This window comes from Phoenix dactylifera, chromosome 14, assembly GCF_051530095.1.
Source record: "Phoenix dactylifera cultivar Ajwa chromosome 14, Ajwa_hap1_PhDact_Kaust_v1.1, whole genome shotgun sequence".
NCBI lineage: Eukaryota > Viridiplantae > Streptophyta > Magnoliopsida > Arecales > Arecaceae > Phoenix > Phoenix dactylifera.
Window position 1 is genome coordinate 17,936,906 of NC_143203.1, and position 288,358 is coordinate 18,225,263.

Here is a 288,358-nt window from a genome sequence, read left to right on the forward strand (position 1 = left end):
CTCTGATAAATGGCTTGGAGCCATGCAATCCGAAATGGAATCCATGAAGGTCAATGATGTTTGGACATTAGTTGACCCACCCGAAGGAATTAAATCCATAGGGTGTAAGTGGATATTCAAAAGGAAACGGGGCGCAGACGGAAAGGTAGAGACCTATAAAGCCCGTTTGGTTGCCAAGGGTTATCGTCAACGTTATGGTATTGACTATGACGAGACGTTTTCTCCTGTGGCAATGCTCAAGTCCATTCGGATTGTGCTTGCGATAGCAGCACATTTAGACTATGAAATCTGGCAAATGGATGTAAAGACCGCATTTCTAAATGGAGATTTAGAAGAGGAAGTGTATATGATACAACCTGAAGGTTTTACATCTGCAGATGAGTCTAAAGTGTGCAAGCTTCAAAAATCCATTTATGGATTAAAGCAAGCTTCACGGAGTTGGAATATACGTTTTGATAAGGTAATCAAAACATATGGCTTCATTAAGAATGAAGAGGAACCTTGCATTTATAAATGGGCAAATGGTTCAGTTATTATATTCCTTATTTTGTATGTGGATGACATTCTTTTAATCGGGAATGACATTCCTGCATTACAAGGAATAAAGGTTTGGCTATCATCTCAATTTGCCATGAAGAATTTGGGAGAAGCATCTTACATCCTAGGGATGAAGATCTATAGAGATAGATCTAGAAGATTGCTTGGATTATCCCAATCCACATACATTGATACTATACTGAAGAGGTTCAGTATGATTAATTCCAAGAAAGGCTATCTTCCGATGGGCCATGGAATTAACCTCTCTAAAAGGGATTGTCCGACAACCCCTCAAGAAAGAGAGAGTATGGATAGAATTCCATATGCTTCGGCAGTGGGATCTATAATGTATGCCATGACATGTACTAGACCAGACGTGGCATACTCACTAGGAGTAGTGAGCAGATACCAGTCTGATCCAGGTAGCAACCACTGGAAGGTTGTAAAAACCATCCTTAAGTATTTGAGAAATACTAAAGATCAGTGGCTTGTCTATGGTGATTCTGACTTAAAACTTGAGGGATATACTGATTCAAGTTTTTAGTCAGATCAAGATGATAGCAAGAGCGTGTCAGGATATATCTTCACTCTTAAGGGTGGGGCCATCTGCTGGAAGAGTTCCAAGCAGCATACAGTGGCAGATTCTACATGTGAAGCAGAATATATCGCAGCATCTGATGCCGCCAAGGAAGCTGTATGGTTGCGGAAGTTCATCACCGAGCTTGGAGTGACACCCTCCATTGATGGTCCAGTGCCTGTATTTTGTGACAATACTGGGGCCATAGCTCAAGCAAGGGAACCCAAAGCACATCAGCGGACCAAGCATATTCTACGTCGCTACCACCTGGTTCGAGAGATCATCGATCGAGGTGATATTGATCTTCAGAAGATTGACACAAAAGAAAATCTGGCTGACCCATTTACCAAAGTCCTCGGCATCAAAGAGTTCGACGAACACAAGTCGAAGATGGGTATTAGATACTGTGCTGATTGGCATTAGCCTAAGTGGGAGTTGTTGGAATTTGTATCCTAAACGTCAATCGTCAGCATATTGATGATTGAATTTTGTAAATGAATTGACAAATTAATAAAGTGTTATTTGGCATTATTCATCATTTCATCTTCAAATGAACTCTTATATGATGAAGTCCTTAGGACTTGTGTTATGATAAAGGAGGATTTATCTTTGAGTCCTTAAACTTGTTTGCGACGAAATGATATGTTGTTACTAGGACGACAACATTATCGAGATTAGGTCGTTGTGTGACATATACGTTGGTTGTCCTCTTAACCAAGGAGTGTGGAGACACTGGTATGCCACACAAGTGAAGTGTAGAAGTACATTTCACTAAACGTGACCAATTCCGGAACGCTCTACTGTCGAGAGATGTTCCGAGTGGATATGGGTATAAGTTTGGCCCTCTGACCTGAGACCGCAACCTGTGACTAGCAAGCAACTCACTGTACTTTGGTACCGGACTACCTGAATTTCTAATTCAGTAACGGAAGGTCACTGGGTGCAGTCAAGTACTTGCGTAGTCAGTTGTGAGTCAAGATGGAATTGACCCCTCCTGAAAACAGGAGATAATGTCTTGTGATTAATTTAGCAAAACCTTGGCCAGGGTAATCCCAGTGAGGAGTCACGGGATATCTAAAGTTAATCACATAATGGATGTACTAATTATAGGGTTGACAATGAGCTCTAAGTCATCCTGGCATTAGGAGTCAAAGGGATTGAATTATACAGTAACCATAGTTCAGGGTTCCAGAATATTTGCTTCGCATATATTCGACCTATCCGGACGTCGGGTACCATTGCTAGATGGTCACATCGATTAGTGTAAAAAATTGTTCCTATACTACCGGCTTAGGTTCGAACCTATGAGGTCACACGCATAGAAGATTCCTGATTGATCAAGAAAGCTGATGAATGATTAAGAATCATTCAGGGGTAATTTGGTCAATTTGATTGGCAATTATCTTATAAAATAATTAAAATAATTATTGAAGGATTAATTAGTAATTAAATTACTAATAAACTCAATTTAATTGAGTAATTGTGCTAAGGATGAGCCAAATTGAATTGGATTTAAGTTTGGGCTCAATCAGGATTTTGACCTGATTGGATTAGGTCAGAACCAAAAAGGACTTAAGCTGATCAAATTAATTAATTTGTTCTTAATTGGGGATTGACCTAATTGAATTAGGTCCAACACAAAGTAATAATTCAATTTGATTGAGTTTGCATGAGCCAAAATTGAATTGGATTCAATTTGAGCTCAATCAGGGTCTGACCTGATTAGATTGGGTTCAACCAAATTGCTTTGTTTTAATTCGGGTTTGACCAAATTTGATTAGGTGCAACCCAAGGGGATTAGGCTCAGATGATGTAGCAATTATTGGTGACATGGAATTGGATTTCATGAATTTTAAATAAACCAAAATAATTGCATGGCACATGGACCCATTGCTTGACACATGGCGACATTGTTTGTTATTTGAATTTAAATTCAAACATTAAGCAATGTGTTAAATGATTTTAATCACTCAAACCATCAGCCAAGGTGGCGTCTGAGTTTTTGAATGGATTAAATTCGAATTTCAAGAGGTGATTTCGAAATTATGAAGTGTTTTACCTTGCCGCATGGATTTCAAATTCCTTCCCTCTTGCACATGTGTTTAAAATTTGAATTTAAATCAGATTTGGTTGAGATCTGATTTGGGTTGTTCCTATTCCTTTGCATGTGCCAACTAAAAGAGGTTTTCTGAAAATAAATTTTGAATTTTGAATGAAAATTCGGAGGCCATTAAAAGGGGTCAAACATGGGCACCAAAAACACATCCATTGCAGCCTTCTTCCTCACCCGCCTCCTCCTCCTCTTCTTCTCCATTTTAGATAGGGTTTTCAAGGTGAATATCTAGAAGATTCAAGATCATATCTGAGTCCTCTACTTTCCTTACAAACCTCATCTCTATCTGCTTCAAGACGATTGATCAAGAGTTGATTGAATCCCGGCAGGCAGATTTCAGCTTTCAAGTGTTCTGCAGCTGCTAGCACTGTTGCGGAAGAAGATCCTTCAGGACTTCGCGTGTACTTCTCGTAGAGGCCATTCGTGTGCGTGGCTGCGAAGTCAAGAATCAGATTCACAACTTTCATCCATCATAAAAGGTATTAATCTAGCATTAATCATTTATTATGGTGTCAAGGTCTAGGTCCAATTCCTCGAGGTTTTACCCTCTTTTGGGGATCCTCACGGAGATATCTCCAGAATCCATTCGATGGATATTCGGAGATTAATTGGAATAGGGTTCTTAAGTTTCAGATCTGATAGTTAATCATGCATAAAAGTTTTAGCATAATTGTTTAAACGATTCCGGCATAATCCTATGTGTTCTTAAGGTGCTGATTTCTAGATTTGATCTTGTAAGCATGCATGAATTAAATTGTTTGATTCGGTTTTTCCGCTGCGTTTTTAAAACTTAAAAAGAACTACGTATGGCTTGATCCTCCTTATGAAGGGGTACGTAGGCAACCCGATCAGGTTCAGCCATGGTTTTCAAAAAAAAAAAAAAAATTCAGCATGCTAAACACCGAAGAACCTAGGATTCACTTTCAGCAGCAAGATGGGATCTTTATATCCCAAAAGAAGTACATGAAGGAGATCTTGGAGAATTCAATATGAGTAACTGCAACCCAGTGAACACCCCAGTAGCCATAAGAATGAAGCTATCTAGAGAAGAAAATGGAGGTTTCATGGACTCGACTCTTTTTAAGAGTCTAGTTGGTAGTCTGAGGTACTTGACGATCACTAGGCCCGATATCGTTTATGGAATCGGACTTGTGAGTTGCTACATGGAGACACCAAAGGAGTCTCATTGGCTAGATATGAAAAGGATTCTAAGATATATTAATGGCACTCTCAACCTTGGTCTTTTCTATGCTTATGATGAAATTGTACAACTAGTTATCTATTCAGATAATGATTGGGGAGGTAACCAAGATGAGAGAAAAAGCACCGCAGGATATGTCTTCTATCTTGGGTCAACTGCATTTTCTTGGACCTCCAAGAAGCAAAGAGTTGTGGCCTTATCGTCATGCGAAGCAGAATATGTGGCAGTTTCATCAACCATTTGTGAAGCAATCTGGTTATGGAATTTGTTAAAAGAGTTGGATCATGCACAACAAGAACCGATAGTGATATATGTGGATAACAAATCATCCATAAAGCTCGCAAAAAATCCAATCCAACATAGGAGGAGCAAGCACATTGATACTCGGTTCCATTTTCTTAGGGACCATATAAAGAAGAAAACTATGGAATTAGATTATTGTCATACAATGGAGCAAGCAGCCAGAGTTGGGCAACGGGCCGTGCCGGGCCGGCCCGGCCCAGGCCCCCCGGGCCAAAACTCTAAACGGGCCGTGCCTGGCACGGCCCGCTTATGAAGCGGGCCGTGCCTGGCACGGCCCGTGAGGCACGGAAGGCAAGCCCGGCCCGGCCCCCGGCCCCTCTATTGGTGGGCCGGGCCGGGCACGGCACGGCACGGGCCGTGCCAGGCACGGCCCGTAACGGGCGGTAACGGGCCGTGCCAGGCACGGCCCGCAACGTCTCTAAACGGGCCGTGCCTGGCACGGCCCGTAACGGCTCCAGACGGGCCGTGCCTGGCACGGTCCGTCTGAAGAGGGGGGAAGAAAATAGCCGTTTCCAACGGCTATTTTCGGAAAAAAGACGGTTTTGCCCCTCCCAACAGTCCTATAACGGCTGAATTGAGGGGTATTTTGGGAAAAAAAATTTTTTGGGCTTCTATAAATAGCCCATTCCTCCCTCATTCTCACCACACCAAACCTCTCATTCTCTCCTTCTCTACTGCTATTATTTCTCTCTTCTAAAGTGCTCTTCTAGCAATTTAATTTTTAGTTTGTTCAAGTGCTACACAAGAGGAGGTTCCTGTTGAGAAGAGAAGGTCGCTTCTGTTGAGAGCACAAGAGGAAGCTCGGAATCTCGGCGCTGCCTCTGCCCTCCGACCCTCTACTCAATTCCTCCTTGCGGTTAGTTTTTATTTTTTGAATTAATCATAGATATGTCATCTTTTGAGGAAAGTCAGTTTGGCATTCCTGTTTCTGAGGGGGAAGAAACTAATCCCCAACCCCCTGTTCCTAGTTCCTCTAGAACTGGTGAACCGAGTGAAGGTCAAACCTCTTCTCGTAAGAGGACTAGTACTGTATGGAATGAATTTGATAGAGTTATGGTTGAGGGAGTCTGGAAAGCTAAATGTAAAAAATGTGCCAAACTTTATAGTTGTAGTAGTAGTGGGGGAACAGGGCATTTAAAAAGACATCAAGAGAGTCATAGGATGCATGATTCTCATGCTCAAACTCAAAGTAGCCTTAATATACAAGGGGGATTACTTGTAGGTAATTTTGCATATAATCATGAAAATCAAAGAAAAGCACTTGTAAAATGGATAGTTAAGGATGAATTACCTTTTAGTTTATGTGAATCTTTTAATTTTGAAGAATATGTTCAATTAAACCTACAACCTGCTTACAAAAGAATTAGTAGGCGTACATTTAGAAGAGTAGCTATGACCAATTTTTTAGCAATGAAACAAAATTTAATTGAAACACTTTCTACTTTAAATGTAAAAATTTCATTAACTTCTGATATTTGGTCAGCATCTGTAGGTAGTAATTCTTTTATTGCCATTACTGCTCATTATATTGATAATGATTGGCAATTAAATAAACGTATTCTTGCTTTTCGTGCTTTTGATTTTCCACATTCTGGGCAACAAATTTCAAATATAATTTATCAAACTGCATGTTCATATAATATTAATGATAAAATTATGTCTATTACTTTTGATAATGCATCTAATAATAATTCTGCTGTTGTATTATTAAGAGACTCATTGCATCCCATATTAGATGGAAATTTACTGCATATTAGATGTGCATGTCATATCTTAAATCTTTCTGTTCAAGCTGGCATGGGCATGATTCAAGATGTGATTTCAAAAATTAGAAATGCAGTTTCTTTTATTCATGCTTCTAGATCAAGACTTCAAGAATTTAAGGAATTATGCATAAATCATGGTAAACGTTTTAAAAAATTTAAACTTGATGTAATTACTCGTTGGAACTCCACATATAGCATGATACATGATGCATACCCATATAAAAATTTATTAAGTGCATATATTAATGATCGTGGATTAGGATTTACATTGACTGAAACTGATTAGAATAAAGGAAAAATTTTGGAAGATTTTTTGCTTAGTTTTTATAATGCTACCAATGTTCTTTCTGGTATTTATTACCCTACTTCATGTTCATTTTTACAACAAGCATATATAATTAGTCAAAAATTTGCAGAACATAGATATGATGATGTTTTAATGCCTATTATTCACCTAATGGAATCTAAATGGAATGAGTATTGGGACAGGATATGTCCTATGCATAACTTAGCTGCTGTATTTGATCCTAGAGTTAAATTAAATGGCGTGCTAATTTTACTTGATGCATACGCTGAAAATATGAATCAAGATGCTGAATCTGCTAAAGATGAGGTAAGACAACTTCTTTATGATATTTATGCTATATATGATGAAAAAATTCGTGGATCTAAAACACAAATACAAACCTCTATTCCTCCTTCTAGTAGTTCTCGTTCGTCATCTATTTTTTCATTCATTGCACAGAGAAGACACACACATGCTTCAAGTTCCTCTTCATCTTCTTCATCTTTAAGTAGTGAACTAGAATTTTATTTACGAAATGATCTTCAGTCTGCATATGATGAAAATCAAATAGAGAATCTAGATGTATCATCTTGGTGGAAGAGTGTTAGAAATCAATATCCTGTTATGTCTGCAATTGCACGCGATATTTTAGCTGTGCCGATGTCCACGGTAGCATCGGAATCCGCTTTTAGTGCAGGTCGGCGTGTTCTTGACGAAAAGAGAAGTAGGATGACGGGCGAAACGGTGGAGATGCTTCTCTGCTTCAAGGATTGGCTGGATGCTGAGGCAAGACTTCAAGATAAAGGTGGACATAATACAACATCCTCTGATGATGATGATACAAACACTACTGAAGACTGAAGACTGAAGACTGAAGACTGAAGAGTGAATACTGATTCACTGAATCACTGATGATTAGTAAGATTTCTTAATTTTTTATAATTGTACATTTTTATTGTATTCTGGAGGTCAGACCAAGGTCCAAACCTCGGCCCTTTCTTAGTTTCTTATTGTATTCTAGAATCTAGAGGTCAGACCAAGGTCCAAACCTCCCTTCATGTACCATTTTGATTGAAATTAATAAACTGGTAGGGGTCTATGCCAAACCCCCCACCATTAAGGTGGCTTTATATTCATAAATCAAGATTTCTTAGTGTTCATAATTTATTAATGTATTAAAAAAATTTTATCGGGCCGAGCCGGGCCCAGGCCCGGACCGTGCCAGGCCCGCGTGCCAGCCCGGCCCAGGCCCTTATGGGCCGTGCCGTGCTGGCACGCGGGCCGTGCCGTGCTTGGCCCGCGTGCCTAGACCGGGCCGTGCCGGCCCAGGCCCGAAGCGGGCCGTGCCTGGCACCGCCCGCTGGCCAGGATTCGCTAGCCCAGCACGGCCCTATCAAAGGGGCCGTGCCAGGCACGGCCCGTCACTGTAGCTGGCGGGCCGTGCCAGGCACGGCCCGCTTCGTGCCGTGCCGTGCCGGGCCATGGGCGGCTCGGCCCAGTGCCCATCTCTACAAGCAGCTGACATTTTTACCAAGTCGTTGCCGATTGAATCCTTTAGAAGGCTAATAGAAATGCTCGGATTGAGAACATTTTGATTTGAGAGGACGTGTTGGAAGTTACAACAAATCAAAACGTTTGATAATGGGTAGTCAATGTATGGTAATGGGAAGTCAATGTATGGTAATGGGTAGTGAATAATTATGTGGTAATAGGCTGCCTAATTATGTGGTAATGGGTAGTCAGTTTTTTTTTTCTTTTAGAATTAAGTGGATTTACATTTTCGTTTTACATTGTAATGCCTATATAAGGCTGCCTAGTTTTTCATTTTGATATGAGATTAGAAAGAAATTACAAACTATTGTGTGCTTTGAAAAGAGAGTGGTATAGTCCGTAGGCTTCTCTTAACACAGTATGTATCAGAAAGCTAACAAGTATATATTACTTAGCTATATAGTATGTACTGAAGAGCATCATTTTCGGACTGTGTATCGATTTACCTAGATATGTATATTGGGATGTTAGATGACTATATTGCTAGGTGTATATCGACTAGCTATATACTATATACTGGTGAACATCATATTCTGAAAACTATATATCAATTTATCTGAAAGTATATATTGGGTTGCTACGAGTTGTGTAACAGAAAGCCCATGAGTGTGAATCACTTGATGAAGAAGAAAGAGAATGCGGCGATCTTTCTTTCCTCATGGTCTCTATTAGCATGTGAATTTTTTTTTTTTTAATTATGGAACTAATGGACTCTGTTAGTAGAAGTTCTATCTTTATTGGACTTTTGGATTTTCTCTTTAAGATGCACGTAAGAGAAAATATGGAAAAAAAAAGAGTTCCGTCCCATATGATGTACTATGGTGCCTGTATGATTTGTGTTTAGTTTGCATTGGATTCTCTCTCTAAAATTTCAAAGGGGGCCAAAATATAGTTAAGCATGAAAGCAGGTTGGGAACATTAATATTGATTGTTGTCTTACAAAGGACCTGAGTTATGTGAATGTTTCTAGACTTGAATGTTGATAGTGTCTACAATTTACAACATGATATGGAGGGCCATTTTGGGAAGATGCATTGCAGGACAGATTGATTTAAATGCATAAATTAGATGTGTGGTAAAGGACTTGACAAAGTGGCTCCATCCAAGTGAGGCTACCACACCAAGGAGTTTGTCTCTGAAGTTCCAAGATGTTACAATAATTGAATAATTATATCATCTAGAGGAGCAAAGAAAAGAGGGCATCACCAGCATGTTTGAAATGGAGGGTTATAACTTATGAGGTCTGATCCATTTGGATTAGTTTGGGCTGCCACTAGACCAGCCTGCAGATCAAGAACGCGCTCTGCACGTGCTAAGCCAGCAGTAGACTCCCGATGGAAGTCTTCTTTCCTTTTCTTTCCCTGCACCAAGGATGTTTGGTGGAAGATGATAATGTAATTCATAACATGTTTACAATTTTCAATGCTTACACCAACCCATGTTTCATCCATCAAAATCTCAGGCGCAAAACGATGACCTCATTAAGGCTATCACAGTAGAGGAAATTGAGCAAGCTCTTAGGAACATGCATCCAGATAAAGCTCCGGATAGTTTTCCTCCCTTTTTCTTTCAAAAGTTTTGGCATCTTATCAAAAAGAAGGTCATCAATGCGGTCAAATATTGTTTTTCAAGTTGCTAGTATGCCAAATTCTTGGGCCCAAATTAATCTATGTCACCCTCATCCCTCAAAAAAATTAATCCTGCTAATGTGGATGAATGCAATACTATCTATAAAATTGTAGCAAAGATCCTAGCCACTAGAATCAAGCCTATTCTTCCTTCATCTCATATTTGAGGAGCAAGTGCTTTTACCAGGGGGCATAACATTGCAGAAAATATCCTGCTAGCACAAGAAATGATGCACTCCTTAATGTAGGCACCAACATCAAAAGCTTTAATTAGTATCAAGCTAGACATGGAGAAAACCTTCATTCGAATCGGATCCACCAGCCCTTCTTATTTAACATATGGTTTTCACGGTAGATTCATTAAATCGATTAGAGCATGTGTCACTCAAACCACTTTTTCAATTCTTGTCAATGGCTCAGCTTTGGCTTGGCTTTCACCTTCTTGTGGCCTTCGGTGGGGTTGCCCATTATCTCCTTATATGCTTATATTACGTGCTCAATTTCTATCCGTCTTGATGCATGCTGTGGTGCAAAGTAGTCTGCTCAAAGTTTGTCAACCAAGTCGGGTACAATCTGTGCATCTGTCGCATATAGTATTTGCTGATGACTCTCTACTCGTGGCCAGGGCTACTCTCAAAAATTCTATTTGCCTAAAAGCAATCCTTGATGCATATTGTTCTCTACCTGGGCAGGCCATCGATGCTTCTAAGTCCCACATCCGATTCAGTCCTACTACTCCTCGGAGGATAAAAGGTGGCATCAGAAGGCTTTTTCAAATGCCGGAAAAGTGGAGTGTTTGGAAGTATTTGGGAGTTCCTGTGTCAGGTGTGAGCCTCTACGGCCGAGGCACGTATGTCACCCAGTGCCCACATGAGGGGGGAACATAGGGCTTCCCTGCCAGATATTGTCCGGTTTTGAGGCTCGTACGCATGCCGCACGCACCGCTCAGACTACTACTCGGAGGACAAAAATAGAGACACGGATTGCGACTATATTGCTTGGCTTGTATTGATGCTCCTTTACATGTTATAGCCGGAATGGAAAAAAGAATTTCGTGCCGAGGACATCGGGTGGGTAGTAAGAGGTTTCACTTGATTTCTTGGAGTCATGTTTTTAAGCCTAAGGAATATTGGGTGGTCTGGGAGCCGTTTCGCTCACCCAATGAAGGCAAGCTTCGATTACCAAGTTATCTGGTGTATTGGGGATGGTTCTAATATAGAAGTGCTGAAGACCCTTGGTTGTCACCTATTCCTCTTAATGAATGGCCTAACTTTATTAATGTGGATGCTATAACTGATAACATGATGGTGCAGTCCCTTATGCTTCCTCCTGGCAAATGGAATCTTCATAAATTGGCCACTCTTTTTCTCCTCTGAGATGATGAACAAGATCGCTAAATCATATCTGCTAGGCCCCTAGGAAGCTAAATCATATTTTTGTTGGAAAAAAATGGTGCCTAGAAATTGCTATATCATTATTTTATAAAAAAATAATTTACTAAAATAAATTTAGAGGATTAATAAGAGCTTGTCTGGATCGAGGCGTATGATATACACTGCCCTAAGAATATAATTTGCCTCCTATATGCATGTTTGCGACGATCTCGTTCCCAAGATACAACAGCTCAACTCAGCCCGATTCTCCTCTAACGAGCATGATCGCTGGGGAGGCTTGATCCGACTAACTACTTTAGTTGCCCATAAAAGATAAAAAGATAGAAAGTAAAAAAGTTGAAGAGTAAAAGAACTTTGTATGGAAAAAACTCTCGGAAGACAGACTACTAGTGAAAAAGAGAAAAAGAGAGATCGGATTAGATTAGGATTAATCCTGGATGAGTCTATTTATAGGCTCTATCCGAAGACCGAAGAGATGCGAAATGTTTTGGAAACATCGTATCTTTTCGGAAGCCAACATACTCTTCTAAAGAGTCACAACTCTTCTGAAAGAGGTGCCTCGAAAAAAAATATTTTAAAATATTGCGAACAACTAAACTTTAAAGGATAAGAAAAAAAATATTTTTTAAAATTAAAACTCAAACAATTTTTGCCAAGGATATGTATAGCTTGCAGAACCAGCCATATCATTCGGGTACCATCCTGCATATGCAATGGGCATGGAAATAGATAAACCCATACTGGTCGAAACATTCTAGTGGTGGAAGCTTTTATCGCCGTAGGTTTTATCATACGTGACTATGACGGACAGCCTAATCAAAGCCGGGGCCAAGTCCTTGCCTCTCTCTCTCTCTCTCTCTTTTCTGTTTCTCATGCAGCAGAAGTGGTGGCCGCATGGTTATCCAATGGATTTCATCTCCAACCCATTGCAGGCATCATGGCTTGGAAAGCTTGTCACTTCTTGACATGCAGCTCCCCATGTTGACAGAGAAGCTAACCAAGCAGCTGATTTCTTGGCTAACACTGCCTTATTGGGAGACATTATTTTTGACGCAGGAGGTGTAGTTCCTATCAGACTTAGCTTCAGCCAGCTGCACCTTGCTCTGTTTTGACACTGCTGTTCTCGGTTGGAATATTTTGTCTCTGTATTATCCTTCAGATGCATATCAGGTTACCAGCTGCATTTGAAGATCTTGGAATTTAGCTATCCTTTGCTTGTGTTGCCTGTAAGTTTTATATTGTTGGGTTTTTTTTTCCCTATCTTGTAAGATTGTCGCTGACTCTGTACTTTTACTTCAGCAGAGATGCCCTTCTTCTACCAATAAATAACTTATTTATTTACTCATTTCTTTTCTTTGACATATATTTTATATTTCTTATATTATATATGAGTAGCAAATATGAATTTTTCAACAAGGATATCTTTTATCTTACAAGGTGTTGGATTTTTGTAGGATACCAGATGTTGCCTCTTGAAATATTTTCCCCTTTGTATATTGATATAGTGTTCTCAGTATAACTCCACATTATGACATGTCAATCCTAGGCTCTAAAAAATAACAAGATCCACTCGTTATCTAGAAAAGACATTGACAAATACAACTTTATTTGATATATTTTTTCTATAAGAAAACCCGTACCCTGTGGATCATTCGAAGTATTACATTTTACATTTATTAGAGGTCTAATTAAGAGGAAACCATGCAGTGATTTCATAACATGATAAAAATGTGAAGGATAATTATAATATGAAACAAATTTGTCTTAAAAGTTATGGAAGAAAATGTTTATTCATAAAAAAAATGTTGATAAATGTTAATTTAGACTCACATTTTAAGATTTCTTATTTGAAGCACCCAAAGTTTCCGGGTTCCAACCCTATAGTTCCTTGGTAACTAAACTATTATTTTGTGACAAGACTTTTTTAATAATCAAAATATATTTTGTATAATTCTAAGACAGCCTAAAGTGTTAAGAAAAAAAAAATCAAACAATCTCTAGACTCCCGATTCAAAGTATCATGAAATTCTATCAAATTGATTTAAAGAAATCTTAGAGTCCCAATCTAAGAAAATCATTCTTTTAAAAAAAATGTGAATGAGGATTACAGCTAGTCATAATTTACTCACGCGACGTGGGTTTCCAATAAGAAAACGACAATATGGCAGATGATCTTGAAGATAGGAGAGACTGATCAATCTTAAAGCCATGAGTTTTTGTTTTTTTTTTTTTTTGAGATACTACAAATTTAATCAAAAAAATTAATGTTGTGATAACTCCAAAACTCACGTTGGGGAATCCATGGGTCACGCTGACACTCCCAACAAGAGGTATCTATAGACATACTTGAATGAATCTTCACATAGATCCGATCAAATCTAAATCAGGCAATAAAGTCCCACATCAATGATTCAAGCTATTAGATATAATCTACCACATTTAACCATTTATATATAAAAAATTATATAATTTAAAAACTCCTATATCAAATGATAAAAGATTGAATAATTTAAATAATATAAAATAATATAGGCTCTTTTTGATCCGAGGCTGAGGATCTCCAAATCACATGATTCTCCAGCGAACTTTTGCCAACCTGGATGGAAGCCATCACCACCCAAGCAGTAAAACTCTTTAACCTTAATAGCAAAATCTATATCCACTTATTTGAACCACAATTGACAGCTCTCAGAGCATACTCAGCAGAGTCAAAAAAATTAGCAAAAAGTTCATGTTTGCAGCCCAGTCCACCAGTTTGCTGGCTTCTATAGAAGTACGCACAATTGTCCAGATATATGATTCACCCCAAGGGAGCCTAGGAGTCCCATGGACGCGCACATCCTCCAAGGGGCTTGCTCACTCCATCTCATGATATTGGTGAGAGTAAGGGACCTTCATGACGATTCTGTCTAGCCCCAGCTCTACCATCAGTCAAAGTTTACCTGAATCCAATACCAGTTTTCAAAATCATGGAATACCAAGATATCATCTAGTTTACCAAAGTGAGATCCCCCTCTTCAGTAGAAAATCAAAACATTGACCAATAATATCCTGCAGATCAACTTGACATTTTCTCATATGATGGAAAAAATCCATAAATACAAATACGGATCGCATTATTATATTTGAAAAAGAAGGTGTCATATATGCTTACTGAAGAGGATCGCACATATTTATTGGAAAAGATGCTACATTGGTAAGCTTCTGTTCGCGAAGGTTGTCTTTAGATTTTAAGTAATTAAGCACATAATATAATACGAGAAAGGAGTGCCAAATATTTCACAAGTTCACATAAAGCAAGAAAATACCATTCAAAGGTGCCCTTAAGTCAAAACACCATGATTTTTTTCCCATCACTGCAGGTAGATAAAATTCCCAGGCTCATGACAAAGTTTGAACTAGATCTTCAACAAGAAAACTTCAACCTTGGAGGGAACCCAAGCATACAAAAAACCAAAAGAACTGGTGTTCTAAAAGCTTCCTCTAGAATTTCATGCATGCTCTGAAAGAGAATGATAATAGAGGATTCGACCCGCCATTCATCACCTCCACATGGGATGTTAAAGAACCCATTGATATTGAGAAAGACCGAAAGTCTATTTTTTCCTCTGCTAACTCTGATGATCAAGTCGGATGAAAGGATGTACAAGTACACTGTCAAAACCCTCTAATCAGGACAAACTCCTAGTAGGCAAGTTCCAGCCCAATGGTCAAACTAAAAATGTTTTGTATCATCTCATGGCACAAAACTTGCTATTCAAAAGACTTCTCCAACTTACACATATCTAATACCTTCCAAAGAAGAAAAAAAGATATGATACTTATAGCTTCCTTTATGTCTCCAAACCGCATCTGTCTCAGCCTCTCAAACTCATATAACCACCATCCTCCATAAATAATCTTTTTCCTAAAAAAAAATAAAAAGGGACATCTGTTTTGCTCAAGCATATCTTATTCATGTCCTTTTTAATCCCTTTGAATGTAAGTTCTGAGATGGTTCCCCAGATTTCCCTTTTGTATACCTGCTTTGGAAACAACTGCATAAAGCAGTACAACGTTTAGAACATGGTAGGATCAAAAAGGGAGGGCATGACTGCCGCATCTTCATCAAAGATATCTCTTCGGTACATAATATGAATTTTAGCAACCTTTTTATTGCCATTCCTGAATAAACATGATGAGCAAGGGGCTTCCAGTGGCTGCAAAAAACCAGAAAAGGATATTATCTGTTGTACTTCTTCACCATTGTTGCCATTAGACAGTTTCCAGGAATCACTTGAACCTCCAACATCTATTTCTGTTAAGACCTAAAGCAGCCTCAAATTAATGAAATAGGTCCATGTTCAGAATAAAAGTATTTTTCGTAATCGGAAAGAAAGTCAATGCAATTTGCAAATTGAAAGTAAAAAATCACAAAGAAAATTCCAATGAAGGTTCCTTTTAACCAATCAAGGTCAAGTACTATTAGTATGAATCCATAATTTAGCTTAGTGGAGTATGTAAGTAAAAACAAAATGAGGATCAGGTACACAAAAGGTGTAGAAGTCATACTAATTCAGGGAAAAATGATGGAGAACTAAATTTGATGGTATGGGCTTGTCAAATGAGAATCTGAAAAGGCTCCAGTAAGGAGAAGTGCTTGAATTTTTCGCTTGATCCTGTGTTCAATGATATAGGAAGAGTAGATATTATAATTCAATTTGCTTTGGGTTCATCAGTACCAAAACCTATTGAATCTTGGTTTCTATATCTGCTTTAAAATGTATCCATCATGATCAATATTGGGAATCCAGTTCACTTTGTATTGTCCATTATACAAGCTCTCAAAGCATATGTAAGAACCATCCTTTTTTTATAGAAAGACGAATTGACTCAAGGTTCGCTGTCTCAGTATGGGACCCCATGCCGGTGCTATACTAGCACAGTATCGGTACAGTTTTTTTTTCTTGGTGTACCAAATACCGGTACGCCATCCATACGGAAAATCAGTACCGAACCGATATGGTATAGTACGCCTTGTACTATCCGGTTTGGGCCAGTACGGCATACTATAGACTCAATAATCAATACTCTTTCTTTTATCAATTCTATAAGAGCGAGATCTTTCTGATTTAGCATTACATCCAGATGCATCTCCCTTCTTCGCACCAAGGATATAGCAATTTTTCTTGAATTTATTAGTCTAAGTAGGAGACAATGCACCTTGATATTTTTCGTCATTATCTTAAATTTTTTATCAATTCGATAAGAGCTAGATCTTTGTGAATTAGCATTACATTTAGATGCATGGCTCCTCTTTACATCGAGGATCTAGCGATTTTTCTTGGATTTATCAATCTAAGTAGAAGACAATATACCTTGATATTATTCATCATTAATTTAATATTATAGATCACGAGCACTAGTAATATGTGACCTCAACCCAAGCAAAATAAAAGAAAGGAAGAGCAGGGGCTTACGTTGCATCATTCTTCCCACTCCCTAATCAACCGATCGAGCACCTCCACGGCACCACCAAATCCATTTCCCTCCTCCTCAATGCACTTCAAAGCAGCATCCAGCTCCCGGGCCTCATCGATCCGAGCCTCATGCAGCATTCCTCGATACACCGCCTCCCTCAAATCGGTCCCCGGCGAGACCCCATCCCCCACCATCTCCTTGACCGCCCGCAGAGCATCCACCATCCTCCCGAGCCTACAAAACCCTCCGATCGCAATCCGGTAGACCTCGGGATCCGGACGGCAGGGGGAGTCGGGCCGGCAGAGCCAAGCGAACACCTTGGCGGCCTCCTTGGGGCGGCGCTTCTCGAAGAAGGCGGAGAGGAGAGGGGAGCAGAAGGGAAGGGGGGAGGGGCGTCGGGGGTGGTGCTTGAGGGCGGTGAGGAGGGCCATGGAGGGCGTGAGGTCGGGGTGGGAGGCGAGGCGGTCGGCGAGGGCGGAGGCGGGGAGGGCGGCGAGGGGAGGGCCGGCGAGGAGGCAGGCGTCGAGGAGGCGGACGGCGTCGGCGTGGCGGCCGGCGTCGCAGAGGCGGGGGACGAGCCGGTGGACCTCGGCGAGCTCCTCCTCGGTGAGGGAAGCCGAGGGCTTCGGCAGAGGAGGAGAGGAAGCGATGGAGAGGTAGAAGGGGGAGGGTTTGGAGAAAGGGGGTCGGAGGAAGAAGGGAGGCGCCAACGCTCTTCTCATTTTTATTTCTTTGATTTCAAGGAGTGGGAGTGGAGCTGAGTCAGCTGACGAATGAATGGACTTTCAATTGGTTGGGGCGAGGATCATGGCAACCATTGGGGCAATACCCCAGGGAAGCTTATGGTGAGCCGCAAATGAGACTATCCCGTCAGTGCTATTCACCTCCCCGTAGATTTGAGTGAAGAAATTTTTTATCTATCATATATTCGACTCGATCTATACGTAATCTAACCCAATTTGATTGCCACCTTTACCAATTGGCCAAGAGAAAAAAAAAAAAAAAAAGAATCTTCGACGTAATCCTATTTGTTTGGATATGAATTGAATCATTAGAGATTTCAGATTTCTTTGCATTAAGTGGAGGCTTCAGCTTAGCTATTGCCTTGCAGCATCATTTTACCCCAAAAAAATAAAGAATATGCTTTAAGTCTCTATTTTATGTGTATTGTCTGAGTTGATCCCCATGCAAATGAATTTAGGGGAGAAAAAAAGGCCTGGAAATGATTGATGGCAAACTATGGTATTTACTCAAATGCACTAGTGTCTGTAGGTTTGTCCTTAACATGGCTAACACAAGAGATTTCCATAGTAATCATATTTGGAGTCACCCAAATGCAAATTTCTCTAAATTACTGATCTCTAGCTGAAGAGCAAGTATCCCTTTAATTTATTAATATTCACCTCTATGCTGCAGATGAGGAATCTTCTGCAAACAGGTTACATAATGTAGCTATGGTTAAGAGCTAGGACTCAAATCATAAGCTTCCTATATTGCTATCTTTCTACCTTTCTTTGGTGGATGATTAGCCACAAGCTAGACAGCAAATAGATAAGAGATGCTCGTTTCTGACATTCCATGGCTTTCTTAGTATGTTTGATCATTACGAAACTGCTCGAAGTTTTTAAAAAAATTTGAGATCAAACTGCAACAATATCTCATTTATGCTTATAGACAATTTGAATGCATACAATGGAGTGAACCAGCAAGTCACAACAATTTATCAACTGGGTTAATGGCATTAAGGGAACAGTGCAACAACAGTCTGTGACGAAGCGTGGAAACAACAAATTCATGACATCAACTATATAAAGATATTGAAGTCGAAACCTTGTATAATTTGACTTCGTGACGATCTATTCAGAATTAAAGACATGGTGATGCAAAAAGTTCGGCATAACAAGGGCCGCTAGGTTGTCACTAAATCCAAGTTGCTTGTACAGAGGTTTGTTGATCTTTCAAAATTTCCAATGTTCCCCACCAAAACAGGCAATGACTTTCGCAAGCAAACCAAAAGAAGACAACACAATGGATGTTCAAGCTGTCCCAGCCTCCTTCCGTTTCCGGCCCCACCTTGGTGTGGTCTCAATAAGCTGATGAGGAACAAGCTGCCTCTCCTGCCTTGTCAACTTCTTGAAGTTGCTGACCCTCAGCTTAGCGATCTTTGCCTCCTCTTCAGGAGTGATCTCCCTCACCACCACTGTCAGCCGGCATTTGGGTCTCACCATGATCCCGCTCCTCCCTTTGGCATGGTATGACAGCCTCTTCAGATAAACCCCTTTTCCAACAAAGGCTTCATCTATAGGAAGGAAAAGGAAATTACAAAATAAAATTTTAATTGAAAGGCCCGTAGCTTTCCATTTTGGCTACTCTAATAGAAATTGAGCATTGACTTACCAACAATGAGACGATCAGGGTCCAATCCATGATTATGCGCTGCATTGGCACGGGCTGAGTGGATTACCTGCAGGGGTTTAGATGGATAATTATAACATGAAAAGAGTAAATTCCAAGTACTAGCTAAGATATCGTATGCTTTCCCAGTTCAGTGGGAGAAACAAAATACTGTCATAAATACTATAGAAATTTGAGTCAAAATTTTTCATGAATCACATGTTATGCAAGTACAAAGCACCTGATAGACTGTCTTTGCAGCTCTTTTTACAGTTACTTGCAGCTGCAAAAGGGCATCTTCGACCTGCATTCCACGAACCAGTCTGGCCACCAGATTGACCTTCTTGGGACTCTGATACCACCATGCATAAAAATATATTTACAGATGGGAATACATAGAACATCAATTTCCGAGGGAAGAACAGGATAGGCATGTAATCTCAACCTATAGAACTCACGACCATCTCACTACTGTCTATGATCTACAAGAAAACTTCACCTTTTAATATAAACATGCATCAAGAAAGAATCGGAAAGTAACAAACTGGCTGTACAAGCAGGTTCAAAATGATCTTATACTGGCTGCTTTACAGCAGCCTCCTGAGTCGATGGCAACACTAAATGATTGATGCCAAATTCCTGACCAAGGCAGCTCTGGGGAAAAGAGGAACCTACCAAGAAACCTAGGAGGCCAACTGGCAAGTACGAATGCCTACCTTATTGGTTCTATAATTTAAGATCATGCAACCATGAGACTGGCTTTCTAAGGTTCCCCTAAACTGGAAATTGTCTAGATCTTTTTCCCTCAAAAGCAAGGTCTTATGTAGGAAAGGACATCTTACAGTTGAGGTGCAAATTACAAACTGATGAGACGACTAAAACACAACTCCCAATGAACAAGTTCCAAGAAATCTACAACAAAAATGATACATGACAACAATTGATATCATCCAAAACTGCGGCCATAGAATAGGACTTGACATGGTGCATATCAAGGCATGCATAGTGAGACAAGCAATTGATGTTACGCAAAACTACAGCATAAAATAGGAACTAATATGGCATGCATCAATACTCAACATTTAAAGGGTGTTATATAATGACAATTCAAAACAACTGGCTTCTAAAAACAGTTATCCTTTATGTACAGCCCTGAAATAACTCTAAGTTAGCCTCCTGCTTCAATGAGTAAGCTATACATGACTGAGTAAAAATCATATTGCTATATAATCCTTTCAGAACGGTTATTCCTAACCGTTAACATAATCTAAGGAATTATGCTAACTGTTCTGACAGTATGAAAAGGGTTAATATTGGAAGCAAAAAGTAACATCTATTACTAACCATTAACATGAGTTAACGGTTATTAACTTATGCTAATGAGTATCACAAAATATTCTAAATTAAGCCAAATAATTGCCTTAACCACCATTATTGTTCTAGTGAAACTATATGATTACAAACGAGTCCTTTAAAAGAAGCAGTGGTTCAATTAGATGTTACTTTTTGCTTCCAATATTACATACTGTCAGAGAGGTTAGTATAATTCCTTAGATTATGTTAACGGTTTGTAATAGCCGTTCTAAAGAATAATGCCCCTAATATGACACATTCTATCCAATATTAACTTATGACAATACTTTTTGCTTGCCATAATATGCTTCTAATGCATAGTCTCCTTGTATTGCTTTTTTTTAAACTAGATGTTACTGTGCTTTTGAGTACGATTTCATCCTACATAATACATTTCTTTTCAGAGAAGATTCCACCCCGAATAATTGAGGTGATGCATACCCACACTGTTTAGTGGACCAATATAAGTAACATTTAATTGAACCATTGCTCCTTTTAAAGGACTCGTTTGTAATCATATAGTTTTCACTAGAAAAATAATGGTGGTTAAGGCAATTGCTCAGCCCCAAGCATTAATTTGTATCTATTTAAGTCCTCTAAAGGACTTAGATACAAATAGATAATGTGACCTTTTGGCATCTCACTTTCTTAAAGGACCGTGGTAGCAAATACTTAAATCCACAGTATTTCTTTGAAACATTTGAAGGACCGTGGTAGCAAATACTTAAATCCACAGTAGACTAGTTTGGACCAAGGTTTGAAAGAAATGCTGTTTCCAGACTATGCAACCTTTTGGAGGCCTCTCACTTTGTTATCCCTCAATGTATATGTAATGCGAAAATGTGGACAGGTTCTGCATTCGAGATGTTGTCAGAAACTCCGAAGTACTCTGCATGAGGTTGATTTTAAATCCCAGTGATTTGAATTCGTATAGAGTCCCAACTCCATAGTGATTTGTATTAAATACATACAAATTAATGCTTGGGGCTGAGCAATTGCCTTAACCACCATTATTTTTCTAGTGAAAACTATATGATTACAAATGAGTCTTTTAAAAGAAAAAGTAGTTCAAGTAGATGTTACTTTTATTGGTCCACTAAACAGTGTGGGTATACATTGCCCCTATTATTCAGGGTGGAATCTTCTCTGAAAAGAAATGTACTATATAGGGCGAAATCGTACTCAAAAGCACAGTAACGGCTAGTTTAAAAAAAAACAACACAAGGAGACTGTATTAGAAGCATATTATGGCAAGCAAAAAGTATTTTGTCATAAGTTAATATTGGATAGTATGTGTCATATTAGGGGCATTATTCTTTAGAATGGCTATTACTAACCGTTAACATAATCTAAGGAATATACTAACCGTTCTAACAGTATGGAAAGGGTTAATATTGGAAGCAAAAAGTAACATTTCATTGAACCACTACTCCTTTCAAAGGACTCATTCAACAATCTGCTAGCATGAAAACCACGAGAGAGAGAGAGAGAGAGAGAGAGAGAGAGAGAGAGAGAGAGAACAGGGTAAAAGGTGAAGATCAGGCTGAAGAAAGTGAAAGAGAGTGATTATTTGGTCCTATCTTTGAAAAATAACTTGGAACACAAAACTTTATGTTACGAAAATTGTCTATAGCTTACAACTTTAAAGACCACCGAAACTCTAATGGTAAAGCATTATACTTGCAAATACTAAGAAGACGGGGAAGAAAGAAGACGAAAGATATGATGAGACAGAAAGGGAAGAAATGGAAGAAGAGGAGAAATACCATGATAATAGTAAAGAAGCCTACAGATTTTGAGTGGGCGTGGTTTTTAACAAGTCTTATGTTAGGGCTACTTTAGGTTATGCAAGCTTTGATAGGAACTCTTCTGATTGAGAATGCTTTCTAGGTCATATGAGTAGAGCATTCAAATGATTAGTTTAAAAAGCTGGAATTCAAATTAAAGAGTAATTTTAGAATTTTTGCTTCAACTAAAATCTGGTCTTAAGGTGCTGCCTCCCATAAAATAAAAAAATAATAAAAAAAGAACTTATTGCTACAAACCCTTCCATCTTAGACCCTAAAACTTTGATACCGTAACCTTCTTAACCATCCTAAAGCCCTAAAATCTCAAGAAATATTCAGTTTTCTTTCCAAGTTAGAGCAAATCAAGAAGAATTCTATCTAATATATGAGTGGGTGTGGGTGACACACGCAGAGATAGATAGATGGACAGAGAGATGAAGTCTCACTGTTTCAAAAGCCTAAAAAGCATGATCCACCCCCAGATTACATCTGAAACCATCAATAATAGTTTTCAAAGCAACCCTTGCTATTCAAAGTATAATTCCAATTTTGGTGATTATTATAAGCATCATCATGAGAGCATCTTAAGGGTGCAAGCGATCATCTATTGTATATGACTGAGCAAAAATTTCGTACAAGAGCACAATTTATTTTTAAATATTTTTACTGCATTCATCAGGATTCTAACAATATGCTGTTAAGACGATGTCCACTAAATATGGAACTGATCTTTAACAGGCAACGAAAATCGTTCCACCACAACATGGAGAGGAACAAAAAACATGCAAAAGATCAAAGAGTTAAAATAATTTTATTCAACAATTAATGGAACGAGAGAAGGAATTATATTGTTAATATGAGGATATTCCTACTAGATCCTCATCAATTTGACAGGCATTTACTTTATATGTTATACACAATGAAGTGAAAACAAATAATCTCAGTTGGATAGTTGAAAATATCAACAATTGTGTAAATCATAGGGTACCCTTTCAAAATTTTGGATGCTCAAGCTTTTGCAGTACAAAGACCTAAGTTGTTTACTGCACCCAAGTAATGTATTAAATTCGATCTTGGCCAAGTTTGTATCCTAAGATTGACTTATTCCTTGCAATCAAGTAATGATTTCCACTCCAAACTTTACTCATGGACACGAAAAGAAATGGCCAGAACACCATTAAGAACATCTAGAATCTAAAGAGACTTTATGTCTTTTCTTCACACTTGTATATGAAAGCTGTTAATTCTAACCTAGCAATTACTGATAATTTTATCAAATTTTATTTACTTAAATAATATGTTTAGCTCATTATTCATTATATGCATACATCAATACCTATTTGCACATACATAGATCAGATATAGATGTGTCCACATGACCGATTTAGAGGATTCACATATTGGATTCTTCTAGACACTTGAACATTTGACACCCATGTCACAAGTCCAAGTAACATTGCCCAAGAGCAGTTTTAGGGGTTTTTAGTGTTTATTTTTCAAGAGTTGTGCAATTTAACACTAATGGACTTTTTGGCCTGGAGAAAAAAAGATTTAATTGCTGCATTCTAACTTGACTTTACATCACTTTGATTTGAAACAAAGTATGATGCATTTGAGGTTCATTACTTGTGCCAATTATCCTAATTAATTGTTTGTACTATAATTATGTCGCTTTGAGGTTGAAGAAAATGTCAGATGATGCAATCTCTTTCAGTTGAAGAACTAATATCATAGGTTGATGTGTCTTGGCTTGTATTATAATTTCATGTCAATGCATCAGAAACCATCAAGAAAGGGGGTTGGGAGTATTACACGTGTTTGATCAAGTACAAGTACAAATGGTCCTCACACTTGTAGCCTGCAGGGATATGATCGATGGACAGTTGTATTGCTTGAGTTCGCTTTTCTTGCTTAAGATGTGGATTGGTGAGATGGTATGAAGTGTCAAGGAGTGTCATGAAATGTCCCAAGTGTCCAAGTTTGTAACACGTCAAAATCCAAAATTTGGAGTGTCCGGGCAACACTGCTCTTGGGTGGTAAGAAAGTTAGGTCCCATCCTCTCTAAAAGTAGATACAAAGCCAAGGCCTCATGTAGATGCTCTAACTAAAACAAGTTAAAGTAGCATACTGCAAATTCCATGCTTTCAGCAATAAATGGCTAAGGGATCATGATGAGAGTGGATAAGACCAAATTCAATGTTATGTTAGCACTGATTGCACCTGTCTGATATCCTTCTTAACAGCCTGTACCCTCAAGGGTTTAGAAGCCACAGTCTTTTTTTCTGTTTTCCCACCATCTCCCATGACTGGTGTCAGAGGGGAGGAAATAGGCACCATGTTTGCATATACTTCTGCCAACAAATTCCTTGAACTGAATATTCCCTGCAAAAGCAGAACATGAGGCCAAACTTACAGGATTAATAATTATATTCCACAAAAAAATGATTTCTGAAAATGAATGAGGGCACAATTACTGAGAGCGCCTGGCAAGGCAACTGAATCGCAGGAAGAAAATAAAATCAAACGCACTTTATGCGATATGCAGGATTCTATGATAGCAGTACCATCATAAGAAGGAGACACAAAGGAAAAAGACCAACATTGCCATTGCAGATTAGTATGAAAAAGGCATAAGCAATGAGTCTGTACTCAAAATTAGGAAACATCAGGTATCATGGCTGATCTGCTAATGCATCCAAAGAGATGATGCACAAACTGAATAAATCCAACATGGTTCTTGACTCTAAGTTAGAGTGGAAGGGCCATAACCCATGAGCCATCCTCGAAATCAAGAAACATGCAGTGTAATTTATAATGCCTCTAAAGAGACGATTGTGCAGACTGAAGGAAACCTATGCATAAGTAGGAAAGCATATTTGTATAATAATTAAACACCCAAAATGTCAAAATGCCTGTGCAAAAATTTTATGGTGTTCACTGGACGTGACAGATGAAAAATAACCAGGTCTTCTATTTGCCAATACCCATGTATATGCATCAAACTACCCCAACTATTTGGAAAATGAAAGCAGCACGTGAATTGTTTTGCACAAAGAGTAATTAAAGGTGTAGGACAATTACTGAGTGTTGTAGGTATTGATAGAAAGGTGTGGTTCTTCTGGTAGAACGATCAGATAATCTCCACGGATGTTTACAGTGGCCTGCAATGATTTTGTATGTCATTTTTGGTAGAATTAATTCTCGTCAGAATGGAATGCATCAAACAGAAAGTAGCTGCACTAAGAAACTAATTTTAAAAGCAGATAAAAAAATAAAATAGGAAACAGAACAATACTATAAAAAATCCTAAAAAGTACATCAGGCTAGTTGAAGAAAGTGTAGAGCTATGCATCAGTGTGTCGGTGCATGACAGAAAGATGTAGATAGATAGGAAAATGCATACATCTGAGACTAACTACTAGAACAGTGACTTAAATGTGGAAAGTAAAATGGGCCATACCTAGATACTGCTAAAAGTGAATGAAAATTTGTCAGATTAAGAAAAATGCTGCCCTCAATGTTAATGCTCCAGACTTCAGAACTGAGAGGTTCTTAGAAAGTTGAAATTGGCTGTCACAAACTCACAGTCTACCAAGGTTAATATATGTATTACTCCAGACTTTACTTAAAGCTTCACCCTTAGGATGTGCAATGGCAAAAAATTACACTAACAAAATCATTTTCTATAGCAGGTAGCTTTGAAGACACCTTCTTTTACTAATATTTCTTGAAAAAGAACAAAAAATGACAGGTCAAAATCATTCTAATATAAATTTTAGGAGTACAGCATGAAAAGAGATGATTTATCAGTCAAGGTCAGAGGTCCGAAGCATTTTGTATATTGCAGCATAATTTGCTTGGTTAAAAGTTAGCTTGAATTTCTAACCAAAAAAAGTTAGTTCAAATTATGATAAATTATAATCATAACCATCAAATATTGTCTTTGAACCTATAAAATAAAGAAAGTTGTAAAGAGCAGTTAAAATATAATGCTATGCAGAATATTGAACATTACCTGGTAATGGAGAAGGCTTTGGACAGGTTCTATATGGAAAGGCACATGATCCACGATTTTGCTCCACCCTGGTGGCAGCATGGCGAAGGACAGAGCGCAGATACCTTTGCCATCCCACCATGACTACAAAACCTGGGCAGATTTGTCCAATCAATTTTCTATAAGATTTGCTCGCTCAATTGTAACAGTATACAAGATACAAGAAAAGAACCAATTGTAGCAGCCTATTTCACATGTATCTTAATACCAAACCTGTATTTGAAAACAATCACATGTTCATCCCCCAAAGACATCATATGACTTTAGGAGATCACATTGGATGTTAATATTCAAAATAAGATCAAATATGATCATTCAAACACTTTGGAGACTACAAATGCTGGAATGTGAAGGGCATATTGCTTTTACTACATAGCCATCCATACCTAAGCCCTCAAGATAGTAATAGCATTAATAAGCATGCATAATTTTCATAAGTTATTTGTACTTTATGGTGGTGATGCAACTTTATACTTCAAATAATTCACAACACGACATTATACATCAAATTCAAAAACCTGTTACCTCAACAGGTAAAAATAAAATGCATTCGGATTTGTGTAAACCAAAGTTACTTGTTTTAGTGGTAGCAGTAGATCTGTTAAGATTCATTCACAAAAAGACAACATCTTATGGGGGGGGGGGAAATCAAAAACTCATTCCCAAACATTAAAACATCACTAAGAATGCATTTAAATTTGCATAACTAAAGGTGTTTTACATGAACTCGTTCACATGAGAAAATCCTTTAAGAAATCAATCCAATCGATGCTGATATCTTACTGAAATTACTTCGAAATTTTCACAAACTAAAGCAACTGAGTCGACAGTCGCAGCCCAAAGCACCTCGAGATGTCATAAGCTCCTCCCTCCCTCTACATCATTACAAGTGCCAGGAAAAAGAAAATGTAAAGCTGCTATCTTTATGAGTCCAATATACCGGATCATTTTTCCACCAACAACCTCAACAGAGGATACTTCGATCTCAAAATCCCAAAAGAAAACAAGGAGAAGGAGAAAAACTATAAAAAAAAAAAAAAAATGTGTGCGCGTGACCCCGGCAAGGAGACAGAAAGATAAGGAGAGAGAGGGGGGGAGAGAGAGAGAGAGAGAACCACTGGGTGGCGAGCGGATGACGCGCGGCGGCGGTCCCCAGGACGGGCGGCGGCGGGTTTAGAAGACGAGCCAGAGTTCTGTCCTCGGGTTGAGACCTAGGGGCGCGGTCAAGGATGTTGGTATCGCGCCGCTTAGTCCGGGTTAACCCCAACCCAGTCCACCCGAGTCAACCCGTCATTTCGTCGAGTTGCGCCCCTCTCTCAGCTGGGTTGGGCTTTGACCCAAACTGAAGCCCAGTCAATCCTCATACTTGTGGGCCAATAGAAGCCACACTCTTCCAAAAGCCTACGGATATCGTGGAGCAGTGGTCTTCCGCCAGCAACACAATTCCGACCCTGAACCCACTTTATCACTGTAGCTGTCACGCCCCCGGCCCGAGATCGCGAGCCGGGGGTCCGAGCCAACCGTCGCACACCCGTAGGAAACTCTTCCCACGAGCATGCAAGGCATCTTAACCAAATCTCAAAAATGTAACTAAATAATTCAACTGAAATAAAGGCAATCTTATTCCATTGACTGACATAAATTATAAAGTCTCACAGTTCTAAATACACAGCGAAACAATAAAGATAAAACATCAATTTAAATAAAACCTAATATAAGATAACTTGTGCCATAATTCTTTTATTCGCTCTTCCATATTGTAAAACTCCGGATCGAGCTAATTTTTCAAATCTGTAAAAATAGTAAGAAATCGTATAATGAGCTAGACAACCCAGTAAGTAATAAATACTTTAACTAGACAATTCATATAAAAACATAAAATCTAAATACAAATTACGATGAATCAGAATAAAGACATAATCAACTTCTTTTCAAACACAAATCCGTTGAAATCCGTATCTTTCAAATATCCATATACATAATCATAAATTTGATTCGAAACAAATCACATTCATCTCAACAGCCTTTAACTACGACCACACTTATACCCTGTGGCTAGGCCAGAAATAGAACCGCACTTATACCCTGCGGAGTGGGCCAGAATACCACACTTATACCCAGTGTGGGGCCAGAATTGCCAATGCATAACCCCCAATTGGCAGGGTCCAAAACACAGTCAGGCTGAGAGTTCCAAATCTGATGCACATCAAAATTCTTTTGTAACATAATAGATATATCATAATCCGATCTAAATATGCATAAATGATACAAGAACAGTAAATATATCCGAAAAATATTATTCCAATTCACCTTTCTATTTTTCATTTAAATCATCATCTTGTAAAATTCATAAATCATATATAAATTCATTAACAATTTATTCAATGCAAAAATAATATTATATAAATAAAGAGTCTAGAGAAGGCAGTTCATTACTTACTTCGAACGTGATCCACAATAAATCCAATTAATCTCACAAATTCTTCGCAAAACCTAATATCCAAAAATCATATTTTTCTTTTAAAATTTATCACAATATATATATAACTTAAATTTTTAGCATTCTCCCAGTGCTGACCCTACAGAAGTGTCTAGCACCCCGAGTTTGGGATCGGATTCGGGTTCATACCCGTAAACCACCCTCTCCCTTTATTTATTTATTTATTTTTTCTTTCTTTTTTTCTTTCTTCTTTCTTTTCTTTTCTTTTTCTTTTCTTTTCTTCTTCTTTTCTTTTCTTTTCTTTCCTTCCCTTCTCTTTTCTTTTTCTTCTCTCCTTCTCCAGAACCTTCTCCCGACTTCTTCTCTTTCCCCTCTTTTCTTTCTTCTTCCTTCTTCTTTCTCCCGACTTCTTCTCCTTCCCCCCCTTTCTTTCTTCTCCCGAAGCTTCCTCTCCTTCCTTTTTTTTTTTTCATCTTCTCCCCTTCCCCTCTTCTCCCGTGACCATGGAGGGGGAGGTGTGACCCCATGTCGAGGCTCGGGAGGGGGCGGCCTGAGGCCCGTGGCACCGGCTGCGCCTGTGGCTAGCCGGCGGTGCCCGCGGTGGGGACCAGTGGCATCGGCGACACTTGTGGCCGCACACGGGTAAGTCCCCTCTTCCCTCTCTTCTTCTTTCGTTCTTTTTCTTTCTTTTTCTTTTTTTTAATCAAATGGCACAACAAAGAGGTGAAGGTTGAGTTTGGAGTTTACCGGTTCGCGGTGATGCCATGTAGAGGGTTTCACGTAAATTGGAATTGACTAAGCGACGGCTACGGCGTAGGAATCATGAGGTAGTGGGTGATATTTTTAGGAAGTTGGAGGATGTGGAGGCCACGATTGCTGAGCTCCAAAGAAGAGAAGATCAGGTGGGCGTGCTCCCCGAGGCCGATATGGTGAGCCTCCGGGGACTTCTCGCCACTCACCACTCGATCCTGCATCAACATGAGATCTTCTGGAGACAAAAATTCAGAATTCAGTGGGTCAAAGAAGGTGACCGGAATACTAGTTTCTTTCACCGCTCTACGGTTATCAGAAGGCAGAGGAATATGATTCGATCCTTGCAGGATGAGCAGGGCCACCGGGTGGAGGGTGATTCAGCCATCAGTCAGATCCTGCTCGATTTTTTTCGATCTCGTTGGACGGAGGATAGTGGGTCTGATGCAGCCGGCTAGCTCCCGAGGGCTGATTCCCAAATTGATATGACCGAGAACGCTATGTTGGTTCGACCAGTGACGGAGGGGGAGGTGCGTGAGGCGATCTGGGCTCTGGATGAGGATAGGGCTCTTGGTCCAGATGGCTTCCTACCTTTCTTCTTCCGAAGATACTGGGGTATCGTCCGGACTGCAGTGGTGGAAGCAGTCCTGTGTTTTTTCAGTCGAGCAGGGATGCCTGACGACTGGAAGGCCACATTTGTCACGCTTATACCTAAGCGTCAAGATGCGGCTGAGCCGAGCCACTTTAGGCCGATCAGTTTGTGCACAACTTTATACAAAGTTATGGCAAGGATACTGATGGAACGTATGAAGCCCTTCCTCTCTGGCATCATTTGTCAGGAGCAGGGTGCTTTTGTGAGAGGTAGGAGTATTTCCGATAATGTCATGGTGGCCCAAGAGATAATGTGGGATCTTCGACGGGCCTCGAAGCGGCGATGCCTGATGGCTGTCAAGCTGGATATGGAACGAGCTTATGATAAAATCAGGTGGAGCTTTCTTAGGCTAGCTTTGGAGAGTCTGGGGTTCCATGAGACATGGATTGGGTGGGTTCTGGGGTGTGTTCGAGGACCAAGGTTTTCTATCTTGGTCAACGGCTCTCCATCCCCTTTTTTCAGTTCTACTATGGGGCTTCGGCAGGGATGCCCGCTATCTCCGTACTTGTTTATTATCTGTGCCGATGTCTTGTCTCGGTCGCTGCGGGCGGCGTGCGCCGCCGGAGAGCTGGATGCTTATGTCCCAGCTCCAAGGGCCCAGCCGATATCATATTTACTCTTTGCCGATGACTGCCTCCTCCTGACCCGGGCTCGCGTAGCGGACGCTCAGGCTATCAGGAGGGTTTTGGCTGCCTACTGCACTGAATCCGGTCAAAGAGTGAATGCCCAGAAATCCTCCATCTCCTTCAGCCCAAGTACGTCACTCGGGGTTCAACGGGGGATTCAGAGGATTCTGGAGATGCCCGAGCAGGACGGGACCTGGACCTATCTGGGTGTTCCGATCTCGGGTAGGAGATTGCGAGTTTTCGAGTGCCCCGGGCTGGTGCAACGGGTCCAAAGCAGACTAGAGGGTTGGCTTGCAGCATTCCTGTCACGCTGATTCGATCTGTATTGGGATCCATGCCCATCTATCTTATAGCAAATACGGTGGTGCCAAGGTCTGTTCTACTGGGGATTGAGCGACTCCTTCGGGGCTTCTTATGGGACTCACATGGTGAGGGTCGTGGGGTGCACCTGGTGGCATGGGAGAGTATCTGCCTCCCCCTCAGGGAGGGTGGTCTTGGGGTGGGATCTCTCCTGGAGAGACGAGAGCTGCTCCTTGCCCAGCATGCTTCCCGCTTCATCCTGGAGCCGCAGGAGTTTTGGAGCCGGATCATGACTATCCGTTATGGGGGGGCAGGCCCAGAGGGCTGGGCCCGGGGAGGAAGGAGATGCTCTTTTCTATGGCGTGAGATAGCGAGGTACTTGCCATTGGTGTCGAGTCACACCCGATGGCTGATAGGCGACGGGCGTAGCATCGACGTGGCCGGGGACCCATGGGTCGATGGCCTTCCTCTACGGCTTTGGCCGACTATGATTAGTGTCGAGGCTGGGGAGGGTCTACAGGTCTGTGATCTCATGACTCCCGGGGTGGCTGGCTGGGATGAGATTCGGTTGGCCCGTCACTTCGGGCAGCATTTGGCGGAGCGGGTTTGCTCACTCTCTTTCCCACATATTGGTGGACCTGATGTATGTGTGTGGAGGTCCTCGTCCAGATCCAGGGTCAGGATGGGCGATCTCTCCCGCATCCTTAGGCGGGAGTACGAGCCTGGCCCAGATTGTGCCTGGATCTGGCGACTGGAGCTCCGCCCGAAGGTAGCGTTGTTCCTTTGGAAGGTGGTCTGGGACCGTCTTCCTACGAGAGCTGTACTTGGAGGTCGAGGTATGAGGATCCCATTGGTGTGTGGGGATTGTCGTGTGGCCGAGACGGTAGACCATGCCCTGTTTCGGTGCACATGGGCTAGGAGTACTTGGCGTTTGGCAGGGGTCCCACAGGAGGTATGGGCGCTGTAGGGACCTGTTCTTACAGGCCATGCGTCAGGGCTCGGAGTCCCCGGTGCTTCGTCAGGAGGCCGTTCGAGCAAGCTGCACTGTCTACCAGATCTGGCTGGCTAGGAATGCTCACACTTTCGGCGAACGACGTATGTCGCCGCGATTTGTGGTCGAGAGTGCCCGCATTCAGGCGGCAAAGCTGTGTTACACCATCCCTGTTGGAGGGACCTTGATAGCTCGGGACATCTGGGGTTCCCATTCTGCTTTGGCAGTTTTCCGTACGGTGTTTTTCACCTGAGAGCCCCCACCCCCGAGTTTCCTCAAGGTCAACTTTGATGGGTCTGTCCTGGATGGTGGCACTCGGGAAGGCGCGGGTTTTGTTATTCGGGACCCGTCTGCCAAGGTTGTGGCTGCCGGTGGTAGTCAATTATTTGACACTTCGGTTCCGAGTGCGAAACTGAGAGCAGCCTGGGCGGACCTTCGCCATGCCCGGTGTGTCTTACAGGCTAGGTCCATCATCCTGGAGGGTGATTCAGCCACCGTCATCAGTTGGATCCAGGGGGTCCAAGGGGTGGCGGTAGTGATCATCCTTTGCTCCGTGACATTTGGGCTATGGCGAGGGATGGATGGGCCTTTCGGGCCAAGCATATTTACCGTGAAGGTAATGGTGTCGCGGATTGGGTAGCTGCGTATGTAGTTTGTCACTCCGGAGGCACCTTGTGGAGTGATGATGGGGAGTTGCCCTTGGCACTTCGAGGTATCCTATTTTTTGACTTTATTGGGTGTATCCGTTCCCGTCAGGTATGATACACCCGTATTAGCAAAAAAACAAAAAAACAAAAAAAAAGGTTGACGGCTCTGCCCCGGCGAAGATTTGACGGCTTTCTTCCTCTCCAGCGGCAATGGAACCATCCGGATCAAAGAAGACTGGCTTCAACGGCTCCCTCCCTCTCTCTCTCTCTCTCTCTCGGATGGCTGCACGAGGAAGAAGAACACCCAAGGAAGGAGGTCTGGCGGCTCCTCTTCCGGTGGTCTCAAAGGGAAGGAGAAGAAGCCCTAAAAACAGGGCTTCCTTCTTCTTCGGGATGGAAAGAATCCATCCCGCTGCCTCACGTGCGGCCAAGTCTTGGGACTGGGCCGGTCAAGTGGACCGGGCCTAGTTCCAGGGTCTCACAGTAGCCGGGTCTCCTCAAAGAGAATGCGGTCCGCACCCAACACACGTTTCGCATAGATGATGTCCTCTTATGCTGCTCTGAGTTTGGCACTAACAACAGACATGTCGAAGATCGGCCGACCTCCGACCATTACCAGTCTGACATCGTGGTCTCTGATGACAAATCCCAAACCACCAATACACCCTTCCTCGCCAACACTGCCGTCGAAATTTACTTTGAAAAAGCCAGAAGGTGGGGGCTCACCTTGAGAAACCCGTAATTTTCGTCGAGTTACCCCTCTCTCTTTCTCTCAGCTGGATTGGGCTTTGACCCGAAGCCCTAGCAATCCTCATACTTGTGGGTTCTTTTTCGTGCAATGAGAACTCATCATTTACCATGTAATCTAGCATTTGAACTACAACATTATAGATGATGACCCAAAGATTGATTCATAGATTGATTTTGATGATCACAAAACCTTGAAGTATAGATACTAATGTTTATGTTGCAAGGAGAAAGATATTTATTTTGCAAGGAAACAACCTAAGCCTAATCCAATTCAAACTAATTTCTTCCTCACCTGACCCAACCAAAATTTGACAACTTTATTCCAGCCACCCAATCTAGCAAATAACTTGCATGTTGCATCGAACATTTTTACAATATTTTTATAAGCACTAGTAGCTAGTATAAAAACTACTGACTCAAGTATACTAAACTAAATCGAGCATAATTATATGTTTCATAGGGTTAAAAAAGTGATTTAATTTAATTGAATACTAACTACTTATTAATGCCAAATGTGACGTATCATTTAACAGTTATAGGTTAAAAGAGTTCTTAAACTTCCGATAAGTCTGTTTCCTCACTTTTGTGGCATAATATTTGTCTGTAAATACTATTTATCAAAAATTTATAGAAATTTATCTCGCTTGTGCTACAAATACAAATAGAAAAATTAAAAAAAGGACATGCAATCTGTCGTGCACTCATTCATTTTGTGTTTACTATTTGACATAAACTATGATTATCTTGAGAGGGATTTAAAAAAACTTAATAAAAAATATGAGTGTTAGTGCTCCACATCTGTGGAATTATACCAACTTAAAACCATATCTAAAAGGAGATGTTCAAGAAGTTTCAAAAATGTTTATAATTTTAAATACTATATTCACAAATGTTTGAGATATTTGTGGAAATTGATTTTGTAACTATGCATGTATTAGCAAATTACTCTTGTCGTTATTGTTTTCCTTTAAAGGTTAAAAATATTATTTATTGATTCTAAAATGATTTTGAATGTTGGCATTATATTTATAACAGGTTTTTAAACAACAACTATTATTTTGCTGATAGTTCATTAGAATGGCCAAGGGAATGATGACCGTCATTTTAATTTTAAAATCAAATATGCATTTTAATTTGCACGAATGAAATTTTATTTCTTCATCTCTTTTCAAAGAAAGTCTAGAGGTATTCTTGTAGTTAACTGGTACATCTTATCATGTCTTCAACTATATAAGGAGAAAAGCATTAATTTGTTCCCTTTGCAAATTTTCTACGTATAATTTATATTTACTTTTCATATATGATATATTTTTTAGTCTTTATCCGTTTGATCCTGCTCTTTTCTCTCTATAGGGGAGGATCAAACAACATGCACATTAAGTTAGTAGGCACGAATGCACAAGTATACCATCAATGTCTCTAGACAGGAAAGAAAGAAGGATAGGATGAGAGTAGTGTAGATCATGGCGTCGTGACTTCAAAGACTTTCACTACTACCACATCTCTTCAGTAGAAGAAAAGATAGAATGTAACTGGGCTACAATTGAAGTATTGTACTACTACTCCCATTGGTAAATTAGAGTTTTACTGAAAAAATAAAAGATAAATATTTAAAGATAAAAGCAAAGATAAATTAAAGATAAACCAGTTTCATTCATCTACAAAAGGATCATTTTCCAATATTACAATCAGGTATTTTTAAGTATCTTCCATTAACTGTTAGGATATATATTACTACTTAACTGTTTACACTCATCTTTGTTGGTTTGCACCACATAGGCCATTATTGTCATGCATGGTAGTTATCTTCTCTCCACTACTCCTATGTTTTAACTAGTTATGTCACTCCTCCATTTTCTAAATAGTGGAATGGGTAGTGATAAGATAGGTGAAACCACCCCACTCTTCCATATTTTGTATAGTGGCAAAGTAGGTGTAACTACGTTTTGGTTTGTATCATATCAGGGCCGGCTCAACCCTTAAGCAACTAAGGCAGTCGCCTAAGGCCCCGACCCAAAGAAGGCCCACCGGCCACCGCAAAATAGAGCTATCCGAATTTCGAGGAATGGCAAGAGATTGGCCAGGAAAAGGGAAAACGTCGGTGGGCATCTCTCACTCTCTCTCAGTTGCTTCTTTTCTTGGGTTCCAATCTCATCAAAGCGAAGGATCATGGTTTTTCTTCTTGAGCTGCGGATTTGGAGTTCTTGATTCTATTCCAGTGATCCACTAGCTCTAGGGGATTGGGTACAAATAAGAAGCTTGATTAGTTGATTATTCGGATTATTGATCTTTTTCTTGGAATTTTAGTGAGGATTGGTCAAGTGAATTAAAGGGTCAAGACCCATCTTCTCCCCTATCAACACCACCACCTTGTCATCACCACCTCTACCATTAATAGCCTTCCTCGGGCTCCACCAATAAAAGCCCTATTAACATCTTTTTTACTTTCATTTTAAGTACCATAACTGAGTTGTCTACTATCTATTTATTATAATGCCCAGTGGATTTATGTTTATTGTAATGCTCAATAGATTTAGTTTTCATAATGTTAAGGACCTCTTTCTTTTTCTCTGTGAATTAAAGGGTCAAGATCCATTTTCTCCCCTATCACCACCACCACCTTACCATCACCACCTCCACCATTAATAGCCTTCCCCTAGCTCCACCAATAAAAGCCCTTTTAACATCGTTTTAATTTCATTTTAAGTACTATGACTGAGTTGTCTACCATCTGTTTATTATAATGCCCAATAGATTTATGTTTGTTGTAATGCCCAGTAGATTTAGTTTTCACAATGTTAGGGACCTCCGACCTCTTCCTTTTTTCCTTTTTCATAGGCTGGAGAGATGGATAAATGATGCATCGAGAGTAGAGAAAAGGATGCCGAGCTCATTGGTTGAGGAGAAGCTAATCAAGGAGTAAGGTGATTAGGTGAATATATCTGAAAAACATGGATTAAATGGATTTGCTATTTTGTTCCTGCTGAAAGAAATTTTTCAAAATTAAAATTGATAAAATCTTATTTGCAGTCAATTATGTCACAAGAAAGATTAAATGGATTTGCTATATTATCGATTAAAAATGGTATTTTAATGAATCTTGAATACAAAATTTTGATTAGTAATTTTGCATCTTAGAAATCTAGATGAATTATTTTTAAATAAATTTTTTAAAGTATTTTGCAATGATTAAAGTTTGAAAAGACCCAATTCACCCCCCCCCCCTCTTGGGTTGTATCTACTGGGCAACAAGTGGTATCAGAGCAGGTGCTCAAATATTATTTGTAGTCTTAACCGACTAGAGCCAAAGATCATGACAACTCAAATAGATAGTTTTCTAGGAGAAGGACAATCAATTGATACACCTCCACTATTTAATGGGTTAAACTATACACATTGGAAAATACGCATGCGCGTTTTTATTCAATCACAAAACTATTACTTATGGAAAATCATAATAAATGACCTTCACACACTCTCTCAAACTTTTAATGAAAAGGACTTAGCACAGTTGAATGCTAATGCTATGAACATATTATACTGTGCTATTAAAGAAACAAATTTTAATGAAATTTCTGCATGCTTATCTGCTAAGGAGATCTGGGATACTTTAGAAAATATTTATGATAAATCTCAGACTAGCTCATATGTGCTTCAATTATATACTAACAATGAGACTGCAGAAAAGGGTGTTGAATCTCCCTCAGTCGAGTCGACTCCAAGTATCTCAGAGTCGACTCTCAAGTTCACCGAGTCGACTCCAATAAGGTCCGAGTCGACTCCGAGGCAAATCAGCTTCCTAAAGACAAAGAAGAAGAGGAAGCAAGAAGAAAGGAAGAAAGAGGTAAAAAGGAAGAGAGCCTTGACCAAGAAAGAGTCTAGCAAGAAAATAGAAGTTAGGAGCAACAATGATGATATTAGCTCCAAGGAACTACAAGAGGTAACCAACTTGTGCTTTATGGCACAAGAAGACAAGGTAAAATCTGAATCTACTCTTACCTCAAATGATTTTCAAGAAGAATTCTCTTATGATGAATTATTAAATGCTTTTCATGATTTGTATAGTGAATGTAGAAAATTAACTGTAAAGAATAAAAATCTTAAGAAACTAAATTCTGAAAATGAAAGCTTAAGGTCATTTTCAGAAGAATTGATTCAGAAAAATCATAGCTTAATTAAAGAAAATCAAAACTTAAGTAAAGAAATTAATCAATTAAAATCTTTTATTAACAAATTCACCGTAAGTTCAGAACGATTAAAAATGATGTTTGAAAGCCAATATGTTACTTATGATAAATCAAAACTTGGCTTGACTTCTTTACTTAACAATAAATCTCTAGAGAAAAAGGTTATTAATTCACCAAACAAACCATTAAATAAGATAACTTATTTCAAAAATGAAAAGGGTGGGAATAACAACTTTACCTATCGTTCTAGTATAATTAAATCAAATGGTAAGGTTATTACTATTAAACAGATATGGGTTCCAAAAAGAACCATATGTCCTAACTCTCAAGGACCCAAGCAAGCTTGGGTACCCAAAATGAAAATATGAGGATGTAGACATAGATGTGCCAAGATACCCATGGAACAAATAGAACCTTCATACAAATGGGTGCTCTAGACACACATCAAAAATGAAACTTAAAATATACTTATGAAAAGTAATTTTAAATAAAATAATAATAATAATGAAATCAATAATCCTTGCATCTCATCATTATTTTTGCTTTAATATTTGATATGAATTGCTAGTATTGATCAATTTTGTGATATAGAAAATACTTTTGGAAATATAATCAAATCATTTCATTTTATAGTATACTTTACTCACTATTGGATAAGTTGCTAAATGATTAAACAATTTATTAAGAATAACTCTATGAATTCTCTATATGCTTGATTGAGAGTTTTTATCCATGGCATTATTGTTTAAATGATAATGTGTACTTGGTATGCTTTTGAATATATGCACTATGAATACCAAGATTAAAGAAACCATCTTTGGCATATAAAATCAACTCATGCTAGTATGTACTTAATCTCAAAAGACCTTGTCATTGCCTTACTTAGATTATCTTCTAAAAGGTCAAAGCTTGCTATGCATGTTAACTAAGGAAACAAACAAAATCAATTTCTAAATCTAATGATGTTGTTTCCAATACTAAATTTTCAAAAACTTACACTGGCTTTGTTCTTGGCACGTAAATTGAAATATTTTCTACATTGGCACAAACTCACAAAAAGGGTTCAAATGAAAAAGGTTTGCAAAAGTATCATGGGATAGTCTTGAAAACCAATTTTTTATCAAGTTGTGCATAGAAAATAATATTGAATACAATTGTTTCAGCACCAAGGACACCATAAGTAAAATAGGATTAATAGAATTCTTGAAGAAATGAAAAGACAATTGTGTATGATAGTCATCTACTTAAATATTTTTTAAAAGCTATCATCACTGCTTGTCATACATATGATTTCTATTAAATCTATTTTTTGATGAAAACTCTTTTTGATCTTCTGAAAAATAGAAAATGAACTATTGCATATCTTTCATATTTATCAGTAGTATATGTTATACTTGATATGGTTTCTTGAAAGTAATGCCAAATCTGATAGAGATATGTCTATCCTTGGATATCATTCATCAAGCAATGCATATAGAATATTCAATGAAAAGATTTTAGTTGCAAAAATATCAATTCATTTTATTCTTTATGAGACTAATGATTTATTATCAAAATACTAAAATCAAATTATATGGTTAATCTTGTACATATGCACTTAATGAAGAAAAATTGATGACTACTAAAAGACTAAATCAAGAAAAGAGGAAATAGATCTTGATAAAGATTCTTGCATGATTGGAAGTAAAGATCATCATTATCATGTGCTTGCTTCATGAGCTTTATATTCTGTCAAATGAATGTGTAGAATTCACTCCTATGTGGTTACTTCATTAAAAAGGAGATCTATGAAAAATAACCACCATATTTAAAAATACACATTACATATATGATAAAGCAATATGTGATTTAGAACAAGCATCAAAAGCATGATATATAAAAGCTTAAGCAATCTTTTTGATAGAAAGTAATAGTGATAAATCTATGCATCAAAAAGATGAATTTGTGATATCTTATTTGCTCAAAGTATGCATTGATGACATCATTTTTGGTTCTACTAATGAAGAGTTATATTGCAAAGTGAGTTTGAAATATGATGAATGAATTAACATCTTCTCTCAAACTCCAAATTAAGACAAACAGGAAAGGGGATCTTCATTGACCAACGTTAGTCCACAAGAAAACTCTTATAGAAGATTGGCATGAAGAAGGTATATCTATGACCCCATCTTGTAGAATTTGAAAAGGATGAGCAAAGTAGATCTATTGTGTTAAAGCTGTATTGAAGCATGATAGAATAATTATTTTATCATACAGCTAGTAGACCAGATTGTATGCTCATTATGTGACCTTGTGCAAGACTTCAATCTAACTTTAATTAATCATATTTTATTGATAACAAATAAATCATAATCTGAATTTTGATAGAAACAAACGGTTAAGATAAATTGATTAAAACTTAGTTAACATATCTTACTGATAATTATCTTAAGCAAATAGAATCTAAACTAAATTGATTTGATCTTGATAAATCTATCTATTGCCTCACATGCTTGAACTATCTTTCTATCTCTTTAGTTCAAGTGATATGTGCTTGCTAATATTTAGGCAATCTCTTGAGTAAAGTGACTCAACATGCAACTATTGTCATATCTTATATTGAGTCATCTAATTAAAAAATATATATATGTTGGATGAATGCTTTGTATCTTAAAGAAACTAATGACCTTCCTTCAAGAAAGAAAAATGAGAAATTTCAACTTGAAGGATATCTTCATGTAAGATACACTAAACATTCACATGCAAACAAGAGAGAGGATCTTCTTCAGCCAAAAGTTCACACATAAGAAATCTAGTTTGGCTTGAAGAACATATAATGAATAGGTAATTTTAGATACCTTTCTCACAAATTAATTGAGCAAAGTCAATAACTTAAATCCTATTATGGCATGATTAAATTCTTTAATTATTAATTTTTGATATCATGTCTATATGTGTATTGACTGACTTATACTTTTAGAAATTGTTTCATGGTTTGCTCAATCTAAAGTATATCTTTGCCTATGTCATAACCATGAAATACACAAGTATATGCTTAAAATGTTAATGTAAAATAACTTGTGAGAAGTTATGAAACCTTGAGCATAATGAAAGTGTTGTTTGCATGATATACATATATATGATACGTAAAATTAATTCTCTATTCTGCTCTCTCATGAAAATTACTTGAGAATAACAAAAAGAGAGAGAGATAAAGAAAAGAAAATGGATATTGTTCAAGAGATGAAAAATCTGAGCAAAGGCAAGTACTTCAATCTTAAGGAAAAGCAAAACAAGCATAATATATTCGGCACATTTGGAAGGGATAAAGTCTATAATTAATTACACTCAAACAGGGAGAGTTTGAAGTAAACATTTTAACCTTTCTATATTGCTCATCATAGGGATGGTGCCAATGGGGAGGCTAGTGGTAGTACCCGGCACTATTTGACCCAACTATTCGGTGTAGGGCATATTAGGGACGGCACAAGAGGGAGGCTAGTGGTAGTACCTCGTGCCCCTTTCCAACTCCACCGGATAGGGAGCAAATAGAGTATAGAGCATAAGAAAGTTATAAATGAAAAATAAAGTAAATGAAAGTAGAATTAAGTCAAATTTTTAATCACTTGAAAACACACTTTAAGGATGAAATCATTGCAAGATTATATTTAAATAGGGGAAGTTTATTTGAAAAGAATTGATTTTGATCCTTGACATTCTTGTTCTTATTATTTTAATGTATGACTTAACACTTAATATAGTGCGCATATGGTATGATGTTTTGAATTATGGGTTCTCAATCTTTTGTAGTACCCCATACTTGGACAACTTGATTGAATGTCTGAAATACTACATAACATTTTTTTTTGCTTAGTTTTATTGAAAAGAAATTTCAGATTTGTTGTTAGCAATCATCTCTAAAATCTGAATGTTGAATAAAGGAGAAGAGAAGGATATCTCTATTTAGGGAAAATAAATTGATTTTGTTCTATCCTTCAACTTGCCTAAATTTGGTATATAATGTTCAAATTCGTACCAAAACTCAACATTTAATACAAAGATTCTGAATATGCTCTTAAATGTTATTGAAATATGTGTTTTCAATCTTAATGATTTAAGATGAGCTATAATGTGGAAGATACATATCTCAAATTATGATTTTGAAAGCCTCAATTGAAAATTCTATGTAATTCAGAATCTGATTTTGTATACAAGCTTAGACTCAATATGATTTCTAAATAAAATCTTAATGTAAGAAAAACAGAATTAATTCTGATGCCTTTGGTTGATTGTTCCGATACGCATCCGAAACATATCATTTCTTATCTTCAAAGTGTACTAATATTGGTCCAAATAATGTGTCTTTCGATGATCTTGATTGCAAACATAAATTTCTAAATATATGATCTTATTTTGATATTAAAAAGATTTATTGTGCTTCATGTATCCATTGCAGAAAAACTATAATTAAGAAATTGAGTTCTATAAATAGATATACTTCAATGATCATCTATATGTTTTTCTCTCCTACATTATTAAAGACTTCCATCAATAGAGTGAATGATCTTAAAACTAGAAATATTTCAGTTCACTCAAATGACTCTAAAAGAAAGAAAATGTAAATGCTTTTGAAAGAAATTGAGCTTCAAATGAATCATTTTCTGATTAATATTTCTATACATTTTCTCTAAGATTAAGAGAAAGCATAACTTGTTCGTAAAGGATTAGAAAGAGTAATTACTACAAATTTTGGAATAATACTAGATTACTCTACATTCTCGATATTACAGAATTTCAGTGTTATTCACGTTTATCACTAAAATCTGAAATTCAACAATTTAAAATGATTAAAGAAGAATGCATCTTTTGAGGGGGAGCTTTAGATATTCAGTATCCTATCCCAAAGATACTTTATTTTGATGCATACTTTGAATTTTATGGATTGATTTTGATGAACCTCCTTATATTGCAAGACATGCTTTAATTTCCTTGAGATGAGTTCTATAAAGGTTGTCTTATCTCAAACCTTGAGTCTTATGAAAATAAGCTGAAATATATTTTTGAGATTGACAATCTTATTGAACATTATCTTAGGATTCTAAACTCTTAAATGGAATGATCAATTGAGGGGGAGAAAGAAAATTTCAGAAGGAAAGGTCTTATGGAACTTAATCGCATAAATCTATAACTAAAGGAGAGAGAAAGAACACTAAATGAAAAGTGATTCTAATACTCTCCAATATGTATCATCTGAAATTTAAATCTGAAAATCTATATGATACACCTTGAGGCGTGTTATTTGGTTAGTATATCTCATGCATCACTCTTGAACCAAATTGCAAATCTTAAGAGCCTCTAATTTAATGAAAAAGGGGGAGAATAATGTGTTAAATTTTCTTGAGTATCTCTTAGAAAATCTATTTTTGGAACTTCACTAATGAGCTCTAATTGGCTTGTTTTTTGGAACTTCAATTTTGTGCAAATTCATTATTTTATGTATCAAATTATGCTTATTTTCTAAAGAAATAAAAGAAAGTCTTTAAAAGAGCTTTAAAAGAACCTTCAAAGCCTTGAACTTTATGTATACTCTAAGATATATTATAAATTGCATGAATTCATATTTTGGTATTTATGCCACAATAGATTGGGCACCATAAAAGCACTTTGCAATCATACTTAATATATTGCTCTTATACTCAGAAAATTAGTTAAATTGCTCTCATGTTGATAAAATACTTAATAGATTGGGCACAAGATCTTAAATGAACAAGCTTTCACACTTATTATTGAAGAGAGGTTAGATTTCCACTTCTTGAATTAACCTAAGGAAGATTCCACCTACACTTGATTAGAAAACTATCTGTGGTATCAACTTAGAAAACTTCTTGAAAACTATCTTAATTGGCTCTGATCTGTGCTCACTAATCTGATTCCAATATTATTGCCTTAAGTTATATGATTCATATCCTTGCAATAATTTAACATTCAAATCAGAGTACAATAAGGGAAAGAAATATTTGAGTGTTCTTATCTTTGTGCTTAATGTTTCCCTATCTTTTTGATGTTGTCAAAAAGGGGGAGAAATATCTAAGTATATGCTATATACTCAGAATGCTTTATTACTTTGAAGTGAATACAAATCAGCTTAAAATTTAAATATGTTGATTGTGTTAAGCTGATTAAATCTAAAGCATTATCATGAAGTATGTTTTTACATATATATGTTTTCTACTTCATGCAACTTAGCTATGTATTACTTCTAGAAATCAATATCTTTTATATTGCATATACTCCAAGTTTTGTCATCATCAAAAAGGGAGAGATTGATGACCCAAAGATTGATTCATAGATTGATTTTGATGATCACAAAATCTTGAAGTATAGATACTAATGTTTATGTTGCAAGGAGAAAGATATTTATTTTGCAAGGAACATAGCAAGTTGGAAGAACACAAGAAGGCCTCCAAAGCTCTCAAGTTGGAAGAAAGCTACAATTTATTGGCCCAAGCTTAAAGTTCAAAGGATTCAAATTGGAGGAGTAAAATCAAAGAAAAAATTCAAAAGAATAGTCTTCGAGTCGACTCCTGAGGAATTCGAGTCGACTCCAATGTTTACCGAGTCGACTCCGGGGAAGTATGAGTCGACTCCTAGGAGTCACAGGCAGAAAAGTCAGAGAGCAGTTTTCGGGTCTGAGATTCGAGTCGACTCCAGTGGAACGCGAGTCGACTCCGATGGTTGGTAGGTCGACTCCAAAGAAAGCAAGAGTCGACTCTCAGCGGAACACAAAGAAAAAGTCAGAGAGCATTTTTGGGGCTCTGAGATTCGAGTCGACTCCCAGGACAGTCGAGTCGACTCGAGAGGACAAAATTCAAAATTGGATCCACGGACTTCAGTGGATGAGCCGACTCCGAAATTGCCAAGTCAGCTCCAGAAGTTGGCGAGTCGACTCCAGGTTAAGACGAGTCGACTCCCAGTCGAGGCAAGCACATTAATTCAAATTTGGAACAGTGGGCGAGTCGTCTCCGGTAAAACACGAGCCGACTCCTGCAACAGGCGAGCCGACTCCTGATCGCGCGAGTCGACTCCGATCCCAACGGTCATATTGTCAGGAGGTGCAGACTGGTTCCAACGGCTCTATTTTTGTCTCTAATGGCTATATTCTTGTTTCCACTTTATCAAAAGCTATAAAAACAAGAAGAGAGCTAGGAGAGAACTTATGGAAGTGGGAGAGATCATCTAGGAAAGAGATCTCAAAGAGATTACAAAGGAAATCTCCCACAAGCACAAAAGGGCCATCCAAAACGAAATAGAGAGAAGAAGAGCATCCAAGTGAATCCGAAAGCTTCCTCTCCATCCGTGTGCTGCCTCGGGGATCCTCTACTTCATGCCAAATCAGAGGAGGATCAAGTAAAGAAGAAGCCGAGCTCCTCCATCTTCAAAACTCGTTTGAGGGCTTCTCTTTACTCTATTTGTTTATATTGTCATATCTGCTTGTTTAAGAAGCTTTGATTTGTTTTTATTCTTTGTTTTAATATCTTGTAACTTGATTCAATCAAGGGATTGAATCAAGGGGTTAAAGGTTTGTTGGTGAGCCAAAGGAAAAACCAACGGTGTAAGGTTTGTTGGTGAGCCAAAGGGAAAACCAACGGGATTAAGGTTTGTTGGTGAGCCAAAGGGAAAACCAACGGGGTTTAGGTTTGTTGGTGAGCCGAGGGTAAAACCAACGTGTAAGGGTTTGATTGTGAGCCCGGAAAAACAATCGGGGTTGGTTCTAGTCGGTGAGCCTGGGAAAACCGACCGAGTTCGTTGTGCGCTCGTAAAACAACAAGTTGGGTTGTGAGCTTGTAAAACAACCGGCTGTAATCGGTAGGATTATAGTGAAATTCCCAAGAGGTCTTGGGGAGTGGATGTAGGTGCTGGGGTGCACCGAATCACTATATGTCCTTTGTGTTTGTAATGCCTCTAGTTATTGTCTAACTAACACACTTACTTACTTAGATAAATTGCTTGCTTAATTCTTATCCGCACATCCTTTAGTTGCAAGCATATTTAATCAAGTCGAAGTCTATACATCAAACCCTTGCTAAGTTTAACTTTCACTGTGCATCTATACAACTTAGCATAGTTAATCATAAAGTTTTAGAAGTAGCATAAAAGTTTGAAAAGACCCAATTCACCCCCCCTCCCCCCCCTCTTGGGTTGTATCTACTGGGCAACAATAGATACATTGCTATGTAGTACCAAACAAAGCACGCCAAAGTTGGTGTTGCTTTTTCTCACATTTGTAATCATTCCATGCTTCAAAATCAGCATGTTGCCTAGATCTCTCAAAACTCATATGGTGTATCATGTCATCTTGATAGCAATTGTCATCATCACAGTTATAACAATTATGATATCAATGATCATAAGCAACATAGGAATGCTCATTGTTATTATAGTGACGAGGGGATACATTGGAGGATTGCTTATAACTATCTATATATAGCCTCTTGTACGAGTAATGGGTGACCTATCGCAATCTCTCTAATTATGTGTATACAACTCAATAAATCTTGGACGATGCATTTTATTTATTAGGGATCATAGTTGTCAGTAATTGGTAATTTTGGGTGTAAACAACCTAAGCCTAATCCAATTCAAACTAATTTCTTCCTCACCTGACCCAACCAAAATTTGACAACTTTATTCCAACCACCCAATCTAGCAAATAACTTGCATGTTGCATCGAACATTTTTACAATATTTTTATAAGCACTAGTAGCTAGTATAAAAACTACTGACTCAAGTATACTAAACTAAATCGAGCATAATTATATGTTTCATAGGGTTAAAAAAGTGATTTAATTTAATTGAATACTAACTACTTATTAATGCCAAATGTGACGTATCATTTAACAGTTATAGGTTAAAAGAGTTCTTAAACTTCCGATAAGTCTGTTTCCTCACTTTTGTGGCATAATATTTGTCTGTAAATACTATTTATCAAAAATTTATAGAAATTTATCTCGCTTGTGCTACAAATACAAATAGAAAAATTAAAAAAAGGACATGCAATCTGGCGTGCACTCATTCATTTTGTGTTTACTATTTGACATAAACTATGATTATCTTGAGAGGGATTTAAAAAAACTTAATAAAAAATATGAGTGTTAGTGCTCCACATCTGTGGAATTATACCAACTTAAAACCATATCTAAAAGGAGATGTTCAAGAAGTTTCAAAAATGTTTATAATTTTAAATACTATATTCACAAATGTTTGAGATATTTGTGGAAATTGATTTCGTAACTATGCATGTATTAGCAAATTACTCTTGTCGTTATTGTTTTCCTTTAAAGGTTAAAAATATTATTTATTGATTCTAAAATGATTTTGAATGTTGGCATTATATTTATAACAGGTTTTTAAACAACAACTATTATTTTGCTGATAGTTCATTAGAATGGCCAAGGGAATGATGACCGTCATTTTAATTTTAAAATCAAATCTGCATTTTAATTTGCACGAATGAAATTTTATTTCTTCATCTCTTTTCAAAGAAAGTCTAGAGGTATTCTTGTAGTTAACTGGTACATCTTATCATGTCTTCAACTATATAAGGAGAAAAGCATTAATTTGTTCCCTTTGCAAATTTTCTACGTATAATTTATATTTACTTTTCATATATGATATATTTTTTAGTCTTTATCCGTTTGATCCTGCTCTTTTCTCTCTATAGGGGAGGATCAAACAACATGCACATTAAGTTAGTAGGCACGAATGCACAAGTATACCATCAATGTCTCTAGACAGGAAAGAAAGAAGGATAGGATGAGAGTAGTGTAGATCATGGCGTCGTGACTTCAAAGACTTTCACTACTACCACATCTCTTCAGTAGAAGAAAAGATATAATGTAACTGGGCTACAATTGAAGTATTGTACTACTACTCCCATTGGTAAATTAGAGTTTTACTGAAAAAATAAAAGATAAATATTTAAAGATAAAAGCAAAGATAAATTAAAGATAAACCAGTTTCATTCATCTACAAAAGGATCATTTTCCAATATTACAATCAGTTATTTTTAAGTATCTTCCATTAACTGTTAGGATATATATTACTACTTAACTGTTTACGCTCATCTTTATTGGTTTGCACCACATAGGCCATTATTGTCATGCATGGTAGTTATCTTCTCTCCACTACTCCTATGTTTTAACTAGTTATGTCACTCCTCCATTTTCTAAATAGTGGAATGGGCAGTGATAAGATAGGTGAAACCACCCCACTCTTCCATATTTTGTATAGTGGCAAAGTAGGTGTAACTACGTTTTGGTTTGTATCATATCAGGGCCGGCTCAACCCTTAAGCAACTAAGGCAGTCGCCTAAGGCCCCGACCCAAAGAAGGCCCACCGGCCACCGCAAAATAGAGCTATCCGAATTTCGAGGAATGGCAAGAGATTGGCCAGAAAAAGGGAAAACGTCGGTGGGCATCTCTCACTCTCTCTCAGTTGCTTCTTTTCTTGGGTTCCAATCTCATCAAAGCGAAGGATCATGGTTTTTCTTCTTGAGCTGCGGATTTGGAGTTCTTGATTCTATTCCAGTGATCCACTAGCTCTAGGGGATTGGGTACAAATAAGAAGCTTGATTAGTTGATTATTCGGATTATTGATCTTTTTCTTGGAATTTTAGTGAGGATTGGTCAAGTGAATTAAAGGGTCAAGACCCATCTTCTCCCCTATCAACACCACCACCTTGTCATCACCACCTCTACCATTAATAGCCTTCCTCGGGCTCCACCAATAAAAGCCCTATTAACATCTTTTTTACTTTCATTTTAAGTACCATAACTGAGTTGTCTACTATCTATTTATTATAATGCCCAGTGGATTTATGTTTATTGTAATGCTCAATAGATTTAGTTTTCATAATGTTAAGGACCTCTTTCTTTTTCTCTGTGAATTAAAGGGTCAAGATCCATTTTCTCCCCTATCACCACCACCACCTTACCATCACCACCTCCACCATTAATAGCCTTCCCCTAGCTCCACCAATAAAAGCCCTTTTAACATCGTTTTAATTTCATTTTAAGTACTATGACTGAGTTGTCTACCATCTATTTATTATAATGCCCAATAGATTTATGTTTGTTGTAATGCCCAGTAGATTTAGTTTTCACAATGTTAGGGACCTCCGACCTCTTCCTTTTTTCCTTTTTCATAGGCTGGAGAGATGGATAAATGATGCATCGAGAGTAGAGAAAAGGATGCCGAGCTCATTGGTTGAGGAGAAGCTAATCAAGGAGTAAGGTGATTAGGTGAATATATCTGAAAAACATGGATTAAATGGATTTGCTATTTTGTTCCTGCTGAAAGAAATTTTTCAAAATTAAAATTGATAAAATCTTATTTGCAGTCAATTATGTCACAAGAAAGATTAAATGGATTAGCTATATTATCGATTAAAAATGGTATTTTAATGAATCTTGAATACAAAATTTTGATTAGTAATTTTGCATCTTAGAAATCTAGATGAATTATTTTTAAATAAATTTTTTAAAGTATTTTGCAATGATTAAATTTTTTTATCATTGTTCAAAAAAAAAAGTTCCTTTCAGTAAGTTCGCCCTAAGCCTCCAAATACATTGAGCCGCCCTTGTATCACGTGATCTACTATGCATAACAATCACCTCCCTTCTTGTCCTAGTCAATAGCTCTCCTCCCTCTAGGTCTACGTTATATTCACTCGGTCTTGCACCCTTGGTGTATGAGCCTATACTTTTAATATTTCGGCCAAATTTTGGACTTGGATATTATTCAACTTAGTCGATTGAAGACTCAGGAGGATCTAGTAGAGGCGAAGTTAAACTTAAGCAACAAGTAGAAATCATGAAAGATCAGATGGAGGTAAAATCCATCAATGTGCTTTCCCTTGCCATATGAGACATAGGTTGCATACCAACCACATCAATGGGAGCATTGCCCTAGCCCTCATAATAGGAAAGGCTAGTACCGTAAGGTTATAACATTACCCCCCATCCGTTAAGTCACTAATTCCACCATTGAAGAATTGTGTCATTGTAGTCTCGCCAACCATATAAACATCAACCTTTTGCAAATTGATATGGCGAGTTTTTAGCTCGAAGATCAATCCAATCTTGACCGAAGTATTGACTTCTTGTTTGGTCTGGCATATTCCTGCACTTATTGGTAGGTTTTTCGCCTTCCATCGGTTTGTGAATTGGAGGACTCCACAAGATAGTCTTTGACATTTTTCTCCTAATAGGATGAAATCCCAAATTCCTCGAAGATCTCAACACTTTCATGCAAAGTTTGATAGATCGAGTCATCCGCCACAAAGATAGGATCGAATAATTCCTCTACATTATACACTAGAACATGCTATGGCTTATGATATCGGCTCTTAATAATAGAAACAAGTCTTTCAACATGTTCCGGTACAGAAACCAAGGATGCAATGAATCGCTCCATAAGTGGCCGTAGTACGGTGGCTACTTTACTCTTAACCGCTTTGTCAATTTCTAGGCGTAGCGCCATACAAATAGTTATACGACTATTCTACTTGACATGCCAAAAAGAGGTTGTTCGCGCTCTTTTTTCTCTATTAGTTTGGATCGAACGACACATATGCCCTCTTTTTAAACTAGTACGTATGAATGCGCATGGGGAATACCCCTAGTGTCTCTAGGTGAAAGAGAAAGAAGGATAGAAAGAGAGTAGATGCCTTGACCTTAAAGAACATTCACTACCATCATGCCTTTCTTAGATAGAAGGAAAGATGAGATGTAATTGAGGCTATGATTGGAATACTCTACTGCTACTCCTGCCGGTAAATTAGAGCCCTACTGGAAAATTAAAAGCAAGAAATTTAAAAATGAAAGCAAAGATAAATTGAAGATAAATTAGTTTTATTCATCGGCAAAAGGATCCTTTTCCAACAATATTACAATCTAATATTCAAAAGTGGATCCCATTAACTACTGAGACAAAGGTGTCACTACTTAATTGTTAACACTTGTTCTTGTTGGCTTGTAATGTATAGGCTACTATTATTATATATGCACTATAAGAATTTAGAATTTTGGTAACGAATTTTTACTGACGAAATACAATTCTAGTCACACAAAAAACCCCATATTTAGTGATGAAATAAGAAGTGGTCAGAAGAAACTATTTTGCTCTATATCTTTAATGACAAAAAGAAATACTGTTACAAAATATATATCTTTTGTGACTATTTTTCATTTTATCACAAAAAGAAGGCTCTCGTTCATTTTGGAAATTCAGACCATTGCATTGGATGCTATACAAAAAATCTTGTAAGCACCTTCAAGTTTTATCATGTCGCTCCCTTCTAGGCCAGATATTCTATTCCACAATCCCCTATACTTCTATCCTTTCTTTGTTTGAGCATGATTTCTCTATGGTGGGCAGTTTGCACCGCAGAGTGTTGTGCAGCACTCAATGGATGCCATCAAGAGATGAATGGCCATCAAACAAGGTGGTCTTATGTGTCATTTTATGGTTGTCCATCTTTTGATGATGGCAATCAAGTCTACATAGTACTCTGCAGTGCAAATAGCACACTACAAAGGGTCATGGGTCTATCTGTTTAACAATGCTCCTGCATCAAAATTCTATCTATTGTAAACTTTTTATCGCATAAATGCAAGGTTAACTTTTTGGGAAAAAATGCATCATGCGATAAGGCGGCCTAAAAATCATGCCTCCCCACATCTAGAGCAAATATCAATTTCACCACCTTGGAAAAAGCTTCATGTAAGCTTTACATGAGTACTGTTTCCAAAAAAACTTCTTGTTATAGTCATCTACTAGATTTCATTGGTCCATTTATTCCAAATGCTAAGTTATTGAACTTCCTATCCAACTTATTCATGTGATTTCAAATTTCCAGATTAGCATCAACTGAATTGTAAATTGTAAAAAAAAAAAAAAGTTGGATCCCAATCTAATTATGTATGCCTATCTGCTGATTAAAATAGCCCATCTAGATGGTGTGAATTTACCAGTTACACTACTTATAACTAAACAAACAATGATCTGAGTACAAACTTATCATTTTACCAAAAAACAAATTTTAAGTATTTAGTGAATATTTTTTTCCAGAGAAAAACGATTTTATCATTTGCTCATTAAGATGGATATGCAGTTGCAAGTAAGCATAAAACTTTTCATCAGGCAGAATGGATTGATCCTTTAGTGTGTCCTGACATTGTGTAAAATGTATGATTGATACTTTCAAAAAAAGGGCTATGATTGATGTTGCTTCTCCTTTCTGAAAAGTTTTTCTCACAAAAGAAGTTCAGGTTAGATTTTCTATTTCCTTCTTGTTAAGGCACTTCTCAAGTACTGGTATCAAATACTTAACCTTTTCAAGAAGCACAATTTTTTTGCTTTAAAGTTACAAAAACACTTCTCTAAAGCCCAAAATATGTCCTTTTTTGGTGTGTTTCTTAGATTTCATGGTTGTCGTTTATAGAACATGTAAGATTTTGATAGGTGCACATTGGGTGTGAGAGGATGTGACTAAGAGCAGCAGCTTCATGCAGTGGATGATTGGATACCTAAGAGTAACAGCTTCTTGAACCTTCATCTTAGCAAACTTTGGACTTTGAGACCAAGTCTTGGCTCCTAATTTCACCACTGAAGAGCTATGCACCATAAGTGTTTATTGAATCTCAATATAGAAATCGAACAGTCTTGGCTCCACAACTATATTCTTGGCTGCCTTCCCCCTAGCAAAATCCTAGTTCCGCTTTGGTGATTTAGTGGAGTAATCTTCTGGTAACTCTTTCAAAGCCAGAATATGGCACATCACTATGCTTCTTCGCCGCTAACTAGTTTACTCTGAAATAGAATTGGATGGATTGCAGGTTGGAAAAGAAAAGGATTTCTTCTGTTTTCCAACTCAAAAGAATGAAGTCTTGTACTTGTGATTGTGAACCTTTTTTAATCTATTCTGAAACAGTTGAGGAGTCCATTTTGGACTCAAGACTTTAGGATCCATGGAAGAGACATTTGCCTCTCTTATGGCATTAATAGGAGGTGGTATTTGGAGATATATAAGGTGCGAGACCAACAGATCCTAGCTTGATTTTTAGAACAACCAACACTAGGATTAACTTTAGTTGTCCTATTTCAAGTTAGTTTTAAACATAAATTTCAGAATTTTGAAGGACTTGGGACGACCACATATAGAATCGAACCACTCTCTTTTACATTTTATTCTTATTAAATATAGGACTCCAATTAACAATGACTCCTAGTTTGGCTAGGATGCACAATAGCTCTCAGTAAATTCTATATTTAAAAAATAAGTCTTACTTATCATAATGTTTAAGGTAAATAATTATCCAGCTCCTCAATCACATCTGAAAGATTCATTAATTTGAGACATTATTCTATAGGGAGAGATGAGATATTCGCTTTTCTCCTTATTCAGCCAGCCAAATGGATGGCTATGATGTCATGTTCCTATCTAAAAACCTGGGTATTCAGATGGATGAGTATTTAAATCGATGGGCCCAAGAGTATATAAGCACTACAAGAATTCTTAACCTATCTGATACGAGATTATTATTCCTCAACACCTCCTCTCATATGTAAAACATGAGAGATAAAATATGAAATGAGAGGTGACACGTGAATTAGTAAGTGGGAGTATAGAGATTTTGGTAGGCAATAAGGATCAATGGGCTTTGGTATTATGTTCAAATTCTATCTAAAAATCCAAACGTTTAGATAGATGAGCTCAAGAGTATATAAGTACCACAAGAATCCTTTAACTTATCCGATCTAGGGCTATTATTTCTCAACACACGACTCTAATAGAGAAAAAAAAGCAAATCAAGTGAGGGCAATTCCTCTCATCTCTCATCCCCGCATATGTTTGATGCATGTAGAGTTTGTTGAGATGTGTCAATCTAGGAGCACAAAATCTAATCAACATCCCTTTTACATCAAGTAACTTTTTGCTGAAATTGCCACTATTTACTTGAATATAAATACGCACACAACTTTTATGTGAAACAAACAGCACGATGTAACTTTTGGTTCTTATCATAGTGATTTACATTAATCATGTGTTTTTTTATATCTGAAATTACATCATAATTGTAATAACCTATGCATTAAAAGAAATAGTGATTACTGATAAAACCATGATCGATTTCTTGTGTCGCTTGTAAATTTTCCAACCATATGACATTTTACAAGGAAAATATTTCATATATGATGAAATGATCTGCGACTACTTTGATTCTTGAAAACTTGTGGCCACAATCTAACCACTCTGAAGAGAACTTCTATAATTCACATTTGAATTTATGTCTAAATCTTTCCCTGCAAAATAAATCAGCCTGTCAAAGCCTAAGATTTTGAAAATGTAAAACAAAACGAGCACATGAGATTATCTAAAAAATTGAACAAATTGCCTTACTATGCTGTTGAATCCGGTCTTAGGGCTCGGCTCTCATTGTGCTGATTGTCTAATGGCATGTATTGGGACATGATAGCCATGATCTCAGAATCCATGTAAGACTGCAAAAGGCAATCATCAGACAGTCAAAGATATCATAAGGAACATTGTTATGATACGTGAGCAATTCATTTTTTTTCTTATAGAAATTTTATGGCCAATTTATTGTCAATTTTGATGTCGACAAACATACCCTGAGCCAGTATTTGTAGAATATATAACCTGCTATTCCAGCACCAACCACACATGCGAGAACCAAAATAGTCAAAAACCAACCAAACCTCGACATATTCTTGGCTGCATTAAAATACAAATTATAATCAAGCTCATAATATATGGACAATAATATTCTGATGCATCAAAATAGAACCATAAAATACATGGCAATGACAAAAATAAAATAATTTTTATTTGCAATTTGGTTTCTGAAAATCTGGGGCAGCTAGAAAATACAGTACATGCATACACATCCTCATACATCTACTTCGTTGTGCAGATTGTAGTACTAAGCACCAATTACACACCAAAACACCATGAGTAAAATTTAGTCCTTATAAATTACATAAATATATTGCTGGTTCATTCCCAAAGTAAAAGCTGAATCGAACCATATTGTAAACCCCGGACCAGATGGACCGAAGTCGGCGGTCCATCTGGTGATTTCGGGAATAAGGCGGTGGAGAACGGCAGCTGTTGAGGCAGTTGAAACTGCCTAACAGCCGCGGTCCCCCACCCTTCCGAGCTGGATGAGGAGCTACAAAAGCCCATGGAGTCACAGAGAACTCCATCGACCACCTCTTACCTCCCTTACTCTCTGTCTTCTGTGCAAGGAGCCGGACTGAGAGCAGTGGCGCCGGAGGAGGGAGGATCTCCAGCTTGTCATCACCTTCTGCCGCCGGAGCAGGCACAGTAATCGCCGGGAATACTTCACGGCTCATCGGAATGAGGTAAACCCTAACCCTTCTCCCCATTCATGATTTACATGTTAATAGCTTAGATCCAATCTAGCTAGAAGAGGATTAACAGAGAAAGATGGGTAGGGAGATGATGTAGAGGGGAAGATCTTATCATGGGCGGCATTCATCCGGCACTGGGTCTATTGACCGAAAACCATTGACAGCCCATGATGAAGAACCTTTCCCTCCACTCAACGATGACTTCCCCTTCCCATTAAAACCCTTGATCTAAAAATCCAAAATGAACCTACCTCTCGATTCGTGGGGATGGTCCTCGGCTTGTTCAAATCCAGTTCCCATGGAGGGAACCGGTTTGATTGTGGCTAGAGGGAATCAGAGAAGATGGACCGAAGGGCGATTTCCGATGGCCATGGACGTCGTCGGCTCGGGCCACCGTAGACGCCATCGGGCCGACCGCGGGTGTCGGCCGCGCGTTTCGCGAGCACCACCGGCTTCGGCCGGTCTTGCCGCTCCCCGACGGGTGGTCGTGACCCATCTCCTTCACCGGAGGTGGAGGAGTAGAGCTGCCAGTCGGGCCGCGGCTGCCGCAGGTGGGATCCCGGCCGCCGCCGGTTGGCCGCAGCGCCGTCGGCTTCGGGCCGGCCTCATCCTGAGCACCCTTCCGAGCTCGCTCCCCAGTTTCGTGGGAGAAAAGGAAAAAAAAAAAAAAAGAGAGAGAGGAGATCGGGATGGAACGAAGAAGGAAGAAAGAGAAGGTTCGGGAAGAGTGGAGAAGGAAGAAAAGAAAAAAGAAGAAAAGAAGGAAAAGTAAAGAAGGAGGAAAAATAAAATAAAATGGCTGTGGGCCGAAATGGGCCTGATTCCGAAATGGGCCTGATTCCGGAGTGGGTTTCAAATAAACTTGGCTTTAGAAGCCTGAAGCCGGGCTGGGCCCTGATTCAAGCCTAGTGTTCTTAAAACTAAAACTAACTGGGCTTGAAGAGCTCAAATTTTAATATAGGGACGAAATTGAATATAGATTGAGACTAGGCTCCCTTTTAAATTAATTAGAACTGATAAGGATTAATTATAAATTAACTAATTGTGTTTCTGGGCCTGAATACAAATGGGCCCAGTAATTGAATCAGGCCACGGGCTTGATCCAGAAACCAATTAAACTTGGGCCTGAATGCAAATGGGCCCTGACCTGAACCAGAGAGCAATTGGGTCAAACCCGAACCAGAAGGTGAACCAGACCTGAATCAGGAATTTAATCAAATCTGAACCAGGAAGTAGATTAGACCAGAACCAGAAATTGAATTGGGCCATGGGCCTGAACCAGAAATTAAATTGGGCTATGGACCCGAAAATGAAATTGAGTCTTAGGGATGGGTTGTAAATGACTTTAAGATTATAAGTAAATAGAAATTAAATATGTCAGTGACATGTAATTTAATGATCTTGCTAGGTATTGAAGAATTGGCATTTGATGGGCAAATTAATGTAAGTAACATGTCTTAATCTTATTATGGATCATGTATCACGTTTTATATGGTGATAAAGTATTATTTATAGAATTGGAATTGTGTAGTAAGTAACCCTGATATAATCTTATGGTTGAATCAAATACTTGTTTATAAAATTGTATATGGCTATTTATGTTTTCATAAATTTAGGATCAAGCATGGGTTAGCAAATGATCACATGATTTTGGATAAATAGCATTCATCATGATTATTATTATATTATGTACGCATGATTATGATGTTATAGAAAGATGCATAGAAAAATAAAGTTTTCAGCATGATCATGAATTTATTCAACATGATGCCATTATTCACTTTCCAATGTATCGATGAGAAAAGATTTATGAAAAGCATGATATGTTTTAAAGAACTCTCAGATTGCTATGTATGACCCCCGCCAGTGGGTAACAGTAACTAGGCATACGACCCCAGCCAGTGGGTAAAAGTAACTTGGCTTTACGACCCCCGCCAGTGGGTAATAGTAACTGGAAGATGACCCTGCAGTGGTAAAGATTATGGCCCTCGCCAGCGGGTTACAGTAGCTCGGCATACGGCCCTCGCCAGTGGGTTATAATAACTTGGCTTAGACCCTGCCAACGGGGAATAATAGTTGGCAAAGATTATGGCCCTCGCCAGCGGGTTACAGTAGCTCGGCATACGGCCCTCGCCAGTGGGTTATAATAACTTGGCTTAGACCCTGCCAACGGGGAATAATAGTTGGCAAAGATTATGGCCCTCGCCAGCGGGTTATAATAACTTGGCTTAGACCCTGCCAACGGGGAAGAATAGTTGGCAAAGATTATGGCCCTCGCCAGCGGGTTATAGTAGCTTGGCTTAGACCCTGCCAACGGGGAATAATAGTTGGTAAAGATTATGGCCCTGTCACGGGTAATAATAGTGACCATAGCTGCACTATCATCTGAGAGCACGAATTTCAAAGTATGGAATAATGGCAAAAGTTTTATATTGCATAAATGGCAAAAGTTTTATGATGCATAGCCATGTTTATGAAGTTGCATAAATGGACATGCATAGTTTTTATGACTAGTTTGTTATATGAAATACTTACTTTGTTACAATTGTTAGTTTCTTAAATAAATGCACTAGTATGAGAAAATATTATGATTGATCAGATAAGATTATGCATAGTTACTTACTGAGCTTTATAGCTCATACCCATTTATTTATGTTCTTACAGATGAATAGGAGATGCTAGGAACGAGGAGCGTGACATGCTTCAGGGATATGGGGAAAAGAAAATGACACATTAAATGTTGCTATTTTTAGATGCTTTGTAATCAATCTTTTATTGATGAAACATTTGATAACATTCAAGAAAGAAATTGTTCATAATTGATTTAAAGTTTTAAAGTGGCTGCGTGTTATTGTGGGCAAGGGTTCGCAATAGCACGGCCGTGTCATGAACCAAATTCGGGGCGTGACACATATAATAATCGATAATGAACTATATATATATATATATATATATATATATATATTCATTGTGAATATTGTATCTGTTTCTTATTATTGATATAGTATTCTTACCAATGCATGTGTCCTCTGCCTTTATGTACAAAAGATTTCCCTTGCATTTGCAGTCATATCCTCCCCAGGTGTTCTTGCAGTAGCAATCAGGACAGTTGCATGCAAGCTTTTCCTTGCATTCATTAATGTCTAACACATTCATATAAAATTTATTGTTATTTTTTAAAATACAACTATGAGACTTAAACATAAATATAAGTCTAGGAGAAGTATATTGATAATGAAATGTGATCAGAAAGTATTACCTTCGCATTTATAACCATCACCATGAAATCCAAATGGGCAGCGACACCCTCTCAGCTCTAATTCCTTAATGCAACAAGAAACAATTATTAGTACAGGATCATCTTCTAGAATAATAGGTGCAACATGAATGTATATTCAACAATGGAGAAAGTAACATGACTGAACTGAGCAGGCAGAAAATGTTTTCCCTTTCCTCGTTTCTGACCAACAACCTCCATTGTTTACTGTACACCTTCCTGGTCCCACAGCTGGAAACAATATAAAGTGTAAGAACTAAAAAACTTGTCTTTTGAATGCTTCAGCTTATCAAAGGCAGCAGTGCTGAAAATTCAGATTAAATGGTAATATGACATTGGCGAATAAGCTTAAGACAATTTGTATATATATATATATATATATATATATATATATATATATATATATATATATATATATATATATATATATATGGTGAAAGTATGATGCCCGAAAAGTCCATCTAAACAAGTTTGAGCATTGATTACACAAAGAATCATGGAAACACGAGTGGGGATTTACATCCAAGGCAAGCAACTAGAAGTAAACGTTGGAGTCCTTAGGCAACAAAGATTGGAAGTGGAGTATCATCATTTTGAGTATAGGGGAGCTTTGGAGTTCATCATCAAGTCCAAGTTATCTTTCATCATTGGGGATGAGTCGTACTCATTTGTTTCCTAAAAAAATTTATGGTTTCTCATTTTTCATATTATTAGACCACCAGTTTCCTTTAAGCACTAGAACTTATATAGGGGGTTATGTGACATCTTATTAAATAATACTGAAAGATGTTAACTTTTAAGGGAGGATTGCATTCAAGGGGTTAACATGTTAACCGACTTCAAGATTAAGAAGAAAGTAAAACATATGAATGCTGCATTCAAGACTGAGAGTTGTAAAGCAGAGATATTCCTATGTTATTCTTTGATAATGATGAATAATTGAAGAACAATGTAGCCAACCAGAAACATAAAAGGGGACAGGAAAAAGAATGTTATGTCATTTGTCTTTAAATGAAGATAAACTTGGATAACAAATCAGGTGAACTAAAAGCAATAAGGACGACAATTTTTAAATTATTACATATCTAATGCAAAATTGTGCAGTAGAGCAATTAAAATTTATGAAAACAAGAAATTTGTAGTTATCTAGACCATGAAAGTTGTTTGATTATACTTGTCTACATGGTTTTGCAATATTGACAAGGATATCAGCTCGAAAAGGACAAATAACTTCACAACCACATATAAATATGACAAATTATCTTGCTTTTGTAATGGTTTTAAAGGGTTTTTATTTGGTGGTTGCCATTTGGCAAAATATTAGATCTAATTGGAAAATCTCAAACATTAAAGGATTCAGGACTCTTCATTGGTCTATTATCTAGTCCTACATTGAATAATGTTAATATAAGTCTACTCGCATTTATACCATCTCTAAGTAGGGAAGCCTAGTAGGGCTTGTGGATTTTAGGCTAAACACCATATGTGCGCTTGGCTTGGCTCAATGCGGCCAACCATGCCATGCACGTGTGCAAATACAATGTGGGCCAACCAAGCATGTGTGCGATGTCTTTGTGGTTTACTTTTGACCTAATTTCAATATTTAACATAATCACCTAGCTCTAATAAGAGCTTTAATGGGTTTGTCTCCAACTAGCCGTTGGAGCCTTACTACAAGTGGGAGATTACTAGAACAAAAGCATCTATTAATAGAGCTCAATACCCAGAGGTCTAGCATACCCAAGAGATCAAATGTTGCTCTCTTACTCTCATTCGTACAAGGGTTCCTGTCTTCCTCGTTTTCCCCATTTTTCTTACATATTTTTTTCACTATTGTAGAATCCGATTCCCACCTTTTTCATTAATTTATTTTAGAAATTGAAGAAGTCGTTAGGCCTCTACCGTCGTATGCTTATGCTGTGCTTGGAGGCCTCTTCTGATGAAGCCAAGATTTATTGTACGTTGAGAGCATCCTTGCTGATCACCTGCATGAGAGGGGCAATCTTCCTCTTAGGATAGTGCCTAGCACACCTCTCGCCTAGGCATGTACACTATTCTTATTAGTTTCTACTTTTTCAAGAATTTCTAAAGATATATATAAATTTTCGAACGCAATTTCAAAGAGATTTTTCATATTCATGAAAATTTGCCATCAACAATTTAAGAGAAAGACTAGATTTTAATTTTCAAAACCATATATCTGACTTTTGAAAAAACATGTTAGCATTTGTTATCTTGAATTAGATTGCAATTCTTATTGGTTTCTAGTCTTTCAAGAATTTCAGAAGTCTTTATATTGATTTTCAAGCACAATTTTCGAAGAGCTCATCACATTTATCGTAAGTTTCCACCAACAGATTTTATTGTTTAATTATGGATAATATTAGAGGAATCAAAACTTGAGATTTTTTTTTAAATTTACTTTGACAAAATTGGTGGAATTATTCAACTTATCCTCCGAACTTGCCACACGGCTGCAAGTATTAGCTTACCCGAATTAATCTACTGAATTTTTCAACACCATTAAACTAATCGTGGAGTTGATAAGCTAATTTCCTTTCTGATATTTTTCTAAGAAAGTGCGTAACATAAGTCAGCTGGGAGTACTATATGTGTTGGTCAATGGTGGCCTTGGGACATATTCCTCACTTTTATTAATGTTCTCAGACAGCATTTTAAGCAAATTTCTTTGAATAAGCTACTAAATACTACATGAACCAAGAATATTCTATGGACTTCATTAAATCTCTAGTACGATTGTGAATTAGTTACACTTGATTAAATCTGGAAATGTAAACTAATGGCAGGTGATAAATCATCTTAAATGAAATTGATTGAGCTAAATTTGTCTGCTTAGCTAAGGAATTGTTGGCTTTAAAGAAAAAAATCCAACAAAAGTTTCTCATCATCATCTCATGTTATTCTCAAAGCAACATCGATTGTTTTAGTATAATCACTAGGGAGCCAACCAAATGTATAACCATTACCTTGGCCATGAACCTGGGTACCAACCATGCTAATGTCAGCTTTGTAAATCTTTATTTGTGAACACTCCTATTAAGGGTTGCCTACGGGGTTAATGTGAGCTATTTCATATTCCTTCTTACATCTCCCATCATTTTTCTTTCCTCCTTCCACTTTGTTGGCTTATCCTCTTTCATCTTTCTTAATTCTTCAATACAAAATTGACAACATCTGGTTGCCATCACCCTCACAGAACTTTGTAGGACTTGTCTTATGTCCTCAATTGGGACCTCTCCTACTACCCTATTAGGCCTTGATAATTTTACCTTTCTCAATATTCTCATCTCTATCATATTCATTTTGTTTGCTTAGGTAGTCTTCTTATCCAATATTTTGAACCATGTAGTGCCACATGTTTTGCCATTTTTGCACCCACAGGTATTGTCATTTTTGCACTTCACTCTAGGGCATGCACTGGTGACCATGCGACAAAGCACCTCTTATATGTAGTTAGCAAATAAAATCCGAGAAATGATCAAGATATTCATGAATTGATATAATCTTCTCAAATGGTTGCTCTTCATGTTAGTTGTTTATTCTCCTCAAGCATAACAAAGTAAGGAATCTACATGATTCAAAATGGAAATACAAGTAAATATGATTCAAATAATTAGTATGTAAGGACTCATGCAAGTGTGTTTATCCCACGTCATAGATCTTGGGTACGTTTACAAACCAAGAAACACACATGATACGTTCGAGCTAATCTTTTTGGGTGAGGTTCTGGGTTGCTATGAATGATATCAGAGCAGATCCAACCCATGGCTTATGTAGACTAAAAGACACTACAATGTGGGCCTATTTAGGTTGACCATGAGCTGATCGTGATATTTGTAATTAGATTTGAATAGATTTAGATCCTTAGTATGGCAACGACGCTAAGGCTTAAAAGAAAGAAGTATGTGGGGACCATATAGTCATGTGTTTAGTCTTATATCGGCTATACATTGGGTAGATATTAGATACCTGTACAGAACCAAGAAACTCAAATAATACCTTCGAACTAGTCTTTTTAGGTAAGATCCTGGGTTGTTACATTGTGAGTCATGTCGTCTTTTGTATAGCATGTTTTAGTGCACGATAATCACGAATACATTGTTGGAACGACTATGCCTTCTTTATTTTTGCATCTCAACATGCTCAAAATAAAAAAATTCTTTATATTCTAGTAAAAAACAAAAGCAGAGTGCTTATTAATTTCCACCTGTTTCTTTGGCTCAATAAGCACAGTATTCTATTTCAACATATGAACAAATGGGAACGGATGATTACACAAAATCGACCTTTAAGATATGAGAAGTTTTAATGGCTTGATAAGGGTGTTATTTGCACTAATTTTCATGTTCAATTAACTCTCAGCCATTCCTTCACTTAAACATACATGATCATAAATTAAATCTCGTATTTACATTCATAAAGGTGTAATTTTTTCCCCGATTAAGAAAGTCAATAATATTTGCAGTAGAAAGAATGTTCATATGTTGTATTTTTGTAGATGGACTTGTCCTATGTCTCTTTCAATATATTTCTCCAACTTATTGCTAATATGTTGCTTAATGCTTTTCCAGTAGATATGAAGTTTCAGAGTTTGTAATAACAAACATAACTGAACCATGTAATTCTGAAAATTCATCCTTTTCTTGTTACTAGACATGGAAGTCATAGAAATACATATACACTAGAAGAGGATCATCATGTTCACTTGAAAACTAACAGAAACAAAAACAATCTTATTTGATTCCTTATTGAGACTTTTGCCTCAGTCACAAACCAATTGTGCGGTCACACCGATATACCGGCCATAAAAGTTTCTGTTGGGGAAAAAACCCCAAGTCATACCGCCACGGAGGCGCTCGGCCAAAAAGCGCCGACCGGAAAGGCGCTCGGCCAAAGAGTGCCGACCAGAGAGCACCAACCAGAGGGGTGCTCGGCTAGAGAGCGCCGATCCGAAAAGATGCTCGGCCCAAGAGTGCCGACCGGAGCGCCAAGAGGCGCTCGGACCAACCAACGACCAAGTAGGGATGCTCGGCTAGAAAGAGCCGACCAGAGGACGCCGACCAGAAAAGCGCTCGATTGGAGGGCGCTGACCAGAGAGGAAAGAGCGCGAAATAAAGGCGCTCGGCTAGGAGGCGCTCGATCAAAGGGCGCCGACCAGAGGCATTAGAAGCGACCCCGCCACAGGGCGCCCCATTGGGCGACCAGCTCGGCTCGGCACCCCTGCCGAGCCGATTGCCTTGACCAAATGTTCAACCCCTACCTAACCCCCTGAGGGACTTGACAACTCCACTACAACCTGCCGCTATCTCCAAGCCGTCAAGGCATAAGATCTCCGCAGGTATTTGGCACGACCTGCCATTAATGCATGAGACCCCCTCAAGTCTCCGATGCGCTCAGTCATTTAATGAACACGGCTCAAGACGATCTCCGGATCACTGAACCATCAAAGCGTATGGCTCTCCCTGACCGCCGGTTCATTCGATAATAAATGCGCTTACCATCCATGGACCCCGGGCCTACCACGGCCGGCGGTTCAACCACTCCAACAGGTCCGATCGACCGTGACAACTTCCTGGTTCCGGTCTGAGTCGGCCTTATTTTCCACTACGCCATTAATGGGCCAAATCGTGCCCAATTATTACAAAAGAGAACAAACTCCCTGTCACCTCCCGGGCAACATAAAATCCCTCTATAAAAGGGACCCGGGGAGGAAAGGGGGGACTAGAATCGGAACACAAGTAAACAGCACAGACACAATTAAGCACAATATCCTCTTCATCTTCTTCACCCTCTGGCTTGCTCTCTCCACATATTTGCCCCCTCTGACTTAAGCATCGGAGGGCCGGCGCCGGGGAGCCCGGCCACCGGCTTTTTTGCAGGACGGGACAGGACAGGACGCACTCTCCTCTCCGCTCTCTCACACCCCCCAGGAGGGCACAGGAGGACGCAGCCGGCCGGCGCACCGCCGTCCGCCCTCCCCGCGGCGGAGCTCCTCCTTCTCCGGCTTCGCGGCGGCCCCCGGGTCCAATTTCCAGCAACAGTTGGCGCTAGAGGAAGGGCCCGAGTTCGCTGCCATGAAGCTAAGAAGCAAAGGGGCTTCCAACGCCTCTCGACGTCCTCCACCCAGCCCTGAGCATTCCGTCCGAAACTCACCACCTCCGGCTGAGCCAGTTCATCAAGTTCGGCCGGAGCAGTTTGATGCCCTGGTGCAACAGGTGCAGGCCCTGGCTACCGCTGTCCAAAGCCTGCAGCCCAGGGGCATCCCAACGGCACCGCCTCCTCCGGCTCCAGTTCAACCGGAGCCCCCTACAAGCGGACTTCCCCTTCGAGGTCAGGACTCCCAAGTCCAGGCCTCCCTCTGGAGAGAGCACCCAGCCAGGGGCTACGGAGGCTGGCCACAGCCTTCAGAAGCTGAGTCGGTTCCAGGGCAACCTGCGCTCGAACGAACCGCTGCAGCGATCTTCCAGAATGACGAACTCGACAAGAAGGTCGAGAAGCTGGAGCGCCAAATCCAGGCACTCCACGGGAGAAAATCAGGACGTGACGACGACTTCGAGTTCACTACGAAGTCTCCCTTCTCCCCGGAGATCGAAGATGAACCGGTTCCGCTACGGTTCAAGATGCCCCAGGTGGAGCCCTATAATGGCAAGGCTGATCCTCTTGACCACCTGAAAAGCTACCGGGTCTTAATGGCCCTACAAGGAGCCTCGGAGGCCATGATGTGCAAGGCTTTTCCGGCGACACTCCGAGGACCAGCCCGGCTGTGGTTTATCGGGCTGAAGCCGAGTACTGTCTCCTCCTTTGAGCAGCTCGGCAGACAGTTTGCCGGCAACTTTGCCGCCAGCCAGCCCCAGCGACGGACGTCCGACTCCCTCCTAGACATTAAGCAAAAGGAGGGAGAGTCCTTCAGGGAGTATTTGGACCGGTTCACTGCCGCAACATGGGAGGTCCGGGAGCTTGACCAGTCAATCGCAATGTCAGCACTGAAGACTGGATCCCGGTCTTACAGGTTCCTCTTCTCAATCGAGAAGAGTTTCCTCTCGGACCTCACCGAAATGTTCGCTCGGGCGCGGAAGTACGCCAAGGCGGAAGAGGCCGTGGCAGTTAGGCGGGGCGGGACCGAGCAGAACCCCAAGAAGAGACGCCGCGAGGAGCGCGGCCAGCCCAGAAGCCCGTCTCCGCGACGAGCTAAGAATCCGCCCCGCCCGAAGAGTCCACCCTGGTTGAGGGGACCGCCACAGCAGAGGTCACCACTCCGCCCGAAGTTCCAACTGCGGGCCCATGCACCCGAGGAGAGGTATGAAAAATACACTCCCCTCAATGCTCCTCGGGCTGAAATCCTCATGGAGATTGAGAGTCGGGATTGCATCCGGCTCCCACCTCCGAAGCCAGACACCAGAATCCGGCGTGATCTCCGGAAGTATTGCCGTTTCCACCAGGATCACGGCCATAATACCGAGGAGTGTTACCAGCTCCGAAATGAGATCGAAGCACTCATCCGCCGAGGGGTGCTCGATCGGTTTGTGCAAGGCCGGCGTGAAGGGAAGAAGCCCGCCGAAGGAGCAGCACAGCCTGAAGGTTCAAATGCCAACAGGCCCATCGCCGGCGTCATCAACACTATCCGAGGCGGGACCTCGGCTGGGGAGGCCTCAGGGGAAGAAGCCTCCTCGAAGCGCCCGCGCACCTCTGAAGCCGTCTCCTTCTCAGATGATGATCTAGAGGGAGTCCAAACTCCCCATGATGATGCCGTGGTCATCTCCATGATCATAAATAAATTCGATGTAAAACGCATCCTGGTTGATAATGGAAGCTCGGCGAATGTTTTGTATTTTGGTGCTTATTGTAAAATGGGGATGACAAAAGAGCAACTACGGAGGATGAATGCTCCGTTGGTTGGATTCACTGGGGATTCAGTCCCAGTAGAGGGCGAGATCGACCTTCTGGTCACAGCCGGGCTCGCCCCTCATGAAAGTACCGTGGGTATGAGCTTCCTTGTAATACGCCTGCCCTCGGTCTACAACGCCATCCTCGGAAGGCCAGGACTCAACGCCCTCCGAGCAGTGGTCTCGACTCACCACCTGCTGATGCGATTCCCCACCAACTAGGGAGTCGGCGAAGTTCGAGGAGATCAAATGGTGGCAAGATGATGCTACCTGGCGACCCATGAGGCAAAGCGACCAGCCGAGGTGCCTGTCCCAGCGACCGACCAGCCCTCGACTAAGATTCTGGAGGCACGGGTCAACCCTCAGAAAGAGCGGGTAGAGCCTGGTGAGTTATTAATTCAAGTTCCTTTACGAGAGATCTCTCCCAGGCTAACCGTGCAGATCGGCTCTGGCCTCAACGAGCATGAGAGGGGTCGCCTCGTCAATTTTCTACAAGACAACATGGATGTCTTCGCATGGTCACCTGCAGACATGCCGGGGATAGACCCGGAGATCATGGTCCACCGGCTCCAAGTGAAGCCAACCAGCAAGCCCGTGCGACAAAAGAAACGAGGCGCTGCCCCTGAACGACAACGAGCAGCAGCCGAGGAGGTCGGCAAGCTCCATGAAGCTGGCTTCATCCGGGAGATATCCTACCCGGAATGGCTCGCCAACGTGGTCCTCGTCAAGAAAGCCAGCGGGAAGTGGCGTATGTGCATGGACTACACCGACCTGAATAAAGCCTGCCCAAAAGACAGCTTTCCACTCCCCAGCATCGACCAGCTCGTGGACTCCACCTCAGGTCACGAGCTGCTGGCATTCATGGACGCCTTTTCCGGATACAACCAGATCCGCATGGCACCAGAAGATGAGGAAAAGACAGCCTTCATCACCGACGGGGGAACTTACTGCTACAAGGTAATGCCATTCGGCTTGAAAAATGCCGGGGCAACTTATCAAAGGCTGGTCAGCCGAATCTTCAAAGACCAAATAGGCCGAAACATGGAGGTCTACGTGGATGACATGCTGGTGAAAAGCAAGGTGGCGCAAGACCACATAGCCGACCTCAATGAAGCATTCTCCACACTCCGAAAGTACCAGACGAAGCTCAATCCAGCTAAATGTGCATTCGGGGTCACCTCCGGCAAATTCCTCGGCTTCATCATTACACAATGAGGAATTGAGGCCAATCCAGAGAAGATCCGAGCCCTCCAAGAGATGGCGCCTCCCAGGACGGTCAAGGAGGTACAACGGCTCACAGGCCGAGTCGCAGCCCTCGGGAGATTCATCTTCCGCTCGGCCGAGCGCTGCCTTCCATTCTTTGCAGCCCTCAAGAAGCCGAAGAACTTTTTGTGGTCGAACGAGTGCCAGCAATCTTTTGAGGAGCTCAAGCATCTACTAGCTTCCCCTCCCCTGCTCACAAAGCCTCAACAGGGAGAGCTTCTCTATCTATATCTAGCTGTCTCCCCTGTAGCAGTAAGCTCGGTCTTGGTCCGAGAGGAGGGTAAACTCCAAAAGCCAGTATATTACACCAGCCGGGTCTTGAGGGACGCCGAGACCCGATACTCCAAGCTGGAGAAGACTGTCTATGCTCTGGTCATCTCAGCTCGAAGGCTCCGACCGTACTTCCAAGCCCACACAGTGGCCGTACTGACCAATCAGCCGGTCAAGCAGATCTTGCAGAGATCAGACCGTGCGGGCCGAATCACTAAATGGGCCATCGAGCTCGGAAAATTCGACCTCGAGTACCGATCCAGACCGGCGATCAAAGCACAAGCGCTCGCAGACTTTATAGTCGAGTGCATCATACCGGACGAGGCCGAGCCCGAGCCTGAGCCACCAACGGAGCCGACCCCGAGTTTGACATGGACTCTGCATGTCGATGGCTCTTCAAACTCGGGGGGTAGTGGAGCGGGACTTATCCTCACCAGCCCGGAGGGGGTGGTCGCCGAGCAAGCCTTGCGCCTCGAGTATTCCGCTTCCAATAATATGGCGGAGTATGAAGCGCTTGTCGCCGGGCTCAAGCTAACCAAAGAGCTAGGAGTGAAGGACTTAAAGGCCTTCAGCGATTCTCAGCTCGTCGTCAACCAAATTATGGGCGACTTTGAAGCCAGAGACCCGACCATGCAGAAGTATCTTCAGAAGGTACGGGATCTCACCTCGACCCTGGATTCTTTTCACATTCAACATGTTACCAGGTCGGAGAATCTCAGGGCCGACCAGCTATCAAAGCTGGCGTCCTCTCGCATGAGCGAGCTTCCCAAAACGGTAGTACTGGAGTATCTCCAAAAGCCCAGTACAGACGAGCCTGAGCAGACCCTCTGCACTGAGTTCGAGCCAAGCTGGATGGATGAACTCACCAGCTACCTGCAAGACGAAGTCCTCCCCACCGATGAACGGGAGGCTCGCCGAATCAAGCGCTCCGCCACCCGATACATACTATATGAGGGAAGGCTCCATCGGAGATCTTTCACATCTCCCCTCCTCAGATGCCTCCGCCCAACGGAGGCTGATTACGCCATGCGCGAAGTCCATGAAGGAATCTGTGGAAATCATCTGGGAGGGCGAGCATTGGCCCACAAAATTTTACGCCAAGGATATTATTGGCCGACACTCCAGAAGGACGCTATGAACTTCGTCCAAAGATGTGACCGGTGCCAGAGGAACGCCAATATTCAACGCCGACCTTCGGCTCCCTTGACTTTAATCAGTTCCCCTTGGCCTTTTGCCCAGTGGGGAATTGACATCCTAGGGCCACTTCCACTGGCCACCGGGCAAAGGAAGTTCCTGGTCGTCTCCATCGACTATTTCACAAAGTGGGTGGAAGCTGAGCCCCTCGCTCGGATCACCGAGCAGAAGATGCGGGATTTCGTCTGGAAGTCCATAATCTGCAGATTCGGGCTTCCCCGCATCCTCATCTCTGACAACGGTCGCCAGTTTGACAACATTCACTTCAGAGAATTCTGCTCCGAGCTTGGCATTGACCACCGCTTCACCTCGGTCGCGCACCCTCAGACGAACGGAGAAACCGAGGTAACAAACCATACTATTTTGCAGGGTCTCAAAGCCAGGCTCGACAAATCCAAAGGACAATGGGTCGAAGACCTATACAATGTCCTGTGGGCTTACCGGACCACGTTCCGCGTCCCCACCGGCGAGACTCCCTTCAACCTGACATACGGGACGGAGGCTGTCATCCCACTGGAGATTGGGATTCCTTCTCCAAGAGTCGAGCATCACGACGCCAGCTCCAACTCTTTGCAGCTCAGAAGCAACCTTGACCTAGTCGAGGAAACGAGGGAGGCCGCCCGAGTTCGTATGGCGAGGTACCAGCAAAAGACAGCTCAGTACTACAACGCCAGGGTCAAAGTCAAATCTTTCAGACCAGGGGACCTTGTCCTCAGAAGAGCTGAGGCCTCCCGACCAACTGAGCAAGGGAAGCTGGCCCCAAACTGGGAAGGACCATACCGAGTCACGCGCATCCGCCGACCCGGAACTTACAAATTGGAGTCTCTAGATGGGACTCCCATTCCGCGGAGCTGGAGCTCTGAAAACTTCTGCGTGTACCACCAGTAGAACCCCAAGGGGTCCCTCATTATTCAACTATTGAATTTCATTCTGTGGATTTCATTTCATAATAAACTTATGATCTGCATACTCATTTCAAGCTCATCGATTTTTCTGGTTATCTCATGATCTCAGGTTTATTTCTCCTCCCCTGACCACGGTTGGGATGCCCCGATATCTCGGGATGATAGAGTACCCACGTGGACTCCCTGAAGACGGTTCGTGAGTTCGTGATGCGCTCTCCATCGGCCAACGAGCTCGGCTCGTTCTCCTACCCTGACCACGGTCAGGATGCCCTGTCACAACGGGATGCCCCGATCCGTCGGGATGGCTCGAGACGTCGAGATACGGTCTTAAGTGACCGACGAGCTCGGCTCGTCCTCCATCGACTTCCACCGACGAGCTCGGCTCGTGCTCCATCGGCCAACGAGCTCGGCTCGTTCTCCTACCCTGACCATGGTCAGGATGCCCCGAGACGTCGGGATGCCCCGATCCGTCGGGATGCCCTGAGACGTCAGGATGCCCCAATATATTGGGATGCCCTGCCACAACGGGATGCTCCGATCCGTCGGAATGGCTCGAGACGTCGAGATACGGTCTTAAGTGACCGACGAGCTCGGCTCGTCCTCCATCGACTTCCACCGACGAGCTCGGCTCGTGCTCCATCGGCCAACGAGCTCGGCTCGTTCTCCTACCCTGACCACGGTCAGGATGCCCCGAGACGTCGGGATGCCCCGATCCGTCGGGATGCCCCGAGACGTCGGGATGCCCCGGCTATAGGGATGCTCGAGACGTCGAGATATGAGTTGCGGTCCTCTCTGACCAGACGAGCTCGGCTCGTTCTCCATCGACTTCCACCGACGAGCTCGGCTCGTGCTCCATCAGCCAACGAGCTCGGTTCGTTCTCCTACCCTGACCACGGTCAGGATGCCCCGAGACGTCGGGATGCCCCGATCCGTCGGGATGCCCCGAGACGTCGGGATGCCCCGGCTATAGGGATGCTCGAGACGTCGAGATATGAGTTGCGGTCCTCTCTGACCAGACGAGCTCGGCTCATTCTCCATCGACTTCCACCGACGAGCTCGGCTCGTGCTCCATCAGCCAACGAGCTCGGCTCGTTCTCCTACCCTGACCACGGTCAGGATGCCCCGAGACGTCGGGATGCCCCGATCCGTCGGGATGGCTCGAGACGTCGAGATACGGTCTTAAGTGACCGACGAGCTCGGCTCGTCCTCCATCGACTTCCACTGACGAGCTCGGCTCGTGCTCCATCGGCCAACGAGCTCGGCTCGTTCTCCTACCCTGACCACGGTCAGGATGCCCCGAGACGTCGTGATGCCCCGATCCGTCGGGATGGCTCGAGACGTCGAGATACGATCTTAAGTGACCGACGAGCTCGACTCGTCCTCCATCGACTTCCACCGATGAGCTCGGCTCGTGCTCCATCGGCCAACGAGCTCGGCTCGTTCTCCTACCCCGACCTCGGCCGGGATGCCTCGAGACGTCGAGATGCCCCGATTCTTCGAGATGCCCCGATTCTTCAGGATGCCCCGATACATTGGGATGCGGTCTTCACTGACCAAAACGAGCTCGGCTCGTTCTCCACCGGCTTCAACCAACAAGCTCGGCTCGTTCTCCATCACCGGGCTTCTCTGCCGACGTCCTCAAAGAACGGACCCCGAGCAGAGGAGCGTCTTCAGTCGCCTCGGCGCAAGGACGCACACGGTACAAGGTACCCATTTATTTAATATTTTTACATTATCTTATCTACTCTTGGATCTCTGCCGACGTCCTCAAAGAACGGACCCCGAGCAGAGGAGCGTCTTCAGTCGCCTCAGCGCAAGGACGCACACGGTACAAGGTACCCATTTATTTAATGTTTTTACATTATCTTATCTATTCTTGGATCTCTGCCGACGTCCTCAAAGAACGGACCCCGAGCAGAGGAGCGTCTTCAGTCGCCTCGGCGCAAGGACGCACACGGTACAAGGTACCCATTTATTTAATGTTTTTACATTATCTTATCTACTCTTGGATCTCTGCCGACGTCCTCAAAGAATAGACCCCGAGCAGAGGAGCGTCTTCAGTCGCCTCGGCGCAAGGATGCACACGGTACAAGGTACCCATTTATTTAATATTTTTACATTATCTTATCTATTCTTGGATCTCTGCCGACGTCCTCAAAGAACGGACCCCGAGCAGAGGAGCGTCTTCAGTCGCCTCAGCGCAAGGACGCACACGGTACAAGGTACCCATTTATTTAATGTTTTTACATTATCTTATCTACTCTTGGATCTCTGCCGACGTCCTCAAAGAACGGACCCTGAGCAGAGGAGCGTCTTCAGTCGCCTCGGCACAAGGACGCACACGGTACAAGGTACCCATTTATTTAATATTTTTACATTATCTTATCTATTCTTGGATCTCTGCCGACGTCGTCAAAGAACGGACCCCGAGCAGAGGAGCGTCTTCAGTCGCCTCGGCGCAAGGACGCACACGGTACAAGGTACCCATTTATTTAATGTTTTTACATTATCTTATCTATTCTTGGATCTCTGCCGACGTCCTCAAAGAACGGACCCCGAGCAGAGGAGCGTCTTCAGTCGCCTCGGCGCAAGGATGCACACGGTACAAGGTACCCATTTACTTAATGTTTCTACATTATCTTATCTGTTTTGGATTTCTCTGCCGACGTCCTCAAAGAGTGGACTCCGAGCAGAATGTTTTAGTCGCCTCGGCGTGAAACACTCACGATACCAACAAACTTGGTATAAACAGTCTGTTGAATCCCCGTCACGAGCTGACGAGCATTCGACCCATTCGTTGGAAAAGAATCCGGTTCGCCCCGACAACCCGAGGCTCGGATTCGAAGTTCACTACGCTAAAAAAAAAAAAAATCTGTCCTAGCGGCCGCCCCAGGGCTTGGTCGAATTCTGGACTAGGCTCGGAAAAATTCTCCGAGCCCGAATCCCCTTGGTATAAGCATAAGCGTCGCTATACCACTGGTCGAAGGACCGAGCAATGGAGCTCGGCTAGCCAAACCTAAAACCAAACCCTGTGGCGGGTGAAGCTGAGGCCCTAGAGCCCATATCCTCGGAACCTAAAATGGATCCGAGCAGAGAAACTTGGACTACAACAGACGAGTTTCCAAAAAAGTATATTCATTCCAAAAAGCCCGTAGGCTGAGTACAAAAATTCGGGTTCGGCCCTTACAAGTATGGGGGGCCATCCCGACTTCACAAAATAACAAAAATTACACTAAGGCTCGAGCTCGACCACTTCGGCTTCGGCAGTATCGGGAGCGGTAGGCTCAGCAGTCGGGGCTTCAGTAGCCTCGGCAGCAATGGGAGTAGCCTCAGGGGCGGCTTCGGGGGCGGCTTCGGTCGCCTCGGCTGGACCTCCCTGGTCGGCCCCCGGAGTTTCTGCCTCCGCCTCCGGCCTCTCGACCCCTGCTCCCGGTTGGAGCAGGTTTATATCGAAATCCGGGAGAAGCCGCCGCAGTTGGTTGCGGAAGTCCCGGAAGCCCTGAATTAGCCCGTTCACGCCCTCCTCTGCTAGGAGGTCGTGAAACTCCTCCGACTCGCGGAAGAGCCTTACCGCGTTCTGGGCTTGCTCCCGAGCCTCGAGCTCCCGAGCCTCGTGGTATGCGGCCTTCCGCTCGAGGGTTTTTATTTCCCGCTCGAGCTCCAAGTGTCGGAGGCGGGCATTCCCCACCTCCTGCTCGCGGGAGGCCAACGCCAGCTCGGCTGTGGCCAAACGAGCCTCGGCGGCGCGCACTTCGGACCTTGTTAGTGTGTGCGCGCCCTTCTCTTCATCGAGCTCGGCGGTCAGAGCTCGAATTCTTTCCTCGGATGCTCCAATTCTCTCTTGGAGCACCTGACGTTCGGCCTCGGAGGCCTGGTACCTCGCCTCGGCGGCCAGGTACCTCGCCTGGGCCTCCTCGTAACCGCGCTGGCACCTCCGGGCCCGCTCCCGGTAGTCTTGGACTATGTGCATCAGCATTTCCGTCTCGTGCAAGTGCTGTAAAAGAGACGAAAAGAAAGACATAAGGCGCTGCGAGTAAAATTTTTTTTACAAATTACACAGACGAAAATTTTACTTACCCGGACGGCGTTGCAGCGGGTAGCGTCCATGAAGGCATTGTAGCTCATGGACTGTATCGTGGCCCGGTCGGCCGGGAGCAGCGCGACCCGGAATACTTCGCGCGCCACTCGAGGGTTTTCGAGGGCTGAATCGCCCTCGAATACCGACCAGGTGAGTGCAAGAGGCACTCGCTCCCCCGAGCCGGATGGGCCCGGAAGGCCAGCATCGGCTGGCCTAGGCGGAGCCGACCCCGAGGCTCCGTGACTGCTCCCCGACTCGGAGCTAGGGGGCTGGGGTCGGACAAGTGGCCGATCTGACTGTCGCACGACCGAGGCGGGGCGCGCAAGCGCGGGACCTGCCGAACTCCTCCCCTGGTCGGCAACTGAAGCATCCTGCCGACCAGGGATTTGTGCCAAGAGCACCGGGCATGGGAGCACCACCGAAGCTCCCCGGGAGCCCGAGCCCCTGGAATCCGCGCCCTCCCTCTGACCAGCATCGGAATGCGCGGGGCGAGAAGGACCCGCCTCGGCCACTGCTGTCGCCGGGGTCGCTGAGGTCGCCGAGACCTTCTGCTTCTTCCTCGGCTCGGCGGGCTCGCCCGAGAGCTCGGCTGCCCTCTTCTGGAAGCGAGCATAGAGGACTTCGCTTTTAGTCACCATCTTTGCGATATCTGCAAAGGCGAACAGGGTTAGAACATTAGAACAGTAAGGAAATAAAAAGAGACTAACTATCCTTACCGTGGGGACGTGCCGAGCTCAAGCCCACGTTCACCAAAGCATCCTCACATATGAGGCCGTTCAGTAAGATGCCGTCCCCGAGGCTGCGGATGGCGTCGAGGATCCCCTGCTCACGTGGAGAAAGTCTGGGGGATTTGTTGATGGACTTGAGCTGAGCCGGTCCCCACCTGGGGTCAAACCCCCAGGACTGTGCAGAACCAAGGAAGAAGAATTTCTCCTTCCAGCCATGAATGGATGAGGGGGCACCATGAAAAAGTGGCCGACCCGCTCGAAGGGCAATATACAGCCACTCACCGTCTCCCGGATTTGACTTAAAAATAAAAAGCCGCCGGAAAACATTGACAGAGGTCGGAATCCCGTGCAGTAAGCATAGTGACAGGAAACCGATCACTGTCCTCCAGGCATTCGGAGCGAGTTGCGCCGGACCCAGCCGGCATACCATCAGCAACTCATTCACGAAGCCGTGAAGAGGAAATCGGAGACCGGCCCAGAGTGACTCTAGGTACACTCCAATCCGGCCTACCGGAGGATCGGTTACCCGATCCCCACGCCTGGCGGGTTCCAAGCGGAACCCGTGAAGAGGGAAAAACCACTCTTCGGTCATTTCGACCTCCAGGACGCTCATGGTAGACTCGACCTCACTGGGGAGAGAACCCATTGTAAGGGAAGAAAGGGATTAAGAAAGAAAAAAGGACGACCTGGGGAAGACGCCGGAGAAAAGAACTTCGGACTGTGAAAAGCTGGGGGAAGAAAAGCTAGAAGCAGAAGGCAATAGGAAGGGGACGGAGGGCCAGGGGAGAGTTTATATAAACCTCCCCAACGGCCCCGATCGGCAAAAGAAAAGCCGCACCCCGTTGAGATGACCACACGTGTCGGTCCAAAAGACAGAACGACGCATTTAATTAGGGCTAACGCTTCGAACGCCGAAGCGCCCCATCGGATCGTGCGGCCCCATCATGAGCCCACGGCGTGAGGACGCCTCGCAAAAGGTGTCCCAATAATGAGGATTTTCGGGAAAGAAGAGACGCCGCCTATTAAAGGCATCTCGAAGCGTCCGATAATTCAAAATACGCAATAAATTAAAATTTTCGGAATTCGTAACGGCCCAACTAAAGCTACTTCCCGCGCTCCAGCTGGTAGCCAACTGGAACTCGGAAGTCGGGGGGTAGTGTTGGGGGAAAAACCCCAAGTCATACCGCCACGGAGGCGCTCGGCCAAAAAACGCCGACCGGAAAGGCGCTCGGTCAAAGAGTGCCGACCAGAGAGCACCAACCAGAGGGGTACTCGGCTAGAGAGCGCCGATCCGAAAAGATGCTCGGCCCAAGAGTGCCGACCGGAGCGCCAAGAGGCGCTCGGACCAACCAACGACCAAGTAGGGATGCTCGGCTAGAAAGAGCCGACCAGAGGACGCCGACCAGAAAAGCGCTCGTTTGGAGGGCGCTAACCAGAGAGGAAAGAGCGCGAAATAAAGGCGCTCGGCTAGGAGGCGCTCGATCAAAGGGCGCCGACCAGAGGCATTAGAAGCGACCCCGCCACAGGGCGCCCCATTGGGCGACCAGCTCTGCTCGGCACCCCTGCCGAGCCGATTGCCTTGACCAAATGTTCAACCCCTACCTAACCCCTTGAGGGACTTGACAACTCCACTACAACCTGCCGCTATCTCCAAGCCGTCAAGGCATAAGATCTCCGCAGGTATTTGGCACGACCTGCCATTAATGCATGAGACCCCCTCAAGTCTCCGATGCGCTCAGTCATTTAATGAACACGGCTCAAGACGATCTCCGGATCACTGAACCATCAAAGCGTATGGCTCTCCCTGACCGCCGGTTCATTCGGTAATAAATGCGCTTACCATCCATGGACCCCGGGCCTACCACGGCCGGCGGTTCAACCACTCCAACAGGTCCGATCGACCGTGACAACTCCCTGGTTCCGGTCTGAGTCGGCCTTATTTTTCACTACGCCATTAATGGGCCAAATCGTGCCCAATTATTACAAAAGAGAACAAACTCCCTGTCACCTCCCGGGCAACATAAAATCCCTCTATAAAAGGGACCCGGGGAGGAAAGGGGGGACTAGGATCGGAACACAAGTAAACAGCACAGACACAATTAAGCACAATATCCTCTTCATCTTCTTCACCCTCTGGCTTGCTCTCTCCACATATTTGCCCCCTCTAACTTAAGCATCGGAGGGCCGGCGCCGGGGAGCCCGGCCACCGGCTTTTTTGCAGGACGGGACAGGACAGGACGCACTCTCCTCTCCGCTCTCTCACACCCCCCAGGAGGGCACAGGAGGATGCAGCCGGCCGGCGCACCGCCGTCCGCCCTCCCCGCGGCGGAGCTCCTCCTTCCCCGGCTTCGCGGCGGCCCCCGGGTCCAATTTCCAGCAACAGTTTTCATTGCCAATGTATTTAGGATCACATAATCTTTAGAATTTCAGAATACCTCTCAAAATCTAATGTTTTAAAGACTACAAAAATGATGATAATGGTCTGCTATAACTAAACAGTGAAAGTAACATTAGATTGGGGAGGAACAGATAAGAAGTACCTTGACAGGAAGTATAGCCATCACCCTCATACCGAACATCATTAACTGTAGGACATTTACAGATTCTGCCTCTGAAAGTGTCCTATAGAGAGAGACATTATTACAGCTTAATCAAAAGCTGAACAATTTGTTCACTGATAGATACTCTTCATGTATTTGTGGACTAATATAGGGTAGTTACTCATAAAGCATATGATGCTCTACTAGCGCGCACGAGAAAATACCTTGCAAGCAGTTATATTTAATTGTAAGTCCTGCCAACATCCCCCATTGGATTGAAGGCACTGATTTGTCTCAATACCTGGGGGAAGAAATAAAACAGGAAATAGTCTTATAAGTATACCAGGGTAAAGGTCTTATAAGTCTTATAAATGTTATAATAAGGAGAGAGTAGGCCTGATGTTAACCTCTACTCAAGCAAACAGGTGGCTCAGTAGACTCTTTAAAACCCGCGCATATTGCCTTCAGAACAGCAGTCCTCTCCAATATTCCTTCAGCAGAAGTAAAAAAAAAAAAAGAATACCATAAGGAGATGATGAGAGTTCTTAATATGAACCAGAATTCTGAAACAAATAACCTGGCTGACTATGAAAGAAACTAAGTTGAAAAAAACTAGAAACAGAAACAGAAAATTACAGTATAATTTGGAGATAGCTAATAGCAACTTTTCCTTTTGCATTATCACACATTCAAGTCATATATATCTGCCATTGGATTAGATAAGGGAAAAAGATGGAGTGAACCATTGATAGTATATCAATGATACGTAATCCAATTTTGCAGAACTTATATATGTAACAAAACACTCTATATATTTGAGTTCCAAGAGAAAAGAAATAACCAAACAAACTGCTCCACCCTGTGCTTTGTTTGATATAAGAATAGCATTTCCATAAAAAGCTGCTTTGATATTCTCTTTATGGTATTTGTGAAAGAACATAAAACATCAAATGGACTGTATATCCACATTATTTAAACCTCGACAAGGTCATAGTAGGCTGATCGATGGACTTTGTAACAAACCTCGATACTGAACATTGTTTATAACCAGAGTAGGCAAGATGGTCACATCTCCACGAGAGCCACGGCCGACCTAGAATGCAGAAATTGTTTAGAATTGCAGCAATTGTTTGCAGATGTTTCGATCATGATCATATAATAAATTCTAAGTTCTGAAGACCTCTTGTTGCTAGATATATATATATATACCAATAAAATTTTCAATCCAAGGTACCTGGATCTCTTGCTCTCTCTTTAGGACTTCATTCTCGACATCGGCTTCAGGATCACCCATGCATTTTAAAATCTTGTCCAGAGGCAGACCTGATGCATCACATTGAAATCATATAGAATGAGGAAGAATATTTGAAAAATAATCTATGTTCTTTTTTCTCAATGCTTACCAAGAGACTTAGCAACGTTCTCAGCACAGTCCCTGCTATATTTCTTCCCCTTCATCGAACATCTGACATGATAATCTGTCACAAAATCCCACCAAATCCACGGCCGACCGCTCTCATTCGCTGCACTATGAACACAAAGCTGCCTCAAGTTCTCGATCACAACATCCTTGCCATCATACCCCCCACCAAAGTCCTGCTCTGGGTCAGGAGCACAATATCTCCCATTGTTTATGCACTGAGACTTGCATTGCTTGCTAAGGATGAAAGCCTGGGGGCAATACCAGGTTATGTAGTGAGGTGTAAACTGAGTGAATCCTCCCTTCTCAAGAAGCTGAGCATGACCCTTGAAGCTTTTAACAAAGTCCATTTGTTCTTCACAGCGAGAACCACACTCATCATTGCTGTTAGTCCAAAACTCATACTCCACCCTGTTGTCAGGGTGAGGCATGGACTCTCTCCAGTCCAGCCTAACCACCACCTCCTCATTCCCCTTCGCCAAGGCCTTCTTAAGGGCCTCGCCGAAGGCTCGGTCGACAAGGGCAGAGGGAATGCTGATCTTCTCTACATACTCGGAATCCCGGCTCTCTTCAGGGGTGTCCATGGTTAGCAAAGGCTCGCCAATGTTGTCGGCGACGAGGACAGCGGCAGCACCAGCATTCTGTCCATTCCATGCCTTCAAAGCAAAGTAGCAATCTAGAGAAGGTGGCAAGGGTGTTAAGGCCCACTTCTCAAAAGGTCTGATTTAATATTTGCTTGGAATAGAAGGAAGTTTGGCTTGTCAACCAAACTATGAGTTGCAACAAGGAAAAAGACTAAAGAGCTACCCCATCTAATCCAATTCATCTCCATTGATGTAGGCAAAATGACACAAAACACTGCACAAATACTGGTGAAGGATTTCTTTCCTCCCATATATTTAAGGGGAAAAAAATCTATGTGGTTGAATTGAAAGATGAAACTTGATGCTCTTATTTGTATTTCTGAAATTAAGCCAAAGGGGAAAGCATTCAGTTATCTAGAACTGACGAGTTAGAGACATATATTCCAAATTTGACAGATTCGAACACCATGCATGACTTCTTCCTGTTCAATTTACATGCAAAGAATTCGAACACCAAGTCAAGATTAAAACCCAAATTGGATCATTGATCACCCTTACTAAACTAATAAAAATTCAACAAACACAGTAAAAGAAAGAGAGGAGACTCAAGAAATATTAACCATCAAAAAAGTTAATGCTAACAATGAATACTAGATCTAAACCACCCAATACAAGTACTTGTCATCTTCTTCTTTACAATTGAGCTATCATAATTCCAAGTTAGAGAAAAACAAGCAAAACTAATATATGACAAGGAGAGAGAAAAATAGTTCAAATTAAATCATATCAACCAACAACTATTACAACTAAGACTGCCAAATATTAGATGCAAGCCTAATTCATCTACTAAAGATTAAATAGAGCTCCTATATATGAAAGGAATAGGCAGAGAGAAAGAAGGAAGAATAATTTGATTACCTCCGCGGTCGAGGAGGAGGATCACCGACCGTTTAGTCCGGGACTTGAAGGGTCCATTGTTGAAGGGCTCGCATCCCGTAGTCCCCTTGTCAGGGCGCACGATGACGCCGGTCATGGTCCCGCCGTAGTCCGGCACGCCGAAGTTGGCGATGGCGGCATCGTGGTGACCCCGGATGTGCTCCGGGGACAGCACTCTGATACTGCTCTTCTCGACGATGAATCGGCTCGCTACCGAGCATATTGCGGCAGCCAAGAGGACTAAAAAGGTGGCGAGCTGGAGGCTCGCCATTTTTGCTGCTAGTGCTTCTTTTTTTTTTTTTTGCTTGTTTGGCTGTGGGAGAAGGTGAAAGAGAAGATATGGGGGAAGAAGAGGGTGGGGAGAAGACCAAACGGAGGTTGGGTTGTTGAAAAATAATCTTCCTAACGGTCTAAAGGTGCATTTAGAGAGAGAGAGAGATTGCTTAGTTTCTACAAGTTGCTGCTATGTATTCATTCTTTACCATATGATGATGTTATCATATGATGATTCATTATCTAACGTGAAAGTGACGATAAGAATGAGAGGTGCGAGCAAGCAGACCACACGGGAGAGGGAAAGAAGAGAGCTTGGAGGATGGCAGGGACTGTTAGGAAATAGAGTCTAAGGTTGAACTCATTTGGCCTTTCTATTTTTACTAACACCATATATGTCCTTTCATATTTGTTGGACTTGGATGCAATCTTATGATCATGTCGACTTTGATTTTTTTTTTTTTTTTTTTTTTTTGGGGGGGGGGGGGGGGTGTGGGGATAAATTTAGAGAGAAAAAATGTGATCCCGTGAGGTGAAGCAGTAATAGGTGTGACCTCTAATAACACAAACGTGGTCCCACTATTACTGAAAATAAAAAAACTAATCAGAAAATGGGAAGTCGTCCTTTTAAATGTCATCGATGAGATCGGCACAACCTGTCCCTGCATTTGATTAATATGAGAAATTTAATACTAACCTCCATCCCTTACAAGATCGAAACTAAATCTTTACTTCTAGCTTTTTGAAATTCGAAACTCTATATAACATGATTTGAATGTCGATCATGTAAAGCTACTTACGAATCTCAAAACTAATTGGAAAATAGGAAGTCATTTTTTTAATCGTCATCGATGGGATCGGCTCAACCTGTCCTTGCATTTGATTAGTGTGAAAAATTTAATACTAACCTCTTTTCTTTACATGGTCGAAACTAAATCTTCACTTCCAACCTTTGAGATTCGAAAATCTATATAACATGATTTCAAAGTCGATCATGTAGAGCTGCTTAAGAATCTAAAAACTAATTGGGAAATGGAAAGTCGTCTTTTTAAATGACATCAATGGGATTGGCACAACGTCTCCCTGCATTTGATTAGTACGAGAAATTTAATATTAACCTCCTTCCTTTACAAGGGCGAAACTAAATCTTTACTTTCAACCTTTGAGATTCAAAACCCTATATAACATGATTTGAAAGCTAATCATGTAGAGCTGCTTACAAATATAAAAACTAATTGAGAAATGGGAAGTCGTCTTTTTAAATGTTATCGATGGGATCGGCTCAACCTGTCCTTGTATTTGATTAGTACGAGAAATTTAATACTAACCTCCTTTCTTTACAAGGTCAAAACTAAATCTTTACTTCCAACCTTTAAGATTCCAAAATCTATATAACATGATTTGAAAGCCAATCATGTAGAGCTGCTTACGAATCTCAAAACTAATTGGAAAATGGGAAGTTGTCTTTTCAAATGTCATTGATGGGATCGGCATAACCAGTTCTGCATTTGATTAGTATGAGAAATTTAATACTAACCTCCTTTACAAGGTTGAAACTAAATCTTCACTTCCAGCTTTTGAGATTCGAAAATCTAAATAATATGATTTGAAAGCCGATCATGTAGAGCTGCTTACGAATCTCAAAACTCGTTGCGTGTGTGGCCTGAGGTGTTTTGATAACTTAAACCACATATATACTTCTTTTCCACATATTTTAGCTATGGATAGTTACTTTGTTGTGATATTATAATGTTTTTTCTCCAAAACAAAAAAAATATAATAGCCATGAAAAATAGTTGCAAATGTTCCCTTGTGTTAGATAATGGCTGATGCTCAATTGCGGCAGCCATTATATAAATCATTATAAAAGTATTGTTTTTGTATTTGTTATCTTATAGCATATAGAGATAATAGTTCAAAATGATGGTCCTGGCCATTATATTAGGTAGTGCTATACTATATTTCATTTTTTTGATGAAAAGGGAGGGAAAACCCACCCTAATTTGTTAAAATAAAAAGAATACAAAAGGAGGAAAGAGAAAAAAAAAAAAAAAAAACCCTGCTTCCATCCAACATAGTAAAAGAAATTCAATTTTGAAATTTAAAAATCCCTCATTACAAAAATTAAACATCATTCAAATTTTACAATTCAAATTTCAAATTTCAGATAAACATCCGCCTTGCTGCCAGGTTACGATAGAGAACAGTCGACCGCTGGAAATCAAGATTATCTTGCTTCATAGATTTCCTTTCTGCCTGTCAAAGAAGATCGAGGGCATGCCCTATGTTGCCTTTGCCTCAAACACTAAAATTAAGATATCAAGAAAGAAGTTAGTGCTATTTCAAAAAAAGAAGAAGAAGAAGAAATCCAAGGGTTGATCATACAAATAATGGTAATCGTATGAGTAATTATAATGACTCATAGTGGTGTTATTTAAACCATGATCTTGGTCACTCTGATTAATTTCTCATCGGATCATATGATCAAGATAAATGGGATGAGAGAAGACAAACCAGTTGGTGCGAATATAATATAAACATAATTATAAAGTTATCCAGGCTCACCAAAAGGATGGCAGAAGCAGGTAATAAATTAATACTTTAGCTTTTCTTTTGATTAATCCACCCACTAGGTCAAACAAAATGCTACTATTTCTTAAGTACCATCCCAGCGCATACGGATGCAATCCCAAATATGAATATATAATAATTGCTAATCTTGCTGAGAGGACTGGTTCATAGTTCATAGATGCAAGAGCTAGCAAATTGTTCCACTAAAGAAGAACAATGTAGTAGACTTGTATATATTTTATGGAGATTGTGTGTATATTTATTTCTTTCTTTAAGCAATGCTCTACTGGAACATACAGTCTGTAAATTAGTAAAAGAGAACCGAAGAGAATCGATTCTTTGGTGGAGGCAGCATCTGTTCGACTTTAAGGCTCAGTTTATTATTTTATCCACTAGATTATGACGCATTTGATTTTCCATTCAAGATCTGATACCTAATTAATTTTATAGACAACTATTCTAGTTATCAGCAAGGTTGTTCGCCATTGATACTCTAGAAGTTGCCGCAGCATCATCGAGCTAAAATCAATAAAATACTAATACACAACGTCATGTTGGCTTAAGAAATAATGTGAGATTTTCAGCGGGCACCGAAGTTTGATGGCAGTTAAATTGAATATAGAGATGACAGGATCAGGTGGAATTTCCAAAGGCAGGCGCTGAAGAGTTTTAATTTTCACAGAATGTGAATTGGATGGATCCTAGGATGACTCTGGAGGCCTAAGTTCTCTATCTTGGTCTAACTTGACTGCCATCAAGCTTCGTCGCTTTGGTGCCCATTAAAGATCCCACATTATTTTCTGAGCCAACACGGTCTTCTCTTCCCAACTCCATCTTGAGAACGACTGACTAGAGCCATTGCTCCCCGAGCATATTAACAACTACTTTGCCGCTGTAGAGGTACATCGCAATCTTCTACTGACTTCTACAATCTGAATAGTCAATTGCCGGGCCCTCCAGCAACTCAGTTAACTCAGCACCTCGGTCAAATTGACTTTCGATGGCAACAGATTGATACACAGTGATCTGAAACTAATATATCATAAAAATGGAGATAAAAACATAGGACGGTAACACATGTAGCTAGAATCTGAGAAACCCGACAGCTGCTTTAATACAACAGGAAACATACCAGCATTATCATCGATGGACAAAAGATTAGAAGCAATTATGGAATCTAAAGCTCCCATGACATTCTCTTTTTTCCACTTTTTTCTCTTATAGCACAAGTTCTTTTTCTCTGTCAGCACCAGAACCAGTACATATACCAAACCATAAAATACAGATGCTCCGTCCTAATCAAATGCAAAGTTTTTTTTTTCTTTTTTCTTTTTGCTTGATCATTAGCAGGACCTAACTGGATGGATCTAGAAAAAGTTGGCTGTTGCATGAGGGGCAGGTTTAAAGCTATCATACACCACTTCTACTAACATCAACTTATTCTTGCCTAGTTAATTGAATCATATAAACTATGTTTAATTACAATGCAGACTAATGCAGGCATCCCTTATGTTTTGAGAATTTAGCATGCAAGGCAGGTAATCAAGTCACCAACAGCTGCGATCAACAAATTGTTTGCTGTAGCTGAACACCTCACAGTATATTATGAGTGTAAATTAGATGCAGCAATTATGTCACTTAAATACTTCATTTTCTCCCACGATTCATTACCTTTTGCAAGGATTCAGTTGCACCAAACCACTTTTCACTAAGATTTGATTAGTTCGGTGGAAGTTGGATCTTGCAAACTAAGAAATAGACAACATATTAAGGGATTTCAGACCTAGTTTGGCCTAAACTTAAGGCCGAGTGCTACTATGTAGGGAACTCAGTTGTTGGAAAGTGTATTGGCTAATGGAATTGTTACAATATGCAATGAGGGTTCTAAAGCATAGGATAGGTTTCAGCTTTCAATCATGGCTGATATAGTGTGTGAGAGTGCCCATATTTTTTTGTTAGGTAACAGAAAAGGGTCGCCTAATTGGAGGTTACCGCCTCCTTGATGCCATCTTTGCCCTTTTTCTCTCCAATAAGGTGGCACAATTACATAACCCTAGAATCAAGACAGCCATTAACATTTGCATGCAGCATACCTCGCAACCGAGTAGATACTGCATGAGCCGAACCCAATTGACTGAACCTGATTGTCTAAGTCTTCTGCCCTCCTTCCTTACAGGCTATCACTGCCTCATACATCAATCACAGGCATAGCATATATCTATCTAATCAGTAGAAGTGGTACAAAGAAAACAAACCAAGGAGAGGGGAAAAAATGAAATGAAAGAAAAGAAAGCATCTGAATGACCGAAAACAAAGCTACAATAAACTGAAAAATGCAATAGGAAGTCTACTTCAACATGGGTACTCATTACTCAAGTTCACTGAAATGGTATTTAGAAAAGCACTGCCTTTGCTCCCCAAGGCTAATAAAAGGATCACTACATTAACAGATGAACCAAAAATCACTAAGCACATAATAAAGGATTCCCCTTTCACCACCAGAAGTTCCACTTATATATTGCGTTTCCTGATCTTTCCTTTCCCTTTACCATGTTTCTTCCCTTTCTTCAGTTTTAATTTCTTCTTTATCTTATTCTTACTTATACCACCAACAGGCTTCAAGAGTGATTTGGACTGATCACCTTGAGAACTTCCTCCAACAGCCATTTCCACATCTGTCCAGAAACAATGGAAAAAGGTACATCAAAAACAAACGATTGATGAAGTATGAAACTATAAAAGACTCCATAATATATATATATATATATATATATATATATATATATATATTATAGAGAGAGAGAGAGAGAGAGAGAGAGAGAGAGAAGCACAGGTATTCTTATTAGAGGTAATATTAGCGCAGTTTTCCATCTAACTTAGTTTTGAAGGTGATCGCTGAATACAAACTAGTGAAAAGGAAAAATTTGTGTGAGCCCAAATGCAGCTAGAGCTAGGTTGAAAGGCCAATCTCAGCCTCCAAATCAGATAAGGGTACACACAAACCCAACTAGCAGAAAGGGGCACTCCCATATTGACACTAGTAATTGTTCAGCCTTCAAAAAAAATACTTGAATACCCAGACCATCTAAATGTTAGAGTCGATCAAATTTCAAGATATTCAAATTTAAACTGTCACATTCTCAGACATAGATCCCCTGTAGTTGTTCACCTGTTCTTATTGTTTGTCATGGACAGAATATTCATGGTAGCCTTCAACTATTCCCTGTTGGAAGAATCAACCTTCATGAGATACACTATACAGGATATGCTCACATATTGGCAAAAGGAGAGACAAGCTTCACCTAGTTCATTAAGGAGCTGCAAGCATACAAAGGACTAAGCACAAGGCTTAGGAGTTTTTTTGGACTACCTCTTAATACAATTTTGTCACAACTAATACTTGTGCTCTCATATTACCTACCACCAACCACTAGCACAATCAAGAAGGCAGTAAGTAATTTGTATTTGGTTTTCATGATCGCATCCAAGTCTTCTTTGTTTTTTACCCATCTTTTTCGTTGTCATTCGTGATCTCATCCAAGCCTATTGTACATGTCCAAAGATTCCAACTTTCCTACGGTTCTCTATGCTTCCTCGAACGTGCTAATTTCTTACTCCATACTTCCCAATTATGTAACTCAACACATTGACCTCAAAATCTTTGCTTTGCCATGAACGGCTTCCTACTAATTCTATATCTCTGCTAGTTGCTCGAAAAAAACTTTTCTTTTTTCATAATTAATTCGATCAAGTCCTTGTTAACAGACCATCCTTCAACAATATTTAACAATAAATATTCAGTTTTTATAACTATTTGTCAAACGTAGTTCCAAATCTTTGTTAAACTTAATCAAATTGGGGATATGGATGTTACTGCTGTCGCCTGAGCTCAGAAGTCTTCACTATTAGGGTTAAGCAAATAGCTCATCGTAAGACATTGAAGCCCAACAGCCATGGAATCGACGAGAGGAATTCTAAATTCAGAAAGATATGAGCCAACGAAGAAAAAGAGAGGGAGAGGGAGAGGGATCGCTCACCCATGGCAGTGGAGGGCTCCGCGGCGGCGGGGGGGCCGCGGACGGGAAGCTTGGGGGCGCCGAGGGCGGCCTCCTGGGCGGCGAGCTTGGCGGCCTCCTTCTTGTCGTAGAAGGGCTCGGCGATCTCCCTCCTTAGCGTCCTGAGCCTCTTCTTCCTCTTGGACCGCAGCGACTTCGCCATCCCTCGAGCTCTCTCTTTCGCTCTCTTCGAGCGCCGGTGAGAGATCTTTGGGATCTAGGGTTTGCGAGAAGAAACCCGTAGGATGGCTCTTTATGTCGTCGGATGGTCTGATTCAACCGGGTTTGTTGTGTAATGATCCTACGGTTCAGATCACCTGATTCGTTTCGGCAGGTGAAACCAGAAGGAAGGGTTGTGGATGGCCATGGATTTTTTTTCATGATCTAATATTTTACTTTATTTTAGATTGCCAGATGCTTCCCACTAGAGATGGGCACTGCCAGCATGGCACGGCACGAAGCGGGCCGTGCCTGGCACGGCCCGCCAGCTACAGTGCCGGGCCGTGCCTGGCACGGCCCCTTTGAGAGGGCCGTGCTGGGCTAGAGGGTCCTGGCCAGCGGGCCGTGCCTGGCACGGCCCGCTTCGGGCCTGGGCCGGCACGGCCCGGTCTAGGCCCGCGGGCCAAGCACGGCACGGCCCGCGGGCCAGCACGGCACGGCCCATAAGGGCCTGGGCCGGGCTGGCACGCGGGCCTGGCACGGTCCGGGCCTGGGCCCGGCTCGGCCCGATAAAAATTAATGCTTCATAATTTTTTTTAATAAATTAATAAATATTGAACACTAAGAATTTATGATTTATGAATATAAAGCCACCTTAATGGTGGGGGGTTTGGCATAGACCCCTACCAGTTTATTAATTTAAATCAAAATGGTACATGAAGGGAGTTTTGGACCTTGGTCTGACCTCTAGAATACAATAAGAAACTAAGAAAGGGCCGAGGTTTGGACCTTGGTCTGACCTCCAGAATACAATAAAAATGTACAATTATAAAAAATTAAGAAATCTTACTAATCATCAGTGATTCAGTGAATCAGTATTCACTCTTCAGTCTTCAGTCTTCAGTCTTCAGTAGTGTTTGTATCATCATCATCAGAGGATGTTGTATTATGTCCACCTTTATCTTGAAGTCTTGCCTCAGCATCCAGCCAATCCTTGAAGCAGAGAAGCATCTCCACCGTTTCGCCCGTCATCCTACTTCTCTTTTCGTCAAGAACACGCCGACCTGCACTAAAAGCGGATTCCGATGCTACCGTGGACATCGGCACAGCTAAAATATCGCGTGCAATTGCAGACATAACAGGATATTGATTTCTAATACTCTTCCACCAAGATAATACATCTAGATTCTCTATTTGATTTTCATCATATGCAGAATGAAGATCATTTCGTAAATAAAATTCTAGTTCACTACTTAAAGATGAAGAGGAACTTGAAGCATGTGTGTGTCTTCTCTGTGCAATGAATGAAAAAATAGATGACGAACGAGAACTACTAGAAGGAGAAATAGAGGTTTGTATTTGTGTTCTAGATCCACGAATTTTTTCATCATATATAGCATAAATATCATAAAGAAGTTTTTTTACCTCATCTTTAGCAGATTCAGCATCTTGATTCATATTTTCAGAGTATGCATCAAGTAAAATTAGCACGCCATTTAATTTAACTCTAGGATCAAATACAGCAGCTAAGTTATGCATAGGACATATCCTGTCCCAATACTCATTCCATTTAGATTCCATTAGGTCAATAATAGGCATTAAAACATCATCATATCTATGTTCTGCAAATTTTTGACTAATTATATATGCTTGTTGTAAAAATGAACATGAAGTAGGGTAATAAATACCAGAAAGAACATTGGTAGCATTATAAAAACTAAGCAAAAAATCTTCCAAAATTTTTCCTTTATTCCAATCAGTTTCAGTCAATGTAAATCCTAATCCACGATCATTAATATATGCACTTAATAAATTTTTATATGGGTATGCATCATGTATCATGCTATATGTGGAGTTCCAACGAGTAATTACATCAAGTTTAAATTTTTTAAAATGTTTACCATGATTTATGCATAATTCCTTAAATTCTTGAAGTCTTGATCTAGAAGCATGAATAAAAGAAATTGCATTTCTAATTTTTGAAATCACATCTTGAATCATGCCCATGCCAGCTTGAACAGAAAGATTTAAGATATGACATGCACATCTAATATGCAGTAAATTTCCATCTAATATGGGATGCAATGAGTCTTTTAATAATACAACAGCAGAATTATTATTAGATGCATTATCAAAAGTAATAGACATAATTTTATCATTAATATTATATGAACATGCAGTTTGATAAATTATATTTGAAATTTGTTGCCCAGAATGTGGAAAATCAAAAGCACGAAAAGCAAGAATACGTTTATTTAATTGCCAATCATTATCAATATAATGAGCAGTAATGGCAATAAAACAATTACTACCTACAGATGCTGACCAAATATCAGAAGTTAATGAAATTTTTACATTTAAAGTAGAAAGTGTTTCAATTAAATTTTGTTTCATTGCTAAAAAATTGGTCATAGCTACTCTTCTAAATGTACGCCTACTAGTTCTTTTGTAAGCAGGTTGTAGGTTTAATTGAACATATTCTTCAAAATTAAAAGATTCACATAAACTAAAAGGTAATTCATCCTTAACTATCCATTTTACAAGTGCTTTTCTTTGATTTTCATGATTATATGCAAAATTACCTACAAGTAATCCCCCTTGTATATTAAGGGTACTTTGAGTTTGAGCATGAGAATCATGCATCCTATGACTCTCTTGATGTCTTTTTAAATGCCCTGTTCCCCCACTACTACTACAACTATAAAGTTTGGCACATTTTTTACATTTAGCTTTCCAGACTCCCTCAACCATAACTCTATCAAATTCATTCCATACAGTACTAGTCCTCTTACGAGAAGAGGTTTGACCTTCACTCGGTTCACCAGTTCTAGAGGAACTAGGAACAGGGGGTTGAGATTAGTTTCTTCTCCCTCAGAAACAGGAATGCCAAACTGACTTTCCTCAAAAGATGACATATCTATGATTAATTCAAAAAATAAAAACTAACCGCAAGGAGGAATTGAGTAGAGGGTCGGAGGGCAGAGGCAGAGCCGAGATTCCGAGCTTCCTCTTGTGCTCTCAACAGAAGCGACCTTCTCTTCTCAATAGAAACCTCCTCTTGTGTAGCACTTGAACAAACTAAAAATTAAATTGCTAGAAGAGCACTTTAGAAGAGAGAAATAATAGCAGTAGAGAAGGAGAGAATGAGAGGTTTGGTGTGGTGAGAATGAGGGAGGAATGGGCTATTTATAGAAGCCCAAAATTTTTTTTTCCCAAAATACCCCTCAATTCAGCTGTTATTGGACTGTTGGGGGTCATTTTTACGAAAATAGCCGTTGGAAACGGCTATTTTTCTCCCCCCTCTCCAGACGGGCCGTGCCTGGCACGGCCCGTCTGGAGCCGTTACAGGCCGTGCCAGGCACGGCCCGTTTGGAGACGTTGCGGGCCGTGCCTGGCACGGCCCGTTTGCGCCCGTTACGGGCCGTGCCTGGCACGGCCCGTGGCGTGCCGTGCCCGGCCCGGCCCACCAATAGAGGGGCCTGGGGCCGGGCCGGGCTGGCCTTCCGTGCTGGACGGGCCGTGCCAGGCACGGCCCGCTTATGCGTTTAGTCTTTGGGCCCGGGGGGCCTGGGCCGGGCCGGCCCGGCACGGCCCGTTGCCCACCTCTACTTCCCACTAACGACCATCATGAAGATTTATTCAATAAAATGTTACACATTTAAAACCTATTTGGCATCACATATTTTCTGCTTTCTTTCTCTAAAAATAAAAGTAAGAAAACTCTTGGAAAAAAAAATAAGGTGACACCTTTTTCTGCTTTTAAATTTTTATTATAAGCTTAAAAAAAAAATACAAGCAAGAAAATTCTTATCCATGCTTTTAAGAATTTAGAGTTCAAGTTTTTTAAGCAAAAATCTCTTTCCATGTCCTTGATATATTTGCCACCACCACTAACTCTTATCTTGCTACTTGCAAGATCACTAACATCTTTATTGATAGGGTTACCACATTGCCCCCATTACTGCCATCGTTACAATTTAGGGCTAAAAATGAGCTATATCGGGTCGAACCACTTTTTTGTCCAAGCCTAGCCTAAACAAACATTTCTAGCTTTGAGTCAAGCTTAAGCCCGAGTGAGTCGAAGTTCAGCCCGAGTGAGTCGAATATGGAGGGGAGAAGGCAAGGGAAGGGGTGGGGGAGAGAGAGATCATTCTTCAATAATGATAAAAAAAAAAAAAAAGGCTGAGGAGGATTGGGCATTCATGGTGGGGGGGTGGAGAAGTGGGTGAGAGAGAGGATTTGGCGGCAACAACAGCAATGTATGAGGAGGGTGTGGGAAGAGGATCTAACGATGGAGGGGTCATCATGGAGGTTGGGAGGACGAGGCTAACATCTTGCTATGGGAGGAAGCGAGGGTGAGGCTTGACGGGAGAAGAGAAGAGAGAGAGAGAGAGCGAGAGAGAGAGAGAGAGAGAGATTTGTGCATGCATACGGTGGGTCTTATTTGAATCCATGTCTTTGACCTCCACCATGCTCAAGCATGATAGGATAGGTACCGCAAAACTTTAGTCTGGATACTTGATTTTGGCTTAGGGTTTCAAGTTCGGGCGCCAAGATTGGAGTTGAGTCCGAACTTTAGATCAAACTCTGCTTGGACTAAGTATTAACCTAAACTTGACATAAAATTCAATGAGACCTTCTCGAGTTAGGCTCAAGGCCAGATAGAGTCAACTCGGCTTGATGAGCTTCGATCTAGTCTAAACCTATTTCTAGCCCTATTGCCATTGCTACCTATGCATTTATACCACCATCACCACCAGGGGCGGCCCAATGCATTTGGGGGCCTAGGGCGAACTCACTAAATGAGGCCTTTTTTTAAATAATAATAATAATAATAAATTTTTAATAAGTATAAAATACTTTAAAAATTTATTTAAAAATAATCCGTCTAGCTTTTTGAGATGCCTAGGGCGAACTCACTAAATGAGGCCTTTTTCTTTTTTTTTTTAAGTTTTTCATATCCACATTCATATTTTCTATTAGACATTTGAATATAAAATTATATTACCAAACAAAGCAATTAAGATAATTACTACAAACAAATTAAAATATAAAAAAGAAAAAAAAGAAGAGAAAATTTGTAACAAAATTATAGAAATTGCAACAAAATTAGGAAAATTAGACACTGGATGTTGAAAATATAATCAAACAACAAAAAGAGGGTTAGAAGGATCACACCATATGTTGTGCTACAGTGCCACTAGGCCCACTACCCACTGAGTCACTGTCACAGACTGACAGACTCAGTCTCTCAGTGACAACTGAAACCGTGACACGGACGTGAGGGCTCAGGGCTGAGGGGATGGCCGAGCCCGCCGGGGTCACGGGACAACGGGAGCCGGGGCCGGGGAGGGAGGCGAGGGCCGAGGAGGTCACGCCGTCTGCCGTCACGGCCTCACGAGTCACGCCTCACAGGAGCCGGGGCCGGGGTTGGGCGAGGAGCGGAGGAGGTCACGGGCTCACGGCTCACGGCCACGGGAGTGACGGACTGACGGCCTGACGGTGTCACAGGCGGGGTCCGGCCGTCCGGGGACTGGGAGGCGCTCAGGCGGAGGAGACGACCTCGCCGACTCACTGGATTGAGCCGGACGGGCCGATGGGGTCACGGCCTCACGGGAGCCGGGGGCTCGAGAGGCGGGAGGGAGGCGAGGAGGTCGCGGGCGGCGGGACCGCCTGGATGCCGAGGAGGCGGGGCGCCGGGGTCGCGGGGACGGTCACGGGATGCCGGGGCCCAAGGAGGCGGGGAGGCGGACTGGCGGAGGCGCGGCCGCGCGGGGGGAGACGAGGAGGAGACGAGTAGACGACCCAGGGCCAGGCGGCAGGCAGTCACGCCTTCACGGCTTCACGGAACAGTCGAACAGAGCTGTCAGAGACTCAGAGCAGAAGAGGATTGAGGAGTGGAGGAGGAGTGGAGTAGGATGAGGATTTTAAAGAGAGCCAGAGAGGAGGAGTGGACAGTGGAGCACCCGCGTCTTGTCGAGGTAGCCGTTGGCTCCTGCGGCCTTACCCTCTGAGGCTCTGACACTGTAGCTAGCTAGTAGCTAGGAGCGGCCGAGCGGGAGCTGGGAGGCGGCCGAGCGGGGCTGCGGGAGCTGGGAGGCTAGAGCCTAGGATGCCGTCGCGCGGGGGCCTTCTCTCGAGCCGGGGCCTTGGGCAACCGCCTAGGTTGCCTAAGGCTTGGGCCGCCCCTGATCACCACTATTACCGCAATTACGGCTACCATAACCACCATCACCATCAGTATCAATGCCACCACTACTATTACTAAGAAATACTGGAAGACAAATTGTTTTTCTTAATGTCTATAAAATTAAAAATAATTTTCTATAACAAACATGTATATATTCTTCAAAACTTAAACAAAAATATATAAATAATTTGTTTATTTTTTATTTTTAAATAAAAAAGTGAAGGTGATGCTAAACACAAGCTTATTTACTATTTCGCATTATTAGAAAGACTTCTGAAGAATCGGTGCTTGCTCTTCCGTTTTCCACTTCACTATGTCACTCCTGTTTTGGATCAACAAGCTGATGCTCGGCTTGAGTTTCCCTCCGTATCTGGACGTCCGACTCTGTATTAGGGAGATTACTTTATCTACAATCCGCCATGGCGAGGTTGCTTCGCGCCTGAAGATTCTGATCGTTTCTTTCGTTCCATATACACCAGCAAGTAACTGCCATGCACCATGCAATCCCATGCGCGCAGTTGTTGATTCTTCCTTTAAATCTTTCACCTCTCCACAAGGTCCAAAGGGCCTCCACAGTTAGCTTTCTGAAACTATGTTGTTGAACGCCAACCAGTTAAATAGTTTTATTTTTTCTGGGAGTGGCATCCTCCAGTTTATTAGTGAAAAGCTTGATATGATGCTTCCATGGCTGTAAAATCTTGTAGCCATTTCTGACAGTGAAGACTGTGTTACTCCCCCATTTTTCATTCAATACCATCTTCCTCTTCTGTGAGGTTTGTTTCTTTTGAGAGGTCCGAGAGGTGTTGCAGTTCTACCAGGCCTCTCTAGTTTGGGATTGTAGTGAGGCCTATCTGAATCTCTGAAGAGCCAAGGGCTTCTGTAACTGTTGCATTTGGTCTTGAGGTTATAGCATAGATGGTTGGGAAGATCTCTTTCAAGTGTTTTCTCCAGAAGCCATTGATCTCCCAGAAGGCAATTTCCTACCCGTTGCCCAGCTTGAATTTGATGCTCGCAAAGAACCATTGTTGAACTGTGAGGCACTTGATTGATGTTATTATGTTAATAATTTTGATTCAAATGATTTAAAATGAGCAATGCAGGAATAACATGGAGATATCAAAATCATAGATAGCAAAAGTGAGAGCTCTAGCAAAAATAAAAAGCATACAATTTTATGAAAATCTGTTTGACTATGTTTTAGATGCTAGTAAATTGAAGATTTACATGAATCTATACTTGCATTTTCTTTTTTTTATTTGTACCAATAATACGAAAATGATACAAGTCCCAAGATATTTTTTTTTTGAGAAAAAGGCATAAATCTGAATATTCAAAACTTTTTGAGAATTTTCCAATCATGATTTCATAAAACAAATGAATTGTTCATTGAGTAATTCGGCAAGATCATTGGCCATGAATAATTATCAAAATTTCAAAAATATATCAAATATTGTAATTGTATCTCTTCTAAAAGGCAAAAAGAGAACACAAATTAAAATCAAAAGCTTATTTACCAAATACACATTCATATCCATCAATGTTTATTGTGATATAATCATATCCATCTGTCCAACTTGATTTACAATGCTAAGTACTACTCCTAAGTAGTAAATTTTTATATAGTTTGGCTTGAAATTTGGCTTGAGTTTGGTTTACTTGGGCAGCAAGTGAATTGAACTAAAGCAAGATTTCTCTCATTTAAGCTCGACTAAATTTAGCAGAAAATATAATATCCAAATTACTTACTTTCTCTAAAATAATGTATATTAATTTTTTATATTTATTTATTATAAATTAATGTAATTTATAAAATAGTAGAGTATATTTTAACTATAAAGTGAAATATAATTAAAAAAATAAGTCCAAAATATATAAGTGAAAGTCTGGAAAAATACAAACGTTTCATTAGATTCCTTATATAAGCTATTCCTGGATAGCTCTTTTTCAAGTAGGAATTAAATAAAATGGCTCGAGCTCCATTTAATTGCAAAACGGGCCAAACTTGAGCAAAATTTTTTGCTCGCGGCTACAACCTATAATAAGATAATGAGACAACAAATAATTTACAGATTAATAATATATTTAATATTTTTTGTGAATTATACAATCACAATTTCCAAAGAAATAAATTATTCATCAAGTGATTTGGTGAGATTATCGACTATGAATAATCTATCTAATTTTCAAAAAATATCAAATATTGTAATTATAGATCTTTTAAAAGAAAAAAAGATTTTTTTTTGTATAAATACTCTCCTAAATATCGAATTTTGTATGAATATTCCTCCAAAAGTGATATTTGCATGTATATCTTTGTAAATACTTATTTTGCTATTTTATCTTTTTTTTTAATTCTTATTTTTGCATATGTACCGGTGCTATTTAAAACTATTAAAAAATTAATGATTTTAAATTAAAATGACTAAAATGCTCTTAACAGATAGATGTGCAAAAATAAACATTTATAAGGTGATCATGGAAGACAAAAAAAGTAATTTCAAAATTCTATGTTATTTTTAATTAAAATAAATATGGTTTTTATTAACGATATTAGAATAACCGTTATACGAGGGATATTTGTTGAAAAATAATATTTTATGAGGGTGCAAAAATAAATATAAGTTTGAAGGGGATATTCATACAAATTTAAATTTTTAAAAAATTATTCATAAAAAAAATTAAGAAAAAAATATAAATTAAAATCAATAGCTTATTTACTAAATACGCAGTCATATCCATCAATGTCTACTGTGAAGTCTGTGATAATTCTTACCATCCTTGCATTTCTCTCTCGTTTCCCTGGTCAAGAGAGCTTGTCTTTAGCAGAACTGTGAGCGATGATGGCTGGATCCATCGCCACCATTCCTACCTCATCCGCCCCCGCTTAATAGCCTCAGCGATGCAATCCTCCTTCCTCCTCTCAACCCCCATCCCGAATTCGAATTCCCCGCCATCTCCCCCCCTCCACTTCCCGCCACCGAGCACCCGGACCTTCTCCTTCCCCACCGGCCTCGCTCTCTTCGCCGTCAGTGGTCGAATGAGAAGGCACCTCTCCTCCCTGAGGGCCAAACCGGAGATCGGTACATCGGGTGGCGGGGGCCACCGGACCCTCTTGGAGTACGCCGGGAAGGGAGGGGCTGACGTGGGCGACGACCTCGCCGTCCTCCTTGCCCACATCCAGCACGCCTGCAAGCGGATCGCCGCCGTGGTCGCTTCTCCCTTCAATTCCGAGCTCGGCCGGCAGGGCAGCGGCGGCGGTGGAGATGGGTCGTCGTCTTCGGGGAGGGACGCTCCCAAGCCTCTCGATATAGTTTCGGTACTTTGATTCTGATTTCCTTTTTCCATAATTTTGCACAAATCGGTCTCTCAAGTTGCTCGAAATAGTTTTTGGGTAATTCCAATTCTTATCTTTTTGTCAATATTTTGTCTATCGATTTTCTTATCTTTTTGTCGGTGTTTTTGTTGATTTTCTTTCATGGTTCTTGCTCTCGGACAATTTTTGGTCGTGGGCATCTTTCAAATTAGTATTTTTGGGTAAATGGAGCTGTGCTTTGGGAGTTTTAGTTGGCATCCATAGAGAATTTCTGCTAAAAGAGGCGGTACTGAGGACTTTCTTAAAATTCTTTTCTAGCTGGCATTTATGATGCTTGATGAAAGCAAGGTTATCTGATGGAATTATTGCCCGAGACACCTGATATAATTTTGGCATTTCAATTCTTAACATTATGGGTTCTTTTTTTTGAACAATTATACGAAATGTTTTGTTGTGATTAGTCTGTTTAAGCAGCTAAAGTCTCATAGTTTGTGGATTTCATATATTTCTTTAGTCATTAACTGTTATGGTAGTTCTTGGAAACAAAAAGAAAAAAAAAATGCTAGGCAATGATCTCAGCATGTAAGGATGTAGTTATTGTATTGTAAATGAAGGGCAGGGGGAGAGGTTGCATAACTTAAAAAGATGGAATATTGGGAAATTCAGGAGTTGGAAGAGGTGGATGTGCCATTTAGAGAAGCAGCTATAGGGACTGTGGGTGGGAAAGTTGGTTTATGAATGAGTGTAGTCATAGGAACACATTATAAAGGCCAAATTTTGGGATTTGAATGCTAAGAACTTAGTAGAGTGAAGGGCTTTTTAAGCAAAATGAGGAATTTGCAAGAGTCTAGAATTTACCTTTTGAAAGTGTTTGGATCATTAAAGGTGACTTGTTCCTTTGATTTCTGTTATAGCATGATGCTGCCTCTAACTTGATGACATGGTGGCAACTGCTGGAGATGGGGTGAGGGATGGATCTTTGCTCAAGTTATAAGAACAGACTTGTTCTATAGAGAAGACAAAGAAATGCCTTTCTTTTCTTTTCCTTTTTTCCCCAGTTCTTGCAGAGGTTAAGAGGATTGATGATTACCATCCTTTGGGTTGGGATCGAATCAGCTTTTTAAATTGTTGAACATACTGTGGTTGGCATAGTAGGGGTGGTGGAATCCACTTTCACCCTTCAAACCAAATTTTTGGTGGTGTGGTTGTTTTGCTTCTGGCAACATAGTTTGGAGTGTCCTAACACAGTCCAATGAAGAGAATGGTATCACAGGCTCTTGAAGTTTACATGTGCTGCCAAGATCTGAATATGGAAAATTTGAAAGGTTTTGTAGAAATTACAAAGGGGAAAAGGGAATTTTGGGGTTATGAGGCTTGGAGAAAGACTGGGAAGCTGATGATAATGATGGGGTTTGAACTCACCTTAACGGGGACAGTAAAAAGTTTTTTTTATATAAAAAAATATTCATATTCAAAGTCAGGCCATTATGTTGTGGTTGGTTTGGAATTTTTTTTTTAAGATCTGAATTTCATGAGGAGCAGGCTACAAAGCCATTGCTATTTGAGTTGTGCCAACAAACTGAATCTGCAACCTGGACCACTTTTTCACATCTTGGAGAAGAAAAGAAGATGAGAAAATTTTCTATTAATTGTCATAAAGTTCTTTTCTTTTGTTATGCAATAGCATTAAGAATCGAAATATAGGCCATTTGAAATTGGGTAAAGTCTGGGCAAGTTGCCCTCTTTTGGCACATAATTTGCAATCACAGTATAATTTTTTTCTTTCTTTATCTAGAATGAGTAAAATATTGTTGATAGACTTCAGTAAAATGGAATTTAAGACTTTAGTAGTGATTAATGTTCATAAGAAGGATGATTGTTGAATTTACAAAAAGAAACATAGTATGTTTATGACTTTTTTGAGATATGAAACTATTGGGGAATTCATTGACTGACTGACTATGCTATTGACAAAAACATAATCAACCATTGTGATATGCAGATGAATCATTAATTAATATATGACTATATTGCAGCATTTGATTGTGTTTCCCTTGGTTAGTCTCATGCACCACATGCTCTTTCTTTAATGATAATTAACTTTGCACCACATTCAGATATATACTTCCATTGAAATAGATTAACACCTGTCTCAAATTGTTTGACCTCCATACTCCATGAATCAAAGCTTGCCCAAGTGTTCTAGGTTTTATCAATGGATTAAGATTTTTAGTTGGGATCTTGAGGTTTTTCTATTATCCTATAATCATAACTAGGATTGTTTTTTGGTTTGGATTGAGATTTTGCTTGATTCCACCCCAAATAGTGGTGTATTTGTCTTAGTGGAGAGTTGCATATTAAAATTTATATGATTTGAAACAAAGTTTTAACTGTATTTTCCACATTTTTTTCTCCTACTGCCCCTGTTTTTCCCTTCTTCCTTGTCTTCAGGCAATCTATGACTCCTTTACATAACTACATTCTCGTCTTTGCTTTCTGAGTTCCAGAAACCCAAGATACTAGCAAGCTGGATTGAGTCTAGATGGCATTTGAATATACTGTACTTGTAACCAACCTCATTTTCCACCCAACATACGTAAAAAAATTACAAACAAAGTAATTATTTTCAAATGGATTTATGACTCCATACATCATTGTGGATAAAATGCACTTGCAGATGACCCTATTTCCATCACAAATAGATAAAACATTTTGCAAAATCAGTAATTTCTTTACAAGAGAAGTATAAATTTTGAGCATTTCGAATTTTACACTTAGGAAATTCCTCCTGTGGTGTGAGTTCACTCTATGCCATAGATTTCTGCAGCTATATGAAAGCTTTGCATGTAAGAAAGGACATTGTTGATATGTTGACGTAGGATGCTAGGTTTAGGTCTGCCTGCATGCGATGGTGGACCTTGAGGCAAAGGATTAGGTTTATGAAGGACTTTGTTGCTTGCTGTCCAGATTCTGAGATCAGGATAGTCAATAAGAAAACTTGAAATTTGGGGCACTATCTGTTCAAAAAAAAAAAAAAAAATCTATCTAGGTGTCCTATATATGGGATGATAAGTCAAATCACAATCTGAAGCTCTCTTAGACAGTCAAATATAAATCTTTGATCATGTTACATCAAATAATGCACACATTATATATGCAGCAATGGATTTAATTTTTTTAAAAAAAATCAAAATACAGAAGTAATTTCAAACCCTTGATGATATATATAAGAGAGAACGTAGTATATCAAAGCAGTAGATTAATGTAGCAAATAGATCGTAATAAAACTGTTTAAAGAAATTGATATCTGTTGATATTAGGTATTGCAAGCAGAACAGTAAATAGAATAAGAGGTAAAGAGAATTGAACTAGTAGAGAAAGAAAAGAGAATAATAAGGATAGGAAGAAGTACACAAGAGAGAGAGAGAGACGGCTGAACTAGCCTTTCTTTTTTTCTTTAAAATTCAGTGTCAATGATCCTTGGATTGCTGGCTGTACAGCTTTATTTAAATCCCTTTTGACTTTCTTTCTAAGCAAGATTATTGCTATTTTAGGACTCTCACAAATTTGGAAATAAATCCCTTAAAATCACACTAATTAACTAACCAATTTGGACTCTAGAACTCTTAATAGGCCATGATACTGTAGCATATACTGTTCATGCTACAATGGTGTGAAGAGCAACTTGTTATTGGGTAAATTTATCAATACTACAATATTAAAATTCTGAGATAAATAAAAACAATGCAAACATAATTTGTATATAACCACTTACAATGATTCGAATGTCAATTGAACTTGATAACCGAGTCTTGTGTTTAACACAATTTCCTTAAGACAAATTCGTCTCCCTCTCGGTGCTTAAGGTTTGTATAGACGTTTGTCTCCCAGGATAAAACGGTATGAAACCTCTTGAAGATGAAGCACTACAATCTTCAAGCCTTGTTTGAAACTCAATGCTTAGTACTCAATTAGGGGAATGGGCTGGAAGGAATAAAGAAACAAGTGCAGAGAGAGAGAGAGAGAGCAAATCAGAAAATCTGTTTGCAACTTCAAAAATGATCCTGCAGATTTCTAGAGAGATACAGATTTCTGGAGTGAAGGATAATTATATATTACAACCGAATGGCAGTTATAGGAAATTAATAAATTCTTTGAACAGACACAACTGTTGACAATTGACGGTTTTAAAAACTGAAATCTGCCACTATATAAACCATTTACTGAAATATGTTCTCCCAATGTAGGATCCATATTTTTCCATCAATAATCCATTACCAATTTGATACTTTGAAGCCAATTATCTAATTCACTACTTAACGAATTTGAGCATGTGAATATATCACATTATTCTACTCAAAGAGTAGAATACGTTTCCTGTTGGACCTGTTCAATTAAACATGTGGGTCCTACATTTAATTTGGCTTAAAAACTTAACTCCCATAATGCTCAATATTCTAACAATCCCCCACATGAATTGGAATTGGCTGAAGAAAACAAATTTCAAATACAGACATAGAGAAAGACATTGAGTACTAATGAAAGTAACAGCATCGAGATAGGTAGCTTTTGGCCTTGAACCTTCCTTAGTAAAAACTATTGGATTTACTTGGCTAACCAGTGGACGAGATGCCTTGAACTGTTCAGCCGTTCGTGTAAATCAAGACAATAGAAATTACACAGCTTCCTTTCGAACATTGTTATTTCTTACTTTGTGTTCATTTTGGCCCTGAACACCACCTGGTTCTGCAAGTGTTTTAGAGAACTTAGCCTTACTCATTCTCATAGAAGCGGCCCCTTCACACTCACATAGGTGATTTCCATTTAAGAGTATCCTGCCATACTCAACCTGACTTAATCAGGTATATGAAAACCATTAAAAGCATAGCTTACCCTAATAACCTCTACAGGCGCACTAATATCTCAGGAGTGGGTTTTAGTGCTCTTTGTTGTCACACATAATTCGGTTGTCCCTTTGAACCTAGTTCTTGGGATCTCCAGTCAGCTAGGTTGGGTTACCATTATTGTGACTTTCAATTTATAGGCTTTAACCCCATTCCTCTTGATGAGCAATTTACCTGCTCTCTATTTAAACCTTTTGTAAGTGGATCTGCGATATTATCCTTTGACTTCACATAGTCAACAGTGATAATTCCGTTAGAGAGCAATTGTCTAATGGTATTGTGTCTACGACGTATGTGTCTAGACTTACCATTATACATATTACTATGTGCCCTTCCAATTGCTGATTGGCTATCACAATGTATGCATATTGCAGGCACCGGTTTTGGCCACATCGGGATATCCTCTAAAAATTGGCGAAGCCATTCTGCTTCTTCTCCAGCTTTATCTAAAGCGATAAACTCAGATTCCATGGTCGATCTAGCTATTAAAGATTGTTTAGAGGATTTCCAAGAAACTGCAGCACCTCCCAAGGTAAAGACATATCCACTTGTGGATTTTGTATCTTTAGAATCAGATATCCAGTTAGCATCACTGTATCCTTCAAGTACAACTGGATATCTTGTAAAATGCAATCCATAATTCATGGTATATCTTAGATATCTTAAAACCCTGATGATTGCCTTCCAGTGATCATATCCTGGATTACTCGTATATCTACTTAGCTTGCTTACAGCATAAGCTAAATCTGGCCTTGTGCAATTCATCAAATACATTAAACTGCCAATTATACGAGAATATTCAAGTTGAGATATGCCGGTACCAATGTTCTTCATTAAATGAAGATTTACGTCAATAGGTGTTCTAGCCTGACTTTTGTCATCCTTATTAAATTTTTCAAGAATTTTCTTAATGTAATGTGACTGAGATAAAATCAGTCCTTCTGATGTCTTTGAAATCTTGATTCCTAAAATGACATCGGCAACACCCATATCTTTCATATCAAACTTATTCATTAACATTTTCTTTGTAGTTTTAATAATTTCATTATTACTACCGAGAATAAGCATATCATCAACATAAAGGCATACAATGACGTATCCATTATGAGTATTCTTGACATATACACATTTGTCACACTCATTTATTTTAAACTGATTTGACAACATAACACTGTCAAATTTCTCATGCCATTGCTTAGGTGCTTGTTTTACTCCATACAAGGATTTAACAAGTCTACACACCTTTTTCTCTTGTCCAGGTGACACAAACCCTTCTGGTTGTTCCATATAAATTTCTTCATTTAATTCACCATTTAAGAATGCTGTCTTAACATCCATTTGATGTATCTCAAAATTGTGCAATGCTGCAATGGCAATTAGCATACGTATGGATGTTATCCTAGTTACTGGTGAATATGTATCAAAATAGTCTAATCCTTCCATTTTTTTAAAGCCCTTAGCTACAAGCCTGGCTTTATATTTATCAATGGATCCATCTGCTTTCAACTTTTTCTTGAATATCCATTTACAACCAAGTGGTTTACTTCCAGGTGGAAGGTCCACTGGTTCCCATGTATGGTTTTGCAGTATGGATTCAATTTCATTGTTCACAGCTTCTTTCCAAAAAGGAGCTTCAGGAGTAGACATAGCTTCATTGAACGTTCGAGGATCATTTTCTAACATATATGTTAGAAAATCAGGACCAAGAGACTTAGCTATTCTTGCCCGCTTGCTACGCCTAGGTTCATCTTCATTGTTTATAGGACCTTGACCTATATTCTCTTGATGATTACTAGTAGTAGCATTATGAGTTCTTTTTGATGAACTCGAAGCTTCTGCATCATTCTTATAAGGAAAAATATCCTCAAAAAATGATGCATTTCTAGATTCTATAATCGTATTCACATGTATATCAGAAATATCTGATTTATAGACTAGAAATCTATATGCACTACTGTTATGTGCATATCCGATGAAAATGCAATCAACAGTTTTTGGTCCTATCTTAATCCTTTTGGGTTTAGGGACTGCAACTTTAGCTAAGCACCCCCACACTCTTAAGAATTTATAAGAAGGAGCTCTTCCTTTCCATAATTCATAAGGTGTCTTTTCAATTTTCTTATGGGGTAACTTATTAAGAATGTAGTTTGAGGAAAGTAACGCTTCCCCCCACAAGTTCTGGGGTAATCCAGAGCTTATCAACAAAGCATTCATCATTTCTTTTAAGGTTCGATTTTTACGTTCAGCAACACCGTTTGATTGAGGTGAATATGGAGCTGTAGTTTGATGAACAATGCCATGTTCTGAACAAAGCTCATCAAAAGGTATATCATATTCTCCACCTCTATCACTACGTATGACCTTTATCTTTTTGCTAAGTTGATTTTCAACTTCATTCTTATAATGTTTAAACATGTCGATTGCTTCATCTTTACTTCTCAATAAATACACATAACAAAACCGTGTGCAATCATCTATAAAAGTAACAAAGTACTTTTTTCCACCTCTTGTTTGAACAAATTTTAAATCACAAATATCAGTGTGAATTAAATCAAGAGGTTCAGAACTTCTTTCAACAGATTGGAAAGAAGATCTAGTTAACTTTGATTCTACACATATTTGACATTTATGATTAGAATCAATGTTAAACTTAGGCAATAGGTCCATATTAATTAATCTACGAATAGAATTAAAATTAACATGCCCTAGCCTACCATGCCATATGTTTGGGGAGTCAACCATATAAATAGAAGATGATGCTTTATTGTCATTAACAATCTCCTTTCGGAGTACAGTCATTACATTCATCTTAAAGAGCCCATCGCTCATATAACCCTTCCCCACATACACATCATCCTTAGTTAGTACAAACTTGTCAGACAAAAAAACCAATTTAAAACCATTCCTACTCAGCAAAGAACCAGAAACCAAATTCTTCCTAATATCTGGCACATGCAGCACATTATTCAAAGTCAGTTCCTTTCCAGAAGTCATCTTCAGAATCACCTTTCCTTCTCCTTCAATCTTGGAAGTTGAGGAGTTTCCCATGTACAGTTTTTCTCCATGCTCTAGTGGTTTGTATGTTGAGAACATAGACCTATTTGAGCACACATGACGGGTAGCTCCAGTGTCCACCCACCATTCCTTAGGATTCCCTCCTACTAGGTTCACCTCAGAGACAACTGCAGATAAATTGATATCTGAAAACTCATCTGTGGTTTTGTTCATCATATTGACTTGAGCGGATGCTTTCTTGGGTTTTCGGCAATCCTTGGCTTGATGGCCTTTCTTGCCACAATTGAAGCAATTGCCATTGAACTTCTTTTTGTTCCCCTGTTTAGGTCCTTTTTCTTGTCCGAAGAACTTTCGCTTTTTTCCTTTATCTTTGTGTTCTATGACATTGGCCCTGGTCTCAATGGAGTATCCTCCAAGCTTCCTCTCAGAGGCTCTATTGTCTTCCTCTATCCTCAGCCTGACTATCAGGTCTTCCAGGTTCATCTCCTTTCTCTTATGCTTCAGGTAGTTCTTGAAGTCTTTCCACGAAGGTGGTAACTTCTCGATGGTACAAGCCACCTGAAAAGACTCACTTAAACTCATGCCTTCAGACATTATATCATGAAGAATTAATTGAAATTCTTGAACCTGGCTCACAACTGTTTTGGAGTCCACCATTTTATACTCCAGAAAACGTCCGACTATGAATTTCTTCAAGCCGGCATCCTCTGCCTTGTACTTTTTGTCCAAGGACTCCCACAATTCCTTTGCTGTTTTCATTGGACTATAAACATTATACAAAGTGTTGTCCAATCCATTCAGGATATAGTTCTTGCATAGAAAGTCTGACTTATTCCATGCTTCAACAACAGCCTCATCTTCACCATTCTTGCTTGGAGAATCCTCAGAGAGAAACTTAGCCAGATTCAAAGTGGTTAGGTAAAACAACATTTTCTGTTGCCACCTTTTGAAATCAAGCCCACTGAATTTCTCAGGTTTCTCTCCATGAGTCACAGGCATTGCACTAGATGATGCCATTTTTTCAGTCACTGAATTGTACACAAAATTATAAGAGTAAGAAATTTGTACAGTTCAATGGAAGAAATCTAAATTCACTGTAGATTATTAAAAATAAACTAAATATAATTTATACTGATTAACACAAATCGAACAAGTCCAATACTGTATAAACAATATTGACTTTAACTAAACTAGCTTGATATAGATACACTTAAAGAACTTTGACCAAAAAATAATTAACTATCCTTTCCTGCACTAACTGTATATATACACACACAACATAAATATAGGTTTGACTAATGCATGTGCATTAAAGTGATGAAGACTGATTAACAAGTGTTGGATAAAAAACAATTCAAAGTGTAAAAACACATGTAAGTAGATTAGCAAAACAATTCAGGAATGAGTTTAAAAAATCTGCACAAAATCAATGTGTGTGTCACGTTTCAGTATACCAGGAATGTAAGCAATACTGCAAACAAATTTCAGAAATCAAACTTTGTAAAAGTATATATAAATATAAACCTGCAGAATTATATATACTAAATAATACTACTGCACAAAAAAAAAAAAAACTGATAATATCAAAACTGTATAGATTTAGTGAAAATAGTTTAACACAGAAACTGTAATGCTACACAGATTATACTAGTGGTCAAATTTAATACTACACAGAACTGAGATACTGTACATAACATTGATAACAGAAATCTGTAAATTATAATTCTGCACAGATTTACAATTCTGTATTGCTGCACAGATGTAAAACTAGGCAGAAATCTGTTTATTAAACTGTACAAAGTCAAAAACTGTGCAGAAATTTGTTTAACAAAAATCTGTAACACAGAATTTTTATAATATGTAGTACTGATAAAACAGAAAGAAAGATATTTGTCTTAAGATTGTTATTGGGTAAATTTATCAATACTATAATATTAAAATTCTGAGATAAATAAAAACAATGCAAACATAATTTGTATATAACCACTTACAATGATTCGAATGTCAATTGAACTTGATAACCGAGTCTTGTGTTTAACACAATTTCCTTAAGACAAATTCGTCTCCCTCTCGGTGCTTAAGGTTTGTATAGACGTTTGTCTCCCAGGATAAAACGGTATGAAACCTCTTGAAGATGAAGCACTACAATCTTCAAGCCTTGTTTGAAACTCAATGCTTAGTACTCAATTAGGGGAATGGGCTGGAAGGAATAAAGAAACAAGTGCAGAGAGAGAGAGAGAGAGAGCAAATCAGAAAATCTGTTTGCAACTTCAAAAATGATCCTGCAGATTTCTAGAGAGATACAGATTTCTGGAGTGAAGGATAATTATATATTACAACCGAATGGCAGTTATAGGAAGTTAATAAATTCTTTGAACAGACACAACTGTTGACAATTGACGGTTTTAAAAACTGAAATCTGCCACTATATAAACCATTTACTGAAATATGTTCTCCCAATGTAGGATCCATATTTTTCCATCAATAATCCATTACCAATTTGATACTTTGAAGCCAATTATCTAATTCACTACTTAACGAATTTGAGCATGTGAATATATCACATTATTCTACTCAAAGAGTAGAATACGTTTCCTGTTGGACCTGTTCAATTAAACATGTGGGTCCTACATTTAATTTGGCTTAAAAACTTAACTCCCATAATGCTCAATATTCTAACACAACTGACCTCTAATTTTAAGCAAACACAAATCTGTGAACACGACCAGACAAATATAAAATTCAATCATTGATAAATTGGATGCCGTTGGAACTTTGTTGACCACTTTATGGACCCAAAGGATGTTACCGCATCATATGCTTTTGTTGCACGTGTCTCATGTGCATGACTTCGTGATGCCACTCAGAAGCTTGATCTCCCGCTGAATCCCCAAGAGCTGATGATGAAGGCCCATATAAAATTTTCTCGCAATCACAATGTTGATTGGTTGACTTGATGTCCATTTGTTGAGAACCAACAAGCTATGGATTATTTGTTTGATGACAATCTTCGTTGAATGCAGCCAATCAATGAGGAATGAATTTTCATATTGCTCGATCTCCGTCTTGCCTTTAGGAGTATGACTTGATCTTGCGATGCATGCTCTATGTGTGGATCATTATTACTTTGATTTTCTACCTTTTGAATGCTAAATGAACCATTCTCTACATGGTTCTCGGATGGTTGATCTTCACTTAATAGCTTGTTTGCATCATGGAACTTCAATCACATGCTCCTCACATGGGAAAGATTTAATCTCAGGCTCTTCATGCAATAGTTCTTAAGCTTCTTCATAGTTAAGATCCTTGATTTGTAGTTCGACCTACGGAGCTTTTCAATGCCTAAGGCTGCTGCAATTGCTTTCATTGTAGCATTCATTGACATCACATCATTGTTGATAGATGTCAGTTTGGTGTCAAATTGGTCAAAGTTCTCATATTTGACTTGATGAAGATCGCTGATCTTGAACTCAGGTCCTTGTTTACTAGCATGATAAAAGGGGAAAGAACATAAATAACAGAAGGAATCAAGAAAGGAATGGAAAAATAGCATAGAATCCTTTAGCTTTGATACCATGCATTCGTGCTGGTACTTCTTAATTTCATTTTTGTTCTGGATGTTTATTGACTAGCGACTAGTTATTGGTTGTAAGATGTTTTAAACCATGGAAGATCGTACCTTGATCTTTGAAGCCAACTGTTTATATTTGGGATAAGGCACGTTGATTAAAGTTTTTTTTTTCAGCTGTTCGATGCTTAAAATTCATTAATAATGTATTGGAAATAATCTGCACCAACAGGGACCTAGATTTGAATTTACTATAAAAAATATGCAATGGTAGCATACAATCGGGTTTCCAAAAAAAAAAAATCTGCAAATGCTTCATGAATTAATTGCTGCTGTACTCTATTTCAGTCAATGCTGCACACTGGTGATCCTAATACCATACTCTATGAGCCAAAATTAATCCATGATGAGTAGGCAACCGACTTAAGATACTGATTCTTCGGTATGATCATAGGCCAGTTTTGGCACAAAGATTGCATATCTTACCAGCCACGATTTCTTACTGTGCAGAATGACATTATATTCTCGTCACTCCGAAGCTCTGGAAAAGTTGCAGTTATGGCATCGGAAGAAGATGAAGTTCCCATTTGGATAACTGATGATGGCCCATTTATCGTTGTTACTGATCCTCTAGATGGTTCCCGAAATATTGATGTCTCCATTCCAACTGGAACCATTTTTGGGATATATAATAGGCTTGTAGAATTAGACCATCTGCCTGTGGAAGAGAAGGCACAGCTCAATTCTCTTCAAAGTGGTACTCGGCTTGTTGCTGCTGGTTATGTGTTATATTCATCTGCTACAGTATTATGCATTAGCTTTGGCTCAGGAACTCATGCATTCACCTTGGATCACTCAACTGGAGAATTTGTTCTTACACATCCCAGCATACAAATTCCTCGTCGGGGTAAGAGATTATCTCCTTGTACGAACTTGTAGTCTCACCTGATCATAAACCTCATACTTTTCAGGTGGAGAATTCAGTTTTTGGTATGGGACCGATAAACTAACCCAATCTTGATTTGATGAATTATTTTATTTTGAATAGAAAAGCTTTACCTAGAACGGATGAACTGTGTCTTTTACCTCGCCTACTTATTCTTATTCTGCTCTGCCAATGTCAGGACAGATATATTCTGTAAATGACGCACGATACTTCGACTGGCCAGATGGTTTAAGGCAATATATCGATGCTGTCAGACAAGGTAAGGGACAGTTCCCTAAGAAGTATTCGGCTCGCTATGTCTGTTCGCTGGTTGCTGATTTTCACCGGACTCTTATTTATGGTGGGGTGGTAATGAATCCAAGAGATCACCTTCGCTTAGTTTATGAAGCGAATCCTCTTAGTTTCCTTGTGGAGCATGCCGGAGGCAGAGGTTCTGATGGTAAATCTAGGATTCTTTCAATCCAGCCAGTTGAACTGCATCAGAGGCTTCCCCTGTTTTTGGGAAGTCTGGAGGATATGCAAGAATTAGAGAGTTATGATAATATCCAACAGAAGATTAATCCTGGATATGAAGTCTGATGCTGATAAATCCACCGTGACCATTACAAATGATGTGGTCTTTTGTTACATGAGGTGGCTTGCTTACATTTACTCTCTTCAGAAGATTTTGAGTGCAAACTCCTAAAGTTTTGTGTAAAAGTTTCTGTAGTCTGCAATTCAACATTTGTTTCTTCAATATTCTGGATTTTGTAGCTTTCCAGTTTATGCAGATGTATGTTGTACATGTCTGATTAAATTTTATCCTCCTTGTGATAAGTTTGTTTGGAAAATTTTGAGTAGCTGTTTCTTAATACTCTGCCTGCTGTTTTTAAGTCATATAATCAGAGTTTGCTTCATGGTATGCTGTACGGTACTGGCACCGGTATGGCGAACCTTGGTCTGCTTATATATTGGTTCTCATAACTGTGAATATCGGCTATTCTGGAACGGTTGGAACAGGACTATTCTTCCCTGTAACTAGTGTTAACTACAAATACCCACCTAATCGTTCATATAGGATTAGCTATACTCAAGAAAAAGAGTGTGATGGGAAGTTTGCAAGGTAATTACAATATCTTGCTTCATAGTTCTGGTTTGTGCTGAATGTCGGAAAAAAGCAAGTTATTATTCCTTTGGAAAAGAGAGGCATCCATTTATAAGTTGCATGCTTCCGCTGCTTTGTGAATTCATTTGTCTTACCTGGACACTCAAAACTTTTTCTTTGCTATATGCTATATTATGAATAGCATTGAATTTAATTGAAAGCAACTCTTATTTTTCTTCAGATGCAACCTGCCTGTTTTGATGCTCGGGTGCTGGTTTCTATTAATGTACAAGTCAAGGAAAATTTTCTCCATATTCTGAGATTAGGTCCTAGCAGCTGCATTTGTGATCATCCAGATTCGCTTGGATTATGATAAATTAATATTGATGAGCTGTTGCCTGATAAATCACCTATCGAAGAATAAGATTGATTTTTGTGTGCCTTTTTGAATATTAATAGCTTAAATACTAGATATTTTGTCCATCTCGTGGGTATTTTAAATTAAATTATAAGACACGCATCTATCTCTATAGCTTATATTTTTAGTTGTTTCATTTGATAATTGGTAGATTTGTTTTCCGCATTAGCATACTTGAAATTGAGTTCAGTTTGATAAAAATATTGTTTTTTAAGGTTAACATTTTTTTTTGAGCAAACTTAACACGTTATGCGTTATAAGATAGGCTCTCAAATAAGTGTGAAATTTTGTATCTGAATTTTTCTCCCCCACACCCCCCACCCACCCCCCCCAAAAAGAATTTTTACTTATTTTTTTAGTTTTTCTTTTTTTACTTATTACATATAATATATGTCCCTGCATATTGGTATGCACCCTGCGGTACGTCAGCTGCTTACAGACCACAGCTGTGTTTTAGAGGCTTGATTGTGTGGTCTGTTGACATTCAGAACTATAAATGCCAAAATGGAAGCACATCTATACTTATAAAATAACTTACGGAGTTGTCTTGATGGAATTATATTTTAACATTTTACTGCTGGTGAAAGAGGAGTTCCTGAGCCACCAAGGTGGTAGCCTAGTGGTACTGGGCAGAAATTCTAACCTTAAGGTCCCAAGTTCGAATCGCTGCGGCGACGATTAAATTGTGGACCGGAGCTCACTACTTTGGCCACTGCTTGGACTTGAGGTATAGGACCGCTCTTGAACCGCTAGTAGCCGGGATGGTGCCGGGTGTGACGTACTCACACTTGGGACTCGAGCCAGAGCCCAGAGAAGTAGCTGAGCCGGGCCCATGGGTGGGGAGGGTATGAGTAAAACCGGTCGGGGTGCCCAACACACGGCCATTTCTGCCCGCATCGAACATTCTCCTGGCGGGGCGGGGGCCCAGTGGGGGCTGCTACGCGGGGTTGGGCTTGTCCCTTCCTCCCCCCTACCCCTTTTGTATTAGCAAAAAAAAAAAAAAAAAGAGGAGTTCCTGAAAAATTTAGGCATGGGATAAAACTTGGGAGTGGCTGCAGCATCTTAAAGAGAACCATGCTGCATTCAGCTATCGTGCATATCTGATTCAGTTCCATTTTCTATTAACCGATGGAAAACCTAGTCTTGTAACTCATTTTTCTGGTGTCGAACGTATAAAGGGCCAAGAAACTTGGATTTATAGATTCATTTCTACTCCCATATGCTGCCCGAGAAATACATATAGCACTCTTGATTCCATTATCTGAGAGAGGGTGGATAGTGTAGTAGCGTTCTTACTATGGCATGTCTCGTAATGTAGAAGTGTAGCAAATTCTGTGTATAGTTTCCGAAGGCTTGCTGCTACCAATCAAAGAAGACTAAGCAAATTGGAAGCTTGTAGTAAGAAACTGAAGGCAGATAGCACTCATAGTCTTGATAATGTTTGGTTAGACACTTGTCAATTTATCTACATGGGTATATAAATCTATTGTTAATCTGTAGCAACATTACTTATATCATGACAAATGGGTTCTGATGCTTGATCATTGGATGTGCAAAAATATGATTTTCTGATGATACTCTGAGGAAATTTTAGGAACACAATATCATTGTCACAGTTTCCTTAGCGTGGTGTAGTTACATAAAACAGTTCCAATGTATGTTTAACATAATACATTATATTGACGTTGGCCAAAATTCCTTTTCCGAAGCTTTTCAACACAACGAAATCCAACAAGACTTGAAAACCTGCTATTCCTGCAAAAAACCCTAATGATTCATCCAACATACTTGGATAATTAACGTCTGGCATTCTATTTTGTCTTTCACTTCCCTTTTTTTTACTGTCAAGAATCAATACATATTCTTAATTGATGTTCAGAGAGGGCGATCTTTGACGCAACAGTAAAGTCACAGTCTAAAATGTAGAAATAATCTTTTTGCACATACGGGTAAGGCTGCATATATCCCACCCTTCCCAGATCACAATAATAAAAATCTTATGCAATGGGCTGTCCTTTTTTTTTACAGAAGTTCGCAGAGAAAAGTCCCATGTCAGCTCAAGCTATGCCCCGTTTAGTCTCAAGCACTTCTCAAAATGGAGAATTTGGTTTTCTGGTAGGATGAGCAATACCATTTTTCTTCTATTTCTACCATTACCATTAGTTTTATTTGAGGATCTTGAAGTACCGTTATTGCTCTTTCATCACCTATGCCATCCATACTAGCCTACACGATTGGGGTTCCATACTTCAGCTTGAATTTATACAACGAAATCCCTTCCATATCAATAAAAGACAGTTTTGTATCATTAACAATGAAATCTAGTTTTCCACTATTTTTATCCACCATTTTTCGTTAGGATCACTTCGGGATCGGTGGCTCCGGGCCTAGTGGGCTCGCTGGAGGGCGCGCTACCCCTCACGGTTTTGTCCTTTAAAAGGCGCCTACTGAGGGAAGGATAATCGAGCCCTCCATTTAAAGCACGTACATTTTCGCTATTCAGTCGATGTGGGACTAAGTCCGAGATCCTTTCTTCCTACAACATCAGCCCCCCCAGCGGAAAGGTCTGTGCCGAGATCAAGGGCCCCTACTTGGCGCGCCATTGTTGAGGTCGAAGTTCCTCCGACCTCAGACCTTAGCCCCCACCAAACTGTAATAGGAAAAGAAGGCTGCGTCCCCGCAGAAGGTATTGTCCGCTTTGGGGATCGGTGGCTCCGGGCCTAGTGGGCTCGCTGGAGGGTGCCATCTCTCACAGTTTTGTTCTTTAAAAGGCGCCTCCTGAGGGAAGGATAATCGAGCCCTTCATTTAAGGCACAGACCTTTTCGCTATTCAGTCAATGTGGGACTAACTTCGGGCCCTTTATTCCCACAACAAGCAATTAAGGATTCTAGCTCTAAAATGGCAGCGTTGGAAGTAGAGATGTCCTACATTACTAAGCTTAACTTTTTACTTATTGCTCAAAAGACCACTTCTATTTGTAGTTATCATTCCTAGACATTTTTTGTCGAATGTGCTCTTTGTTGTCTCCTGTCTTCATTAGGCATTGCTTGAATATCTTGGTGATGTATACTTTGGATCAAATTTTTTGCATTTATGGCAAGCTTGACAATAATAAATACCTTAAAACAAGGGAATTTCTTTAATTGATAAATACATTTTTCGGAAAGTATCTGGAGAATAGTAATTTAAGTTAGCAACCGTTACCTTGGGGGTGTAGCTCATATGGTAGAGCGCTCGCTTCGCATGCGAGAGGCACGGGGTTCGATTCCCCGCACCTCCATATATTTATTTCCGTCCTTTGAAAATTAATTAAGTATTTTGTCATAAGTGGTAAAAAACTGCTCCTCGGGGAAAGAACGGAAAGACCATGCACTCCCACCAACCCATCTGATGATCCCACGCCACTCTCTCGCCGTTTCTAGTAACGCCAATGTAGCAAATTTTCCACCCTTTTTCTCTTCCTCTCTCTCTCTCTCTCTTTCTCTTTCTCTATGTGTGTGATAATACCCTTCTAGGTTTTTTCCTCTCCACCCTTCTCCATTCTCTTTTTTTTTTGGACCACAGCTTTGAGGCCTAGCAAAGAGAGTATCCCTCTCTCCTCTCCACTGGGTTGGAGGAGCCATGGAATCCATCTTCTCAGGTCAGTAGCCATCTAATCCCTCTCTTCCGCTGACAATGCCGCTGATTTCTCTCCCACATTCTTCCATTCCGCTCTACATTCCGCACATTTCCCTCTTTCTTACTTCAAGACATGATTTTTGTTGCACGAAAGATGGTGCATTGCTGCTTTTGTTTGCGTTGTTTTGAGATAAAAGAGGCAGCTTTGTGCTTTTTGTGGCGCCTTTCAAGTTTAGTATCTTTTGCTTAAGAATGGGTCCTATTTCCCAACTTTCGTTTTCTCTGAACAGGGTAATGCATGCAATTTATTGTAGAGTTTGTGTATTGTTCGTTAATGGGGGCGTGACGATCTGCATTTTTTGGGTGTGGTTTTGGTTTGTATGGTTACCTACTCTCAAGAGTACTAGTTTTGTTTATAAAGTTGAGTTGAGGGTTGCTTGAGAAATAAAAGCATAAGCCTGCCTCTCGGTCCTTTGTAGTAAGCGTAAAATTCCAACAATGCTGGTGGATCTGCATGAGAAATTTTCAAACATGACATGCTCTTGCAATGTTTTGAGCTCTGACTCTGGTTATAGAAATTTGGCTTCTTTGGTTTTTGAGATTGGCTCGGGGGAGTCACTGGTGGGCTTCGTCTGTCTGAATATCTCCAAATGCTGGATGGAAAGATAGGTGTTTGAATATAGGTAATGAAAATCAAAGCCTTCCACAAAACAAAGGGACATTCAGTAAGTTAAATATTCTAAAGCTTCTTAGCTACTTTGGTAGGCCATGTTCTTAGATTTGCTAATTTAATCAGCAGAAATATGTTTTATCGGTCATGGCTGCCTATGAGAGTTCCTCATGTCCCATAGTCATCAAAAGAGGAGCCCCAACAAGGCCCATGTGCTGAATGTTGCGTGCTGCTAAGTGGATGGATCGGTGTGTTGGCATGCTGGATGTCAATAGTTTATAGGGTGGTAATTTGAAGAGCTTATTGGTGGAAACATGTTTTCTTATCTATACAATGATATGTGTTTAGTTTACATCTAAGAAGGGTTAAGGTTGAATGGATAAGAAAAGATTTTAAATGGCACAATTTCTTTATGGTTGATGATCAAGATCCCCTTATGTCAGTTTAAAGTATATATGCTTAAAAGTACTCTTTTGTATGCAAAGATTTTGGTCTAGTGTACATTTGAGAAAGCTGAGTCTTGTAAACATAATTCTAATCTAGAACAACTTCTTTTCTTTCAAAGGTGGATGATCAAGATCCCTCATAATTACTGTTACCTGAAAGCATGTTGAAGTGACATCCCAAAGTGAGTGAATTGGGAAGCCCAGGACATTTGAGGTTTAGAGAGGCTGTTAGAAATCGTTATTGGTAAATTGCTATTCCACTGGCTGTAAAACTTACAGAAACAAAAGCCGCATAAAGCTATTTTCCAGTGAAGAGCCATGATAATTTTGTTACAGCTTTGTAATGAATTGATTATGCTTACAAATTATTTTGTCTAAACTCTAACAAAGAAGGTAATTTGATGAAATGAACTGTTTATTTGAAAAGAAAACTTTCATGTCCACTCTAACCAAAAATGCTCTGTTCATTTAATTCAGTAAAGTTAATCTTGGTTCTTTCTCAAAGAAAGACCTTAATTTGAACTGATTAATATTGTGTATCAAAATGTCCAAAGTGTTCCCATGGGTTTATATCTGTAGCAAATTAAGGACAAAGCAACATATTGACATAACATATGGGTGTAAAAGAGACTAAGAATCATTAATCCAAATGGAGGTTATAGTTCACATGTTGGAGTTTTAGGTAGGTTATGTGAACAGACTATAACCTCCACCATCTTTCTTAATGGTGCTCAAACACTTAGTTACAATTTCACTAATTCTTGACTAGTTGTTTCTTTCTATCTGTTTTAATTTTCCATCTAGTAGAGTGGCATGTTGCATTAATTTGAATCATTCAGCATCTTTTTTGGAAGAACAATTTTTTATTATTGTATAGCTTGGGGGAGTTGCTGTTTTACTTCTTAACATGTCAACTAGGTCCTCAGGTTCATGAGAAATTGTTTTGCAATCACCTTTATTCTTTTGTTTTCTTCTAATTATTTTATAACTTTCAAGTTAATGTTTACTATTTGCAAGTTTTTAATTAATTCATTTGTTGATGAGCACAATTCATCTAGGTGTTTACCTAAGTGCTCACATTTCTTCTAGGTGATATGCAGTCCTCTGACAACCTGTATACTACAATCACATCTTAACCCACTACTAAATCAAACAAATTTTCTTCTCCTAATATATGTAGACTCAATTGCCTATTATCCTAACATGCCTCTATTGCTACTTGTCATGCTTCGAACCCATCACCTAGGTTGTCCATGTGACACGGCTGCATGAACCCTAGATCACTGCTTTAAAGATCATGCAAAGCCTATAAGTTGAGCAAAGTTTCCAATAGCACCAAAATAATTAAATTAATCATATAATTTAATCATAATACTCTAACTAAATAAATCCATCATTAGAAGACCTATTACAGAGATTCAAATATTCATTTGGTATTAGAAAATCAACTATCTAACTAATAACTGCGATGCTCGAACTCCATGTCCGACCCATTCGAGATTAAGCATCGTGCAACCCTGAAAAGAAAAAACAAAGAGATGGTGTGAGCTTTACAGCCTAGTAAGAATCCTCTAGATTCATACCAATATAGACATAGTAAATTTAAAATAAAAATTAACTATAAACTATATCAAATTGCAGGCAAAAATCATAAAATCTCATACCGACTATTCAACAACGCTTAATAAATCCATATAAATATTCATACGTAAATGTACATTATCAAACCTACAACTCATTCAAGAAATATGTCAAATATGTCAGTATAAAACCTTTGTTCGATAGTGGTTTCATATATCTTATCTTCCGCTATTAACCAGATTTTCGATCAATAATTATCCATCTAATTTGGACCATACATGGTTATGCTTTGGTCCATGATCGACAAATTCCATGCTTTGACCCCTGGTGGCAAACCATAAAATCCGCACTTCGGCCTACGATGACAAACCAATGTATCACGATTCGGCCCGTAACTGCCAATCCATGATATGTCTAGCCCAAATTCTTTCATTTAACAATCAAATTAGTTAATCTCATCCATGCCAGAAAAAAATATAATTTTATATTACATTTCTTGCTAAATTCCAAAACAAACAGCATCATATTCTAAACAGCAAAAATCATAATCCAAGCAACTAAAGTCATCGATATTTGATACGTCTATATAATAAAAAAAATATATATTTATATATATTCATATCAAAGACCAATCAGCAGTCATGCGGCAAATGATGCAAAATCCAAAATCATTGGCATATGTTTCAAAATACATATTATCCATATAGGTGATTGCATGCAAAAATTTTACCTCTGTTGGTCTTAGACTCAAGTACAACAAACACCGATCCACTCTTCGATCTATGAACTCGGGGGTAGGGTGTCCTGTTCAACATCTTCTTGCCAAGATGATTGGTCTCTTGACTCCGGTGAGATCTCGTGGTCGGATCAATAGAAAATCTCTAAGCAATCCTCCTCGGAAGAGCTCAATTTACCACTCTAATTAAGGGATTTTCGAAGATGGATGCTAGAGAGGAGGTAGGGGTTGCTTTTATAGACAAAAGAGAGGGTTTAGGAAAGGAAAGCATGGCTCTAGAGCCCTTCGCTCGATGGGATTGGGGAAGAAGATGGACTCCTACCAGGAGTCCACCTTCTCCAGCGTATTTGCATGAGGTTTTTTTCCTCCCCCACCTTGCATGCAAGGCATGCTCAGGTCTACCTACTTCAGGCCGGGTCATCACATTTTTCCCTTAAAATAATTTCATCCTTGAAATTAATGTAGCTAAGGTTTCAAAGGGTTGAAGATACTCAATCCTTACCTCAATCCTTGAGTTCTTAAGTATTGTGTCCATGATTTGAATTAAATCCTCTCTATCATAACACTCTCCGAGTCAAAATTGATGTTTTCCAACCAGTTTCATAGTGACTTACCCACCACACTTTCGCTATGCAACTCTCCATGGATTATCACTCGAGACAATTTATCCGTCAAAAGCCAAACCTAATGGATCACTTTTGCCACAATCTTTAGTGATCATAAACCTAAATTTTGATGCTATATCACAGTCCCTAGTGATCTTAAACCTATGCTTTGATACCACATTTGTTACATTTCGAACCCATCATTTGGGTTGGCCATATGACACGGCCGCCTGAACTCTAGAGCGATGCACTAAAGATCATGTAATGCCTATAAGTTGAACAAAGTTCTTAATAGCACCAGAATAATTAAATTAATCATAAAATTTAACCATGGTAGTCTAACTAAATAAATCCATTATTAGAAGAGTTTACTCAATTATAAAGATTCAAATATTTATTTGATATTAGAAGATCAACTATCTAACTAATAACTATGATGCTTGAACTCCATGCTCGATCCATTCGACACTATGTATCTTATAAACCATATCAAAATGCAAGCAAAAATCATAAAACCTCATAACAATTATTCAACATAGCTCAAATAAATTCATATACATATGCATGCATATACATCATCAAACATACAACTTATTCGAGAAACATGTTAGATATATCATCAGTCTAAAATTTTTGTTCAATAGTGGTGTCATGTATTTTATCTTCCGTTATTGACCACATTTTTGATCAATAATTATCCTTTTAATTTGGACTATCCATGGTCACGCTTTGACTCTTGCAAACCATAATTCTACGCTTTAGCCTGGGGTGGCAAATCACAAAATCAACACTTTGGCCCATCGTGCAAAATTAAAATATTCGCACTTTGGCCCATGGTGACAAACCAAAATATCCGCGCTTCGGCCCACGATGGCAAACCATAATATTCGCGCTTCGGCTCGCGATGGCAAACCAATGTGTGACAATTCACCCATGACTGGCAATCCATAACATATCTAGTTCAAATTCTTTTATTCAGCAATCAAAATTTTCAATTTCATTCATGCCAGAAAAAATATAATTTTATATTATATTTCTTACCAAGTTTCAAAATAACCAGCATCATATTCCAAACAACCAAAATCATAATCCAAGCAACCAAAATCATCGATATTTGATACGTCTATATAAGAAAGAAATTTATATTTATATATATTCATATCAAAGATCAATCAGGAATCATTTGACAAATGATGCAAAACCCAAAATCATCGATATGTGTTACAAAATACATATTATCCATATAAGCAATTGTGTGCAGGAATTCTTACCTCTATTGGTCTTGGACTTTCTCGATCTATGAACTTGGGGGTAGGGTATCCTGTTCAACATCTTCTTGCCAAGTTGGTTTCTCTCCTTGACTCCAGCGAGATCTTATGGGCGGATCAACCAAAAATCTCCAAGAAATCCTCTCTTGAAGAGCTCGATTCACCACTCTAATTAAGGGATTTTCGAAGATGGACGCTACAGAGGAGGTAGGGGGTTGTTTTTACAGACAAGAGAGAGTTTAGAGAAGGAAAGCATGACCCTAGAGTCCTTTGCCTGACGGGATTAAGGAAGAAGATAGACTCCTACCAGGAGTCCACTTCCCCTTGCGAACTTGCATGGGGATCTTTTTTTTGCCCAGCCTCGTGTGCAAGGCACGCCCGGGTCCACCTACTTTAGGCCTGGTCATCACATCAACTATCACTGATGTCTTTTATGTTATGCATTAAGCTTACCTTTTGTGTCCTAAATGTTCTTAATGTTTTGAAAAGTTTGTAGTGGATGTTAATTTGTAAACCAATTTCCATATCTTCATTATATAATATACTTATTTCTTTTTGTGAAGCACATTCAATATTCTAAACTCATTGAAAGTGGTCATTATTTATTACATGAACCATCTTAACCTTCATTTCAATTTGTCCATATAGGGGTGCCTTCTTCTTTAGCTTCTTCCTTTGCCTTTCAAGCTTTCCTAGACTTGATTATCTAATGTTGCCAAAGTTCTCGCTCATTGCTGAGTCCTCTTTAACTCTCTGAGGGCCGGCCCAAGCCTTAGGCGACCGAGGTGGTCGGCTAAGGCCTCGGCCCAATGAAAGGCCTCCGAGAGGCGGGAGACTGGGATTGCCAAATAAGAAAAAATTCTCTGTGAAGTGAACTAAAGCCTCCGTCCTAGTGCCTATGAGCGGCTCCAGGCTCCAGCTACTGCCTAACTGTCCTCCTGCCGTCCTAGTGACCTCTCTCTCTGTGAAGTAAACTGAGGCCTCTGTCCTAGTGACCTCTCTCTCTCTCTCTCTCTCTTTGCTGTCAGAGGAAAGGGCTGAAGGGGTGGATGTACGTGGAGCATGCCATGCTAAGCATGGGAAAACAGATCAGCTTGGCCACACAAAACCGAGTTCTCTCCTCCTCCTCCTGTGAATAAACTTCTCGGCCAAATACAAACTTTGGTTTTATCTAGTTGAAAAAAAGCTGAAAAGGAATGACCGTCTGCCAGTTTCGTGGTTTATAAGGAGAAAAGCATCGATTGCAAATTTCTTTATCCATCCTCTTCTACACCTTGTGACGCTTGGTGTGGTGTGAGAATGAGATCCTTGCAGCTTTTTTAATTTTCCATCCAGCTTTCTCATCTCTATATCTAGAATTCTATCAAGACCAATATTTAGATCGTCTTCTACCCTGCGTTTGAGCTTCTAAGCGGCCACTAATGGAGGTCCTCGTCTTTCCATTCCATATTTATAATCGTCCAAGCCTCATTGCTTCGCCCCTTCTCCATGCCAAGCCCGTGCCTTGCCTTGCCTCTTCCGCAACCGCACCGTTCCCATCCCCCACCATCCGTTCTCTTGCGTGCTCCTCCCTCTATTGCAAGTCCTTAGTTTATTAGTTCTTCCGTCCTTCGCTGGTTCGCCCGTTCGCCATCCTCGGTTCTCACTTCGCTCGTTCACCGTCCTCCCCGTCGGTACTTGGCCCATAAGCCCAGTTGAAGAGAGTGATGAGGGATCAGGGAGGTGGCGTCGCTGGCGTGTCAGTGACGTCATCTCTTCTCCTTCTCGGCAGTCGGCCCTTTGCCCTCTCCAGCCGATGAGTTCCGACTTCCCCCTTTTTTTCTTTTCGACTTCAGTCTTCTGATCGACTTCTGGAGGCCTTACTAGTTACCTCTTTGACTCTGATTTTATCAGGGATTCATGCTGTTCCTTTTGTTTCTCAAGACTGCCTTTAGCTTCTTTTACAAAGTCCAATGTTCATTTTTTCTAGTCTACTTTTTACAGTGCATTATGTAATTTCTGTCTTTTAACCATAGTCTTGACTATAAGTTTTTAGAAATGTTTTATGTATGAAGTTCTGAGTGAATTGCCTTTTGATGAAGGTGTGCTTTAGTTTCCAAATTTCAGCTAATTCATGGCTGGGTGAATTCTTCTGTATGCATTTCATATTTTCTACAAGCTTTTCTCCTCTTTTCGATCTAATTGTGAAGGAATGCCTTTTAACTTTGGAGAATTGTTTAATATTTCAGTATTTTAATTATCAATGGACATTTAATGGATGAAGAAAAAACTTCCATAATATGCTAAGTTTGTTCTTGACTTACGATTTGTCACAATAAAATTTATAGTTTCCAACACTGAATCATACAAAGATTGTTAAATACTTGGAGTTCGCCTTAGTGAGTTATTCTTGATTTATTAAAAAAAATTATTATTAAAAAAAAGGCCTCCCTTAGTGAGTTCGCCTTAGGCCCCCAAATGCATTGGGCCGCCCCTGAACTCTCTGCACAGGTTGTAAACTAGCAACCTCTTGATTCTCGTACTATTGTCCCATATGTTTATTTTTAGTTGAGAAGAATTCTCTTATTTTCTTATTTTTCCAATTCTATTTTCAGTGAGGAGAGGTACTTTGTTTTGTGTTGAATCTGGTAAGAAAAGGAGGGAAAGACCTAAGGTGCCATCAATGGACGTTGTGATGAAGGATATGGATAAACTTGGAATAATATCAAAGGTATCCCTAAATAGGAATACTTGGTGAATGAAGATCCATAAACTTGACCCTAGATAGTTGAGAAAAGGCTTGATGGTTGTGGTTTCTTAATGTATATTTCAGTTTGGATCAGGTCAAAGAATATTTTATTTGAGGTCCATTTATTTCTTCATGCATGGGAATTTGTTGGTGGGAGCCATTTGCCTTTTGTTGGATAAGTGGCATTTATTAGGAGGAGAAACATCAATAGGGGTGCCAATTTACTCCACCCTATTGGGTACCCGATGTGGCCTGATCTTAATGGGGTGGGTTTTACACAACCCTCAGCCGATCTGGGGTGGGTACGGATAATGATAAAACTTGCTCCGAACTCGATCCAAATATATATATATATATATATATATATATATATATAATTTTTTCCAAATTCCCTCCCCAAGGCAAAAAGAATTGATTTGTATGCAAAGAATTGATTTTTGTAGCTTTACCCGGCCCAATTTGTCCAACCTGCCTTAACTCTACCCACCCTGCCCCATTCCGAGACTTTACCTAGCCTGCCTTACCTCGAGGCAAGTACGGGTAATGGCCTACTCGACCCATACCTGGTCTGTTGCCATCCCTATATGATAGTTGACTCCTTAGAAACTTGACATGTGAAGATCTTTGATTACACATTTACTTAAGTCCACATTCTAGAAGCCTCCCTACCTTTAGAAATCCTGTATAGAGACCACCCAAAGATTCCTTATTTCTAACCAATATTTGTAAAGAGATGCTAAGGTGCAATACATATCTAGGTGCAACCCGAGTGTCTTGCCTACTTCAAGGTGAGGCGACTTTGTTGAGGTGTTTAAAAAATGTGCCTTACATATGCCTCATTAAGATGCCGAGGTGCAAAAAATGGACATAATTGAGGCTATGTATGCTGTGTATGTGCATGTGGGTGATTGAACGCATTGTCTGTTGTGATGATTGTGTGTTCATTTCTTTGTGAGTTTGTTGTATATATGTGCATTGTGATGTGTGTGTCGTAATTCTAGGTGTGGGGTGGCTGAAATTCAGGTGTTGTGTTTCTTGTGCTAATTTTATTGTTATATATGTTTAACATCATGAATATGTCATCTATATTATATGCACGGACACATACGCATTCATGTATATATACATATACATATATGTGCGTATGCACCCACATACAAACACACCCACATACATACACATGCAGACACCAAGTTTTCTAATCTCATGCTTACAAGCCCCATATTGCTGGCATATGATATACTACCCCTGAACCAGTATGGTAGGGGCTGGTATGTATTGGTATTTGGCAAACTGGGCCCTTGTTGCACCATGTTGGGGTATCCAATCCTGTACTAATGTATTCCCACTTGGTACACTTTTTTGCATTTTTTATTGGGACAATACCACCCCTATATTGAGGATTGTGTCGTACCATCAGACATGAGATATGGTACCGATCCTAGAGATTTGGATCCTCGATATATATGCATATATATATATATATTCTTGTACATGTATATATGTATATGCATATATATGTTTGTGTATGTGTACACATATGGACACTCATATAGGTACATATAACAACTTTTTTCCAAATGTCACTTCCTTACTCCATCATCCTGAGTTGTTCAAGTGTTAGGTCAACCATTGTTCTTGATTTCCCTTTACATGCATGGATAAAAATAGTAGGATTTTATGTTCATCTGGCTCATCTGTTGCCATCCACCCTAGTGAAGTAATGTAAACCTAGGCTATGGTAACATATGATAGGATTGTCGGTACCCTAGGCTACAAGCTCGCTACTTCTCATAGGACAGCATTTTACCTGTTTTAGTGTAAGGAATGAGGATCCATTCATTTTTCTTTTTTAACTCTTCAACTTATATAATTTAAAATTCTAGCCTTGCTCATGCATCTCTCCTATTCCTTCCTAAAGTGGTGGTTGTTATGTTATATCTATTGATGACTTGTCATGCTTTATATAACAATCTCATTTACTGCAAGTTTCCTTGATCTTTAGATTTTTGCCTCCATGGTCATTTTTACATATACATCAATAAATTTGCTGAGCGCAAGCATTGTCATATTCATGAGATGTCGTCTTGTCCTGAACACCTATTTAATAATGGTTTACATCGTCAGCTGCTCACTTTCGAAAGTTGCTTAAAACTTGTCCAACAACATTATTCCGGGCTTCTCTACTTAGAAATTCAGGTTTTGATTGTATACTTTGTCCTTCCACATATAGGGTGAATTAAATATGAGGCTGGCACAGAAGGGGTCTAGCATCCTACTACCAGGTAACCATGAGTCTTGGTCGAACTTGCCTTTTTGAAGCACCATAGTTTGCTTTTCCTTCCTTTCCACCCACCTTTTGTCCTTTACTATCAACTAATATCGTCTTTCATGATCTTTATTTTCTATTCTGCCTAGGATGCTGTCTTTTGAATTTTCCTGCCCAAGACCAGTTTCCTGTTGGAATCTTTTATCCTTATTAGGTGCGACTACATAGGTTGAAACTGGGCAACATGGTTCTGGTGAGTTAATAAATGTGCTTTCTAAGGTTTCAGATTATCTTATTGGCTCTCAGGTTGATGGACCTTTATCTGTTTTTCTCTAAGTTTCCTACTTATCAAAAATTCCTGACCACCTTAGGAAACCAGCCAACTACTCCCCCATTATTTTTTTTTATCAAAAGCTGTAAAGCATGTGAGAGATCGCCAATATTTCTTAGAGATAGGAGACACATGTTGAGGTATTCACTATAATCTGAAGAAACCTGTGTCTGAGATTGAATTACTCTAATAGTTGAAATATTTTTATTGCATGCAAGTATGTTCACAAAATCATGTCAATATAATCACATAGAGGAAAGCTTAATTGTTTTTTGCTTTTCTCTGTAGAAGCTTGTTTCGTATAAGATTTTGTTTAAGCATCAAGATGAGCAATCTTGTGCTCTTGCTTAGTGTTTCTTTACTTTATCCACCCCCATAACAATTTTTTCACTGGAATCAACATAAAATGTTTCTATGCAGCCACCTCATAGTCTCACTTGTCCTAAGCATGCTTTGAGTTTGAACCAAACTATATATTGGATCAAATTACTCCTCAAAAAGAAAAACCAACTATATATAGAATCAAATTGGCCCCTTCAGCTTGGCTTAAGAAATTTAATTAGATAGCTTCCATGAATAGTTTGGTGTGAATATTATTGAACAAGGTCCGCAATCTCGATATCAGAAACTATACTGATAGGTGCATATCGAGCCAAACTATATTAATACTCAGTATATGGATGCATATTGGTTCGCTATTAGTTAATTGTCTTTTACCTTTTTTTCCCTGTTTTTATTTTGAAGGTTGTTTTAAGGTTTATATATCTTCAAACTATGATTCTAATGGTATTTTAATAATATTTTATTTCCCATTGGTCCCAAGAGGTTGTACTTAATGGATGCAATTGTAATAATTAAATATATATTTGTAATAATTAAACATAGACAATACATATTTTGCGCTTGAAAATATATATCAAATTGATTTGAATAACAAGATCCATACCGATATCTAGTTCCTCGTGGAGGGTCTATGATGTTTGTAGACATTAGGATCTTGTTCATAGTCGGATCTTGGATATAACCCCAACCTAGATACTGTGTCCACTATTGCATTCTCTTCCTGCATTGCCACCCTGACACTAATCCTCTATTTGATACTGTGCTTGGCTATTCCACTCCCATTTGGGAGAAGATCACGATAGTAGAATCTAACCCATAATTTGGTTGACCATAGAGGGTAGTAGTGGCTCGAATACAAGCAAGGACTCAAATGAAGGATTTGCATACGGGGCGTAACCTGCTTGTGCATAATAGGATTGGTGTATGATGAGGATTTGGATACATCTAGGCATCATACTCTACATGCTATTTTATCAGTTGTAATATTGTCATCTCCTGAACCACCTCGAGGGGTTGTCTCCTATAAGCTATCGTATCTTTGTGGGCCTTATGATATGTTTCATGGTCCATAATCTTGAATAGCATGAGTGACACATGACTTGTCAGTGAATTGAATCAGATTAGGTGATTGTAAATTGTATGTACCGTAGCCATGTCTGATGCCACCTCTCTATCCACTAGATGCATCATAGCTTGAACTGTCATTAGCATCATCGCTCGTATTACAAGATAATCTAGCCAATTAGTCATCTAAGGGCTCATTCCAGCAGCTTTGCGGCTTTCTTCACTTTCCCTTTCTTGCTACTTCGAAAGACTGCATTGGTTTCTTGGATGTCCCTACCTATCTAGCTCTACTGGGTGGCTCGACTAGACCTATAACTTTGACCAGCCCTGCTTCCCCGATTGGATCAGGTTCGATAATGACCTCTACTTAGCATCTCTTATCATATCATTGAATGGATGTCTCGGATATATAACCTTGCAATCCTTATTCCCTCTCCTTTGATCTCCATGGTTATGAGCATGGCATGTGTCGCTCTGCGCATTGCTCTATATTCATCTCAGCTTCCTTTTTGATGATATTAGCTGATCGAGGAGGTGATCCTTGCTCTTCAAGATTTGGTTGCTACTACTGGCCCTCAAGCCAAGGATTGCACTATTAATTTTTTTTAAGAATTAATAAGCATTGAGGATTGTACTTGGATTACTTGTTATATGCAACTTCCTATCCACCTGGTAATTCCATATCTTTTTAATGATGTAAATATACTTAGTAGATACTTTATATTTGCCTACGTGATCTCTCCCTTGGTGGTCATTGCCGTAGCCATGTGATACAACAAGTCCATCTGGGAGTGCATCTCGCTATCCGTAGCTTTGAGCACTCAATATAGGGGCGCAATTGCCTTAACTACTCTATCGGCCTACTTTCAGAATTGCTAGCTTATAATTGACCTTTCCAGATGATTTTCTTCCCTGCCACTACAAATATATCTACTATCTTGCCACTCAGCACTCACGAATATTTGATATAGGTCCGCTTTCTTCTTGATGAGACTATCGAGTGCAATATTGTGCGTGGCAAAGTGGGTGATTGCTGGCCTCATTATCTCACCCTTGATATGCTAGTTCAAAGCCAACACTCTTGTGTGGTTATATATCTTTAGTGATAGCCTAGGTTGTCTCTACCACCTACTTCGCACTGCAGATTTTATCAATGTCTATCAGCATTATGTCTATGTAGTGGATAGCACATGAGATCTTGAAAATATACAGCCCAAAATATCGCCTAAATCAAGATCAGGATGTACCAGGCATCATGCACCTTGTTAAAAGCATCAACTGACTTATGAAAGAATGTTTTCTTATCACAATATATTAAAAATTTGATGGTGCTTCATTTGTGGCACCTCGTCAAACCATCACACATCAATATCACACCATAAATGTCCCACTTGCTTTGGTAGGAGGCTATCCATCTCTCTTGCTCTTTCTTATTATCATCAAGCAACCCGTCATAGATATCCTTCAGTCCAAGAGGATCAACACCCAGACTGCCTTTTTGGATGGAGTTGATAGCAAAAAGGTAGGTGTTATTTGTGATATTTGCAAGGATGTGGCTGTAGTGAAATCATGAAGCAATAGCTCTCCACGTATATTTTCCTATCCTTGACAAGCATAGAATCAATCTTTTTTTATTTTAGTAAAACGGTTACTCACGTTAATCTAGCGTGATAGAATCAATCTTTTACTACTTTGAGTCTCTACTGGGAAGGCACGTGAATCCAACACATAAATGGCGACCCTTGTTATATCTTTGGACTTCTTTCCCTTCTCACCTGTAAAAACTCCAAATATAGATGCTATCTAGTTGCGAACTTTTACCAACAACCTCTCTCACTAACTGGCTTCTCTTGTAGCTTAGGTCTATCTTGGCGGATCCAGAATCGGATCACCCTCCTAGTTTAAGGATCCAAATTGTACCCTGATTTGGCAAACTTCTCCCTTTGCCATTGATCATTCAGACTGTCCTTTATAGCAGCCTGAGTCTAAGCCTCCTGCATGTTATCTGGATCTAATTCCTCATAGTCCTATAGATCCCTATAGTCTATAGTGGCTTAGCTGCTCAAAGATCAATCTTTGCTTATTTTTTTACCCTTTTTTATTGCTCTTTCTAAAATCATGAAAGTGCTTCTTCATCAACTGTCCGACCTCTTATAGATTTTTCTTACATACAGCTACATTGGGATAACAACTAACCAAATGCTGCTGCAATCTCATCAACCCACGCTCTCTCCACTCTACATTGTACCCCTTGCAACTCCAATGGTGTTGGCCCGTAGTTATGACATCATTTTCTCAATATACATCAGTATCTTTATTCTTTTTGTATCTATTTTTGCAATTGCAAGTTTTACGAATACATGTCATAAATCATCCTATTCATCACTGAAAATTACATAAAGTGGATCTATACATTTAACAAATAAATAAAATTTGAAATATTTTTGGATAAATTGGCTGTTTTTAATAATTTAATTTCACATAATATATGTGATAATTTATAAAATCATGTAAAAGCTATGCATGCTGTCTTAGAAAATATGTCCTAATTACTCATTCATATTCCCATTTTTTTCATGATTTTTAATTGAATTAATAGTTATTTGAATAATTAGATACTTAAAATTAGATAATTTATAATGTAATGCAAAAAATGATTGCATTACTTCAGAAAATACTTCTACATTATCTATATAGAATACTAACTCTTCATAATTTATGATTTTTAAATATTGTTCATTAATATTTAGATAAAAATAATCTTTAATACAAAATATTGAAAAAATTAATTATATTTCGGATTAAACTAAAACCCTACCAAGGATAATATATCTTAATCAACACGTTTGAAAGTTGTTTGAACTTGGCTTTAGGTTTTGGTAGCCATAACTATGCCCAATTTAAATAAGTTGTGCATACCCCTAAATATGCTACCACTTTTTTAACTTTTAATATTATTTTATTTAATAATAATTTTGACTAACATATATTTTTTAATCTAAAAATTATTTGATCAATGAAAAATCATGATTTCTTCTTCAATGCTTTATCACCCTTAGATCTACAACATTCATGAAATCATGCTAAATTACAAATTTTTTCCATGATTTTCACTGCTTTTACCAATTTTTGATCTATTTTAGGCATGAAAAAACAGAGAAGAATGAAGAGGAGGGAGGGGAAGGGGGATTATACCTAATTTGGCTTGATTTGGGCCCAAAATGACAAATCATCGTCTTCCTTGATTTTTCCTCACAAAACCTATCGTTGGAAGCTCTCTTTTAAGAAAAGAGATGAGTCACGAGGTGGCCCAAACAGCCCGAACTAAGCTGAATCGGACGGCTGTGCTCGGTTTAGAGTTGTAAGGGTCGGTTTGGGTCACTTACCGGCCAGAACGGCCACAACCTGGTTTGACATTGGTTTGGGTTTGTACGCCCCAAACTGTGTTGTTCCGGTTGTTTCTGATGCCATGTTATTTTACTTTGTTTGTCTATACATCTTACAAGATTGTTCCAGATTCGTTTATATCAATGTTGTTTCGCCTATTTCTAGAGAATTTTTCTTCAAACCCATGATGAGATCTATGATATATGTTAGGTACTAATTGAAAGTTTCTTTCTCCACCGCTTTCTTAGTGTTTGCTTTCCTATCAGTCTGTCTTTCTTGCCTTGGTCTCTTTCTATGTTAAGGACCTTTCTTGTGTTCTAGATCTTGATGTATTTTAGACCCCTTCACTTCTCAGTTTATCACATTACTAGAAGCCTAGGATGCTGTATCTGTTGCATCAGTTGTTTAGTTCACCTTTTATTTGCCAAATAATAGAGGTGTCATTTGACATCAATCTACTTGATGGCCAGAGGCACAACAGTTGGAACATATGCTATTTTCCCAGTCATAATACACTAGAATATCCCCCATCATCTGCAATGAAAATCTTGCATGAGGCTTCTTCACAGCATTTTCGAGTTCAACTAGTTAGTTGAAAACCTTGAATCTCCCAGTCATTGTTCACTTTTGCTGAGATAGACTTGAACATTATAACAAGAGATTTTCAACATTGTTTCTGACACACTATAAAATTTCCCCTCCTTACAAATTGATGGTACATAAATATTTTGGTATCTTGCTCAACAGTGACAACACTATTATTGTTAACAATTGGTGCAATTTGTTGGTCTTCTCCTTGTAATTCTAGTCTGCCATAAACAATTTCTAGTTAGTTCTTGCAGTACCTCATCACCAAAGTGTTGCTAACTACTTTTAGGGATACAAGATTGCAAAGTTAAGAATTATGTTTACAGATATTATCAGTTCTCATATACTTTAGTGGAATGCAATTTTTTATCTATTTTTCCTGAAACTCACGCTCCTTCAATTCTTACAGGTTTCGTGATTGATCCTGCAAAATGCAGTGAGTTGAGTTTAGAGGAGAAGAGAGAGCTAGTGCATGAAATTTCAAAGTGGGCAGATAATGCCCCTGAAATTCTTCAGTCCTGGAGTCGTAGAGAGCTTCTTCAACTCATCTGTGCGGAGATGGGCAAGGAGAGGAAATATACTGGGGTCACAAAACCTAAAATGATTGAGCATCTGCTTAGGCTGGTGTCACAGAAGAATGGAAGAAAGAATGATGATAAAACAAGCATTTCATCAGCCGCACCAAACAACCCAAATGGATTAAAGAAGAAGAGAAAAAAGGAACAACCATTAGAATCTGAAACTGATGTAACTCATGATCCCTTGAAGAGAAAAGACGAGCAAGTTGACACCTTGATCTGTCAAAATCTTGCTTGCCGAGCCACTCTGAGCTTAGTGGATGGATACTGTAAGCGGTGTTCCTGCTGCATCTGTTATCGCTATGATGACAATAAGGACCCTACTCTATGGTTGGTTTGCAATTCTGATCCTCCTTACCAGAGTAATTCATGTGGCATGTCCTACCACCTGAAATGTGCTCTTAAACATGAGAGTGCTGGCATTTTGAAGAATGGGAGTTATCCAAAGTTGGATGGCAGTTTTTATTGTGTTTTCTGTGGAAAAATCAATTGGCTGATGCGGTAAATAATTATTCTATTCACTTCACAAGTACTTTGAAAACTTTTGTGGTTAAATTCCTTGATCATTGATCTCATAATATAGTTAATTACTGCATGAGCAGTATCATGCAGAGATAGGTAGATAATCAATAAGATAATTTGTAGCAATAATCCAAAAGGGGAATTTAGTTTACCTTCTAACGAAAAGGGGAGGTAGAATTTCTCTTTATCTTATATTCAGAGCATAGGGGTTGGACCATTTGTTTCTTTGTGAACTTAGTGCTTAAATATATGATCCTATTGAATTTACTTTATGCATACTTATTATTATATTATTAAATACAATATTTGTACTGTATTTATGATCTTAGTAAAGACTATCTGCGCTTACTAGTAGAAGTTATTGAGCATGAGGATATCAAATTTAGTTTCTACTTTGCTCATTGAGCTTGCTTATTCCTTGCATTGCTTTCTTTCCTAGTGCTATTTCTTGCTAAGTGGTGATCCCTCATGCACGCACACATGTGCCCGAATGCCTGCATGTGTGCACATGTTCATGGACACCCCCCTCCCCTCAACACCCGCCCACACACCCCCATGCCCACACCCACCTGCATGCATCCATGTGCTTACACCCGCACCTGCATGCCCAATGCACAGCTACACACATCTATGCACACAGATAGGGAGAGACAGATATGGTTTTTTTGTTGGTAAGTTGTTCTGCATTATGAAAGTTATAGCTCAAGTATGAAACGCGCGTGGAACTTGTTGATTTAACAATTTTTGACTTAACTGGGTTATAGATCTTTGAGAAACTATTAACATTTTATTGGATAAAAATATCAACAACCAAAGGCATATCATTGATTAAATTTTACACCTTGTAGCTTCTGTAGCGTATGATATTGCACTCTGTACTCATATTTGATATCAACTTGATATGACATTATGCCATTTCCATATTCCAAGAGCTTCTTGTGGTGATTCAGATATTCTGTACAATCAAACTAGCTATTTTATTCTGATTATTATGTTTTTGTAGTTCCCGCTGGAGGTTACATACTATTTTTGTAGACTATTTTTTGTAAAATCTATTGTGCATGAATTTGAACCAGCATGTTTTCAAACATGCCTTTGTGCAAGATAAAGCTAAAGAATTTATAAGATTTTTGAAGAGAGAAATCTATTTCTGATATTGGTCCCCTAAGGTAACAATTATAAGCAGCAAAAGGCCAATTTTGTGGTAAGTTTGTCCGAGGTGAGATTTTATTCATCTGTGGTGGTACGAGGAAGGACAGAACTTGAAATAAGCACATAAGAGGAATTAATATCTGGAACTAATTTAGGATAGAGAAAGTAAAATCATTTGAAGTCTGTTCATCATGTTTGATATCCTCTGAAAATGGCCTTCTGAGAAGGGATGTTAAAATTCAGTTTGAAGGTTCAGGGAAAAAGAAGAATTTTTAATTATACAACTGTTTAATTGCTTTTTGGTACAAATGCTTCTTTAACTGTTGTCTTTAGGTCTGCTTTACTGATCATTGATACCATCCAATTGTATGGTAAAAAATGTAGATGGTTAAGAAAGATGAAATAGTATTTGATGATATGTATTTTATTTAAATTTTATTTATTGAACCAGGATGTAATGAACATTGGTCTCGTTTTACTATATAATGAAATGTTTCAGTTAATTTGTGTGTGCATGGGACTAAAGATAAAAATGCATATGAGAACTATATTCTGTTTTCTCACGAATAATTTAACTGAGAAAATGATTACCTTGCAATCTGTCTTAGCTGCAGCTTTATATTTCTAAGATGTAAGGTGTTATAAACTATGAATTTTTGATATTCTCTTTCTTGTTGAATCCATATAACTATAAAAGCTTAAACTTAAACACCAATCTTGGCGGGCAATTGTAACTATATTCGGTTCAAAACAATCTGTCCAATCATAAAAATGCATTCTCTTACAAGCTGCATTGTGATCTTGAACTCTGATCATAAACAAGTGCTCTTAGTGATAATTTGTTCTGGTGCTTGGGAAAAGAATATACCACAATAGTGCCTTAGCTGATCTTCTCTTTCATTTGTATGAGGTTACTTGTCCAGCCTTTGTTTTCATTTTTCCTCTTCTTGATATTTTTAGATGAAAAGGACATCATATAAGGGTAAGGAAATTATTTAGCTTTATTTATCATCTTGAAGATGTTTGTGATATAATTTATTGGCATTCTTTTGCATCTTGCGTTCCACAGAAGCTGGCAAAAACAACTATTGATTGCCAAGGATGCTAGGAGAGTTGACATATTATGTGATCGATTATCTTTGAGCCACAAAATGCTTAAAGGAACTGAGCGTTATAAAGAAATGCAAAATATTGTGAATACAGCTGTAAAGAAACTCAAGAAAGAAGTTGGACCTCTAGATAAAGTTTCCACAGTCATGGCAAGGGGCATTGTCAACCGGCTTAATTGTGGTGCAGAAGTTCAGAAACTATGTGCTTCTGCAGTGGAAGCAGCAGATTCCATACTTTCTAGCTCAGCAGGCCTCTTGGCTGATAAAGACCTCAAAGCCCCAGGTAAATTTCTTTTTTCTCCTTAACCTTGAGACTGTTCCAAATTTATCGGATTCCTGTAAACCCAACCTACTACTGCTCATTTATTCACAGGATCAGTTAGCACAGGTTCCTTGGCTTTCCAAATCCATTTTGAAGACATCTCTCCATTTTCTGTGGTTGTTTCCCTTCACTCCAGAGACAATATGTTTGAAGAAAATATCATCGGCTGCACTCTGTGGCATCGAAACTCTGATGCCATGGATTATCCTGAAGAACCCACCTGCCTTATCCTGAGGCCAGATACAAAGATCATGATATCAGGACTGAGCCCGTCAACTGAATATTATTTCAAGGTGTCTCCTTTCAGCAGCACCAAGGAATTAGGAAAGTGGGAGGCTAAGTGTGTGACGCAGAACCTTAATGGGAACAGCGGCCAATGCTCCACTCGGAACTCAGATAGCACTTATATTGACGATGATCTTATTTCAGCTTTAAAACAGCAACAGGACATGAGTGAGCCGCCTGTGATCATTCAATCAGATTCACAGAGGGGTTCAACAAACTCGAGTGATAACAACCAGGCTCCAAAACTCCCGAAGTGCAACCACAGTAACCATCCTAAGGTTCTCCCATCAGAGGGCATCAGCGACAACAATGACATGCACTTGCGGCCATCTTCAGAGGCTGTACCTTTTGTCAGCTCCAAATCTGTTCCCTTGGAAATGCCTCGCAAATCCGATAGGCTTAATAGTACACCAGATTCTGCCAATAAGAAGGAATCAGCAGAGAGGGAGTATGAGTACTGTGTAAAGGTGATCAGATGGTTGGAATGCGAGGGACACATGGAGAAGGAGTTCCGTGTGAAATTCCTCACATGGTTCAGTTTGAAAGCGACAGCACAAGAACGAAGGGTGGTGAGTGCATTCATAGATGTTCTTATAGATGAACCTGCGAGTCTGGTTGCTCAGCTGGTTGATGCTTTCATGGATGGTATATGTAATAAGGAGAAGCCGGTCATACGGAAAGGCTTCTGCACCAGGTTGTGGCATTAGGCTTGGGGTCCTACAGGTGGCCATTTATTTTGTGGATCTTTAGGAGCCAGAAAGCAACTTCACTTGGAAAATGCAATGCTTCTGTGGAACTCCATTAAGATTCAAAAACAAAAAATTTCATTTTATTAAATTGTTGATGATCATTTTGCCTTCTAAGGAGAAGCATGTTGCTGGAAAAGGTGTCCGCACTAGGAGGCCCCACTGACTGTTAGGTTCTTCAGGATCTATTTTCCTGTTTCACACTAGCTGCCTGTTGTGGCTATTGGATCGCATATTGGAATTTGATTTAGATGTTGGATGTGGTACTTTACAATGCTAATTCATGGACCATCTATTCAATCTTTTCAGACTTCATCGTTTCCTTGTGAATTTGTCATGCTTGATTTGAAAGCACAGGAAACACACGATACACATCTGCGTTTCTATCGCGTTTGATCTTTCTTCTTTGTGTATAAGTTATATTGTTTGATTTCAGTTATCTTCGTTGCAACATCTGGTATGTTGGTTAGGCAGTTTGGCCTGATTAATTATCCTCAATAGCTGATCACATCATTAGTTTTCTTGTCGCCTTTTAAGCATGAAGAAAAAATTGAACTTATCAGTATACTATTGCACAAGCCAAACTCAGTGACACACAAGATCACATTGATCATTTGGCTGTGCACGACTTTCTATATCTGTATTATCTCTACACATGGTGTGTGTTTGTTATTACACTGGTCTTGCTTGTAGCAAAATTTTGTTCTTTGGCAATCATTCACAAATAATGTACCTGGCTATCTGCTAATTTATTCTGATCCCTACCACACCATCAATTTCAATCTCCATTCATTAAACTCTAGCTTTTCAGTATTGCCGGCCTGTGTGACTTGAGAGATACAGCTAAAGTAGTCATTGGTTGATGTTGGACTCTGTTTACACCACTGAAGCTTAGTAAACTTAGATTTTGGGGTGGGGAGCCGGAAAATTGTTTCAAAATTCTTACCAAACACTTTATAGTTATCTAAAAGAGCTTGTGACTCTCAAGAAAGTGCAAAAAGAAATTTCTATAATTTGCATGCACGAAATGAATTTTCTGTAACAGGTTCCGGATCTCATATGGCATCATTTCCAAAGAAACGAGCCGATATAGCATCTTTTAAAGGGTTTAGATTATTAATTAAAATAGAACATAAAAACAGCTTGGTATCCTGAAACCTAAGGAGCCTTTAGATTATTCATTATTTTAGCTGCGGCATACAGCTGTATAGCAAGACAAATCAATTAGATCTTCCAACATGAAAGCAATCTTAAAGCTAAATAGATATAGGAACATAACATGGGTCCACATTTTTAGACACTATAGCTAAAAATTTATGCTCAAGCAAAAGAGAGATAAAACCTTCTAACCACAAGCATAAAAATTTTCTGAAAGATAGAGAGCAGAATATAATAATATTGCTAAATAAGAAGATTGTCCTCATAATTGAGCTTTGGGTCCCCATGATACATGGTCTGTTGAGTCTGAAAGAGTTGAGCACCACTTATGGAGGTTGTGATCAATCCTATTTTTTAATGCTAATTGCAAGTTCTTAATGTGCAACCATGTGGATGTCCTCCAACCACCAAAACACTTCAAAAGGAGTGCATACATTATACTATACTAGGATGCTTAGCTTTCTGTGTCGCTTTAGTTTAACTAATATGATGTTCATAAGGAGCATGAATCTTGCTTGAAGCTAACTGTACCCAGCAAGTGTAACCAAAGGGAAGAGGACACATTAGAGCAGATCCAACACTTCAAGTCTTAGATTTGGAACAACTACAAGAGGTAGTTGGCGAGCACAGTCCCTCCATCGATGCATACATTTGGGACCATGAAAGGACCTCTTAATATACAAAAAGAGAAGAACTCCTTAGGTTGCACACTAATTCATTGCTCCAAGGCAAGTTGCTTGTGCCGATGGAGATCGTTGAGATACCTTGAGCAAGTGTAGTCCTCTGAATCACAAGCGTCAAACAGTGGTGGTCTTGCAATTTTAGGCCTCAATTCTCTTCCCATGAGTTCTGCATATCCTTGCTCTCCCTTTAAAAGCCTGACCACCTACACTCATATGACATTCAGCATTTAGCTGAATAGGTCCAATTCAAGGTTAAGGATGAGCAACATGAACAATTTGCTTACCCAATTCATATTAGGCCGCGAGGTTGAGAGGTGGTGAATGCACATAGAAGCTACTAATAAAGAACGTCTCATTTCTTCAGGGTCATAACCATCTCCAAGAGAAGGGTCGGCAAGTTCTTTTACGTTGTTTGTGTCGAGGAGTGGCTTTGCCTATGACAAGCATAGAAGCATCATATCTTAGAAATGAAAAATTCCCCCATAATGCTAATACTAGCTTTGCAAGACACTGTGATTCTTTGAAACTTTAGTAACTTTTCATAGAGTAGTAACTTTCAGGTTCGAATTTAAATATCAGAATAGCTGATATAATCATCATTCAATGGGTCAGGTCTACTTATCTTTTCTTGATTTATAAGTTTATGGTGGGTTTGATAAGAACAATGGAGAAGTAGAATACTTCGGTTGGGTTATTAATAATAGGGATTGGATATCTAAATATTCTAGAATATTTCTACTATATCCCTGGACCAAAAATTTGAATAACAGAACATGAAGAGGACTATCTTGCATCGTCTGCAAAGAAGCAGGGTCATTTAGTTTGTACTGAAGCAAAACTTTTTATGATTAGAATGAGGCATTTAACTTGATATAGGATGAAATACTGTTTAGACTCATGATGTCTATGTTGTAGGATGATGAACTATCCTGTACCCTAATCGCAAGCAAAATTTTTCAGAAACTGTCTTTTACCCTAATCACAACATTAACCTTTCCAGAATCTGAACATATGGTGTCGGATTTGGATCTAGCCAATCTAATCCAAGCCAATATCTTAGGAGTTCTTAAACCTAAAGACATGCCCCGGACAAGCCAATTGGCTGACAGACCTAGTGGAATCTAAATTATATTGGATCTGAATTTAAGTGTGATCACAATGGCTCACAATGGCCCCACCAACCCATTTGCAGCCTAGGAATCACATTGATATGCAACATTAAAAACATAACAAAATAAAATAAAAGATTTCATAATGCATCATAGCGCAACATAAAGCAAAATGTTCCAAGTGAAATCTAAGAATTACCCATATCACTAGGCTCTGTCGAGAAGAGTCAACTGCCCTTCGCCCTGTTATCAGCTCGAGCAGCAACACCCCGAAAGCGAACACGTCAATCTTCTCATTCACTACCCCATGCATGAAGTATTCAGGCGCCAAATATCTAAATCATAAGCATATCGCTAGATATATAACAAGCATCCTCGATTAGCTTCAGAAATGGAAGGAATGGATTGGTTTGAGCTTACCCAAATGTCCCTTCAATGGGGAACACAATGTGGTGAGTCCAGTTGTCTGGCAGCCACTTTGCAAGTCCAAAATCAGATATCTATGCAAAGAAACTGCATGGTTATGAAATAGTCCAATAATGAAAGAGAGCAAAAGCTGCTAATAATACCTGCGGCTCAAAGTCTTCAGTCAACAGTATGTTGGAGGCCTTCATGTCTCTATGGATTATGCGCCGCTGGCATCCTTCATGGAGATAGAGCAGCCCTTCTGCTATGCCTAAAGCAATCTTAAACCTTACCTTCCATTCAAGGCCTTCCTTCGAACCTGAACAACTGAATTCCTCTTCATTACTAAGCTAAAACAAGGTGATGCAAGCTTGTTATGTTCAATTCTTTTGGAATAGCAGTTAAGGAATGTTACCCTTGTCATAGCTAGAAGCATCATTAGAGTTCCTAGATAACTATTCGAGGACAGGCTCTGACAGCATCTCCTCTCTAGAAATGTTCTTAATTTGTTATCCTGAATCCTTGATTTGATCTATCATGTCTCTATTTCTTAAGAAATTGAAATGGTGAAACTGGATGCTCCAATGATGAGATTTGATCAGCATCATCATAAGATCATACTGGAGACAAGAAATGTTAAATCGATCCGTACTGTCCGGTTCAGCCCGTATCGAACCGGTACCAACACCAACTGGTCCTGTTTGGCACTAAAAAATGGTTCCGGCCTCAGGTTTGGCTTTAAAAAACGGTTCCGGACGGAACTAAGCGGTACCGAGCCGGAACCGGCTGGTACTAGATGTGTACCGGACGGACCCGGATGGTTCCATCCCGTATAGCTAGGAATTGGTGCGAACCGGTCGGATCGCGCCGGTTCGCCATAGCATGCTGCGCGTGCGCTGTGTTATGCAGACTGGTTTATTACTGGTCCGAACCGGTTCGGTAGGCGATCAGTACGCCTACCGGTACCGATTTAGCATGCCTTGACTGGGGATGAATCTTTTATTGGCAAATACACTGTTTATTCAAGCAATCCTAGCTAGTGCCAGAATTTACATGGAATTTACATAAGACTAGGTCCAGATCCACCTCCATAATGAATCCCTAAAATGGGCAGAGAATTATTGATCTCTCATGTCAGTGCAGCCCATCATACTTCTAAAAGTCTAATATCTTCAAAATGCATAATACTAACACCGCATATAAATTATTGATAAATTTCACATTACTTACACGTTACTTACACATTAAGATGCAAAAGTTATAATTTATAAGCTGTTGACTAGAATTAATAGTTTAATACTGTAAATTACAACGATGAAACAAATCAAGAAGGAATTGATGAAACAGGCCAAAATACAATGAACTTTATTTAAGCTATGAAAAATAATTTTCTAGTACTAATATCAGTAATAATAATTCAAATTTTTATTACTATTATGACTTATCTTCCTTGTCCTAAGCGCATGTATTTTATAAATTATCACAAATCCAATTACTCAACATCTCAAGCTGCACAAAACATAAATCCCCTGGTGGGCAGGCTAGTTTGCATGACCATATTATTAGTTGAAGCATATATTCTTATCAGTTATCATCCTATATCAGTTGAGTCCACTACCTAATTGATAAGTCCACTATCCAGTCCTAGAGCTTGTGTGACTGAACTTGCATATAGGCCGAGCTTGGTTCTTGACTCCTTAATCATGCATTACTCATGTAGAATTGAACATGTTTTCCAGCATGAGAAACATAATGATGTTCAGCCAATGTTTTTTTCTCCCTTTTGCTGTCTAAGCCAGCTTCAATAACCATGGGTCCACTTAGTTTGAAAATTTTGGCCAATAGTGCCAGGTGCTAAATCTTGTGCTATTAGTGCTATTTTAGTTCATTCTTTATTTAGGTTTAATCGTTGCATCGATTTACTACTTTGAGCTTGCCTAAGCTAGCAACCTGGTTGTATATAAGATGTTAATAAGACATGTCTAAGAAAAGAAAGATATACCATGAAGCACAGAAGCCAAGCTTCCATGTGGAGAGAACCTGAGAACAAGGTGCAAGCCCCTTTCCACGCTGAACCCCAGCAGTTGTGCAGCATTCGGGTGATTGACATGGGCAATTATTCCAAGTTCTGATAAGAAATCTCCAACTCTCTCCTCCTCGTTGTCTTTCTTTGTCAACCTCTTCACTGCTACAAGCTGTCCATCAGCAAGGCATCCTTTATACACCTCTGCATGTCCACCTTTCCCAATCAATTTATCTGAGCATGGAACATAGAACAAAAAGTAGTTCAATACTAGTTTCATTAATTGCGAGAAGAGGTTTGGAGCATATCTTATATAAGGGGGAAGTTAATCTTCTTAAGTAATACCTGAAGGGAGGATGAGGCCTTGGAGATTGAAGCTCTACTTATTACAATGGTACTAAAACACTAGGGGAAAAAGTGACTAAATTGTACTTTCTGGAAGCATCCATTTGTCTCCTTAAATATGAGTGAATGATGGGGCCATCCTAATATTCTACAAGAACAGATGAGTAGCTTCAAGCTGGTTCACTCACATGCAGTTATGCGTAAGTTTAGGAAATTGCCTAGAATTTTAGTAGCTAGCAACATGTACCATTTTGCATGGTCCTACCTAAAATATAAAATTGAAAACAATAGAATTAAGAGAAAAAGAAGATAATGTATCATGAATAAGATGGAACTGGCCAGCATGTGTGCATCATAGCAATTGCCCTAATTAAACTTATGTTGAAATCTTGGTCAAAATCATTTGGGATCATAAAAGTCCATATGGCAATCTTACATTAGTTTTATGAGTGCTTCATAAAGATCCATGCTCCGTATAATATTTTCATTTTAAATAGGAAAGGTGAGAGCACTAAGGGTGCAGGTTAAGATACAAACATAGACCCAAGGTTCGCTGTCTCGGTACCAGACTCCATATTGGTACCATACTAGTACAGTGTCAGTACGGTACGGTACAATTTTTTTTACTGTACCGAGTGTCGATACGCCATCCATACCGAATACCGATACCGAACTAGTATTATATGGTATGTACCGTACTACCCGGTTCGGGCGGGTATGACATACCTTGCATAGGCCCTTCCAAGCTGGGAAAGAAGGGGATGCAAAGGCTCAGAGGCTAAGCAGTGTCATTCCAAGTAGGAAGATATTTCAAAAGAAAAAGTCAATTTTGATGCTTAGCCATGACCCATGACCAATTGAATAGGGTTCATTAATATGCCCTGAACAATACAAAAGACGAAACCCACCTTTACAAGACAATGAGAATCGAGCAAAAGGAGAATGAAAGCTCTTCAGAAAGGAAGATATTTGGAATTGGAAAGCAGCTCCAAACAAACCTTTGTTTGACAATTCTGTTAGTTCTACAACTATCAATAGCTCAAGTACCATGCAAATGTGTGTTAGCTCCATTGCATGGTTGGAAAAAAATAAAAATAAAAACCAATTTGTGGACACTGTTCACATGGGCATGGAGATGTATGTCAAATCACTTATGATAATAAATACCTTAATAATAATAGAAAATTGCATGAATTCTAGATCTTTTATTTTTATTTTAAAACAAGATAAAGGATGATGTCTATGAATTCTTAGGAAAAATGTTTTTGTCAGAGTGTATCCCTTTAGATGGCAAAAAATCTCTTCTTCTTTTTTCCACACATATAATTCCTCTCAAAATAAAGCAATGAAGAGTGGAATGAAGAAACTGAGATATTTATGCTCTCTTTACATATGAAAGTAGGAGGATTAGGGCCTCAATTTTTTTCCCACCTTATCATAAACAACCCTTTTGCATATAAACATAAGCTAGTTATTTAAGCTCCCCCTCTCTCTCTATTATCACAGGATGATGAAATCTTACCTGGGTTGAAGTTATCAGTAGCAGCTGCAAGCTCCTGGTAGTCAAAGCTCCTCCAAGAGGGCCTTCCCCTTCTAATCTCTGCTGTGAGTTCCCCACTCTCCATCCTATCCTTCTTACTCTGAGTCCCCTGCAAGCCCAAGCCTGCCGTCCCCGGAGGAAATGTTGATAGCCTCATCATGCACCTCTTCTTTCTCAGTATCAAGCCACCAATCAAAGTCCTCCACTGCAAGCTGTGGGACTCCAACACTGTTCCATCTGGAGCAATTGATCGGTCCCCCGACAAAGTATCCCTGCTGATTCTGCTGCTGCTGCCGACATCAGAATCTGCACTAGATATTGGGATCTCTAGCACACCTCGAGGGGAGTTCTGATCAGAGCTATTGCTGATATTATCATCGGGCTTTGCTTCTGAGCTTTTTCTGTTTTCCCTTATTTCTGGTTGATGGAAAAAAAAATGATTGCAAATTGTTTTTAAACAAGGGGTAGAAACTAATAAAAATCTGATCTTTTCTTGACTCTTTTCTGCACTAGACTAAATTTTGTTTCTTGTTTTCCTTTGTTTACAAGACTTTCCCATGGAATATTGAATAGTGCGAAAGAATTATAGAATCACTCACTATGTTTCCTCTGAGCCTACAAAATTATAAGGTAATATAAAAGTTCTCAAAAGAGAAGCAATAGGGACCAAAAATTCTTTGATTGGTTCTTCTTTATTATTCCATTATTTTTTAATTTATGTCTGTTTATATCCCTTTTTCCTTTCTCCTACTAATTATAGTTAGATGGCTCAAATATCTGAAGGAAGTCCTTTTTTGGGAGGAAAAAAAGAATAAAGAAAGAACTCCCCCTCTCCCTCAGAAAACAAGAACTAAAGAACAACAACTCCCCTTCAACTAAGTAATGGAAAGGAGAGGGTTTGATTATGATCAACTATATCTTATCTAAAAGCGAATTCTCTCATGTATCATCTTTTTCCATTTTTCTTACATGTTTTATGTATCATCTTTTAATGTCGTGTTTCCTTAACAGAAGATTTAATTGTTTGAAAGAAATAAAAAAAGGCATGGAAAAACACAATACTAACCCCTGAAGACTAGCATCATATCAAGCTTACCTTCTTTAGAATTCGGCGAATCCTTCGGGTTGTCCTCGGGATGAAGCTCTGGAGATTGAAACAAATAATCCTTTAGCTTCATTAGTTGATCAAGTTAATGGTTTCTCTCTATTTACCAAGATTCGTCACAGTGATAGAGAGTTAACCATTAGTATCAATTGAAAGCTTACCTTCCTTGGAAGTCATTGGCTTTTTAAAGTTTCCTTCCCTCCCCTGTTTCGTTGAACAATTCAAACTTCATTATGAGGAAACTATGGCTGGTGCTCTGTTTTTCAAAGAAAGAAAGCAGAGGTCAAGGAATAAAAGTTGGAGTTTTATTTGGTCTTATTAGGAGTAGAAAGAAAAGAAGGAAACGGTTCTTGTCAAAATTAGGAGGGGATTTCTTGGACGGCGGTTATTCTCAAAGGGAAGAAGCAAAGGAGAGCAGCAATGCGAGCAAACACTAGAGAGGCTCTTAAAAGGGCATGATGGAGCGTCAAAGGTTTTGGAATGGGCTGGGCGAGCCCTTGTAGGCCCCACAAAGGTTGAAGAGTTTGATAGACTTGCATATCTTCCTTAATTAGAGATGGAGCAAGATACCAAATTCTAGTACCACTCTTGTCCCTATATTGGTATATAGGGTATAGAAGCCAAATATTGGTATGTCTCTTATACCGTATATTTATACTGAACTAATACAGTATAATACGTTTATTTTATACTGTATGATTTGGTACGCTATAGCGTACCCTAAAATAGTTTGTTTTTCTTATTTTTTTATATTTTTTGATACTAAAAAAAGATAGAGTTAGGATTACTTCATATAAAAATAAATTATTATAAATTATGATTGCCTGTTGCTTTTTTTTTTTTTTGGATAATGGTTTATATTAGCAAACTCGCAGGATAGAGCTAGAAGGAAACACAATAAAGATTTCCGAAAACTATATACAAAATTATAAACATATATGATCAACGACAAGGGAACTTACTAATAATGTATATCAATAGAGGACATACATCATGCTCCTCGGGGCATAACTGGACTCCTCTTTAATATAGTTGTATAGATTTTTGTGATTATGTATATCACACAAAATCTAAGTAGGGTTTGATTTTCATGCCGTATTTGGAGGGGAACAATCAACAAATGTACATTAACCAAATATAGGTGTGTATTTATTAATGTATAAAAATGAGAAAACCCATTGTCTAGAAATATGATAAATACATCCATCCATCAAGTCCTTTTGTCTCCTAAATTTGTCCAGATTTAAGACCAGCAGAATTGATCACATTTCCATGTTCAAGGCTCATGGTGGTTACAACCATTGAGCGATTACACAAGTTTATTATCAGTGTGAACTCAACTTGATACAGTATCTCTTTGACAAGTTTGATTTAGCTTTCCTCATCTAAGGTTGTTCCTTAATCCGTTGTTATGTGGTTGGGGATATGAAATGATGAAAGACATGCTTTAGCAATTTCCATCTATATGAGGAATGACAAGGGCTCTCCATCCTCTATAACCCAAGTTATAGGAATGTAACAAGAGTTAGAAACTTTTAGGGCATATTTGTTTGGAAGGAGTTGGACTCTAAAATGAAAATAAAAATGAGTGACTACTATTCTAGCCATTTGGTTCGGAGCCCCATTCCCATACCAATTTTAGGAGGGAACAAAAATGCTCCAATGTCTCCAAACCCATTTTTTACTCTCTCAGGATTCAAACTTCATTTCAATTCTGATTCCGATTCCGCCCACGAACCAAATACGTCGGAGGATATGGCCATTTCAGCTCTCATTCCAATCTACTCCGATTTCGATTCCAGTCATAAACCAAGCGCGCCCTTACAGGCTATGCCAAATGAATAAAGAAATTGTTAGATCTCTAGATTATGCTCGGGTAGTGCTAGAATTCAATAAGCAGCTACAATGGCATGAATGATTCATCTTGTTCAACATTTGCAGCACTTCAAGAGAAAATGAGATCAAGTCTTTACTGCACATAGTGCTGCAACACCAGATACTAGTTAATATTTGATAAGTTTTCTACTTGAATTAATCTTTGTAAGGGCAAATTAGGTTCTTGTTCATCACCTTATTCTGTTTTCTTAGTTATACACCTTGACATCAGTATGCTGGGGCAGCACTGACTACTCCATTTACTCACACTAGGCTTTACTTTCTCTTCTACAAGACACTGACAAATTAGTGGGTGGGTGAACCAACCATCACCATGTAGATTCATTTAGAAACGTCAGCCAGCCAACTGAACCTCATAAGTCTATGCTATCTCATATTTTCCAAAGTTATGTAAAGATTTGTATTTAAAGCACACTAAATAGAAGTCAGGATAACAATCTGAAAACCAGCAGTCTTGTTTGACTCTTCCTCAAAACTCTTTTAAATAGGAGATGACCCACACCAAGTCTGCATCTCAGCAGCCACAACAAATCAACAAAAGCCAGTAACCCAGACCAAACATTTAGCCAGTCAAGACATATAGCTAAATGAGGGCCCTAGCAGCTATACCACTACTGTACTTGGTGGTTTGGGGACCCCACAAAGTGAAGCAAGTTTGGTATTCCTAACTTGGGGCAGCAAACTTGGCTTTTTCTCACTCCCTTGTATGAATGTGAAGGGAAAGAGGGACACTGGAACCATAATGATGACCAACGTGGAATAGTTGGCCAAGGTACTGAATGTTTATTTGAGCTTAGAGACGAGGTGCATGACATACTTCAACTTCCAAAACTTCCTTAAGATCAAAGATGTGCTTGCTTGAACTCCTCTTATAGGCAGGCACCCTCGATCCTTGCCATCAGTGGTCAAAAGGTGAGGATTGTTCTTCTTAGTTGAACAAAGTGCTGGTTCTCCAGTTGTAACAACTCAAGACCTCATCCCAAAAGGTTAGTCGAAATATATTATTTGAGTTTCTTGAACATATATAAATATCCAAAATCTACCAGCGAATGTGAAACTAAATACATGTCCGCACATATTCTCACACTAGCCATGCCAATGGACCATCCCGCGGACACAATTCTGCTTCTATTTCATCTTGAAGAACATTAAATTGTCTCAACAGGAATATTAGATGAGTCCACTAAGAACTTTTCATCATCTCCTAGTTTATTTGTTATCAATTTTATCCAATTAAATCACCCACAAGGCTGCAATAGTAAATCACCAAGTAGCGCGGTATATCACCCATTTCATGCATACAAGAAGTTCTCTGTGCCACATGGTAATACCTTGTGTTTAATTGATGTTCCAAAATTTTACGTAAAAACATTTCGATTTCAATTCTAGAAAATGACCATTCTAATTCCAAGGAACCTTGGATGTGCACTTAACAAGCACACATAAGCACAAGACGAATCAAAGTTTTCTAGGCATTACTAATGTAAATTGGCAGTGAAAATTGGCGTTTGAAGCCTGAGACAAGCTCACCAAAGCTCATTATAGAGTCCAAGATTATAATCCTTGTGCCGAGAAAGATTTTTATTTTTGTTTCCCACCGTGTTGTTTTGGCTGGGAGTTGAATGTCAATGATGCCATGCATCATCTGCAAAACAGAATACTTCCATCAAATTAATCATTAATACGTCAACATAAATATGGTTTATTTTGCAGATACGTATTCTCTCTTTGTTTTTTTTTGCTTTGCCGGAGAGGAAAGAGGGGGGTGAGGAGGACCTCACCCACGTAGCAATCCACACTGAGCTCTCTTTCTGTTGGAGAATGTTTGATATGGATAAATTAGTTTTACTCGTACCTTTTCCACAGTACCATCTAAATACCAGCAGATTAGATGGCAACTCCACCGGGCAAACCAGATAGGGATATTCGGTCTCCGCATTTAATTGACGCCTGCATATTTTAAACCAGAGCCACTTCGGTAAAATCTTAGTTCCGTTCCAACCGTGCTACCATCTGGGTGGTGATATGTATACTCTTTGACAACACGTAATGCATGCCAACGTAGGACATATCCAAAGGGTTCCATTCCGAACCTAAATTGCTTCCCCAGCCGTGGCGTGGAAGGTTGTTTCATACGAGTTGACAGCGGCAGCAGCCTGACGTGAAATCTGGGGTCTAAAACTTAGACTCTCGATCCTCGTTTCCGCCGTAACAGAAGGAATGATTGCCTCCGGGGTTTCGGTAAATTAATATTGGTTTGGGACCAACGATAGATTTCCACCAAGAGTCGACATTGGGAGTAGGTCACCTCTCGGAACGCAATCATGGTGTTGGTCCGCGAACTCCGTTTTGGTGAAAAGGATTGAAGAAAATGGGACCAAGAGAAAAAAAAAAAAAAAAAAGAGAGAGAGATACCTATTTTTTATTATTTTTTTTAAAAAAAATTTATGAGAATAAAATTTTTATATTTTATAAAAAAGTTTATATAGAATATAACAAAAATTAAATTTCATCCACTAAAAATTAAAATATTTTTTTTAAAAAATACTATTAAGCATTTAGATAGAGTAGGATAAGATTTTTTTTTTATTATTAAGGGTATAACAAGTATTTGATATAATTTTTTCAGAAAAATGGATGCTCAACTAATTATAAGTTACTCTGAAATATGTCATGTTTTCATGATCAATCAAACATGCAAAAACTACTTTTTTTAAGCATGATATATCTAGGCATGGGCTTCCCCAAAAAATATTCTAGTGAGAAAAAAATTTTTCGAGAACCAAATGACTTCTTGGTGCTAATATCTTCTCATCGCAAATCATAGTATGAATATGTTATAGCTATCCTTAATGAGTATAACTAATTCTAGAGTAAGAGAAGACAACATGGGATCATTTTTTTCCATTGAATAAATTATTTTTTGAATTGATTTCTACTCTCGTTTGAAAAACTTGATTTGATTTGACTAAATATTAATATCTTCTTAAATAGAACCAGCAATTTGTTACAATAAAACTTAGTTAAATTTCTAGGACTCGAGAAGCAATCCAAACTAGCCTGATCTTATTTTGGTTAGTTTAGTTTGATTTTTAATATTAATTGGGATAGAGAACTAACTGAAATTAAATAGTTTCCTAGTGACCGTAACTCAAGCCAACCTGACCTATATAAACCCCTATGTATAACTAATATAATTAATAGAACTAACATTTTTAGTGATTATTTTTGGACTAAAAGACTAATGTGGCTTTCTAATTTTAGTTCTTTTTGCCTAAAAAAAGGATCATTTTGGTCATTTTAAATATATGGAGGAGATAAAGAGAGGGATCACCTAAGCAACCATTTATCCTTGGTTATCCTTTGTTTAACCGAATTATTGTGCATAGACCTATAACTGGTATCAATCCATCCTGATGCTTGCTGGGCCAAGTGGATTGAGTTTCAATTTATGAAAAAGCTACTTTTTTATCTGTCTTCTTTAAAAACTCCAATTGATAATAGTGGAGCTAGTTGAGGGCATCCGTGGGTTCAATTGATAAAGTCAGAAGCTATTAATACGGGTGGTTCTATATACACCCCCCCTATTGCTCACGACACCCCCCAAAAATTAAAAAAAAATTAAATACTCTCTACACCCCCCCATTTGCTAAGGACACCCCTAAAAAATTAAAAATTCCTAAATTACCCCCCACCCTCCCCACCCCCTCACCTAAATTGCTGTCTACACCCCCCAAACCCCCCCCACCCCGCTCTTTCCCTCCAAAACACCTCGCCAACGCCCAAAACCCCCCCGTTCCCCCTTCTCCCTCTCGTCGCCGGCATTCTCCCGATCTCCGACCACCTTGCCGGCTTCTCCCGGAACCACCTCGCCGGCTTCTCCCGAAATTTTTTTTTTTCACGGTTCGTGCTCCGTTCGGCACTGGATCGCCGAACAAAAGGCTTCTGTTCGGCTGAACAGTGCCGGACAGAAGCCTTCTGTTCGGCACTGTGCAGCCGAACAGATCTGTTCGGTTGAGGGTTGCCGAACAGAAGGCTTCTGTTCGGCACTGTTTAGCCGAACAGAAGCCTTTTGTTCGGCGATCCAGTGCCGAACGGAGCACGAACCGTGAAAAAAAAAAATTTCGGGAGAAGCCGGCGAGGTGGTTCCGGAAGAAGCCGGCGAGGTGGTCGGAGATCGGGAGAATGCCGGCGACGAGAGGGAGAAGGGGGAACGGGGGAGGAGGGGTTTAAGGGGGGTTTGAGGGGTGTTTTTTTTTTTTCTTTTCAAAACGAAATGGAGGAGGAGGAAGGGGGGTGTATGAGAAAATTTCAAGGGCAATATGGTAATTACACTAAAGGTTAGTTTGGGTTTTTTTTTTTGGTTTTTGGGGGGTGTCCTGAGCAATAGGGGGGGTGTATATAGAACTACCCTATTAATACCAATAATAACTTGGATTAGAATTCTGCCCTCACCCAAGTTCAGCAGGCTTTCATCCATCCTTTAAGGCTTTAACAACAACAAAAGATAAAGCGGGCCAGTTACTGGGTTCATTGCTGGCCCAGATTGCGAATGGTCCAAGCCGGCCCATTTTGAACTGTTTCTGGTCCTGGATAGCCGTTATAGCGCCGATGACCGGGAGTGGCTTATCCAGTCCCCAGTACATAATTTGGTCGGAGCTTGGAGCCATGATCGCCTCCACCTCCTCCTCCTCCCCTTCAGCCCTTCTACTCCTCCGTTCCAACACCACCACCAAACGCCCCCACTCCCTCTCCATCACTAGCTCTTCAACCTCATTTCCGCCCACCACCAATCCCAACCGCTCCCTCCACGTCGTCCGCCGACGAGAGGCCTCCGCCGCCCTCGCCGGCGCCGGCTTCCTCCTCTCCCGACTAATTCTTGATCCCACCTCCCTCCTCCTTGCTCCTCCCGCAATCGCCGCCGCCGCCGCTCCTCCCGGCTCTCCCCCGTGCTCGCTCACCGTCGCCCCCTCCGGCCTCGCCTTCTGCGACCGCGTCGTCGGCACCGGCGCCGAGGCCACCAAGGGCCAGCTCATCAAGGTATCTCTTCTTCCTCTAAAAACCAAATTGTGGAAAAATTTCATGCAAAGTGTCGATTTTAATCTTTTAATCATACTCTTGATTGTTTCAAAGGCGAATTATGTGGGGAGATTGGAGAATGGGAAGGTGTTCGACAGCAGCTATGACCGTGGCCAGCCGCTTACGTTTCGCGTCGGTGTTGGGGAGGTAAGTTTGTGGTTCATTGTAGCACTAGAATTACATATATGCTGCTATATGTTCACAGCCAATTCCTCCTCCCTTTGTAGATACAATAAAGGGCCATTACCCTGTTATGATTCCGGCAATCCGGGGTCCTGGGAGGGGCAAACTGGGGATAGTAACCGGCACCATTGCAAAGAGTTGAAGCAGTGGCCCCTCCTTCATAGATACAATTCAATGAGAAAATAGATGGGAATGGTAATTGGAGTGATAACAGGTTTCTATTGATGTGGTTTTCTACACAAGGATTGTCTAACCAAAGTAGGATGGACCTAGGGTCCTGCATCCTTTTGCCGCCTCTTTTTTTCTTGCAGCAATAGGGTAATGGGGATAGCATGTTGGTGAAAGATGAGGAATACTAAGAGAAGAAGAAGATGGTAGAATTTGCCATGATTCTGTTGAATATTTATGACCTAAAATTTGCTTATGGCCTTCTCTTGGTAAACATGCAACTTAAGAAGACTCTATACTTTCCTTAAGACTCTTAAAAGACACCTTGTTGACATAAAATGCCTCATGGTAAATTATTTAAATCCACAATTACCTACGGAACCTGCATCCATCTTTAACTGGTGAAGAATGTCCTATACCACCCGGACATATTCAGGAAGAAAAAAAAATCAGCAAGTATAGCATTACGAGATCTGATGTCTAGTTGTTGTATATGCCCTCTACAAGGCATATTTCAAACCAAAAGTAGTGAAATATCAGCCACCATATATAAACTAGCCAACTTGACTTGATTTTGACTTCTTGAACATGCCTTGATTCATCAAGGCCTATTCCAAGATGAGCTGGTCTCTTTCATCAGCTTCTGTTACATTAGTGCTTGCTACTGAAAATTTTCAAAATAGTCTAAAGGGCCTTGAATTATCTTCTCTCTCTCTCTCTCTCTCTCTCTCTACGTACATATACAAACACATATGTAATTATCTGAACATACATTGTATAGAATATATACTTATGCATTTGTATGTAAGTTATATGAATGTATACTCATGAGCTCAATACACACACACACATGCACGCACGCACACACATATATGCATGTTTTTCCTCTTCTTTAACAGTGAGTAACATCATAAGCTGCTCTAGTCAGCAAACCAAGTTGATGCCTTGGATAGACAAACATTACATTCTGAAATTATTGCTACACCTTGTTTGCCTTGGACACATAAAATATGCAGATAACTGACTTTTGCATTACACTTTGACTTATAAAATAGATGCCATCAGAGAATTAAGCATTTCTGGGTGAAAGCCAATGCAGGCTTGCATGGGTTAGATATACAAAGGCTGTTAATAGATATTATTTGATTGTACTACCATATTAATTCTTTATGTGATAAATTTATGAGCACCAAACTTGTCCAAGTTTTATCAGATGTCTGCGTAATGTAAGCTTTAGCTAGCCTGATTTTGTAATTAAAAAAGCAGCATGCCTTGTGACAAAATGATTGGAAAATAAAATATATTTTGTTTAAATGGTCCATGTAAATGTAATGCAAGTGTTGTCAAGTTCAGGTTTTTCTTTTTTGGCCTCGTTGCACTCTTTCCCATGATAGGTGTATGTTACTGTTGGTAACAACATATGTAGGTCATCAAAGGCTGGGATCAGGGTATTTTAGGTGGTGACGGGATTCCACCTATGCTTGCTGGTATGCCTAAAGTGAACTGTCTTTATTCTTTCTTTGGCATTCATGTTATAAGATGTGATACTAGAGTCTTTGGCTCCTGACTCTAGGTGGTAAGCGCACATTAAAGCTTCCTCCAGAGTTTGCTTATGGTATGAGAGGTGCAGGTTGTAAAGGAGGTAATGTTTCATATGTTTTCACCTTTAAAGTAACCTTTGCCATGATTCTTCTCTAATGCTATTGTTCCATTCAGTTGCAAGTTTATGTTTTTTTAAAAAAAAAGTTATCTCAAGCAATAGTAATTTTAGAATTGGTATATCAGAATCTTTCAGAACTCTTCCATGTAAGCTGAGGATAGATTGCTACTATGAAGATGTGTCATGTTACTTGAAGTATTGCCAAAGCAAAACTCGTTACAAAATATTGAAACCATATTAAATTTAACCTGAATCAACCTCCACCTTTTTATCTATGCTAGAGATTGACATTGGAATCTATCGGTGAGCACTCTGGAGTTGTAAACTAGTGAATATCAAGATGCATTAAAGTTGGAATTATTCCTGCTCATTTGACATGAGCTAGATTAATAAGCACAATGATACATCATGGATTCATCATCGTCAAGGTTTAGTGCATGTTTGACATGTGCATCCAATGTGACATTGTATATGCAATTGAATTCATCCACTAATTGTGTAATCATGAATTTGTAAATAAGTAAGTGATCTACGTTGGCGATTTTCAATTTCGGAGAGGTCTTTCATTTTTTTGATTAAAAATAATTGGAGTCAAATGCTTTCAAAGGCATTTGAACTTCTCCTGCAAAAAAGGTATAAATAATATTTTTTATAATGAAATTTGAGGACAAATTGATTTTTTGATTTTGAAAATAATAAAAAATATTTTATAAATACTAGGAAGTGTCATCTGTCTTGAAAGAAACTACTATGAAGAAGCATTGTATTAACCACCTAGCCACTTAATTATCTATCTGGTATATGGTGCTAAAGTGGCACCCGATGAATAGCTCAACTTATGTGAATACCCCAAACCTTTTGTTTCAAAGGATACTGAAAAGAAGGAGAGATATGATGGGAGAGGAGTAATCTAATTATAAAATAGAGTTACCACTATTTTGTTTCAAGGGTTTTGTGTGTGTGTGTGTGTGTGTGTGTGTGAGAGAGAGAGAGAGAGAGAGAGAGAGAGAGAGAGAGAGAGAGAGGACGTGGAGAGGAGGAGAGGGCATGGAGGTGAGGATTGTGACGAGGGCTTAGAGAAAGGTACATTCTCTGATCCTAGCTCGTCTCTTTTCTCTCTCCTTTATCTCGTCCCCTCCTTTATTTTCCCTTTTTTTTTATTTGTTGGCTAAATCTTGATCAAACAAAACATAGGAGGCAGGATAAATAAGTTCTTTGCTGACTAGAACCCTCTCTCCTTCTTTAGTTCTTTCCCTCCCCTTTTAGTCTCTGTAACTTTGTTATGCTAATAAGAAAGTGAGAAAGAAGGTATGTAGTTTAGGCCTTTTGTCCAAATTTTTTTGAGCTGGACCAAGACAGTGGAGCATTTATCCTGGATTCATGCAATCAAAATGTGCAAAACATTGCTCCACAAGGTGTCCATTGTGGGACACAACTGTCTACTGTGTCATTATTTCCCAGTGCGGACACAACAAGAAACCAAATTTAACCTTGTTTGGGTAACGCTCGTATCAAGTAGAATCAAAAAAGATGGCACAAATAGAGTTAGTTTCCCCAACTGCATCATGAGCCACATGAATTGAGAGTCCAAACTATTAGTTCTGATCTAGACATACTAAAACACATATAAACCATATTTCAAGGATATTGGATGTTTCTAACCTATAAAATAAATAAACCGTCGTATTATGCTGTCTAAACTATCTGTCTTGCAACAACTTGATGCGCAAGCAAGGAGTTTGCAAAACAATTGATTTTGGATTTGCAGGTGGTAACATGCAGAGCTTTGCATTCTGAATTTTTCGACTCTCATCATGACATTTGTCTTGACTAATCATGGCTTTATGCGCAACTTTGTCTCTAGAAGCTCAGGAAGTCATCAGGACCCACTGTTGAGATCATCTGTGCTCACAGGCTATATTTGTGTGCCTCAGGTTCTTGCATTATTCCACCGGATTCAACTCTTCTTTTTGATGTCGAATTCATTGGCAAGGCATAAGCTGCTGCATCCTGGCATCCTTTAAGTGGAAAGGAACTCCTGCGTAGGCTGACATCCATACTGGAAGAGAGTTTGTCTGGAAAATTACCTTTCAGCATCTACTCCTTTTTATACCAGATATTATCACAACTGATGTTGCCATCAGCAAAACATTTATTACTACTTTGTAAAGAGATGGTTTTAAAAAGGCAAGCTGTGAAGCTTGTCAGGCCACCAATAGAGTCACATTCTTCTTTGTCAGTGAACTCATAATTATTTTTCTTTAGTGAATGTTTCCTCACTATGGAAATCCTCTTTGCATGATTATTACATGGAATGTGTAGCAGTCCACCTAACCAACACATAGATTTGTTGAAAGCATCAAATGTACCATGAGAACTTGTTAATAAATTTTCAATTTTATTAATAACAATAATCACTAATATTATGTTCTGTCCGAGCACTCATAATTCTTTTCAATGTTGTACAAGTTGCTGCATCGCATTTGGTGGTTCTCATAATGTCATTATGCCTCTATAGCGGTCATAGGTTAAGATAATTATAGAATATTAAAGTGGCTTTTCTTTGGGCAAACGAACAATCGAAATTGTCGCTTTTAAATATTTATTCCTGAATAATAATAACCGTTATTAGTTGTCATACTGGCATATAGCAACTTATATTAATGAAATGAAATAATAGCATTATGTTTGTATCATAATTATTCATTTAATAGTTCTACCATGTATTTGGAATGTTAATATCAAAACTAATATTATATTTTGCGAATAGAAACAGTGTGAATCGAAAATTGATACGAAGACTATATCATGATGCAGTCGAGATGTCATGGGAGCACTATAACGGCTGTTTTTACTGTCATACCAGCTATCATAAGATCTTGTGATCATTTCCCCTACTTCAGTGCTCTCAAGCTTTTTCTCTTTTTGGTCATGATTAAGTGTAAAATGTTAAAATGTTCAAAAGATTTTAATATTTCTGGTACTACAGTGCGTGAAGCAAGAGGCAAGTAATAAGTATATATTATTTTTTCTTTCCCGTTCTCTTCACATGTGGTTTTCATTTGTCTCCTTGAAGGAATTCCAAGAGCCCTTTCTTATCCCCTCACATTTAGTTCTAAGGGGCAAAGGAATTAAACATGGGGCTAACATATTTCCAAAGAGTAGACCCATCTAAAGTTCGCCGTTCTAGACCCTGTACAGATATCATTCTATTATAGTGTCAGCATACGACGCCATTCCAAACCCCGTATAGATATCATTTTATTATAGTGTCAGTATACAATATAGTATAAGATAGTGATGTATATACTAAATATTGGTATGGTATAAAACTACATATCGATTCAGTATTGATATGGTATGATATGCCTGATATGATATGGTAGTGACCAGTACAGAAAGCCTTGGGCCATCTATAATAGCTCCTTGAGCATCCCTGCCACCATCGCCGCATCACATGTACCTCTTAAAACAACCTGCACCTATGTAGTAATTCAAATGTCAAAGCATTTTAACAATACCATGACTTCTAATTCTCAAAGAATCGTCCATCAATACTGTACAGAAGTGCTCATCCAAGAATGCATACATTCTTGAGTATTGAGTGGGTAAAGTTCTTTTGTTCCGATACAAGATGAAGCACATAATCACAGATAATGGAAAGCAGACCCGGGAAATAGTAAATAAACTTTTATAAGAATTAAATCATGCTACAAGGAATTGATCATGAAGCTTCATTTCTTCTCTATACAGACAATAAAATATAATGTTACCTTGGCCATGCCAGATCTAAGTAAAAGAGCAAATTAAAAGGAGATGAAAAGGAAAATCACAACAAACAGGTTACACAGGATGATATTCGTGTAGTGGATCGGCCCATCCTTGGTCTGCTCCACTAGAACCTAGGAGAGTTGGTTGGGATTCTCATAGATCCAGCTCCTGGCATGATTATAGTACGTTTTTGCCTTAAATATACAACCGGCCCGCTGATAAGTAACAGCCCCACCATAATCACCTGTTACAATAGAAGAGGATGATTAGGTCTGCAAGAGTGCTATTTCCAAGCAACAGTAGCATTAAACTTTATAGCATGATCCAATGCAAACAAACTTTTTAAGTACTAGATTTTAAGGGAGTGTAATCACGCCAAGCTGAGGACGTGGAAAAAATTCGAACTGAGAAGAAACAGGAGGAACATTATGTTGGAGAATGGAAGGGTTACAGAAATAAATCATTTAGGTTGGATTTGGATGCTTCTCATGAATTGTTAGAATAAATAAATTTTAAAAAAAGAACTGGGTTCCAAAGTTTACGCTGCAGGATTACTTATGGAAGAACCAAGAAACAGGACGATATATTTCCTTGTTCAATCTTGAATATTTGATGAAAGCTCAGGAGCTCTTAGCAAGATAATAATCTTCACTATTTTCATAAATAAGTCTAATGGCAGACTAGAAAAAAGACGCAAATCAACAGTCAACAAATTGCAATTCAAAGCGACATCAATTTGTTGTGTTCACATCAACTGACATACACCATGGTTTCAGAGATGCTATTGTGGTCAAAGCCATAACCATCAGACTGCTATACCAGTGGTTATTGAAACCATGGTACAATCCAAGGAATGCCATACCGGCTGGTTCAGCACGTACCAAACCGGTCTGGTCTTTGACCGGTTCAGTTTGGCGTTAAAAAGTGGTACCATTCGGTATCGGCTAGGAACCAGTGTGAACCAATCAACCAGTGCGAACCGATTGGTTCCCACTGATTTTAATTTTTTTTGGGGCTTTTGGATGTGAACCAGGCCAAACCAGTGGTACCAGTTTGATACTGATTTGGTTCGGTCCGAACCGGTACCGAACCAGTCTGGTGGCCGACCAGTATGCCTACCGGTACCGGTTCGGCGGTCCTTGGTACAATCACAATCAAGAATGCTTATATCATGCTTATTTTTATATGATGGTATAGCAAAACAATGTTCATTGGTATTATATTCTGTCTCTTTTTACATTTGAGAATTATCATGCTTATTTTTATATGATAGTATAGCAAAACAATGTTCATGGGTATTATATTCTGTCTCCTTTTCTGTCTCCTGTTCGGGACAATTATAATAGAGAATGAGAGACATGGTATGCAATTGAACTAGAAATCATAAATATACCAATCACAAAGTATAAATGCACAACATTACAAGAAAACTTGGATATGATGAACAAGAAAGCACAATAGGAACAAGGTGCATAAATGAGCAATTCCCTGAACCTAAACACAGGCAAGAAAGATCATGTAGGCATAGATGCATAATAATCATGAAGTTTTGAGTGCACAGTGTAGTTCCCATACCTCAAAACCAAGGACTGACAACTTTTCTTCATCGTCAACTGGAACACAGCTCCTATAGGTGATGTAACCCCGTTTCCCACCTTCGGAGGTGAATGAATCGTCCAACAACTTTCTCCATTTGTAATTAGTTATTGCAGTAAGCAAATTTTTCTGCACTGCTTTGCTATGCTCTTGAAGAGAGGAGAGCCTTCTGTGGATTTTATTAATTTCATCATTCACACCATCTTGTATTTCTACACATTTTAATGGCACACGATAGCCAGTTTCACTGCAACGATACTTCTCATCATTCTACATTGGAACGATGTAAAATTCATGTAAGCAAAATGAATTAAGAAATCCTAAGGAACTACATGTCACAAAGCAATTAAAGAACATATCAGTCAAAACGTTCTTTAATGTTAACTTGCATAGAAGTTAAATAACATTCATAATTCTTCACTGGAAGCAAAGATATTTCTAGTTTCAATCCTAAAGTAGTTAGAAATTTCAATTATCAGGAAATTTTTTTTTTCCTTTTTAGGGTTCCAAATGTGAGAAAATAATCAGATGTCCTATCACACAATAATGAGAATATATAAATTATGGGCAATTTGAATGGCTTTCGTCTGTAATTGATCAGCTCAACTCGATCCGTCTCCATCTTAACACTTGTCAAATCAGCCTGAAGCTTACAAGAAAGATGCCATATATATCGACATGAAGCAGGATGTCATGAATTTGTGAATAGACATGATTGCTAGTCATCATAAAAATAATGTGAATAGGCAGTTTAATGCTTCGTAATGAAATGAAAAGTGTTGTCTGCCGGAAATAGAGAAAATAAGTGAGAACTGAAATTTCTGCAACCTTCATCAGTAGAACTGATATTTAATAAGTTTAGCACTCCCATGCATCAGTAGCAAAGTCCAATCTAGAATTACATTGACTATTCTGGATTACAATAACAATCTATCATACACTAAAAACAAATGGTCATGGTGGAAATAGAAAGTGCATCTTGAAATCAATACTTAAAGTTTATTATGACATTGAATATTTGGATCTATTATGACATAACGATTAGGCGCCCCACGGACCCTTCTTTATTTTGGAAAATCCCTTACCAAAAGAGGTGGGCAGCCAGTGGCAAGAATCACTCATTTCGGGTTAATCCCTTGGTCGAGGGCTTTGTAATCAAAAAGGTAGTGGTAGTGGTTCCGTGCGATTTGAGGATATAAGCGCATTGGCTAAGAAAAAACTGTGCAGATTTTGGATTTCTTGGGGATAAAAAACAGTCTACAGAACATTTTAATATTCTAGTATGATAATTACAATAATTTGGCACAAAGAATTTTTTTTTTTTTTTTTTTTTGGGGGGGGGGGGGGTGCGCAAAAGAAAAACTTCCCCACTAACATGTTCTGCATAATGCAGATATGCTTGTGCAAGCTATGTAGAACTTTCAACATCACAGTATACAAATGAGCTACCTACAACCTTTATAAATCTATTTAAACGTTTATATTTCTTACTTTTATCAATCTATCAAGAATGTTTACTTTTCCTATCCCTATGCAAACAAGTCCATTTTTTATAATCCCTTTTGGTTCTGTGACTTCTGTCTGCTCTATTTGTTAGACATTCCCAACCTTCGCAGAAAGTTTGAGTTTTCACACCATGTCATAAGTCATGGTAAAAATTCGTAATTTACTTCGAATAACCTTATACTTAGCAATTTCTGTAGCATGTCATGTCAAAAGACTAGTTACTAGTATTTAGCTGTTGAAACCATATATGATCCAGGAATAGTAAAACTGGGTTAATTGGGTTGAATGGTAAAAGTTTCAGGCAAATAGTAAGGGGTAAACCAAAACAAAATTATTCTACCTTTTTGATGAAGTAGTTTTACCCAGCTTTATCCGGTTAACTAGATTAAGCGGGTACAAAGTAAGGCGATCTGACAACTCCTTTGGAGCCGCTTTCCCCCTCCCTTATCCCAGATGATAAATGATCCAGCTGAATAAACTGAGTTAAATAGGGTTTATTCCACATTAACCCTGACTAGACATGACCAAGAGAGGAAGGTGGCTAAAAAATGAATTGAAGTGATACCCCTTCCTTTTGCTGCCACTAGGTAAAGGAGACTAAGATTGATGTTGAGTGATCATATATCGGATTCAGTTTTCCCTGTCTGTTTAGTGTTTCATTATTTAGTCTAATTAAATGGTTGATAGGTCTAGCCATCCACAAGTCCCTATTGTGTACAAAACTGTGGCCCATAGCCATGTTCCAGGGATACACAACCAAAGAGATAAATGGAAGGAAATTGTTGTAACATATGGAGAGGATTGCCATATAGATAAGTAGCATATGGATTATAGATGAATGAAGATATCTAACACTAAAAAATAACCAAAAAATTAATAGATAATAGGTTGAAGAGATTATATTAGCCATCAAACAAGAAAAAAATTGGTTACTCAAACATTTCTAGATATTCAATATTGGTTTATAATGTATGAATGCTTAACAGATTGCCTATTTGGTATAGTGTTATAAATCAAAAACAAAACAAAAGGAAACTTCATTGACAGAAACTAAGAATCCAAAAACAAATCAAGGTTTATGTCAAGGTTCATTGACAGAAACCAATATAGATAGAAAAAAAGTTCAAAAACCAGCACAGCTAGAAATAATCAATTAACATCCCAAAAGCAAAACAAAAAACCAAATTGAAACTGAAAGCCTCAGCATCCACCCATGCATTGATACATCTACTAATGAGAAAGCTCTTCCTCTGTACATCTTCCCTAACAATCCTATCTAGCATGGCATTGACATCCCTCCTAGCATGCCCTATAAAACTCCGTAACATTGCAGGCCATGGGAAGTCCATCCAACCAATCAGATTGTTTAAGTTTCCCTTCAACCTCAATCCTAATTAGACAGAGGTCTGGTCTTCATAAGAGAGCCTTCTATTTGTTAAATTTAGATCAGGAGCACCGAGATGACAAAAGCGACCACCATAGCTGATAGTAAGCCATAAATCATGCTTCATCTATAATGAGTAAACATCCAAGGAAAACTCAAGCAGTCCAAGAAATCCCCCACAATCTACATTTAAATTATGCTTTAGACTGAACAACCTCCCCTGCTCCCCCCTCCCCACCCAACGAACCCAAAAAGAGTAGCATTCTATGTTTTTGGGTCCAATCAGCTCTTCCCATTTCATCCATGTTTAACCAAAGATCAAGCTTTCAAAGTATCCTCTGCCAGTTTTTCTAGAACAATGCATCATTCTTTTGGAATCTGAGATCTGTTCCCCAACAGAAATCAGTGCATAACCATCATCAGAATGCTGTATGTTAGGCAACAGTCGATAAAAATGATGTCCTTCAAGAGAAAAAGGCACAAAGATTCCAGCACTAAAGAATGAAATCATAGATCCTAAAAATTCAAGCACATGCCATATCTTAAAAACATAATCAACAGTGCATCGGAAATAAAGAATTAAAGTGCCAAAAAATGAAAACTTCATTAAAGAAGAAAGGGACTTTTTTTAATTTAACAAAAAAGATAGCTGTACAAGAACGGGCTTTGTAAAGGACATAAGGAAGCTGATACAGGAGATAAACATTAGCTTTTTAGAAGGCATTTTCATGTCTTGCATTACCATGGCAATCTTTCCCACCTTTAAATATAAGAGGTGGACTTTAAAGTCCCTTCCAAATATACTGGTGCACCACTTTTTCAAAAAAGTTACAATATAAAACCAGCAAATGAAAGGATCATTGGGCATCCACCTACTCTACTGGTAAAAACTTCCTTTTTCTTTTTTGAATTATAAATTAACCTTAATTTTCTAATTCCATAAGTTGTCTGAAATGTCGAACTTTTCTATTGTGGATGCTTCATGATGATATCTGGATATTGTTTATTTATTATGGATGGTCAGTCTTCAAGAATCTTCCAAGGATTTATATATGGAGGCTCATGGTGTCAATTTCTTCAACTCAACTCAACTCAATCCAAGGAACTATAAGTTCAAAAATCATAAATCTGTAAGCTTATTATTTCAAATAGAACTATATATGGCCTCTTTAGCCATACATCTCTTTATTTTATACTTTACCCTTTCTTTTACTTAATCATTTCCACCCACACACTTGCATATTTTTGATGATTCGTAGAATTAAATTTTGCATCCAAACTGATTCCTTTCTGTGAAAACCAAATGCTTCTGCCGCATGCCCCAACATCTGCCATACCATTGTCAAGCAATTAAAAGAAGTACTACAATATCTAAAGTCAAATCCTATAAGGAGTCATGATGGTTATATGTTACCTTTTCTCTTCTTTTCCTCTAAGAACATGCTCAATCGACATGTTTTCTACTACATTAGGTCCTTGGGCTTGAGCAGCCACCCCCAATTTCAATCTTAGAATCTATCAGAAACACATATTTGCCTATATTCTAAAATTTGATCCTAAAATAAAATCCAAGCATCTTTAAGATTCAATTCACAAAGCCTCAATTCTCATCAGTGTTCACAACAACGCTTTGGCAAAAACTACATTTGTTGCCTAGAAGTTCAACTTGCTAGTTTGATCAAAAAGTCATCCACTCTTTCCCATGTTTAAAAAGGAGTGCTTCAGTTTCAGCTAGTTGCCAATCTAGATCACCGAATACTAATCAGAACCATGCAGCTGTCACTACACTGCCAAACCGATGGGTCCATTTTCCTCCAGAAGATGCCACGGGGAAATTGAGCACAAACTTGAAGAACATTTTCCAGAATTCCAAGCTTGAGGCCACCCCATAAAAATTCGGAAGAACACTGCAATTCAAACCAGAGAACTTGACAAACTTGACACTATTTCTTGCCATTGTGGGACATGGCCATATACAATAATTGCAGTAGAAACTTGACTTTCCAGGATTCTATCTATGATCAGATACCTTCGTTACTTGTCCTAGGTCATGTACGGCTAAGTCATCAATTAGAACTGCTCGAGCCTTTTACCTATTGTAGATGTGCAAGCAACTCGAAGCAGTTGATTATTATTTCCTTACAACTCTGGTGACTAACCCCCAACTTTCAAGACAAATTGTAAAATTTCTTGTTCTTTTTGTCCCTAATTTTGATTTGTAACATCGAAAACCTGAAAAGAAAGAAGGAAAGAAATGCTTATAGTATACGTACATGCATACACGCATGGAATTAATCTAATGAGAAAAGGTTTGTGTTTACCTTTTCGGAGTACTGGCAGGGGAGGCAGGGGCCGGAGGGAGAGCACTGAAAGGAAGCGTTCCCCTGCGTCTCCCTGAAGCCCAGCAGCAACCGCCCTTTCGCCCCTCCTCCTCCTCCTCCTCCTCCTCCTCCTCCATCCGCTTCCACGGCAAGACACCACGACGCCGACGCCAGCGCCAGCCCTAACACCCACCCCCCCACGCCTACCGCCGTTCGATGAGATCCCATCTCTCTCTCTCGCTCGCTCGCTCGCTCTCTGTCCCCCCCTCCCTCCCTCCTCTCGAGTCTCGAGTCGCAAAGCGAAGCCGGAGTTAGAGCCTGCCTACCGAAAAATTACAACGGAGAGGATTTGACTCTGTCCGACAGGGTCCGGGTCCGTGTGCATTGCGACCTAATTCCGACACTAAATAGCTTTGGATCTAAGTAGGTTATTATAATAAAAATAATTATAAAAAAATATAATAATATTAATATTGAAATGTTATTATTTGTATAAAGTATACTGAGAATCATGATGACAATAATTTCGGTATTAGCATACATGATCATAACAATAGTGGTTAAAGTATTATAATAATATTATTATAATTATTATATAATATATTCTTATGAAAACTATTTGAAATAAATATATATTATTATCTATATGTATTATGATAATGATAGAGTGATATTTAATATATTAATGTCAAAGTAATTTAAGTTAAACAAATGAGTCAACCAGTCAACTTCGAAGGCACTAGTCAAGTATCTTTTTCAAGGATGACTAGTCTTTCTTTCGGATCAAGGATAATCCTTTATAATCCATACCAACTCATGCCCAACCACATATTAATCTCATAATCATCAATATCAAATAGATATTTCAACACTTGAGTATTGGTTCCAATGATAACTCCTTTTGCTAATCTAAGCAAGAGATGAGAGTTCAATTTTGCAAGGTATCGACCCTGGTTTCGACTATTGATCAAAAACAGCCCCAATTTTGCAAGCTTGACTTGATCTAGGTCAGACACCCCATTTTGCAAGCTTGACTCGATCTAGATCGCGCAGGTCGGGCACCGGTTGAAATCTCCTTTGTAGCATGGGTAGTCTTAAATCTCTCCGGGAAAAAGAAGAAGAAGAAGAAGAAGAAGAAGAAGAAGAAGAAGACAGATTACTAAAAGGGTTACCACCATTCATAAGCAGTTGCCCCGAAGAGAATCTCATGATCTCATCTCCAAGACGGCAGCGCACCAAATGACTGATCGAATTTATTGAATGATTGAATCAAACTCAGATAAATCGTGATGTTTACTGCACTTTCAGCAAAGAACTTGCAGTAACTTTTCTTATTTCTTATTACATACAAGAAATCTTGATGGACAACTTCCTAACTACAAAACAGGAAGCGGTCAGCTCCAACTGTAACAATACACTCTGACTTCTTACCTTGTCATATCCATTCTCTTGGATTAATGCATGCATCTAGAAGTTTCCATTCTTCACTTCCTTCTTCTGGTTGCTGCAGAGTAACACATTCAATCAGGTTCCCAACATTGGAAGAAAATAGTTAAAATGAAAGGTCGGTAGAATAATCAAAATGAAAGGTTGATAGAAGTTTACATGATCATATTCCCAACGAGCTGTTAGTGGGAGAGAAACAAGAATACTCTCGATCCGGCCTCCTGTCTTTAGTCCAAATGTTGTTCCACGATCGTAGACCTTCATGATTAAGTAAATATTCAGTCAAAGCAAAATCTCAAAAAAAAAGAAGAGAATCTAAATTTCTTAAACTTTTAAGCTTACCAGATTGAATTCCACGTAGCGCCCCCTTCGTAATTGTTGCCATGCCTTGTGTTGTTCTGTAAAAGCCATGTCCTTTCTCCATCCTATGTTTGGTATATATGCTGGAACAACAGATTTTGTGCACTCTGGAAAGAGTAAGCAAATGCGTGATGAGCAAAACAACTGTTCTTTTTTTTTTTTTTTGCCTTGAAATTACATGAATGTAAGATTATCACCATGCCTTTAAATTACACGATCTAGAAAGCTAAGTATTTCATTGCAGAGCTCCTTAGCACAATGATGCCTCGAGTTTGTTCTGCACAATTCCTTTGATTTCGTATTCAAGCTCGATAACAGAGGTTTTTAAGCATATTCTAGTTTTGCATTTGAGCTGTTCTTGTTTTCAGTAAATAAAAGCCCTGGCTGAGTGCAACCTGTCCAAACCAAACTTGCAGCTGGGACAAAGACAATCTTAATTAAAAAGAACACCAGGCATACCCTGGACACGAGGCCTATTTTATATTAAAGTTTGCCGAATATCTGATATTTTAAGAAAGAATACCTTAATTATGTCTTCAGTGCATTTAAACACAAGGCACATCATCATCTATCCTAGGAATTACCAGTAGAGAAGGCAAGAAGCATCTCTTGATCATAGTCATTAAGGTCATCAAAAAATATTCCACCAAGCCCACGCCGCTCACCACGGTGCTGCAGAGAGCATCAAACAACAATTAGAAGAAAGACTTCCTTTACAACATGTTCAATCAATCTGTCTTTTTATTTTCTTTTTTTATTTTTTCAATTTCTCCCTTTAAAATAAGAGTCCTGAAAAGTGTTTTAGCTTGTCATACATCTCCCCACTTAAGAGGAAGATCGTAACCCGCCAGCTGTTATGATCCTCATAAGCTGACTATAAATTTTTCCAAGAAGCAGACAGCCAAGAAATAAAATCACAATATTTGCACAATTTAAGGCAGTTTTTAAACCTTGGGCGACCTTAACCTAGGATATCATTGGAATAATTATTCTTCAACAAAAACAATCCACCAACTTCATAATATGATAGCTAACAGAATAATTGTATAATGTGATGTTATGCAACATCAAATCTTATGATAAATAAACTCATTGAAACCATTGCTATCTGTTTAAAAAAAAGAAATAACCATTACCATCAATTGGTCAAAAATGCACTTTGCACCATTTCCAGAAAGCTTTTAAGATAGAAATTCGAGGAAGAAGAAGATAAAAGCAGCTATTAGTATATCAATTATTAATTTTATTTTATCAATCAACATAGAGAACCTGGACTATAGTTCATACAGTCTGCCCAGCAAGAAGTCTTATTTCTTTGGGAACCTCAAAGTTGCTCCATTTCATTATATTCCATCTATATCCCAATTCCATGCGTTTAATATCTGTTTGGTGTCACAGACATAAGAGATGTCATTTATAGTCTGCCTATTTCAATATGGAAAGTTAAGAAATCATCGTGTAACAATTGAGAAATTACAATTTATGCTAATTTATATTTTATTCAGCCATTGCTTTACTAAAAATGAATAATTTCCTTTCAGAGAAAGAAGACAAAAATGGCACCCATTAATTACACATAAAGTTTAATACAAGGAAAGCACGAGATATCATTAAGAACATTGATTTTATCAATCAAACAAGTTGGATTTGAAAAGTAGAACAAGCATATTTCTGAATGAAAAATTGACAGGATGAACATACCTTGATAAAGAAGTAATCATCACACCACTTTTTGAACCTAGGATAGAAACTTGGATCAAATTTATCACATGCTTGTTTTTGAATCTACAAGGAGAAAAAAACAATATAATGTCAAACTTTCTTGATCATAAATCGAGATCATCAAGCTTATATAATTCAATGGTATTCGTCATCATTTTCTAAGAAAAGGTCAAAAATCTTGGATCGGACAAAGGAGGGAGGGGGAAGATGAGAAGGATGAGGACATTGGAAAACCACTTCCAGGGAGATTATAACACAAATTAGCTCAAGCATGTAACATAACTTTGTTACAAGTCCCGAACGCAAGAAAGATGGGAGAATAATAACCTCTACATAATTAGCTCATAAAGTACTAATATAAAGGAAAGGAAACTGGAGATCTGGAGGCAAGCCTTTTGCATGTCCAACACAATCTTGCAAACATAGAAAAATCTTTAACTTCATTTGATGATAATAATCCATAAAATATGACTCATCTATGATCAATTTGACTCACAAATTATGGAAATTTAACACCAGTGATATGCCTAGGTTCAAAATTGCTTTCAAGATTGAAATTTATGAGCAACTTGAATTCCAGAAATCATATATAAACATGGGCTAATTAGGGTTAAGAGATGAAAGGAGGGACAATCAATTGAATCAAATAAGTTAATCAAGAGTGGTCCCTCCTTTTCTCTTGCTCAACAGATTTTAGAAATCACAATTACCAGAAACTACAGACTGATGAGAAAGGAATAGGAAACCAAGCTAATCTGCAAACTCCATTTAATTAACCAGTTAAAAGAGGAGCAAAACTAAACCTAAACTCAATTATCTTCCAAAATTTTACAGAACATACATGTTAAATAGGTCAAATGAAAAGGAGGCAAACATATAATATAGCCTATTTTTCTCTTCTAAAATCGGAACCTCATAGAAAAGTATCATATAAAGTTCAAGAGAACTTTAAATTGCCTGCTTTCATACACATACCATATGAAAAAGCTTTACATCTTCCTCAAAGATATAGGCAGGAGTCAAATCAGTGCCACGCCAAACCACCATTGCCTAGGTGCACCGGGAGCATCTGCTGCCACATGTCACAATTTATGAACCGTCTAGAACATAATAATTTTAAATCACTGTGGCAGAAAACTTATATCAATTTGAATTTAGTGGATTGAAGCTGGTCAATTCTGTTGTCTTTTGCGCTACTTTTTGCATATCTTGAGCTTGTACTTTACCACATGCATGTTGTTTTGCAGTTTCCTCACAGCTTCCTGTCTTCTTAATTGCACATTTGTTGTCTATAGGAACGGTTGCATGTTACAGTGTAACTTGATCTTGCATTGGTATGATGGATTTCGCAGATCATCTTTTTTAGTCTCTTTTCAGAAAAAACAGCAAAAAGGTAGGAAACAGAGAAGAGACACATCAGTAAGTTGGCGACCTGGTTTAGTTGAAATGTCTATAAATATTTAGACCAGAAAGGTTTGTATTTTTCGGACATCAAAATTTCTTAATGAAGTAAAGCAGCATAATCCATTTCAATGACAGATTGTAGGCCTTGAATAAAGAGAGAAATTGAAGCCATGGCCGGTTGCATTATGAACAAAAGCCCTGTTGTTTCAATTTTGTGGGGTTGGGCGTAATTTATAGGTTCAATGGGACAACTTTTTGTTGGCCATGTCTCTTTCAAAATCAATTTCCATAAAAATCCAACTAACATGGACTAACCGACACAATCTCATAGATAATACTTTTCCACTCACATCGCATACTTGTTATATTTAAAAAAAAGTAAAGAAAAAAAAAGAAGTCAATGAAATGCCTGCCAAAACATTGTTTCAAAAGAAGAATAAAAAAATGCAACTGGTCAAGAAATTGCAAAATATATGGTTACAATAGAAAAGATATATTTCAAATGTTTACCTTTAGGCGCATCAGTCTCAAAGTACCGATAGTTGAAATGCAAAGTCGGGGCAAATGGATTCTTTGGATGTAAGACCTACAAAAAGAATAAAGCAGCTATAGTGAGTTAGCGACAACTATGGAAAAATATCCATTGCATTATCGACTTACATACTGCAAAGACCAAAGGTGCAAGTGCTTTTGTGCAAAAAGGATATCTAGCTGAATGCATAAATTATGACCATAAAACCAGTAAAGTATTTGTCTGCATGTATATTATATTATATGCCTTGAGAATTTTAATTATTTTGAAAAGGAGTGGAAATCTTAGACAGAAAAGCAAAAAGAAATTTCAATACAAGCAGAACAAAAGTCTGGTGCTTCTGACACATTCCTTAAATCTCTTTTCCAATTAAAAGCACTACTTCAACACATAAAATAAATTTATTATCTAAAAGGTAGACATGTTAAAATTATTGGTCTAATATTAATTTACCATATCCTGATTAGAAAAAGAGCAAAGCTGAGAAGATCTGGAATTATGTCATCACATGTCAGTACGCAATTTTTAATCAGATTACAACAAGGGTTGGAAAGTCAATCATGGTTTTACTTTCTGTTTGGCCAAATGAGTTTTATTTTGGATGCTTTAAATGATTTTGGCAGTTCCACTCTAGTTTCAATCAAAAAATTTGGTTCAAAAATAAAACTTAAATTATGAAAAATCCAAAAAAATAAAGAAAATAGACTAGAAATCCTTTTATTCTATTAATTGTTCGAGATACCTCAGCATTTTCTTCATTGACTTCATGCTAAGACAGTCAAAAAAAATGTTACTTTAGAAGTAATAGGTTAAAATCAACTTTATGCTATTTGATAATGCAATACTTCAGATCATTCTTTGATGAGAATCCAAGAAATGAAAGTCAAAATGATTGATATTTGACACTAGAATAGCTGAATCATGACAATTAGTTACTTCTCTGAATTTCTTAAGAACTAAACATCATGTTGCTTCCAAATCTTCTCAGAAGGGGAAAAATTCAGACTTTAATTTTGACAACATGCTTCCTGAAATTTAAAGAAAAGAGAAAATAACCCAAACAATCACAAATTGCCAACATATGCTATATTTTACCCATAAATTGATTTTACTAAATCTCCAACCTACCACAGTTTTAGATTGATTCAGACTGAAATTGTTAAGTTTTGTTTCTAGATTTCTGGCTGAAACATAAAACCATGTCACAGATGTTAATGAAAAAACTTAAAACACAACAATTTATTCTTATTAGAGACAGTTTTATGGATCTAAGGAACATATGAGATGAAGATATGATTCGACACTAAAACAAAAGACGAAAAGCAAGGACAGATGGGGGGGGTGCAGGAGGGAGGTGCGCGGGCTGTGACTGAGGTGACTTCCTCATGCAAAGGATTCAACTGCTTATTAAGGCCGAGACAGGGCCAAGCTCAATTCCATTGTTACGGGGTGCCATGCTATGCACTTTCTTTGCTTCATCTTTCTCTGTCACCATGGATTCCCTTTTGTCTTTATTTGAAGTAAATTAGATTATATAACTATTCACATTGAACTGATCCCGCACTATAACCTTATGAGTCTTTCAGTCGCTCTGACTTTTCATGTCGAGATGAAAATAGAGGGGGATTACCGTTTTTGGAAAAATATATACACCAGGTTCTTGCCCCCTAGCACTAACCATCTATCTGTAGGTGAGTGGGCCCCTCTCCATGCGAATCCGCATGACCATGTCACCTACGGAGCACACTTGAACCTCAATTTTGGCAACCTCATGAATAAAAAAGTAAATACTCTCTAGTTTTTCAGTTTTGGATGTCACATCCCATCCTTCTTATGTAGGTTTGCTTCCGCAGGCACTAAACAGAAGAAAATCTATAGCTCATATTTGGCTTCCTTCCATATATTTGTTCTAGATTTTGAAACTTGAAATTGCTTTAGTGTTGCAACTCTTGCCTCCCTACAACCATGCTCTAGCACCAAACCTTCCAGCTCAATCCCTCATATTCTAGATAAAAAAAGCCCAATCAATCAACTCTCTCTCCAACTCTTCCACTTCTCTCTCTATCTCTCTTTGTGTGTATGCATGTGTGCGTATGCTTCTCCTTGACTTAGGCCGTCTTCCAAAAGATGGCTTACGACCATTGTTAAACATTACCTATCTATCTTTTTGAGATAAATAATAATAATTCCATGAGTAAGTGATAGCAAAATTGCACCTTGTATACTTTTTTTTCCCTTATTTCTTTTCACTTTCAAAAGGTGAATATCTCTATAGCAAATAAAGATCATTGTTCTCTATTGCAATTTATTATATCCAAAGAGTACTTGTACAAAGCTTGGATTATTTGGATTTAAGATTGATGTGCAATATACAAAAGTTGAGAATTTAGAATTTGTGAGAAGTAGAAGTATGTGTGAACTATGCTAGATAGAATCAAAAATAAAGAGTCCAATAAATGAATATACTGATCTTAGGATCTAGGAAACAGAACTGGGAGAAATTAGAAATTATAGTTGATGCTTTCACAATATTTTATGATTAATTCCTTGGATAAAAGATTGAATGTATTTATATTTTGAGGCTTCTATAACTATGCCTCTTTGTGGATATATCCTGTTTGCTCATTCTTTGAGTCCACTGACCTTTACAGCCCTAACAATGCTCTCCCATGATGATTTGGAGAAAACGACCTCATACAATAAATTCAAATTTATTTACAAGCATCTCATGATTGATATTTTTTATCCATTGATTATATTTTGAATTTAATCGTTTTGTAACTTTACGTATTAAGAGAGGTATATATTGTTGTTAAATTCAATCAGAAGTACATAAAGCTATTTGAAAACACATTACTTTATGTCAATTATTTTACAAAATATAAATGATTATTGCAAAGTGATTCACAAGGCTCATCTAAGCCATTGTAGGCCAACCTGGCCACTTCAAGTGATTCTAGACAAGCGTCGAGAGATTTGCTTTATCCAGGACTCAATTAAGTACCAAAATTTTGAGAAGCCATAACTTTTAATCTAGGAAGAATTTGACAACACATCACGTGATGTAGGGATCAAGATATAGCTTTTGAAAAAAAATAAAATATTTTATTATTGTTCTAATTTGTATTCTCTTTTAATTAGGAGAGGAATCCAATCCAATTTAGATTGGGCCTCATTATCATAAAAAGAGGAAAGTTTCATCCTTGTCTAACTAGGAGAGGAATTCAACTCAACTAAAGAGAGTGCACATCTATAGAATAGTAGAGAAATTGTACCTTCTCCTCTTTTTAGCTAAAAGAAGAATTCAACTCGGACAAGGACCGCACTAGTGTAAATAAAAGGCATATGTCATGATTTGGAGAAAGAGAATAGAAGAAAGAGAATAGGGGTACAAGCAAAAAGCATAAACTCTACTTTCCACCCACCAAAACCCCATAGAGGGGGTGAAAGCAGAGAGCACAGATTCTACTTTCCATCCATAATTTGTTGATCTTCACAAATTAACGAAAATAAAGAGCCTAGAGCCTCACTCTCTAAAATTCTTATTTTTTACTATTTTATTAAAGAGCTTTGAGTGGAGCACGTTGAAGGAATTTCTTTCTTTCATGATCAGATCAAGTTGGTATTAAAGGCTGATCCTGAGCCCTAGTATATAGTCCAGACACATGAGCAATATAAGCAAATAGGACAATAGCTTTTGGGTACATAAAAGACAAAGGGGAGGATGGCTTCTACCTTGATGGATAATGACAAAGTATTACCTCATTCAATTAAGGAGAAAATTGTATCTCATAGAGCTTGTGGCTCAACTGATGCCTTCAACTTCAATACATGCAACTCCTGTCACAAATTCTCCAACATTTGGGGGTAAGTTTATTCTATCAAAGCTGAAAGAGGCGGATACTTCATAGTAGAGGATGAACTCAAACTAGCAAACTAAAATGTTGAGTTTTAATTTAAAAGGAGTTAAATTTCCTAAATGGAAGGAGCTCTAATCTAGGAGGATTATCTTACTCATCTGGACTAATCTGGCTACTTTGGATGAGTCAAGACAAGCTTCAAGAGATCCGCTACATCCAAGACTCAATCAAGTACTAAAATTTCAAGATGCCATAACTTCTAATTTGGAAAGAATTTGGCGACACAATAGGGATGAAGTTGATGTAGGAATGAAGATCTAACTTCTGCCAACTTTGAGAATCTTTAAAATAGGAGGAAAGTTTCATCCTATAAACTTGGACTAGACTTCACTAACACAAAAGGAGGGAAGTTTCATTCTCTTCTAACTAGGAGAGGATCCAACATAAATAAAGAGATGCAACTCTATAGAATAGTAGAAAACTTGTACTTTCTACTCCTTTAGCTAGAAGAAGAATTCGATTCAACTAATGGTGATCTCCCTAGTATAAATAGAGGGTATACGCCATGATTTTGGAAAAGGAGAATAGAAGAACTGGAATGGGGGGAGTGAAAGCAAAGAGATTCTACATTCCGCCCATGACATGTACCATAATTCGTGGATAACGAAAATTTGATGAATGACAGTAGAACCTTACCTTTTCTAGAATTCTTATTATTTATAACTTTATTTTAGAGATTCAGATAGACTTCCCCTTCACTATGATCGGATCACAAAGTCAAGGGAATATCTAGATTTATGTTCAGAATTATTCATTAAATAATAATGATGACACCTTGTCCAAAATTCCTAGATCCACCCCTGATGAAAAGCCTTCTTGATTGCAACAGACAGCCACCGCCACGTTAACATTTTCATCGCTTTAACAATCATTATATATGAAAGGAATCTCCTTAATGTCAAATGTTCCAATCCCCAAAACAATGTAGGCATTACCATTTTCTTAAAAAATTTCCTCGAGCCTCACAATCTTTGTCTCATAACAAATTCAAAATGGCAAAGATAAGAACAACAGATTTCTGTTAGCTATCAAAATTCATAGCAATCGGATTAATAACACCACATGACTCAAAATTGATAGCTAACAGAAATTTGCCATGTTAATAACACCACATGACCAAGTGAGTACTGGTCCACCTATCCAGTATGTGAGTGAGGAAGTTTCTCCCATGGACGTAATACAATCTAACAATTAAACTTATTAGTGTCTCTTCAAGTAAAATAATTTCATCCATGAACAAGGAATTCTTGGGATAAAAAATAGACACTATCCATCTAGTATCAATGCACAAATAATAAAATATTAAAATAAATATAATAACATAACATGTGAGATGTATCAAGAAAAATGACAAGAGCTTAAGATAATGAGAGTGTAGAAGCAAGAATCTGCAAGGAAATGATGCTAAATGAAAGGAAACAGGTTTCCTATAAGCTGTGTTTTCTTTCATACTTTGATAGTCGCCACATATGACTAGAAGAAGAACAGATTAATCCCAACTGGAAAGAGATAAATGAAAAAAAATGATTGCAGAGGTATTATATGCTAAAGTGCAATATCTAATTATCAGTTAAGAGAGTGAAATCAACTTAATATTTCTTTAGTAGAATGGGCAAGTGTTCGGCAAAATGGTACAATAGATAAGAAATAAGAATCAAATAAAACATCAGAAGATTTTCATTAGACTGGATTTTAAGTCACGTGTACAAAACAAGAATGAGCATTGGTGCTCTGAAGATAATTTAAAAAATAAAGAAATAAGACCTATCAATTTTAATGACTTATATCACAGATCACCGGAAATTTAGATTTTTCATTTTTTTCACTGAATTGTGATAGGTCCCACTCAGAGAAGAAGGAAGTGAAGAATGGAAGAGAAGAAGAGATTTTCTTTATTTACAACCCATGCAAAACAGCCAACAGCTCTCTTCGGGCGAGAGCAGCCCAATGCAAATAAAATAAGGGAAATACAACTACTTTTCTTCACACCCCAAACCCAAGGCTTTCCCACCATTTAAATACTTCCTCCCGTTGAGCATCCCGGGCCATCACTTGTCACTCCCTGCCATCACGCTTCCACGTCCCACGTCCCACGTCCCACGAGAGCCCCGGGCCTCTTCAACGCTTCCACGTCCCACATCCCACGAGAGACCCGGCCATGCATTTCCTTCGGCGTGTTCCGCTTCCTCCGTCCTCGCAACAGAACCACCGGTGGAGCGAGTCTTCCTCTCGCTCCCAGCTCTCTCACAGTCGACTTGGCTCCTCGTTCCATTGGTTCGCGCGCGTGGGGCGAAGTCCAGACCCATCAGGTAACGGGGGTTTGGTTTCTGAACCCGTTGTGACCTGGTGGGTTTAGTTATGAGCTCATCATCCCTCCCTCCATCAATTGAAACCTTGTCCTCAAGGTTTGTCTCAGGGTATTGTTCCTTCAAATGACCATAATCCTCCCAGGTTGCATCCTCTTCAGGAAGCGAACGCCATTGTACAAGGATTTCTTCTGTTAGCCTTCCTCCTTTGTTGACCTAGCCGTAGTCTTTAACAAGTCCAGGCTCCAACACCAAGTTTCCATCCTCGCGTATTGGTGGTGGAGCGGTACAGGAAGCTTGCCCCTCTCCTAGTTTCCTCTTGAGGAGTAATACATGGAACACTAGGTGGACCTTGGCTGTTTTCAGTAACTGCAGCCGGTACGCCATTGATCCTACTCGTTCAATGACATGATAAGGTCCGAAATACTTCTGGGCGAGTTTCTGATGGGCTCGTCGAAAGACCGTCTGTTGTCGGTAGGGAGGGAATTTGAGAAACACCCATTCCCCTTCTTCGTAGGTCACTTCCCTCCGTTTTTTGTCGGCCTGCTGTTTCATCGATTCTGTGCCTTCTTCAAGTTGCATTTTAGCTCCCTTATCAACTAATCACGGCCGAACAAGTTCCTATCGACCTCATCAATGGCTAACACTCCGTCCATATACCAAATAATGGAAGGCGGAGCTCTCCCATATAAAGCTTGAAACGGCATCATCGCGGCAGTGGAATGGAAAGTGGTATTGTACCAGTATTCCGCCCAAGTCAAATTGTGCTCCCACGTCTTTGGGAACTGACTGCACATGCATCTAAGATACTGCTCCACGCACCTGTTAACCACCTCAGTCTGCCCATCGAACTGTGGGTGATAAGCCGAGCTCATGTTGAGGGTAGTCCCTTGCAGTTTGAAGAACTCTCGCCAAAATGCGCTTACAAACATAGGGTCCCGATCACTAACAATTGACCTTGGCATCCCATGTAAGCGAGCCACTTGAGTTATAAAAAGCTCAGCTACTCCCTTAGCCATATACAGATGAGATAGAGGCAAGAAATGGGCGTATTTTGTCGATCGATCGACGATGACTAGTATCATATTTTTACCTCTGGATCGTGGTAACCCTTCAATGAAGTCCAAGGATATATCTTCCCAGACTTGCGTAGGTGTCGGAAGGGGTTGTAGTAGCCCAGCCAGAGCCTGTGCTTCATACTTTTATTGCTGACAGACCATGCATTCCGCCACAAATCATCGGATATCCTTCTTCATTGCTTCCCAGTAGAAGGCTTGAGAGATCCGCTTATAAGTTCGTAAAACTTCGGAATGCCCTCCGATCTTGGTGTTATGGAATTCCTCCATCAGTTTGTTGCACGGGGGGGATCCCAGGGGAATCAAGACCCGACCCTTGTAGTACAGGACTCCTTCTTTGAGCTGGTAGTCCTTCGTGTGATCTAGTGCGGTGTCGAGTTGCTGTAACTTGCCTTGTAAATACGAGTTCTCTCGGTTGGCCACTCGTATCTCCCCCCAGATATCGAAGAGCGGCCGACTGATGGCTTGAAGCAAGGCGATTTCGGGTTGGCATGACAAGGCGTCCGTGGCTGTGTTATCCCTCTCAGGTTTGTAGACGATCTCATATTCATATCCCAGTAGTTTGGCCACCTACTTTGGCTGCTCTGGCGTGCTCACCCGTTGCTCCAAGAAGTGTCGTAGGCTCTTTTGATCGGTGCAGATTTGAAATTTCCTTCCCAACACATAGGGTCGCCACAGTCGCACTGCTTCCATAATCGCCACATCTCCTTCACATAGGTGGACCATCCTTTCTTCGTTAAATCCAGTGCCTTGCTCATGTATGCAATGGGTCTCCCATTCTGTGATAGCACTGCCCCGATCCCCTTATCGGAAGCATCCACTTCAATAACAAACGTCCCCGAAAAGTTAGGCATCGCGAGCACTGGGGTCGTCATCATAGCTTGTTTGAGGCGAAGGAAAGCTTCCTCATCCTGAGGACTCCACTGAAAGTGCCCTTTTCTCAACAAGTTTGTCAGGGGTGCAACGATGATCCCTTAGTCCCTGACGAATTTCCTGTAATACCCTGTCAACCCAAGGAACCCTCGAAGCTCTGTCACATTCGTCGGTCGTGGCCATCCCTGCATGGCTTGGATCTTGGTGGCGTCAACTTGCACCCCCTTGGCCGAAACAATGTGGCCAAGGTACTCGACTTGTTGTTGCCCGAACGAACACTTGGTTGGTTTCAAATAGAACCGATGTTCAGTAAGGATTTGTAAGGTTGTGTCAAGATGAGATAGGTGCAGCTCCCACGTAGCACTATATACTACGATATCATCGAAGAATACTAGAATGAATTTTCTCAGATATCTTCTGAAGATGGAGTTCATGGCAGCCTGGAATGTGGACAAGGCATTGCACAGCCCGAAGGGCATTACCAAGTATTCGAAGTGCCCGTGGTGGGTTCGGAAAGCAGTCTTAGGGATGTCTTCCTGGTGAACCCTGATTTGGTGGTAGCCTGCCCGGAGATCCAGTTTGGAGAAGTACCGCGCCCCGTAGAGTTCATCGAGCATGTCGTCCACTGTCGGTATGGGAAACCTATCCTTGATGGTGGAGGCATTGAGCACACGGTAGTCGGTGCAGAACCTCCAGGTCCCATCTTTCTTCTTCACGAGCAACACCGGGGAAAAAAATGGGCTCTGACTTTCCCTGATGATCCCCGTTTCGAGCATCTCAGCCACCTGACGTTCGATCTCGTTCTTCTGGTAATAAGCATACCGATATGAACGAACATTGACCGCTGACGTTCTTCTTGGAAGGGTATCCGATGGACGAAAGGTCGCTCCGGTGGTAAACCTCGAGGCTCCTCGAAGAGTGGCGAGTACTCAGCCAGTAACTGCCGCAGGTCAGGAGGTTGCTTCTCTGCCTCAGCCGAGAGTGGTTGTTGTCCTCCTTCCTGGACAAAGATGGCGAATAACTGGGTTCTCCCTTTGATTTCTCGGTGCACCCCTTGTGGATCAAGGGCATGTACCGGTCGTGAAGGTCGTCCTGAAATCTCACATTCTTGGCCATTCCACTGGAACCTCATTGTCAGATGCTTCCAGTCGCAGAGCACAGGGCCCAGCATTTCCAGCCATTGGATACCTAGGACGGCATCCAATCCTACCAATGGCAGCCTGTAGAAGGTTACCAAGAAACGCTTCCCTTGCAGCTCTATGTTGACTGAGCGAAACCTCTCCTGGCACTGGAGAGTTTCTCCATTGGCAACACGGATTCTGAACTCCTCTATGGTGTCTACCGGCAGTTGGAGCATCTTGGCAATTTGGTTGCTCAAGAAATTGTGGGTCGATCCGCTGTCGATGAGGACCATCAGCGGTTGTCCCCGGATATGGACCCTGACGCGCATGGTCTTTGGCACGTTCCACCCTGATAGGGCGTGTAATGATATCATCGGAGGCGTGCCTTCTTCGGTCCTGTCTTCTACGTATTGCCCAGGATCCCTGCCAGTCGGTGCTTCTAGTTCTTCCTCACAGTCTGCTTCAATCAAATGGACCTGTGGAGTTTTACACCGGTGCCCTGGAGTGAAACGTTCGTTGCATTTGAAGCAGAGCCCGCACTCCCGACGCTGCTACATCTCTTCCCAAGTGATTTGCCGGACTGGTGTTGGCGCAGGAAGTCGCAGCACAGAGGTAGACGAGGATGGAAAAGTGCTGGTTCCAGGAATCGACGTGGTTGGAGCCTTGGTGCTCCCTGTGATGCGAAACCCGATGTGTCGTGGGGTATTTTGCTTCTGCTCCAGCCGCTCCTCCAGCATGCGAGCAATGGTAATGGCTTCCCACAGCAACTGGGGTTGCCTCATTCGTACCTCTTTGGCTATCTCCTCCTTGAGTCCTCCGACGAAGGTTTCGGTCAGCGCCTCCTGCGGCCAGCCACGAACTCTGTTGGCCAATTTCTCGAATTCTTGTTAATACTCCCTTACCGTTCCCTTCTGTTGAATGCATGACAACTTCTCGTTGAAGTTGACGTTTTCATTGGGCCCGAACCGCGCCAACAGCTCCTCAAAGAGCTGCCAGGTGATCACCAGCCCTTCATCCCGATAAGCTTGACGCAGCCATTGCCACCAGTAGTTTGCCTCCCCGTCCAAGTAGAACGAAGCGGTGGAAACCCGACGGTTGGCCGGAATTCCTTGGCTGTCGAAATATTGTTCCGCCCGGTCAAGCAAGACGATCGGATCATCCCCCGTGAACCTTGGAAAATCCATCCTTGGATGATGCGGGTAACCGACGGTGTCTTCCAGTCGCCCATGGCCTCCCCCCGGTGGCGATGAAGGAAACGAGGCCTGTGGCTCCAGCGATGGTCGCGATAGGACAGATATTTGTAGGTCGCGGATGGCCTCCAGGATTTCGATGAAGCGTCCTTCCGCTCAGAGTTCCATGCCGCGTAGCTCCTCCTGTACAACGCCTATCTCGGCTTCTAGGCAATCGATCCTCTCTTTATTTGACATCCTCCAGGCTCTGATGCCACTGATAGGTCCCACTCAGAGAAGAAGGAAGTGAAGAATGGAAGAGAAGAAGAGATTTTCTTTATTTACAACCCATGCAAAATAGCCAACAGCTCTCTTCGGGCGAGAGCAGCCCAATGCAAATAAAATAAGGAAAATACAACTACTTTTCTTCACACCCCAAACCCAAGGCTTTCCGCCCATTTAAATACTTCCTCCCGTTGAGCATCCCGGGCCATCACTTGTCACTCCCTGCCATCACGCTTCCACGTCCCACGTCCCACAAGAGCCCCAGGCCTCTTCAGCGCTTCCACATCCCACATCCCACGAGAGACCCGGCCATGCATTTCTTTCGGCGTGTTCCGCTTCCTCCATCCTCGCAACAGAACCACCGGTGGAGCGAGTCTTCCTCTCGCTCCCAGCTCTCTCACAATCGACTTGGCTCCTCGTTCCATTGGTTCGCGCGCATGGGGCGAAGTCCAGACCCATCAGGTAACAGGGGTTTGGTTTCCGAACCCGTTGTGACCTGGTGGGTTTAGTTATGAGCTCATCAAATTGTATAACAAAAAAGGTCCAAATCCCAAAAACCTGAACCAAAATCCCTTTCCATACTTTAAACAGCTTCAAAATCAAAAATTTAGTACCCCGGAATTTATATTATAACAAGAAATGTCCTTTTAAGTGTTAAAACATACTTTTAGAACACTCTCACTAGAAAAAGAGATAAATTTATGGATTTCCGAGCACATACCGAAATAATTCCAGCAGCAAAGAATGGGACAGGCCTAGCCTTCACCGAGGAATCCCCACCACCAGCACCGGGCTCCCCTTTGGCAGCTCTATATGCCTCCGGGGGCATGACACCATACACCACCGACACATTAACCCCAGCCTTCTCCCAAACCCCACCATCCTGCAGCACCCGGCTGATGCCCCCGCCCCCTCCCGGCCTCGACCACACGTCCTCCTTGAACCTCCCCCCGCCGTCGGCCGCCTCGATGGCGGCGCAAACCTCGTCCTGTGCCTCCCGGATCATCCTCTCAAAGCGGGCCCGGACAGAGGGCGGGGCGGCGGAGGCGGAGGCGGAGGAGGAGGAGGAGGAGGAGGGATCATCGTCGGCTCGGAGGAAAGTCTCCGGCCGCTCGTTCTCCGGGGTCTCCTTCTCGATGGCGACGGCGGCGCAGACGGAGAGGCCCCGGGCGAGCCGCGGATGGGGCGGCGCGCAGAGCGAGCCGGAACGGCGAGTAATTAGAGTTTGGAAGGGGAGAAGAGGTCGGGGTTTTAGGGTTTGAGGGGCCGAGGAGGGAGTGAAGAGAAGTGGGGCGGAGGCGGCGGCCGGCATCGCCGGTGGGAAGAGAGAGAGATAGAGGAGCGGAGATTGGGAAACAGGGGTGACGTTACAACAGGTTCCGGTCACCGGCCGCGGCCTCTAGTTTTGGACCGGGGGCGATCGGCAGGCAGGTGACTGGACCGTTGAGCCGGGAATCCGGGATTGCTTATTCCGGCGAAGGGGACGGATGTGCAAGCCACGATCCGGGTGCGATTAGTGCTCCTTGTCCTGCTAGAATGTTATCCAAATATTTTATCCATCTCGAAATAAATAGGATAATTTTAATTAAAGTTAAATAAAAATAATTTTGAATAATAGTTCTAAAAATTAAAAATTGTTTGGTTTTAATTTGGATTTCAGTTTTGATAATTTTTTTATTCGAATCCAATCCAAAACTAAATCCGATATCGAACTGAAAACCAAATATACCTCTTAATTAATACCCAATATTTTTAATATTTGGTGTAGCAGATGAAAAAATTAATAAAATCTTTTTTGATATTAATAAAATTATAGACTTTGAATAAATGGTGCAAATTATATTATAAATTATCTTATTAATTGAGCTTATTTTTTTGTATTTTTTTCTTCTTTTGACATAATATGTTCGTGGATTGGTGAAGGCAAAATGGAGAGTTAGATTGTTCACCAAAATTCTCTTGTATTGAAAATTTATCATTATATTTTCTTTGATGTAATTGGATTTCTTTTTAACTTGAATTATTATATTTGATAGATGGTTGTATTATTATTTTTAAGTTATTATGTTTGTTTGATAGTCATGTTATTATTTTTAGATATATTTATTAGTTGAAATGGTATGAATTATATTATGAAAATTATGGATGATGTGTTTAATCAGTTATTTATTTTGCATATAATAGGATAGCAATGGTACTCCATTCTTTTGGTATGTGTAATAATAAACAGGTCTTGGAGAGCAAAAAAACCCTCTATCCCAAAAATTTTGTGAGCCATTAGTTGCCTGTGGGACCGGTGTCATCAAATAATCATTCCACATTAAATTAATTCCATGCATTGAATGCATAGGATTGTAGGTCATTCATTGCATCATAATTAATTAATATAGAAAATAAACTATAATGAAGAACAATCTATACCTATATGTGTCATTGTTTTGTGGAATCACAACTATTCAATTAAACATCTCTCCTCAAATTATTTATATAAATAGTATGTGTTGTGTTCCAACCTTTTAAAACCATAACATTAGGCTCGGATGTCTAGTTTATGCTTGTACATGATAGAAATAAACAACTTGGCTCCAAAGCAATAGAGAGCTATCATTTATTATGTAATACAAAGTATATATGGCTTTCGTAATTGTTAACCCTACATTGATATTAAGTTGTCCACTAATTAGTATAATTTGATTGAATTTAAAGACTCCCGAAAAAGCCAGAGAATTTCCAGCTGCAAATAAGTGATATGATTGGTCTTTCTTGATGTATAACGCATACACATGACAATCCCATTGTAACTAGCAATAACACTTCTTTCTCCATGCGAGCAATAGGTAGAGAGATCCATTGATTTAGCATATTTTTAAAAAAATATTCATTGGTTGTCTAATGATGACAATAAAGAGATGAGATCACCGAGATGCCTTCCCATAATTACTTCAAGTATTGTTACATCAAAATTATATATATCACAATTTTCATTTGCTCTCATTGTATATGAAAATTCTATAGAAAAAAAGAAAATAACTAATCATTTGTTTTCCATTAACAAATTTGTCTAAAACCTAACATATGCCCATCTATTGTATTCTAAGCATCATTATAACTTTGCAACATCTTATATTTAGATAATTATCGTGGATTTAATATTTTTGCAAAACAAGAACTTTTGATAATAAATTAAAGTCTTATTTTAATTTCAACTAACTTGGTACCACTAAGCACTTGCTTGGACAGTATCATCCTTTGCCACTTAGATAATGGGGCAAGGACTCAATTCCCACTAGAGTTAACCCTCGAGAGGCAGCACGGTTACGGGGTTGAAAGTGGGGATTAGCCCCATCTAATCTCAAAATAAAAAGGAAAAAGACTTGGTTAATATTTGATCAACAAAAATGCTATTTTCTCCCTTTCTTCCGGTATCTTCTCTACCACTCTCCACTACCAAACTTCTTTATCTAAGAGTTGCAACAAATCTATCCATCAAACATTTCTTTCACCTATATCCATTTTCTACACTATATGTGACTATATCATAGCTATATCTCTGATACTCGTACCACTTAAATCAATCATTTAATCCATATGATAGGATGGCAACCATCTACAAGTAGTCCATCTTCTTGGTTTGTGCAGAGTTAAAAAAAACATTGCTATCGAACACTTAGTTAGCTATTGCGATCACATGAATTAGTTGCATGCATTGAACGTATGGCACCATGGACTATCTATCAAGTAGTAGATAATTCACATGAAAAAGAGAGATGAAAAACAAATTAATTTTTTGAATTTAATTGTTTCATGGGACAACATTAGACCTCTTGAATGATTGACAAGGAGTTTTAGCCATTGAAACCATAATATCATTTTCAGATATTTGGATCGTGGTTACACACTATCATGATGGTCAATATAATTGCTTTAGGTCCAAATTATAGTGCTCTAGAGTAATAGAAAAATTATCATTTAAAATATGCAACACAAAAGATCTGGTAGTTAAATACATAAAGAATCCACTAGTTGGCTTAATCTGATTGAATTGAAAGGCGTGTAGAAGGTTGAAGAGTTGCAAGCTGCAAATAAGTGGCATATTTTCTGCATGGTTGGTCGTATTTGTGGCACATTTTGTACGCATGAAAATGCCGTTGTTGTTAGTAACACTACTTCATTTGTCATATGAGCTGGAGGAGGTGAGATGCGGTTATCCAGAATATCTCTTAGTAATGTTCCTTGGCTATCCAATGTTGATAAAGATGAGATTAGCTCACCTGGATGCCTCCCCATCAATACTTCTAGTATTACTACACCAAAACTATATACATCACATTTCTCAGTCACCCTTGTCGTGTATGAAAGTTCTGCAAAAACGAAGAGAAATGATTAGTCTTACCCACTATTATCAATTAAATGAAGTTCCTAGTTTGTAATAGTTTTCTTTTTTTTTATTGACTTGATTGCTTGTTAGTTCTACTTCATAGTTATAAAAATTTGGTAATTGACTGTAACCACAAACTTACATTTTGAAATCTAGGCTCATAATAGATAGTTTTAAAAGGTTCATAGATGAAAACATGTAGCTTTTAATCTCCATAGGTTTATTAAGAAATTGTACGCCGGTCAATATATATTTCTTTCTAAAGGAATGATGAACCAAATAAAAAAAGTCCTACTATAAAATAATGTGGAATATGAAATACAAATGTAAGTGGTGAGCCAAGTTGCTTGAATATGGAGAAATTTGGAGAAATGACTTACCTGGTGCAACATATCCATATGTTCCTGCAACCATGCTCCAATTTGATGAATCAGGTTTAAGAATCCTTGCAGTGCCAAAGTCTGAGAGATAGGCCTTAAAATCAAAATCTAACAAGATATTGTTAGTTGAAATGTCTTGATGTACTATGGAAGGATTACAATCATGATGCATATATGATAAGGCATGGGCCACATCTTTGATGATATCAGCTCTCTTATCCCAACCCAATTCCATAGCTGTATTTTGATTGTGTAGGATGGTAGCTAAACTTCCTCTCTCAATATACTCGTATACAAGAAAATTGCATCGAGTGTTGGAGCAGAACCCGTAAAGTTTTACAATGTTGCAATGTCGAATTTCAATTAATGCTTGGATTTCATTTCGAAAGCTTCTCTCATTAAAAATCCCTTCTTCCATCATGTGAAATTTTTTCACTGCTACCACCTGCTTAGTTGGAAGTTCTACTTTGTAGACACTGCCACATCCTCCCCTTCCAATACAATATTTATCATCAAAATTTTCAGTTGCAGTAATAATGTAACTGTAAGCAACTCTCCCATCAAAATTCAATACTGAAAACAGATCTCCAATAATAACTTCATCATCCTCTTCTTTTGCTGGCCTTTCTTTCTTGCAAAGCATCACAATGAAAATGATGGACATAACCAAAAGAACAAAAGTGCCCAAGAGAGGAATAGCAATGCGTGGTATTATGTGGTGTTTCCTTGAATCATTAGTATTCTCCATGATCGGGCCACAAGGAGGCAAACTTTGCACATCGCCACATAAGCCTCTGTTATCGGCAAACCACATCGCTGGAGCATTTTGAAATAATCTACTTGGAGGAAGAGGGCCCTCCAGATCATTGTACGAGACATCTATGGATGTCAAGCTTATCATGCTTGCTAGAGATGAAGGCATGGCACCAGATAAATTATTGTGGGACAAGTTCAGAGATACTAAGTAAGTCAAGCTTGCTAGTTGTGATGGTATCTCTCCTTCAAGGCAATTATGACTCAAATCAAGTAGATCCTGCAAGCTTTCCATCTCACCAATTTGTGGTGGAATGCTCCCATTGAATCCATTTTCACTCAAATCCAACAGACGCAGCTTGGATAGATTCTCTAGTTGTCCTGATATCGGCCCGCTTAGATGGTTATCAGACAAATCAAGAACTTCTAGGCTGGACAAGTCTCCAGTTTCTGAAGGCATCATTCCAGATAGCCTGTTACCACTCAAATTCAACTGGAATAATGAGCTCATGCCACTGAGCTCCCTTGGTATCTCTCCAACTAGCTGGTTTGAAGAAACATCTAGGACACGCAGTTGCAGCATTTTCCCAAATTCAGGGGGTATTTTTCCAGTGAGCTGATTCCCAGAAACCTGTAGAATTGTCAAATTCTGACAGTATGCCCAGTTTTGTGAAAGCTCTCCATGCAGTTGGTTGTAGCTCATATCCATGTAGATTAGATTTGGATATATCCCCAAGTCTTGGGAGATGTTACCTTTGAGTCGATTTCCTTCAAGGCGAACTCTCAACAAGGTAGAGCAATTTTTCAGAGACCTTGGAAGAGGGCCCTCAAAATGGTTGTTTGCTATAACGAGACGTTGAAGCACGCCTCCTTTGCAAACATCCGGCGGCAAGCTTCCTGCGAACTCGTTGTCAGCTATTTGCAAGGAAGCCAACTTCGTTAGATTTCCGAGCTCATGAGGCAAAGAGCCGGATAATTTATTACCGAATACGCGAAGATGAGTGAGGCTTCTAAAACTGCCAAAAGGCTGAGGAATGGTGCCAGAAATCCTATTTGTATGGAGGTCCAGTGTACTCAGCTTGGTCAGGTTTCCTAAACTTGAGGGGATGGAACCTGTTAGAATATTATCATTGATCATTAAAACAAACAAGTTCACTAGGTTTCCTACTTCACGTGGAATGGAGCCCGAGATCTTGTTAGTATGGAGCTGCAAGTTGGTAAGCTTGGTGAGGTTGCCGAAACTTGGAGGGATGGAACCTATGAGATGATTCTCATGAGCTCCCATTTGTTCGAGTCTGTAAAGCATTCCTAATTCACTGGGAATATGACCAGATAGCTTGTTGTGGTAAAGGTGAAGAGTTCTGAGATCGGTCAAGTTACCAAGGGCTGGAGGGATGAAACCAGTGAGTTTGTTGTTGGCCAAGTGCAGGCTAACCAGGCTCCTGACATTGCCAGTTTCTGGAGGTATGGAACCGGATATCTGGTTTTGGTAGAGATGCAGGATCTTGAGATTTGTAAGGGAGCGGATCTCAGAAGGTATTGTTCCAGTGAAATGATTGAATTGGAGACGAAGGGAGACGAGTTTTGTCCAATTGGCAGAGAAGAACGCAGCTGCGTCACCTGTGAATTCGTTGTGAGAAAGGTCGGCTTCGGAGACATGAGAGAGATTGGTGAGAGAAGGTGGCAGGTTGCCGGAGAGAAGATTGTGAGAGAGATCGAGGGAAGTGAGAGCGGAGAGGGTGCCGATGCCGGGCGGCATGGCACCGAAGAGGTAGTTGCGTCGGAGGTGGAGGCTGGTGAGGGATGCAAAGGAGGAGAGGTTGAGGCCGTCAAGCTTACCTGACAGGCCGGCGCGAGGGAGGCTGATCTCGGTGATGGCTTGGCTTCCATTCAAGCAGCAGGTGATTCCGAGCCAAGTGCATGTGTTGTTGGAGAGAGTCCATGAGCTGAGGGCTTGTGGCCTTTGGAGAGTGGATTTCCAGTGGAGGAGAGCTCTGGTTTGGGACTCAAGTAGTGCTGTGGAGCTCAAAGCAACTGCTATGGATGATGAGTGGAGAAGTGATAGGAGTAACAGAGATAGTATAAGCAGGAGCTGCCAAAGGGAGAGAGGAGCAGTGGAAGGGAGCAGGAGCTGGGAGAATGGCTTGGAATCCATTGAGCTATAACCCAATGGTTTCTTGAACTCGGTAGATTGGTGCTGAGGGGAGGATTGGGGGTCTTCTTAAAAGCAAGCAGGCACCTTGTTTTGCACCTTTTTTTCTGAAAAAATAATAATAATTCCTTGTTTTGGTGTCTTAATCCCCTCCTCCAGTGAATTTGACCCAACATGAATCTCATGAAATTATTTGTAGCTTTTTAATTCAGCTTTTACATAAGCAACTACCCTTTATTCGATCCTTATCAAAGCCATAGGACAAGGAACATGTGCTTGATTCCGTAATTCTCGTAGAATAGATTTCCAATCAAGAGTCAAGCCTAAATTATTCTGCTTTGAATATTAAATTCAAAAATCAGTTCATATTAGTTTGTTTGTTGGTCATTTTCTTTTTTTTTTCAAAAATGTTGTTTGTGTGATGCTAGATTGCGTGAACACCAGCCAAGAATCAATTATGTTCCAAAGTTTTGCTGTGGTTAAAGGCTGGCTGCTCCTCTTGACATGCTTTGTTTCGTGGTCAAGTGCTTTGAAGATTCCCCCTTGATTATTTAGGTGGTTGTGGAAAAGTCGTGCAGCCCATAATCTCCATTAGATTCGAAATTTAGCTCACCAACTCTCCGATTCTTATGTTCGATTAAACTTTTCTAGTGAGCGGAGAAAAAAAGCTTGTAGCAGCTCTGAGCGGAGAAAAAAAGGGCTTGTAGCAGCCGTCGGAGCCACGGGGCTTTTGAATGTCGGGCTTGGGCGAGCCACGAGGATCTTCTTTCAAACAATACGGTGAAGAAAGCCGAGGCTGGTCGCATTCATTTTTATTGGGTGTGACACCGTGTGAGCCGCCGTTAAACAACAAAGTCTATATTTCAAACAATGTGGCCGATTGGTATTTCCCTTAAATGTATTTTTATAGGAAAACTGTTCTATATCTAAAATTTAGCATAGTGTGCTTTTTTTTTTTCGCTTAGGAAAAAGAGGAAGGGGGGAGCTCACCCTCGTGTAGCAGCCCCCACCTCACCAGGAGAATGTTCGATGCGGGCAGAACTGACCGCGTATTGGGCACACCGGCTGTTTTTACTCATACCTTTTCCACCCATGGGCCTGGCTCGGTCAGCCCTCTGGGCTCCGGCACGAACATGTGAGTACGTCACACCCAACACTATCGAGGTTATCAGCGGACTAATAAGCCCTTCCATCTCACGTGTCCGAGCGAGGAGCATTTGGTTTCTACATTTAATCGACGCCTGCGCGTTTCGAACTCGAACCACGCAGGTGGAAGTCATAACCCAGTTCCACGAAGCTACCACCTCAGTGGCCATTTAGCATAGTGTTTTGCTCATGAATCTAGGTTAGAGAGTTTTTGGGTTCTGAGTGTAGGTCAACAGAAAATTATATCCTGCACGCACTATATGCATCACACCAATCACCTCGTTTCTTTTCTGTGGGCTCAATTCACCGTGCACTCGTCTTGGTGATGAGTCCACAAAAACGAGTTAGGAGATTAGTGCAGTGCATGGCCATAGTCCGAAATTTATTTAAATATGATTTAAAAATTTATTTTTTTAAAAAAATAAAATACATTAATTGCTAATTCTTCTCCCAAAAGTCATATTAAAAGTTTATCCCAGTTCAATTTGTCAACTGGATGTGACTGTATGCACAATTTTGAAGAGAAAACTCCAAATTTAAAATGTCATCCTTGTATTTAAATTTTCTAAACGCTGCCTGGGTTATATTGTAATGATCCATCAAATAGACTTTTGTTTTTTCCTCTCTCTTTTTTAATACTCCTAGAGCCATCAAACAATAATTCTACTTGAAACTATCACATGCACCATGGCATCATAGATCAGCCGTAAGTGATGACCGGACATGGAAAGGAAAAGTAAAAAGGATAGTTTTTTAGGGAAAGTGGAGAAAGTGAGACACTTCTTGCAAATTTATTAAAAAGAATTTGTGAAGTGTTGTTGTAAGGTGAAAATATAGAAGAGTTGCAGAAGGTTAATATATAACAGCCTGCAGCAGAGGAGATAGAGATTGCATGAGTGTTATATAATGTCCTCATTGATGTAAATGATATGGCATAGTTTGATTAGAAGGATCAATGTGTCCTCATTATGCACTTTTTTAATAGTATATTTTAGATCTACAATTGATTTTTTTCCCCCTCGTGACTCCTGTAGAATGCTTATATTCAAAAAGTACTACACCAGAAATATAGACTTTCCTGCCATTAACTAGCTAATATAAGGCTATCTAAGAAAAAAGAAGAAAGAAAGAAAAACTTGCTTAGTTGCTTATAGAAGGAAGCATCTAATTGCCAAACCATGTTTGAAGCCTAGCTCCCTTTCTGGCAAGACAATCAGCAACTACATTCTAATACCTAGGTATACACACTGTATTTTCACCATATTGTACTCTTAGAATTGCGAATGTCGATCGTTGCCATCGGGTCTTACAACCACTCTGGGCAAACCTTCTCATAATTTTATTAACATCTCCAATGCATCCATGCATAAATCAGTCCCATTCAAGTTGTTATCAGCCACCACCACCTGAATTCCGATGCAACACTTTTAACTTCGACACGATCAGGTGCGTCATATTTGTTTATCACTGAAAAATATTCCAGAAAAGGATTGAGTGCAATGCATGGCTGGATTAATGATTGAGATGAAGGGATCATACAGAATATCTTGAAAGATACTGCAATTCAATATATTAGTACCCAAATGGACATTTCATTAAATATGTTTAGAAGCTCAGCAAAAGCATTGGATCTTATTATTTAAGAAAATCTTTGTTTCCTGTGTAGATTCTAGACTTCAGGCCATGATTAAACCTGAGGTCTTACCTCGAGCTAGACCGTGCCATGCCGGTGCCGAGACGACGTACTCTCATCACGTATTGACTTGCCTCAACATGCATGCAACGTGCCGCCCACTTGTCGGCCTCAAATCGCCCCATTTCCCTTCTCCCAATAGCATTTCTACTGACAACGAGATCAGGACAGCGGTGTAGAAGCAAAGAAGAGATCTCCAAACATCAAGGGAGAAAACAAGGAGAAGAAGAGGATCGGACTGAGTTGTTAACACTGATGGCGGCCATGTTTGGTGGATGACGAGGTATATCGTTCACCAACATCTCCAAGGCCTTCCCCAGCCCCTCCCCATCCCTCGACCCTCGGCTCTCTGCCTTACAGGCCCAACCGTCTCTGTTTCCATCAGCTCCAGAATCCTCACAGGTACTCTTTTTTCCTTGGATCTCTTTTAGTTAAACACCCGAATCTTATTGCTTTTTAGTTGTTGTGCTTCTCATTAGCATACCCTCCTTAATGCGTGCTGGCTCAAAGAAACAGTCGTCTATTGATTTCGTTTTTAAGGATTATACAAGAAGTTAGAATTATAACAGATATATCTCAGCCGTAGAGATATTACTGATTCATTACTTCAGTCTGTTCTAACAGAATTGTTATTTTTGTTATAACAGTTGTACAATTGTAACAACCTTCTCTTTTCTCCTATACTGATAGTTGTCTATATATATCTCCTCTTGTAATCTTTTTAGAGTATGGTTAATACATGTTCATCATCCTCTATATGGTATCAGAGCTTCCTTAGTTCCACGAACAACAAAGGATCCTTCTGCTTCCGCTCATGGCAGATTCAAGTTCCTCCACCATTCTGGTTGTGCACACACCCATTTCTGCCAATACCACCATACCTCTGGTAGCTATGAATGCGTCCTCTCAGCTCCCTCTCAAACTCACGCCGTTGAACTTCTCATCTTGGCATGCTCAGTTTGTTTCATTGCTCATTGACTATGATCTAATGGGTTACATTGATGGAACGATCAAGCATCCGACCACAGTTTCCTTCTCTCAAGGAGATGCTACGGCAGCTGTTGCCCAGATAAACAACCCAAGAGGGGGGGTGAATTGGGTTTTAAAATAATTATTACAATTATTTGATTTGCGAAATACTAATTAACACTTTTTGCAAGTTGATTAATTAGATGCTATGTGCTGTGAATGAAATGAAAGTAAGAGAGATACACAAACAATCACAAACACAAGGATTTTATAGTGGTTCGGAGCTAATCCTTGCTCCTACGTCCACTCCCCAAGCCTCACTTGGGAATTCACTATAACCCCTCGGATTACAGCCGGTTGTTTTACAAGCTCACAACCAAACTTGTTGTTTTACGAGGTCACAACGAACTCGGTCGGTTTTCCCAGGCTCACCGACTAGAACCACCCCGATTGTTTTTCCGGGATCACAATCGAACCCTTACACCGTTGGTTTCAACCTAGGCTCACCAACAAACCTATACACCCTTGATTCAATCCCCTGATTGAATCAAGTAAAGACCAAATGGAAAGAACAAAGACAAACAGAAAAATAGAGCTTCTAAAAAGCAGATATACAGCGATATAACTAAGAGAGAAGTTTAGAGCCCTCAAACACGTTTGAGTTGGAGTAGAGAAGGGCTTCTTGAACTTTCTGTCTCCTCTTGAATGTCTGGAAGACTTGAAGGCTGGAGGAGACTTCTTTAATGCTGGGAAGAGTCGGTTGAATGGAGTTAATGGTGCTCTTCTTTCTTTTCCGTTGAAAAATCGTTTGCAGATGAGGGATTCTTGTTTTCTTTGAGTGGAATGTTGCTTCTCTACTTTGCTACAGTCCTCTGTGGCTATTTAAGCCATTCCCCACGGAAACTAGCCGTTAGACTCACTTTACTAGCCGTTCTGTACACTCTGCACATCCTGACAATGTGTCCGTTGGGGTCGGAGTCGACTCGCGCGATCTGGAGTCGACTTGGCTGTAGCGGGAGTCGACTCATGCTTTTCTGGAGTCAGCTCGGCAACTGTTCCGGATTTGAATTAAAGTGAGCTTCTCGACTGGGAGTCGACTCGACTTAACCTGGAGTCGACTCGCCAAAACTTGGAGCTGACCTGGCATTTTTGGAGTCGGCTCATCCCATGAAATCCACAGAGCTATTCTTCAACTTGGCCCACTCGAGTCGACTCGGAAATACTGGGAGTCGACTCGGCGCTCAGAGCCCGAACTTCCGATCTTCTGTCTTTTGGCTCGTCCAGTCTTAGAGTCGACTCGAGCTGTTCCGGAGTCGACTCGGCTCTCAGTTTCCGAAACACAGCCTTCTGTCTTTTTGGTGTAGCGCTGCCTTGGAGTCGACTCGAGCTGTCTTGGAGTCGACTCGCGTCTCAGAGACAACAATTCGGTCTTCTGTCTTTTTGGGGTCGCGCTGTCTCGGAGTCGACTCGGGCATTGCGGGAGTCGACTCGGATCTCAGTGTCCGAAAACTGCTCTCTGACTTTTGCCTAGTATAACACTGAGAGTCGACTCTAGCTTTCTTTGGAGTCGACCTGCCAACCATCGGAGTCGACTCGCGTTCCTCAGGAGTCGACTCGGCTCTCAGGGTCGAAAATTGCTCTCTGACTTTTTGTCTGTAACTCCCTGGAGTCGACTCATACTACTCTAGAGTCGACTCGGCAAGCTTCGGAGTCGACTCGCGCTCTTTAGGAGTCGACTCGTTGACAGGTTTTGAATTGAGTCTTTCTGTTCATCTGTCTGTTCTCAGTCGGAGTCGACTCGTAATGTTCCGGAGTCGACTCGAGCCTGTGCCAGTGCTTCTGATACGCTTGGAGTCGACTCGTAATATCCCAGAGTCGACTCGAGTCTCAGACTTTGGTTCAACTTGACTTCTTAACTTATCCAAAATATCTTGAACCAAGTCTAGACGCACTTAACCATAAATTTATAAGATTTTCACTGAAACACTAGATTGAATTCATTAGTAAGCATAAGATATACTCAAATGCTTTGATCTCATCAAAATCAAATAGGGTTATGATCAATCACTCCACAGCAGCCATGTACTCCCATTGGCTCCGACAAGATAAGCTAATCCTTCATGCCATCTTTTCCTTTGTCTCTGAGACTGTTATCCCACTTATTGCAACATGTGAAACATCTCATGAGGCATGGATGACCCTTACTCGCCTATATACAAACAAGTCACGCTCCCGTGTGATGCAATTCAAGGAGTCTCTATCCTTGGCTCAACGAGGATCCTCCTCTATGACTGAGTTCCTACAATCAGTCAAGGGTTTTGCTGATGAGCTTGCTGCCATTGACATTCCATTATCTTTTGATGATCAAACACTTTATATTCTTAATGGATTAGGCTTTGAATTTCGGAACATTGTGGCACCGATCCGTGCCAGGGAGAAACCTTTTTCTTTTGAAAAGCTTCATAATCTCTTAGTATCTCATGAAGCTTATTTGCATCGTCTTGATAGCACTGTCAATCCTTTGGTGGTCACTGCAAATGCTGCTAATATGAAATCTAAGCCTTTCACTCGCTAGCAAAACCACAACCTTGCTGCCATCCTTCTTCTCCAAGCAGAATCGATCCACTATCACTTGCTAATGGTGTGATAAGGTTGGTCATTCTGCTCGCACATATCGCCAAATGATTAAAGCCAAAGGAGGAGATGCAAACGCCAATTACACTGCTACTTCTACTACTCATGGTCCGAAGAAATGGTTTGTGGACTCAGCGGCTTCCCATAATGTCACCTCTGATCTTGCTAATCTGACCATCCACTTTGAATATAATGGTACAGATGAAGTGGTTATTGTTGATGGATCAGGTTTGCCAATTACTCATGTGGGTTCTGTAGTTCTTCCTTCCTCCTCCTGCACCTTCAATCTTCATGACACCTTATGTGTTCCTGATATTAAGAAAAACCTTATTTCAGATCATGAATTCACTAAAACTAATCATGTGTCTGTTGAATTTTTTCCTTGGCATTATCTGGTAAAGGACATGAGAACAGGGGCACCTTTTCTTCGGGGTGTCTGTAAGAATGGCATCTATCTACTGAAGGCTCTGTCCAAGACTTCACCGTCCCAAGTGCTAGCTTGCGTTGGTGAGAAAACCTCCTTGGATGGCTGGCATAGGCGTTTAGGTCATCCAAGCTCCCAGATTGTCTCCAAGATCATTCACCTGCATTCGCTTCCTGTTTCCAGCACTTCCAAATCTTATGATGTTTATAGTTCATGTCACTGCAATAAAGTTCACCAGCTTCCTTTTCATTCCTCTTCACTTGTTAGTACAAAACCTCTTGAATTTTTCTATTCTGATGTTTGGGGTCCGTCTCCTCAAAAGTCGGTGGATGGCTATAGGTACTATGTTGTTTTCATTGATCATTATACCAAGTATTCATGGCTCTTTCCTATGGTTCACAAATATGAAGTTACACAACTTTTCATCCATCTTCGAACTCTATTAGAAAAACAATTTGAACTTCCTGTAAAAAAATTATATTCCGACAATGGTGGGGACTTTTTAAAACTCAAACTTTACCTGGCTACTCATGGTATTGGTTGGTTTACTACTGCTTCCCATACGCCACAGCAAAATGGTACTTCTGAACGTCGTCATAGGCATATTGTGGAAACATGATTAACTCTTCTTCATCAAGCATCGTTGCCCCTTCAATTCTGGTCTCATGCTTTTCAAACGGCTATTTTTCTTATAAATCGTATGCTTACTCTTTTGCAATTCAAGAGCCCCTTTCATGTCCTATTTGGTTGCTCTCCCAATTATCTTTACCTTAAGACCTTTGGCTGCTTATGTTTTCCATGGCTAAAGCCATATAATTCTAACAAACTACAGCCCAAATCTCATCCGTTTGTCTTTCTTGGCTACTCCACTCAATAAAGTGCCTACAAATGCTGGAATTTATCACAAAAGAAACTCTATCTATATCGGCATGTTGTCTTTGCAGAGGAGTTTATGCCTTTTGCGACTATCTCTCAGATTTTTTCCTCTATTGGTTCAAGTTCTGTTTTCTCCTCACCATCGCAAGCTATCTCTGATGAGTCTATTCCAGATGTCCCTCCAGTGGTTCGGTAGTATTCTCCAGCCTCTGCTACTCGGACTTGTGTGCCCTCTACTTCTGTTTCTTCTTCTGCTAGCTCCGGACAACTTCCAGCTTCATCTGGTATACTTCTGTCTTCTCAGGCTGTTTCTTCATCGCCCTCCCAGTGTCCTGTTTTATCCTCTGAACCTCTGCATTCCTAGCACAATTCACATTCACGGCGTACTATAGTTACTAGATCTATGAATAACATTTTCAAGCCTAAATAGTTTTTCTCTATCACCAAACATCCTATACCATCAATCATGGAACCTACGTGTGTCTCTTAAGCCTTGAAGGATCTGAAATGGAGGGAGGCTATGTCTATTGAGTTCAATGCTCTTCTTCGTCATGGTACTTGGGAATTAGTTCCTCCATCTCCATCACAAAACTTGCTGGGGTTCCGGTGGGTATTTCAAATTAAACGGTTGCCTAATGGCGCTGTTGGGAAGTTCAAAGCTCGTCTGGTTGCCAAAGGCTTTCATCAATAACCTGGACTTGACTACTCGGAAACATTCAGTCCTGTTATTAAACCAGCGACTGTTCAAACAATTCTCTCCTTAGCTGTTCAGCATGGTTGGTCCCTGCAGCAACTGGATGTTAACAATGCCTTCTTGCATGACACACTAGTGGATGAAGTCTACATGGCTTAGCTTGCCGGATTTGTTGATTAGCAGTTTTCCCACCATGTCTGTCATCTCAAGAGGTCCATTTATGGCCTGAAACAGGCGTCGTGTGCTTGGTATCAGGAATTAAGAAGCTTTATCATGGGTTTGGGTTTTATCAATTCCAAGTCTGATTCTTCTCTTTTCATCTACAACAAGGATGATGTTCTTTGTTATTGTTTGATCTATTTAGATGATCTCATTATTACAAAGAATCAGCCTGTGTTTGTCTCCCAAGTGATTGAACGCCTTGCCAAGCAGTTCTCTCTGAAGGATCTTGGTCCCTTGCATTTCTTTCTTGGTGTTGAGCTCATTCCAATACCTTAGGGGTTGTTTTTAACTCAGCACAAATATATTTGGGATCTTCTTGAACGTGCTCACATGGAAGGATCCAAGTCAGTGCACACTCCCTTGGCAACCAAACCTTAGCTGCAGCTTGATGATGGTTCTCCTTCAACAGACGGCACTGTCTACAGAAGCTTCATTGGCATTCTTCAATATTTAGCCATCACCTGTCCTGACATTAGTTTTTCAGTGAACAAACTTGCTCAGTTTATGCATTGTCCCACTGAATCTCATTGGGTTGCCTTTAAGCGATTACTTCGGTATCTCAAACAGACAATTTTCTATGGAGTTTTACTGCAGTTCTCTTCCTCCTCTTCCATTCAGCTTCGGGGGTTCTCTGATGCAGACTGGGCATGCAATGTTAATGACCAAACTTCTACTTCGGCCTATATCATCTTCCTTGGTCAATCGCCAATCTCATGGAATACTCGTAAACAATGGGCTGTTGCTCGGTCATCCACAGAAGCAAAGTATCGCGCTTTAACAATGGCCACCTCTGAGATTGCTTGGTTAGTTTCCTTGCTTGGGAAACTAGGTGTCAAGCTCTCTAAGCCGCCGGATCTTTTCTGTGATAATATTGGTTCAACTCATTTGAGTCTTCATCCGGTTCTTCACTCCCGAATGAAGCATATTGCCATAGATTTGCACTTCGTTCGTGACTATGTCTCCTGAGGAATGTTGAATGTTTCTCATATAAATACACAGGATCAACTGGCTGACCTTCTAACTAAGCCTTTTGCTCAGCGACGTTTTCAGAAATTACAGTCCAAGATAGGCGTAGCTGATGAGACATCTATCTTGAGGGGGCGTACAATAGATATATCTCAGCCGTAGAGATATTACTGATTCATTACTTCAGTCTGTTCTAACAGACTTGTTATTTCTGTTATAACAGTTGTACAGTTGTAACAACCTTCTCTTCTTCTCCTCTACTGATAGTTGTCTATATATATCTCCTCCTATAGTCTTTTTAGAGTGTGGTTAATGCAAGTTCATCATCCTCTATAAGAATTGCCAAGGGACCAGGATAAGAAATAAAACTGTCTGGCCTTTATTACGTCCTCATATATATATATGGATATGGAAACCCTACATCTGCATTCATCCGAGAAATATTGGAAATTTTTTGAAGAACTTCACTTCCTTCATGATGTTAGCATGGTAGACTAACAATTCTTTGACACCAGAAATTTGAAAGAATTATTAAAAATAATACTTATGGTGAATAGCACAGTACAAGACCAAGGAGGAGGCAAGCAGGGTGGTGGAGACTGTGCAGGGCATGGGGGAAGAAAGCAAAGCAGACAATACTGCATGATGAGTGGGGGGTGATGAAGGAGACGACGAAGAAGATCAAGGAGAAGTGTGGTGGGGAAGGACATGCTTGCAGGGACGGGAGATGGGCCGAATAAGAGGATGTGGAGGCAGCGAAGGAGAGCTTGGAGGAGGAGACAAGGAGGAAAGGAATAGATAGGATGCGAGATTAAGCTGCCATTTCCTAAAAATGCTGCAGTAAGCTACTAGCCATTGTGTTCCTTGGTCTTGATGTTTTTTTCCCAAAAAAGGCTTATCAATGTGGTTCTTTCATGTATCCAAACCACAAGATTTTCGTTTTATCCTAAGGACAAGGTGACATTTGGGTTTGCAACTACCATTTAATGATTTGCTAAGACTTGGTAGCTCTTGAATAAGTGTGTAAATAAATTGAGCCTGATCAAGCATGCGCCTCCCCATCCTGAGTTGAAATGGATTTTGTGCGTGTTGTTATGGATCAAGCCCGGAGCTACTTAAAATTATTTCTAATTAACTTGAAGTTTGTTTGTTTAGCCTTTTGAGTCAGTTCTCATCCTTATAGTAGGGAAGTATAAACACAATCATATTTTTCAGTATGGAGGGTGAGATTGGTTGCATGTCATACATTATAAATACTAGTGCATGTTTGGATGGACGACACTCACTATATCCGATGCAATAGTAGGCATGTGAACATGATGGCAATATCCATCCATCTCCGAGATCGGCAATTTATCGTCCATCCAAATATGCATGCATCACAGAGGACTCTAACTCATAAGGGTAGGAAGTTAAAAATATGTGCCAGTGATATAGGCTGGAGCAATTATTAATTTGAAAGCTAATGGATGTTTAGAAATTTTTTTAGTAATAATGTAGATTTTTTATATAATTCAAAAAAATAGAGCCAAACCTTCTTATTGGGGCCGGGTCCAAATGGAGGGCATCCATTACCCGTTATCAGCTCCTTCCTCTGTTTTATCCCAATCTGTTTCTCCTTCCTCTCTTTGAATAATGGTTCTTTCATGTATCCAAACCACAAGATTTCTGTTTTATCCTAAGGACGAGGTGACATTTGGGTTTTCAGCTACTATTTAATAATTTGCTAAGACTTGGCAAGCATGAATTGAGCAAGCATGCGCCTCCCCATCCTGAGTTGAAATGGATTTTGTGCGTGTTGTTATGGATCAAGCCCGGAGCCACTTAAAATTATTTCTAATTAACCTGAAGTTTGTTTGTTCAGCCTTTTGAGTCGGTTCTCATCCTTATAGTAGGGGAGTATAAACACAATCATATTTTTCAGTATGGAGGGTGAGATTGGTTGCAAATTATACATTATAAATACTAGCGCATGTTTGGATAGACGACACTCACTATATCTGATACAATAGTTGGCAATTGAACATAATGACAATATCCATCCATTTTCGAGATCGGCAATTTATCGTCCATCCAAATATGCATGCACTACGGAGGACTCTAACTCATAAAGGGTAGGAAGTTAAAAATATGTGCCAGTGATACTGGCTGGAGCAATTATTAATTTGAAAGCTAATAGATGTTTAGAAATTTTTTTAGTAATAATATAGATTTTTTATATAATTCAAAAAAATAGAGCCAAACCTTTTTCCAGACCAGGGCATCCATTACCCGTTATCAGCTCCGTGGCATTTTGCGGTATTTTTATATTTCGCTCTCCGGAAACACAAAATATATCTTATCCTTCCCCCACGAGCCCAGTCTATTCGTCACCCAACCCAAACCAAAGGTCGGATTTTTCCATCCATCTTCCGCTGCTCCGGAGCTTATTTTCTTCCCCAGAAATGCCGCTGGGGGGCCCCTTCAGCGGATCGGGACTCGCAGCACCGCTGTCCGCTTCTCTGAGAGCCCCTCCTGAGAGGCCCTTCCTCTTCGGCCAGCCTCTCAGAACCTCGTTTTCAAGTGGGCAGGGTATGGAGTCCGAGCAATCCTCTGTTGTTTGGTTTTTTTTCGTTTCTTTTTGATTTGCAGTCATGGTTTTCAATCTTGTTGTTGGTGCGTAAGAGTGACTGTAATGTTGGCACTTGCGTGTAATCTTCAATAAAAAAAAAGAAAGAAGATTGTCTGTAATGTTCATATGAAACAAAGGACGATAGAGCAACAGTTAATTTAAACTTGGCACAGATTTAGGAGTGTAATGTAGCTCTTTTGTTCAATAAATAATTTGTGCTAGTAGACAATTCTACGAATCTCAGTTAGAATCACATTTACGAGAAATGTTGGAAAAGATGAAAATTTGTGCTAAGGTACGCTCAATCTTGGGTTTGATCAAGCTTGTTTTGAAATTAATTTTTATCTTGAAATTCAAGACCAAGATCAGCTCACGACTTTGTTGATTGATCCTGAGTGACTGTAGTTTTGAGCTGAGATACAGACAGGCCCGGTTCAAAGATTCTGATAACTTGAATCAAGCCAGAACCAAATGAGGCTTGGAACAAGATCAACTCAATGTCTTGTTAAAAAGAAAATTCATTCCAATCATATTAAGCTTGCCTACAATAACTGATTATGGAGATGAATTGAGGCCTTGAGCATATGCTTAGTCTGAGCTTTACTAGAATAATTTTGAAAGTTAATTTAATTCACACATAGGAGTGTGTGCATATATGCATATACATACACACGGAGACAAACAATTTTTAATAACAAGCTTTTGTAACCTTTAGATTTAGTCAAGAGCATTATAGTACAAACTAAACCTCATTCCTTTCCCATGAAAGTTGGGTCCCACAATCCCATACTAAGACCCCAACCACTCCTTGTTTCCTAATAAGAGTAGATGCAAATCCTAAGACCTCAATGCCACATGGGTTTCTTAGCTGGGCAGATTTCTTTTATCCCCATCCGTTTCTCCTTCCTCTCTTTGAATAATGGTAATTCCATGTCAGTGTATACATAAATACCAATTTATGTAGAGGTTTTGGTCCACATCATGGAAGCCTCTTTGTTAGTTATAACAAATGTAAATTACTGGCCAGGGGTTGGTGTGCTATCACCCTTGAATTGGCCTTCCTTATATATGTCAGTAGCAACGTAAGATACAATACTAAATCGTAAAATCATAGCTGCTACATTCAGCTTTTGTTTCTCTAGCAATCAATTATTTTAATTATCTCTTCATTTATTAGGAGCTATATTTTATGTATGATCCTAGTCCTCAAATGAGACTAACATGTCGTAAATACGAATCTATAGTGTCTGGGAATAGTGCATATTTTTTTGTTCTTCATGTATAAATGATAGTAACAACTAGTAATTGGAGGTTGCCTCCCATCTGTTCCTTAGATGCCCTTTTTCTTTCTTTTTTTTTTTTTTTGGGGGGGGGGGGGGGGGGGGGTTAAATTTTAAAAACCTTCTGAAGAATAAAGACTAGGCCAGGGGATTGAGATTGCTTTGGACATTAGTGCTTTGAAGAATGTTCTGAATTGCCTGAGAAAATTTGCGATATCTGTCTTGGCTATCTCGTGGTGTATTTGGTAGGAGAGACGTAGCAGTTTTTTCAAAAAAAAAAAAGCTCCTTCAACCTTCTAGTTCTGTTTACTTTTAGTTTCTTTTTGGACTTGTGACTGCTGTAAGGACATGGCTAAGCTGCAAGGACCTAATTGAATTCAAAAATCTCCTAGGTGTTCAAAGAACAGTGGCTTTGACTATGTGTAAGAACCTCATTTCTTTTGTTGGTCCTTTCTCAAAAGCCTGGATATTGAGAAATATACACTTCATCTATCCTATTTACAAGAATGTCCCTTTCTCTGAAACCTCTTCTTTCCCACCTTTTCTTTTCTCAACTTCTCTTTTCAACTTTTGTATAATGGAATGGGTAAATCTTGTTTTGTCCTCGCGTTTCCCCTGTGAAGTTTAGAGAGAGAGAGAGAGAGAGAGGGAGAGAGATTGGTCTATTAGCTTCTTCCTTGTCATGCACCACTGTGGAGCTTGGCAATACTGGTTCATCATCTGTTCAGAGGAGATCACTCGAACCCTGTGCAATGGAGGAGGCAAGTACTAAGGATAGCTTTCATTACATTTCAATCCAGACTTCTATAAATCCTTTGTTGATATTTGAAATTATTATTTTTTCTTTTCAAGTGCAAATAATTTTTAGAAACGAGTGCTCATGAAGACATAGAGGTTTGGTTTTGTTCTTGTCTTGTTGCTCTTTATAGTTTATACCTTTCAAATTCTCAATGAAATGATTTTGATGTTGATGGGTTTCTCTCATCTTTTATATCAAAAAGAGACTAGGTATACAAATTTTGTTTTTGTTTTTGAAAACAAACCACTTCATTTATTGAAATAGGACTAGAGTTTAGACTACAATCTAACCATGCTCATAACTTAAGGATATTATCTTTCATTTTTTCTATTATCAAAACAATTGTGTCACCTACATCCTGTGCTATGATTCATAATAGATGACTTTTCTTTCAGTAAATTCACCTATGTGGAAAAGAAAACAGATGCTAAACGATCAAAAAATTTGCTTATCATCTCCATGCTTCTTCCAAGTCATTCATTTACTTTATAGTTCATTAGTTTAGCTTTCCATATGTTGGTTCTTATATCAAACTTTATCTTGTTCCCTTTTACATTGTCAATTGTTGCAAACTTAATCTTACATTTTTTTTTTTAATCAAAAAGGGAAATCACTTGTATACAAAAGAGTTGTTATCAAATCAAGAAAACTCTCAGGGCTGGAGGAGGCCATGCGAATTAGAAGGTATGGGTATTGTACTAAGATATTTGGTAGAGTATGAGATTGTTTCCATCTGTGCTGTCTTGTGTGAGTAAATAAATACTAATGCAACTCAAATGCAGCCTGTCCCAATTAGTTAGTGAAGAAGGTCTTCAACTATGCATCCTAGGATTTGTTCCCCTAGTGATTGCCTAATCTATCTAGAATTTTGAGCCCATAATCCAATTACATTTCAATTTTATTTTTTAAAATAATCCCAGAGTAGCAGTGTCTGTTGTTCTCTTTTGTTAAGCAAAATTGATGTTAGGGGTCTGATTCATGTGAAGGATCCGTGGGTGGTTTGACTTGTTAAGCTAGCATAGATGTAAAGTGCCAAGTACTATTTGACAAGAGATAGTTTTATAAATTCTTATATTTAGTTCTGAGTTGAGTGAGTTTGAGGAGTTATTAGAATTATACTTTAATGTTTGTCTTTCTGTGTGGGGATCTGGGGGATCCAGATTTTTTGAATTGCAGCTACCACACCATCCACCGTGGTAGCATATGGCTTGATATTAGCGGGACAATAAACAAATTCAGAAAAGCTAATGTCTTCTGTATTCCTTAAAATCCTTAAAATAATCAAAAATCTATGGAAGGAAATAAAAATTGTGATAGGTTGTGCCCAAATCTGATAAACAAGCCAATCACGAGGCATTCCTTCAGAATAATACCTGACTGGCTTCACTAACTAGTATCAATTATAACAATAAATAATTATATAAGCTGACTTGATTTAGCATATGACATGATAAAAAGCAACATATATTTTGCTTTTGTGATACTAATGTTTGAAATTGAATAATCAACACTCTTGCTGGCCACTTATAGCATCAATGTCCATACCAATTTGGTGTGGCTGTTGGTGCCATGCAAGAATTGCTGTGCCGGAACCGAGGCTCGGATTGGTTGCCCGGCAGCACGGGTTGGTATGCCCCCGTGCCGTTCCCTGCCGACACAGGAGAGAGAGGGGGGAGAGTGGGAGGGAGAGAGGAGGGTGGCGAAGGCCGGTGGAGGTTGATGGAGGGCCGAAGAGCTGCACAGAGGGGCGCAGGAGGGGCTCTACAGACCTCCATCGGCCGGCCGTCAGTCCCCTTTCTCTTTCTCTCCTTCTCCCTCCCTCCCCCACTCTCTCTCTTTTCCTCTCTTTCCTTCTCCTTCTCTGCCTCCATCCCGATTTTTCGTTTTGGTTGCCGAAACTGTCCCGGTTTGCCGCTGGTACGGCTCGATACGTCCCGAACCGCGGTTGGGACGGTTTCTTTGACCATACTGCCATGCATAGTGAAAGATCTGCATTTGGACTATTTTCTTACATGTTACACTGTGAAATAAAATGTGAAACCATATTATTACATGATTTGAGGCATTTCATATGTCCCGACATGATTAAGATTTTTTTATTCATCCTGCAAAGGATCCGTAAGAACACGCTTTCTTTTCAGTAGAATTCCTAACTTTATCAAGTCAGTGATCACAATTTTCTTGGTTGTGGTAATTGCGTTTGAAAAGATGATCCTCATGTTGAAGGACAAATTCAAACATATAGTTTCTAGAAGTTTCCAACCGTGAAAGTGAACATTCAAGATAATCTTTTCTAATAAGATTGGTAACGGTGGTGTATGAGATACAAGGATGGTCAAAGTTGTGGGCTTCTATAAATATACCAGTAAAAGGAGACATGTAGTATTGCGGATAAATTTGGATCTCAAAAAAAGGGTAAGTCAAATTAACTCCATATTCATTTTAGCTTTTTTTTTTCTTCTTTGTGCCCCCACTTTTCTAAGATTCAGTGCTGAACATCTATAATGCCATGACAGCATGACTTTGTCCTTAGCATTGGTGGTAAATGTCTATTGACTGTTTTTTGCCATTTGAGGACCTTTTGATGCCGGACTACATTATGAAGGTCCAAATTACCCTCCTGACATTTTAATATCACCTTTCACATTGAACCCTTTAATTAAGAGTATTGTCCTTCATTGCCCTTGTTTTTTGTGTATGTTTCTTTGTTTTCAGACCCTCTTCCTTGTATCAGCCTCAGTATTTCTTTAGCTAGTTCCTATAACTCCCATCCACCTTCTTTTCTCCCCTTCAAGACTTCCTTTTACTTTTCTTTTGTTTTTGGTCTCTTATTTGTTCTTTTGGGTTCCATTATGTTCTTTCTGCAATCTTTCTACATGTTGACATCCATTTTGAGCCCTTCAGCAATCTATTAGTCGATTAAATGGTATTCAAGTTTCTTAGTGTCATTGGTCTATTTGGAATTCCTTATTTTGCTGTCCTTGGTCCCTATGGACTAAGACAACTTCCATTTACATCATCCCACTTCTTTCCATCTGTGTAATTGACCACATATTGTGGCCACTTGTTATGAAGATAATGTGAAACCTACATGCTGTGGATGTTTAAAGGTTTAGCTCACTAGTGAGATCTATTGAGTGGATTGGTGGAGTGGTCCATAACTATATGTGCCCATTTTATGAATGTGATATGGTATCACTTTGAAAAAAACTCAAATCCCTTTAGCTGATCTTTTTTTTTTAAAATCATCCGAAGTATCTTTTGTCTCTCTTCCTTTGTCTCTTGAGTGGTATAATGTTGGTTGATAGGTTTGTTCATATTTGATGGTATTTTGTGAAGCCAATCTATAATGTTTAGTGTGAACCATAATGCTAACATAATCATTAATATGGAGAAACTAGATTTAATCTGCATATAAATTATAAACCATGCAATTGAGAATAGTCATCCATAAACAAAGTTCACAATCTCGATATTGGACCCCATACGAGTACTACATTGGTGCAGTGTTGGTACGTCTGGTATGGAGGTTAGTTCGGCATATAGACATATACCCAAGGATATCGAATTGGTATCGGTAGACGTACCGGTCACCTACCGGATCGGTTCGGTATCGGTCGAACCCTCGGTTGAAATCGTTTTTCACTGTTGGAATGGTTCGATACGGGCTAAACCAGTCGGTACAGGCCGGTTCGGCATACCATGCATATACCCACTATATTGGATATCAGTTTGGTACCAGGGTACGGAACACACTAGTACCACGAACCTTGCCCATAAATGAATATTATATTTTGTATACTGAATCATCAAAGAGCATGAAATATAAATTTTCAAAGAGAAAGATGAAGAGTTTACTCCAACGTTGGCGGAACTGGCACCGGCCACCGTACTGGTTCTCCGACGGGATGAATCGGTATGGGCCCGCGCCATGCCGTGTCGGGCCCGTATCGACACGGTAGAAGAGGCGGAGGAGAGGGAGAACGAGAGAGAGAGCGGGGGAGGGAGGGAGGGAGGCCGGCGGAGGGTGGCAAAGGCCGGCACTGGGGCAGCAAGGGAAAGCTATGGCCTTTTCCTTGTTTCGTTTGAAATAGGGGTTCGACCGCTTTTTTAATTTCGCGATGTTTAAGTAAAGACGGCAAATTGCTTGCTGACTTCACTTAAAAATTGCAAAATTAAAAAAAAAAAGAGATTTTTAAGTGAAGTCGGCAAGCGATTTGCCGACTTCATTTAAAAATTGCGAAATTAAAAAAGTGGCCGGACCCATGTTTCGAACGAAACAGGGGAATGGCCACGACTTCTCCTTGCCGCTCCAGCGCCGGCCTCCGCCGGACCTCCGCCAGCCTCCACCACCATTTGCCGGCCTCCCTCTCTCTCCCTCTGCCTCGCTCTCCCTCCCCCACTCGTTCTCTTTTTTCCTCTCTTTCCTTCTTTTTCTCCGCCTCCGAAAGCGATTTTCATTTCCGTTGCCGAAATCAGCTGGTACGGCTCGGAATGGTCGGAACCATCTGGTTCGGGACGGTTTCGCCGACTCTGGTTTACTCTAAAGTTATAATTGTAAAGGAAGACAATATAGAAGAAAGAAGGCACCGCTGCAATTTAGTAAGCAAGCATAGTTTGCACCTATGCCCAAGCTAATAATACCACAAAATGGTGGAAGATGAAGACAAAAGTAAGATAATCACAGCCTCAGTGGAAAGATGTAGATTGTAAATGATGGATGCAATAAAACCCTCAGTTCTTTTGGTCAAATTGTAAATTTCTGCCCACTTAGTTGCATATGACAATAAACAACAAATGGAACAGTGAAATGATGATCACTTATTTAGGGGATCGGCATGTTTATGAAAATGGAAAAGGGAAAAGTAGGTGCATGGAGAAGTACAATGGCATCAATAGTTATGTGGAAAAAGCATACAAGTCAAAAATCCAAGATTAACTTGAAATACTAGAGAAATTGGCCACAACAGTATCAGGGGCAATTATAGTGGTGTTTTGAGAGGGAGAAAGTGTGTATGTGTGTGAGAGAGAGATAGAGAAAAAGCCCTGATTGAAAGCCATGGAGTTCCGAAATTTACTAAATAAGGTTGGATGACCATTAATGATGGCAAGGAGGCTTACCGTGACAGATACTTTATTTGCGCTTTATGAATTCAGCCAAATAACCATAACAAGTCCAGAATTATAAACCAAGATGGCATGTCAGAAGTCCCATGCTCTAGACCATCGAGTGCAGAATGAATGATATTATTTTGTATACCTAGTATGGTCGTTGATGTCTAGTGACCTGCTGCAGCATAATCTTTCATCATTTACTCACAGTTAGTGACCTTTAGATTGAGCTGTTAGTTTACTAACATATCTGGCCATACTAACTACTAAGTGTTGCAAACTGTTATTAGTTCTGATTTTGACCATTTGAAGGTTACGAGAGCTTCAAAGTTCAGTTAAAGTGAGGAAAAGGCCTCCACTAAGGCGCGGAAAAGTCTCTGCTCCCCTTCTTGTGCCAGAACACGTTCCTAGACCTCCTTATGTGGGTTCAAACCTACTGCCTGAGATTTCGAGTGAATATCAAGTACATGATGATGAGGGCATTATTCGCATGAAAGCTGCCTGTGAGCTTGCTGCACGTGTTTTGGACTTTGCAGGAACATTAGTCAGGGTAAGTATGAATTTTATGGTTATTTCAGTTTTACAAGGAGATATAATACTTTAAAATATGAAGTCTAAATTTTTTGAATTAAGTGACTTTTGTAAATGTTGAAAAAATAGAGTTTTTTTAATATTTTTAGGCCTCTTAACAGGCGTACAAGTAAATCCTCTTATATAGATCCTTGATAAAACTTTTCACATTGTCTTTTTTAATGTTCCTCAGTCTGGTCTGCTCTAGCGCCCATAGAGACATACAGAAACAACCTGGACTTTATTTCAGATATGCATGATTTTTGTCAAGCTAGCTGCCAATCTTCTGTCAACATTTATTTAATTAAGATTTTTTGAAACTGCTGCATATACTTGGACACAATTGGAAATTGCACTGGAAGAATACTACTTATCTCACCGAAAAATCGTGCTTCTTTTGCACGAAGGATGAAGGTATCTAATGCTTATACTGTGATGGCTTGGCAATGTCATGCTGGCAACATGCCAATCACTAGCATGCAGCTAGTACCATGCAAGTGCTGCATGTGCATGCCGGCCGAGCACTGGCATGCAGCCAATACCATGCTCGTGCTGCATGCCAATGGGGCAGTGGAACAGTATATATACCCTAACAAAGAGCTTTGAGATATCAGAAATGATACATGTACCACTAAGCTCCTATAATGAGATAACCATCTTGAAATCTGCTTGAACCTATTGTTCAAATGTTTTCAATTGTTCAAAGCATGAGATATATTATATGTGCATATACTTGAGCAGCTAGACAATACATGCTATTTGTGATTATCAAGGTGACAGCTGACTGTTAAATGTACGGTTGTATAATTATGATGATGTGGACATCAACCTAACTGACCCCAAATAGATCTTATACAGGCTTCTTTCTTTTAGTTTTGGGAATTCATGGGAAACCTTTCATGTGAGCTAATAAGTTTCTCTATTTCATGCTAGCTTGTTGGGCAATGTGAACTGTGCTGTGGACAAGGGTAGCTCTTCTAACTTAATCTTGTTCAGTCAATAATGCAGAATACCTAAATTTTCCTAGTGGCAATTTTTTTTGCTAAAAATTTGGGTCTTTCTGAGCTCTAAACTGCAAATAGTGGCCAGTTAGAACTTAGAAGTGAATTTCTGTTGCACTAAGGAATGCATATTTCTGTTTCTAGTTGAATAAGTATCAGCAATCATTCTAAAATTTTAATCATCATTGTCATCATCATCATCGTTATATTGCCCTAGTGGAATTTTTTGGTTCCCCATTCGTTATCTTTTCCTTGACTTTCTGGTACTTGACATATCTCGCCTTTCCTCTTATGCTAGTATTCCCCATTATGTCATCCTAAGATTATGCCTTTCTATCAGCCATCTGTAACAACAAATGAAATTGATAAAGCAGTGCATGAGATGATTGTCAAAGCTGGTGCTTATCCTTCTCCACTTGGATATGGTGGATTTCCAAAGAGTGTATGCACATCAGTAAATGAGTGCATGTGTCATGGAATACCTGATTCTCGCCAGCTACAGGTACAGCAAGATAAGATCACTTTTTTGTTTAATATGAAGCTTTTTCGCTATAGCCTTGATATAAACTTTTATGTTTTCACTAACTTTTCCTTTTGAGCAGGATGGAGACATAATAAACATTGATGTTACTGTCTACTTAAATGTATGTTTTCGTTCTTCCCCTTTTTCTGGTTCATTTCATTTCTTTTTATATTTTGAATATAAATGCATTTCTTGGACATCTTGCGACTTTAATCATCTATTAGGACTTGTCATTTCATTGCAAAATCTTTCTCTAGAAAAGTAGGGGAATTTTCAGAAGATCGATCACATACGTGTGTTGATTTATTTTCATTCACATATTGTAACGTGATCTCAGATACGAAAACTTAGTCAAAGAAGGTGGGCTTAGGTGGGACTCGAACCCAAAGAAATCTCACAACCGTTTTTAGAAGCCTACTGTGGTCTTTGATCCGGCATATGTTGGTTGCAGTCGAGGATATCCTTGCCAAAGTACGAATCTGGCAGGTCTCAGTCAGTATTGTGTCTTTGAGTTGTCATCTGCCTATATATTAATTCATTGAAAAATTTCATTAGAGGTGAGTTATATTCAAGGTTTTAAGTACCTACCCACATCGACTGGTAAAGGATGTACCATACATACCTGGTGCGGTAGTCGTGTGTTATAGGGGCTCAGCACGCCCACATGCTAGCACATGGTATGGTGCTGGGCCAACTCCAACAGTGTACCTTGTATTGACATGGGGGCATCCTTGTGATACTGACCTATATCAGCTTGGTAATGGTGTGGGGTTTGCTACTGAAACTCAAAATATCAGTTATATTTCACAATAAGATAATGTTTGAGAATAACCAATAAACATCTTTGTCTAAGACAATTCATGCACTCAAAGTGCTTCGTTTCCTTTTCAATTATTTTCATTAATTTGGCTGGAGATGTCTGTTGCAGTTCCAGTGAACAGTATGTGACACAGAGCCACTTGAGGGTGACCATGAAGGCACAGATGGACCTAGGAAAGGAATTAGCAAAGGATTTAGGTCAAGATATCACCTTGCCATTTTGCTACAGAAAACAGGGTGAAAAAGGTTTATTTTTATTGTAATCATTATAAACAATGAAAAGACTTCTGTTTGAGTAGTGCTAAAGGGCACCAGTTTTGTGCACACGAAAGTCCCCTACCTTGCGGCATGGGGGCTTGGTATCTCTCATGGGAATTAATGTGACATTTTTTTTTGGTGGGTGGGGGGGTGGGGAGGTGGCTGAGTGTGGAGTTTCAGGGCCAGTATTAGTTGGCCTGAGAAACTCTTCATGCGCACCACATGGGTGCCCCAAATCATTTTTCTTTCTGTTTGAGGCTTTTGGAGGAGGTAGGGATCCTGGGTAAAGGGATCTTTCGTTGATTGGATGATCACTGATTGTCACTAGCTTTATGCAGTTTTCTGCAGAATCTTCAACAATAGACTGCGGATCTGATGTTTTTTCTTTACAATATCATCAAGTAATTATAGTGAAAGACGGATTGGATGAGGGAAGAGAGCACTAATTGAAAGATATGAATCTTATAATGACAATCGGAGATAAGTAGAAATAATACTTGGCCATAATATGATCATCGACAGCAATGAAGAAGGGAATTAAAGGAGGAAATATGAGAGGGAAATAGGAGAAAAAGGAGATTAGACAAGAAGTAAAGGGGCCGAACCTAGCCAAGACTTTTTCTTCAAACAAAATAACTCCACCAAAGCTCTAAAACTCATCACTTTACATAGACTCTTATTTATAGAGGCAAAAACAACTAGATAAGATTGTTCCTTACTCAAGGGAGGACTCTCAGCTTATGTATTATGACTATAATACTCTTCCAATGTTGTTTGACACCAAAAGGACTCTTGATAAATCTAAAATTCTTGTAAATCCAAACTAACCTACATAACAATCAAATAAAAAGAAAATATTAATCATAGTTGGTGATCATCTCTCCTCAAGGACTTGGAATTGGAGTGCACTTCAACTCTTGGACCAAATTTGATCATCAATTGCATCGGATGCTTCAATATGCTCCTAGCAATTAGATGGGGTTCCAAAATAGTTTGATGGCTTGCTGATCTCATGATCTGAGCCTTCTGTTTGATCGAATAGTGATTTGGGCGCTTCCGGACATATTTCTTGTGGCCATTGCATCTTCCCTTAGGCCTTGGCAGCTGATCTTCAGTTTGCTGCATCGGTATTGGTATGCATATTTAAATGAAAGTGAGTATATTTTCCTTATTACTAACCTGTTTAGAATGAAAAATTTAAAATTTATGTACTGTTGCCATAAAAAAAAAGATTGAACACTTCAGGCAAAAAATTGACTTAATTTTTTCTGCTTCTAGAGGAACTATATTCTCATGTTTAAACAAGTCATACATGATTTCATGTTGTAGATTTTGGAAGCATTGATTCAACCATTTCAAGGTCTGAATCTGATTTAAAACCCAAAAAAGAAACTCCCATCTTAAATGCATTCAGTAAGATATATAACACAATTATTCTATATAGCAAGGTACATCACAATATTATTAGATGGATAGGAAAAAATATCTCTTGGATCACTCCAAGATGTGATATACTATTTTTTTCTCCTCTCAAGTCTGTGCTCATTTTTCAATCTCCTTTTTCATTTTGAGAAGGGATGCAGTAATTCATGGAATACATTCGCAAATAGAATTGAATGCATTTAACATTTCAAATCATAAATTGTTCCACACTGAAAGGCCCTAGTCTATTGTCCTTAAAAAGGTAGAAAGAGCAGCATACAATATGGTCATAGATCACCTCATTAGATTAGAGTTTTCTTTAGCCCTGATGATGTTATGATACCACTGAACAGAAAGGCCATCTTTTGTTGGATACTATCATGCTGGATAGAAGATTGGACAACATAGTTCATTCAATAATAAAATGTTGTTCTCATGGCGATTTAACCATTTAATCAGAGGAAAAGAGTTTGAGGCATTTGGAGCTAGTAGAGAGTCAAACATAGATTTGGCAATTTTTTATTTGTACTTGTAGCTGATTTGTAGAGCCATGTTTATGTTGGGTCAAGCATGTTGCTGTTTATCTGGAAGGTGGTGATTAATAACCTGATTGGACTAGACCTGATTTGGGCAATGTTGGTAGTGCAGGTTATAGTATCAGTATGTGGTGGCTAGTGCTGCGCATCCCGGCCCGAGCTTCAAAAAGGGTTTGGATCCAAGCAATTACCTGCTTTGGGTGGCCTTATATCAAATATTACTCTTTGCAAGATTTTTCTGCTTTTGAGAAAGAAAATAGATAGAATAAAATGGAGGAAGTTGATATGTTCACTTTCTAGTGCTGCGCATCCCGGCCCGAGCTTCAAAAAGGGTTTGGATCCAAGCAATTACCTGCTTTGGGTGGCCTTATATCAAATATTACTCTTTGCAAGATTTTTCTGCTTTTGAGAAAGAAAATAGATAGAATAAAATGGAGGAAGTTGATATGTTCACTTTCTAATTGAATCCACAATGCCCCCCCCCCCCCCCCCCCCCCAAAAAAAAAAAAAAAAAAAAAAAAAAAAAAACGATCAGTTGGCCCCTAAGCTACCTGCCATGACATCCCCTGAAGTTTTGAGAAAAACTTACTGTGGCCCTGTTAAAGGTTTTTTTCCATAATGTTACACCTCAAACAACCCTTAATGCATGAATTTTTAAGATCATGGAAAATTAATCAAAAGATCTTTCTCATTTATCTTTTTTAATAGGAGTCAACATATTTTGGATTCTTTTTCTGAGTTATATCATACAAAAACTATAAGAAAGATGAAGGACTAGCTCCCTTTTCGACCCAAACTCTTGCATATCCCTCCCTGCTGCCTCTTCCTATGTAGTACCGAACACAAACATTTCTCCTCTTCTCTCTCTTCACCTGATTTCCTCTAAGTACTAAACATTATACTCCTGTATCATTCCATGGTGGATCACCTGCTTCACTTATGTCTCCATCAACAATGTCTTAAAAGCCTCTAGAATATTTTGTTGAGATAGATATGTGCTACTTCATCTATATCATCATTATCATCATTGTCGTCGTTGTCGTCATTATCATCATTATGTGGATCATGAATATAACTTGTGTCCATATGCATGGAATAATTTTTTTTTACTTTTTTCGACAATTGTTAATACTATCGATGCATATTCCTTTATATTCTTAGAAGAGCATTCTGGAAGGAAAAGATATTTAAAAGAAAGAGACAAAAAATAAAATATAATAAAATGAAAGATTAAAACTTTTGAGTGACTATTATAATAATGTCATAGTTTTTCTCAACAAAAATACATACATAAATACATGCATACACATGATACTTTTAAGACTCCATTCCATAGCCTAGTGATACCCACAGCTGACATGACTCCATACAGATGCCTTTCCCCTTGTAGATGCTCACTTGACTAGAAAGGCTGACCGAGAGGAAGAGGCATGAAGCTCCTCAACTGAAGTGAGAGGGTTGGTGCTGGTTTTAGATCTCGATGATGAATATTTTAAACTTAGTTGTACAGGCAGAATACGCTACAATATCCTAGGCTAGATGAGTCTATAATACACACCCACACATATATACATATACACGCACGCACATTTATGCATATACATGTAATATGCATAGCAATGCAAAGTAGTATTTTCAAGAAGTAAATTGGCTGCCAGCAACCCCCACCCGAAAAAAAAAAAAAAGAGAGCAGGGGACAGATCTTGGCTCCACGCTTGTGGCTAAGACATGTCAGCCTCCTCAATTGTTGATGGTTGACATCACCATATATTTAGAAATTTTCTTGATGAATTCACTAGACTACTTTTCTAAAATTTATAGGAACCCTAGGGATGTATCTTTACTAGACTAGCTGTATATAACTTTCCAAATGTAAGTTGCTACATATCACATCATAAGGAGATCTGAACAGAGCTGAAAAGCTTCAGACAGATCATGTTTTTCTTCTTCTTTATTCTCTTCTATCTCTCACTATTGTTTTCTTAAGATATTTATTTTTATACATATGATTGTTTTCGGTAGACGTAAGCATGTTAGATTTGAGAATACTAAGGTAGATCTATGGTAGAAGAGAGAAAGGCAGAGTTCAAACAAATATGCTTAGGGATGATGGACGATTGATATAGATGGTACTTTTGTGAAATGAAGACCAAAGAGGCCTTAATAAAGCAATTGGAACCATCTGATAGAAAAGAAGAGGATAAATGATCTAGTAGAATTATTATTGGCAATTATGATATAGTTGTGGGGAAGATAAAGGATCTTGGAAAGGGTTCAAGTAGCATACTGAAAATGGTTCTCATTTGTTATAGTTTTGCTTTTGGGTATGCTCTTCATACATTAGCTCTTTTCTTGATTCGGTAGAAATACTGTTAAATGAAGAAGGTAATGCTTCATATGCATTTCTCATCATCTTGAAGTTTTTCAGATGTAATGGAGAATTATAGGAACTTTATATTGCTGACTGACTGCTGTCTGCTTATTTTCTGATAAAATTTTCATTATTTGTGCTTCAGGGCTATCATGGTGACACTTCAAAAACATTTCTCTGTGGGAATGTTGATGAACCTACAAAGCGACTTGTAAAGGTACAATGTCAGTTTCTGCAGGAACTATAATGCATTCTGTGCATGTTGTGTCTCGAGTAATTTCTTAGACTGATGTATTTGAATTGTTTCAGTTTTTCACATCAATGTGAGTAATTCTTGTTTAATTCATGTTGGATTTTATTCACTTGAGAAAAGTGTATTGCTTGTTTTCAATTTGCAGAAGCCATTTTATTTACAGAAGCAGACACAATAATGTAAATTGTGTTGGGCTGTATTTATTTTTGGTGACTTAAAATTTTAAATCTGATTTCTATTTTTGTTCTTCTTTAATTGAGTGGGGCTTCAGATTTATTGTTTATCTCATTTCCTTTTTCTCTGGCCTTTGAGCAGTCCTTCTTTCATTGATCCACCCTGAACTAAATCTGAATAGTTCGGAATCAGCTATTGGCCCTTTCTAGATAACTCTCTACTCATTGAAAATGGGTGGTGCTGGACGGTGGACACTATAAGACAAGTTGCAGATTTCTTGAGAGAGTAAACTAGAAACCAGTTAGCTGCCTTTGCCCCAAAAAACTGAGAACAGGTCCCTCTTCAGGCTCTCTTGTCTGTCAGTTCTATTCACTGTTTTCATTCTGGCTTTTCTCAATTCTGCTAGGCAACCTGAATGGGTTTGTGAAAGCCTCCTTTTAGACATGCCAATGAGGAGGATTGGTGGTTATACTTTGAGTCTGTCGTATCTCTAGGAGTGATCTTCAGCAGACCCTGCATATGGGGCTCTTAGGAGAAACCAGCTAGCTGCCTTTGCCCCAAACAACTGAGAACAAGTCCCTCTTCAGGCTCTCTTGTCTGTCAGTTTTTTTTCACTGTTTTCACCCTGCTCTTTCTCCAATTTTGCTGGGCAACCTGAAAGTGTGGTCGGGATTTGTGAAAGCCCCCTTGAAGGCATGCGAATGAGGAGGATTGATGGTTATATTGAGAGTCTGTCATATCTCTAGGAGTGATCTTCAGCAGACCCTGCATGTGGGGGCATATTCACTCTTAGGAAATAGCATTTGGGTGCTTCAACCCCATCCCATTTGTCTTTCTCTTCTCTTTACTTTTTCATAAGAATTTGCTAGCAATGATAATCTTAAATCTAAAAAAATATTTGCTATTTTTTCTATGAAATGCTAGCCTCATTCCCAACAAATTGTATACAATTTTACTAAATTAAGTTCATTAGCTGTTGCACCTGTTTTTGAAGCAGTGATTCAATGATGTAAAGTTAGGCATTTGAACTGTATCAAAGATAATCAGGCACAAAGTGGCAGTTTAATTCTGAAAGCAACATTAGTTTGCAGTCCATTTTAAATCATTCCATATTCAAATTTCGATGTGCAACAGATAATAGTGAAAAGTGGAAAATGGGTTTTGTCTGGTCCTTATTCAGTGTGACTCAGAGACCCTATTTTATTTAGTTGTCAAGGTTCATACATTCAGCTAATTGCTTGTTTGATCGCCTTCAGTATGAGTCTGTTTTTCATATGGTTGGGTTGTTCTAGTTGGTTAGGACCTGAATCACTATTTTAAGATATTTGGGTTACAGAACCCAGAACCAAACTGCATAGGCATTCATGCCTGAATCCACATCATAACTTTGAAATTCGGTAAGCATAAGGTCTAAGTTGCTGGTTTGTTCAAATGGGACCCAACAAATCAGCATTGACTCTGAAATTGGATTAGCCAGGTTGATGGGCTTTCTTTTCAATACCAAAATTGATGTGTTGTCTTTTGATTTATTCATATGTATAAGCAAAATTGTTGTCTTTTCAATACCAAAATTGTCGTGGAATTAGCAAATAACTTATATTTGTTTTTGTTAGTTTTTTTCCTGTAACGTACATTGCATGTGCCACTTGCTAGTAAATATATCCATACATATATAAATATTTACATGGATATACAAATACTTGTGTAGATGAATATACCTACATATACAACAACTTATATAGATGAATATAGATAAATATATAATAACTATATGTACACAACTACACATACATACTTATATAGATGGATGCATGCATGCTTGCATGCTCTATTATCCCATTTCTCAAGATATAACTCAGAAAGAATAAATAAATTAATGATAAACATTTCTGATCCCAGTATTGTTCTGCAGCCTCTTTTCTTTTATATCTTAGCTCTATTATGTATAATGTTAGAAATTCCTATTGCCTTTCACTTCTTTGTCCTTCCCAATTTTCTTGATTTGTCTGACAATTCTATTTGTTTTATCATGTCGACATATAACAATCATTGTTAATTAACTAGTCCCATGCTTCGGGAAAAATTCTAAGCTTTCTGTTAATAAAATTATAAGTTCTTTATTATAAAACTATAAACTTATCCCATACTATTATCTACTGGTTATCACATATTAAACACTTAACTTGAAACAGAGATTGTTGATTACTCACATAATCCTTTATTTTGTTATTACGTGTATGAAACTATTAATACATAGTTTCGTACTTAAATCAATTGAATTGCTTGTTAGATTGATCTTGCACCCTGCCCTTGGAAGTGAAAACCATTATTAGGCATTATATTGGAATTTATAACTAAATTTGGAATAACCCAGAAATATCTGCAGCACTCTTCCACTTTTTATTTTGATTTACACAAAAAAAGAATAAAAAGTAGTACTTGAATGCTTTGATTTTCTGTTCTATGTCAGGTAACAGAAGAATGTATGGAGAGGGCCATATCTGTCTGTAAAGATGGTGCTAGCTTTAAGAAGATTGGCAAGAAAATTAGGTACGTAATTTGGGATACCATGTAAGGTACTGTTACAAGCAATGCAAATTTTCTTTTTTGCTTGAAATCAATTGTCTTGCCTTGAGGTCCAAACTTACTCGAATCCCAACATGCAACCATAAGAGTCGATAAGAAACAACATTATACTTTAATAACCCTCAAAAAAACCATATGATGACATAGAGCGTAATTAAAATTGTATCCCACTCCTTAATGCTCAACTAAAATGCACTTAAAAACTTAAACATAGGTTATTACATGTAATACTATACCTTCAAAAATACGAAAAATGCAAACTACTAGTGGCTAGTGTCACTTAAATAACACTAGAACTAAAAAGGCAACTTTGAGTAACTGAGTCCAATTTTTTTACCAAATATGGTCAACTATAGCCCCTTGCTTGTCGCTGTAAAAAATTTCATAGTTAGATCAAGTGCATTAAAAAACTCAGCAAATAAATCTCTACCATGGTCAAGAATCTAAGTTTTTATCAGAAAGCAAATGACTTTTAAATCATAATACATAAATCAAACTACCACAGGAATCTCTAAGTGTGGTTTCACTTAAACAAAACCAAAATTTTCGACAAGGTTCAATGAAGGGATCGAAATACGTTATTTCAAAGAAGTTTTCAAATAATTCATGTTAGATCATTATTCAAATAAAATTTTCAAACTCAAGGCAAAGGTTCACTTAAACCAAGCAAGGTTCAAGCCTCCTCTTCCCATCTCTCTTTCTCCCCTTCATCTTCTCTCCCTACCCGCGATTCTCCTCCTAGGGTTAGGGTTCTCTCCCTCTCCCTCCCTCCCTCCCTCTCTCTCTCTTCCTCCCTCTCCTTCTCCCTCTCCCCCTTTCTGTTGGCCCCTCTCTATCATCCCTCTCCCTCCCTCCCTCTCCTTCACCCTCTCCTTGCTTCGTTATGCTTCTAATTCGGATGGTACGTATTGAGTGGTTGCTGGCTGGTACAACTCACGATGCTGATCTGGCTAACCTTGCTTGGTTTATAGAAGTCTGATAGTATAACTCAACTCCCATATTTAAAGAAAAAAAGGCCTTGCAAGACCTTTGACACTTTAAAATACCCTTCATTAGTGAGGGTCACTGTTTATAGTTACTGTAGTATGAATAGTGCCATGAACACTGAACAGTGATTACTACAGAAGTCAAGCCAGTCAACCAGTCAATAGAAAGATATTTTAACCCCAGCCTTGATTCAATATAACATACCAAAGACTAAAAGTAACCAGAAATAAAAAGAAAATGCAACACGTTGGTCACTAAAATTAAATCAAAGAAAATTCCAAGTTCCACAGCCCTCGATGGTTCATGACGCAATCTTGAATAGCCATTAATTCTCTTCCTTTTCCTCTCCATCCTGCCCCCTTTGCCCTCTATTTATAGTCTTCAAAGGGCGGTTCAAAAAATGGGGGCCCTAGGTTGGTTCTCTTGCTTAGTTCAATTCTCCTCCTAGGTCAATTTGTAGGTTAGTTGGCAAGTTGGTCCATCTCAATTACTGAGCAGAAAGATCACTGGAGACAGATAGATAGGCCTTATTTACATGACATCATTTATTGAATGAAAATAAAAATAAAAGCTTAGAATTTGTTCAAATTCTAGCTTTTCTAGGTTAGTTAAAATTGTAACTTTTAAATGCTTAGGTATTTTTCAAATTTTAAGATCTTATACATTTTGTTATATACCCAATATTGCTGAAACTCAGAAGTATTGTAAAGAAGAGTCATAACTTAGTCTCCATTCTCCAAAGTATGTCACACAAAATTATATAAAGGCACTTAGCACTTCAATAGATATTCGTATTCAAATTTTGCACATGTATACATCTATATATTTTTCTTTGTATAGGTTAGGTTATTACATGAATTGTTTACTGTAATGCATTGTGGCCAATTATTGAGTATTAAACTTTATATCAATTTCATCTATCAGCTTCCATGTGAGCACTTCATTTTGCATCATGTTAGAGTGGGAGAAGTCTATTTTGGATAATGGCAGCATCCTCTGACAAGTACTTAAAAGTTCGATTATTTAGTCAAGTTAAATTTTCTACTGATCTGAGTCTATGTTCCAAAAATAAAATTGAAATCATGGAATGCCGTACCGGTCCGTACCGGCCGGTACGGGCCGGTACGTACCGGTCCGGCCGGTACGGGTGCGTACCGGCCGGTTCGGCGCCCGTACCGGCCGGTTCGGCGCCCGTACCGGCCGGTACCGGCCTCGTACCGGTGCGAACCAGCCGGTTCGCACCGGTATGATTTTTTTTTTTTTAGAACCACAGCGCCACGCGCTGTGGTTTTTGAAACCACCGAGTACCGGCCGGTACGGACCGGACCGGACCGGTACCGTACCGGTCCGGCCGGCCACCGGTACGCCGACCGGTACCGGTACGGCGGACCTTGATTGAAATATCGCAATTTGTTTCCATCAGTTCTTTGCACTTTGAGAAAAAGGCAGCTGATGGTATAATTATAGATTGATTTCTCTCTTGTAGATGGAAAACATGCGTAGAAAGCTTTTGTAGTTTCAATAAAATCCTTTCCTTTCAAGATGCACATTGCGTTTTAGCTTGATCTTTTATACCTATATAAAACAGTGCATAGTTACAAAAACATCTCTTAAGATGGCAAAGGAAAAAGAATGAGCTAGATAACATTTAACTTTTCTAAATAGTATTCATATGCCATTTTCGCCAGCTCTAAGGACAGGTTCTTATCATAATGATGAATGTGGCAGGAAACTCTTATGCTCCATTTACTTGGCTTATGGTTGAGTTTTTATCCTTCAACATCATCGAGACATTAGATCGTATTCATGTCTTTATGAATGCAAGGACGGTGATGCAGATTAAGATTTTGGACAATGATAATAGCAAAACTGGTGCTGGACATAAAACAGATAAGTGATTGAGGGCTTGATGGATAGAGATTATGCCCAATTTCTAAGAACTGCAGAAGCAAATAGTATCAATTTTAATCAACATCCAACACAAACTATGAAGTAAAAATGTCAATGCAAATTTTCTGATGATAGAGAAAGATAGTAGTCATAGATTATGAATGTGAAGTTATAGCAGCAAATTTATTTCCCCACCGAAAAAATAGCTTTTAATCATGTCTTCATGAAGGCATACTAACCATTGCTCTGAAATGTCTGGAAAGGGTTAATATTATATCTGAGGGCCTTCTAAAACTTCTCTGTCTTCATATTAAATGCTCAATGTAAAGTGGAAAAATCTTAACTGTAGGTTTGATGATCTACTTGAGCATGTCGTGGATTTTCTAAAACTAAAAACTAAAAATAGCGATGGTAGTAAGTTGATGCAGCATTCTAACTGGTGAAAAGAAGGAAAAGGAAAGACAAAAGGAGGAAGATGACAGAGAAGAGAATTTTATAATCAAAGCAACAAAATGCCAAAGGCAACAGAATAGATCTGTAAGTTTCCTCTATTACATTATTGACAATTAACAGTTAGCCGCCTATGTCTGTTTATTTGTCTATGTGAGTGTCTCCAAAACATAATTAAAACAGCATTGTGATGTGTCCACATATCCTATCATCCATACTATTTTAGCCTTGAAGCACAGGCAGTCACAATTGGGCTGAATAATTATCAGACTGACATTGTACTCTAGTTTCACCAAAGTGGACTTCAGCTGCTCTACTCCCACGTACATTTGCAATCTGCTTCTGTAAGTTAGTTGTCATAGAATTTCAGAAGTTGGTGTAATCAATATTTCACTCAATATCAGGCTTAAGAAAGGAAATCCATACGAACAGCCTGAGAAGAGGAACTAGCTGGTCCTTGTATAACCATTTGAAATAGATCCAGCCAGGAATGGTCTGTCTGGATGGCATGAAGAGACACAAAATGTGAATTTGTGAAATATATTAATGATTGCAAATTCTTTGTAAACTGTGGAAAGAAATCTGTAAAAAAAGATAACACATATAGGTAAAAGTGGCTTGACATAAAAAACCAACTAATTACTAGTCTTTTGTTTATCAAGAACGTATAATCATTTTCATTCCTGATTCTTTTTGGCTTGTGCTTCTTGTCATTAACTTGTATATGTGTTCACATATCTATTTTTTTTGCTTTAATGATCCTAGTGACCATGCTGAGAGATTTGGCTATGGTGTGGTAGAGCGTTTTGTTGGCCATGGTGTTGGAAAAGTATTTCATTCTGAACCAATAATATTGCATCACCGTGAGTTATCTTCACTTTATATACCTTTAATCTTACTGGACCTTGAAACATGTATACTGTCCTTTGATGATTTGTTTTTTCTGCATACAATGAGAAAACAGATGTTATTAAGGTCAATAAACTTAAAGACAATATATATTTTCTATTCCCACTAATATTATCTTGTTAATGTTTATTGGCCTTTTTAAAAGTGGTAGCTATCTAGAACTGGAATTTATTTTGAGAAAAGCATGATGTGAGGCAGCTGATGCTCATTACTTTCCTACATAAATTTGATATAAAAGAATCCACAAATACTGGTAGATGCTTATCCAATATAGCTGATAATGGTGAACCTATTTTGATAGTCAAGGCTACAAATCTGCATTATTGAAATGAGTATCAGCTCTACAAATCTACATAAATCTGCAACCCATCTTGTTGGAAAATCATTTGGTCCGACAAGCATAAAACAATTATATTCATGTGAGGCTGGCCCTTCAATTGGCTTGATATCCGGCCAAGCCTGGTTTTTAAGTGACTAGAGGACTTATAGGAACCATTCTTGCAAAAGTTATGTACGAGTGAAATGAGAATGCAGATACTTTTTAGCTTAATAACTGCAATTTTCATGAAAGCATCCTCGTCTGTTTGGACTGGTAAAAAGTTAATGGCAGTGTTGGAGATAAGACTGACCAAGTGGGTACTGAAGTCTTAAGGATTGTCTCCATTATGCATATCTTTTCTCATTGAAATGAGGTTGTCTATTGAGCATGGGTTTGATTCAAGAAGGCTCCATAGATGAAATGCACAAATTTCTCTGACAGGGTGTAAACCTGATGTGGACCCTCAAAGAATTGTCACTCTTGGCCAAATGAGGTTTAGCTAAGAGAGGAGGGGCCCTCCTATGAAACCTGGAAGGAGAATTGGCAGGAAGTTAGACCTGTCTTATTGGCCACATTTTAAGCTTATTTGGCTTGGGACCCTCCAACATCCCTGTGGACTCGGAATAGTTTAGACTCTAGACTCTAGACAAAGAGGATTCATGGTATAGTTTGATAAATGCCTTTTGTCTCCCAAGCACATTTTACAACCCAAATAATCCAATTGAAACACAATTTAGTGTTACGGCCTTAATAAATTTTGAAATTACTTTAGACTTTTTCTAGCAGAAAGGAGAAAAAATAAATATACTTAATGGAATTAAAATGTCATGTGGGACATTGGATCTACAAAATTAGGAAGGACCGATTGGAAAGCACTGAAATTTTCTAATGTCTGAATTAAGGTTTGCTGTCTCGATATTGGACCCTGTACCATTGCCACACTAGCACAGTGTCGGTACGGTATGATACGAAATATTTTTGGCATACCGAGTGTCGGTACACCATTCGTACCGAGTACCGCGGTACCCAACATCGACGGAACCGTCCTGAACCGGCCGATTTCGCCCGTTTCAAACCGTACCGGTGGCTCACCGGTACGGTTCCGACTCAAAAAAGGGGATGACATCCCGGAGATGAAGAAGGAGAAGAAAAGAGAGAGAGCGTGGGAGGGAGGAAGAGGGAGAGGACGCCAGCGGAGGGCCGGCAGAGCTCGACGGAGGCCGCGAGGGGCCAGCGTTGGGGAAGAAGGAACCCTGGGAGAGGCAAAATGAGAGAGAAAAAGAGAGAGAGCGGGGGAGGGAGGGATGCCAGTGGAGGGCCGGCGGAGCTCGGGGGACCCCGACGGAGGCTGTGAGGGGGCCGGCGTAGGGGAAGAAGGCCGCTTAAGCGGCCGAACCCTGTTTTGTTCAAAACAGGGGTCAACCGCTTAAAAAATTGGAAGATTCGTAAGTGAAGTCGGCAATCGATTTGTCGACTTCACCAGCAAAATTAAAAAAATTGAAAATTCGTAAGTGAAGTCGGCAAATCAATTGCCGATTGCCAACTTCACTCGCGAAATTAAAAAATTTAGAAATTCGTAAGTAAAGTCGGCAAATCGATTGCTGACTTACTTACGAATCTCCAAGTTTTTTAAGCGGCTGACCCCTGTTTCGAACAGTGATCGGCTACTTAAGCGGCCTTCTTCCTCGGTGTCAGCCCCCTCGCAGCCTCTGTCGAGGTCTGCCGACCCTCTGTCGGGCTCTGCTAGCGCCTTCTCCTTCCTCCCCTCTCTCTCTCTTTTCCTCTCTTGTTTGGCCTCTCTCCCGCCCGTCTGTTCGCTGTTGGTACAGGCTCGACACGGCACAGCGTAGGCCCGTATCGAGCCATCCTGCCAGTGAACCGGTACGGGGTCCGGTACCGATTTTTTTGACCTTGCCGGTACCAAACCGGTATGGTATGCCCCGTACTTTTTGATTCGGGCCGGTACGACATACCTTAGTTTGGGTTGAATGATGAAATTATATAAGCTTTCAAAATGAGCAGTTTGCTTTGCTCAATGTACGGAAGCAGCAAGACTACATTGATGACTATAAAAAAGAAGCCTTTTGAGATATATATAAGCTAGACTAAATGTCCCAAACATTTTTTATAAAGTTGAATAACGTGGTAGGTTCAAAGCCAAACTACCTATGGGACTTGAAAATGTAATAGCACAGTTCGCTTTACCAGTACTAGGGGACATAACAGCCGGCAATCAGTTTGATATGGTACTAGTACGTACCATACCAAGTTGAGGTGTACCAGAATAAGGAGGAAGAAAGAGAGATACCTCGTTGTTGCGGAACCCTAACCCTAGACGGCACCATCACCACCGAGTCATCGTCGTTGCGGAGCATCGAGAGAGAGGAGAGAGGGGAAAGGAAGATCAGGAGAGTAGAATTGAGAGACAGAGAGAGAGGCATACCTCATCATCGTGGAACCCTAACCCTAGCCGGCATCATTGTCCCGGTGCCATCGTTGTTGCAAAGTCATCGTCATGGTGGGGAATCAAGAGAGAGGGGAGAGGGGAGAGGGGAGAGAAAGATCTGGAGAGTAGAATCGAGAGAGAGGGGGAGAGAGGGAGGGAGAGGGAAATCAAGAGATTGGGAGAGAATAATCAAGAGAAAGGGAGAGAATCTAGAGGGATTTTTATAAAAAAAATGGTTTGGCTTGGGAGCTGGATTGACCAACTGAACCATCCCATTAGCGATTTGGTCCAATTCGGTGCACCTTGAACCACCCAACTCAGGACAGTTTGGCAATTCTTGTGAAATAGTCTTTTAAGCATTCACTTCTGTTCTGATGCACTTCTATTATATTATCAACAGTATTTTGGTTATTTCTAACTCTTGGTACACAAAGTAGGGCCAGTAGTTTGGTGTATAAAAGTTAGCCCAATTTATATACTTATTCTGACAAATTATCTAAGATTGTAACCTTATGAGCAACCTCTCTTCATCTTTTTCCTGAAATTCAGCTAGAGATGTAAAAGTTTTAGACTGAAAGACCTGACATCACACGACACTGCAATCCCTAAAGCATGACCTTTGAAGAATAATTCATGGGATTTGCTTGCACATAAATGAAAAAGGGTGTTAACGTAGAATGATGTATAATCTCTTTGAGAAAATTGGCTATCCATGTTATTTTCTACTATAAAATCACTACCTAGTTGTGTAAAATTAGTATGTTAAAGTTTACGATAAAGTTGGAAAGAACTGGAACCAAGGTTTGCGGAACTATCCTGAACCGCCTGGTTCGAGGGCGTCCCAGGACGTACCGGCAGCAGATCGAGACAGTTTCGGCATTGAAACCAAGACGCCGTCGTTGGAGGGGGAGAAGAAGAAAAAAGAGAAAGAGAGAGAGAGAGAGAGAGAGAGAGCGGGGAAGGGAAGGAGAGGGAGAAGAAGGAAGAGAGGTCGGCTGGGGCCGGCCAGCGGAGGCCAAAGAGCCTCCGCGCGGATGAGGCGGAGGCCGGGGAGACACAGAGGCGGGGATCCACCTTCAGTCCCCTGTTTTGTTTAAAACAGGGGCCAGAGGGGGCCCATTTTTTGTGTAATAGAAGTAATACCTTGCAGCTTGGAAGAATTTAATCTGCACTAGTAGTAATAATTATAAACCACGATTTAATTCTCTAAGTTTCCAAAACAATCCTTAGTCGATTTTGTTTTGCTCTTACATCCATGGCAATTCTGTGCTTGACAGGTAATGATAATCCTGGATTTATGATTGAAGGTCAAACATTTACCATTGGTATGTAGTCATACATCATGCTTACTAAATTGAACTTATTAAGTGCAATTCTCCTATTGTGATAAGATTTGGTAATTAAATGGAATTAAATTTCATGTTATTAATGGTTCTATTTGATTAATGATGCATTTATATTTTAGGAAAAAACTTGATACTTGTACTGGCTTGCAATTATAATTTTTCTTTTTTTTTCCTTTTGCAATTTGTTAGCAGCATGTATAGAAGTCCATTTTGTTTTTCTGTGAGCTACAATTCTATTTAATCAATATGATTTCCAATGACACTCCCCAGTCCAGGTGAAAAGGCAGTCATGCTTGCTAAGTTGAACTTATTAAGTGCAATTCTCGTATAGTTTAATTCATGACAGTTATTTGAAAGCTTTGTGGTAAGATTTGGTAATTATATGGAATTAAAATTCATATTGCTAGTGACTCTATTTGACTAATGATGCATTTATATTCTAGGGACAAAGCATGATACTAGCAGAGACTTGCAATTATAATTTTTTTTTTTTTTGCATTTGTTAGTAGCACATGTTGTTGTTCTGCAAGGTGTAATTCTAGCTACCTATATAATTTTCAATGCCCATCCCAAGTGCAGATGAAAAGGCAGTCATGCTTAATAAGTTGAACTTATTGAGTGCAATTCTCCTATTGTTTAATTCATGATAGTTCCTTGATAACTTTATGACTATTTATTAATCATATGAATTCACATTACTAGTGGTTCTACTTAATTAGTGGTGTATTTATATTCTAGGGACAAAACTTGATACTTGGACAACTAGAAAGCATAATTTTTCTTTTTTTTCTTTGCAATTTGTTAGCAGCATATGTAGAAGCCTAGTTTTGTGGTTCTATGAGGAACAGTTCTAGGTAATCAATATAATATCCGACAGCAATATGCTTACTAAGTTGAACTTATTATGTGCAATTCTCCTGTTGTTTAATTCATGATAGCTCTTTGAAAGCTTTGAGATAAGATTTGGTAATTATATGGAGTTAAACTTACTTGATTAGTTATCTTCTAGAGACAAAACTGGATACTTGTATAGTTCTGCCATTATAGTTTTTCTGTTTTTTTTTTTTTTTGAATTTGTTAGCATAGAAGTCCAGTTTTGTTGTTCTACGAGGTGTTATTCTAGGTAATCAATATAAATTCGATGCCAATCCTAGGTCCAGATGAAGAGGTGGTGGTTGATATTTTGTGAATAGCAAACTTGTCCCGAACTGGTTTGTGTTGCTTGGTTCTATATGGTACTGCTCTGTTTCGACTGCAACCTACCGGTTCCTAGGTGGTCTTTGTCAAAAGCCTAGGAAAAAGGGTCTCCTCGAAAACGAAGAAGGCCAAGGGGATTGCAGCCTCCGGGAACCCTTTTACTCTTCCTTTGTTAGGTTGAAAATGGTGGGATAGAGAAGAGAGGGAGGGTGGTTTGGGAAGCCCTGGTTCAGCTTTTTGGCCTGATGGGAGGCTCTTTCAAGCTAAGAAATCACCAAGGAAGGTAAAATCTCCTCCCTCCCTTGGTTTTCCATGCCAACAATGGCCCAAAATGAAAAAACAAGAGTGATCATGCCACAATTTTCTATTTAAGCATGATCTCATGATATGTTATGGTGTTAACTAGAATCTACATGATGGATATTATTTTTGCTGATTCTTTTATTTTTTTATAAAATATAAACTTTTGTAACAAAATAATAAAAAAGAGTAGTCAAGACTAAGAAATGCTAGTCAAGAATAAGAAATTCTATCATGTTTGGAGGCATGGTCTATCATACCATCCCATATTGTCCGATACAAAGCGTATCATATCGGTAGAAAATCGATACGAAACACATCTTCAAGTCGGTACAAGCCCCATACTGCCCGTACCGTCCCATACCGAGGCGTACCGAGGTGCATACCGGTCTATATCAAGGCGTACCAAGATGAAAATTGAGAAAAATGGTTGAAGAGCTATTTCGGCATAGAGATGTACTATATCGTATCGAAGCAAACTGATAAGGTACCGATACGGTACCTGGTATCGAAATTGCAAAGTTTGTTTGGGAGAATGTGTGCATGCATTATGTTTTCTTTGGCAGCACTTGCATTAATTATAAGCATGTTTAAGGCCACCCAAATGTACACCGAAAATTAAAGAAATGTGAAAAATGAACTAGTAAAACCACCTTCTCTCGAGCTATAAAAATGTATAATACCTCCTAGTGGTAGCTATAACAGCCCTAATTAAAATTTAATTTTTAGCCTTTTTAATTAATATAATTTTAATTAAAAATAATGAGGAATAACTAAAAATATTGAAAATTGGTTGTGTGAAAAGATAATTGGGACATTTTCTGGATCAATTGGCATATTTCTTTAAATAGTTATATAAATTATCATAATTATTTATTTATTTATAACTATAACATTTATTAGTTAATCCAAGAATCATGAAATATTGTGTGTAAAGACTAAAGGGACATTTTTTGGAGCAATTAGTATATTTTTTAATAATTATATAAATTATTTCAAATGTATAGGCATTAAATTTAAAAAAAATCATCAAGTAAACTAAACGATACATAAAAATAGTTTAAATTATTATAAAGATGATACTATTGTTTTATATAACTTGAAGTGACAAACGAAACACATTAGATGATATATGTGCACTACATTCTAAAATTGAGATTGAAATGTGTTAAACAAAGTGGACGAGAAGCATGATCTATCGAATGTGATTTTGTTTATGTGAAAAAAAAACCCCTCCAGACAGAAAAAGACTCCTTCCTGTACGAGTAGTAAGTGAAGAATTATAGAGAGCTATGGTTGGTTGTTGACCAAGGGAAAGCATGGGAGAAAGATGGCGAGAACCCTATTCGAGACCCAAGGCCGGCTAAAGATGGAGGAGCTAGGTGGTCGTCCTAGACTAGCCAGTTTCTTAGCGAATCTAACAAATGTGGATGTGGAGTAGTAGTCTAAGCAAAACATGCCTTAGCTAACTGATGCCTAGTACCAAGAGGTGGGGGGAGTGGAGGAACAAAAAGTGATTCGAGGTTGAAGACTTCGAATGAGCAATTTGACAGAGGGATGTTAAGAAGAGGTTGTTATCATGATACATGGGTCTCGAGGGCTAGCTAGAGCACTACAACCAATCAGAGAAATGGGGCAGTCAGAGTGTTGGGCCATGTCAAGCTATGCAAGGGGGTTTGAAAGGTAGGGCCAGTAAGGGTAAGATGCCCCAGACATCCACCCAGAGCATGAGTAAGAAGAGAAAGAAGGCTATAGATCCCTTGGGGGTAGTAGATAAGGAACCAATTTGATTAAACTACAAGACCACGAAGCTCTAAAATGGTCACTTGCCTGGATCATCTTGCAATACTAGTAATGATAGTTCATTGATAATGGGTCTTATGGCTAGGGTAGGAGCAATGGTCGTGACGTGATGTGGGTGACTTATAGCCATGGGCAAGTTCTACCTTACTGATCGGTATTGATCTGTAGCAAATGTATCCTACTGTACCAATAAGATACTTGTACTGTGTCGAGGTTTAGTTTGGTATATAACTCGAACTGAGCCATACTGATCTGAACTAAGTGGAACTATCTCATACTGTCCAAAATTGGTGTATATATTTTACGGTACAAACTCCTGATAAAAAAGGCGAGAAAAGAGAGGTCGGGTGCTGTCTCAAAATAGGGTGTATACTAAGGTTCGTCGTCTCGGTATCGGACCCTTTACTGGTGCCACATTAGCACTGTGTTGGTATGGTACGGTAAGGGTCTTGGAGAACATTCATCTTAGGAAGCCTACACTTGCGCCAAATTGGCCTACTATGAGCCTAATTTGGTAACCCTAGGCTAACCCAACCATCTTGTCATGCCACCCACCCCCTTGATATCCTCACACCCCTTTCGTGCTAGTATATGTATGCACTAAAATTAAATCCCTTCTCCCATGATGGACCACCTAGCTATTACGACATTCTATTTAGCTTAATCATTTGTCCTTTTTAAGGACCACTTGCCTAAAAGAGTGACAAGTGGCACCTTCTTCATCTTTCACCTCACCCTCTCCATCATTCTCTTGTAACCAACTTGATCCCTCATTATCTCCTCTTGCCAAGTGTCCGATCCTCGCTTATCCCTCTACACTCCCAATCTTGCACCAAAGAAGCTTCCAAATAAAGACAAAGGGAGATTTTTTTTTCTTAACAAGCTCTCCCCATCCGTTGGTTGGGTGGCGAACTGCTAGGTTAGGTCTAAATTTCAGTGGATACATCGGCAAGATAAACGGACAAACTTTAATGGCTGATGTTGTTTTCATGTTATTTTAAAGTAAACTTGCATTTATTTAAGATATTGCATGTAAATAAGAAATAAATCCTTTTTTGAGTTAAAGAGAAATACTCAAAGACACAAATCTGTTAAAAATAAAAAAAATATTTTTTTTCCAACTTTACTACAAATTCCATACTTTTGGAGATAGGTCATAATTTCAACCTTTGAATGCTAAGGTGTTCATCAAATCTTTAAAATCTTAAAGTTTAATAACTTCGACAATATACAAACATCACTAACATTCAAAAGTCCAATAAAAAAAGTTTTACATTTGTCTCCAAGATGCATCATCTATTACAATGCTATTCAGCACATAGCACACTAGTGGAAGACTTCAGAGTCCAATTTGTTCATTATAAACTTACACACATTTGTCTAACTATATAATGGATCATTATACACAATCATAAAATAAGCAAATATATGCATGGAAAAACTTGTGAAACTTATAGAAACCATATGAAAACCAGTGAAAATCTAATTTTAAATATCATTGTTTTCTCAAGTTGGAGATAATTTGGTAAGTAGCTAAAATTTAATTTACAGGTATTTACAGATAGACTCCCCTTTCTACTTTTCCTACAAGAAAATAAGTCAAAGGGAATTATTTACCAGAGAAAAGGAGTGGTTCTATTAAAGGCCATTAAAGGGAATCTTTAAATCAGATTTTGCTCTTACCTTTCTCATTTATTTGAATCATCTAAGGTTTGGACCTTAAGCAGTGTATTGGCAACAATATGTGTCTTTCCTATCCTTGTCATGTCCTTTTCTTCAATGGTTATCTGCCGAGAGTCTGGTTCCTAGAAGTTTCCTTTCTTTCCTTGTTCATGTTTTTGGGAACAGGTTTCTGAAAGAACTGCATTGGTTTCCAATTCAAAAAGTTTCTATGGAGACTCGTCTTAGTGGGAGGCTTCCTCAGTAACTATGCTCTTAACAAAAGCATTCAGCTGGTGTGAGTCTTGCAAACATATATATATATATATATATATATAGCAAAATTTGGAGATATCCTAAATATTAATAATCATTTTTCCAAAAAAATTTTCCTATATTTGGCAAATTTATGAAATGTAATTGAATATTTCTTTTATAGATATTAAAATGTCTAAGTAGACCATATTTTACTTATCTTTTCTATGAAACATGATAATGATTTTTTCTTTTTTGTAAGTTTTTACAACGTATGTTTCCTAATTTCCGGATTTCATGCAATATTGATAAGAGATCCTATTTTACAACATATATAGAGAAACAGCTGAAATTTATCTTCCTAAGTTTCTTGGAGATCACACCAAAATGCTTCCGGATCTGCTTAAAATTCGTGAAATTTGAGTTTAATTTTGAGAAAACAAGAGCTTCTTAAAACCTAGTCTTGCAGCGGTGGTTGTTAGTGCCCCCATATTGAAACCAGTAAAAAGTGATACTAAAGGCTCATCTGTATATCAAATTGTACCGTTTCATCAGTATTTCATAGTTTAACCAAAATTGGCTGAAACCAACCACAAAACCAGATGCTGGACTTCTCAGTTTTGATTCCCGGTTAAATTAATTCAATAATATTTTGCTTTTGTTTGTAACGTAATTAACATTAAAAAAAAATGGTTGTAGTTACTCTCAGCAAGAGAACAGTGAAAACTCTTCGTTCCAGAAACATCTAAGGAACTATTCTTCACTTGTGGAGAAACATAATTGAAATAATATCAACACTTTATATTTATATAAACAGTGCTGGACCTTTTTTCTTGAATACTCTAATTGTTGCCAACTTGTGACTATGTCTTATTGGAGTTGTAATCCTTTTTTTGCTTCTGGATATTCTCTTGTGATGGTTTCTTGATTGAATGTTCTCACCAGTTCAAAAGGCCATATAAAATTTTTCATCATGCCCCATTTTCATCCTACTTTAATTTGACCTTCAGATATCTACAATGAGGAAGAAAGCTCAAGTTTAAGTATCACTTAAAATTACACAAATATCAATAGCTCTCCAGTTAGTATAGTTTTAGCTACCGCATTCGTTATACAGTTTTAATCTGTCCAAGTTGCACTAAACATTTTCCCGATATGCCAGCCATACGAAATGAGATTTATAGCCGTACATATAGCTAATCAAGATGTGAGGCATTAGAAGCCAATAGATCAATCCTCTCAATTACAGCCACACCCTGGAGACTCCCCGTCCATCAAGTGTCCTATGACATCTTGCGTCAAAAAGACATGCTTGTTGCAGATCTTTTTGTGTCTCAAACTTTGGTATGTTGTGCCTTGATCCATACAATGGCCCTATAAAGGTTAAAAAGCTGAAGCTGTTTTCAATGAAGTAGGAAGTAGGTTGCTTACAGAGGAAAATGTAAGCTTTTTTCTTGAAAGAATGTGCACGTGCGCCTGCGCATGTATGTGCATGTGTGCATGATTTTCTAAACTTCAGAGTGCTTGTAGAATCTTTTGTACTTCTAGTTCAATTGTTAACAATCAGACTGCTATGCAGAGCCCATTCTTACAATGGGAAGCATCGAGTGCATCACGTGGGATGATGGCTGGACTACGCTTACAGCCGATGGCAGCTCTGCCGCACAATTTGAGCATACAATACTAATCACCAGGATGGGTGCAGAGGTCTTGACAAAATATAAAGTTTAGCATATGGTAATGCATTCTTTGATTGTTAGAGCAACAAATGCTCATCTTTCATAAACACTTAACATTGCACTGCATTTTTTTATATTATTGCTACATACTTTTTATAGCATATCATTATATAAAGGAATGCAATGATTCTGAGCATGCATCAAGTATGAAAGCACAATTTCAAGCACATATAGTTCCTGAGTTGCTTACGTTAATATCCACAACTAGGAAAAGCCCAAGTAGTGTACTTGGTTAATCCTAGGGTTTGTGAGGAATTACAAGGTTATATTAGTTAATCCTAGGGTGTGTGAGGAATTACGGGGTTATATCCCTTCCTGAAAGATGCTCTTCTGTATTTGGTGCAGCTCGTTGTAGCCTAGGCCCTTGTTTGCACCCCCTTGCACTCGAGTTGATATAAGAAAGAAAAGGTAAAACAATAGTTATCTACTCATCTACATGACATCTAAATTATAAAGGACATGCAATGAAATTGTCTTGATGATAATAAGTATGGGGGAAAATAGGACCCCAGCCAGACATATTTCACTGTGATAATAAATATTACAAGTTTAACATAGAGGAGTAATCCTATGCTGCACCATTGTATTCCCCTGCAATTCCCTCTCCAGCATAGCAGGATAGGATTGGTGCAATTCACAAGGGTTTGGGCCACTTGTTGTGGCACCATCTCAATTCCATGTTGGAATGGGAATTAAGTAGGAAATACAGAGGTATGGCCTAGCATTTTTCAATGTAGAATATTGATCATTTAATACAGCAACAATTTTCGTAGAGTGGTTGAATACATTGTCCTCCTTTATGATATCCAGAGGTGTGACATTCGGCATGGCAGTTTGGGATGTCTTCGCATGTTCCCACACAAACATAAACTGCTTTTGCTGTGACAAAAAAAAAATGCATGCGTAAACAAAAAAAAGACTTTCAATTATGGTGCAAGACTTTCAATTTTCTTTATAAATGGTAAACAAAAAAGAATAATTTGTTTAGAGTCCTTCATAGCTCCATTTTTTTCTTTTCTTCTGAAATAGAAAAAGACATGTACCGTAAGTGAACAGTATAGCAAGAATTGTGATAGCCATGAAAAATTTCTTAGCAGTGGAAGAGGTGGCAGCCATGTCGAACTTCTTGATCTATATGCATCAAGGCTTCAAATTTATATTTGCATAAGATGAGTACTTTCTTGTCAAGCAATAACTATAGAGCTGTAACAGCTGTCTCAAGGAGGTTTTGTCTCCTTTAATTGCCATTAACCAATATTCAATGGATTTATGTTCATAAGAGTTTCATATATCAATTGCTTTAATTGAAGGGAAACATAATATTTACTATGAGTGGTTTTAGGTGATTTGGCAGCCATATTATGTAACATGTTTGAGAACAATAAGATCCATTAAATCTTCTGATCAGCACCCTACAAAAGTTGAATGGAGGAAACAAGGAGAAGCTAAAGGCAACATGAAGCATCTAATTCCATTTATTTATACATTTCAGTTTGGCTTAATTTGGCTTTAAATCTTAGAAGCGATGTAGAACTTAATGCTTTTTATGATGCTCTTTTGGCTTATACTGATTTTATATTTTGTAATTTATGATGCTAGGATAGATATCATGGCCGAGGCATTAGTCTACCCCGTTTTTGGTAACTGACCTTCAAGGCTAAGTTCTTTCATCAAGTCTCGAGGCTAAAATTATTGACGATTAGGTTAAGCCACCAGTTGGGGTAAAGCTAGCTTTGGTTATGCATCGTTGCACCAATATTAGTTTATATTTTCTTTGTATATGCTAATGATTATTAAACAAGTTATATGTTTTAATAACTCATGAGTCTCATCAAAATGGAGACAAGGAAACAGCTACCTCCTCAGGGAGGCAGTTTCATGTTCAAATCTTTAGAGGAATGAAGCCATTTGGTGGCAGAGAGTTCTTTTTCCATATTTCCATATTTCGACTCTATGAGAGGAATGAAAATGCTCCGGTCACCCAAAATTCAATTCTGAATTTCTTCTAGTATTCAAATTCCATTCTAATTTAAATTTCGATTCTAGTCGTCAGCCAAACGCATGGGAGGATATGGCCATTCTGATTTGTATTTCAATTTATTTCGATTTCGATTCCGGTCGCGAGCCAAACATGCACTTAAACTTGGTAGATCCATGCGAGTTAGCTGCAGTTTCAAACTAGCCCCATTGGGTTTTCGTCTATAGTTCAGCGGTCTTCCAAAACCTACATGTTTTTGGAACCTGAGAAGGAAAAATGGTGGTTAATTAACAATTCACTCCTCATGGGTAATGTTACTGGCCTACCATTTGTATGACATGACATCGTATGTCACAACCATCAATGAAAGATCATTTTGAAGAAGATCAATACAAGACGAGTCTGGACTTGCCCCTGTTGCTGAACCGGAAGAAGCTTTCTTCTATAGCTTGACTTCGCTTGTCATATTTCTCGTTTTGTTCTAGTCCCCCACTAGGAAAAAATTCTATTTAAGTGACGGTGGGATGTAAGGCTCTGGTTCAGTACATAGACTACTCTTAAAAAAATGTATTGAGCCAAGGTGTCATCATTCTTTGAAAGAGTAATCTCCTTATAAAAAGTTTTACGATTTTATAGGATTAATCATGCTAAAAATTTTGAAATTATTAAGATTTTTTATTTTTATCCTGAATTTTAAGTTAGTACAATCAAACCATCGAACTTATCGCATTTAGGATTCCAAACCCTGGCTATGACTTCCTTTAAATGGTCTTGATGGAGTTGGTGTCATGTTCGCATATGCCACTAAAAAGGATGCTGGCATGGGCAGAACTAGTTCAAATAGGAACATCTAATGCAAAGGAAGGGACTTAGAGGAGGACTCAACGGCGAGGGCGGATGATGATGGGGAGGAAGATGGGGGAGCTGCAGGAGCTGTGGAGGATGGCATGTATGGTGTAACTTTAAGACATGGCCTCAATGGTCTGCCTTGGTTGACTCAACCCGCTCGAGCTCGCCGGCGATGCCCTCTCCATCCACTTTACCAGCATCACTGGCTACTCTGTCCTTGTCGATCTCATCTACAACCTCGAGCCCCTTTACTCCTAGGCCTATGGCTCCCACAATTGGGGTACCTGTCGGACCCCAACACCACTATCATCGCCACCACCATCCTCATCCAGACCACCGGACTCATGTACACTGTCCCCATGGCCTTGGCCACCTGCATCTCCACCTATGTGCATTAAAATTTACGTTCTCACACCCTTTTTTCAATTTGTCTCTCTTGGGAGTTGGGATCTGCATGGGATCGATCATACTACGTGCTTTCTCAAAGAGTCGGCAAGTAAAATTTCGACGCTAATATTATCGGCACTTTAGAAAGCATCCGCAATAAAAATACCGACGCTTATAAATGTTAGTATATGCATTAAAAGGTATCAGAAATTTTCTTTTCCTGTAGTGAGGCGCATCTCACCATCCCTTCTCTTCTCCCTTCCTTTCGCCATTTCCTCCTCTGTGTCACGAATAAACAATCATAGGAAAACCTAATGCAACACTGATATTAGCTTTCCACTGAAGTGGTGGGGAATCTTGTGGGTCCTGCTGCTCGTCATTAAAGAAAAAAACCACCGCTCACTCGTGCAGCCATTGCTGGTCTCGAGTCGCTAGAGGGAAGGAGGAGATGGGAGAATGAGCAGTGGAAACCTTATCCATTTTGGACGAAAATGAGGGAGAAAGGAAACTAGGAACTTTTGTCTACGTGCATGACCAACTCCATCAGTCCCATCTAATGGAAGTTATAGGTCGAATTAGGAATATTAAATTTCTCAAGTTCGATGACCTAATTGCACTAAAGTGAAGTTTAGAATAAAAATAAAAAATCTTAATAAATTTGAGAGTTTTGGCATGATTAACTCATCTTTATATTTTTATCCTAATCGTCTCGAGTTCATTGGATCCCACTCCAACTCCCAAAAGGTCCCAACCCTCCTCCATGAGTGACTTGTATAACCTACACATCACCCACTTTTTTGGCCACAGATATAATCCACTATTTTTTCCCCAAAAGCTTATTATCTTTTCAATTTTAATTGGTTATTTTAATATAGATTTTAACAAAAACTTCAATATAATAACAACATTAACGTTGTAAAATTTACTACAGTATATCTAAAAAACAATTCAATTCTAGATATGCATTTTTGTTTCCAAAGTTACAGTTTTAGTACTCATGATTAAGGTGATGTACGGATACTATACTGATAAGTTTCTTCATAAAAATATAACCAATTATGATTTTAATTAGATTTTCCTTGCTTCTACATTTAAACAAAAATATATGTATATTTACTTTTATTTGAGAAATATTAATATAGTAAGTATAACAAAGATCAAATACAAACATTGGATTGCAATCCTGCAAGTGGTAGAAAGTAAGCCCGGGGGATGGACATGGCTCAAACCTGACACAATTGGCCTGCTGGGTATTGATGCTGCGATAGTGATTTCCTCAGACCCCAACCCAACCTGGCTGATGGCTCATCTGAGACAGCTTGTTCATAATTTGGCTCACTGAAGTTCTTTTGGTCTTTTTCCATTTCCCAAATCAAAATTTTCATAATCCTTAGCTAAACAACCATAACTCCACAACTTTAAATAATCAAAAAAGGCCCTATTTTCTACCAAAAGAAATCAGAAAGTGAAAAAGGACAACCACTGTGATGGATAACAAATATCATAAGAATCACATACGAACATCCAATGACAATTCAAACAATATGGTTTTCATCTTCTTCATCCGAAGAATCCTTCAGATCATCGAAGAAAGAATTAAGATACCAAGCGCAATCCTCATTCCAACTGCCCCGATTGGCAGTGGCCCGCCACTGCTGATCGGCGATCATCTCCGGCGAGAGGCCCCACTGCTCAAGCTCCTCCCTCGTGTGATGGATTGCAAGGCTGTAATCTCCCCCAGGGCCTACCTGCATCACTCGAAACTCGCAATTGCCAAGGTTGTTTAGCCTCTCAAATTGATCGACCGACCACTTGAACCATTTCATGAGGAACACCCTTGAAGCAAGGCCATGTGATATGATGATGAGGTTGGTGTTGGAGTTGTTGACCTGACCGAATCTCTTCATGTCTATGTCCCTCCATAAGGACTCCATAAAGTCTGCAAGCAAAGCTCTATAGTGTTAGATGGAGGCAGCAAAATTAGCCTGATCTATAAGATCTGGATGCACTTGAAGTGTCTAAATGAATATGGCAAAACAGTCGGAAGAACTAAATTCCCTCTCCCCTCGTTATAACTATCATTTTGTCCTGAGCAACTTTAAACAAATCAACAATAAGATAATGGCTTACACAAACACTACGACAAGCATGCTTACAGTTTTATCCTTATCAATTTCTGCATATAATGTTGTTTAAATAACAGACGTTATATGTGTTTTAGCAATAACAATTACATTATTTAACAGTTATAAAGATCTAAAATTGACATCGTCACTTTTTACAATTTTACTAATATTATTTAGAGTTTTTTTTTTTTGTATATATGCCCTCCAAAATATACTAAATCGTATGAATATCATTGTAAAATTGCCATTTGCGTGTATGCCCGCATAAATACTTATTTTGCATATATATCCTTCTTTTCCTTTCTTTATGTACTCATGCTATCTAACGCCGTTAAAAAATAAACAATTTAAATTTGAAATGACTAAAATACGCTTACGCATAGACACACAAAAAAAAATTATACGGATACACATGCAAATAGCAATTTTGCAAAAGTATTCATACATTACATATATTTAGGAGGATATACACTTAAAAAAAAAAAATCTAATAAAGAATGATCAAAATCCACTAAAGATAATTCAGTTATTTTTAATAAAATGACAAAAATAGATTAATATTATCATGTCACATGATCTCATGTTAATATCAACTCTTATAGAATAAATATTGCTTTTATAAAATTATCGCCTAAAAAATAAAGAACAACTCAACATTTACAAATCATTAAAAACTATTTTACTAACCTAAGCATTTATAATTAATTTAAATCGATATTCTTTAATCTTTTAAAAATAATGAAGAATATATAGATGTCATAAATTTAATAATGATAATAATATCAAAATCAAATAGAGAATGACACTACCAACATAATCACCCAATATTCTAATTTGACCGAGTCAAGATCTTAAAAAAAAAATTGACAATGTGGTTTGATCTTTTTTTGACTTATTGATCCAACTGAATCATAGAAGGGTATACATGTAAAAAAAAATTTATTATTCAATAGCAATCTCCCATGCAGCAATAGGAAAAGGAGGAGGAAGACGAAATAGGAATAGAGCAATGGCTCCTCCGCTCCCTACTACTCCGGCAGCCAATTCAGTAGAAATATTGGAAATCATAATCTAATATGAAATATAGGTTTTCTAAATCTTGACCATTCTATAAAATTACACAAAAGGCTTTGGGGTTTTCTTAGGCCCACTAGAATTTATTGGCACTAAATACTCCGACTATCCTTTGGCGTTTGGCAACAACTATTATGGTTTACAACAATCCCTCTAATGTCATATGCATTAAGAACGTTTCGTGTGCACAAACTGAGCTGCACATAAAACCCCTCCCTGGGCGGTGGGCTAAAGTCCACGTGGCAGATCTAGCGAAGCGCTCACAGAATTGGAATACAATGGGACTGGATCAAGGGTCGACACCTGTCGGTATCCCACCAAACCCATCAACAAAGTCAAAATTAGTTGGGCCACCTCATGTGTGTCTGTCGGGCCACCTCAGCCTAAGAAAAAAAAAAAAAAGGGGGGGGAAGTGAGCGCTCCGCCCCGTCCCCCGTACGAATGGAACCTAGATGCCCCCCTCTCCCAAACGCTGCTCCTCTCCGCCGAGCGCGCCGCCGGTCTCCGCCGATCTCTCCGCCCCCCCCCCCCCCCCCTCCCGAGCGAACGGCACCCTCTACGAGCTTTTCCCGCATCCCGCGTCGCCGCCAAGCTCGGACCAAGCGAAGAGCGCGTCGGCGGTTACCGAAGGCTTCCACCACCGGCTTCTCCGAGAGGGCGGGTCCGTTCAACATCGTGTGGCCCTTCAACATAAGCGGCAGCCGTGACTCCGATGGCAGCCTCTGCAGCGGCCGATCGTCCTTCGTCGGCGGCTACCCCTCCTTCGCCACCTCCGCTCACCTCACCAACCGTTCCTCGCAATCCACCACCGGCCTCCGATCCGTGAACGCCTACCTCTCCTCCCTCTTCGCATCAACCTCCCTCTGTCCCCTACTCCCCTCCAGCTGCGAGATCACCAACGCCTTCCACTTCGTCCTCGCTACGGGCCATAGGAAATAATTTCTCCATTCCCTAGCCCTAGGTCAAAGTAAGTTGGTCCTATAGCCAGTGGCCGAACAGCCTTTTTTTTTCCTTCCTTTCTTCTTCTTCCCTTTTGTTTTTTTTAACGGCTTTCTACTTCTTCCTCTCTTTTTTTTTAACGGTCAGCGCCATTCCCCCAGGACCCCAGAAAGCTTCTAAAACATCAAACACGGAGGGAGGGAGAGAGAGAGAGAGAGAGAGACTTACTGGCGACACGGTCGTAGACATCGGCAGCAGACTCGCCCTCGGGAAAACGGAAGAAGAAGCGGCCGAACCTCTCCCTGGTCTCCTTGATCGCCTTCATCCTCTCCTCCACCTGGAAATTCCCGAAGTCCTGCTCCCTGACCCTGCACTCCTCCCTCACCCCGACGATCCTCTTCTTCGAGAAAGCCCTGCCGATCTCCCTCAGCGTCAACCGCGTCCGCTCATAGGGCGACACATAGAAGTATACCTTCCAGTTCGCCGCCTGCCCGCCGTCCGACACCACATCCCGGATCCGCCGGCCCGCCGCCCGGGCCTGCTCCACGCCCAGCCTAGTGAGGGGGATCCTGTAATCCGGGGTGGTCGCGTAGGCCGCCATGTCCAAGTTCCCCTGGCTCTCCCCATGCCTCACCAGGATGATCCTCTTGGGAAGGCTCCTCTCACCGTTGTGCTGCTTCAGCATCTTCTCTTCCTCAGAATTTCTCCTCGTCTCTCTCCAATCTATTGATGGTGGGCTGTTATTCCTCCTCCTGGGCTTCTAGAATAAATACTTTCCTTTGCCTCGAAAGTATTCTAACGTATAACAATCCCTGTCTCCGGAATATATCTCTAATAAATCTAGAAGATGTCCTCTGAGTTGGATCCTCATGTTAACGCGGGGGTGGGGACAGAGTCCTGATGTTCACCACCGACGGTTGAAGCTTCTGCGTTTAAAAAGATAAACTTTGAGGAATCTATGGGTTTGAAACGTTGACTGCTTCTGGATTGAAACCTTTTCCTGTGCCTTGCACAAAAAGAAAAAGATTGGTGTGAGGAGAGAATTCAGAAGAAAAGGAAAAAGAAAAGGAAACTGAAAAATCTCCACACAATCTACATTGGATAATGTTTTTCCGTTTTAAGATAGTTTAAGGAAGCTGACATCTGCTGGTGCCAACTTGGTTGGTTGTTTCTCTGTTTTGTGGTGAACATGACGAAACGTGCACAGCATCCTTTGGGTCAAACGCTTGTTAATGCTTCCATGCTTTATATGCCATTTTGTTGCTGTCGGCAAGCAATTCACAAACCATGTCTATTTAACTCATTGCCTTTCGGCTTATCAACTTAAAGACAGCTAATGACAGGGAAATATCCTCTCGAGAGGAGATCATTAGCATCAAAATGCGTTCATGCACTGCATAACGCCCACCAAGCCTGAAAAATGTATCTCGGTGGTCCTACATTGGAATGTCAAAGTTGGATGTATGATTAAATCTGATGGCAAAGAAGGGACTGCATCTACTCAAATATATACAGCTTTTTAAGCTCTCAATACCTTGAATCCTTGACTCATAAAAATAATAGCAATTCAGAAAACGGAGTCAATGATTTTCTTTGTTATTTTGTTGTTACAAAATGAACTATGTATTTGTATATTTATTAGAGTCAGCCTATGATTAGATTACAGGTCTTTCAGGAATTTATCATTTTTATTGTTTCTTATTGAGACCTATTTTTCCTTACTGAGACCCAGGAAATTATCATGTATCCAGAGAAAAATACTGATAGCTAAATAAACTAATTAGCTACAGATTCTAAACTGAATATGTAATTAGATAAATAAAAGTCGAACCAAGTTCCTAAAGTGCCCAACATATCTACACCATATTTTCATGCTATCAAATGTTCCACAATAATCTAAATCATGCAGATTTTGCTTTTTTTTTTCCAGAAAAATAGAAGTATCTGTTAAATGTGAGCATCCATCATAAACCACTTCTTCTGCCCTCTTTGATAGAATAACTGTGGAAATTGTTGACAAAATATAAATCAGTTCCATACATACACAAACATATAAGCAGCAGCATTGAGAGGAAACCACTGACCTGCAAACTTACAACAGGCCACAAACCTACAGTTGATAATTGCCTAATTTTGGGGGCTAATAGTGGAGTTCTTTATAAATATCTCCAGCTTTTTCAGCCTACTTTTTTCCTTCCCTAAATACAAACTCAAAAATTTATTATCAAAACACTTGAAAAGATCAAATATTGACATACAAAAAGATGATAACCTCTTTTTTTCTTTGCAAGAAAGTAAATAACTGTTAGTACTAATGGGAAGGGCAATCACAATTTTGCTTCTTAATTGCCAGAAGGCCTACTTCAAGATACCCAAGCCAAAGATTCAAATTTACCATGTACAAAGATATATCTACTTTTCCTTGACCAATTAAAAGGGGTAAATAGGAAATGATTTTCACCTACTCTTTTGGATTTTGGCTAGCTTTGATTAAAAAAAATTGTTTTCTGAATCTTAAATTCTAGATTTTACTGCTTGAATAGATAAAGATTGCAAGAGATGGCAGCTTAAATGAGGAACTGAAGGATTTGTGTGTGGCTGCAAGGAAGCAGATATATCAAGGTCAAGGGTAGGTGGGAAAGACAAACTTTTGGAGAGAATTCAAAGTGGGTTCCATGCGCCAAGTAGAAGATTTGGGATGAAAAGACCTTGATCAGAATGATTCTAGATAGTTTGAATTAGGTGTGCACACAATTTGGGTTAGTTCAAGTTAGGGGCCAACTAAGTATCAGACCCATCCCAAACAGTTCTCAGTTTTGGAACCGGAACTGAAACAATCCATGTTGGAACCAAACTGAACACATCCAACCAAGATCAGGTTGGATCAGATTGGTTCTTGAGAAGTCAAAAAAATCTCTACAAATAGCAAAATGATCTATTGGTTCTATTCAAGGAAGCCCATTAAGACCAGTAGTGTACGCAAAAGCCAAAAAATAATGCATAGCAACCGAACTAGAAAGATAAAGTATACATGTTGGATTAATATGCTATAACAAGAAGACCGAATATTCCATTCAACCACAGTCATCTAGAAAAATTTTAGCAACCACATAAATTTACATAAATTCATATGATGTGTCAGATCCTTCATATCCTTCTTTTAAGTTGGTATGGTTTAGACTATAAAAGAGATCTATCATACACTATTATAGTAAAAGATAGAGATTGTTGTGATTGTTTAGGGTTTAGGGATGGATAGGAGCAAAGGAGAGAAGAGTGGGAGAAGCTAGACTTCTTATAATTTGCCTTTGACTTGTGCTGTGTGTACACAATTTCCGTGCTGATGCCACTTAATTTTTCAAGGATCATGATCTCAAAGACTATTTATACCAACAACCAGACCAATAACATGCAAAAACATATATGTATAATATTTTAATTTATGAAGGTTAAGTATACAAATTAGAAATAACCCTCAACTTTAGACAAGGGAGCGTTTCAGAGAACCTAAAAGGCTTTTTGGCAGGTCATCAGATCTATCTCAATAACTATGACGTCATGAAACCAGAAAACAATTGTCTAAGACTCCCGCATGAATTAAAGTGCCAACCAGAACGAGTTGTTTCGTGCATAGATAAGCACAGACACTCAAAAAAAACTATAGGGCAGGTGGATTCACATCCCTTATGACCTACATAGTTCTTGCTCTTTGGTGCAGAAGAAATTTGATAAATATGATACATTACACACCATGTCAAAGCCTTACTGCCGCACAGAAGTGGCACCATACTAAATGTTTCCCAGTGCTTGGCATGCCAATGTGCCAGTGCATGCCAAGTGTGCTAAGCAGTGGGCAGCATGGCATGGTAGAATGCAAGTTATATAGAGAAATACATTTATCTATGAGGAAGTAATGATATTAGAAAGAGCCATGCTGAAGTACGACACTCAAAAGATTTTCTATACAGTTGTTAAATCAATTTAGGCATGAAGTTTAGACTTCCTTCAAGATTTGATCTAACTTCAAGTTGACTCAAGTTATGATATTTAGACTGTAATTAGTTCCAATGATTTAGTGATAGAATCTGTATTCTGCAGAACAGCATTGTGCATGTGCAATCATGCAAAAATAATCCGTAAAGAAGACCATGTTGTCATAATGCAAAAGATCAGAGAAAAGGGCACTGACGGAAAGCAAAGAAGCATTCGAGCTATAGGCTGTATATTCAAATGAAATGTTGCTTCAATGTGATACAACATATAAGACAGCATGATATGTGGAAGGGTCCTGATGGAGAACTGATAATAGGGCATTCAGATCTCATGTATCCTTGGTAGTTCTTTATTATTAGTAATTTCCCCACTGAAAGTCTAGTTTCAAGTTCCAATTTCAATCATGGAGTAGTTCATACTTGATAATTATTAAAACTTCATATAAATAGGAATAATATTTTTTCAGAGGAAAAAACAGGAATGTTATGTCCAATATCAGGTAAATTTCTAGTTTAATCTCAGATTTCAAAGTACCGACAAAGAAGATCAAAGAAAGGGGACTCCCATTCTTAAAATTTTTTAACTTCACTGCTTGTAGAACTCAACAGCACAGTAATTTCTTGGGTGATTCTGCAAGAGAATCTCTCCTTTAGCAAACTCTTAGCATTTGAACGGCACAAGTCTTTAAGGGAAGAGTAATACTAGGGAAACTTTTATTAGTTTATCTTAAGGTTCATTTACATGCAAGGATTGCCGAACCAGTACTGGGTGCCATACCGGTCGGCAACCAGTCCGGCTCGGTACCAGTTCGGTACCGAGCCGTACCAAGAAAGACCAGCTGGAGCTGGAGAAGGAGAAGATAAAGAGAGTGAGCAGGGGAGAGAGGAAGAAGGAGCGGCCGCGAACGCCTACAAAGGGCCACGGAGGGGCGGCGGAGGCAGCGGGGGCGTGGCGGAGGCAGAGGCCGCGGCCGCATCCCCTGTTTATATGAAATATAACTTCTTTTATCAACAGACAAACATCCAATCATAAACTGTACGAAGTGCAAGACCATTATAAAGGTCATCCCAAATTTCCAATACATGAGGCGCCCACCACATCTAGGAAGGGTCGGATATATGCAGCCTCATCCCTCCATTAAAAAGGCTGTTTTGGTGTTGCGAACCTGTGACACCCAAGTCAAAATAGAGCAACCTTATTGTTATGCCAAGACCCACCCTCAAAGTGCAAGACCGTTACACTAGCAAATGTCTAGAACTCAATCTTACAAAGAAATAACTATTACGCTTACAAAATTCAGATCGTAATCAAGCTAGTAAACACTATAGAAATTGACCCTTATTCTCTATCTTCCTTCGGCACCTTAAAGAAAAAGACAGATGGAGTAAGCAGAAAATACAATACAATATAACAGAAAAAAAGAAAAAGAAAACAATTGTCTTGCATTTGAGTGCTTGATAGCTACGGGAAAAGGGTAGCTCAGAGTCTCTGGGTGCAAATCATCAGTTGTGTACTCTTGGCAGCCAATTGAATGCAGTTATTGTGGGAAAGAGTGGGCAAGAAAGCATGAATATAGGTATTTCTGTAAAGGTAGACTTGGGATACCATTGCATGATTTCTTTCACATATTCCAGTTTTACATGGAGAAGCATACATTGAATATAAGCATTATATTTATGAATACCCCAACAAGCAGTTCTAAACGACAATCTTTTAGCAACTGAAATCTTCTTCGTTGATAGTAAATAAAAGAAAAAATCCTGCTCTCCAGCTGCCTTCGCTAAACCTCCAGAAAGATAACTTGGTTAATAACCATTCTTTGATTAAATAAAATTCTACTTAAAATAATTAACTGAGTAGAGCATGTTATCTTATATTTTGATCTGTCATCACTAGTTCAGTATGCAGGTTATTGTTTTACCAACAACAGATTCTTCTTTAGATGGTGCGCCAACTAGTCCATTCCTTAAGGAGGATCTAGAGAGTATAGAAACTATAAAGAATTGAGGATCACAATAAAGATTGTTCAATTATCTGTTTAGAATTTGCAGAGATCTCTTATTGATCACAGCATAGGACATTTAAGGTTTAAGGCATATATTCATTCAATTAGCCAGAATATGGGAAGTCATGAGAAGTAATTACGTGCCAAAGTGACATCCGTGTAAACCAAGAAGTTGACCTCAAGTTTATGTCAAGGACAGCATGTCTTCAGCAAGCATCAACCTCAAGCTTATAAATGTCACCACATTATTCAAAGAGACACACACAAACACATTCACATTAGAGAGAAAAAAAAACTGAAGATCTCATGGAAAATACAGAGGGTGAACGGAAACACAACGTAGCACCTTCGCAATAAGAAAATGTGTCAAATATGAAGGAAATAAGAACTAAAAGAAATACAATCACTTACAGGGCTGTGGCATCAGATCTAGAATTAAACCAAAGTTTTCAGTTCTCTCCATCATTAATCCTCCTTGCCTCACAAGCTTGGTTGCTAAGACTTCTAGTGGCACTAAAGGCAAAACCTGATAAATAATGATGATATGTTAATAGGAAAAAAAATCATACTGTTGTGCAAAGGCAGATTAATATTCTCATTAGTAAAATAAACTTGAGAAAATAGGCTTAAGAGAAGAAACCACCCAAAAGTATTTCATGACAATATTCAACAATGTATTTGGTAGATCTGCACACAGAGTACAAGCAAGAAAGTAGCCCATTAAAGTGCACTCATGAAGCATGATTATAATTCTCGACCAAACAAAAGCATCACAATCAACATGCATTGCTTTCTATCAGAATTTCAATAGAAATCTGAATCTGAACAGTTTCAGTCTAGTTATGGTGGTTTCAGCCCACTCCAGTCAAAATTGAATGAATGGTGCTTTATTATGGAGTCATTTGTTCAACTTTTTGAGTTGAGACTGACAAATATAGCTTTTAAAGAAAAGCACTTTTCTCTAAATTTCAAACTAGAATTCTTTCAGCTTCAAGATGATTCAGAAGCATTCAGTCTTCAATTCAAGAAGATTTGGGAAAGGCAAATTTTGATGGTCAAACACTAAAACTCAAACTGGTTGAGCAAGATCCACTTTCCATTTCATGAAATCCCAAAAAGAAGAAAGCATTTATCAAAATTCAAAATTTTCAATTTCAAATACTATTACTATGGAAATAGTAGTTTCTTGACACTTCAACATGTCAACAAGCAAGATATTCATTGGAAATGTGTCAAAAAATTTAATATGATCAAAGATATGGCCCGCAAACAGGGGTCAGGGGATGCAGCTTAGTAGTTATGATTACAGCTATGATTCTTGTTTCACAATGAAACCCAACAATTCCATCTCTGAAGTACAAAGAACTATCCATGAAACATCATAAAACTTTGTTAGATTATTTCAATTCCTCCCTAGTATGCCTCTGTTTGCTTTTCAAACCATATTCTAAATTTTTCCAAGGATTAACTTATATTTTTAACATGATTTCAAAACTAATTTTTCCAATGATTTTGTGAATGTCATGGAATTACGTCCAAGAAAGTAAGCTTTTTGGATCACACACGTGTAATTATAACAAAAAGGACCTATCATACTCGAATGAAAGCCATCCATAAAACTGCGGAGAAAGTATCATCACAGACGGAGAAGGGGAAAGAGAAACTGAACCCACATAGCAAATATCAAGAAATAATCATGTTTATAGCCTCCGATACAAATCGAGAACAAGATCTTGGAATCACAAACAGATCCTGGAATCCACTACGAGAGCTACGGAAGACGAGTTCTATAAGCGGGCTCTATGAGGGTGGGGAAAGGGAAGAAGGGCTTGCCTGGAGGGCGACGAGGAGATTCGGATCATTCATTTCGAGCTGCTTCGCGTCCCCGTTTCCCTTCCTAGCTTTTTAGCCGCCTTCCTTTCATTGCCTTTTTTAGGAGCCTGCGAAGCCAAATTTGGATGGACGAGTGCAGTGATCGGTTTTCCGGAACAAAAGCAAGACTTGGCGCGTCTGGAGCTGCGTTTATACCATCGCTCCTAGCCATAAACTACAATTTTTTTTTTTCTTTTTTGGTACATGGGCAGAAGATAGGTACGCACCAGGTCCAGAAAATCACTCCAAAATTACGAGCAGCAAAAGAAGCTACAAATATTCACTTTGGTTAGCATTGGTAGGGCTTGCGGGAGAGGAAAGATGAAAAAGATCAAGAGAAAATTGATCAGCTGCTATAAATTTTAGTTTGATTTTACCGGAATTTAATGCACAAAAATTACATAAATATTAGAAACATTGCAACATTTTTTTCCCTTTTCTTTTAAATTTAGAACCTTACATAAAAGGTCGAGAGAAAAAAAAAAGTGTCACATGCCATGTGGATGATTTGTTATGAAACATTGCTCAAATGATATATAAACTTATCATCTGCGGTAGGATTCAAAAGGTTTTTATTAGATCAACTAGAATCATTGCATGTTTGTATGTATGTATGTATGTATGTATATATGTATATATGTACTTATATGAAGGTGGTCGGCGTGCTTGTATATATTCAGCTACCATTTTGCATTCATGTGCATGTATGAAGATGCTGGTCCACATGCACATGCAATGTGTTGCTCTTGTTGTGGGTAAGAGAGAGGGATCCAAAAGTCTATAATTTGTTCAAATTCAACTAAGACCAATGAAATGCAACCATAAGTAGGTATCATGGGGTTGTAAACGTTTTTCCGATTTTCCTCAAATAATCAAAATTTTGAAGTGAAATTTTAAAATTCCGCCATAGGCAGAATAGCAATATATATATATATATATATATATATATATATATATATATATATATATATATATATATATATATATATATATATATATATATATATATATATAAAAAGAGAGAGAGAGAGCATGCGCTTGACTTGGCTAGGCTCGAGTGGATCTTCACTCAGATCCTGTTAGATCTATATTGGGTAATAGAAGTCCCACATTGAATATGATATAGTATCTTTAAAATATATGCAATGCATGCGACTACAAAGAGGAGAAGATAGAAAAACGAAAAAGGAAAAAAATGATGGGTTACTCTCGGAGTCGCAACTTGGAGTAACATGGCGGTTTTGTGAAAACGTGAAATCCTAATTTTTAGTTCTTCCAACATAATAGTAGGTCATTTAATGCATAATTTTTTTATTAGACATCTACTTAGTTTAGCTCATGTGCCAAGTTTATGATATTTTATTATAAGGTTTAATTTTTCTAATTAAAATTTTAATCTATAATTGTGCTACTAGTACATATTCATCTTTAAATCTACTAAAATTTTGTGTTGAGATTTATCTACTTCATTTCTAGCCTCCTATTCATGTAGAAATATACAACAGAATTGTAATTAATTCAAGATATACGAAAATAAATTGGTGGATTCCTAGGAATTGTTTTGCAAATAGAAATCCTTTGTATTTGAAAAAAGATTAAGGATATAGGTATCTTTTAGTTTACATGATAATTATATATGCGTTTCTTTTTTCATCTCGCTCAATTTTCTTCTCTCTTAAAAACCTGCTTAAAAGAATTATTGGCATTCTCTTTAAGCTGATATTTTTTATATAATAATATTAATCATTCCTCAATTTCTTTCCATCCATATTAAACATGTAGATAGCCACTTAGTCATGTATCCTCAAAATTAGAATCCTTTTAGTTCTGAAATTTGTGAAAGGCTAGTAATTGTTTCTATGAAAGAAGAGAATTGTTAAGTAAAATTACTTACACAAAAGACAGGAACTAACCAACACAGAAATATTGAAAACTTTTGAAAAATCTAGTACTAAGTGGCCTATGTAGTTTCTCCAATTAATAGCCACTATATATTTACCTTTGGATTAATGTGTTGACAAAATAATAAGAGGTTGGTCTTTGTCTTTTTGTGAGCAAAGAGGTAGAAAAATCCCCATCCTTTATTTTATTCTAAGAGGATTAGAAAAATAGAAACTTGATACATCAAAACCCATCAAAATACTTGCATTTGAAAAATAGCAGATGGTTGGATATTATTTCAGCACTAAGTGATTTTGCAACAAGGATCCATCATATTTTGTATTAACAGAGTTTTCAAAGACCTCTATTTATCTACAGCAGAAATAAGTCATTTATTCATCATAATACAAATAGTTGATATTATTTGTCCAATTTAGTCCAAAGTTAAGTATGTTAAGATTTAAAATAATATCACTTATTTTAAGTATTAGTAATTCTATTTTGTCAACCAATTTGAATACAAAAATTTTAAAAATATTTTTATTCAAATAATGACTGAAAATCTCCTTTATGCCTGAAGTATACAATGTAGCACTCTTTGGAACCAAGCGATGATCTACGCAAACAAACAACAAAAAAACTCACGGAGCAAGATGGAAGCACCGAACCAGGGAGAAACCCCACAAAAACATCTTATGTTTACTAATTGTCAAAGTTATTGTGTACCCAAAATTCTATAATATCTTCTTGATGCGGCCAAAATTATACCGATCAATAGAAGGTTGATATTTGACACAGCAACTATCAATTTCAGAGTTTCAGCTGGACTTATATTTTTGGGCTGATCTAGATAAGGAAAGCAATATCCACTCGACTCCAAACTCAAAAACCTAACTTGAGATAAAACTTTTCATCCATAAAAGAACTCTAAGGGACCAAGTACGACTATACACAGTCTCTACTCTGTTTCATGTCTCCTTTTGTTTTTTCTACTATTCTCCAAAATCCTATTTGATGATCTTGAAACTTTTCTTCGTTCTTTGTGTGCAAGTCATCCAATGTAGATCAGATCTTCTTCTTTGTGTGGATCCACCAATGGCCTTCCTCCTGTTAGATTGTGTTTTGGCAGCAATATTCTTCTCTTTTTTTCTCAAGAAAAAAATATCCATGGAGCAGCAATCAACAAAAATAGACTGCAAAATCTCTCTCTCTCCTTTATATATATATATATATATATATATATATATATATTTGTTGATACTCGACTGCTACTTTTTTTTTTTTGGTGAAAACAGCAATTCATATAGCTCTAACTTGAGTACATCCAGCCAAATCCAAAGAAAGTAAAGAGTACAAAAAAGTTGGAAGCTACATATGTCCAAAGGATCTCCTCGGAGTGCCGGACAACGTATGAGGCGACCCAGTCAGCTACTCTGTTCGTCTTTCGGTACACATGTGCTGCCTAAAAATCACCCATCTTCTGAACAAAATTCCGGATCTCCAGGATGAGCAGGTGACCGTCACCGTACCTATCTGCACCCCGGATCGAATCGATCACCGCAGAAGAGTGCCCCTCGAGTTGCACCCATTCGGCGCCGAGGACCCTCCTCTAGAAGGATAAGCCCTTCCAAGCAGCCCGCAGCTCTGCCCCAACAACGGTGAGCCCTAGCATGCGTCGGCCCCCAGCGGCTATCAACCTGCCCAGGGAGTCTCTGATCACAAAACCTACACCTCCAAAAACACCGTCAATCGACCGACTACCATCAAAGTTCACTTTGAGATGACCAGAAAGTGGGCACACCCATGAAACAAGGGTGAATCTGGGCGCTGTAACAGCGGAGAGAGTACCCCAGATGTCCCTGGCCATCCCAAAAGAGAACAAAGTGGTAGCACCGTTGACCTTCCCTGCCTGTAGCATAGCTCGATCCACCACCGTCCTTGAGGACCACCTCCTCCCCTCAAAGAGTTCAGCATTTCTATCCAACTAGATATGGTAAGTCAAGTGTGTGAGTAGAATGCCAGCCTCAACAAAACTGGGGCTCCGCACCGATGCTCTCAGCACGTGAATAGGGTCATGTGCCAACTTCACCGAAGTAGGAAGCGGAACAGGAGACCTACTCCATATCTCTCTGGCCCTGGGGCACCGTAATAGAACATGATCAATGGTCTCCTCTGTATCTGTACACAAAAATCACAGCCCTGAGAAATCCACATGCCTCGGCTCGCTAGCAGACTCCTGGTCGAAGGGCAACCCTATGCCACTTTCCAGATGAGAAACGCCACCCGCGGGTGAACCCGCATCCTCCATATCCATCCTCCCTCGATCTGCCGATTTGGCGCCCTCCTAATCAAAGTGTGAAGATCCTTGGCTCGTACCTGCAACCGACCCGTCGGCAGCCATACTAACCTGTCAGGCACCTCCCGAGTAGGAACTGGGAGACCCATGATCACCTCTGCCAACTGCTCCCCAAACTCCTCCCGGATCAATCTCTCCCTCCACTGGTCCCCATCTGGGTCCATCAAGTCGCTGACCCTATATCCAGCAATCCTCGTCGAGTCTACCATGGTCAGAAGTTGGCTGATCGGCTGCTTAGTCACCCAGCTATCCTCCAAAATATCTATGGACCGCCCGTCCCCAATAGCCCATCTAATCTCCGAAAGCACCAATGCTGCTCTAGCACACATCTCTCTCCAAACCAGAGAGTGGAGCCGGCCCCCTCGCGCTCCAGGTAGTAGCGCACCATGTTTGGCCCTCATCAACGAGGACCACATACTATCCAGCTCGAGCAAAAATCTCGCCGTATGTCGTGCTGCTAGAGCCTCCCATCTCGCCACCAAAGGCAACAGCCCAAGCCTCCATACCTACTCGGCTGACGCACCACCTCCCATGCCAACAAGTGGATACCACCTCTACCCATGCTCCTCCCCCAACACAAAGTTCCTAAAGAGCTGCTCAAGGGTCCTCACAAAAGATACAGGAATAAAGGAATTGGATAATAAATAGATGGGGATTGAAGAAATGACTGATTGAACCAGGGTAATCCTCCCCATCATAGAGAGAGTATGCATCTGCCATCCCTCCAATCTTTGCCTGATGCTAAGCTTGAGTGAGGAACAGTCCCCGCTACACAACCGCCATCCACTGATCGGGACCCCTAGATACCTCATTGTGCCCTCCTGCTCACTCACCCCCAAAGTCTCCAAGATAGAGTTCTTCACTTCCTGCCTGATCTTCGGACTGAAACATATAGATGACTTCAACAAATTGACTCGCTGTCCCGACACTTGACAAAAGTGCCAAAGAATCTTGCGGAGGACCCCTGCGGCCTACCTTGAAGCCCGGGCAAATAATAAGCAGCCATTAGTAAAAAGTAGATGAGAGAACGAAGGACCCCCCACCACAAGGCTATAAGCCTCCAACTCTTGAGTGGCCATCGCCTGTCTGAGGGCCCTGGATAGTGCGTCCGCACACATAATGAATAGCAGTGGAGAAAGGGGACATCCCTGGCGTAGCCCTCCAGTAGACTTAAAAAATTGGAATGGTGAGTCATTCACCAAGATGGCGAATGAAGGAGCCCTCACACAGCCCATAATCCAGCCGATCCATGTCTCATGAAAGCCAAACCCCTGTATAGACCGTATCAAAAAATCCCAACTCACCCTATCGTACGCCCTCTCCATGTCGAGCTTGATCCCTATCAAGCTCCTCCTCATCGGTGCCCTGTGCAAGTCAAATATAAACTCCTGAGCAATCAGTACATTATCCGAAATACTCCACCCTCCCACAAAAGAACCCTGCACCGGACTGATCAACTTCGGCAAAATATCTCTCAACCTGATGGCAAGAATCTTCATCGTAGCCTTGTACAAGGTCGTACAAAGACTAATCGGGCGAAAGTGTCCCGGCTTCATGGCGTCCTGCCGTTTCGGTATTAGTGTAATATAGGTCCGCTGCCAATCCGTCGTCATCGCGGATGTACTGAAAAACTGTTGTATGGCGGCTGTCATATCCTGTCCAACTATCGTCCAATACCTTCGGAAGAATAGAGGTGGAAAACCATCTGACCCTGGGCCTTGTCCTCCTCAAGGGACCAGACCACCTCCCTAACCTTCCTTGCCGAAACCGGCCTAATCAGTGCTGCAGTCTCCTCCGCCGACACCCCAACCTCAGGCGCTGGTATGTCATTTGAACTACCACCCCCTAACTGCTCAGTCCACCGAGTCCTGAAAAAACTCTCCACAATCTGTCGTATCTGATCAGGATCCTCCGACAACTGCCCATCCTCACCCCTAATAGCTCTGATCCTGTTCTGGTACCTCCTGATGACTGTCGCCTGATGAAAAAACCTAGTATTCTGATCCTCCTCCAGCAACCACTAAATCCTCGACTTCTGTCTCCAGAATATCTTCTGCTGTCTGAGTAGAGAATCATGCAGTGCCAAGTGTGATCTGAGCTCGTCCACCTCCTCCTCTAATAAACCTCCACTCTGAGCCTCCTGAGCCTGTAGACTAGTGATAGCCCCCTCTAGGTCCTCCACCCTCCTGAAGATGTCCCCCACCTCCTCATGGTTCCACCTCCGTAGCCGTCTTCTCGTCAACTCTAGTCGGTGAGACACCTGATACATAACATCTCCTCTAACCGGTGTCCTCCATGCCTCTCAAACCATCCCCCAAGACCGAGGGTAATTGAGCCAAAACTTCTCAAACCTAAATGGAGAATGGGTGGGAACAAGCACCTCGGTGCTCACCAATAGTGGACTGTGGTCCGATGCAATCCTGGGCATATGTCTAATCTGGTAGTCAGAAAACACTGAATCCACCCGGCAGCAACTGCACTGCTACTTCGATAGTTCTATCTTCCAAGGTTACGACTTTGTCATCTCCTGATGTTACCCCAGCAAGGTATGTACGCATTTACAAAAAGACTATCATCATTTTTTCCTCTTTTTGGCAAAAAAAAAGGAGGTGAGGGGGAGAGTACGATCCTCCGCATACCGAAGATAGGAATCCAGAGTTGTCCCAACTGGGGCGGAAATGGTGTGAGGGATAGTACACGTGGACAGGTGGAGAGCCATAGGTGTGAGGTGGGCCTCCCGGGGAATAACTGGTGGGGCCCCCACGGATGACACCTAGATGGCATCCACCCTGGAAATGTCCGGAGCGTGCGTCGTTATCCGTGATCGGCTAATTATGGATAGTTAACGATAATTAGGATTTGGATCCGTTCAAGTTATTTTGGCAGCCTGTTAGGTTTTTTTTTTTTTAAGTCACACTAGGCAATTCTCCCTCTCCAATCCACAGGGTGTCTTCTGAGTGACTGGCCATATATGCTGCCATCCAGTCCGCTGTCTTGTTGGCCTTTCGGTATACATGTTTAGTTTTAAAAGCCACTCCATCGTTCACAATCGCCCAAATGTCTCGAAGCGGTTTGTTAGTTTTGGATAGAGGAATTTATATAAAATCCTTCTATGCCCGGAGCACTCGCTATACTAAATAGGATCGGGTTGTATCTTATCTTTTGCGTGAAAGTATAATTAACCTTCCTTGGGATAAAGGTTTCGGTGGGAAACTTTTTGTTGTTATCTTCGAAAGAGGAAGGTTGATGAAGGCGAGAGAAGGATTTAATGGGCCCTTCGAATGGTGGTATGCAGTCGTGGAGTTCTTTTTTAGATATTCATCGGGGAGCCATGCACCGCGGTTCATATCATTTTAGTTTGTTGCCAACAGGCCCCACTTCGCCCCCTTTTTTGATTTGATTCTCTTAAAATGACTTAAAATAGGGGGAAGTGTCTTGCTTCCTCCGTTTTGCATTCGAGAAAAAGGAAATCTCTTAAAATGTCTTGCTTTATGGGATGTGTCTTTTTTTTAAAAACATTTTTAGTAGTGATAGTTGATAGTTATATAGTACGAACGATAGCTTTTTTGTAATGCATAGGAGATCTTCTTAAATGGATCATGGAGATTTATATCAAATTATGGTGGCACCTTCATGCACGAGTATGAAGAACAACTGTTATTTGCCAAGTCCAGCAAACTTTTTCCTTCCAAAATGAAAAAGTTCTTTCTAGCCATCCAAGGAGCCTCTCTCTCTCTCTCTCTCTCTCTCTCTCTCTCTCTCTCTCTCTCTCTCTCTCTCTCTCTCTCTCTCTCTCTCTCTCTCTCTCTCTCTCTCTCTCTCTCTCTCTCTCTCTCTCAATAATGTTCTACTATGGATACATCTAAGAAGGTCAGAAAACAACAAATCACGGAGTGTTCTAGACAACTCCTTCACCCTAACCTACATGACACTTTCGATATAATTAGCCTATATAAAGCCATCCAATCCGTGGCCCCGTTAGCCTTCTGAGCACTCCCATGCTACCTATACCGCTCTATATCCAGCCAATCATCGTAGCCAATCACAACCTTCACATTGTTAATAACCTTATGAGTTTAGCATCATGTCATTTAAGTGCCAATGCCAGCTCTAGCATGATGTAATGACCTGCGGTCCATGCATGGCTCAAGTTCTTGACATGAGTGAGCAACTTGAAATCAAATGAGCTGCCTAGAGTTTGGCTCAAATACAAAACAAGCTGAGCTAAAACTAGGCTTAATTCAGGCGTGCTCTACTTCGGTGCCGATACCTCCATCTGTGCCAAAATGGCCAATTGTCCACTTGATTTTTGTCAATGTCGAGTACTTGAAGTATCCCCTCTCTCTCTCTCTCTCTCTCCCCATCCTTGTTGAAAGTGCTCTCAACCTCTCTTGGGCCGGGCACCACGCCATGGATTGTGGGCTCGATCCATGCTCATGCCTGCGTTTACAGTATATCTGGGCCCAAACAAGAGCCAGCCCTCGGATCTTCTTAATGAATTCGGACCGGGCTTAAACTTGCCCAAAATATTGCCGCTCTTATACGTTCGCATGCGTTTCCAAGATTGATAGCTGCCACGAAACCCTTCGGCGGAGCGGAGCGGCGTTTTTAAGCCTCGTCTCGCGCTCTGCTCCCAATCCTCTTCCGCCGCCTCCTCCTCCTCCTCCCAAGTTTTAAGGCGTCGTCTCTCCCTCGGTTTTCTAGGGTTTAAGGCGTCGCTCTCGGGATCGAGACGGAAGTGGAGGAGATGGATGCATCTCCTTAATTAAGGAAATGGTTTACAAGGCTTAGCCTTTTAAGGTGATTTGAGTTGAGAGGGTGTCTAGAATCTTGTTTTCTTCATTTAAAAAGTAGTGCACTAGGTCGAGCAATTATTGTTAGAGAGAAAAATTACCAAATTCTTGTTTTAAGAAGTCATTCACGACATTAAAGAATCTGAAGATTGGAAAGAAAGTAAGCTTCAACAAGCATAATGCAGTGGCCGTTGTTTTTGTTAATATTGTTTCTGAGAGAAAAAGTATCATTTGGAAGCTGCTACCTGCCCTTTTTGATTTGATTGAAGTGGCGAAAATTCTGGTTATATTCAACAAAGGGCAGAAAACGTAGAGCTTTTCTGTTTCATCTTTCCCTATTGTATCATTTTATCATCATTATTCTAGTAAATTCCTGATTACAGTAAATGATGCTCACCCCTCCTATTCCTTTCCGAAAAATCTCAGTGCTGTGCTCATTATTTGGAGATTGATTGAGGAGTTTATGCCAGGTCTAGGATTTATGAATGTCGCACCCTTTCTATAAGAGAATTCAGTAGGGAATCAAGCCAATTGTACATGTTCTCTTTAGCTTGCTCTTCTTGCCTTTGGGTTTTATACAATAAAATGATGACGGAAGGTGATCATACTGGTAGATAAGAAAGTCCTTGCAGAGGAAGCGACTTTTGGAATGCTTTTGTTGGACATGAAATCCAGGGGACTGATATATAATTGAATTGATGTTTTGTGTACTAATATTTGCTACCTGCTCATGATTTGGAAAGTTTCTTCAAGATTATTTAGTCCATAAATGTAGCTAATTTCTTGTTTGGACTGGATTTTACATTTCATCCATGTTCATGTGCACTATCATGTTATTGAAGATCTAATTTTCAAGTCTTGTCAGAGCAATTTTTGTAGGGTCATGTATTTTAATGACATATTTTCGATAATAAACAAGAATATCTCATCTATCAAAGGCTGGATTTACATCTGTTCTCTTTATATAATGCTATGGGTGTATGGCTTACGGCTTAATGAAACAATTCTGATTTTAAACACAAGTTCCATTGTTGCTATCTGGAGAAGATAATGTAGGCTACTTTTCGCTATCATTAGAACACATAGACTAATTTTACTTTGTAGTTTTTGTTTTCATTTATAATACCATCTTGCTTTTCTTGTTTTTTATCCCTGAATCTACTATTTGGGTTTTATGTCTTAATGTTGAATGTGAAAGATGATTTTATTCTTTAAGTGGTTCTGTTAGTTACATTTTTCCATTTTAATTTCAATCTATTTCATTGTTATTTCTACATTTTTAAAAAGGTTTAAAGTATCCATGGATTTCTTTTTATCAGATTATCAATATTTCTGTATTTCTTTATGGCAAATGGAAAGGTAAAAAGTGTTGTCTTAATCTTGAAAATTTTTTAAAGCATGGAGAATATTCTGATATTGATGGTCTTGATCTATTTTCAAAGTTAAAAGTTTTAAAAAAAATTTACAAACAGAAATTAGTACCCCTATTGATACTTTAAGTTTTATAAAAAAAAATAGATTTTTTTCCAAATGCATGCATTGCTTATAGGATATTGTTAACAATACCTGTAAGTGATGTAACAGTTGCTTCTGCTGAAAGAAGTTTTTTAAAATTAAAGTTGATAAAATCTTATTTGTGGTCAACTATGTCACAAGAAAGATTAAATGGATTATTTATATTATCGATTGAAAATAGTATTTTAATAAATATTGAGTGTAAAACTAGTAATTTTGCATCTCAAAAAGCTAGACGAATTATTTTTAAGTAAAATTTTAAAATATTTTACACTTACTAAAATATTTTATAAAAAAAAAGGCCTATCTTAGTGAGTTCGCCTTGGACCCCCAAATGCATTGTGCCACCCCTGGCTTTAGGAAGCATTTTGCTATCCTATTTATCATCAGAATTTTTTCTTTGCAGATCATAAATCCTTGTAAAGGACAAATGCATTGGAAAAAGTATGAATTGCTTTTGCAAGCTTGGAAACATTTTATTATTACTTTATTATCATAAACTTGCTAGACAATATCTGATTGATTTCAACTGATTAGGAGATACAAAGCATATGCTTTCACTTTTGAAAAAGTCAAATTACATTTTCATGAGATGCATTAAATCAAGTTTTGTATGCTGTTTTAGGTTCTGCCAGCAAGCTGGTGATGGCTGGCTGTTACAGCAATCAGTGTGAGCACTGACATCATATGAACAATTGGGACTTTGCTATGTGGAGGCTTGGAGGCCCTGTACATCGTATTCCTTCTACCATGCACTTTATTTCCCCTAACATTTTTACCTTTCATGTAACAGTTATGTTGGGTGGTCCTATTAGGACAATGATTATTAATTATAATTGTTTTAGATGTTTGCAGTGATCGTAAAGTATTTCCTTTCAGCCATTTGAATCTGTATCAACTAGATGCAGGAAAGTGGCCTTCAAACAACATAGTAGACATTACATGCGACTGTCCTGTAACTAATTTCCTGCTGATTAATATTTTTCAAAATCTATTCTTTTTGAGGCTCCAAGGCCTACTGTTAGTGACTAATCTCATATGCCTACTGATTATTAAGGCGTTTGCATGTCTAAGCAAAATCAGTAAATACTATGTATAATTTTATGCACCGCTTTGTAGGTGTAGTTATGCTCTTTTTTATGTATGAACTGTACAACAAACACATGTCCCAAGTCCCAACTTTTTTCTCGTTTTAGATTCACAAAAATGCTTTCTGTTGGTTTATGGTACCCCTCTGGACCACAAAGCAGTGTATTATCAAAAACAGGTGAATCATAGAATTCCTTTTTTTTTCCTTATTTTGAGGGAAAACTTATTGAACCCTAACTTAAGAAATAGTTTTGCCAAGTAAGAAGATTAAAGTTCATATTGTAGTGTGAAACTTTAAGGATTAAGATTTATATTTCAGACTTATTGCCACATTTAGCCATTGGTTTTGAAGTTATTGCTGGATGTGCTTCTAATTTGAATGAAGTTGCACAGAAACATAAAAGGACGGCCAACTTTGTGCTGTAAGATGGAGGACGACTTGTTGAAACAAAATTCACTCTGGCACAATCACTGCTTAAGATTTTATCAGCAGAATTCTGCTTGATTGATTAAGTTGCCAGAACAATGTTAAAGCACTAAATGTGAATTATATGGAAGGTTCAAGACAAATACATATATGTGCTAAATGTTTGCACCAAGGTTCGCCGTACGGGTAGGCATACCGGTCACCTACTGGATCGGTACTGTTCCGATTTGTATCGGTTTAAACCGGTACCGAATCGGAGCACTCTTCTCTGCTGGAGCCGAGGAAGAAGAAGAGAACGAGAGAGCGAGCGGGGGAGGGAGGGAGGGAGGAGAGGAGAGGCCTCTTGCGGAGGGTTGCGGGGGGCCGGCAAATTGGTTGCCAATTTCACTTAAAAAATATAGGATTTTTAAGTGAAGTCGGCAAATTGGTTGCCAATTTCACTTAAAAATTCTCAAATTTTTCACTTAAAAATCTCTAATTTTTTTTTCCGCGGCCGCGTTCTTTGTTTCGAAAGAAACAGGGGACGCAGCCGCGGCCTTGGCCTCCGCGAGCTCCCCCGCCCCTCCCCGCGGGCTCCGCCGCCCCCCTCAGCCTCCGCCGGCCCCTCGCGGCCCTCCACGGGTGGCGGAGACCTCTCCTCCCTCCCTCTCTTCTCCGCTTTCTCTCTCCTTCTCTTCATCTTCCCTGGTTTCAGCTAGGTTCGGCCCGTACCGGTTTCTACGGCTCCGACATACTGGTTATACGCCGGATCAGTCCGATACGACCCGAACGGCCGGTACGGACCGGTTCGTTGGACCATGGTTTGCACTGTCAAGGAACTTAAAGTACTACTCAAATGCTTAACTTTCCTGAAAAGATGGATGTAAAGGGATGAACTGCAAGGAAAGGCAGATGCAAAATGACAAAGAAGATGAACATTACAACATTCCAAAGGTGCAATCCATGTTGAAATCAAAATTGATTATTTTAATTAAATATGATTAATTCAATAGTGCGAAATAAATCAATAAAGAAGGTTGATCTAGGGATTACCCTGATTACCTTGTCAAGGCTTTCCAAGAGACACCTCTAGGCTTGATGTGAGGTGAAGAGCGATAATAAAAAGGGTTGTGTGATGGACATATTTGTGCCTTGCACCTAGCACGTAATGTATTGGTTTCTATGATACGAGGTTTTAATTAGTAAAGCATCTGATAGAAAGGAAAGCATGGATTATTTTTCTACAATTTGGTATTGGTCTCTCAACCTACTTGCCTCACTTTAATACTAGCCTGAATGTCTTATTCTCTGACTTTTAAAACAATGAGTTTTGTTATTCCTTTTTTCAAGTGAAAATTGGGTTCTGTTATTCAGTTGCAGGCTTTAAAATGCAACTAGAAGAGAGTTTGAAGATACTTGTAAGCATGTTATATATATGATGATGGTTGTCCATCAGTCTTAAGTAATACGAGGGTTCAGATTTCTTTAAATATTATGGAAGCCTTATTATTATTATTTTTGAATATTAAGCACAAATTGGCTTTGTTTTGGATACACTCAAGATATGACACAGCATCAAGTTGAAAGGCCTATCATTACAAAAATAAAGCTTTGGAACTTTAATCTCCGGCGCCTGAACAAAGTGGGTTGAAATTTTATTTGGAGAATGAGTTTCAGGATTTATCTCAGCTTTGTTTGTTCTTTGGAATAGCGTGAGCTTATTTCATGCAGCTTGGAGCCATTTGAGTCAGGCACCAAATCAAGCTTGAAACAAGTACAGTTTAGAATGGATCAAATTCAGTTGGACTCATAAGCCTTTGGACTGATTTCTGTGGCTCATAGAGCCAAAGTCTGCTTGTAATGAAATTGCTAATTTCAAGACAAAAAGACTGAAAAAAGGTCATTTTGATTCAATTCAAGGATTATCAAGCTTAAGATGAAGATAACAAGCTGCCACTTACAAGTGGCTTGATTCCTTGGCCAGTTGGAGGCAATCATTGATGATGTCATGACGATCAAACCCCTTTCTCAAGTGTGAGAATTTAAGTGATGTGAGTAGCCAATTCAAGGAGCTAATTGCCAAATTTGATGAGGAATTTCCTTGGGCTCCAAAGACAGGCTACACCCTGACTTCCTCATGGCTAATGAACAGAAAGTCACCCTAGCTTCAATATATATTTTTTAATACTTCTAGCTTTATCTTTATTTTCATATTTATGTTTATGTTTATATTTATATTTGTATTTGTATGATTTTTAATTATTTTACCTTTGTGTACAGATCACCCTAACTTCAACATATATTTTTAACTATCTGCATGTCGATTCTAGCTGAAGTAGCCAACTCCAAGACAGCCTTCGTTTACGTACAATCAATGAGGATGTGGTCCAAAGTTTCTTCTGACAGAGGTCACAATGTACCTCAGAATGTGAAAACTTCATTAGAAGTTGATGATGGCTCTATGGCAAAACCAAAATTGGTTGTGCTTCATATGTTTTGGCTTTTCTTTACTGAGAGAAAGGAGTTGGGAATGTGCCCTGTGTACCTGACCATTGTCTCATTGCCAAAAATATCAGTTCCCTTGTTAGCAGTGGCTAGGTGGAGAACTGTAGATATGGAAGACCAGGTAGAGTTATAGATACAAAACAAAATAACTATAAGGGCTCCCATGCACCTCATGGCTTGAATGGATATTAATATAGGACTGCATTTCATATAGCTTTTGATTTATTTGTGCTTTTTAAATGAATAGGCAAGTAGGGAAATAGGGATGCACCTCAAGTTTCCTAGATAGGTGATAAGTTTTTCCAAACAAGAAAATTTAGGTCCATGAGTAAGATACTCACATGGTGCCCAAACAAACAAGAGCATGAGAACAAAGTCACTGACCAAATCATGCTTTTTTCAGTTCATATGCAACAAGTTGAAAACATATCATTGATTCCAAGGAAAAGGAGAAGTCTCCTCTCCCATACCTTAAATTAAGTGAATACATATTATACCACATGGACCATCCTATATTGCATACTACTCAGAAGAGTCATCTTTGGTCTGTGTAGGAGGGTACCCGACGCCATGTCGAGTGCTGGGAAACACCATGAAGACAAAGCTTGATATGCCTCCTACCACCACAGGCAAGGCCATCATCAGTTTCTTCTCAGTAGACTCAAAAGAAGGATAGAAGCATTTGATGGTGTTCGAGTTGAGGAGAGCGATGACTGCAAATATAATCAGTGCAAGGAACGCATGCACAAAATCTGAAAAGCGTAATTTGTACTTGGAGAGGTTCTTCTTGCTCGAGTCCGGGTCGGAGAAGGTGTGCAGTCCATTCGTCGTCGCCACTCCATAGTAAATCTTTCCGTTGCTCCCGACGTGGCTATCAGTGAAGGAAGCAAAGAAACAAGAGAGACCACATATGATCAGGAGAGCACCAGCTAGATACTTATTTGCAGTGTGGCAGCTGCCTTTGTTGGTGAGGAGAGGATTGAGAAATTGGAAGAGGAAAACAGTCCCACTAGGGAGGACCTTGATAAGGTTACCAACCCCTTGGAAGGTCTTGTCTCCCACGTTTTTCTTTGTTGTGGTATTGGAAGAACTGGTTGAGGACTGGTTCTCTCCTGTCATGTTGTTGTTTGCTTTCTTGAACCGGGATTTCTTCTGAATCAGAGGCTGTGCGAAAAGAGAAGTTACACTAATGTTCCTATTTATAAGGAGGCTGAGCAAAGTTGTAGGTGATGGAAGAAAGGTATTATTCTTTGCAAGTATGATGGTTTGCTTTCAGTCTCTGAGGAGTGTTATCCTTTGGCCTAACTAAGAGTCAGTGCTTGCCGATGCTGAAGTTTGGTTAGTGATTGGGTTGAATGTTAGTTATTTTGTCTGTTTATTATATCAAGGATTTGAAATAAACCTACCAGTATGGTTTAGCTCTTGAAAACATCAAAGAGCCAAGGCTCTTGAAAACACCTCAATTGAAGCTCCATGGCTGAAAAACTATGGGCTTTACCTAACATGGTTCCTCGCTTGTGAAGCTCAAACTTCGTTTTGACTTTCCGATTCTTGGCATATAGTTCAGCATTTTTACATCTTGTTCTTATCCAATACAGCTATCCAATCAAGGCTCATATACAAAGCTGAAGATGTTACATGACGTGCCTTCTGTGGTTATGCTCAAGTAATACATAAAAGAGAAGATTTCTCTTATTGGTATACACTTATATCGAGCTCGCTTATTCATCCAAACTTCTCAAGTTTTGGTATAAAAACTTGTCAATTTATGTCCACCAATGGTTCCTCTTAACAACTACCCGTAGGACATTCACTAAAAAGAATGCACTCATTATCTTTTAACTTGTCAAAACCTGATAGGAGGTAAATATGCTATCAGGGACTAAACATTCTAAGTTGTTCTACAACTTATATTTGCTAATATAAATTACGAACAATCTTATTTCTTGTATTTTCTGATATAAATTACTAACGACCTTATTTCTTAATGTAAACTTGTTCAAATCTACTTGTTGTGCCTCACCAGAATAAATATTAATCATTAATGTTATGATAAAAAAGTGAATGCAATTTGCAGGTAGATTGGTGATTGAAATGGGAAGCTTATAGGAAATTTTGGATAGCAAATTTAAAAAGATAAATGGACAATTGATGACTAAAATACTTTACTGTAATTTAATAACTAATAAGAATGAGAGGATTTTTCAAAAAAATACAGTCACTTTTCAATTTGCAGATTCGATATTATTTTTCTGTTTTTCATATCTGCATAAATTTTTGAAGCCAGGAAAAAACTGTCCTTGACCCGTCCATGCTAACTCACAAACCTAAAATGTTGATTCAGTTGTACATTCTCAATGGAATTTGAACAAAGTTGTGAATAGCTGAGTTTAGAATATAAGTATAATAGAAAATTTACATGATCAAATTTGTTATCTTTATACCCATTTATTGTGCTCTAACAAGTTACAGCATTAGTTTCTTCTATATTTTTGTTATTGATGAATTTTATACTATGCTTTTGAACTCTGGCCTCAATATAAACCTTGTCCAAAACTTGTATAAAAGGTATTAGAAACTTGTGCAAGTTTTCGATGTACATGGCAAAGCTAAAAGAAGGAAAAGGTATCATAGTAGGGCTATGGCATCCTACACTAGTTCCTTTATATAATCCTCCGCCACCCCTTCTCCTTTTCTTCTTTTCCCTCTCCGCTGCCCCTTTGCCCTCCCCACTACCTCCCTGGACCCTGCCAACCCGTCCATCCTCTTATGTGAGGACCCCATCTGCCTATACATCTCCCTATGGATCAACAGATTTGGTGATCCAAACCTAACCAGGACCTGACCCAAGCCCAATGCAAATCCGAATTTTTTGGATTGAGACTGGGTCATGCATGACCTTTACCCTAACTCAAATAATTTGTTGGGTCAAAAAATTTTAGCCATAAACCCTACTCGTTTCGATTCGATTTTTTATTGGGTTAGCTCTGGGTCCAACATCAAGACCTGAACAAGAACTAGGTCAGGTTGGGATCAATTATGCCCTGGTCCAACCCGACCCATTTGCAACCATATTTATATTAGCATAGAATAAAAGATGTGGATCAAATATTTAAAAATGTGCATCAACATATATCATCGATTTCTGATAGCAACTTACCTTATGGTTCTCACTTGTGCATCTATAGCAGAAAGCCTAATCATTGATTCACTTAGTGCACGTGTCCAATATTCGCTATTCATAATGGATACGATAGCATTGGAATACACTTGATTCCTAAAAAATGTCACCATGTTCAATATTATCGGGAGTAGTAGCGAACTTATGTATGTGAAAGAGAGTTCAGACTAAACCAAGCATCACCTATGCTTATTGAGATCTATGAGTGAGAAACTAGAGACATTATCCATAGAGATATCTCCACCCACACAGGGGGTGCAAGAAACCGGCCGAATAACGAACCTCACCTGAATCGATCTCTTTAGTTTGATTTATATCATTTTTTATTAATTCAGTTTGGTTTTGGTTTGAGAAAGTCTTGAATTGAAAAGGTTTGATTCATTTTCTATTTGAGTTTTTAAAAAATCTATCTATATATATATATAAACCGATCTAACCCGATCCAACCCATATGTATATATATGTATATATATATATGTATATATATACATATATATATATATGTATATATATATGTATATATATACATGTATATATATATGTATATATATACATGTATATATATATGTATATATATACATGTATATATATATATGTATATATATACATGTATATATATATATGTATATATATATGTATATATATATGTATATATATATATGTATATATATATATATATTTAATTTTTAATTTTTTTTAATAAAAAATAGAATTTTATGTTTTGACTTAGCGCGGCCCATTTAATCTGGTCCATTGAATACCGACCATATATAAAAAGAAATTTTTGTATTTAGACTTAGCCAAGTCCATTTAGTCAACTCATTGAATATCAACCCGATAAGCCAAATTAAACCAAATTGAATTTTTTTGGATTAGTTTCAAGGGGGTTTTGAAGATATTCAGTTTTGTTTTGGTTTTGGTTTTAGACAATAAGTTTAAATCGATTTGGCTTCAAGCTTATATATAACCCGACCCGACCCGACTGTGCACAACCCTACCCACACATTTATCAATTTAAAAAACACAAATCTAAACAAGTATCCCAAGTAATAGGTAGGCATGGATAAAACACCGGAGTTAATCAATTCATTCTTATGGGTTCGAATAGAGTGTACCTATTAGAAGATATTGCAGCAACACGAAGAGGGTCCACTAATGCATAGAGGCTAATAACTGGGTACATTCTTAAGCATAATTTCAGCATTATTGTCCAAGTCTTCAACATTAGTATCAATTTCAGATGATAAAAACTTGTACGAGCTACAAGTTCAGATGAAAAGTTCTCTTCTGCATAAAATCATAAAATATCTTCCGAACTTTATCATATTAGATTCCACAATCGATCATTACGAGAAGAAGAAGTTTCATGCTGCGAGTCTTCTTCTCTCTCAATGCCGACTCTCTTCAGGAATCTTAGGGCGCATGCCATGCCCTAGGTTTCCATCTATTTAAAGGTTCCAACCCTTCGTTCTTCCCATCACTAGAGATCGCCACAACCACCGCCCTATTTCTTCCCTCTCTCTTCCTTTCTCTCTTTTGTCGAGATCTCCCTATCTAAAGGGTGGGTAACCCTAGAGAAGAAATTTGTTAGGAGAAATAATTTTTGGAAAATTATGATTAGTTTATTAAATTTGTTTTTTGATCTCTGCCTTTTGTTTGAAAATATGGGTCAAGCATGTTGTTATTAATGTTATAATTGTTTTAAAATATGTTATGCATTCTGATATTCTTGCAAAAATGAGTTTTGAAAATTTGACTTGGAAATTTGTGCAATTTGCTTTGTATGTATATATTCTCAGTATGACTATAATCTGGCATTGCCAATGGGTATTATATATTGGCATTGTCGACTTATAATCTGAGAAACTAATTTCGACACCGAGTTAATGTTAATTAGAATAGCAGATATTGGATGCCCATTATCTATTAATTACTATCCACTATCCAACCCAAGCCACTGGAATTACGTGGCCATAGTTAATATTTTGTGTTTAGTATTAGTTGCGTAAAGTATACTTTTAAAAAGAGAAGACGTATATTATTTTTGAAATTTGATGAAAATGAAATTTACCTATTCAATGATATGTTATGAATTGCGATTGATTTACTATCTATTACTGTGAGAACCTATGTGGACGTGTGTTTAGTCTCATATCGGTTATTTATGGGTAGATTTTAGGTATTTATATAGGATCAAGAAATCTAAATAATACTTTTAGGCTAGCCTTTTTGGGTGAGGTTCGGAATTATTGTAAATAATATTAGAACAGACTCAGCCTATGACTTGTGGACTAGGAGACACTGTAGCACAGGTGTATTTGAGTTGACCACGAATTGATCATGGTGTTTGTGATTAGATTTGAATGGATTTATACTCTTAGCCTAACGAGGACGTCAGAACTTAAATGTGAGGAGTATGTAAGGACCCGTGCAAAGGTGTGTTTAGTTCAATATCAGTTATTTACCGTGTAGATCTTGGGTATTTATATAGGATCAAGAAATATAAATAATACTATCCGATTAGTCTTTTTAGGTGAGGTCCTGTGTTGTTATAGTTAACATGCTTAGAACCTATTCTGAAATATTTTGTTACTTAGCCGTTCATGAAATATTAATTTCTTGAGACTTGGGGGAGTGCGCTAGATTTCTTGAAGATACTCATGATTATTTAGACTTTTTAGTTTGGTTTAATTTAATTTATTTTTTTTAGATTTTTTTTTTGGTTTGAATCATAATAGTTGGTTGGAATATCATAACTCTTGTTACATTGGGAATATTTGTTTATAGGAATGTATTGGTTAGATCTTTATTAAATTATTTTTCATGGATTGTGGAGTTTTGTTATTATTGCTCTAAAATTATTATAATTTGATCAGTAGTCTTGCATACTTGTATGATCCACCTTGCAGGCATGTGGTGTTTGTTACAATATTGGTTCAAAGCATGACATAGCTTGCACCTCCCTTCATTACAAACCTAAGATCCCTAAATTAAGATCATTAAAAACATGTCGAATTGTCCATCCTAGTAACACAACATAAAAACTTCTCCTTCAACATTATGTACTTTGCTATGCGTTCAAAGTTAGACAAATACATGAGAACAGATGTGCTGTTTCAGAAAGTAACACTTCGAACAATTATTGATGCACGGCTACGCAACATTCGATGCACAAATTCCTTGTTACATGTATATTGAGCTAGCTTCTTTAACCTATGTAAAATAATATGAAGGCTCAAAATGGCTTTTACGGCAATCCTATGTTGGATCCCGTTTAATTAAACCCTGATCCCGTTTAATTAGAACCCACATCTTGACAAGTGTCCCTTGAATTTTGTAAATCTTGATAATCACAAGGGCATTACGGTATTTTCACAGCAGTGAAGAGTTACCTTGATGGGGGGTGACTCTTCACGGGTGTAACCACCTGCAGCGTTTGGTCCCTGGAGAGGGCTATAAATAGCCTGTTAGATCCCTTCTCAAAACACGCATTAAGTGCTCTCTCTCCAGAAGATTACTCGCTAACCTTTGTTCAGATCACCGATGATCGAGACTGCGCACGCATTTCAAAGCCCAGAGCGCAATTAAAGATGGATTTAGCGAATCAAGGTATGATTTATAATTCATTAAGTTAATCAATTCCATCAATGGTATCAGAGCGGGTGGATTGAATTCCAAAATAAATCATACCCGTTTGGTTCGCTGGACAGTGGTGCTTTGGACACTGATGTTATTTACCCATATGAAAGAATTTTTTCTGGGCGATGTGGGACTAAACTCTTCCCATCTTTCCCCTTCTTCCATTTTGGAACAAGAAAACAAGGAAGGGAGAGCCGCTGCCATGGCCGCCGCTGCGGCGGGTCTCGGTCGCGGCCCTCCCCGTCCCAACCGGTGGCCAACAGGGCCACCGTTCAGCAACTGCCGTCCCCGGCTGCCGCTGCGACCCGCCCCTCGGCGAGCCGGCATCGGCTGCAACCCGCCGTGGCCGCCATGGCCACCGCGGGCAAAGAAAAAAAAAAAAAAAATTTGGCCGCCATGGCCTGCGGCCCCGGCCACTGCCAGCGGCGCCAGCCGCGCCACCCACGGCGCCCGCAGCACGGCCTCCGGCCGACGCCCCTGCGGCTCGCGACCGCGGGCTGCGGCCGCACCCTGCGGCCGAACCCCGCGGCCTCCGCGGCCGACCCCGGCCTCCGGCCCCGCCTTGTGGCCGCCCCGCGGCCTGCCGCCGCGCCTACGGCCGGCGGTGGCGGTTGCGCCGCCGTCGTTTAGGAGAGAAGGGGGTTGGCCCCCTTCTCCTCTTTTCGTTTGGGGAAGAAAATGAATAGTGTTGGATTAACGGGTTTCGGGTTTTCTAAACCCGCAACCCGAATCCGGTTAATTTAAAAAAAAAAAAAAAAAGGTGAAGGGATTAACAGGTTTCGGGTTATTGGGCTTCGCCCCGCAACCCGAAACCCGAATCCTTTTGGCTTAAATTGGGCCTTTTACAGTTAAACCCCTGCCAATATGTTATTCTGAAAAAGGGGCTTTTGAAATTTATATATGGTCCCCAGCCGAAAGTTGAATTATCAAAAGGGTCCTAAAATATTTTTATGTGGTCCCTTTGCTAAAGTTTCATTACAGAACAGTACTTAGACAATTATGTATTACTCCATGTAATAAATTTATTGCATAAATCAACAATTTATATGCTTTCTTATGATGATACATGATTGTTTAAATTATTCATATTTTTCATGATAAAAGGATGATATATGCATGAGACGAGCCAAAGCATCTTATGTAGGAAAAGACATATAAATGATTAAATTTTTGCATATTTGTGGTGACGAGCCAAAGCATCCCATAAATTTTAGAATGCTTTAGTTTAATTTAATCAATAAAGAGTCTTTTTATCATCATTTCATGAAATTGAATAGTTGCATCATATATAATGAATCGGCCCCAAAGGGAAATCATTATACAAAGTTAATGGTGGGATGAAATAATGTTATTAGTATGATATTTATGATGAAATCTTGTTGCCCAAAGGCCTTGAATTCTTCATTTTTATTGAACAATATCTAGTAAAATTTTATCCATTGAATAACGGTGTCTAAGAAAAGCTTGTCAAAAAGGCATACGTGCCTAAGAAAGGCTGGTACTTAAGTGAGCCTAGTGCTCCACCACCGATCTGGAGCTGATCTGGCTGTTATTCTTTGGATTTTTCAACTAGATATATAAAGTTCATTAAATATCATACTTAATACATTAGTTTTATCGTAAAGGGGTAAATCATGTAAAGTTAATTCTGATTTACTCACTAAATTGCTAATATGGGTTAGTGATTTAGATAAGGTTTTAGCGTAATTATAGCATGCATATTGATAGTAAGCATATGTTTTGCAGCTTTGTTTCCGACAGTTTTTTCACAATCTACATCATGCATCCCAATACTTAATGGTTCAAATTTCTCGGAATGGAAAGAAAGGCTGACATTTACTTTAGGGTGCATGGATATTGATCTGGCACTTCGTGAGGACATGCCACCTGTCCCCACGGAGGAAACTACGCCAGAGGAGAAAAAGTTGTATGAGAGGTGGGAGCGGTCAAACCGCTTAAGTCTTTTACTCATACAAAATCATATCTCCAGAAAGATAAGGGGCTCAATTCCAGATTGCAAAACTGCAAGAGAATTCTTAACAACAGTAGAAGAGCAATTTGTGAGTTCAAAGAAAGCCCTAGCCAGCACCTTAATATCAAGGTTTGCTTCCTTAAAGTATAATGATAATGGTGGCATACGCGAGCATATTATGGAATTACGTGACATCGCTGCCCAATTAAAATCATTGGAAGTAGACATGTCAGAAACTTTTCTTGTACACTTTGTCCTTAATTCTCTGCCTATGGAGTATGCACCATTTAAGATCTCATACAACACACATACAGAAAAATGGACTATGAATCAACTTCTAGCCATGTGTGTTGATGAGGAGCAGAGAATAAAACAAGAGAGGCAAGAGAGTGTTTATCTCACCTCTCATAAGGGAAAAGGACATAAAGAGGTCGGCAGTACCAGTCATCATATTCCTGTTAAGAAGAAGAAAATGAAAGTGTCAGCCAAAGTGACTGACAAAAGGCAAATAAAGTGCTTCTTCTGTAAGAAACAGGGACATTTGAAAAAGGACTGCATCAAGTACAAGAAATGGCTCGAAAAGAAAGGTACTTTTCTTTCCTTAGTGTGTTATGAATCAAATTTTATTGATGTACCTCATAACACATGGTGGATTGACTCTGGTGCTACTATCCATATATGTAAAACTTTGCAGGGATTGTTGAACAAAAGAATTCCAACGGAAAGTGAGCGAAGCATCATAATGGGAAATAAGATGCGTTCACATGTGGAAGCTGTTGGAACGTTCAAATTGACCTTAAAGACTGGCCATATTTTGTATCTAGAAAATACCTTCTATGTACCTGGATTTTCAAGAAACTTGATATCTGTTTCTAAACTTACTTCCTTTGGATATACCGTTTCATTTGGACGGTCTTTTGTAAACCTTTCTTTGAATAATATTGTTGTTGGTAATTGCTTGTTAGAGGATGGTTTATTCAAATTAGACCTTGATACATCCTTTGAGCTATCCCTTTTATCCCTGCAAAATAAAGATCATTATGGATTAAAACGTAGCCTAATAAATGAAAATTTCTCTATGTTATGGCACCGAAGATTAGGCCATATCTCCATAAAAGGAATCAAGAGATTAGTAAATGATGGAATTTTACCAACTCTTGACTATGGTGATTTTGAAACTTGTTTAGACTGCATCAAGGGAAAGCAGACTAACAAGTTTAAGAAAGGTGCCATTAGAAGTACAAATTTATTGGATCTCATACATACAGATATATGTGGGCCCTTTTCGACCCCATGTTTTACTGGTCATAAGTATTTTATCACCTTTATTGATGATTACTCACGCTATGGGTATCTCTACTTGTTGTATGACAAGGCTGAGGCATTAAATGCCTTTAAGCTTTTCAAAACAGAGGTAGAGTTACAACTTGATAAAAAGATTAAAGTTGTGAGATCAGATAGAGGTGGTGAATACTACGGTAGGTATACTGAAACTGGACAACATTTAGGTCCATTTGCTCGATTTCTTCAAGAGCAAGGTATAGTTGCACAATATACTATGCCTGGTACTCCTGATCAAAATGGAGTTGCGGAAAGAAGAAACCGAACATTAATGGAGATGGTAAGAAGTATGATTAGTCACTCAACTCTCCCAATTTCTCTGTGGGGTGATGCCTTAAAAACCGCTGCGTATATTCTAAACAGGGTTCCTACTAAAGCTGTCTCAAAAACACCCTATGAAGTTTGGACAGGTAGGAAACCTAGTTTAAGACATCTACATATTTGGGGGTGTCAAGCTGAGGCAAGGGTGTATAACCCACAAGAGAAAAAGTTGGACTTTAGAACCATTAGTTGTTATTTTATTGGTTATCCAGAAAAGTCCAAGGGATACAGATTTTATTGTCCTAATCATACTTTGAGGATTGTGGAGACAAGAAATGCTAGATTCCTTGAAAATGACCAAATCAGTGGGAGTATAACACCTCAAGAAATTAATTTTGAGGAAAAGCAAACTCCGTATGGTGTGCAAGATTCAAATAAGCAGCCAATGATTCCTCTACCTATCATTGATAATGATTTGGAGGAGGATGAGTCTACTATTAATGTTCCACTTGAATCTGTGCCAGTTATCACTGAGAATGTTGCTCCTCCACCTATAGAACCAGTGGATCAAGAAGCAACTTTAAGAAGGTCATCAAGGGTAAGGAGATCTCCAATTCCACCAGATTATATAGTATACCTTCAAGAAAATGATTATGACATTGGCAATATAGATGATCCAATAAATTTCTCACAAGCCATAAATTCAGTAAATTCCTCCAAATGGCTAGATGCTATGAAAGATGAGATAGATTCTATGGCTAAAAACAATGTTTGGAATCTTGTTGAACTACCTCCTGGGGCTACTGCAGTACGCTGCAAATGGGTTTTTAAAACCAAAAGAGACTCCAAGGGTAAGGTAGAGCGACATAAGGCCAGACTTGTTGCCAAAGGATTTACTCAAAAGGAGGGTATTGATTATCATGAAACCTTCTCTCCAGTTTCAAAGAAGGATTCTTTAAGGATAATTATGGCTTTGGTGGCTCATTTTGACTTAGAGCTGCACCAAATGGATGTGAGAACTGCATTTCTTAATGGAGATTTAGAGGAAGAAGTTTACATGAAACAACCTGAAGGTTTTGTTTCAGAAGGTCAGAGTCAAAAAGTTTGCAAGCTAAATAAGTCTATATATGGACTCAAGCAATCATCCCGACAGTGGTATCTTAAGTTCAATAACGTCATTTCTACATTTGGCTTTGTAGAAAATGTTGTTGATAGATGTATTTATCTTAAGATCAGTGGGAGTCGATTTATTTTTCTAGTCCTATATGTAGATGACATTTTGCTTGCTAGCAGTGATTTGGCATTGCTTAGAGAGACTAAGCAATTTCTCTCCAGCAATTTTGATATGAAGGATATGGGTGAAGCCTCATATGTCATCGGCATTGAGGTTCATAGAGATAGATCTAAGGGAAAAGTTTGTCTATCTCAAAAAGCCTACATTAAGAAAATGTTGGAGAGATTTGGTATGGAAAATTCCAAACCAAGCCCAGTGCCTATTACTAAAGGTGAAAAGTTGAGCCAATCACAATCTCCGAGGAATGAAATTGAAAGGGAGCATATGAAAGCTTTTCCATATGCTTCACTAATTGGGACTTTAATGTATGCTCAAGTCTGTACCAGACCTGATATAGCATATGTTGTGGGATTACTGGGGAGATTTCAAGCTAATCCAGGAATGGAACATTGGAGAGCTGCAAAGAAAGTATTGAGATATCTTCAAGGAACTCAAGATCATATGCTCACATACAACAAATCCGATCTTTTGGAGATAGTTGGATACTCAGACTCAGACTTTGCGGGATGTCCAGATAGTAGAAAATCAACATCAGGTTATATCTTTCTACTAGCTGGTGGTGCAGTCTCGTGGAAGAGTTCGAAGCAAAAGATGACAGCTGCTTCAACAATGGAGGCTGAGTTATTAGCATGCTATGATGCAGTTACACAGGCTATTTGGTTGAGGAACTTTATCGCAGGCCTACAGATCGTGGACACTATTTCACGGCCCATAAAGTTATATTGTGATAATTTAGCAGCAGTTTCCTCAATAAAGAATAACAAGATATCTAATGGAAATAAGCACATGGAGGTGAAATATCTTGTTATAAAGGAAAAATGTGAAGACCATAAAGTTTCAGTTCAATACATCAATACTGTGCTTATGTTAGCAGATCCTTTGACCAAAGCAATAGCTCCGGGATTGCACAAGGAGCATGTTGGTCAAATGGGCCTTTTCTGTATAAATTAATTGATGTATTATTGTGCACATTTTAGATGGTTGTAAATCACATATATTATATTTTCTGCTTTAATGAATTCATATGGTTTATGCATACTATGGTAGCAGAAATTGTGACCAAAGAATGAATTTTATGAGAAGTTCATTCATAAGGGTTTGGTTATGATGGTTTAGTAATATAGTGATCATGGAAGGTTATACGCCGATCAAATAGGTGTTATTTCCGCCATTGTTCGTATTATTATTCTCAAAGTAATCAAACATAAAGCTTGCCCAAATTGATATCAGGATAGAAAGAACACGCGTATACAGATTATAAAATTCAAGTACTAAGGATATTTCACTTGTCAATATGGTCCGAATGGGAGAATGTTGGGATCCCGTCAAGTTGTGGCCCGCATTGACAAATGGCGTCAATATGGTCCAAGTGGGAGAATGTTGGATCCCGTTTAATTAAACCCTGATCCCGTTTAATTAGAACCCACATCTTGACAAGTGTCCCTTGAATTTTGTAAATCTTGATAATCACAAGGGCATTACGGTATTTTCACAGCAGTGAAGAGTTACCTTGATGGGGGGTGACTCTTCACGGGTGTAACCACCTGCAGCGTTTGGTCCCTGGAGAGGGCTATAAATAGCCTGTTAGACCCCTTCTCAAAACACGCATTAAGTGCTCTCTCTCCAGAAGATTACTCGCTAACCTTTGTTCAGATCACCGATGATCGAGACTGCGCACGCATTTCAAAGCCCAGAGCGCAATTAAAGATGGATTTAGCGAATCAAGGTATGATTTATAATTCATTAAGTTAATCAATTCCATCATCCTACGGAGGAGATCCTTGATGCAGAATCCAAGGGTCAAAAATGGTCAAAAATACAAGGAAATCTTACGATGTGTACAGGATGAATTTGGACAAATCTTTGGTAGAGATGAATTTTACCATATGTCTTTGACTATCATTGATTTTCCCATGTGCTTGGTGTGCTAATGAATTTGGACAGATCTTTGGTACAGATAAATTTTGTCACGTGCTTTTGGCTATCCTTGATTTTCTTATGTGCATTGTATCACGCTCCAAATTCGGAACATAATACGACCATGCTACCAAAAGGTACAATCTACGATAACATGAAACCAACCATTACATCTTAACTTCCAAATCCATCACAAACAAAATATAATAATTAAAAGTCTAATTTCATCATCAATTAGTTCAGAGCATCTAAATTCAAACATAAATACCAAACTTATAATCATTAATATTTAGAAAATCATTAACTACAAATTCATAGTCAATTAAAATACTAAATTCTTCTACAAAATTTCCAAGCTTGCTAGCATGGACCATCCTTCGTTCCTATCGATCCTATTCGTTTAGAGAGAGAAAAATAAAAATAAAGATATGTGAGCAACATAGCTTAGTAAGTAAACCTTTTATTAGCTTTCCGATCAAGCATAAGTTTTGCATAAATTGATGCATCATAAAGTGAAAATAATAATTATTGCAAGATAAAATATTTTATAGTATAATATAATAAAACAAGTAATAAAGCAATCATACATGCATAAATCATTCATATTTCATAAATATGGTTCTAAGTTTATTTTGTAGATAAATTCATAAATCATTCTTCTGCCATTTAACCATATCATAGTTCAAAATATTGCTCACAGATATTTATGCTACTGTCACTTTATACCCATAATAGGGTCGTAATCGATAAACACCATTTACTATTATTCATTTGTAGAGTCATATGCCAACTATTATTACCTACTGGCAGGGTCGTATGCCAACTACTATTACCTATTGGCAGGGTCGTATGTCAACTATTATTATCCGCTAGTAGGGTCGTATGCCAACTACTAATACCTGCTGGTAGGGTCGTATGCCAACTATTATTATCCGCTGGTAGGGTCGTATGCCAACTATTATTATCCGCTGGTCGGGTCGTACGCCAACTATTATTATCCGCTGGCAGGGTCGTATAGCAACTATTATTATCCGCTGGTAGGATCGTATGCCAACACTATTACCTGCTAGTAGAATCGTATGCCAACTACTATTATCTGTTGGCAGGATCATATGCCAACTACTATTACGTGCTGGCTGGGTCATATTGAATTGGATGTCGATCTACCCAATTTTCAGGGGCTATATATAGCTGAGAGCCCTTTTGCCGTAGTTCTTAAAATAAATTTTCTTAAGTCATATTTTTTGAATCATATATGAATAAAATATGAAATGACTTTATAGAATTTATAGCCTATAAATAAGCATTTAATAATAGAATAATCATAAAATTATTATTTTATTAAAAAATATAAATTTCATAAATATGGAGTTTATAGTTCATAACTAGTGCTTAACGGTAAAACAATCATAGAACCATTATTTCGTAATAAATCATGAGTTTCATAATATCATATGCCTGATCCTTGATTTTTAGAAAACATGATATCATCAACATTTAATACTATTTATATTTTTTTCTAATACCAGAAAATAGATGGAAATTTAAAAACTAATGAGTGTTAGGGTTACTTTTCTCTTATATCTTAGACTTTCAAACTTCACTAGGTGAACCTGCTAAATCTATTTAAAGATATTAAGAGTAAGATTAATTCCCATTTAATCACTTTAATAGCATTAAAATAACAAGACAAAAGAAACGATTGGTCAGATGACAGTGGCCTCGTTAGGTCATGTCTAAGCAACTCGATCAATGAATCATGGGGTACGAACTCGATAGAGCCAAAGCCATTCAATAAGGTTTATCAATACTGAGTTTCATAGGTACTTAACAGGGCTGGGATGATCAGTTTGGCAAGCTTCTCGGGCACTAGGATAGATCAAGACCCTTTTGCAGGGGTTCACTCGGTCCATAGGATAGAGAGATGGAACTCGGTTGATGGATCCTTGGGTCTTCTTAAAGAGAGATATAGGGAGATGAATTAAACAAAAAAAAGAGCAATTCATCATCAACGTTGCTGTTGGTTAATTGAAGTGAAGCCCATCTGATTGACAGTGATTGATTGAAGTGAAGCCCATCTGATCGACGGTGATTAATTGAAGTAGTTGTGTGAATGTCCCCAAGAGAAACCAGTATGAACGTGTAAAATAGAACAAAGAAACGAAAAAAAAAAATCATTTCTGTCTTTAATCATACACTTAACCCCTAAAACCATCATCACGAGTTTTTCATCAAACCGTCCATTCCATCATCAGATCCCAGATCATTTCTCCCGTTTTCGCAAAAACGACGGAGAGATTTCGATCCGAAATCAAGAAGAATGGAAGTTCTTAATTCCTGCTGTCTACTCCAGATGGAGCAAACGCCTGAGATCCTTGGTCGCGTAGTCTACGATCGCCGGCACCTCCTCCTTCTTCACCGAAAAGCTCGGCAGCGGCAGCGAGCTCGGCGACGGCGAGACCGAGAAGGCCGACCCGGCGTACACCGCCGCGGCCGCCTTCAGACCCCCGGTACCGATCTGCTTCGGGACCATCTCCGGGTCCGGCCCCATCCTCCCCGTCCCGAACACCGGCGCCGCCTCCGCCTCCGGGTTCCTGAACGCGTCCAGCGGCTCTCCTCGCTTCAGGATCGTCACGTGAGCCACCGCCGGGCGTTTTCCTTCGCCGGTCTTGGCTGGCTTGACGGAGGCCTCCCGCCGCTTCCGGGCCTCCGGCCGTGCTGAGGGCGGCTTCCTCGAGGGCTTGGGGTTAGGATTTCTTTTAGTTTTCCGGGAGGGGAGGATGGCTGGTATGTGCCGCATCTGCTGGGCCATGAGGACGTCGTGAGGCCGCAAGACCTCCATTGCCATGGCTACGAAGTAGACGAAGAAGAACGGATTCTAGTCAGCCAATTTGGATGTGTTCTCGATCGAGAAGGGAGGGTTTATATAAAGAAGAGATGTCACCGTGGGTTCTCCGTCCCATAAACCTACTCCCTGTTCCAGCTTTAATTTATGGAGAAAGACAGAGAGGTCGCTTGCCGACAATATGGCCCAGCCGCCACGGCTGGTTGACCCGGAAGAAACACGGAAGCGGTCTTCGCCGTCGAGGTCAGTCAAAAAAAAGATAAAAAAAAAAAAAGCTGAACAACTTGCAAGCTACTTGCTCTTAATTCGGATCAGCTTAGATAATTTTTCAAGTCCAATTTGATTAACAAAATACTTGGTTCGAAAATTCGTAAACTTATTAAAATATATATGATGGGGACATCAGAGCCACGCATTCGCGCCAGGAATTGACATCATTATGGTTAGAAGATGGTTTTGAGCCACCGAGTTGAGTCAGGCTCCAGATTGAGTCCATTCGAATCTGCGTCATGTTTCTTTTATTGCTTTATTAGTTACTTTTGTTTGAGTCGATTTGGTTGTTAAGTCAAGTGATTGAATCAATGGATCAATGTAAGACCTAATTATGAAGGTCCCCACTTTAGGCGTGATCAATTAGTTTAATGGTCTAATATTTAATAAGGTTTAATTTGGTATGTAATCAATTAATTAACTTAGTCAATTAAATTGAAGGGTCCAAATTTGGTTAGTTATTAATTGTTTGACTGGGTCAATTCATGGTGTAAGGCTTATATAAGCGTCACCCTGCTTATGAATTAGGTAATTTAATGATTGAATAAAAAAACTCTAGCCTCCTTTCTACTTCTTCTTCTTCCTCCTCCTTCTCTCTTCTTAGTGCGTCTCTATAACCTCTTCTTCCTCCTCCTTCCCTAATTCTTTCTCTTTTTCTCTTCTCCCTGCAGTGATTCTCTATCAATATGTATATTTAATAATATTATATTTTATTTATAAAATATTATCAATTTATTATTTTAAAATATAATATTTTGTTATATTTTGTTTTAATTATATTTTTAAATTATGACTAAAGATGGAATTCTTGCTCTGGTATGATTCAATTGATAATTGAATTGAGTTAAATTAATTTTAAATATATATTTTTTTTCGAGTTGAGTTGGTGCTCGGACAACCTATCTAGAGTCAAATTTCGAGCTCAATTTTTGTAGGTCGAGTCAAGATCAAGCCTTTAGCGGCCCAGCTTGGCACGGCATAATTGCACCTCTCAAAACATATATGGACCGTTGACTCTTGGTCGTCCCCGCTGACTCTTGACCCGTGTGAAAAAGGAGGTTAAAGAAAAGCTTGCGCACCATTTTGTAACCCAGGGCCCTATTTGCAAGGGATTGTAAGCTTTTCACGAGATAAATTTTGTAACTATCCCTTGCAACAGATGTTTTAAATCCCAATAAGATAGAGGGCATCTCAGTCTTCCCATTTTTGTGAGGAAACAAGATTGGGATGGGATAGAATTTCGAAGGAGAAAGGAAAAAAAAGAGAAAGAACCACAAGAAGAAATTGACAAAAAAAAAGAAAAGAAAAAGGCAAGGAGAAGATAGAGGAAGAAATGAAGAAGGAAAAAAATAACAGAGATGACATAGAAAGCGAGGAAGGAAGGAATAAGAAAAAGGAAGGAAAGGAAAAAAAAAAAAAGAAGAAGGAAAGCAAGGAAGGAAGAAAAACAGGTGAAAAAAAAGTTTGTGGAAGAAAGTAAGAAAAAAAAGAAAGAAGGAAATAAAGAAGAAAAAAAATGAAATAAAAAAAGAAAAATAAAGAAAGGAAAAAAAGGAATAAAGAAAAGAAATAAAAAAATAAAGAAAACTTGACCTAGACGATCGTTGGGTTTAGACTACAAGTGTCTTGTTTTGTAGAGAAATCAGAATACCCTAGTTCCACCGAATTTAAAATCTTTCTTGCAATTCTAATACCACGTTGGACAAGGTTCAACTCTAACATGATGTTAAACAAGGAACTAACGGAGGAAACTGCAGTAGGAGTCGTAACATTTTGTATAAGTATAATACCATTTTATGTGATCATATCACTCCTAATTACATCATAACTTAGTCCGAAAAATTTTAATTAGTACTCTTAGTTTGACTTTAAGGAAAAGATATGTGTTTATAATTATCATAGACTAAAGCACTAAAGCAAGCTAAAATAATATCTTCAGCTTTGAAACATTGCACAGGAGAATCCCGATATTGAAAAGAATGAAGCCCATGAAGGTATGCATTTTATGTAATCTAAAATAATTTCGATGATAAAGTTCTTCAACAAATAACAATAGTTATTTTATTAAGTCTCATTGATTCCAATTCAATCATAGAAGTGTACTAACCATTCAAATAATAAACAAATGAGAAAGATTATGAAAAGCTAAAGGTTATGAAAGGCACTGCAATTTTAATTTTAGCTAGCTAAAGAAACCTATATGAGTGCATCTGTCCAGGATTAAAGCAAAGGATAGGAATAGTCAGAAATTTGAGCATTTCATTTAAAGAGCCAAAATATTGCACAAGAATAATTCAAAGGACTTGATTCCCCTGGATTTCTAGCAGAAAGGAAACACCAAATCCTCTCTCTCTCTCTCTCTCTCTCTCACACACACACACACACACACATACATATGTATGTGTGTGTGTGTGTGTGTGATTATTTGATATCCACAAAACATGTCAGCTGGGTTATATCCTTTCAGCATCTATAATGATAGAATTCATCCAAGACTTCTCTCCAGCTTGTATATGAATTGGAGGGGCCAACTCAATCATCCACCATAAGGAAGGCACACATAAGATTTTTATCTAAATAAAAGAGAAAAAAGAAAGGGTATTTTCATGCTTTACCCTCATCGTTTCCTCATCATTAGCAACACATGGATGGTGGGTGATAGAATATAAACTCGGCACATATCATGAAACTAGGGATTTCTCCTTTTTTTTTTTTTTTTGAAATCTAATTTTCATTTCTAGATAATGAAGGGATTTTCTTGCCTAATCTAATTTATTGGGATAATAAAATTTTTAAATAATATAAGTAGATCTCGAACCTAGGTCAAAACGGCCTTTAACAACCTTGTCAATTAAACCAGTTGACACTCACTTTCAGATGCTAGACACTAACAACCAGATGCTCCTATGGATGGTGAGTTTTGGGGCTCTGCATTCTATGGTGTAGGAATTTTTTAGGCTCTGCTGTTGGGTGGCACTACAATGGCTTATGCAACAAAGACAATTATAACTCAAACTCATCCAAGATAGGATGTAATGGATATTATAAAGATAGAGTGGTTATGGAGATCAATTCGTGGCTCGAAAAAAGTGATAGTAAAAAGGGTACATGTGCAACAAAAAGATGGTTTATCTTTGCTTGAAAGGAGATTCTCTTATAGTTATTAGATGGCTTTTAGATCTACCACCTCTTGTATCTAGTCACATCCCATTCTTGAGGATTGCTAGCATTTGTAAACACATTGCTCTCTTGAGATTCTTCTATACTTAGGAAAGCCAATAGTGCATCTAATTGGAGGGCGTCTTATATGGCCAATCACATAGGATCAATGTTATGGGATATTATGACAAATCTTTCTGATCTGTTGTTAAATATTTTGTTTGCTGATTTTCATAGATATATTTATACTCGTCTGGTTTACTTTATCCAATTTACCAAAACAAGGGTTAGCACCCATGGGCTTAAGTTTACACCATTTCTTAGTTGTTCTTTATAGTGGCTGGCATATCGGTTGTTAGGTGATGTTCTCATTACAATTTTTATGATAACATGTTTATGAAATCCATTTTAACGGCCTGAGGATTTGAGATTTTTCTTTCTTTTTTCCTTTTTTCTGGTCGAAAAGGGCAGCCATTGGCTTAAGATTTATCATTTAATGGCCATCACCTAATGGGCTTATCAGATGTTATTTGATCTTTACATTATAAGTTTTATGATAACATATTTAATAAATAACAGAGGTATGAATCTGGGAATCTTATTATAATTTGTGAAAATTGACACTATCAAATATTGTTGTTCTTTGTTGTTATCACTTGTGATACTAGCTCATTAGCTAATTTGACTACCAATACTTTCTTCCCCCAAAAAAAGTATAATTAAAAGATAGCTTGAAACTTAATGATAGTCATTTCCATAAACACTTAATGATAGTTCAGAAATGGTGTTACAAACTTGCGATAATCACAATATTTGATTGCTTGATTGAGATGTCATGTTGCAATAATCAACAGTTTTTAGAGTTGCGGGAAAACTACCAAACTACTTTGCTTGCAAAACTAGATTGAGTGCTGCTAAAATTGTTCATCCGAGGGAATTCATGGATGCCTGAATCTCTTCCAAAGTCCTTCCTTTGGTTTCTGGTACTAATTTCGCAACAAACAGAACAGATGTCGCACAAATAGCAGAAAAGATTAGAAAGGTACCTGAAATCGAAACAACATATCAAACAAATGAAAATTGAAGAATTCTTAGATAAATTTCCTTTCAATAGATACAATTCTGCATTTTAATGGGATGCTCTAAAATAATTTATAATGTCTAATCCCTTGATTAGTTTGGTTCAGACAAATCATTATTGTTAGATTATCTAAACTGCTAGCAAAACTGACTGATTTTTTTTTTTTTTGAGAGGAAAAGAATTTTATACAAGTTTCCTTAAGTTGCATAAGATTAAAATAATTAACCAAATAGATCTGAAATTTGTCTGTCTGGAAATATTTGGATTGTCATTTCATTGAATTAGATAATTTGACAACATTCAGTCATCCAGATATGACCTAAACTTCTAAACATACATACTGATAAATACTATATTGCATATGTAGTTTTTGAGTAAAAAAATTACATAATGTAGTTGCTGACAGAAGACTACAGGAAGCAAACCTATGGGGATATATGTAGATCCATATAGCCATTGTTGGCTCAACCTGTTGTGGGATGGGATTCCGAACTTTAGTCCCACATCGGCTAATCAGCGGAAAGGTCTATACCTCTTCTCACCGAGGCGCCTTTTGGAGGCAAAACCGTGAGGGGTGGAAAGGATGGTTCCACCTAGGGCGCCACCAGAGGGTGGACCTCCGGGAGCGGTCGACGATCCCCGATCCCCAGAGCGGACAATACCTCGGTGAGGACGCAGTCGCTTTCCCTGCTCGGCTGGTGTGCGGACTGTTGCCGGGATGAAAACCCCGCAACAGATGGCGCTAGAAGGAGGGCTCCGGCCACGCACAGACCTTCCCGTTGGGGGGGGGGGCTGTGTTGTGGGATGGGGTTCCGAACTTTAGTCCCACATCGGCTAATCAGCGGAAATGTCTGTGCCTTAAATGGGGGGCTCAATAACCTCTTCTCACCGAGGTACCTTTTGGGGGCAAAACCGTGAGGGGTGGAAAGGGTGGTTCTACCCGGGGCGCCACCAGAGGGTGGACCCCTGGGAGCGGTCGACGATCTCCGATCCTTAGAGCGGACAATACCTCGGTGAGGACGCAGTCGCTTTCCCTGCTCGGCTGGTGTGCGGACTGTTGCCGGGGTGAAAACCCCGCAACACAACCTTAGACACTAATTTCTTGCTATGTATGTTTAATGCCTCAAAATTTGTTGTGGTTACTTAAGAGGTGTTCATCAATGCAAAAATCTATTGCAACCATATGGTCCATTCTTTGAGAAACAATGAACTAAGTTAATATGAAGCTTAATTTGACTAGTTCTCATGAAAATTACTGCTAATCCTGGATGGCAAACTAAGTGATACTGGTTGCAAAACGTACTTCTGTACTGTTTATAATACTAAATAGAAAATTTTGGATCCAGTCGGATCTTACCTGAAGAACTCCAGCTCATGAGAAAATTGAAAGCATACGAAACTACCCATGAACCAAACCAGTTCACCAGAGTCACCAAGCTTCCAGCTACTCCTTTTATGTTGATTGGGAATATCTGCAACCAATCCAATCTCAATGCAACATCCCACACACTGCCTTTATTTTTAGGATCTTTAACCAAGAAATGGATTTGCCATGTAGGAAATTGAACATCAAAAAAGAAGAAGAAGAAGAAGAAGAAGAAGAAGAAGAAGAGGAAGAAAGTAAAAATGTAAGGCCCGGCTTTAGCACGGCCCTATATAAGATCCTCACCACCATCCTGAGAGGCCATACCAAGCTCTCTGGTTCTTCCAAGAGCCGCATTTGATTATTGTGCTCACTGCCGCCACTCACCGGAGACGGGGTATGAAGCACCCCACTTTTGTTTGTGTCCCTCTCCGATTATTGTGCTCACTGCCGCCACTCTCCATGACCCTCCACGGTGGAGTTATGGCCGCCGGTGAGCGGGCTACCACCCGAAACTAAGACTAAGAACTAATCCTCTATTTTTCCGGCCTATTCCCCTTGTTTTTCTCGCCAGCAGGCTGCCACCATTGGTCGTAGACCATGACCTCAGCCTCTCCTTCCTAATCTAAGAGAGACGACGAAGCATCCCAACCCCTCCTCCCCCCCCCCCCCCCTTCTCTCTCTCTCTTTCTCTCTCTCTTCTCTGTCTTTCTCTCTTTAGCAAATCTATAAATTTCAATAGAGTCTTATTTTTCTTTTGCTATAGATCCAAATTGACCCAAGTGAAGAGCCTTGAACCAAGCGAAGAGGCTTTGAACTGCTCTAGTACTCAAGTAGCATATTAGATCCATCACCCCACCCTTATTGAGTATTCCTAAAATTCACAATTGATGATCTCTAGCCTCGATCGAGTTCTTACTTCATAATGGCTTAAACTTGACCCACTCGAAGTTGTCAAATGTTGTTATCCAACCAACCATCCTCTTTTTCTCGCTCTTGAAATGTTAATATTGTCAAAGTTATTTAATAGAAATTAATTACACTTTATGTGGCTTTAAATAGGTTCAAGTGATTTACTTAGTTGAATTTTGAAAGCACAAAGTGAAAATAGGTAACTAATCCTAACACTTCTTACTAGTTATCGAATTACTGGTTATTTTTAATGTCGGATCATGTTTCTAAGTCAGGCCTTATTTTTAGGCCGAAGTTTTTTGCTCTTATGTCAAACACCATCTTCATCTTTTATAAAATTTGAAGATTAAAGATAACCAGTAATTCAATAGCTAGTAAGGAACATCAAAGTTACCTCTTTTTATTTTGAATCTTCAAAATTTAACTAAGCGAATCACCCAATTATATGCAAAGTCATACAAAGCACAATTAATTCTAATTCAATAACTTTGATAAAATTAAAGTTTCAAAAGCTAGAAAAAAAAGATAGTCGGTTAGATGATGACATTTGACGACTCCGAGTGGATCAGGTCTAAGTGATTCGATCAATGAATCCTAAAGTAAGAACTCGATCAAGACCAAGACTGATTGACAGAGATCATCAATAGTGAGTCTCAAAAAATAATAAACAAGAATTAAGGTGATGGTTTCACATGCCGCCCAAGCACCAGAACGGTTCAGGGGCTCTTCATTAGGGTCAACTTGGATCAATAGAAAAAGGAAGATGGGATCCTCTATTGAGGTCCATAGATTTGCTAGAGCGCGAAAGAGAGAAGAAAGATGAAGAAGAAAGAGAAGAAAAGAGAAATAAGAGAGCAAGCTAGGGGGATACTTTGCCATCTCTTTTAGATATGATAGCCCGAGGCGGAGAACAGTTGGTGGCATCAACCAGCCCGTAAGAAAAAAATAAGGGATTAGTTCTGAGTCTTACATTACCATTAACAAGTGGAGGCTAGGTTTTGTGGCCCCCATCGGCGATCAAAGAGTTTCCTCGGATTAATATAGGGATTCTGCCCGTTTTCTTTGGAAACAGACCTTCAGGCCTTGCTTGGCTACAAGGCCAGGCTAAAGCCAAGCCTTACAAAAACAAAAAAGACAAGAAAAAGATAAAATCACCATGATCTTACCTCAGACATTATAATCCAAGGAATGGCTCCCATTCCTATTGAAAAAGACCCCAAAAAGCCCTGTTTCATGATGGAAAATGTGTAAGCAGAATTTGACGAAATAAAAAGGAATAAAAGATTTAACCAAAGATATTGTCAGAAACTATAATAACATAGATTCCCTATCTAATTTGTGACAGCATCTTCTTGTTGAATATGCCTCGACATTTTCTTTTTCTTTTGAAAACATGTTTCGGCTGTTGGTAGACACACAAACTTCCCATGGAATAACAATTGAATATAAACTTAAACTTTAGCTACTTTCAACACCATGATAGTTGCAGAGTCTAGTAGTGAAAAAAGAAAAGAAAAAAAAAAAACTTTTCGGCAAAATGGCTTTGCTTACCAATATCCCAGCAAGAGCTAGCAAAGGGACCCAATCCATGCAAATTCCTCGGTCCTGCATCCAGAATCACTTAAGCTGTTATTTTCAAAAGCCAAACTGACCACAGAAACTGTAGAACCATAAGCATGGAAGTTACCTTCAAGTGGAATGACACTGCAGTTGTAAATGCACTTAAACATGTTCCTGATGCAGAAACCTGAAATAAAGATGAAGTTTATTGTGTTAAACATCTTGTATGACAATAGTTTTCCAAGGGAAAATGCTATGACTGATCTATCTACCATCAGGAGAGGCCTTCTTCCACTCTTATCCATCAACAAAGCACCCATTATTGTAATAGGAACCTGTTAAAACAGACCAGTCTTATAATACATTGTTTGATAGAGTGATCAATAAAGACATGAATTCAGAAGGGTAGGAACCTGAATGCATCCCAGCAAAATGGTTCCAAGATTTCCTGAAGCAAATCCTGTGGTTGAAAAATAACACTTGGCAGATTACTTACATAAGCTAAGCTTGAAACTGAACACTTAGAAAGTGGCTTTCATAGGTAAATCATGAAAAGTGCATCCAGAAGTGTTATTTTACCTGCAGATACAAATATTTCACTGGCATAGAATGTAATTCCATTGACCCCTCCAAATTGTTGAAACACCATTAGGCCAGCACCAACCTGCAAGACCCCATCAAGATCTCCAACATAAGAAGAGAGTGATAGGATCATGAAGTCTTTAAGTTCGCGGAGTTTTGGAAGGTTGCTTACGATGACCGAACGGAGATATGTCTTCTGGAATAGCTCTGAAATCCTAGTCTCAGGGAGGCTCCGGAGAGTTTCTACATATTCCTGTGAAGAAATTTTTGCTTTCCAAAATCACCTTATGATGACTTAAAAAGCTGTGGAGTATTAAAAGTTACAAATGTTAAAAGGATTCAAGTGTGAACTTGAATGTCTGCTGCTTCCTGAGAGATATCAGCATCCTTTCCACGCAGTCTTCGCAATGCAACTTCAGATTCCCTATCCCGTCCCACCTTCGCCTGAGATAATTAAAGCACCAAAAAATCTGAGACTTGTTCTTCTTGTAAGCTTTACATGTTTGATAAATTTATACAATCTCACCAGCCATCTAGGAGACTCTGGGATGAAATAGAGACCCACAAGTATAACAAAGCATGGAAAAAGCCCTACATGAAAATCTAAACTGATTAGCTATTTGTGACAACAATAGTAACAAATAGGATAAATTTTTGACTTTCATCATAATCTTTTCTCATCGGTATTCTAAGCATCGATAAAATGATGGAAGCATTCTGGACTTACCAACTAGAACCAGCATGCGCCATGTGACCAGCGTTCCAATTAAGTAACACGACGATAATCCCGCACAGATTAATAGCTGCAGTTAAAGCATGTAAACATAAGTGGTTTTTGCTATCGCATTCTTGGCCCCTTAAATTTAACTTTTTTGTTTGCTAGCTACAAAATTCTCCTACCTGGTTTACGGTTGTGAGCCCTCCTCTAAGCTGTTTTGGTGCAATCTCTGCTATGAAAACTGGCACCTGCTCCCAAGTAATTTGACAATTATTATTAGTATGTTTCTTGATTCTACTCAACTTTAGTAAATACCACTT

The 288,358-nt window shown here is 39.3% G+C and overlaps 14 protein-coding genes, 1 long non-coding RNA gene, 1 other non-coding gene and 2 pseudogenes across 40 annotated transcripts in view; 6 read left to right on the plus strand and 12 right to left on the minus strand.

The window, feature by feature from the left end:
• Positions 1–13,846: 13,846 nt before the first annotated feature.
• Positions 13,847–17,781, minus strand: LOC103720940 (uncharacterized). Of its 4 annotated transcripts, none has more exons than XM_088710557.2 (2): positions 16,816–17,781; positions 13,847–15,555 (listed from the first exon to the last, which is right to left on the minus strand). In XM_088710557.2, the coding sequence occupies exon 1, from the start codon at positions 17,536–17,538 to the stop codon at positions 16,822–16,824; it is 717 nt and encodes a 238-aa protein (XP_088566683.1). In that variant the 5' UTR covers positions 17,539–17,781; the 3' UTR covers positions 13,847–15,555; positions 16,816–16,821. The 4 variants fall into 4 exon arrangements, with proteins under 4 accessions (XP_088566683.1, XP_088566682.1, XP_008809136.1 ...); XM_088710556.2 differs by having other exon boundaries at positions 13,847–15,653; positions 16,816–17,780; XM_008810914.6 differs by having other exon boundaries at positions 13,847–15,663; positions 16,816–17,779.
• Positions 17,782–18,535: 754 nt separating this feature from the next.
• On the minus strand, positions 18,536–27,639 carry LOC108511792 (uncharacterized). 2 transcript variants are annotated; one of them, XM_017846132.5, is made up of 7 exons: positions 27,520–27,639; positions 26,366–26,497; positions 25,432–25,511; positions 24,571–24,732; positions 19,452–19,562; positions 19,214–19,280; positions 18,536–19,115 (listed from the first exon to the last, which is right to left on the minus strand). In XM_017846132.5, exons 2-7 carry the CDS (start codon positions 26,484–26,486, stop codon positions 18,853–18,855), a joined length of 804 nt encoding a protein of 267 aa, XP_017701621.2. In that variant the 5' UTR covers positions 26,487–26,497; positions 27,520–27,639; the 3' UTR covers positions 18,536–18,852. The 2 variants fall into 2 exon arrangements, with proteins under 2 accessions (XP_017701621.2, XP_088566681.2); XM_088710555.2 differs by lacking the exon at positions 27,520–27,639 and adding an exon at positions 27,188–27,508.
• Positions 27,640–53,767: 26,128 nt separating this feature from the next.
• LOC103718753 (vacuolar-sorting receptor 6-like) lies at positions 53,768–80,918 on the minus strand. Of its 3 annotated transcripts, none has more exons than XM_008807703.6 (13): positions 80,265–80,918; positions 78,746–79,438; positions 78,577–78,665; positions 78,366–78,435; positions 77,750–77,833; positions 77,567–77,643; positions 77,343–77,424; positions 58,609–58,691; positions 58,443–58,506; positions 58,198–58,326; positions 54,421–54,524; positions 54,189–54,289; positions 53,768–54,091 (listed from the first exon to the last, which is right to left on the minus strand). In XM_008807703.6, coding segments are annotated over exons 1-13 (1,866 nt in total). In that variant the 5' UTR covers positions 80,554–80,918; the 3' UTR covers positions 53,768–54,090. The 3 variants fall into 3 exon arrangements, with proteins under 3 accessions (XP_008805925.3, XP_088566674.2, XP_088566675.2); XM_088710548.2 differs by having other exon boundaries at positions 53,768–54,108; positions 80,265–80,671; XM_088710549.2 differs by lacking the exon at positions 53,768–54,091 and having other exon boundaries at positions 54,188–54,289; positions 80,265–80,669.
• A 4,486-nt stretch (positions 80,919–85,404) lies between these two features.
• LOC103699644 (uncharacterized) lies at positions 85,405–87,429 on the minus strand. The gene is made up of 2 exons (XM_039132638.3): positions 87,164–87,429; positions 85,405–85,801 (listed from the first exon to the last, which is right to left on the minus strand). Exons 1-2 carry the CDS (start codon positions 87,342–87,344, stop codon positions 85,638–85,640), a joined length of 345 nt encoding a protein of 114 aa, XP_038988566.2. The 5' UTR covers positions 87,345–87,429; the 3' UTR covers positions 85,405–85,637.
• Positions 87,430–96,282: 8,853 nt separating this feature from the next.
• Positions 96,283–110,106, plus strand: LOC103718756 (Inositol monophosphatase family protein). Its single transcript, XM_008807706.6, has 3 exons — positions 96,283–96,846; positions 108,841–109,237; positions 109,455–110,106. The coding sequence occupies exons 1-3, from the start codon at positions 96,430–96,432 to the stop codon at positions 109,853–109,855; spliced, it is 1,215 nt and encodes a 404-aa protein (XP_008805928.4). The 5' UTR covers positions 96,283–96,429; the 3' UTR covers positions 109,856–110,106.
• Positions 110,107–113,986: 3,880 nt separating this feature from the next.
• Positions 113,987–114,059, plus strand: TRNAA-CGC (transfer RNA alanine (anticodon CGC)). Its single transcript has one exon. It is a non-coding gene; the product is annotated as a tRNA-Ala (tRNA).
• A 67-nt stretch (positions 114,060–114,126) lies between these two features.
• Positions 114,127–135,449, plus strand: LOC103718757 (VIN3-like protein 2). Of its 2 annotated transcripts, XM_039132632.3 has the most exons (6): positions 114,275–114,419; positions 124,665–124,716; positions 124,850–124,953; positions 130,823–131,492; positions 133,735–134,057; positions 134,148–135,449. In XM_039132632.3, exons 4-6 carry the CDS (start codon positions 130,972–130,974, stop codon positions 135,086–135,088), a joined length of 1,785 nt encoding a protein of 594 aa, XP_038988560.2. In that variant the 5' UTR covers positions 114,275–114,419; positions 124,665–124,716; positions 124,850–124,953; positions 130,823–130,971; the 3' UTR covers positions 135,089–135,449. The 2 variants fall into 2 exon arrangements, with proteins under 2 accessions (XP_008805929.2, XP_038988560.2); XM_008807707.5 differs by lacking the exons at positions 124,665–124,716; positions 124,850–124,953 and having other exon boundaries at positions 114,127–114,419.
• LOC103718758 (receptor-like cytosolic serine/threonine-protein kinase RBK1) lies at positions 116,827–143,963 on the minus strand. Of its 7 annotated transcripts, none has more exons than XM_088711090.2 (9): positions 143,657–143,963; positions 143,487–143,534; positions 142,373–142,807; positions 140,485–140,709; positions 138,647–138,801; positions 138,498–138,577; positions 138,277–138,412; positions 137,253–137,402; positions 136,732–137,171 (listed from the first exon to the last, which is right to left on the minus strand). In XM_088711090.2, exons 1-9 carry the CDS (start codon positions 143,670–143,672, stop codon positions 137,001–137,003), a joined length of 1,416 nt encoding a protein of 471 aa, XP_088567216.2. In that variant the 5' UTR covers positions 143,673–143,963; the 3' UTR covers positions 136,732–137,000. The 7 variants fall into 7 exon arrangements, with proteins under 7 accessions (XP_088567217.2, XP_026664948.4, XP_088567218.2 ...); XM_008807708.5 differs by having other exon boundaries at positions 140,485–140,739; XM_088711091.2 differs by lacking the exons at positions 136,732–137,171; positions 137,253–137,402 and adding an exon at positions 116,827–117,030 and having other exon boundaries at positions 140,485–140,739.
• Positions 143,964–150,021: 6,058 nt separating this feature from the next.
• Positions 150,022–154,763, plus strand: LOC103718769 (peptidyl-prolyl cis-trans isomerase FKBP13, chloroplastic). The gene is made up of 5 exons (XM_039132637.2): positions 150,022–150,431; positions 150,525–150,617; positions 152,248–152,308; positions 152,395–152,463; positions 154,416–154,763. Exons 1-5 carry the CDS (start codon positions 150,060–150,062, stop codon positions 154,478–154,480), a joined length of 660 nt encoding a protein of 219 aa, XP_038988565.2. The 5' UTR covers positions 150,022–150,059; the 3' UTR covers positions 154,481–154,763.
• Positions 154,764–156,158: 1,395 nt separating this feature from the next.
• LOC103718998 (uncharacterized) lies at positions 156,159–163,336 on the minus strand. The gene is made up of 3 exons (XM_039132631.2): positions 163,060–163,336; positions 157,828–158,118; positions 156,159–156,496 (listed from the first exon to the last, which is right to left on the minus strand). The coding sequence occupies exons 1-3, from the start codon at positions 163,285–163,287 to the stop codon at positions 156,377–156,379; spliced, it is 639 nt and encodes a 212-aa protein (XP_038988559.2). The 5' UTR covers positions 163,288–163,336; the 3' UTR covers positions 156,159–156,376.
• Positions 163,337–164,167: 831 nt separating this feature from the next.
• On the minus strand, positions 164,168–181,109 carry LOC103720941 (oxygen-dependent coproporphyrinogen-III oxidase, chloroplastic-like; annotated as a pseudogene). The gene is made up of 8 exons (XR_015973136.2): positions 179,995–181,109; positions 168,502–168,577; positions 167,563–167,656; positions 166,567–166,650; positions 165,450–165,537; positions 164,848–164,972; positions 164,665–164,763; positions 164,168–164,563 (listed from the first exon to the last, which is right to left on the minus strand). The product of XR_015973136.2 is annotated as an oxygen-dependent coproporphyrinogen-III oxidase, chloroplastic-like (transcript).
• Positions 181,110–183,206: 2,097 nt separating this feature from the next.
• Positions 183,207–187,188, minus strand: LOC103720948 (uncharacterized). Its single transcript, XM_008810929.6, has 2 exons — positions 184,032–187,188; positions 183,207–183,634 (listed from the first exon to the last, which is right to left on the minus strand). The coding sequence occupies exons 1-2, from the start codon at positions 186,937–186,939 to the stop codon at positions 183,273–183,275; spliced, it is 3,270 nt and encodes a 1,089-aa protein (XP_008809151.4). The 5' UTR covers positions 186,940–187,188; the 3' UTR covers positions 183,207–183,272.
• Positions 187,189–198,877: 11,689 nt separating this feature from the next.
• Positions 198,878–234,104, plus strand: LOC103720942 (methionine aminopeptidase 1B, chloroplastic-like). Of its 9 annotated transcripts, none has more exons than XM_008810919.6 (11): positions 198,881–199,131; positions 201,856–201,934; positions 206,675–206,912; positions 208,274–208,435; positions 208,536–208,577; positions 214,008–214,079; positions 216,760–216,839; positions 220,968–221,065; positions 225,154–225,201; positions 232,016–232,173; positions 233,518–234,104. In XM_008810919.6, the coding sequence occupies exons 1-10, from the start codon at positions 199,005–199,007 to the stop codon at positions 232,165–232,167; spliced, it is 1,098 nt and encodes a 365-aa protein (XP_008809141.1). In that variant the 5' UTR covers positions 198,881–199,004; the 3' UTR covers positions 232,168–232,173; positions 233,518–234,104. The 9 variants fall into 9 exon arrangements, 8 of the variants coding, with proteins under 8 accessions (XP_089783466.1, XP_088567148.1, XP_008809141.1 ...); XM_008810918.4 differs by having other exon boundaries at positions 233,775–234,104; XM_089927339.1 differs by having other exon boundaries at positions 233,780–234,104.
• A 2,614-nt stretch (positions 234,105–236,718) lies between these two features.
• On the minus strand, positions 236,719–247,733 carry LOC103720944 (phosphoglycerate mutase-like protein AT74). Of its 2 annotated transcripts, none has more exons than XM_088711023.2 (4): positions 247,360–247,733; positions 245,938–246,052; positions 239,757–240,528; positions 236,719–237,328 (listed from the first exon to the last, which is right to left on the minus strand). In XM_088711023.2, the coding sequence occupies exons 3-4, from the start codon at positions 240,211–240,213 to the stop codon at positions 236,925–236,927; spliced, it is 861 nt and encodes a 286-aa protein (XP_088567149.1). In that variant the 5' UTR covers positions 240,214–240,528; positions 245,938–246,052; positions 247,360–247,733; the 3' UTR covers positions 236,719–236,924. The 2 variants fall into 2 exon arrangements, with proteins under 2 accessions (XP_088567149.1, XP_088567150.1); XM_088711024.2 differs by having other exon boundaries at positions 239,757–240,534.
• LOC148700095 (uncharacterized) lies at positions 238,568–241,206 on the plus strand. Its single transcript, XR_015973307.2, has 2 exons — positions 238,568–239,556; positions 239,676–241,206. It is a non-coding gene; the product is annotated as an uncharacterized LOC148700095 (long non-coding RNA).
• Positions 247,734–262,323: 14,590 nt separating the features above from the next.
• LOC103720946 (protein DMP2 pseudogene) lies at positions 262,324–263,294 on the minus strand (annotated as a pseudogene). The gene has a single exon (XR_015973182.2). The product of XR_015973182.2 is annotated as a protein DMP2 pseudogene (transcript).
• Positions 263,295–277,610: 14,316 nt separating this feature from the next.
• Positions 277,611–278,510, minus strand: LOC149751380 (uncharacterized). Its single transcript, XM_089927211.1, has one exon. The coding sequence runs from the start codon at positions 278,394–278,396 to the stop codon at positions 277,893–277,895; it is 504 nt and encodes a 167-aa protein (XP_089783337.1). The 5' UTR covers positions 278,397–278,510; the 3' UTR covers positions 277,611–277,892.
• A 4,007-nt stretch (positions 278,511–282,517) lies between these two features.
• LOC103720950 (sugar transporter ERD6-like 7) overlaps positions 282,518–288,358 on the minus strand; it is a 12,089-nt gene continuing 6,248 nt past the window's right edge. The window contains exons 6-18 of the mRNA XM_088710874.2: positions 288,221–288,286; positions 288,048–288,123; positions 287,847–287,911; positions 287,672–287,764; positions 287,493–287,573; positions 287,318–287,402; positions 287,152–287,198; positions 287,011–287,073; positions 286,866–286,925; positions 286,730–286,783; positions 286,345–286,404; positions 284,261–284,375; positions 282,518–282,868 (exon numbers count right to left, since the gene is read on the minus strand). Of these exons, the coding sequence (XP_088567000.2) occupies positions 282,747–282,868; positions 284,261–284,375; positions 286,345–286,404; positions 286,730–286,783; positions 286,866–286,925; positions 287,011–287,073; positions 287,152–287,198; positions 287,318–287,402; positions 287,493–287,573; positions 287,672–287,764; positions 287,847–287,911; positions 288,048–288,123; positions 288,221–288,286 (987 nt within the window). The 3' untranslated portion in view covers positions 282,518–282,746. The remainder of the gene's footprint in view (positions 282,869–284,260; positions 284,376–286,344; positions 286,405–286,729; positions 286,784–286,865; positions 286,926–287,010; positions 287,074–287,151; positions 287,199–287,317; positions 287,403–287,492; positions 287,574–287,671; positions 287,765–287,846; positions 287,912–288,047; positions 288,124–288,220; positions 288,287–288,358) is intronic.

Bases quoted from the DNA above. Each gene is read 5' to 3' on its own strand.
- LOC103720940 (XM_088710557.2), bottom strand. From the start codon at position 17,538: ATGAGAAGAGCGTTGGCGCCTCCCTTCTTCCTCCGACCCCCTTTCTCC.
- LOC108511792 (XM_017846132.5), bottom strand. From the start codon at position 26,486: ATGGTGGGATGGCAAAGGTATCTGCGCTCTGTCCTTCGCCATGCTGCC. The intron at 25,512-26,365 runs GTAATGTTCAAT...AAATCATTGCAG, and splicing joins AAAGCCTTCTCCATTACCAG to GCCACTGTAAACATCCGTGG. The intron at 24,733-25,431 runs GTAATTGTCCTA...CTGCTTTTGCAG, and splicing joins ATCAATACCTACAACACTCA to GGAATATTCAGTTCAAGGAA.
- LOC103718753 (XM_008807703.6), bottom strand. From the start codon at position 80,553: ATGGCGAGCCTCCAGCTCGCCACCTTTTTAGTCCTCTTGGCTGCCGCA. The intron at 78,436-78,576 runs GTACCTTGGATT...TCTGCATTCTAG, and splicing joins AGAGAGAGCAAGAGATCCAG to GTCGGCCGTGGCTCTCGTGG. The intron at 58,692-77,342 runs GTACTTCTTATC...TATTGTTTCCAG, and splicing joins TGGCTATACTTCCTGTCAAG to CTGTGGGACCAGGAAGGTGT.
- LOC103699644 (XM_039132638.3), bottom strand. From the start codon at position 87,344: ATGGCGAAGTCGCTGCGGTCCAAGAGGAAGAAGAGGCTCAGGACGCTA. The intron at 85,802-87,163 runs GTGAGCGATCCC...GTTTCTGGACAG, and splicing joins GGAGCCCTCCACTGCCATGG to ATGTGGAAATGGCTGTTGGA.
- LOC103718756 (XM_008807706.6), top strand. From the start codon at position 96,430: ATGCAATCCTCCTTCCTCCTCTCAACCCCCATCCCGAATTCGAATTCC. The intron at 96,847-108,840 runs GTACTTTGATTC...CTTACTGTGCAG, and splicing joins AGCCTCTCGATATAGTTTCG to AATGACATTATATTCTCGTC. The intron at 109,238-109,454 runs GTAAGAGATTAT...TGCCAATGTCAG, and splicing joins CATACAAATTCCTCGTCGGG to GACAGATATATTCTGTAAAT.
- LOC103718757 (XM_008807707.5), top strand. The intron at 131,493-133,734 runs GTAAATAATTAT...TGCGTTCCACAG, and splicing joins AAAATCAATTGGCTGATGCG to AAGCTGGCAAAAACAACTAT. The intron at 134,058-134,147 runs GTAAATTTCTTT...ATTTATTCACAG, and splicing joins TAAAGACCTCAAAGCCCCAG to GATCAGTTAGCACAGGTTCC.
- LOC103718758 (XM_039132635.3), bottom strand. From the start codon at position 143,568: ATGAAGCTAAAGGATTATTTGTTTCAATCTCCAGAGCTTCATCCCGAG. The intron at 142,808-143,486 runs GTAAGCTTGATA...TCCATCAACCAG, and splicing joins TTCGCCGAATTCTAAAGAAG to AAATAAGGGAAAACAGAAAA. The intron at 138,802-140,484 runs GTATATCTTTCT...TCAGTTGTTCAG, and splicing joins CTTGGCTTCTGTGCTTCATG to GTTCGAAGGAAGGCCTTGAA.
- LOC103718769 (XM_039132637.2), top strand. From the start codon at position 150,060: ATGATCGCCTCCACCTCCTCCTCCTCCCCTTCAGCCCTTCTACTCCTC. The intron at 150,432-150,524 runs GTATCTCTTCTT...ATTGTTTCAAAG, and splicing joins CCAAGGGCCAGCTCATCAAG to GCGAATTATGTGGGGAGATT. The intron at 152,464-154,415 runs GTAATGTTTCAT...TGTGTGCCTCAG, and splicing joins AGGTGCAGGTTGTAAAGGAG to GTTCTTGCATTATTCCACCG.
- LOC103718998 (XM_039132631.2), bottom strand. From the start codon at position 163,287: ATGGGATCTCATCGAACGGCGGTAGGCGTGGGGGGGTGGGTGTTAGGG. The intron at 158,119-163,059 runs GTAAACACAAAC...GTTCCAATGTAG, and splicing joins CCTGCCAGTACTCCGAAAAG to AATGATGAGAAGTATCGTTG. The intron at 156,497-157,827 runs GTATGGGAACTA...CTATTGTAACAG, and splicing joins TGTCAGTCCTTGGTTTTGAG to GTGATTATGGTGGGGCTGTT.
- LOC103720948 (XM_008810929.6), bottom strand. From the start codon at position 186,939: ATGGATTCCAAGCCATTCTCCCAGCTCCTGCTCCCTTCCACTGCTCCT. The intron at 183,635-184,031 runs GTAAGTCATTTC...TCGTTTTTGCAG, and splicing joins ATATGGATATGTTGCACCAG to AACTTTCATACACGACAAGG.
- LOC103720942 (XM_008810919.6), top strand. From the start codon at position 199,005: ATGCCGCTGGGGGGCCCCTTCAGCGGATCGGGACTCGCAGCACCGCTG. The intron at 201,935-206,674 runs GTATGGGTATTG...GACCATTTGAAG, and splicing joins GAGGCCATGCGAATTAGAAG to GTTACGAGAGCTTCAAAGTT. The intron at 225,202-232,015 runs GTATGTAGTCAT...ACTGCTATGCAG, and splicing joins AGGTCAAACATTTACCATTG to AGCCCATTCTTACAATGGGA.
- LOC103720944 (XM_088711023.2), bottom strand. From the start codon at position 240,213: ATGCTGAAGCAGCACAACGGTGAGAGGAGCCTTCCCAAGAGGATCATC. The intron at 237,329-239,756 runs GTAAGTCTCTCT...CTTTGCTTGCAG, and splicing joins TGTCTACGACCGTGTCGCCA to ACTTTATGGAGTCCTTATGG.
- LOC149751380 (XM_089927211.1), bottom strand. From the start codon at position 278,396: ATGGCAATGGAGGTCTTGCGGCCTCACGACGTCCTCATGGCCCAGCAG.